General features: G+C 34.7%; 1 protein-coding gene and 1 pseudogene across 1 annotated transcript; both read left to right on the top strand.

Moving 5' to 3' along the window:
- The first annotated feature begins 32,366 nt into the window (after positions 1–32,366).
- On the top strand, positions 32,367–33,453 carry LOC127174565 (uncharacterized; annotated as a pseudogene).
- A 24,054-nt stretch (positions 33,454–57,507) lies between these two features.
- Positions 57,508–249,400, top strand: LOC127174275 (cadherin-12). Its single transcript, XM_051124636.1, has 12 exons — positions 57,508–58,010; positions 147,866–148,306; positions 173,381–173,675; positions 183,786–183,905; positions 187,790–187,957; positions 193,773–193,960; positions 219,005–219,258; positions 226,583–226,719; positions 233,561–233,682; positions 235,264–235,381; positions 241,362–241,613; positions 248,587–249,400. The coding sequence occupies exons 2-12, from the start codon at positions 148,073–148,075 to the stop codon at positions 249,108–249,110; spliced, it is 2,412 nt and encodes an 803-aa protein (XP_050980593.1). The 5' UTR covers positions 57,508–58,010; positions 147,866–148,072; the 3' UTR covers positions 249,111–249,400.
- Positions 249,401–288,358: the final 38,958 nt, after the last annotated feature.

The following is a 288,358-nucleotide window of genomic DNA, read 5'->3' as shown; positions in this document are numbered from 1 at the left end:
AGTTATGACTTACTTGCGTTTCAAAGCGATGACACTGTCAATCAAAAAGATGGATTTGAAAAAACAGACATGGTGTTGTCAAACACAACATCGCTTTGAGGGATTGTCTTTGAAGCCAGTTCATGGCCGGTTCTCTGATATTTGTTGCTGTTGTAGCTTGGAAAGCTTTTCTCTGACATTCATTCGTACCCTTGAAATGTCTTTCAGTACCGATGGGAAACAGTGATGAAATTTCCAACTTTGGTCTAAAAAATTGAAAAGTTTTACATTATTCTTAACAGCCTCATGACCTTGTCGTTTACATAACTTTGAATCGTGAACTGCGGACAGACACAAACACATTATAAACAGGAACGTTGCGTAGCAGCACACATGTACCGGTCATTTGGAAAGGCAAAACTCAACAGACTATGGCATGAGTCACTTTTAAGGTACAAAATAGAGCCTGAAAAGAAGGAAAGGTCATTAAAAAGATGGCCTTAACTATCAAAAAAATATTGATTCTCATCGTCGGACTAAATATTATATGCTCAATTTTTTTGTGTGTGTAAACAGTGCTACTTCAACATGTCCTCTTACATTTAATGTTACTTGTTTCTATCTATCTATCTATCTATCTATCTATCTAATTATTTTAATTATGTTACCGAAATAAGAGGGATCATACAAAATGCATGTTATTATTTATTTAGTACTGACCTGAGTAAGACATTTCACATAAAAGATGTTTACATATAGTCCACAAAAGAAAATAATAGTTGAATTTATAAAAATGACCCGGTTCAAAAGTTTACATACCCTTGATTCTTAATACTGTTCATTACCAGTAATGGAAATTCTTTGGTTTTCCAGCATTTTTGTGTATTTGAACCCTTTCCAACAATGACTGTATGATTTTGAGATCTGTTTTTTCACACTGAGGACAACTGAGGGACTCAGACTCTGTGCAACTATAACAGAAGTTTGTTTCAAATGCTCACTGATGCTCCAGAAGAAAAAAAAAAAACATGCATTAATAGCCGACATCAACAGAATGGAGATGTGTACATTTTTCTTATTTTGCCTAAATATATTTTTTTCATTTAGTACTGCCCTTCAAAGGCTACAGAAGATAGATATGTTTTCCAAAAGACAAAATAAGTTACATTTACCCTGATCTTCAAATTTAAAAAGATAGATCTATATATCAACCAAAAAAACTAAATTAAGACCATGTCTAAATGCAGAATTAAACCCTGATTTATATGATTTTGTCATTTTTCTAGCAATTATGAACATCAAATATAATTTACAAAAAATATGGAAATGAATCTGAAAATGTGACCCAATAAGGCAGTTATATTAATATTTGTTCTAATATTTTCATCACAACACAAAATCAACAATAGTGTAAACAACACAGTTACACAATACAACTATATTGATTATTCTTGCCAGAGAGCATGCTGGGAAATGGGTGAATAGGATACTTTTATGCAGGCTTGTAAATTTCATATGTGCTTATTTGCATTGTGCTGGATTCACTTAGTCTCTTCATCAGGAATTAGTCAAACAGAATGATTATACCCTTAACTGTATAATTGAGTACAATTTTCCTGACATTTTAAAATTATGTTAATTCAAATTTAGATAACACATGGTGCAGACCAAAATATCATTTTAAAAGTGGGTATCTGATGTGTTTAAATGAATAGCCCACCCAAAATTGAAAATTAGCTGAAAATATACTAAGATTTGGCATTACATTGCTCACCTGCAGTGAATGGGTGCCGTCAGAATGAGAGTCCAAACAGCTGACAAAAACATCACAATAATCCACAAGAAATCCACACCACTCCAGTCCATCAGTTAATATCTCGTGAAGAGAAAATCTGTGTTTCTAAGAAACAAATCCATCATTGTAATGTTTTTAACTTCAAACCATTGCTTCTGTATAAAAGTCCTCTATACATAATATTGTTTTCTCATCTGCCGTCTCATCTGATTTAAGAGCGAAATCTGCACAATGTTTACAAGCGAAAACAGTCTAAACCAGTTCTAAAGAAATATGCTGCTGGATTTTGATGTAAGAGGGCAACAGATGACAGACTTCTTCATTTGGAGGAAGCATTATTATTAATTATGGACTCATATTTTGGCCAGAAGTGACAGTTTAAAGTAAAAACGCCTTAATGATGGATTTGTTTCTTACAAACACAGCTTTTCACTTCATAAGATGTTCACTGATGGACTGGAGGCATGTGGATACTTGTGGATTATTGTGATGTTTTTATCAGCTGTTTGGACTCCGACGGCACCCATCCATTGCAGAGGATCCATTAGTGACCAAATGACGTAATGCTAAATTTCTCCAAATCTGTTCAGATGAAGAAACAAATTTTCAACAATTTGTATGTCCTGAGGGTGAGTACATTTTCCGCACATTTTCAAGTTTGGCAAACTATTTCTTTAATTCTACCGACCTTTCATAGTATGTTCTTACTACAATCTCACTACAAAAAGCTCTGAATTTGCACCCAGACTTTAAAGTTTAAAAGTAAACATTAAAGATTAACCAAAGTACATCATATTACTGGAAATTAGAAAGTGTTTTCCCATCCACCACAATGAACATATACTTTGATTTTGTAGAAAGAATTCAGCCCCTGAATTACACTTTACAGCACATAGAAAAGGTTTAAGCATGCAGCATGGGATAATGTGTTCAGTATATTGATCAGTCTGTGCCCTGACAGTTTAAGTTAATGTCTTACAGCAGACCTCAATCTCCTTCAGCTGAGGTAATATCCTATTTAGTTCATGCTTGTCATCTCTTTCATAGGCCAGCATTTGCTAGCTCGCAATAAGCTTTGAGTGATGGCCGCTCTTATAGTGGTCAGGGTTATTGACTGATGTCTTAAGTCAGTGCAGCTCCACCACGGCTTCCTACCAAACCCTTCACATAATAGTTCACCCCAAATAAATAAATAAAATCCTGTCATTATTTACTGACCCCCATGTCATTCCAAAACCTGTATGATTTTTTCTATAGAACACAGCAAGAAAAAATGAGGAACTGCAATGGGGACTGAGGCTTTCAAGCTTCAGAAAGGACAAAAAAACCCCATAAAAGTCTTTTGAAGTCATCCAATAGATTTGAACTCAAATGAACACAAACAGGTTTGAACTCAATAATGACAGAGTTTGCATTTTTGAGTGAACTATCCCTTTAAGAGAACCATCACATGCTGTACCTGTGAAAGCCCTTGCAGGGAAGCCATAAAAATAAATAAATAAATAAGGCAGTCAACGTGTCTCTAAAATCAAGATGTTCAACTAAATCATTTTTTAATCAAGTGAGAGCACTCTTCTAATAAACCATCATGCCAGGAAGTGGATGAGAGAATGAAAGTGGGAGAGATAAAAAAAAGACTGTGTATGTGTGTGTCCTTGGGAGGATCCCTTGATGTAATTATAAATGCTCCTCATCCTTATTATGACAAGACAGATCACAAGGGTTCAGCTTTTATGCCCTTAATAGACAATGGAATGAAATGGTCACTTGTTCTGAAAGAGGAGGTTTATGCACCCTATAAATCTCTCATTTCATAACAAGTGACCATGCATCCCATAATGTAAATCCCTATACATACTGTTCAGTGCCATCCAAATTCATTTAGACCGAGTATGAGGCATCAACAGTGTGCCGATGATTGCTGTTAGACAGCTGGAGATAAATCTGACTTCTCCAGAACACCTTTGTTTCAAATCCGCATTTAGAAACGTCACTAAGCTGGCACAGGGAACATCATGTTCTCACAGGTTGACTTGGTTTGTGTAATGTAAAAAATGATAAATGACAACCAGTCAATCAGACAGTTTTTGTCTTACTCCTAGGTGAACATAAGGAAAAAAAAAAAAAAAGAAAGAAAGAAAATAAAGTAAAACATTAAAAAAGAAATATTTTTTTTCTGCTTTTAATTTATGCTGTTATAAACATACAACTTTGCATTAGTGTGTCTTAATACTGCAATATAGGAGAAAAATGAGAAGAATCATTGAGAGAAAAAAATAACTGCAAAATCTCTACAAACTTTCTCTCTCTCTCTCTCAATAAATAAATAAATAAAATAAGAAAAATTAGACCATTCAGTCGTCATGTACCTTCAAGAGAACCACGAGGCAGTATTTGATTGACATACAAAATGATCAAGGTTACATGGCTGCAGGTTTTGCGGGACAGTAAAGAGAACTTATAACGACAGAACTGGGCTAAACAACTTCAGCTGAGCATTTAGCAACTCCATGTTATAAAACAGCTTTTCAGGTCAATATTTTGCTTTTAAAGATCAAGCTAATATGAACTATCTACTTACTAACTACTAGCCACACTAAATCCAATAAAGTCACAAAAATTAACCTAAATATTTTCAATGTAACTACTGTGACTGCAGAACAATTACTTAAAACCCATCATAATGCTAATATAATATTGTAGATATTCACACTACTGGGATAAAAATAAATAAAATAAAATAAAATAAAATAAGACAAAATAAAATAAAATATATATATATATATATATATATATATATATATATATATAAATAAATAAATATATATATATATATATATATATATATATATATATATATATATATATATATTCATGATGTTAACCAACCTGACCAAATTCTCATTATCTTATTGGCAAAGATAAAATTTAAAAAAATAATAAATAAATAAATAAATAAATAAAAAATAAAATTAGCCTGTTGTTAGAGCCCCATATACATATATATATATATATATATATATATATATATATATATATATATATATATATATATATATATATATATATATATATATATATATATATATATATGTATATATATATATGTATATATATAATTTTAATTACTGTGACTGCAAAACAATTTAATACTTAAACCCATCATAATGCTAAAATAATATTGCACACAAAATAAAATAAAACAAAATAAAACAAGCCTGTTGTTAGAGCCATTTTATATATATTTTTATATATGTATTTACTTATTTATTTTTCATTATGTTAACCATATACCAACCTGACCAAACTCCCATTTACCTTACTGGCAAAGATAAAAAAAAATAAATAAATAAATACAAATAAATAAATAAATAAATAAATAAAAATAAAAATAAAAAACTAAAATAAAATACAATCTTTTCAATTGGGTAACACTTTAGTTTAGGGACTGTTTCTCACTATTAGCATGTGTATTATATGCATGACCATATACAGTATTAGATCCCTTAATCCTATCCCTTACCTAAACTAACGTTTATTACTTACTAATACTTTACTAACAATTAATAAGTGTCAAATTAAGAGTTTATTGAGGCGAAAGTTGTAGTTAATAGGTAATAGTGACAATTGGTCCCCAAACTAAAGCTTGACCACTGAGTTTATATTAACATACAGACCATATGCATTTCAGAAGGGGTTGGAGGAACTTCTCTCTTTACATTCTGAGCACAGACACTGCTTTATGGGAAATAAATGTCACTTTATTTAAATGTTCCCTTACATGATTTGCATACTAAATTATTAGGTTGAAAACGTTTTCTGCACAAGGATGTGACCAGGGTGAGCTTCCTCCTGCAAAATAGTCTTTAGCCATCCACAGCTGGCAAATGGAAAATACCAGCTATTTATCAAATGCTTCTCAATTATGGATGCTGGATATCTTGCACAGGGTTGCAGTAATACATTTCCAGCCAGTAAGCGGAGGGGGAGAAAACGAAGGAAGCACATATGCTATTCACTACAACTGCCAAACGGCAACAGGTTTAATCAATAGCTCGTGCTACAGACCCTCTGGCCATATAGAACAAACTAATCAGAATTTATTGTATTTTCTGTGAATTATAAAAATATGACCTCATCGTAACAGACTACTGCAAAACTATTTAAAATTTAGTCAAACCTTTTATTGCAATGTTTATGCACGCATGTCAACAGTAATAGTAATGAACAATACACAAAAAGACTATTTTAACTGTTATTCATTATCAATATAATTTAAATATACACTGTAAATAAATAATAGTTAAAAAATAGTTTCAACTTAAGAAGTGTTTGCGCTGCCTTAACATTTTAAGTTTACTCAACTCAAATATCCAAGTTGTTACATAGTAAAACTTAACATTTCATGTTGACTAAACTTAAAATTTTAAGGCAGCACGAACACTTTCTTTTTTAAGTTGAAACAACTTTTTTCTTACAGTGTATAAATGTAGATTACATTTAATTTTAAATTTTTTGGGGGTCAGTATGTTTTTTTCTTATTATTGTTATTGTTATTATTATTATTATTATTTAAAAAAAAATAGTTTTATTGAAAATAAATGCATTAAATTTATCAATTTGTAATTCTAAAATTCTATTGCAAATGCTTTTCTTTTAAACTTTCTATTCATTAAGTTAATGCAACTGTAAACACTGATAAAAATAAGAAATGTTTCTTGAGCAGCAAAGCAGCATATAAAAAATATTTCTGAAGAATCATGTGACACTGAAGACTGAAAACTAATGATGCTGAAAAAAAGCTTTACATCACAGGAACACATTACAGTTTTTAAATATAGTGAAATTGAAAACAGTTTCTTTAAATTGTAATTTTATTTCATAAAATCACTGTTTCACTTTATTTTTGACCACATAAATGCAGCCTTGGTGAGCATAAATTTATTTCAAATTCAATTTCATTATACATTTATATACTTTAAACTGTATATTAATAATGTATTACAATTAAAAATAATGAAAAAATAAATGTTTAATATTTAATATTGATTTAATGCACAAATTATCGGTTACCTCAGTCAAAAAATGTAGTGATTGTTATTTAAAAGGTAAATTCAGCACATTAAAAAGAAAAATCAAACTGCAATTCAAGTACTTTATTACATATTATTGTTATTGTGGACTAGAAAAAGCAGCAGGAGACAGTTTTTACTGTGCTTAACAAAAGATTTTCCTGCAACAAGTGCTAGCTTGCAGGTATGACTGACTGACTAAATAAATAAAAAAGGAAATGTGTAAAAGAGGCAAATGTATAATTCATCAGGACAGGAAGCACATTTATAAACTTTCTAGGTTGATTTCCTGCGCTCACTATGTGTCTGAGTAATCAGAGAGGTTTTGGCATGCAGATAACAGGAAATCAACTAACGCAACATGAGTCCAACTCACTAAATCACTCCTTATTATTGTACAGGAACAAAAAGTTGCAGAAAAAAATAGTAGGAAGAGGTGAACAGAAAGGAAAATAGGATGATTACAGGTCACATTTATAAATGCTCAAGACATTCCAACATTCTTGTGACTCATTTTAATGACTCACATCGTTGAGCTAATTTAAAGACTCATTTATTCAAGTATTTATTGGTTTTCCACACAAAAAGCTGTGAAAAAATGGTTGAGCCTTGCAAGACTAGATTTTCTTTTCAATGCCTAATAGGGCCTATAGAGCTGCTGCTACAAGGCTTGAATCAAGTAGACATGGCTGAAGGACCTGGAAATGATTCTATTGCCGTTTTATGAACATGAGTTGGCTGAAACAAATTATAATAAAAGATGTGTCTGTGGGGCAGTTTTTTGTATGAAAACATAAATCAATCAATCAATAAATAAACAAGCTTGACATAGCCACTTTATTCATTTGTTTGTTTGCATATAGAGCAGTTATGATTACAATGAACTGAATAAATAAATTCAGCTAAAACTGAATAAATAAATAAATAAATTTAGTGGCTATACAGAGATGCTTGCTTGCTTTATATACATTATACTTACACATAATATAATATAATATAATATAATATAATATAATATAATATAATATAATATAATATAATAACAGTTCATACAACTTTTTAAAAAGTCAAATATTTTAGATAAATCAAAATAGTGAATAAATAAATAAATACATAAATAAACAAGCTTGACATAGCAACTTTGCTTATTTGTCTGCTTATATATCGAACACTTGATTACATTTAACTGTTTATTGTATAAAAACATAAGGTAAATAAATAGACAAATAAATACAAGCTTGATATAGTCACTTTATTTATTTATTTATTTGTATACGGAGCAGTTGTGATTAGTTAACTGTTTCTTGTATAAAAAATAAATAAACAAACAAGCTTGACATAGTATAAAGAGCAGTTGTGGTTGCAATGAACTCTTGTATGACATAAATAAAATAAAATAAAATAAAATAAAAAATTGCTATATAGAGATTCTTGCTTGCTATATATACTTTATTTATACACACATAATATAATTTTTAATAGGTTGTTATAATAAGTTTTAATAAGTTTAATAATCATTTAAAAACAAAAATAAAACGAATAAATAAATAAAAAAAAATGATATTGCAACTTTGTTTGTTTGTTGTATATTGTATAAATAGAGATGCATGCTGGCTATATACATTATATTATATTATATTATATTATATTATATTATATTATATTATATTATATTATATTATATTATATTATATTATATTATATTATATAAACAAAAACAGTTCATACAACTTGTGTAAACTCCAAGCTTTTAAAAACAGTATAAAATATTTTAGATACATCAAAATAGTAAATAACAAAATATAAAAATATATATATATATATATATATATAAACATGGCAAAATTGCAAATAGCATAAAATATCAAAAATGTTTTAAACAATTATATATATATATATATATATATATACAGGTTGTAAACAACAAAAATGCGATTATGTTAAGGAGTTACACAAAAACCATTAAGTACTCATTAAGTACATTCAGCATATTGGTGGAAAAATGCATTTCCACAGCATCTGATATTGTTTACCAATACTCCACATCTAAAAAAACATGTAAAACTGCAATGACATTTGTACTGTAAATTGGATTCTAAACTGCAAGCTAGATTAAATAAATTAAGAAGATTAAAATTAGTTGTCAATACCCAGGGATGTGACTCAAATCTTAGCAGGAACATTGCTGGATATCAGGAAGCACTACATCTGCATGGGTTTCTTCGAAATGTCTCTCACCTTATCCTGTCTGACATGAGAGTTTGATTATTCGAATGCTGTCTTAAAGGCTTATCTCCCACACCCTCTGACTAAAAACCAACCCAGAGCCTAGTCTATCAAGCTACAAGCATGTAGACAGTCCTGAGGCGAAAAAAACAGATCAATACTGTCAAATAGGCAGCTCGGAGACTCTAGTGACAGTGAGGAAGGAGAGAGAGCAGGTGAAAGAAACCCTTCTGTTTGACAAATCAGCCTGTGAGGGTGTCGATTTGGCTGGAACCGAGAGCGTTTGTGATTCACAGTGGATGCAGGACTTGCCGCATGACTTCCTCCAGACAGCCCGAAGAGCTTTTGTGTTTGAAATCACCTCTGTTGACCCGAAAGGGCTCACCCTGCAGCGAACGCCACTCTTCACACGTAGTGCACTCTCCCTGGGTGAAAAACAGGCCGAGGATGCGGACGTATAGCCGAGGAGCCGAGGAAACGGATACATCCTTCCTCCTCTTTCATAAGTCAGTGAGAGCAGCTCTCCTTGAACCCGCCACCGCGGTTCCTGACACTTAGCGGCACACCTTGCCACGGGGCACCGAAAGATCTCGTTAGTCAGAATATTTGGCCTAACGCAAGGATTCCCTTCAACTCAACCGTACCCTTGAAACTCTCACCACTTGACTCGTCTGATAATGATAGCGTGGTGTTATAAACTGTTGACCTCAGAACGGTTCGAGAGGAAGAGAATAAGATGCGCTTGTATACGCCTGTTTAGGGACATTTTAATTTTAGAGCCACCTGAAGGCTGGTGCATGCATTTGCATACATTAGGCACTTCTTTCCGGGGGAAACAGAAAAACAGAATTGTTTCTATACCCAAGTGCATTATCCTAATGAAGAACTCATTGCATATGAAGCCATTTAATTTTCTTCAGACTTGGTGACAGCCTCTGGATAAATGCATGTTTCTTTTATGAGTAAATGAGCAGAATATGCTATGCAGTTGGTTCGAATCTCGATTAATGTCAAAAGACCAATCTTGTTACTGTATATACCATATTATCCAATAAAAAATGAAAAATAAATAGACGGAACTGAACAAATAGCCAGTTACGCCTCATTTTATCACCCTAGCTTCAGGTTTCCGCACTTTAATAATATCAACAGATCACACATTAGTGTTATTTTCATACTGAAATGTTGAGGCCAGATAAATTTCATTCGGTATCTTGCTGTGCAATAACAATGACCCCAGAGAGTTATCCAGAAGATAATGAGTCTCTGTTACCCAGAATGGGTGCGAACCATAAGACGACTGCAGGTGGAAATCACCCTGATTCATTATCAGTTCCGTGCGCAACAGGAAGTTTTAGTAGTTTCTTTTTTTGGAAAAGCAATTAAGTTAGAACAAAAAAACAATGAGATGCTGTACAGTACTTTCACAGATCTGCTATTAAAAAAGATATATTCTGTACAGACCTTCTCTAACAACGCAAAGCTTCATGCCAGCATAAGTGGATTCAGAAACCATCATGACTATGATGAAAACCATAAGTAGATTATTATATGACAGAGCATATTTACATATAACCTATTGAGGATTTAGCCTGCCCTGATGGATTGCCAATAGATTCATTTAAAGATGAGGAAGAGATTGAATATTCATAATTTACAATTAAATTCTGACCTTTGATTAACACAATTAGTGGATGGACAATAGGTTAAACACTACAAAAGTTTACATTATTACCTCTTTAACTCGTAGAAATGCACTGTGGCACACTGTTCAACAACAACAACAACAACAACAACAACAACAACAAATAAATAAATAAAATAAAATAAAACAAAACAAAACAAAACAAAACAAAACAAAACAAAACAAAACAAAACAAATTCAATGTGTTACTTGCCATTTTTTTTATAATTATTTGTGAAATTCACTAGCAATTTCTACATTATTTATTTATGTATTTATTTTTAATTTCTTTGATGAACACAATTAGTGGATGGACAAAAAGTTAAACACTACAAAAGTGTATATTATCACCTCTTTACCCTACAGAAATGCACTGTGGCACACTGTTAAACAATAAAATAAAATAAAATACAATAATAATAAAAAAAAAAAATAAGATGACTGGAGTATGTGATTTTACAAGAAAATACTACTTCAGTTTTTCTACTTCAAAATTTTGCATTTAATTTAGTGTGTTACTTGCTATTTATTTCTAACTATTTGTGACATTTTTTGTGTTAACCATTTCTAAACCATTTTTTATTCAGTGGAAAGCTACACTAATTCTCATCATTAAATAATGCTTATTTTTCAGCAAAAACGCAACTCAGACCGTCAAATGTACAATAGCATCAAGTTTAGCAGGAAAACATTTGCGTTTAAATACAGTACATCAAAATAGTAAATAATATATATATAGTAAACATAATAAATGTAATAAACATATTAAGAAATATATTATATATAACATATTATATAAATATTATATATATATATGCACAAAGAAAGAAAGAAAAAAATATAAAAGTAGAGAAAAAAAAAAATAGTTATAAACCGCAACAAATTAAATTAATTATTACTATCTTATTTGAGTATTCATTCTGCCCTGATGGATTGTCAATCATAAAAGATTAATTTAAAGACCAAAAAGAAAGTGAGTAGTCATCATTTACAACTGAATTATGACTATTTTTGCAGCAACAACAACAACAACAACAAAAAAAAACCCCACAAAAGTAGAAACACTACAGAAATGTACAATGTAACAGAAATGTAACAGAATGATGTTTATGCAAAGCATTTACAATTCCTCAGGTCACTGCATAGTAACACCATTGCTAACTTTGCTAACATAACATTTTCTAAACATTTCTGTATTTGGCAGACATGTTTATTCACAGTGACTGGCATTGTTAGCACCCAACTTTACCATGTTTATTTACACACACTTTGACTGCTGATATTTTCAAGTTACTGTAGCTTTGCACTTTTGCAGCTTTTCCAATGTTTTTAACAACTAGTTCTATCCTAAAAACACATCTGAGGGAAGAGATACTGTAATTCCTGCTCGCTAAATCTCTTTTATGAGAGCAAAGCCTCACTGACGGCCACTGTGCTAATTTGTTTACACATCCGTGTGAACGTATCCCAATAAATAATCTACGTGAGACACAGATCGCTAGCCAGGCTTATAATATCTACAGTGCTTTCATGTTCTGGCTGTAAAAACACCTGATGATCACTCCCTTTACCTGTCCGATCTGCCTCACTAAAGACATTTATCCTCATCTTCTCCACATCAGGTTTGGCTTTGCATGAAGGCTCAGCGGGGATTTGCTTTTGTAGTTCAAATCTTTGTCGCTTCAGGTTTGCTGCAGCGCCTCATATCAAAATGCCTTACAGATTAGACACCTCCACCTTCAAAAAAAAGAAAAAGAAAAAAAAATGTTTTCAAAGATTATACTTCACAGGAAAATGCAGCAAAAAAGCACAAAGAGAATTCTTAATCCAATTGCTAATGATGCGAGACAAGTGTTCCTCAGGAATATTGGATTTTCAAATAAGACTTGCCAAGGGCAGTTTACCAAACTGCCACCAGCTGATTTTTGGAGTATGACAATGCAAGATATTACTAAGTGACTCATTCGCTCCATGATTTCTCCATGCGTATATGGCTATATGAATAATATTCAAGTTCTAGTGTCTGTGACAGCAGCTTAACAGGAAACACCTGCAGCAGCACAACCTGACCTTTTTTTGTATTTTAATCCATATTTTAACACTTTCATTAGCATAGATAAGGCTTTTTTTAATGCCAAACACTCAATATAATGGACTTTAAGATCTCTCAAGAGAACATGGCTGACAGGTGTGCACTGCTGTAAAGCTTCATGCTCTGGTTTCCACAGCAGGAACATTATATGCATTGCATGCTGTTTATAGACATGCAGGGAAATGGCGATTTAAGCGCTGTGCTATTCTAGCATTATCTTCATTTTATCAGTTTTAGCAGTTAGTAGTAGGGCTGGGTTTTGGCACAATTTCACAATCGATTCTATATAGATTATTTTGAATACACTGATGCTCCAGAAGGAAACACAATGCATTAAGAGCCGGGGGTGAAAACTTTTTGAATTTGAAATTTAGGGTAAATTTAACTTATTTTGTCTTCTGGGATACATGTAAGTATCTTCTGTAGCTTCTAAAAGGCAGTACTAAATAAAAAAAAAAAAAAAAGAATTTTAAGCAAAATATGAATAATGTGCATATCTTCGTTCTGTTCAAAAGTTTACACCCTGGCTCTTAATGCATTGTGTTTCCTTTTGGAGCATCAGTGAGCATTTGAACTTTCTGTAATAGTTGCATGTGAGTCCCTCAGTCGTTCTCAGTGTGAAAAAAGTTCATCTCAAAATCATACAGTCATTGTTGGAAACAGTTCAAATACACAAAAATGCTGAAAACCCAAAAAAGTGACTCATGAACAACTATCACTAATTAAAAATCAAGCGTACTTTATGTAAACTTTTGAACGGGGTCATTTTTATAAATGAAATGTAAATGTATTTTATGTCATTCGAGTCAGTACTACTATCCCTCTCATTTTGGTAAAATAATTAACATTTTGCAAATTCTGAAAGGTGTATATAAACTTTTGACTTGTATATCAGGTACCACACAGTACATGCCAAATCTCTCCAGTAATGCTGTAAAATATATATGAGAGTCAGTGGGTACTACATTACTATAATATTGAAGGTTATAATTAACTGACTGGTATACAAATGCTTAAATTACACTCAATGAAGTTTTTATAATAATAAAATTACAATTACATAATTAGCCTATATTTCCACTCCAATTCGTTTTTTTTTTTAAATATAAACATTTAAGTGATGGCTGTCATAAAAACCTGACATATTTTTTCAAACATAAATAAAAGCTTGAAGAACACTAAAATGTATAATGAATATTTTTATGTGCATATATTCAGCAAATAATCCTCACAGTGTTCATTTTTCTAGCTGACTGACGAGTTTATAGTCACCGAAAGTGTTTTTTTCTGAGGTAAATGTGACGTTACGTGACATTGTTTACAAGCTGTTATATTGACGTCTTTGCACGTTTGAAACACTGATTGAGCGATTACATGAGACAGGATACGGATTTCGGTAAGTTGTACTCTTTCTTTTAACATATCTTGGGATGTTTATTCATCTTTATTTTGCACTGAAACTGGTATTAAAGTAGAAGAGATGATCAGTTCACATGCGCTACATCTGCCACTTCTCTTGAACTGAGGCACTTCAGCGATCCGTCACTCTTATTCATTCATTAAACAGCGCCAAAACATTTACTATTTAAATACTGTAATAAAATTGGCCGAATTTGAAATCTAAGGCTTTGATTCATATCAAAAGTAACAAATCACGAAGCTTACTGCCATTAATTGGACGGGAGGTGAGCTAGGTTCGCTAGCTCAAAACAGGCTAGACTAATCGATTCTTGGGATTTAAGAATCGATATCATAAGTAAACAAACAAACAAACGCTTAAAATCAAGAAATCTGTATTTTTTTTGCCCCAGTTAGTAGTTGTTCTCCTAAAAACAAAATAATAAAAATAAAAAATATAAAAAAAAATCTACACCATGGAATACAACTTTCTTATTAACAATCTTACAAAATGCATTGAAAATACCCTATAGTCAGCTTTAACAAAATAAATGGAATTCATCTTACCTGATAGTGTACTATAAAATGCTCAAAATAAAATATTATATGTTACATGTAAGCAGTAAAACAAGCTTCTAGAAACGTCAAGGTCATGGATTCAACCTCTCTGATGAAATGAAGCCCAACATAGATAAAACATGGACAAAAGCATCTGCTAAATGCAAAAATTAGATTGCAGATGTTTAAATTCTTAATTCACACCTGATTTGATTGAAATTAAAAGGGTCTTTAGCAATACATTTTTCCTTGATCTTTTGATACAAGTTTAATGCACTTTAAATTAATGCACAGCAACTTTCAGAATTCATAACGTCCTTCCTTGTGAAAATAATAAGCTATATTTTGAAACATACTGCACAAAGGTGATGAAACTGATTAGTAAATTCACCCCTCAAAGTGCATGAAAGATGTGCAACCCGTGCCAGGTTCTGGTCCCTGCTGTATCTCCCAATCACAGGAAGCCTCTTCCATCTGCATGACCTTGAGGAGTGTGAAAGAGTCTGTTTTTCTTAGTAAATGTGTCTAAACAGGCTGGCCTTTCTCCCCTACACCTGTTCGGCTTAATATTAGCATACTTCAATGAGGACAGAGTGTGCATGTGAAAGCAGACTGAGAGGATTAGTGAAAGACACACATGAACTCCAGTGCTGCACTGCTGAGGAAACACTCCCTTGTGCTCTGAGTTATTACACAGAAATACTGTAAATGGGATTCATTTGTGCAAGTTTCATCTGCAATTACAGGAAAGGTTTGGTGGGGTTCAATTTATAGCAAACAGTTTTTAAAGTGTTCACACACATTTTCACCTTGCACTGTAAATGTTTACATGGTGAAAAGTGTAACTTATAAAATTATAAAGGACAGACATTGCTAAAACACTTTCAGAACTTTACAACAGTAAGTAATAATAGTTGATCAAATGTATACATTTTTAACTATTATTTAAAATAACTTTAATATAAATTAAAGACACATTACATGAAGTTATAATAGTGTTTTACCTTGTTACCAACAAATACTCTGGAACAAAATCACAGTATTACTCAATGTTTCCCCTGCCATTATATTAGGTCGGCGGCAAGGTCAAGTTAATTTTATTTAATTTTATTTTCTATATAGGGCCAGATCACAACAAAAGTCATTTAAGGTTACCTTTCCTATAGAACAGGTCTATACCTTGTTCTTTTATTAAACTAACTAAATGGTCTTATATTATTTGTCTTATTTACAGGACGGCATGTCATGTCTCTACATGGATGCATGTCTACAATTTCTCCTACACAAAAACTCGAATGGGATCTCGAAGTCCATTCATAAGAACGGAATTTACTCTATAGCACGGAATGCCATGGGATTAATCATTAATCAATGAATGAATAAATCAAAATTGGGTCTGTCACTTAATTCGAATCGCGATATGGACTAATGTCTGTGAATATTAAAACGCAAAAAGACGGTTTAGATATGAATCCTGCATGTTCCACTTGGCTCCGTATGTATGAATGGCAGAAACACGGTTTTGTTTATTAAATAAATACTGAAGCACACGTGAGGCTTGTGGTGATTTTTGGCCTCTGCGTCTCATTATATGATGACATTATATGACGAAAGTACGGAATCATATTACTCTTGTATTACTTTTGTACAGTATAATGTATAATTATATATTTCTATTTTTGGCCAATTTAAATAAAACAATTAAATGATAGAAATAAATATTACAACCAGATTAACCACTTAATTGTAGAAAAAAATTCTACAATTGTTATTAAAACTTTTTTAACAGAATATTCACACAAATTTTCTTCCATGTATTAATTTTAACAGTAAACATCTGGTTGTTTGCCAAAAAATAAAAGGGTTTAATTTTCATTTGATTAAAAATAAATAAATGTTTAATGCCTTAATTTGATTATCAGAAAAATTTACACAAACATTTCTTAAAAAAATAAATAAAGAAAGAAAAAGATTGTAGGACACTATTGTTCAAAATGTTAAAATTGAGAGTTCTGGATGCTTTTTTTCACTGAAATAAATGTTTGTTTTTTTTATTATACAAGAGTAAAGTACCGAGAAAAGCACAATTGGTGCCACTTCTTATATATTATTACATTATAAAATATTATTATAATAATTATTACATTCTATAATATTATTGACTAAAACCTACAGTAGTGTGTATATTTACACTCATGTAGTTTCTGGCAAGCATAAGCAATAAATAAATCAATAAGTATAAATAAATTGATAAATATTTTACGAGTGACAATCTTGCAGACTTTTTTTTTTTTTTTTTTTAACACCATGACTCCTGTGTGTGTTTTCTGTCTGCAGCTGTTGACATCACAGCTCATGCACTAGCCTGGAGCAAGGACTTTTTATATACTAGTCAAGGACTTGGTACTGCAAGCATTGTCATGGTGCTATCCGCCAATCAGTAATGTCAATCAAGATATTCATTACCTGCTGCTCTGTTTTAAAGTGCTCCTATTATGCCATTTTAAAGGTTGCTAATATTGTTTAATGAGTCTCCTCCTTTAGTTTTCTCCAAAAATAGATTTAATTTTACCTAATTTCTAAATGATTCGTAAATGACTCATGCGAAGCAGTTAGAAGAATCAGTCTCTCTAAACCCCTCCTTTCCGTGAGCCCTCACTGTTGCGATTGGTCAGATGGCACAGTCCTTTATGATTGGTTTACCGCGTACAGTCCATGTCGGAAAACGAGACGCCCATTGCCATAACTGAATGACAGCCATGGAGACTGGTCAATAAATAGAAAAGATGGCATCGATTTTACCATACCAATTCGAGCCGGAGTCTGGTGATGAAACGGCTGAAGTGGCTGATCGACAAATTAGCATGGACTACCATGGAAAGTACTCGCAATTTGCTTATGTAAGCGAACCGGGCACACCTCTATGTTGTAAACTTCAACACTGTATAATGCATTATGCGGTTTTCACACCAAACACGGAAAGTGCTGGGCCGCTGGGTTCAGTGCAGTTCTTCAGAGCGCAGCGGCAAAAGTTATTTGAACTTTGAGTGCAGCTTGCACGCCAGTGGTGTGCACTTTGGTAGACGCAGAAACAAGCCATCCTTGCATGCCGCAAGCAATTGAAATGAACGGGTTTCAAAGAGCAGCGCTTTCCGCATTTGGTATGAAAGCTGCTGCGTGCGCCATCCTTTATCATTACTCAAACTAATTAGACAGACAGACAGTCAAGCTGCATCAATCACAAATTTTTAGACTACAATGGGCCCACAGCTGAACAACAGAACTACAGAAGCATGAGTTAACAAGTTAACAAGACGTGCAGGGCTGTTACACAACATAACATACACAACTACATATTTTGAACGATCGCTAGAAAATACAATCTTTGTAGATTTATCTTTTGGAAGTGAATATAAAACAAATTTACTTACAGTGAGGATACAGCGTCTTCTCAACACAACGTAAACCACATGGAAATTTCACTGTGTTTGTGGGCGGGCAAGTTGTTTACGATGTTGAACGTGGGTGGACATTATGCAAATGTGTTACTTCGTGACGTATACTTGTAACAGAATAAGATTCAAATTCCTGACAACTCATTTAGGTGATTGTGAGCCAACTCTTTTTTTTGATAGACAATAACTTTATTTATCGTGCACTTTGCAGACACACTGCATGAAAGGTCATATTTGAAAAGGCATAATAGGAGCATTTTAATACTTAAAAAAGGCTTAAAAAAATAACTGTGTGCGAGTAGAGCAAAGACGGCAGCGTTCAGGTTGCTGCTTCCATGGGTGAACGTGCAAATGCCATTGAGATGAATGGGAATGCTAAAAGATTTCTTAGTTTTATTGAAATTCTTGGTTGCTTTTAAAGCCCAGTGAACTTCAACAGAACTTCACTTGGTTTGAGTGTAATATTTGTATTCGCTGATGCAATAACATTAACAGTTCTGAGAAACGTTTCAGCAAACCCAACTACAGATTATGCTAGCGTGTAAATTACCAGTTAACATTCTCTCCGTACCAGACTTTGATGTCCGGTTTAAAAAGAGACTATCCTCATCCATAAGACTGTAATCCCGCCATTTGCATACCTAAATATAATCCCTTAATATGTACACCAAGGGCCTTCAAATTATTCATCAATTATGATCTCCGTTCCTTAAATGTTGCTATTATGGAAGTCATTCTCTGCAGGGGAAAGGCCACACTTTTACTTTCTCTTGGAAATTTCAAGTCATTAGCGTAGAGAGAACACTTTCCATATTCCTCTCCCAACTGATGTGAATGGTTAGGCATTTAATTAAATTTGCTGTACATAAAGTCATTAGCGAGCTTTTTGAAAAATGTTATGCTCAACTGAGTCTAATTATTACCCAGTGAAAGCTGGCTTCAAAGTTATTGTCTTTGATGATGATACACGGTCTCACATCGGCTGTTCCTTTGTGATCTTCAGGCGCCTTCTTCCTCAAATTCACCTTTTTTTTTTTTTTTTTTGCCAGAGTTCAAAGAAAACAGGGATGTATTTTTAGCTTCCACGATTAGGTAAAACCATAACCTTTCAGATTGCTGCTTTATACTCTGATCCAAGAAGCTGAAACTTTTCCTTTTCCTAACTTTGTATACTTCACATCAACTTTTCTGGTCAATGGATTAAATTAAAATAAAATAAAATACTCATTTTTTTTACTGAGAACCATTTGGCCACTAATTAATAAAAAAAACAACAACAACAACAAAAAAAACAAATTAATAAATAAAATTAATTAATTAAAAAAAAAGCAAATGAATCGTGATTCTGTACAGTAGCACACATTATTTACATCTATGGAAGCCTGTTTCCACTACTGAATAAAAAAAAAAAAAAAAAAAACCTTATCACAACTTTATATCTCACAATTCTGACTTTTATCTCGCAATTATGAGTTTACGTCTCACAATTCTGACTTTTTTCCTCAGAACTGCATGTTATAAAGTCAGAGTTGCGCAATATAAACTCAAAAGTGTGAGCAATAAAGACAGTATTGCCTTTTTTTTTGCAAATTAGAGTTTGTATCTCACAATTGCGAGTTTATATCTTGCAATTCTGACATTTTTTTTTCTCAGAATTGTGAGATATAAACACACAATTGTGAGCTATAAAGTCTAATTCTGAGGGGGAAAAGACTGATATGTTGTCAGAATTGTGAGTTTATACCTCACAATTCTGACTTAACTCACAATTCTGGTAGAAAGGCACAATTGTGAAATATAAACTTGCAATTCTATGAAAAAAGTCAAATTGTGAGTAATAAACTCGCAATTCTGACAAAGAATTTCGTAATTCTGACTTCATTTCTCAAAATTGCAAGTTTATTTCTCAGAATTACGAGTTTGTCTGTTTGAAAAAAATATAGTTTTATTATTTTATCATCAAAAGTGAATCACAGTGAATTAGTGTAAGTTAAAGCAAACTGAATTGTTCTAAAATTCCAAAAATTGCTTTTGAAAATTAATCATGAATCAAGCATGTCTACTCAAAAATTTCCAACCCTAAATAATCAATATATTTTCAATATTTGCTAACACTGAATATCAAATCTACATTTTTGATTCCAGCCAGCCAGCCATCCAACCAAATAAATGCTCTTCTTAAAAGACACCAAACAAACTTCATAACATGATCTTTTATATTTCACATTAATGTTAAATGCTACTATGAACCATTAGAAAAAGATTTAAAAATAAAAAAAAGATTTACGCCTATGGCCAACTTTCTTTTATAAAAGTTAAATGGAAAAACTTTAAAAAATGATTTTTCAAAGTTGTAAATAAAACACAGATTATTGAAGTACTTTTGACAAGAACATCCTATTTCAAGAAGACTGTTTCTATTTCAGAATTTAATTCAGTGTTACTTGCTGTTATTATTTGTGAAATTTACTAACAATTTCTGACTGAAAATTGTTTCTATATACAGCTATTTTTTCCAGTGCACAAGAGAAACAAAATGCCTGTGTGCAAAACAGTGTAGTCTAAAATAATCACTTATGTCCACATGGCAGTTCCTTTCTTATTTCAGTGAGCTACACGTGACACCGAATCGCAGAAAAATGTCAAGAGGCAGTTGTTTAATCTGTCAGCCCTCTTCTTTCTTTAATTAGTGAATGTGACAGACCTCTGACAGAAAGGAGCGAGATTTCAGTCGGTAGGTGAGACACAGCGATCAAAATCGAGTTGTTTCGAGTCAGCTAGTGGGACACAGCCTTTATTTTTTCCTTGCAGTCATTATTTTCTCCAGTGCCTAGAGATGCAGTTTTGCTAAACCCTCAAAGGTTAAACCCTGTTTCCTGATTCAAACACCATTGATCTCAATGCCTAGCTGCCTCCCCTCAGCTCAGCCCGACTCAGCAGAATCACTCGCTTTAAATGCTTTAAAGCCAAGCCCATTAAAACACAATAACTCGTTAAATGAACGAGGTGCTTCCACTGTTTTGGGATGCAATTTAGCGTAAGAAATCGCTGGCGAAAATCCCTGTTTGCTATGTAAGGATCAGTCAGAACACATCCTTTAAAGTATCTAATGACACCACAGCTCAGCTGAAAGATCCATCTCTTTCCTCAGATGAAGGTTTCTAAGTCTTCCTGTGGGAAAGAGACAAGTGAACCCAGGCACTAAAGGATCCATCAACGGGCCTTCAGCTAAAAAGTAACAGCAGCAAAACAGAAGAGAACAACAATCATTGTGCAGAGACTCTTATGTCTATTCTTACCATTAAAGAAAAAACATCAGACTGCAGTTCCATATGGAGTCATTTAGACCTGCTGTTACTGCTCTCTGCACAGACAGACAGTAATGATCAGCTTACTGATATTGAAGTTGAACAGCAAAAATGTTATTTACTGTAATGATAATATAATACTTTGCTAAAAACGGGTGAAATTACATTTCACTAGTTTGGACGTTCATGAAAGTGTCTGAAATGCTACATAGCATTTTGTCACTGCTAAGTGTTGGAAAAAAGTAACTACATTCTTAAAAATAAAGGTGCTCCACGATGCCATAGAAGGACCTTTTTGTCTAAATGGTTCCATAAAGAACCTTTAACATCTGAAGAACCTTTACGTTTCACAAAAGGTTCTTTGTGGCGAAAGAAGGTTCTTCAGATTATAATAAGGTAAGAAAGAGATGGTTCTTTAAAGAAGCATTGACTGAATGGTTCTTTGTGGAACCAAAAATGGTTCTTCTATGGCATCGCTGTGAAGAACCTTTTAAAGCACCTTTATGTTTAAGAGTGTAATTGTGCAAAGAACTATCATACTACTAGTTCAAAAAATAGCTCACCCAAAAATGAAAATTTGCTGAACACCATCAGACCATTCAAGATGTAGATGAATTTGTTCATGAAACAGATTTGGAGAAATTTAGCATTGCATCACTCATCAGTTGATCCTCTGCAGTAAATGGGTCCCGTCAGAGTCCAAACAGCTAATAAAAACATCACAAAAACTCAGTCTAATTATTAACGTTTTGTGAAGTGAAAAGCTAAGTGTCTGAAAGAAACAAATCCATCATTAAAGAAGTTCACTTCCAGTACAAAAATGTCCCTTGTCATCCACGATGTTCATGTCTTTCTTTCTTCAGTTGTAAAGAATTTATGTTTTTTTAAGGAAATCATTTCAGCATTTTTCTCCATATAACGGACTGCTATGGTGCGCCGAGTTTGAACTTCCAAAATGTAGTTTAAATGTGGCTTTAAACGATCCCAAATGAAGTTGTAAGCAATCCCAGACGAGGAAGAAGGGTCTTATCTAGCGAAACGATCGGTTATTTCCATTTAAAAAGTACAATTCAAACACCTTTTAATATCAAACGCTCATCTTGTCTTGCTCTGCCTGAACTGTGTGTATTCTGGCTCAAGACAGTTAGGGTATGTTGAAAAACTCGATCGTACTTTCTTCCATAAATTCAAAAATAATTTCAAAATCATCCTACAGCACTGCAGAAGTACTGACCCAGTCTTTGCAAAGTGAACATGCAAAGAAGATCAATCAGCCTTAACAAAAAAACGTAAAAAATCGATACAGGACGATTTTGAAGTTGAGGGAGAACATGAGATGGGAGTTTTCCGACATACCCTAACTGTCAAAAACCGGAAAAAAGGCAGAGTAAGACAAGACGAGGGTTTGAGATTAAAAAAGTATATAAATTCTATTATTTTTATGAAAATAACTTTCATTTCGCTGGATAAGACCCTTCTTCCTCGTTTACATCTACATTTGGGATAGTTTGAAGACGCATTTAAACTGCATTTTGGAAGTTCAAACTCGGGGCACCATAGAAGTCCACTATAAGGAGAAAAATTGCTGAAATGTTTTTTCCTCAAAAAACAATTTCTTTACAACAGTAGAAAGAAAGACATGAACATCTTGGATGACAAGTGGGTGAGTAAATTATCTGTAAATCTTTGTTCTGGAAGTGGACTTCTCCTTTAATGCATTTTAGCTTTAAACTTTTGCTTCTGGCCAAATTATGGTCCATAATTCATAATAACATTAACATGTTGAACATATTTGTTCAGAACTGTCTTGGACTGTAAATGTAAATGGTGCATATTTCTCTCCTAATTCAGACAAGATTTTTCGTTGCAATGCAGATGCAGGCCTTTTTTGGGTGAACTATTCCTTTAAGTTAATAGCTTTCCTTCTTTACTTGCTGAACAATGTTTTTACAAAAGGACTGCACATTTGCACAAATCACAATAAACAGAATTGTAACTTTATTCAATTATAAGACGTAATTCAATTACCTCTGGAGTTTGTCAGGGATGGTGTAAATACTGAAGTTTGGCACTGTAAGGTGGCTTGGCTGCAAGCCAGCTATTGATCACAAATCCGGTACCAACAGAGGAAAAACTGCTGACCCCTCATGAATTCAACAAGGACATAGGTGTCTATTATTTAATCATCATTTCCTGAAAAAAGGGATCAGTTTTCCTTCTCCTTACTTCCTCTCAATAGGAGCTGCCACTCCAGAATCAAAGCGTAAATTGCAGCTGTTCCCCTCTCCTCATTTCTGCCTTGTTGCTCTTCTTGACGATAAAAGTGAGTCAATTCCCCTGTTTCCTCCATGTAAAGGTAGAAGCATTTCAGCATGAGAAACGACACAAGTAATTGGATTTAACAGCACAAGAGAAATGTAAAGAACGGAAACATTTGTTCCAGCACATATTCCCAGTACGTAATAATAAATCTGTGTGTGAGGTAATATATATGAGCTTATATATATATATATATACACATACACATACTGTATATGCATTCATGGGAACTTAATACATCACAGCACACACAGAATTATCTACCATATTACCTGTAGTGAGGACAATTTATGTCTAAAATAAATAAAGCAATTTAGCAGTTACTGATAATCACACATTCATTTCATCCTTCTTTTGAAAAAAAGGAGAGAAATAAAGAAAATCATTCGTTCTTTAATATCTGATTGGATCTTTCCTTTGATTTGGCGTTCTAATAACACCATGGGAAATAATTGCTTTTCGAAAACACAAAAGGGTTATGAGACATGCATCATAAATTTTGAAGAGTCTCAGGTCTTTTGTGCGGCAAGCTGTTCAATGGAGGAAAAAAAATACGGGAAAGAAAGTGAAAAAGAGAAAAGCACCCTATCTGATAGACTTGGCAGAGGCACTCATGCAAGTACAAAAAAAAATCTCCCAGAATGCCACAGTTCCTGCTCTTACTGTGAACCGCAGAGGCCCAAAAGGCTAAATGCATGGAGAGAGAAATCGAGATAAATAAACACTCCTATCACTTTTTATTGCCCCTCCGTGTCTTCTCTTTATTGATCCACTGACTTGTCACACTTCAGATGAAAAACATCATTTTTACAACTGTATTCCATTTCCGTTTGTATTAGCAGTAATAATTTTAAGCTCTGTAGACATCTCTAGGTTTCAAAAACGAATCATTTAGGAGCAGAATTTATTTGTATTTAAATATAAATGAGAAGTTGAACATGACACAAAGATGGCATGATCATGATCTTGGCATGCATCATACATTATGAGTTATTTTTGATGGAAATTCAACAAAGAATGTTTTTTATATATATATATATATATATATATATATATATTGCCGCAGATTGTTTTGATAGTCAGTTTAATATTTTACAAATTGAAGGGCTTTCATCTAATTAGACTTTTTATGATTTGGAACGTAATGCAAGTGAAAAAATCTGAATCAGAATAATAAGTCTGCCTGGCACAAGCACAAAAATAGTTTCACATTAAGTAGCACTTCAGACAAAATACTTTAAACAGAAAAGCTAATAATATTACATGGATTTGATGAAATACTCAAGGTGTTTTTCAAAACTATGAAAAAAAAAAAAATCATATAAACGGCATAGCAATATCTCTACCTGATACATTTTAACCAATGCTATATACTGTAGTTAGCTGGGGCTAACTAATCAGCTAACCAGCTAAATCTAAACCACTTGGTGTCAACTGTAAGTCAGTCAGCTTTGTTTATCTGTGCAGTCATCACTTTTTTTCTATTTCCCTTTTGGTTGGACACACTATCCCACACAACTTGAGATTTTTCATCAAAACGAGGTACACATAGTATCTCTCCATTAATATGATTTAGCTGGTTAGCATTCTTTATTTATCCTGGGAACTTGGATTAAAGAAAGTGTTTTAACATTTAAACTACTACACCATCTTTAAAAGATTAGTTAGTTCACTTCCAGAATGAAAATTTCCTAAAAATTGATTCACCCCCGTGTCATCCAAGATATCTTTCTTTCTCCAGTCAAAAAGAAATTAAGGTTTTAACCTTTAAATCTTTGACCCAACATGCTGGGTTGTTTTAATTAACTCAAATACTGAATGAAAATTACTATTGCTGACTTAAAATGAACCACAAATATGTTAAAAAGCAAACACAGAATTACTAGAGACAATAGTAATAATCAAAACATTAACATTTATTAATAAGTGAAAACACCCATAATTAAAAATATAAGACAAACTGAATTATGCAACTTTGCATACATTTAAACTCACTTAAGCATTTTAGAAATACAAATATAACATTTAAAAGTAATATTTTACTACAAGTGTATTAAACGGTTCTCTGTTTTCCTTTTTAACCGAAATAGCACAGATTCTCATGCCGGTATGTCGCTGAAATCTGAGCTAGCAATGGGCTGTTATTCCCCGGGGAAACTGTGAACTTCAGATCACCGCCTCGCGTTTCACTCATAGCTGAAAGATAACGTGACTGACTTCATAACCTGTCAATAAACAAACAGTACAGAGTTTTGAGAACATATGTCAAAATCCGAATTAATTAGAAGCAGTATTATAACAAATAAAAACAGTGTTATGCAAGGCAAGGCATTTCCATCACACAAAACGATCATTGCTGATGCATTTAGCTGACTGACATCTCGTCTGTATACTGCGTTGCATAAAATAAAACCATCCACAACACAATAAAGACTTTAAAAGTGGAATAAAATCTATACAAACCTTAATTTCACCGAAGAAGTCCACTGAATTGGTGGCACTAAGGACTCGCTCTCCTGAGGAGAATGAAAAGCCCGCGCATAGACTGTAACCCAACAGCTGGGTTGAAGTGAATCCGCGCTGGGTTGTTTCGTCGGAGGGAGGGGGAGGGTTGTATAGTTTCAGCGGTCAATGAGATTGACCCAGAAAAAAAAAAAACTACCCAACACTGAAAATATAACCCAGCAATTGGGTTAAAAAAAATAACCCAGTGTTTTTTAAACCACAAATGTTCATCTTGCACTAGCTCGACTTATGTATTACGTAATCACATAGGAAAAGTCAAGCGTGGTTAGTTCTTCATCTGTTCTTTGGTTTGAAATGGTAGGGTAGGAAAAAATGTCTATCTCATTTTTTCCTCCAACTTCAAAATTGTCAGACATTGTTTTACCTTTTTTTTTGTAATGGATGTTTGACTTTCTTTGCACGTTCGCTTTATAAACACTGGGTCGGTACATCCGCCTACATTATGTATGGCCTTTCCAATATGACTACAAAATGCGTGAGGTTGAGCTACTGCAAGACAAGCATTTGTGTTTAAAAATTATTTAATTTTTTTAAATGGCCAATCGTTTTGCTAGATAAACCCTTACTCCTCTACTGGGATCGTGTGGAGCCCTTTTGAAACTGTATTGAAAAACCCTCAACCCGTTGGCTCCCATTGAAGTCCACTATACGGAGAAAAATCCTGAAATGTTTTCCTCAAAAACCTTTAATTCTTTTTGACAGAAGAAAGACAGACATGAAAATCTTTTATGCCATGGGGGTGAGTAAATTACCAGGAATTTTTTATTCTAGAAGTGAACTAATCCTTTAAAGACTTGCTATAGCTTTAAACAAACTCCATCTGCCATTTCAAAAGTGTATTTGCTCTTTATCAATCCCTCCATCCTCCTAAGTAAGTCTAAGAAAAACATCAGCAAGACTTCATCTAAAAGGAGCAGTGGTGGCAAAACACACCTGCTGAGAGAGCACAGGCCTTCCCCTCTGAGATCCTCACCTTTCATCTCTCCCGCACCGAGGAACGTCACGCCGCAGGAAACATCTTAATGTTGTGTCTGCCCACACTCCCACCTGAACACACCTAGAGACAACCATTAACTCACTTCAGATCACAGTTTACTCAAGCTTACCAAACTCAGATGATAGATGATACAAAACCTAAAAAAAACTTTACTCTATGGCAAATTGATTCTGTTAATAGCTTTCTGATTTAACTCAATACAAAGCCTAATTTATTAAGATTTCAAGCTGAGATTAAAGTGGCAGTTCATCAAACATTCTGCCTTTATTATTCTGTCATCATGCCATGCAGTTCTTTCTATACAAATACAGTTTATAGCAGATCTATCACATCCTAACTCTATTCCAAGTGTGTGACTAACAACAGCTAAAAGTTTTTAATGATTCAAAAACCCCTTTCCCAAAGAAAATATGAAAAAAATAAATAAACAAATAAAATAAATAAATATAAATATATATATATATATATATATATATATATATATATATGGGTCAAATTTATAGATTTTTCTTTTATGCCAAAAATCATTAGGATATTAAGTAAAGATCGTGTTCCATGAAGATATCTTGTAGATTTCCAAACACGTTTCAAAATGTAATTTTTGATTATTAATATTATTATAATATTGCAAAGAACTTAGTTTGGACAAGTTTAAAGGTGACTTTCTCAGTATTTTATTTTTATTTTTTGCACCCTCAGATTCCAGATTTCCAAATAGTTGTATCTCGGCCAAATATTGTCATATCCAAACCATACATCAATGCAGAGCTTATTTATTCAGCTTTCAGATAATGTATAAATCTCAATTTAAAAAAAAAAAAAGAGCCTTATGACTGGTTTTGTGGTCCAGGGTCACAAGAAAAAGAGATTTCATCAGCTGAACAATCGTTCCCCTTCAGGAACTCGAGCCGCGTCGAAACGCTAGGGGAACGCCTCCAGCGTGATCGCGCTCTGAATCACGTGTAGAATCAAACCAATGAAAGAACGAGGCATCATCTCAATTTTAAAAAAAAAAAAAAAAAAAAGAGATGACTGGTTTTGTGGTCCAGGGTCACAAGAAAAAGAGATTTCATCAGCTGAACAATCGTTCCCCTTCAGGAACTCGAGGCGGGTGACGAACGCCTCCAGCGTGATCGCGCTCTGAATCAGGAAATCAAACCAATGAAAGAACGAGACGTCATAGGCGGGTGACGTCACTGACCAGGAAGCATAAAAGCACGTGCGCCAGAACGAGCGTCAGCTTCTGTCTTTCAGCAGCGCTCTGTGTATGTGTCTGTGCTGTCTCTTTTTGGTTGCTAGTTCGCACCACTTTTATTTCGAGACAGATGTCTAAATCAAGCTCTAAATCTAAGCATATAAGCAAGCCAGGTTTTAGAGCGTGTGTTCCTCCCTGCTCTCGTTACATCTCGAGCGGGGATACACACGCTCTATGCGTGGCTTGTATGGGAGCGGAGCATGCGGCATCGGCCCTCGAGGGGGGCGATTGCCCGCATTGTGATGTCCTTCCAATGCGTGTGCTCCGCTCCCGGAAGGCTCTCTTCTCCGCGGAGGGAGCCTTCATTAGCGTTCCCCACGGGTCCGGTCCCGCTTCCGCCGAGGCGGAGCGGCGGCTGCATTCGTGGGGATCGCAATTGGATTTGGTGGAGGGTATGGAGACGGGTGATCCCCTATCTCCTGCCTCACCCACCAAATCCGCTGCCCGGCCTTCGGGATCGGAAGCCCGCGCTGCGGTTTCTTCCCCCCGGGGGTCGGCCTCCACGCTCCCCATATCTTCCTCTGAGGAGGTTGATGTGGTGAGTTTAGAGGAGGCTGCAGCACCACAGTTTCCCCAGTACGAGGAGCTGTTGGAGGTGGTGACTTGTGCGGTGGCCAAACTGAGCATCGATTGGCCCGCCGAGCCATTAGTCGAACCGCAGAAGAGTAAGTTGGACGAGAGATTTCTGCGGTCTCGACCACCTCCAGCACGCCGGAGCCTTCCTTTCTTTCCTGATCTCCACACTGAGGTGTCGAGATCATGGAACACGCCCTTCTCGTCCCGTTTGTTCATCCCCGCCTCTTATAACTACGGCTATGTGGCGGGGCTGGATGAGCGAGGGTATAGAGCGATGCCTCGGGTGGAACAGACGCTCGCGAGCTATCTGTCCCCCGAGTCCGCATCGTCTCTGAAGGCTCCGGTCTTGCCCTCCAAGCCGCTGCGTGTCACCTCAGCGTTGGTGGGCAAGGGGTACACGGCCGCAGGTCAGGCTGGTGCGTGTCTGCACACCATGTCGGTGTTACAGGCGTACCAAGCCGACCTGCTCAAAGAGCTGGATGAAGGCGAAGAGATAAAAGACAGCGATATCTCTGAGCTTAGGAGGACCGCTGATTTGTCTCTCCGCGCCACTAAGGAGACCGCCCGTGCTATTGGGCGGTCTATGGCAGCCCTTGTGGTCGCGGAGAGACATCTCTGGTTGACCCTGTCCGACATGAAAGAGAAGGACAGGGTCTTCCTTCTGGACGCCCCACTTTCGCCTTCTGGTCTGTTCGGCGACGCCGTCAATACCGTCGTCGACAGATACCAGGAGGCGCGTAAGCAAGCGGCGGCGTTCCAGCGGTACCTCCCTCGCCGCCATTCAGCTCATGGGGCTGCTGCGACGGAGCAGCCCCGGCCGTCTACCAGCTCCTCGCACAGGGAAGCGCAAAAACAGAGCGTGGCCACTCGCACTCCTCCCCATCGAGAGCGAGTGGTCAAACGCACTAGGTCGAGGACCTCTCAGGGGAAGCCCGATCTGCGGGTCGTGCTTCAGTCTAAGAGGTCCTCGACCAAGCGGTCCTGATGGTCCGGGACCGCCGAGGGTAGCCCCATCTGGGGGGAAACGGGTCACACCGCAGTTTTCGGTGTCCGGGTCCCCCGTGCCCTCGGGAGACCGTTCTGCTAACCCTGCCGGTGCTTCAGGGCGCAGCGGTCTCCAGCGAGCATCCACCCCAGTCTCTCCCGCCCGGAAACGTAGCGGGGCTGGGGAGCTCGCCACCCCCCGCGGGGTCTCTGGGTCCGCTGGTTCAGGTGCTTCCTGCCGGGCAACCGCTTCAGGACACCGTTCCAGCGGCCCACATAACACCAGAGGCCAGCCTCGAGAGGCTGGTTCCCTTAGTAGATCATTTGGCAGCGTGGAAACTACTGCCCAATGTGTCTGCTTGGGTCCTGCACACTGTAGAGCGAGGGTATCGCATTCAGTTCGGCGCACCACCTCCGCCGTTCAACGGGGTCTCTCCCACATTGGTGGGCCCCGAGCAGGGTCTGGTAATGGAACAGGAAGTAGCCACTCTCCTGAGGAAGGAGGCCATCGAGGTGGTCCCTCCTCTCGACAGAGAATCCGGGTTCTACAGCCGGTACTTCATTGTTCCAAAGAAGGATGGGGGCCTGCGTCCCATTTTAGATCTGCGTCTTCTGAACCGCTCGGTCAAGCGACTGAAGTTCAAGATGCTCACCATCAAGCAAGTCGTGTCTCAAATCAGGTCCGAGGACTGGTTTGTCACGATAGATCTAAAAGACGCATATTTTCACGTCTCCATCCTTCCTCAACACCGGAAGTTCCTGAGGTTTGCTTTCAGGGGCGAAGCTTACCAATATCGGGTTCTTCCGTTCGGCTTAGCACTCTCCCCCCGCACCTTTACGAAGTGTGTGGATGCAGCTCTGGCTCCTCTGCGACTCCAGGGCATCCGCATACTCAACTACATCGACGACTGGCTGATACTAGCGCAGTCGGAGATGGTGGCAGTTCGGCATCGAGATGTCGTCCTCGCTCACATGAAGGCGCTGGGGTTAAGACTGAATGCCAAGAAAAGTGTGCTTTCTCCATCTCAGAGCACCACTTATCTGGGCGTGGTGTGGGATTCGACCACGATGCAGGCACGTCTGTCTCCTGCTCGGATCGAGTCCATCCTCACTGCAGTCAAGAGAGTAAAGCTAGGCCAGTCACTCACTGTCAAGCAGTTCCAGCAACTGCTGGGTCTGATGGCGGCAGCGTCCAACGTGATACCTTTTGGCCTGCTGTACATGAGACCCCTACAGTGGTGGCTCAAGACCAAGGGGTTTTCCCCGAGGGGAAATCCATTTCGCATGATCAAGGTCACGCGGCGTTGCCTACGTGCCTTGGACATGTGGAAGAAGCCTTGGTTCTTGTCACAGGGCCCGGTGCTGGGAGCTCCTTGTCGCCGTGTAACGCTAGCGACGGACGCGTCCCTCACCGGCTGGGGAGCGGTCATGAGTGGCCACCCTGCCCGCGGTCTGTGGAGCGGTCGCCATCTCACGTGGCACATAAATTGCCTGGAGATGCTGGCCGTGTTTCTGGCTCTGAAACACTTTCTCCCGGACCTACGAGACCGCCATGTGTTGGTCCGCACCGACAACACATCGGTGGTCTCGTACATCAACCACCAGGGAGGTCTGCGTTCGCGCCCCTTGTACAAGCTGGCGCACCAGATCCTTGTGTGGTCCCAGGGCAAACTCCTCTCGCTGAGAGCAGTTTATGTTCCTGGGCATCTCAACTTGGGAGCAGACATCCTGTCGAGACAGGGGCCGAGGCCCGGGGAATGGATGCTTCACCCCGAGGTGGTGAAGCAGATCTGGAGAGTGTTTGGTCCAGCCCAGGTGGACCTTTTTGCCACGAGGGAGAACACGCAATGTCCCCTCTGGTGCTCTCTAGTTCATCCAGCTCCCCTGGGGCTGGATGCCATGGTGCAGACGTGGCCGAGGCTACGTCTGTACGCATTTCCCCCCGATCGCTCTGCTCCCGGGAGTTCTAGAGAGAGTGCGCCGGGACGGGGTGTCCCTTCTTCTAGTAGCCCCGTTTTGGCCGGGCCGAGTATGGTTCTCGGACCTGATTTCGCTCCTCGACGGCTCTCCCTGGGAGATTCCCGTCAGGAGAGATCTCCTCTCACAGGCAGGGGGTTCCATCCTTCACCCCCGGCCGGAGCTATGGAAGCTTTGGGTGTGGCCTCTGAGGGGGCTCACCTCTTAGCTTCCGGTCTCTCAACCGAGGTTGTTGAGACCATCCTCCATTCTAGAGCTCCCTCTACGAGGAAACTGTACGCCTTGAAGTGGAAACTTTTCACTTCTTGGTGCGGACGCCACCAGCAAGACCCAGTTAACTGCCCAGTCGGTTCAGTGCTGGAGTTCCTGCAGGATCGGCTATCCGCAGGGTTATCCCACTCCACCTTGAAGGTCTACGTGGCGGCCATTGCGGCCTACCACGCCCCTCTTGGTGGTTTTTCCGTGGGTAAGGACCCCCTTGTTACACGTTTCCTCCGCGGTGTTTTGAGGCTTAGGCCTCCGGTACGACCTCGTGTCCCTACTTGGGATTTGTCTGTGGTGTTAGAGGCTCTCTGCAGGCCTCCCTTTGAGCCTATTGAAGGAATTTCTGACAAGTTTCTCTCTTTAAAAACTGTCCTTCTCATTGCACTTTCTTCTCTTAAGAGAGTGGGGGATCTTCAGGCCCTTTCTGTGGCCCCTTCTTTTCTGGACTTTGCGCCAGGCCTTTCTAAAGCCTTTCTCTACCCTCGTTCGGGTTATCTTCCTAAGGTCCCCTCCTCTACACCACGGCCCGTTGTACTTCAGGCCTTCTGTCCTCCCCCCCTTTCGGGACTCTGACCAGCAGAAGCTAAACTGTATGTGTCCGGTGCGGGCGCTGGACACATACGTCCATAAGTCTGCCAGTTGGAGAAAAACTGACCAACTTTTCGTCTGTTTCGGCCCCCCTAAGAGGGGTCTTCCCGCTTCTAAGCAGTCTCTAAGTCGCTGGATAGTGGACGCTATTTGCTTGGCGTATGAGGCCTCTGACCTTCCTCCTCCTCTAGGGGTCAGAGCCCATTCGACCCGGAGCATGGCTGCCTCCAAGGCCTTTCTTGCGGGGGTGTCTATGCAAGACATTTGTAACGCGGCGGGGTGGTCCACGCCCCTTACTTTTGTAAGGTTTTATGAACTTGACCTTCGGGTCTCCCCGGGTTCCTCGGTCCTTCGTCCTAGCACATCCTAGGCAGGGACTGGGAGTCTGGCGGCGTGGGCATCTCGTTCCCCTAGCGTTTCGACGCGGCTCGAGTTCCTGAAGGGGAACGTCTCAGGTTACGTATGTAACCCTGGTTCCCCGAAGGGAACGAGACGCCGCGTCTCGTAGCCATCCTCCTGCGTCCCTGCGGCGCTGCTTCTCTCCTGGAAGCTGACGCTCGTTCTGGCGCACGTGCTTTTATGCTTCCTGGTCAGTGACGTCACCCGCCTATGACGTCTCGTTCTTTCATTGGTTTGATTCTACACGTGATTCAGAGCGCGATCACGCTGGAGGCGTTCCCCTAGCGTTTCGACGCGGCGTCTCGTTCCCTTCGGGGAACCAGGGTTATCACTTACACCTTTCCCCTCACATAAACCATAAAAAAAAAACACTTTAGATGTTTTGCTTTCATTCCCAGAGAGGGCGGCTGTCTCATCAAAAGCTGATAATGACAGCAGTCCTCTGCTGCAGGAGCAATGAGTGTTTGTATGAACAGTCATCTCTCTGAGGTTTTAACACCCACACATACACACATACACACATCCACATACCCAAGTCCATAAATCTGTGGGTTTGATTTCCCTTGGTGTTCACAGTGTAAGAAAAAAAAAAAAAGCTGAAAGAAACAAAACTAATGGAAAATATCCTGGTGGATGTGTCTGTGAACTCTGCATATATTTGGAGATAATCCAAAAGCTTTGTGTTCTGTGGTAAAGCGCCGCTCTCCTCCAGTGTCACAGCAACTTATCATTGCTATAACAATTATAACAACATTAGGCACAGAGCAAGCACACCAAGATACCACTCTCACCGTATAAACAAGGTGGATGTAGCTTTGATCCAGCATTGACTTGTGATTTAACATCGGCTAGATGTCAGGCTGTTTAAACATGAGCCAAGCTGCTCCGATTTAGAAACGCTATAAGAGGATACTGAGTAATTAAAAAGGATAAAATGTAATTTCTTGAAACACATTTGAAGCCATTCTCTTGACCTCAGAGGAAAATGCAATTGCTCAGGAGTTTGGAGTTTCATTTGATCAACTTAGATGTTTCAGATGTTTCTCCTAAAGTTCATAAACAAATTGGCATACAATAAAGTAAAAACACAGAGCTATGAAAATAAGCTTTATGACAAATATTTCAGTTGAATCTCTGGCTATGGAATAATGCCAAACTTGAGCAGAGTTTAAAACATTTTTGAGCCATTTTACCAAATAAATCCGTGTCATGAACCTGCCAGCTCCCTCAGACAAAAAGCAATCATTAAAAACTTCATTCCCAAGTTTACTTTTTAAATGCATGTTTGGTCCACATTACACTCCACACAAACAAAATTAATATTCATTCTGGGCACATCTCCCGAAACAAGCATTCATCTGCACTATGACACGATGATGCTTCTTGCTGTATTGACAGCGAACCACTATAAAAATGAATTGCTTGGCAAAGGCCACATCAATTTACTGACCCAATTTTCAGGGGACATGAAGGCCGAAATCCGCTTATTCCGTCGCCTAAATGACTTTCGGGATCATAACCGTTCAAAATAAGCTACCTCATGCTCTGAGAGATTAAAAGTCCGGTCATAAGTCATGCGATTCATTAGGTCAAAAATAACTGACCGAAAAGGATAGTTCTCGCCTAGGCCTGAACATTCAGTCCATGGAAGATGAGATTACATCATTTGATTACATCAGTAAAATACTATAAAATAAAAACGTCCACATGTCTCACCATTTATCCATTTAACCACCGCACCATCTATTTATATTATTTAGAAACAACTGACATATTATATACTCCAAGACAAATGCAAATGATTTTATATCCAATTTAGATTAATTTTATAAAACAAATGACCTATTGAGAAGTAGTCTGGCAGCCAGACTGACATGTGAAAGAAGACGTAATTTGTTTTACCAGAAATCCAACTGAACGGAATAAACAAATGTAACACCATTAAACATAAACGAATCTCATAAGTAAACGTATTAACATTGACAGTCCTAGATGACAAATGTCTATGCAAGGACAGTTCCCGGCCCGGCTTTCCCAGAGCATATAAAACAGGATTACAGTATCCAGACAGTTCGAATCAATGTGACCTCTGTATGCATACCATCAGTGAGAAGAGAGTTGAGCAGAGAGAGAGGATAGAGGGTCGTCTGTTGAGCTCGCCACGTGATTATATCCCACAAGTGTCTAGCCTGTGAATGAAAGCTCAGGACGCAGACGAGAAAGGCTCATGTTTGGCACAAAGCTGCGCTGTAAGATCACCTAGAACTCCGTTCTTAGCACAAACCTCCAGCTGTGGCACCTGAGAATTCAAGAGAACAAATGATATGCAAACATACAAATTGGAATGGAAATGAAATCAAATTTCACCCCATTTATCTTTTAATGCATTGCTACTCTTATCAGCAACAATTAGAATTTCAATTCTTCATACATTTCAACCTGTTCTTTCCAGTGTGGTACATAACAGCCAATCAAATCAATCCCAATGGATAAAACCAATTTCCATCCTACATTTTCATTTCGACCCGGAGCATGGCTGCCTCCAAGGCCTTTCTTGCGGGGGTGTCTATGCAAGACATTTGTAACGCGGCGGGGTGGTCCACGCCCCTTACTTTTGTAAGGTTTTATGAACTTGACCTTCGGGTCTCCCCGGGTTCCTCGGTCCTTCGTCCTAGCACATCCTAGGCAGGGACTGGGAGTCTGGCGGCGTGGGCATCTCGTTCCCCTAGCGTTTCGACGCGGCTCGAGTTCCTGAAGGGGAACGTCTCAGGTTACGTATGTAACCCTGGTTCCCCGAAGGGAACGAGACGCCGCGTCTCGTAGCCATCTGCTTCTCTCGTTCTGGCGCACGTGCTTTTATGCTTCCTGGTCAGTGACGTCACCCGCCTATGACGTCTCGTTCTTTCATTGGTTTGATTCTACACGTGATTCAGAATGCGATCACGCTGGAGGCGTTCCCCTAGCGTTTCGACGCGGCGTCTCGTTCCCTTCGGGGAACCAGGGTTACATACGTAACCTGAGACGATCTTTTTTTTTTTTTTTTTTTTTTTTGTTGTTTGTTTGTTTGTTTTTTGTTACAGACATGCTGAAAAGAGCTGTATTAAGGCTCCCCTTTGTGTTCCACAGAAATAAAATAAAATAAAGTTATTGCGTGTTTGGAATGACATGAATATGAACATAAGAATGCGTCCTTGAAGTAAATAACGACAGACTTTTAATTTTTAGGTTACATGATTCCTGTAAGTCCATATAGGAAAAAATAATGATGTCTTCCTTTATCCAAAGATAGCATCATGAAAACCGTTCTTTTGTACATATTCCATATCACTTACACCTTTCCCCTCACATAAACCATAAAAAAAAAAACACTTTAGATGTTTTGCTTTCATTCCCAGAGAGGGCGGCTGTCTCATCAAAAGCTGATAATGACAGCAGTCCTCTGCTGCAGGAGCAATGAGTGTTTGTATGAACAGTCATCTCTCTGAGGTTTTAACACCCACACATACACACATACACACATCCACATACCCAAGTCCATAAATCTGTGGGTTTGATTTCCCTTGGTGTTCACAGTGTAAGAAAAAAAAAAAAAAGCTGAAAGAAACAAAACTAATGGAAAATATCCTGGTGGATGTGTCTGTGAACTCTGCATATATTTGGAGATAATCCAAAAGCTTTGTGTTCTGTGGTAAAGCGCCGCTCTCCTCCAGTGTCACAGCAACTTATCATTGCTATAACAATTATAACAACATTAGGCACAGAGCAAGCACACCAAGATACCACTCTCACCGTATAAACAAGGTGGATGTAGCTTTGATCCAGCATTGACTTGTGATTTAACATCGGCTAGATGTCAGGCTGTTTAAACATGAGCCAAGCTGCTCCGATTTAGAAACGCTATAAGAGGATACTGAGTAATTAAAAAGGATAAAATGTAATTTCTTGAAACACATTTGAAGCCATTCTCTTGACCTCAGAGGAAAATGCAATTGCTCAGGAGTTTGGAGTTTCATTTGATCAACTTAGATGTTTCAGATGTTTCTCCTAAAGTTCATAAACAAATTGGCATACAATAAAGTAAAAACACAGAGCTATGAAAATAAGCTTTATGACAAATATTTCAGTTGAATCTCTGGCTATGGAATAATGCCAAACTTGAGCAGAGTTTAAAACATTTTTGAGCCATTTTACCAAATAAATCCGTGTCATGAACCTGCCAGCTCCCTCAGACAAAAAGCAATCATTAAAAACTTCATTCCCAAGTTTACTTTTTAAATGCATGTTTGGTCCACATTACACTCCACACAAACAAAATTAATATTCATTCTGGGCACATCTCCCGAAACAAGCATTCATCTGCACTATGACACGATGATGCTTCTTGCTGTATTGACAGCGAACCACTATAAAAATGAATTGCTTGGCAAAGGCCACATCAATTTACTGACCCAATTTTCAGGGGACATGAAGGCCGAAATCCGCTTATTCCGTCGCCTAAATGACTTTCGGGATCATAACCGTTCAAAATAAGCTACCTCATGCTCTGGAGAGATTAAAAGTCCGGTCATAAGTCATGCGATTCATTAGGTCAAAAATAACTGACCGAAAAGGATAGTTCTCGCCTAGGCCTGAACATTCAGTCCATGGAAGATGAGATTACATCATTTGATTACATCAGTAAAATACTATAAAATAAAAACGTCCACATGTCTCACCATTTATCCATTTAACCACCGCACCATCTATTTATATTATTTAGAAACAACTGACATATTATATACTCCAAGACAAATGCAAATGATTTTATATCCAATTTAGATTAATTTTATAAAACAAATGACCTATTGAGAAGTAGTCTGGCAGCCAGACTGACATGTGAAAGAAGACGTAATTTGTTTTACCAGAAATCCAACTGAACGGAATAAACAAATGTAACACCATTAAACATAAACGAATCTCATAAGTAAACGTATTAACATTGACAGTCCTAGATGACAAATGTCTATGCAAGGACAGTTCCCGGCCCGGCTTTCCCAGAGCATATAAAACAGGATTACAGTATCCAGACAGTTCGAATCAATGTGACCTCTGTATGCATACCATCAGTGAGAAGAGAGTTGAGCAGAGAGAGAGGATAGAGGGTCGTCTGTTGAGCTCGCCACGTGATTATATCCCACAAGTGTCTAGCCTGTGAATGAAAGCTCAGGACGCAGACGAGAAAGGCTCATGTTTGGCACAAAGCTGCGCTGTAAGATCACCTAGAACTCCGTTCTTAGCACAAACCTCCAGCTGTGGCACCTGAGAATTCAAGAGAACAAATGATATGCAAACATACAAATTGGAATGGAAATGAAATCAAATTTCACCCCATTTATCTTTTTAATGCATTGCTACTCTTATCAGCAACAATTAGAATTTCAATTCTTCATACATTTCAACCTGTTCTTTCCAGTGTGGTACATAACAGCCAATCAAATCAATCCCAATGGATAAAACCAATTTCCATCCTACATTTTCACTTGGAAATTTTTGAAATATGTCAGATTATGAACTTTTATGACTTAAACAAAGGCTACTTTTCTTCCAGCATGTGTTTCTGTATCCACATGCACAATCCTTCACATTATCAATAAAACAGCTTGGTGAATCTGTCCAGTGAGATGAAAATCATTAAATGCATTATAACCAATCAAAAACCAAGAATCGTAAAATATTAGCCTGATCAATTACTTTTATAACTGAGGAAGAATAATTACAGCAGTGATAATCTGATTATCTGTAGTCAAATGTGCTGCACAGTAGAGCTTTACCGAAATGGAACGGCACAGGCAGCGAGAACATGACAGAGTTTCTATTTTTAAAAATAAACACAAACATTACTCAGACATCAATCAACACATGCCAGTGCCACAATGCACCACAGCTGAGTAAGCCAGTAGGTGGAGAAAAAAAGAGAAAAGGGGAAATGGCTTTCAGATTTTTAGGAGCTTGTGTTTTTTAAACATTTCATAGTTGTTGTTAGAGGGATAGTTCACCCAAAAATGTAAATTCTGTCATTAATTACTCATCCTCATGTCATTCCAAACATGTAAGACCTTTGTTCATCTTCAGAACACAAATTAAGATATTTTTGATTCATTCTGAGAGATTTCTGACCCTGCATAGACAGCAACACAACTACGTTCAAGGTCTAGAAAGGTAGTAAGAATATTGTTAAAATACTGACTAAATTCAACAGTTTCTTCTCATTTGTGCCAGTCATCGACGTGCATTCAAATAAATAAATAAATAAATAAATATATATATACATATTTATATCTGTAATTACACACACTCATACAGTTGAGGTCAATAGTTTACATACACTGTGCAGAATCTGCAAAATATTAATTACTTTACTAAAATAGGAGGGATCATACAAAATGCATGCTATTTTTTTTAGTACTGACCTCAATAAGACATTTCCACATCTCAATATGATAAATTCAACTATTATTTTTCTTGTGGACTATAATGTAAACATCTTTTATGTGAAATATCTTATTCAGGTCATTACTAAATAAAAAATAATTTTGTATGATCCCTCTTATTTTGGTAAAATAATTAACATTTTGGAGATTCTGAAAGGTGTATGTAAACTTTTGACATCAAGTTTGACAACATTGCTGTTATGATCTTAAAATCCTAGTACTATTTAGGATGCATCCCTTATTTTATGAATTAATCATCGTTGCATACTGCCACAGATCACGATTTCCACAGTTTCTGTTCCATACTGAAAATCAATGGACACGTGGATGGACTCCAGTTGAAACGATGCCCATTCATTTTGCTCTGACTCAATAACTCGCTGGCTTTTTCCACACATTTGAGTCTGCCTTCTGTGCTGACTTTTTTTTTTTTTTGGTCTGTACTGGCGCAACATTAGCTAAGAGGGAACATTGACCATGACGGTTACACACAAATACACACACACACACACACACCCCATAATCATAAGCCATGCACTAATGCTCTGGTGAAGTAAAGGACAGGTCTGGTTATGGTTGCAGCATTTCAGACTCAGGCAATCTGTGTGTTTTCCATTGTCCTGTGTGTACCGTCACTCAACACAATCAACACACTCACTATTGTTTCTCTCTCCACCTCCAGTCCTCTTCTTAACTAAACACACACAATGTGTCAGAAATACTGATCTGCACATTCACATGCAGCCATTAAGAACAAGACCTTGCCAATTACTGTATGTCCCACACACAAACACTTATGTATTGACATTGTATATTAAAATAAAAGGGTGCACACAATGTGAAGCTATTTTTGAAAACTAGTTTTAAAAAAGACAGCTGTGGTGCTACCATGGTACAGTGAGAGTAAACATTTTAATACAGTGTTACTTTGATATCACGGCGTTAATGAATGATTCATGGATTACTTACATTTTATTTTTTAAAATAGCATGATACTACCACAAAACATGTTTTTAAAAAGCGGTCCTGATACTTAAAATGCTTCTGTTTACATACTCGTTTGTTCTTAGTGCAACGCTTTTTTACACCGTTACTGCCGACTGAGAAAGCGCTCCAAACAATTCGAATGATTCAAACTGAATCGCGAACCGATTCAGAACTTTCGCTATCCTGTTGAGTGATTCACTGAATAAAATGACTCATAAAAGTGATGCTATCGTGAATCGGGCATCTAGCTCTAACTATATGATAGTGTCATGGCAAATGTTCATATACAATATGTGGCTTTGCAATTTAAAAACAAAAGCTCTGATTGTTCATTTTTGACCCTGGACTACAAAACCAGTCATAAGGGTCAGTTTTGAGATTTTTAGATTTATACATCATGAATAAATAAGCTTTCCATTGATGTATGGTTTGTTAGGATAGGACAATATTTGGCCGAGATACAACTATTTGAAAATCTGGAATCTGACTGTGCAAAAAAAAAAAAAATAAAAATATTAAGAAAATCTTTAAACCTTGTCCAAATGAAGTTCTCATCAATGCATCTTACTAATCAAAAATGAAGTTTTGATATATTTACAGTAGGAAATTTACAAAAATATCTTCATGAAACATGATCTTTACTTAATATCCTAATGATTTTTGGCGTAAAAGAAAAATCAATCTTTTTGACCCACACAATGTATTGTTGGCTATTGCTACAAATATACCCGTACTACTTATGACTGGTTTTGTGGTCATATTTCTAAATAATCCAATTCTGAAATTAGGGTTCATTCAGGTCTACTTAATGCAATGCGATTCACATGCAGTGTATAGACACAAAGGCAGAAAATGAATTCTCTGAAAAAGTCTGTATTGCGGTAACAGGCCAAGGATAACCACTCGGTGGGCTGGATTTGGCCCGCAGGCCAGACTATCTCTGCATTGTGGTTCCTCTCTATCTTCTGCTCGCACACAAAACCTACATCCATGTCCCCGAGGCCAATTTCTTTCCAGCATTGCAGTGGAAATCCCTCGCAAGGTCTGAAAATACTGACAATGGCCATTTTCTTGTTTGAGCAGTCATTACACATATGTGGCTGTGTTATTTAGAAACTGAAGCTCCCCTGATTGTTCATGAGAATTGTGTCTAAATAAGCCAATTCTGCCTCGTATTAGTTCAGAATTAGAGTTCATTCAGGTCTGATTAGCAGTGCAATTTAGTTGGTCTGTGAAGATGATTACAGTCAATGGCCTTACTGCTGATGTGTGTCTGAGGGCGTACTGTTTTCCACTTTGTCTTTTTCGTATTTGTCTGTGCTTCTCCTGAAGCAGATGTGGTACTACAGAGAGAAAGTTTACAACTTGTTTTACCATGTTTACCACAAGAATAAATCATGGCCTATCCAATACAATACAATGGGCAACACAAATGCAATACACTTGCACTGAACAAAATAGCTAGCATGTAACCATCTAGCAACCATTCAGAACACCTTCGCAACCATTTAAAACACCCTAGCAATTGCACGCCAACATGCTAAAGGACACTTTAGCAGCCATATACAGGAATGAGATTATCGTAGGGATTTGGAGGTGGGCTATTTAGACTTCAGTTACTAAGTAACCATCTTGGCGGTGAGTTTCGCACAGATTTTGCACCACTCACATTGCAGTTTGGGATTGAAAAATGTCTCATTTCCTATTCGGAATAGTTTTTTTTTGTTTGTTTGTTTGTTTTTTGTATACCAGAGTATGTCAATATGGAAGAGCAACTGTCAGTCTAACAGGAATCAGAACAGTCTGTCTATGTGGCACCAGTCAAGTTTTTTACTGTCTTCCTCACCTCTTTTATTTTATTTATTTATTTTTCCTTTTCCCCACCTGCATTGCCATAGGATTTTTTTCTCAAATTTATTATAATGTATTCAAGTAAACATAAACTCCAAAAACTATTTACATTAAAAAGTTTGGTAGGCCTACGAACTACAGTTTCAGAAATATTGAACATAACAAATGCTAATTTTACAGATTAACTATTTTCATATTAAACAAAAATCATAGATACAACTCATTTTAGCTTTCAGTGACTGAATCTGTAAGAAAACCATGTTGATTTTAAAAAAGCTCTCTTCAACAAACATTGAAGAAAATCATTCTTGCTCTCAAGCATTTGAAAGACAATTAAAAGTTTTTGTTGTTTTTCACAGCCTGTACAAATAAACCCAATGAATAAAATGATAAAACAATCTTGCAAGTGCATATAAAGAGACAAAAGCGTGCCTTTGTCCTTTGTTATTTTAATTATGCATGCCATAAATACATGTCAAATACATCAAGATGAACAGGCGCTTATGAGAAATGTGTGTTTTGCACCTGGTTCGAATGAAGGTCTTTTATTAAGGTTGAAAAGGGAACACAATGTCACAATATCATCTTTAAAGACACTGACAGTGAGATAATTGAAAGGAATAGAAGTGAATTAAGGGATCAGGCTGTGGTACATAATGAGGCAGGAACAAAGAAAGCACAGATTGCTGAAACTCATGAGCACACAGACACAGACAGACACGCAGCTGGTCCTGAGAGAGCAAAGCGGTCTTGTTATAAGAGGGCTGTGGTCCGCAGCAGACAGCAGGGCCCTTCGATTAGCTTGCTCGCTAATGACACTAACACACCTGAGTCCTCAATGTCCTTTTTTCCCTAGAGAGAAACACACTGATAAACACACAGGACACACACAGGGACACTGTCAGCCCAATACAGACACTCCTCTTCTGTCCCATTTGAACTCACACTTGAAAGGACAGAACATAAGGACTACAGGGATGAGAAAACGTTAATAAACTGAGAAAGAGTTCACTTAAGGACAGGGGTCTTAAAAAAGAGGTAACTGTGATGGTCTGCTTTCAACTATGTCATATAAATGATATATATAGTGTCACCAAATTATTGCAACACCCTTTTCCCAAGATAACAGCTCTGAGGTTTCCCCTATAATGTCTGATGAGTTTGGAGAACACCTGACAAGAGATCAGAGATGATTCCTTCAGATTCCCAGCTCCATGTTGGTGCTTTTTCTCTTCAGTTAACCCCACTTATTATTTATAGGGTTCAGATCAGGGAACTGGGATGGCCATGGGAGAAGCTTCATTTTGTGCTCAGTGACACATTTTTTGTGTTGATTTTCATGTTTGTTTTGGTTCCTAGTCACCCTGGAAACAAGTTTACCAAATAAGCCAGGCTTATTTCAGTTTGTCTGACTTATTTTCAGCCAAATCAAGTGACAGTAAGTCAGACTAACTGAAATAAGCCTGGATTATTTGGTAAACTTGTTTTATGAAACACCCCCTGGTGTGCTAAAAATGTAAATATGATTGGGAATATACTTCAGAGATAGTTTACTCATAAGATTTTCTAGGGGTGCCAATAATTGTGGCCAACATGCATTGGAGAAAAACGTTTATTTCACAATGTGAGTTTTTTCCTACTTTCAACTGATTTACTTCATTGAGAGGTTAGAAATTTGTAAAAAAAAAATTTTAATGAAAGCAGAAAGCAAAACAATGCAGATTTTTTTTTCACAGCTACCTCTGAGTTTTCTACTATGTCTGAGTTTGGAGAAAACCTGACAAGAGATCAGAGACCATTCCTTCATCTCTCCAGATCCTTCAGATTCCCAGCTCCATGTTGGTGCTTCTTCTCTTCAGTTCACCCCATTTATTTTTATAGGGTTCAGGTCAGGGAAGTGGGATGGCCATGGCAGAAGCTTCATTTTGTGCTCAGTGACACATTTTTGTGTTGATTTTGATGTTTGTTTTGGATCATTGTCCAGCCATGGCCCATTACAAGATCTCTAACAGAAACAGATTTTTATCTGTTGGTATTCAGTAGAATCCATGATGCCATGTACAGTATCTGTCCAGAACCTCCAGCATAAAAATCGGCCCACAACATTAAAGATTCAGCAGTATATTTAACCGTGGGCATGGGGTACTTTTATCCCTGTTTTCTCCAAACCCATCTGGTGGGTTTGCTGCCAAAAAGCTTTTTTTCTGACCATAGAAGCCAGTCCCGTTTGAAGTTCCAGTCGTGTCTGACAACCGAATATGCTGGAGTTTGTTTTTGGATGAGCAAGGAGGATTTTTCTTGAAACCCTCCTGAACAACATGTGGTGATGTAGGGGCTGTTTGATTTCTATTGAAGCTTTTTGACCACACGACTCAATAAATCTTTGCAATTCTCCAGCTGTGATCCTTGGACAGTCTTTGACCACTCAAATTCTCCTCCGTGCATTAGGGCGATTTAGACACATATCCTCTTCCAGACAGATTTGTAATATCTTTAGTTGACTGGAACTTTCAATGCTTTAGCTTTTTTTCTTACAGCCACTTTCTATTTTGTGAAGCTCAACAATCTTGTTCTGCACATCAGAACTATATTCTTTAGTTTTACTCCTTATGATGGATGATTATGGGAATTCGGACTTTGTGTTCCTCATATTTATAACCATGGCTAGACAATTTCATGCTCCTAGTCACCCTGGTATGCTAAAAATGTAAATATGAATAGGAATATACTTCAGAGATATTTTACTCATAAGAATTTCTAGGGGTGCCAATAATTGTGGCCAACATGCATCGGAGAAAAACATTTATTTCATAATGTGAGTTTCCCCCACTTTCAACTGTTTTACTTCAACGAGATTGTTTTGAATGAAAGATCAAAACAATGTAGTTTTATTTCACAGCTGCCTTTGCTCATATTTACCAAAGGTGCCAATATTAGGGAAGACACTGTGTAAATATGTTTTTACATTAATATTAATATATTACCATAACACCCAGCCCTAATAATCTTTCAGAGAGCAGATTGTGTAGGCCTTGTTAACCAGACTCCCTGCACTGCAAAAGCATTCAAACTCTGCCACTGTGTTGCAGTCAGTGCTCCCCAATGAGTCTCACTTGTCACTCAATGGATATTCGAAATCAGTGAAGGAACAAATTCATGGAAAGCCCTATAACTGGGTTTTAACAGTGTTGTGGCAAGATAACAAGACCAGCTATCTGTGCAGCAATTCTGAGAAGAAGTGGCATGTCAAGCTGTTCACGAGGGCAAAGAAAACCTTCTCTGTGCGCGACTAAGCTTTTTTTATTTATTAAACATTTTACAGATGCTTGCAAGTGTCTTGCAATGCATTTTTTTTTTCACTGAGATCATCCATCTATAGTAATATCTCCATTTACAAAATGTCAAGAACCGGACTGCATGCTACACTATTTAAAAAATAAATAAATCAATAAAAATCACCCTTAACTCACTTCTTTAAGGAACATGCATTTAGACAGGATATCCTTGAGCATTCTGCTTTCTTTCAAAGAAATTCTTACTACCACCTTTCTAGGAATTCTTAAGATGACTTCCAGGATTTGAAGCTTTAGACTAACAGTTCGTTAAATCCACACATGGTCTAGTAAACATGCATTGTGTGTCTTGTTGTACCGAGTTTGTGTATAATACTGAAAACATCTATCAAGTTGTTCATTGGTTCAGTGAAAATGAAACTCCATTCCAATGCTGTTTTGTCTGTGTAATGTAGAGACATAATGAGAAAGAGATTGGGACCTTCGAAGACAGAAACAAAAGAGGTGTATTTCCTCTATCCTGCAGTGAGCATCTGCACCTAATGGAGTCACTTAGTGGTCACTCATTCTCAAGGTCAATTTGTCAATCTGAGTGAAAGGGAATTGAGCTCGCTGATAGCTGTCTTTTAAAACACTCTCCAGTCAGAATAATTGTTTCTGTGCATACAATAGCACAGCAGTCGGGACGACATTTCACAGCATGATTCATCCTTTGTTTTTCCTTCCCGGAAGGGAAAGCAGCTACCGATCACTACACCTCCATGTTTTACCATCTAAACTCTCTGAGAGAGGCAGCTTGTGATGACTTGAGGTGCCAAAAAAACAAACTACATCTTACTCTTCTCTATACCAGTCACGTCTATGTGTTGGTAAGATAAATGATCAACACACTCTCAAAAAGGAAACTTTTTTTTATTTTTATACTACACCCTTAAAATGATTTTTACTTTACCCAATTATATAATCATTTACTACTTCTTATTTGCAAACCTGCATTCCAGCCTTCAGTGAAAGCAAACTAATCCTAAATTTATTTTCCTCCCAAGCTGTAGCTCTAAAAATGACAGAAGAACAGCATAGGCATCATAAAACCAACCCGTATGGCTTGTGAATTAAATTTCAAGACAGAAGCCATACGATACCTTTGTGTGAAGAGGAGACTGAAATGTAATAGTCTCCTTCAGTACTGCGCTCAAATGTTTTACTCAACGCTGAAAACTTGCCGCCACGAGATGCACTGCAAGATGTGTGACATAGACTGCCAAATGCAATTAGCTCTAGTGTGTTTAGTAACTGATTGAGTTTAAATTTATCTTTTTAAATTAGATTTTAGAGACATGGCAGCCGGTTTTCAAATAAGCTATCATATGGCTTAAGAAGACTACTTTTATGGTGAATGTTTTGTCATTTTTTGATTTTTAATTATCGTACATGTACATGTTACATCGCTGTCATGGTTCCATATGAAAGTGTCAATTATACTTGTCTATTTCCAGAAACATTATGCATTATAAAACATGATGACTTCTGTTTTTTATGTCACTCAAACATGTAACAAAGTCAAAAGTTTGCCAAGTTTTTAAAGCTGAATTTTCACAGAAATCATTCTAACATGCAGATTTGGTGTTCAAAAACATCTTTTCTCATGCTGAATGTTGTTTCTTAATGTTTTTGTGGAAACGACAATATCTTACTAGTTGTGCTCAAACATTTGAACAATGTAATCTGTTCCATATCACAATTAGCTGGTGTGTTTTCTTCTGTCACAAGAGTGGAGAATTTACTAGGAGTGAATTGCGTCCCAAGACAGTTTTGTTGCAGTTATTTGCATGCACAGTTTTAGCACCCAATTCACACCCAAAAACTGTGTCGTAAACTGTTTGCACAGCGCAGTCTTGCTAAGTTATGGCATATTTTACTAGTACTTAACAGTATCTCTAGACCACAGTGATCCAGGCAACCCAATCGGCTCTTTAAAATGCCCAAAGTGTTTTTGATTATACAACAAGTCTGAATATATGCTTCGTAACCACTGCTTGATAAATTACCGCCACCATAATGAAAACAAATGTGCAAAAACAATATATATTTTAATACACATATTTATCTCCTGCTTTCTGCAGACAGTAATAATGCAAACCGCACCTGGTAAATATAACATTAAGTACTCCAAACAAGGTGCAATGAATAATAAACCTTGCATGGAAAGTCGACATGTTTTTGCAATGCAATCAAAGACAATGACTTAATTTTAAATACTCACAGTGCTGTTTAAACACATTTAGGGCCTGGTTAAACTGGATTGTGGGTGATTAGTGAATAGGACTGTGCTATTGTATGCTGCATTGTGTGAAACTGCTTGATTCTAAACCCTGATCACTTGATTTATCTTCACATTGTCTTGTTTTGCTCATTCTCTGCAAACAGCAATTTTGATATACGGGCATGATACCCTCGCACAGTTTTCTGTCAAATAGCACAGATATTTGAGAGAAAAGAACACACAGGACTTCCTACAAATCTAGAAACTGTTGAGTGAGACAGACACATAGACAGATTGGCCGATTAGTGAACAAGACTGTGCTGTGCTCTGCATTGTGTGAATTCGCTCCTGACTCTGAAAACACTCAAGACTACTTTACATTCATTCCTGAGTGACATTCAGTGTTTTACTAACGGTTGAATTAATTACATTTTGTTCATTTCTAATTTAATCATCTTCAAACCACTTAATTCTCGACCCTGATCACTTAATTTATCTTGACATTGTGTAGGAATTCCAATGCCTTGCATTGCTCGTTCTCTGCGAACAGAAATGCATATATTTAATTACATACACACAGAACACTTTCAGCGGCGGGCATGATACCCTCTTGCAGTTTTCTGTCAGACAGCATCAAATATTTGAGGAACTTGCACACACTCTCAGAAAAAACTGGAATGACACCCTTAGAAAAGGATAATCTTCGCACCTTATTTACCCCTAAAGGTACCGCTCAAGTGGATTGTCCAAACTTGACAGGTCCAGAAACTCTTGAGTGAGACAGACACAGAGAAAGATTGATTCTTTACAAGCATCCATGGTTCCATGAAGAACCTTTAAAGGGATAGTTCCCCTGCCGCCCCCCCGCCCCACCCCACAGAAAAAAGGAAAATTCTATCATTACTCACTCTCATGTCATTCCAAACACGTAAGACCTTTGTTTGTCTTCAAACACAAATTAAGATATTTTGTTCAAATCCGAGAGCTTTCTGACCCTCCACAGACAGCAAGGGTCCTACCAAACTCTCCAAAGTACTGGTACTTTCCAAAGTTGCGGTAGGGTGACGTGGAGGAGAATAATTGTGGAATGAAGTCATTTTAGTTATTTTTTCACACAAAAAGTATTTTTGTAGCTTCATACAATTACGGTTGAACCACTGATGTCACATGGACTATTTTGTCGATGTTCTTGGTAGCTTTCAGGACCTTGATTGTGGTAGGACCCTTGCTGTCTATGGAGGGTCAAAAAGCTCTCGGATTTCATCAAAAATATCTTAATTTGTGTTCCGAAGATGAACAAAGGTCTTACGGGTTTGGAACGGCATGAGGGTGAGTGATTAATTACAGAATTTTCATTTTTGGGTGAACTATCCCTTTAACATTCACGAAAACTTTTCATTACACAAAAAGTTCTTTAGTTTTTTAAAATGTTCCTTATACTAAAAATTGCCCAGTGAAAGGTTCTTTGGGGATCCAGAAATGTTTGTTCTATGGCATCGCTGCAACCCCCCTTTATTTTTAAGACTGTATGCGGAGCAAACAAAGACAATGTCTTAATTTTAAATACCCACAGTGCTATTTAAGCACATTTAGAGCTTGGCTAAACTGGATTGTGGGTGATTAGTGAATAATACTGTGCTGAATTACTGTGCATTGTCTGAATTCGCCTCCAACCACCTAATTTTCAACCCTGATCACTTGATTTATCTCCACATTGTCTAGGAACTGCAATGCCTTGCTTTGCAATTTCATGTGCACCAAGCAATTTCAATGGCGGGCATGATACCCTTGTACCGTTTTTTTGTCAGACAGCATCAGATATTTGAGAGAAAGGAACTCACAGGACTCTCTGAACTCAGCAGGTACAGAAATTTGGAAACTGTTGAGTGAGACAGACACAGGGACAGATTGTTAAAACAGCATGTTTATACAAGTCCATATGCAATGCATATCCGAACAAAGATAATGACTTAATTTTAAACACTCACAGTGATGTTTAAGCACATTTAATGTCTGGTTAAACTGGATTGTGAGTGATTAGTGAAAAATAGCATGATGAATTACTGTGCACTGGGTGAATTGGCCTCCGACCACTTAATTTTCAACCCTGATCACTTGATTTATCTCCACATTGTCTAGGAACTGCAATGCCTTGCTTTGCAATTTCATGTGCACCCAGCAATTTCAGCAGTGGGCATGATACCCTCATACAGTTTTCTGTCAGACAGCATCAGATATTTGAGAAAGGAACTCACAGGACTCTCTGAACTCAGCAGGTACAGAAATTTGGAAACTGTTGAGTGAGACACACACAAGGACAGATTGGTTAAGAAAGCAGGTTTAGACAAATCCATATGCAATGTAAACAAAGACATTAAACAAAGACAATTTTAAATACTCACGGTGCTGTTTAAGCACATTTAAACCCTGGTTATACTGGATTGTGAGTGATTAGTAAAAAATACCATGCTGAATTACTGTGCATTGGATGAATTCGCCTCCGACAACTTAGGGTGTGTTCACACTTGTCATGTTTGGTTTGATTAAAGCAAACCCTGGTGCAATTTCTCTGTTAGTGCGGTTAATTTGAGTAAATGTGAACACTGCCATCTGAACCCTGGTGTGCACCATGTGAACCGAGACCGCTAAAAAGATGGGTCTCGGTTCCAAACAAACTCTGATGCAGTTTAAATGATATATGAATGCAACACGGACCAAATACTTCTAAACGAACCAAAAACAGGAAGTAATGACAAGACGCGATACTATGCGACATGATTTCATGAAGAGAACAAGCAGAGGGCAAACGTGGAGCAACAGGGCGGTAAAGTGCCTTTTATGAGCTTTCTGTGAGTTTGCAAGTGGTGAAAATAAAATCATATACATGCAACAGTGTTCACACTTAGTCCAGCAGAGGGCATTGCGTGTGTTCGACCTTAAGCGGCGATGAGCTGCGCGATCAGTGAATGAGTACTTTAATGTAATTCACACGTAGCGCCGCTTTAGGTCGAATGCACGTTTTCCTTTTGTTTGGAGTGTTCGATGAGTTCCGTCACAAAATATACGTCATTAAACCCAACCAATCAGGTTGTGCATGTATCACTATGCCTTTAGGCTCGTTATCTTTAGGTTCCCTGTCAAAAATGCCAATGTGAACGCTAAACGGACCAGGACCAAATGTATCATTTTCCTTTTTGGTCCAGACAAAAATAAACCAAACGAACCAAACTACAAGTGTAATTCATTTTCAGCCCTGATCGCTTGATTTATCTCCACATTGTCTAGGAACTGCAATGCCTTGCTTTGCAATTTCGTGTTCACCAAGCAATTTCAGCGTGCAGTTTTCTGTCAGATAACATCAGATATTTCAGAGAAAGGAACTCAGGACTCTAAACTCAGCAGGTCCAGAAATGTACCTCCGACCGTTTGATTTTTAACTCAGATCATTTTACTTATCTCCACATTGTCTAGGAAATCCAATGCCCTGACTTGCTCGTTCTCTGCGAATATAAATTTACAGACAATTTCATATGCGCAGAGTGATTTCAGCGACGGGCACGATACCCTCATGCAGTTTTCTGTCAGACAGCATCAGATATTTAAAGAACTCGCAGGACTCTGAACTCAACAGGTCCAGAAATCTAAAAACTGTTGAGTGAGACAGACACAAAGACAGATTGGTAGAAAGACAAGTTTAGATGTAAAACCTCTCGTAGAGCACCCAAGGGACTCTGAAGAGCTTGGTTCAGTTACACAAGCCATGATAAAAAAGCAGATAGGTGGAAATCCCTATAGTCAGCGTAGCAATGGTCTACAACCAAAAGCTCAAGTATACTTAAGCAAAAGAGTTGACCGTTCATCTTTACCTTATTCCTCCATGGCATGTGTTTTATATTTGTGTATGTGTGTGTGTGTGTGCTTTTTCTGAGAGGATTATCTTCATGCCCCGCTGAGGGTTACACACCATCTGGACGGGAGGTGACCCTGAGTGGGGATGGGGCACGTCTGGAGCTGTTAGGACGTTGACAGTATGTGTGTGCGTCCTCCGATCCAACACTCCTGTCCAGTAATGTTACAGTTCAATGAAAGCATACCGAATGTAGCTCCCCTCACATCCGAACTAAGCAGTCTAGGGATTGAATCATTCGGGGAAGACACTACGCGGGATCGTTTAGCCCCCGTGTGCCTGTCTCCTTCTCGCTCTATTCATGTCCATATGTTTGGACGCTGCTCTGTCACAGCTGTACACCTGCTTAATTAATCTCTGATCACTCCCAGTTCCAGCAGAGGGGAGAGCTGTCCCAATGAATCTCTTCGAACAACTACTTCCTCAGTGCTATCACTCTGATTATTAGCAACGACTCGCTCGGTTAGATCAGAGATCGCTTAAGGCAAATAAAAACACTTGCAAATGGAAATTATCAAGAGATCCGAGAAAGTTCATTTAAAGTTCTGTGGAATATTCCAGTCAGGCATTAAGTTGTAATGAGGTAATTATAATTAACTCATTCACAATGATTGCTGAAAGTGCCACAACAAAACACTGGCATCATTTAGACCTGGTATTAAGATCATTCTCAGGTGATCACAAGAAATGCACATGTAAAAGATGATTCGAACTCTCTGTTTTGGGTGTCTTTGTTTACCTTAATCCATCTCTGAGCTCACCAACAGGGTGTTGCATTGAGAAAGCTGTTGATTGTAGAGATTCACTTAGACATATTCTCCTCAGCTGGAACTCCCAACGATAAGTTTAATGATTAACTAAGCCGGTTCTGAAATGGATGTGATTACTTTTCTGGAGTAAATGCGAAAGAGTTTCGACGAATCTCATACAACATTGAAGTACCGCCTCCTCACCTATCAATCATTTAAAAATAGCCATAACTGGAAAACATTTAAATATACATGTCAATGACATGGATCTGGAAATGTCAGTTTGCCTGACATGACCTACAGGAACATACAGTAAAACAGACAATCTGATCTCATGATAAAAACGTACCTGTGGGAACTTTTTCACAAGATGCGAAATGTACCGCCATGTATGTTTTGTGACATATTCGATGTGAAATGTCCACTGAGTGGCGCTAAAAGAGTGTTTGTTTTTTGCCGTGGAACAGATGAACGTACATACGTCATATGTGACTTTGGTTTTGTATGTGTCTCTGCAGTTCTGATTTAAAATGTCTGTTGAGTGACGCTATAACTCTAATGTTCCGTGACGTTTTAAAATAACGTACCATCTGCACTACACCTAAAACTACTCGAATGTGGCGTAAAAACACAATCGCAAGCATGCCATTTTAGCTTGTTTTTGCTTGATCTCTCATCTTTCACTTCTTTCATTGGGAGTCATGTTTTTCACAGGATTCATACCCAAGGATTTCGGATCTGGCTGAGCTACTGAGCAAGCTTGTTATGTCCGGCGAGCGAAACATATGGAGCTGTAATCATAACTGTGTACAAAAATTATCGTAAACAAAGTGCTTACTGTTTCATTGCCTCTAGTGTTCATTTCTGTTGGAAACTGCAGTGATATGTATTTACTGGTACGTATTTCACGTCTTGCGAAAAATTACCACAGGTACATTTTCGTCATGAGATCAGGTAGAAAATAGATCATGCAAGGCATGCATGTTTTTCTGTCCTTTTGTGATTTAAAAAAAAGAAAGAATCTGGATATGCATAGAAAAAAAATGGAATGGAAAAGGCTGCGAATAAAACTTTAACTTGTGTTTCCCATTTAAGCACCAAGGTTCGCCCATTTGTTCACTGAAGTACCTGCACTGTGAAAATTGTTTTGCAGACAACGCATTAATATCTAAAAATGTGTAACTTGTTTTTCCACTAAAAAAATGAGGAAATCTGAAAGTGCAATAAGCGAAAATGCACTCATATCTCTGAAATCAAGTCATAATGTCTTGTGCAGTGCAAGGATTTTTAGAATTGTAGAAAAGGAACAGAAAGGGAAAATAAGACACAAATTGTTTTTTTGTTTGTTTTTTTTTGCCTATGCCTGTGACAATAGAATGTAAAATGTAAAACAAGAAAAATGTGTTTTTCTTATTAATATACTGTAAAAAAAGCATGACTTTTTAACATTACATCAGTTTTTAACATTAAAGTAGTAAATAAAATATATATGACAGTCCAGAAAGATAAATATGGTGGAGGACAGTGATGGACGATAAAAACCTTGTTCTATCTTCCCTCTATCCCATCCTGAAGGACAACCTATTGAAAATTTCAGGCGTCTATGATGTCATTGCTTTTTTTCCCCTTCTACACAAAAACTAAACAAGGTCATGATAGAAAGTACGAGACATCTTGTCAGACATGCTGAAAAAAGCAAGCATCTTTAATTAAAAAAAAAAAAAAAAGTTTACAGTACCACAATTATGTTCTTTTTGACCATGAAAATGTAAAAAGTTGGTTTACTTCAGCTCCTAAAAGAACCTTGTAGATACAATTTAAGTAAACTATTATTCCATGTTGTATTCATGAATCGTAGCTCTGGTTATTTGCTATGCAGGAGAAATGTGAACGGAGAAGTTAACCTTTCTCGTGAGTGATGGCCGTCAAGGCACACAGCTCCTCTTCATGACAAACCCTATGCTTAAAGGTTACATATCACCATCTATATTTGCCTGTCACTTTATGGGAGTAGGAGTTGGAGCCGAGTGTAAAAGACTCCAGCGTGGATTCATACATTCAGCCATCATACCAACTACCAAGCAAAAAATTTCTGATATTTCACTGCACCAAATTCTAAAATTGCAGAGGGCAATTTTCAGTAAAACTATTCTGCATATAATTTGTGAAAAATGTTCAAATTAGAAACACAGAATCATTTTCCCCAGTGGCCTCAGCCCCCCACTGTATAATATTTTGCATGTGCATGCTCCCCACATGCATCAACATACTGACTCTGCTGAGCAGCAGGAATCCCTCAAAAATAGGTCAGCATTAATGAAGACCTGCCACTTCTGAAGAGTAATGGCTTAAATATTTCGCAGAGACACATAAATAAATAAATAAACACACAAACATCATGATTAGCACGTAAGGGGTGGGGGAAGGGGTTTTATCGCATTTGGAAATCACTTCAGTTCTCTTTTGTGCTAAACTAATGACGTTGTTGTTGGGAAAGATTCAGTTTCAACTCGTTTTTAATTTATGATCTAAATCTGATACTGAATTGGATTGACAGGAAGATGAATTTACAGGGGCATTTCATTATCCCAACACAACTTTCATGACAGAACATAATTATAAATTTTGACTAATTGTGCCTATTACTATGCACAACAGTTTCTCAAAACTTCCTCTAAGCAGATATTTCGAGTGTAATTTGCTTAATTGCACTTAAGTTTTGAACTGTCAAAACAATTAACACAGCCATCAAAACTGTTAAATTATACTTTAGCTATAAATTACTTCATTGTTTACTGTAAGCATTTATTAATTTCAGTTACTGTTAATTTCAGCATTTCCTAATGCATGATTAAAATCACAAGTTGAGTTTGTTAACATAAGTTAATGCATGGTGAACTAACATGAACTAACATTAAAAAACTGTATTTTTATTAACTAACCTTAACAAAGATGAATAAATAGGGTAAAAAATGTATTGTTCACTGTTCGTTCATGCTAGTTAATACATTAACAAATGACACCTTATAGTTAAGTGTTGCCAAATACAGTTGAAGTCAAAAGTTTACATACACCTTGCAGAATCTGCAAAATGTTAATTATTTTACTAAAATAAGAGAGATCACACAATGCTTTTTCATTCTTTCTTTCTTTCTGTTTAGTGATAGCTGTTCATTGAGTCACTTGTTTGTCCTGAACAGTTAAACTGGCCACTGTTCTTCAGAAAAATCCTTCAGGTCCCACAAATTCTTTTGTTTTTCAGCATTTTTTGTGTATTTGAACCCTTTCCAACACTGACTGTATGCTTTTGAGATCCATCTTTTCACACTGAGGACCACTGAGGGACTCATATGCAACTATTACAGAAGGTTCAAACGCTCACTGATGCTTCAGAAGGAAAAACAATGCATTAAGAACCAGGGTGTAAACTTTTGAACAGAATGAAGATGTGTACCATGTTTCCTATTTTGCCTAAAGTTTTTTTTTTTTAATTTATTTATTTAGTACTGCCCTTCAGAAGCTACAGAAGATACTTACATGTTTCCCAGAAGACAAAATAAGTTGCAACAAAAAGTTTTCACCCCCCGGCTCTTAATGCATAGTTTTTTTTTTTTTTTTTTTTTTTTTTTCTTTCTCAAGCATCAGTGTGTCCCTCAGTTGTCCTCAGTATGAAAAGATGGATCTCAAAATCATAGAGTGTTGGAAATGGTTAAAGTACACAAAAATGCTGTAAAACCGAAGGGTTTTCTGAGGAACCTCGGGCAGTTTAACTGTTCAGGACAAACAAGGGACTCATGAACAACTATTACTAAACAAACAAACACCTGTGCATCATTCAGATAACATCACAGTATTAAGAATCAGGTGTACATAAACTTTTGAACAGGGTAATTTTTATAAATTCTACTATTATTTAATCTTCTGGATTATATGTAAACTTATTTTATGTGAAATCTCTTATTCAGGTCAGTACTAAATAAAAAATATGCATTTTATAAAATATGCATTTTATATGATCCCTCTTATTTTGGTAAAATAATTAACATTTGCAGATTCTGCGAGGTGTATGTAAACTTTTGACTTTAACTGTAAATATTAACATAAAATGTATCTAAAATGATTATATAAAACATGTTTTATGCATTAAAAACGTCTTTTAGTTTGCATTTTACTTTAAGTTCAAATTCAAATCCATCCCATTTCCGCGATGTAAATTCTGGAACTGAATTATAGTTCAAATCACTGTTCCAAGCCTTGTGCCAAAACCATTCACACACAAGCTCGCTGGCCACTATTTACCTGCACACAAATAAACAAACCAGACTAACACAGGACATCTGCAAGTGCATTAGTTTGGAAGAGACACGTTTCCCGTGAGACTCTGAAAACGGGATGATTAGCATATCCCTGCGATGACCGCACCGATCGCTGCTTCTCTGCGGGACTGACAGAGAAGGGAGGGAGGGGTGAAGGGAGGGAACGAGGGATGGAAGGGAGGCTCCATCTCTCTAATCTAGCTGATGAAGATCCCTCACTCCGGAGACCTGACAGGGGTCGCACTCTCTCCAATCACGCGCGCCACGGACCGCAGAGCTGCGAACCAGCGAGCCAGTCAGCAAAGCCTTCCCTCATTCCGCTCCGTCTTTTTCTCTCCGACCAGCTCACTCACTGTCACTCTTTCTCACACACACACACTCGCACTCGCGCGCGCTCTCTTGTTCATTCTAAACCGCAGGGACCTACACTTCAGCACTCTCTTTCCCGCGCGCGCTCTCTCTCTCTCGCGCTTTCCCGTTCTTCACTAGCGGCACGCGCATCTGTCTCCGCTTCTGTACTGTACAGGATGAACAAGAACGGTAGACTCCTGAGAGAGAGTAGATGAGAAAACAAGGAACTAAAACAACGAAGGCAAGGTGAAACGAGGACTGGAAAGAGGTTGAGGGCAGATGAAGGAAGAGAGTTTGTGAAGCATTTGGATTTTACTGAATTCAAGCCTCCATCCATCTATTTTTGGCTGGTGGAAAGGGACTCAATTAAGGTAGGACGTTTTCTCTGTTCAAATCCCTTGAATCTGTGTGTGTTTTGCTGATGTGGACTTTCTCACCAGGGCAGTAATGAAGAGTTAGGGAGCGTGGAGCAAAAACAGAAAGCTCATAACTCTTGGTGTAAGTGTTGAGTTCTCCTCAAGCTCCAGCTAAATCACTAACCTGTCAGCGTCTTCAATTATGAGCGTTTATCCCCAATCGTACAGCCATGTAAGCTGCAATACTTTCAGTGCTAAGACTCCTAAAGGAAACAAGCTCATGATTAATCCCTGCACCCTTTAGAACAGTTTCTACCCTCGTTTTTTGGAAAGACATGAGAGCTTGACTGTGGAGGCTGAGCTGAGGTTGTTTTGCTGCCTGACTCTTCAGAGCGAGGTGAAAACTGGCTTGATGCTTGCAGAGATTGGAGTGGAAGTCCTGATTGCAACCCACCAGTGCAAACACTCATACCTGAAGTGTGTGTGAGCCTCAATTATAAGTGTAAGCCAACATTTACATATAAAAGCAGGTGTGTGCTTCGCTTCTCACTGCCACAAAGTAGTGAATCACAGGTTTAAAAAAAAAAAAAAAAAAAAGAGCGAGGCTGCTACCGAAAGACATTTGGGCACATTCAAGGACCTGTTTCAAGTGCTTCTGAGGACTCGAAAAGACAGACAAATTACTAGCAACGACAGATATCTCAAGTGGCTCTAAAATGCAGTTTCCCTGACAGTTTGTTCCCAGGTGAAACAGCAGTGCAATGAACAGTTTCAGCATGTTGTGAATTATGAAAGAGACAAGACTTAATCCACATAATGCACTTGTTAAGTCTTTGTTTCTCACACGTCGTTTTTGTACTATTAATAGTGATACTCATGTACAAAGCACCGGGGTCTGGTGTTTATGTACATGTTAATTTAATCTCACAGAGATTATGGATTTTGTGACATGCGAGAGGGATTAGACCTCAAGCGGTTTCTGCATCGTTGAGGTATATGAATCACACACAGTTTTAAAAAAAACATGCACTCTACTGTATTTCTGTGTTTCTAGTGAGGCAGATGTGCCATGCTTATCTGGATAAACAAATGCAAGAATTATGTGAGCTGAGAATCTGACTTTTGTACTCGGACAACAAAAGAGAAATAATAATAATAATAACAATTCTTGATTTACAGCTAAAAAATATCTCAACATTAAAAACAATAATTTAAAAAGACTTAAACTTAGTAAAGCATGTTTACAAAAAAATGTTTCTTAGTCACCTGCTCATCAAATGTAAACAAATTTGTGAAATGAACCACTACTTCATACACAAGACTAGATGTTCTTGCGTCCACTGAAGCACACGATGCTCTTTGGAACATTTTAAAATCATGCTGGAGAACATGATCATCTAGTTTACTCTTGTTGAGTTCATGCAGATGTTTATCAAATTTTCCACTTCAAATCAAATCGTAATGACGATAATATAATTTGTAAGGAATATGCTGTATTAAATGGCCAAAAGTGCCAAACAGAGTAGTTTTAACAAGCGGTCTCAGATATTTGGACTCCATTGTTGCACAAGGTGTTGCACCAATGAAACTCCTTATGGAAGTTGCGTTGGTCTAACATCAAATGTGACAATCAACCACAAAACCAGTCCTAAGGATCCATTTTTTTAAATTGAGGTTTATACATTATGACCTGAATATATAGCAAAGCTGAATAAATAAGCTTTCCACTGATGTATGGTTTGTTAGGATAGGACAATATCTGGCTGAGATACAACTGAGGGTATCAAAATACTGAGAAAATGGTCTTTAAAGTTGTCCAAATGAAGTTCTTAGCAATGCATATTAAAAATACAAAAATTACGTTTTGTTATATTTACGTTAGGAAATTTACAAAATATCTTCATGGATCATGATCTTTACTTAATATCCTAATGATTTTTGGCATAAAAGAAAAATCAATCATTTTGACCCATACAAATATATCCATGCTACTTATGATTGTTTTTGTGGTCCAGGGTCACGTATTTCCTTGTTGGAAATGCTTCAGAAACACTGAGATGCAAAATGAACAGCATCTGTAGGTTTAATATAAAGATCAAACTCATGTACTTTATGACTGTTTGAATTACTCATTATTATAGTAAGTGTAACCAAATATAGAATCTCACTCTGCTGTTGAGTTTTTCCCTTAGAGACATATCTATAATTTTCACTGGTTGTTTGTACAACTGTATTGTGGCAGCTGTTAAGTGTGTGCGTTGTAATCCCTTCTGAATAGTAAAATTCTGCATCAGCATTCCTAGAATAAACCACAAAGTAAGAAAATGGCTTTAAAAATGATAGGAGGTGAGCTATGACATCCACTTAAAATCATCCAGAGTCTGTCTCTAGCTGTCATAAATGAGAGGACGTGATGTGCTAGGAATATGTCACAATATCCGCCCATCTCTAACTGTATTATCCACCTATTTTCATTTGATCTGTTGCGGCATTGCAAGCGTCCCACAGTAAAAAAGCTGATCTCGTCCATCTGTTAAAGGTTGCACGGATTTGTGGGACACTCTAGGACAAAAAAAGATGAATGCACAACAGTCAGCGGACGGAATTTAACTCACAGATAATGCAGAAACGCATCCTATCTTTTCCCGGGATCAAGCCAGCCTTTACAAAGACGAGGAACGGCGGGCTTCAATCAGTGTCTGAAATCAGTAGGCAGGGACAATCCAGAGATCCCTCCTGAACTTACTTTAAAAACCAGAGTTGGCAGGTCTTGGTTTGCTTTTTGTGCTCGAGATCAGAGCAGAGTAGCTCCTAGTGATCTGAGCTACTGGTGAAAACAAAGCCGTGTCCCAACAAGAGTCCAATTCCCCAGAGCGAGCTCTAGCAGATGCGCTAGCATTGGGTTTAATGAGGAATCCTCTTTTGACCAGTTGGTAACACAAGAGACAGACAGATCCGAGAGAGACGATCAGCACAGAGGGAGGGAGACAGCTCTGAGGGAGAGACGGCTTTGAGGGTGAGCTAAATGAGGTCTAATCAGCTCAAAGCAGATGGGAACCCTGAGACGGAGGGGATCGCGAGCGCAAGATTTGACATGTCCCTACGTCCCTCTCATCAGAATTCAATTGGAATTGAGAGGGAGTGATGACATGAAGTGGCACGGGGCCAGGGACATGAACGCAAGGGTCAATAGCAGCTGGACACACTGATATATTTGAGTATGTGTGCACACTAACCTCCAGATTAACCTTGAACCCCTTCACCATTCCCATAAAACCCCCAGCCTATCCATCTCCATAAAACAACCAAATTAAACACCATATCATGGACCAAAGGTTTTACATGCTCTTTTGAAATCAAATAATTCTATGCACTACGTAGACGCTCGGTTCCCTGTCCAACCAGACCATTATGGAAATAAGCTGCAAAAATGGGTCATTCAGAAAGCACATATGACAGCCCGTATATACACCTATTTGGAGGTAAGCAACTCGTCTATTATTTCCAAACACAAGAAACATTCCAGTTGATACATTGTCAGAAAGAAATTGTACCTAGAAGCAGTACATTTGTACCTTCTATACCCATAAAAGGGATGTTACACGCAAGTAACATGCATCCATTAAGTGTATATAAGGTACAAAGGTATAGCTTTGAGGGAATTGCCTCATAAATGAGGTAAAGGTACACTTTTTCATTTATTTTTCTGACATGGCATCCAGATTTTGTTCTTTTGTGACTCTCTGTGTCCTTCCGAAGGATCCGAAGTTAGATACTGAAAAACGGGAAACAAGTAATTGTTGTAACATGGTAAATCTACTTAGAAATTAGGTACACAGATAAAATAAAATAAAATAAAATAAAATAAAACAAAACTTAAGGTAAAATTAGATTATAAAACAGGTATCAAACAGATTTGGGGCTCTTGTTTGATTTACTTCTTTTTTTTTCAGATTTCTGCATGTATTGTTTTGTCTTTTTTTTCAAATAAATGCTGTCCTTTTTAAATAAAAAAAAAACAAAAAAACAAAAACATGCTTCTTGAGCACCAAATCAGTATAGTAACAATAAGTAGCACAGGTATATTTGTAGCAGTAGCCAAAAATATATTGTATGGGTCAAAATTTAATATTTTTATATTTTTCTTTTATGCCAAAAACCATTAGGATATTAAGTAAAGATCATGTTCCGTGAAGATATAAATTTCCTACCGTAAATATATCAAAACGTAATTTTTGATTAGTAATATGCATTGCTAAGAACTTCATTTGGACAACTTTAAAGGCGATTTTCTCAATATTTAGATTTTTTTTTTTTGCACCCTTAGATTCCAGATTTTCAAATAGTTGTATCTCGGCCAAATGCTGTCCTATCCTAACAAACCATACATCAATGGAGAGCTTATTTATTTAGCTTTCAGATGATTTTGTGATCCAGGGTCACATATTAGAATGATTTCTAAAGGATCATGTGACACTGAAGCTTTGCCATTACAGAATAATTTTTAATATTAAAATGTTAAAATAAATTCAAACAGAAAACCGTTCTTTTAATAAATTGCAATAATATTTCACAATATTACTCTTTTTACTGTAGCTTTGAATAAATGCAGGCTTGGTGAGCACAGACATCTTTTAGAAACATCATTAAAAATCTTACCAGCCAAAACGTTTGATTGATAGTGTAAATAAGATTTTATACCCACTAGAGAAGCATCAAATATATTAGAATACACAGCAAACCCACAACTTGTAATTGCAGTTACTAATTTCAAATTCAAAAAGGGCATTTAAGTACTGTAGAAATTCTTAATGGAACAGTAGCTAAAATATGTAGCGTTTATTAATTCTAAAGGTCATGGAGAGGGAGACAAATGGTCACGAAAAACTAAAAGCTCACTGTTTCTGCTGCAAGAAACCTTTAACATTATAAGTGGACTTCAAAGAAAAGAAAACTCTGCTGAAGTATATGATATGGCCTAGAGATACTTCACAACACGTCCTTTACACACTTCTTAGTCACTTCACACTCCCTTTACACTCCAAAGCATCAAGTTCCTTATTTCGACCAGCCCAATGGCTCTTTTCATTCACACAGACCTGAGCCGCTTATCTTTGGTTCTCTCTTAAAGCGATCTCAATGCATAATGCAGCTGAATAAGCTCTCTCTTTTAAGAACGCCATCGCCAATGCAGTGCAAGAGCATTGAGGGACTGAATGGCTGGGCAGTGCTGCACAGAGGAGGATATCCTCTCTGGTGTGCCGCACACCGCCGTAGGCTGCAGGAAAGATCCACGGTAATCCCGTGTACTTATTGTGTGATTGACGAGGGCCTTCAGATATCCTGGAGACTGAATGGGTGGCAGAGAGGTGACGCGACAGGCCAGCTGAACCCTTCTAATGCCAAAGTCAGCAAGGCCTCAGACAGTTCAAGGAATAGTTCATCCAAAAATGACAGCTCTGTCATCACTTACTCACCTTCGTGTCAGTCTAAAACTATATGACTTTCTTCTGCAGAACACAACAGCGAAAGATTTTTTTTGATGCTCTTTTCTATTAAATTACAATAAATACTCAGTGAAGCTTTCAAGCTTCAAAAAAGCTTCATCTTTAAAGTGCTCGACTTGTGTGCCACACAATAGCTGACTGAAAGAGGCTGCTGAAGTTAAACTCACTATTCACTGAAAAAGTTGACATGTAGTCACAATGTTCAGTTCCTGAATTAATCATTGGACTCATCAGTAGATTTGGTTCAGATTTAGAATGATTATTAATGAATCAGACTAATCTGGTTCTAGTTAAAACAAACAACAGTCTACTGAAGGGAAAGACTGCCAGTATACCAATACTTTTTGTTTTTTTTTATATACATACAGTATATGTAATATCAAAATTAACAAGGCCTTAACAGTTAAAGAAATACTTTAAGCAAAAAATGACAGATCTGTCATCATTTACTCACCCTCATGTCGTTGCAAAACTGACTTTTTTATGCAGAACACAAAAGGGAAACATTTGAAGAATGTTTTCTATGCTCATTTGATTAAATTACAATAAAGTGGCACAGAAGCTTTTAAGCTTCATAAAAATGCATCATGAAAGTACTCCGCATGACGCGTGTTCTGTATTCTGATACAGCACAATAGCTGACTGGTAAGGAGACTGAAATTTAACTCATTATTGAAAAGCTTACATTAAGTTACATTGTTCAGTTCTTGAAGAAATCATTAGAATCATTAGTATATTAGCAGGTTCAAAATGAGAATCGGAATCCAGTCTGAATGATTCATTACTGAATCTGACCAATCTGGTTCAGTTCACTTAAAGGGATAGTTCACCCAAACGTGAAAATTCTGTTGTTAGTTACTCACCCTCAAGTCGTCGCAAAACTATATGACTTTTTTTCTGCAGAACACATAATGGAAACATTTCAAGAATGTTTTCTATGCTCTTGTGGTTAAATTACAATAAATTGGCACAGAAGCTTTTAAGCTTAAAAAAAAAGCATCATAAAAGTACTCCACATGACGCATGTGCTGTATTCTGATACAAAACAATAGCTGACTGGTAAGGAGACTGAAATTTAACTCATTATTGAAAAGCTGACAAAGTTACACAATTCAGGCTACATCTACATTAATCCGGACACATTTGAAAACAGAATTTTCGTTTTAAAACGCTCTCTGTCCACACTAGCATTTTCAAGCGTTTTCCAAATGTTTCTCATCCACACTGAAACGTAGGAAAACGTTAAATTCGTCATACTGCCCATGCGTAAAAACTCACTTAGATGATACAGATGGAACAGACATAATAAGTTTTAACACAATTCTTGGCAGGATCAATTTATTTATGGAAATATCTCATCATTCAATGACGCGTACATGTCGTGCGCTCTCCTGTTTGATCTAAAAAGCAGCTGCCCTCGCGTTTAGCTACAGGAATCAGGACAGCAACTGAGTACATTTTCTGTCATCTTTTTAGGATGGTAATGTGAAGAGTGTACAAATACATCTTCAGCAGCAGTGTGGAAGTGAATAGCACAATTACCGGTATAAACATAGATATCTATTGGTACAATATGCCTCACATGACTAAACATGCGTCATTGTTTTCAAAAGCCTCCGTTTTCACAGTCCACACTGAAATGCAAAAACGGCGTTTTCAAATTTATCCACTTTGGAGAGTGTTTTCAAAAAGCTCTGTTTTCCTTGACCAAAAACACTGTCTCAGTGTGGACGGAAGGCCAAAATGGAGAGAAAAAGATGCGTTTTCAAACGAAAACGTATTAGTGTGGACATGGCCGCAGTTCCTAAAGAAAACATTAGTCATTAGTAGATAAGTAGGTTTGGTTTAGAGTGAGAATGAGAATCCAGTCTGAATGATTCATTAATGTATCAGACTGATCTGGTTCAGTTCACTTAAAGGGATAGGTAACCCAAAAATGAAAATTCTGTCATTAATTACCCTCATTTCATCTCAAAACTGCATGATTTTCTTCTGCAGAACAAAAAAGGAAAACATTTAAAGAATGTTTTCTATGTGCCTGTGGTTAAATTACAATAAATTGGCACAGAAGCTTTTAAGCTGCATAAAAATGCTCCGTATGATGTGTGCTTTATTCTGACACAACACAACAGCAGACTGGTAAGGAGACTGAAATTTAACTTTATTGAAAATCTAGTTACACAATTCACCTGAAGGAATCATTAGAAGATTTGGTTCCAAATGAGAATCGGAGTCCAGTCTGAATGATTCATTAATGAATCAGACCAAGCTGGTTCAATTAAACGGATAGTTGATCCAAAAATGAAAATTACTCACCCTCATGTCGTTGCAAAACTATATGACTTTTTTCTGCAGAACACAAAAGGAAAACATTTAAAGAATGATGTTTTTTATGCTGTTGTGGTTAAATTACAATAAATTGGCACAGACGTTTTTAAGCTTGATAAAAACGCATCATAAAAGTACTCCACATGAAGCATGTGCTGTATTCTGATACAACACAATGGCTGACTGGTAAGGAGACTGAAATTTAACTCATTATTGAAAATCTAGTTAAACAATTCAGTTCCTGAAGGAATCGTTAGAAGATCTGGTTCAGAATGAGAATTGGAATCCAGTGTGAATAATTCATTAATGAATCAGACCAATCTGGTTCAATTCACTTCAAGGGATAGTTGACCCAAAAATGAAAATTATGTCATTAATTACTCACCCTCATGTTGTGCCAAAACTGTATGACTTTCTTCTGCAGAACACAAAAGGAAAACATTTAAATAATGTTTTATATGATCTTTTGGTTAAATTACAATAAACTGGCACAGAAGCTTTTAAGCTTCATAAAAATGCATCATAAAAGTGCTCGGTATGATGTGTGCTGTATTCTGACACAACTAGCACAATAGCTGACTGGTAAGGAGACTGAAATTTAACTCATTATTGAAAATCTAGTTAAGCAATTCAGTTCCTAAAGGAATCATTAGAAGATTTGGTTCCGAATTAGAATTGGAATCTAGTCTGAATGATTCATTAATGAATCAGACCAATCTGGTTCAATTCACTTCAGGGGATAGTTGACCCAAAAATGAAAATTCTGTCTTTTAGTACTCACCCTCATGTCATCTCCAAACTGTATGACATTCTTCTTCAGAACACAAAAGGAAAACAATTAAAGAATGGTTTCTATGCTCTTTTGGTTAAATTACAATTAATTTGCGCAAATGCTTTTAAGCTTCATAAAAATGCATCATAAAAGTACTCCACATGATGCATGTGCTGTATTCTAAAACAACACAGCTGACTGGTAAGGAGACTGAAATTTAACTCATTATAGAAAATCTTAGTAGATTAGTAATCATAGTAGATTTGGTTCTGAATGAGAACTGGAACTGGAATCCAGACTGAATGATTCATTAAAGAGTCAATTCACGTCAAGGGATAGTTCACCTAAAAATGAAAATTCTGTCATTAATTACTCACCCTTCATTCTTCTTCGGAACACAAATTAAGATATTTTTTATGAAATCGGAGAGCTTGACCCTGCATAGACAGCGACGCAACTGACACATTTAAGGCCCAGAAAGGTAGTAAGGACATTGATTTTATGCGCAAAGAAAACAAAAATAACTTTATTCAACAATTTCTTCTCTTCCATGTCAGTCTTTGATGTGTATTCACGAGGGAAAAATCATAAAAGTGCTATATTCTATTGCCACACTATAGCTGACTGGAAAACAGATAGTTCAATTCCTGAATGAATCGTTAGAATCATCAGTATTCGACTCAGAATGTGAATCAGAATGCACAGATGATTCATTAATGAATCCGACTGATTTGGTTCAACTCTCTCACTTAATATTCTAGTCACAACGAATAACAGCTTACTGGAGGGAAAGATTGTCAAACGTCTTTTTATCACAAAATGCTGCATATCGTATGACTCCAGAAGATTAAACTATACCGCATGAGTCATATGGACCTATTTTATAATGCTTTTTTATAGTCACTCTTTTTTTTCGATGGAAATGGCACAACCGTAACTTCCGTCCTTTTATGCTTTACAGAAAAAAGGAAGTCATACGGGGAACGGCATGAAGGTGAAAAAATGATGACAGAATTTTCATTTTAACCGAACTGCATCTTTAAGTTCTTTCTTTCTGTGCTCTGGTTGTTCTAATCTGTTCATTTTCTTTCTGCATCTGGCATCTTCCCTCTATCCCTTTCTAGGATCTTCGTTTTTGCTTTCCCGTCTCTATTCTTTTCTCTTCACCCATGTAATTTTAATGGAAGGACAGAGCAGCAGCAGCTCTCACCCTCCTTCGTGTCCGCAGCGATGATAGCTCCTGGTATTGAACTTGGGTGTGTGTGTGTGCATCTGAGTATCCATTATCATTTTCATCCAGAGCGAGAGATCCGACCAGATCACTCATCCGGATATGCCCGCCATCAACACTCAGTGCCGCAAACACTCCTGCGGAGAGCCTTCTGCCCAACGCCGATCAATAATTGAGATTATTTGGACTCTCTTCACCTTGGGCCATATGTAGTTTAAAGCTTCAATAAAGGGACTCATTTCTACACTGTTTTATCACAGGCAGAGCTGCTTGTCTGTGTGTGCGTTTGTGCGCACGCGTCTGCTCGCACACAATTGAGATGTCACCTTGGTACGGTTACAGATATATCCGAGCTGCCGCGACATTGTTACCGCTATTCTGAAAGTCTTGAAACGTATAATGCAGCAGCTCCGATGCACAATCTATTCAAGTGATAGCAGCCTGAAAAAAAAAGTAAAAGAATGAAAATCATTTTGACGTGTTTCAAGGTTACGGCAACAATACAACGTTAACCAACTCTGTTCCAAAAGCGACCGAGCTGCCTACATAGCTAGGCATTATAAATGCTTTCTTTTAGCCAAATTCAAAAGCAGCATTGCATACGTCCTTGAAAAAGAAAACAATTCCATAATGCTTCGCAACAAGCTCCAAAAATAGATGGCAGAGAAAAATAAATTATTCTCTATTATATGCTTAAAATGGACTTGATAACTAAAAATATGAACAAAAAGTTATAGTGTACCATTTTACCTAGCATATATTTTTCAACTAGTTTTTTTTTACAATTTCTTTCTTATAATTTAGGGGATTATTAGAAAAAAAGTTTACATGAAATGGTTAAAAGAGACAGTAAAGACATTTATAACGTTGCAGAGAGTTTCCACAAAAATATTAAGCAGCAAAATTGTTACATTGATAATAATGATAAATGTTTCTTGAGCACTTGAGGGATCATGTGACACTGAAGACTGGTGTAATGATACTGGAAATCCAGTTTTACATCGCAAGAATAAATTACATTTTTAAATACATTAAAACAGAATATAACTATTTTAAATTATAATATTATTTCACAACATTTCAGTTTTACTGTATTTTTTTTAATCAAATGAATGCAGCCTTGGTGATCATAAGAAACGTCTTATTGACTTCTTACTAAACTCCATTGTATTTTAAAATAAATTAATTAATAAATTACATTTTAAATTATACAAACGGTAACACCACAATAAGGTGTCATTTGTTAACATCAGTTAATGTATTAACTAACATGAACGAACAATAAACAATTCATTTATTTCACTATTTTTTAATCTGTTAATGTTAGGTAATAAAAGTACAGTCTTTCATTGTTTGTTCATGTTAGTTCACAGTGAATTAACTCATGTTTAACACAACTTGTAGTTTAAATAATGCATTAGTAAATGTTATAATTAAAATTAAAAGTATTGTTCATTCTTAGTTCATGTTAATTAATGTAATTAACTAATGTACCTTATTGTAAAGTGTTACCATATTAACACAGAAAACAATTGTAAATTGCTGTTTGTTTTTTATTTTTTATATTCTACAATTTTTTCGACTCTCTTTTTCATCAACAAAATGCGATATTGGTAAGCATAAACGTTGAATGACTTTGAATGACAGTGCAAACGTAATAACTGGTTTACAAAAGAGTGCGAGAAGAGTGGTATTTCGTAAGGAGAGTGCTATTTGTATAACACAAAGAGCTGCCATGTATTTGGAGCATTTCAACAGTCCATTACAGTTCAGATACTCCCTTTGTAGTAAACAGTAAGGCAGTTCACTTGGCACTGGAACAGAGCCACTGTATTTTTCCCTAATTTCCATCACTTTCACATGTCTTTTTTCCCACCATGCCAGACCTCAGCTTTTCTACCATTTTCAAGCTTTTTTTGCTTTATTTTGAACATGTAACCCCTTGCTGTCACCCTCCACCTGCCACCCCTACACACACACATACACACACACTGTGAGACAATCAGCAGAAGGGGGCCTAAACATCTCAAATTAAAGTCTGGCTGTGATGGATGGGCTCCTATCTGAGAGAGATATTGCACCTGTTTCCCCCCTGAATGATAGCCACTTCTCCCCATCGTTTATATTGATTTGTCTCCATCCTCCCTGCTCGTTTCCAGCAGCTACTTGTACATTCACGTACTACATGGCAGTAGCATGAACAATCATGCTTTAACACATCTACATACTAACTAGAATTTCACTCTGATGCGTAATAGACAAACAATTCAACTAAGCATCAACCATCTTTCACCCCTTTTTAATTCCTCTTTCTCATTCTCTGCATTTTCTCAGAGGATTTGCAGACAATGAAGAACTCACGTTATTGCCTCTCCTTTGAGAGAGAGAAAAGCAAGAAAAGGTGGGATGTAGAGAAATCTTTTGCCAATGCAGAGGTGGCTTGGAAGAAGAATAAAGGAAGTTAAAGACAACGTTAAATAATAAAAAAAAAAAAAAAGAAAGGGACGGGAACAAAGACACAGAAGAAAACATATTTTGCAATGCGAAAAGAACATGTGAAATCAAAATCGACCCCATTTAGTTTTTTTAATAGATATCCCTGGTATTTTTCGGCATGATTCATCAGTAGATGTTTTTAAAGAAAAAAAAAACAAAACAAAAAGGTTTCATGATCTGTCATCAAAATGTATTTTCCCAACTTTTCTGATGTAACCAAGACTGCACATACAAGGACATGTAAAATCAATTAATAATCTCATATCTAACATGTGTTTCTTTTGGCATTGTACAAAACTACAAAATCTATCTATCTCAGAGTTCCATGGTTCATACAGATACTTTAAAATTAAATTCCAGGACATTTCAAGCACTACTTTTTTGATTTTCAAGGACTTCAATCAGAGATCTCATTTATGTCTTCTATTTCAAATTCTAAAAAAAGAGAAATAGATAAATAAAAAAAATATATTGATTGCAAAAATTAAGTGCAGCACATACATGCAAAGTATTACAACTAAATTATTACAAAGTATACTACACTTTTACTACAGTAAAATCATGGTTAATTGTCTTAAGGGACTTGTATTTGTGTATACTTTCTTTCTTTGTTTTTTATAACTTGTAACTTTTGTTACAAAAAATAAAAAAAAAAAAGTTTGTGAAATCGCTACAAAATCCTGATATGAAACAAATGATTTGCAAACCTGCACTGAAGTTCCAATCTAAATCAAATGATTCGCGACCCATGTTCTGAAGTCCCGATCTGAATAACGGTTCGCAAATCATTATTTCAGATCAGGACTTGGAGTGCGGAATACAAATCATTTGACTTTCGTTGCGGAATGCGAATCATTTGACTTACGTTGCGTATCATGAAACATTTGATTTAATATATTCACGAATCATTACTTCAGATCAGGACTCAGAGCATGGAATGCAAATGATTTGACTTACGTTGCGTATCACGAATCATTTGATTTAGATCGGGACTTTTAGTCCCGTATCGCAAATCATTTGAGTTAAATTATTCAATTTGAAACATTCAATTAGCAAAATGATTCATGAACCCGTTCTGATCTAAATCGAATGATTTGCGATCCACGCTCTGAAGTTCCGATCTGAATAATGATTCGCAAAACCACTATTTCAGATCAGGACTCAGAGCTGTGTCTTCCGAACCCGTTCCAATCTAAATGAAATGATTCACTATACACAATCCAATTTTAAGTGCTTTGAAACAGTGAATCATTTTGCGATTCAATGGTTTAACTGATTCATTGTTTCGAAAAGCTCTGATTCACTCATCACTACATGCTTTTTAAAAATGCTACAAGCGATGTTGAAATTCGAAAATGAATGGCTCTTTTAATTTGGTCTGGTTTTGAAGTCACGAGTTTGAATCAGTCGAAGCAGTTCCAGTGTAAATGACTTTTGTTTTGGTTCATCTGTTCCTCTTTTCGCATCTTCAGACGGGTTTACACAAGACTGTCTGTACTACGTACTTAGCTTGATTGTTTTCTGACATTAACAGAAATAAGCAAAAAAGTTGCTTTTTGAATTGAGTGAATTTTGCGAAAAGATTGACAAAATTAAACACTTATTACGTAGATACATTGCCTTTCAATAATTCAAGCACTTTTTTCATGCACAACTGCTATTTTCAAGGGTTTTCCAGGCCTTACATTTCAAAAAGTCTACTTTAAGCACCTTGTACGAACCCTGGAGTTCAAGCGCTTTATTGTTTTTCCTATCCATGAGACCTACAAACCTTCAAATCTTAAAAAGATTCCCCCAAAAATGAAAAATCTGTCATCAGTTACCTCAGACATCAGTTTAGGTTTCCTAAAACGTTCAAACAAGGATTTGTCAAAATCAACTACACTGTAAAAAATAAAAAACACAATTTGTTGAGTCAGCTTAAAATAATCTGTTACCCTGCTGCCTTAAAATTTTAAGTTCAGTCAACTAAAATAAGTTTATTCAACTAGAAATATTAAGTTGTACTAAGTAACAACTCAGATATTTGTGTTTGCTAAACTTAACATATGGGTAAGTAACCCAGCTGCCTTAAAATTTCAAGTTGATTCAACTCAAATATCTAAGTTGTCACTTAGTATAATTTAACATTTCAAGTTGAATAAACATTTTTTGAGTTGACTGAACTTAAAATTTTAAGGCAGCCAGGTTACAAATAATTTTAAGTTGACTCAACAAATTGTTTTTTACAGTGTACAGTAGGTTAGTAGAATTGTTATCCACCAATGATCTTAATACAAACGAAACCCAGACTGATTTAAATAAAGTAAAACCCTGCATTATTTGTCACCAAATTTTCTGTTTTAGCTATAAATGTGTCAGATTATGGAAGTTGAAAAATTGTGATCAGATGTGATTATATGATTTACATTCTTCTCTGTGCATGGTTCATTTCTGCTTTACAGCATGCTGTGCCATGATATCCCGCCTGTATAAACCTTCCTCTCTTCTTTCTGTGGAAGCTGTGTGCACTGACATTCTTCACTTGTTCTGTCCTCATACTGTTAACTCATATCTCTGCATGGCTTTGATACTATTCAGTGTTTTACATGCTAAGCTTCTTGTTCTGTTCCAACACACTGTAATTGCATGAGGTGTAATTTAGGAGTTTTTCCCCCCAATTTGAATATCTGTCAAAGGACAGTGCCATTTGGATAGCTGATGGGTTGGGGCTGTAGAAGAAGTTTTGAATATATTCATGGGTTTTCCTGGGACGAAGTGAACCCACGCAGTGAAACAACAACCAGACAGAAACGAACTGGCTGAAGACCTACCAGAGCCATGCAGAAAACGCCACCTCTGCAGCAGGCACAGAAAATGTGTGAGCACTCGTGTGTAAAATAGAAACAGAGTTATTGTGTGCCTGCATATATACTGTCACATATGCTGCATTTGGATCAATCTCAACATGACATTTCCAAACATACACTGAACTATGCGTCCATATGCGTACAGACAGTATGAGAGTTAACCTTGCAATATCACCTACACTAGAGGCAAGCAAATGTGATGAAACAATGTGCAACAGGGTCGTGCGCAATTCTGAGCGGATTTGAAAATGAATTTTATTTGAATTTTGAATCTAAATTAAATTTGGAAGGAATTGAGGCAGCAAACAGGAGGGAGAATTACTATTTAAACATGAATGAAAGGAAGCAAAATTGAACTGAACTAAAATTCAGAGACTTTGGGGAGATCGATAGATGGAACAACAATGGAACGGTACAATGATACATAGATAGATGATAAATAAATAGATAGATGATAGTCAATAGAACGATACATGGTTGGATGGATAGATGGATAGACAGAACGATAGAAAGAATGATAGAAAGAGATAAATAGAATGATAGATCGGTAGACAGATAGATAGATAGATAGATATATAGATAGTCGATAGAACGATACATCGATAGATGGATAGAACGATAGAATGATAGAAAACAATAGAAAGATAGATAAATAGAATGATAGATAGAACGATAGAAAGAACGATAGAAAGAGATAAATAGAACGACAGATCGGTAGACATAGATAGATAGATAGATAGATAGATAGAAAAATACATAGAACAATGAAACGATAGCTATACCGATAGAACGACAGATAGATAGATAGATAGATAGATAGATAGATAGATAGATAGATAGATAGATAGATAGTCGATAGAACGGTACATCGATAGATGATAGATAGAATGACAGAATGATAGAAAACACAATAGAAAGATAAATAGAATGATAGAACGATAGAACAATAGAACGATAGAACGATAGATAGATAGATAGATAGATAGATAGATAGATAGAAAGGATGATGGAATGATAGTACGATAGTATGAATACACAGAACAATGGAATGATAGAAAGAACAATAGAACGATAGATAGAAAGAATGATGGAATGATAGAATGATAGTACGATAGAAAAATACATAGAACAATGGAACGGTAGAAAGAATGATAGAACGATAGAACGATAGATAGATAGATAGATAGATAGATAGATAGATAGATAGATAGATAGATAGACAGATAGATAGATAGATAGATAGATAGATAGATAGATAGATAGATAGATAGATAGAAAAATACATAGAACAATGAAACGATAGCTATACCGATAGAACAATAGAACGACAGATAGATAGATAGATAGATAGATAGATAGATAGATAGATAGATAGATAGAACAATACATAGAACAATGAAACGATAGCTATACCAATAGAACGATAGAACGACAGATATATAGATAGATAGATAGATAGATAGATAGATAGATAGATAGATAGATAGTCGATAGAACGGTACATTGATAGATGATAGATAGAATGACAGAATGATAGAAAACACAATAGAAAGATAAATAGAATGATAGAACGATAGAACAATAGAACGATAGAACGATAGATAGATAGAAAGAATGATGGAATGATAGTACAATAGTATGAATACACAGAACAATGGAACGATAGAAAGAACGATAGAACGATAGATAGAAAGAATGATGGAATGATAGAATGATAGTACGATAGAAAATACATAGAACAATGGAACGGTAGAAAGAATGATAGAACGATAGAACGATAGATAGATATACAGATAGATAGGTAGATAGATAGATAGACAGATAGATAGATAGATAGATAGATAGATAGACAGATAGAAAAATACATAGAACAATGAAACGATAGCTATACCGATAGAACAACAGAACGACAGATAGATAGATAGATAGATAGATAGAACGATAGAACAGTACATCGATAGATGATAGATAGAATGACAGAATGATAGAAAACACAATAGAAAGATAAATAGAATGATAGATAGAATGATAGAACGATAGAACGATAGATAGATAGAACGATAGATAGAAAGAATGATGGAATGATAGAACGATAGTACGATAGAAAAATACATAGAACAATGGAACGATAGAAAGAACGACAGAATGATAGGTAGATTCTATTCTGAACGATAGAATGATAGAACAATAGATAGATAGATAGATAGATAGATAGATTGAATGATAGATAGATATATAGATAGATGAAATGATAGTACGATATATAGAAAAATACATAGAACAATGAAATGATAGCTATATACCGATAGAACGATAGATAGAACGGCAGATAGAACGACAGATAGAACAATAGATAGACAGATAGACAGATAGATAGTCGATAGAACGGTACATCCATAGATGATAGATAGAACAACAGAATGATAGAAAACACAATAGAGAGATAAATAGAATGATAGACAGAACCATAGAAAAAATACATAGAACAATGGAACGATAGAAAGAACGATAGATAGATAGATAGATAGATAGATAGATAGATAGATGATGGAATGATAGAACGATAGTACGATAGAAAAATACATAGAACAATGGAACGGTAGAAAGAACAATAGGAACGATAGAAAGATAGATAGATAGATAGATAGATAGATAGATAGATAGATAGATAGATAGATAGATAGATAGGCAGCAGCAGAAACTAGCACTGGTAGAGTCAAAAATTACATAACTAAAAATGCATTTAACACCTTGCCAGTACTGATACCAGAAATTTCACAAGCTTTAAGACATTTATCTATTAGTATTTCACCTTTAAAAACCTATGCTTTCACTTAGATTGATGGCCAATCAGACTAGAGCTCACGATTTTGGAACTCACTCATCCTTGTTTTTTTCTTGTGCACAATATGCATCAGACACTCGTGGGTGTGCTGTCTGAGGCCGAGGCTAGTAATCGGCCTCCAGATAAACTCTCAACAACTCTTCTTTCCAGCCGGCAATATATCCTCCCAGACTGACAGACATTTGTGCAGCACATCTCTCTTACCACTTTAGCTGCATTCATCAGTCTGGGGTCGTCGGTGAAGCCCCACGGCTCACAGGCATGCTAGAGGAGGCCCGCACAACTGATGGTCTCCTCTGAGGCTTTGTAACCTTAAACATAACCCAGCCATCGCCCATTGGCACCAGGGGAAAGATTTCCTGTCAACCAGGTGAATGACTATTAGTTTACGGACAGGGGGAAGTGGGGAAGAGTCTAATGGTCCTCTGAGATGGGCTCTGACTATTTTCCCCCAGCCATATTACGGTGTCTCGCTCTCTCTCTCTGTGACTCTTCTCCTCTCCTTTCTCTTTTACACTTTCTGAATGGCAGAGGGAATGGGATGGAATAAGAAGAGCTGGATTCTGCTGGATGATCAAAAGCTTGAAGTGGTTGTTGTGCAAAAACAATAAAAATAAGAGGAAGCGAAGAGGGAAGAAGGGGCGACAAGGAAAGAATCTCAGCCACAAGCGGTGACTAAACAAAATCAATAAAGCAACTTCAAAGGATTAGAGATGCTCCTTTCAGACAAACGCCCCAAAGTGTCACATCAATATCATCCATACATATTCACTCTCATCTATACCTGGAAGTTGTCAAGCCATGCCGAGAGGTTCTCTATGAATAGATTTTCTGTGTCAGACTGAGAGAAAACTCATCTGATACATAAACTCATCTCTGGCCTGCATGAGCTCAGACAATTACCTTCAGTCTCTCTGAACCCGGGACTAACATTCTAACATTATAACTGATTAATGGAGGATACTGTATTTACATATAGGCATTTGGCATTTAACAGTGTGTAAGTGTTCACTGGGAATCAAACCCTTGCCCAGTGTTAATAGTATCAACAAAATTACTGACAAAATGTATGTTTGTTTTTTTTTTTTTGTTTTTTTTGGTCAATGTATGGAAGCATGTTTCCGCCACTGAATATAACCAAAAAACAAAAAGGTAAATGTAACTTTTTATCTCACAATTCTGACTTTTTTCGTGCTATTGCAAATTTATATCTCACAATTCAGACTTTTCTTCTCAGATTTGTGACATATAAAGGGTTATAAAGTTAGAATTGTGAGATATAAAGTCACATTTAACTTTTTAGTCGCAATTCTAACATTATTGCACGCAATTGCGTGTTTATATTTCACAATTCTGAGGAAAAAAGTCAGAATTGTGAGACATAAAGTCAAATTTAACTTTTTAGTATCAATTGTAACTTTATAGCACACAACTGCAAGTTTATATTTCACAATTGTGAGAAAAAAAGTCAGAATTGTTTAAAAAAATTAGAATTGTAAGATATAAACTCATAATTACGAAGAAAAAGTCAGAATTGCAAGTTTATATCTCATAATTCTAAGACAAAAGTCAAAATTGTGAAATAAAAATTCACAATAACTTTTTATTTGTTTATATATATATATATATATATATATATATATATATATATATATATATATATATATAAAGATTTTAATTTTATTCTATTTTACATATTTGTATTTTTGTCAAATAACTGCAGCCTTGGTGAGCATAAGAGATGTAAATTAAATTAAATTAAATTAAATTAAATTAAATTAAATTAAATTAAATTTTATTGATCTCAAACTTGAACGGTAGTGTTTGAACACTGGTATAATCAAATACACAATTTATGTACTAATCAGCATGTGTAGGTCAGGTTGCATTTAGCACTTCTTTGTCGAATAAAACGTTACTTTCATCGCCTAAAAATGGCCATTTTTGTCTAAATTTAATGAATATGACATTTAAAAGATATTTGCATCAAAACACAATAACTATGCCTAAAATAAAAAACTATGCAAAAGTGAAACTAGTTACTAATGCAGTGCACCAGGTGAGCTCCATGTTGATGGAAGACAGTTGACTGTTTGTAGCTGCAGTGGAAGACAGCTGATAGTCTGAGTGACAGCACTGAGTGCCACCCCACAAATTGTCTTGCACTTGTCCATCACAAAGAGCCCTCAAGCTAGCACAGCAGTCAAAAATTGTGTCTGATATTATGAGACTGAAGTTAAATTTGAGTGTGGCTGACTGCTTAGGAAGGAAAATACAGGATTTTCTAAGCATGACAATTTTGTGAATGCATTCGAGATGCTGAAATAACAGTAATACCACCATTTGACTTAATAAGACTATTTAGAGATGCATTAATCCTTAAAAACTGTGTAATTGTCTGGAAATGGAAGCCAGAGGAAAGATTCATCTCACTAAAAACATTCATATACTACTGCATCTGTCTAGATTACTAATGCTGACCACATTATTTAAATACAATTAAGGCCAAAGTGAAGCCTTTGACTGAAAATACTCGTTTTAAACACAGGTTGTCAGTATGAATAAGTATTACTTTCTAATCATGCATTTCACCAGAGCCCTTTCGTACCTCTTTGAAATTAATATTTCATCCGCTGCTGAATGTCACAGAAAATTTGAGGTTATATCCATGCATGCCAAAACCTATCTTCATTTCATTAAGTGGAAAAAGCGTTTCCCCTGATCAAGTCATTTCCCAGTCCAGTGGGTCAGGAAGTTTAAAGAAAATGAAGTACAGTATATACATGCAATTTCCTTGTGTATATGATGTGATATTTAAATACATAAAGAAGTTTTTCAGTAATGTGCTGCATGGATTTCATCAGAAAATCAACTGTTCGTTTGAAGCGTATCATCCGAGTGCTTCTACATCTGTTGATGTGTCATCTGTCTGATCTACAACAAAGCTGAATTTCACGAGAATATAAATACACTTGCTTACTCCATTTGACCTCATTTCACCATCAAAGGCAGTATGACAGGATTATCTTCCTCTTACAACAACAAAGATACAAGATACAGTTCAGCAGTTATTAAACAGAAGTTCTGGACCACAAAAAGTCACTATTGACCAATCAGAATTAAATAACGCAATGTAATAAGTTTATGCTAGTATGGGAAACCCATGCTTAATGGAAAAACCTGACAGCCTAAAACTGCAAAAACATACATTTCGCTGCCATTTCCACTATAGGCAATAAAACACCAACAACTTCTGTACAGTTTCATGCAAATTAGGATTACCCATGAATAAAGGCCTATTTTTGAGAGGTTCCTTGTACAATATTCATGTTATGACCTCAAAACTTTAGGAACAGTGCATGATTTAGAAACTAATACATTTGGCATATGAATCAAATAACTAGCGCCTTATGTATGGCTTTTCGAATGTAGTAAACTTGCTCGGTAGCACACCTGGTACATTGTTGCATTTAAGATGTGGAGCGCTTGTTAAGAGTCTCATGAATCATCAACAGCTCAAAGCCTTATATATGGAAGCTAAACAGGCATTTTTGCTTCATAAAATAATTTTTTAATCTCAGGTTTGCTTTTGTTAACACTGTTGGTTAGGTTGGGTTTGCTGTAGGTGGTACTTGTGTCCTTGTTTAGACAAATTATAATTACAGGGCAGATTATCAATGAATAAAGACTTATTTCTGAGAGGTTCCTTGCACAATACTTATATTATGACCTCAAATATCTTTAGGCATAATGCATGATTTAGAAACTAATACATTTGGCATTTGCATCAAATAACTAGCACCATAAGTATGGCTTTTCGAATGTAGTAAACTTGCTCGGTAGCACACCCAGTACATTGTTGCATTTAAGAAGTGGAGTGCTTAGTAGGAGTCTCATGAAATACCAAGAGCTCAAAGCCTTATATGTGGAAGCTGAATAGGCATTGTTGCTTCATTAAACACATTTTAATCACTGGTTTGCGTTTGTTTACACTATCGTTTAGGTTGGGTTTGGAGTAGGTGGTACTTGCATACCTTCTCATACTGTTACAAGGAGTGATTGACGAGAGGCGAGCGGATCCATAAGCGAGCTTTTATTAGAAGGACTAGACAGAGACATGGTCATACAGGTGACAGGAGCAGACAGGAATGTAACAGGCGATCCAAGAGAATAGTCCGATAATAACGAGCGATAAATCACAGGGTAGGCGGCTAGACAGACGTAGACGAGAAAACCAGGCAGGAGATCAAAAAACCAGGAACTTGGAACACACTAGGAGAACAGGAATAATAACACGATACAATACAACAACAAACCAGGAAGTGCAACTGAGGAGGACCGGGGTTTTATAGGATGCCTGATTGGTCACGGGGGCTGACGCAATCAGAGCGGTGGAGGATGGGAGATGCAGTCTAAGATGCAAAGTGACAGTCAGAGTGAGTGGGTGGAGCGAGAGTGACATCTGGTGGTGAGTAGACAATGGAACACCGACCAGGTTTGTGACACATACAAATTATGATTACAGATTATCAATGAATAAAGGGCAATTTTTGAGAGGTTACGTGAACAATGTTCATGTTATGACCTCAAAAAAACTTAGTAGTGCATGATTTGTAAACTAATACATTTGGCATTTGCGTCAAATAACTAGCGCCATATGTATGGCTTTTCAAACTTGCTCACCCGGGTATATTGTTGCGCTTAAGGTGTGGAGCGCTCGGTAAGAGTCCTATGAAACACCACAAGCTCAAAACCTTATATATGGAAGTTGAACAGGCACTGTTGCTTCATTAAATGAATTTATATTTCAGGTTTGCTTTTGTTAACACTATCGGTTAGGTTTAAGTTGGGTTTGGTGTAAGTGGTACTTGTGTACCTTTTCATACAAATTATGATTACAGGGCAGATTATCAATGAATAAAGGCTTATTTTTGAGATCTTCCTTGCACAATACTCATGTTATGACTTCAAAATATTTAGGCATAGTGCAAGATTTGTAAACTAATACATTTGGCATTTGTATCAAATAACTAGCGCCTTATGTATGGCTTTTTGAATGTAGTAAACTTGCTCGGTACACTGTTGCACTTAAGAACTGGAGCGATTGGTAAGAGTCTCATGGAATACCAAGAGCTCAAAGCCTTATATATGGAAGCTGAACAGGCATTGTTGCTTCATTAAAACACATTTTTATCACTGGTTTGCATTTGTTAACACTATCGGTTAGATTGGGTTTGGTGTAGGTGGTACTTGTGTACCTTCTCATACAAATTATGATTACAGGGCAGACTATCAATGAATGAAGTCTTATTTTTGAGAGGTTCCTTGCACAATATTCATGTTATGGCCTCAAAAAACTTTAGTAATAGTGCATGATTTGTAAACGAATATATCTGGTATCTGCATCAAATAACTAGCACCATTCAGTAAGTATGGCTTTTCAGATGTAGTAAACTTGCTCGGTAGCACACCCGGTGCATTGTTTCCCTTAAGATGCAGAGCACTTGGTAAGAGTCTCACAAAACACCAAGAGCTTAAAGCCTTATATATGGAAGCTAAATAAGCATTGCTGCTTCATTAAATGTGTTTTTATCTCATGTTTGCTTTTGTTAACACTATTGGTTAGGGTTAAGTTGGGTTTGGTGTAGGTGATACTTGTGTGCCTCATCATACAAATTATGAGTACAGGGCAGATTATCAATGAATAAAAGCTTATTTTTGAGAGGTTCCTTGCACAATATTTATGTTATGACCTCAAAAAACTTTAGTAATAGTGCATGATTTGTAAACTAATACATTTGGCATATGAATCAAATAACTAGCGCCTTATGTATGGCTTTTCGAATGTAGTAAACTTGCTCGGTAGCACACCTGGTACATTGTTGCATTTAAGATGTGGAGTGCTTGTTAAGAGTCTCATGAATCATCAACAGCTCAAAGCCTTATATATGGAAGCTAAACAGGCATTGTTGCTTCATAAAATGAATTTTTATTTCAGGTTTGCTTTTGTTAACACTGTTGTTAAGGTTTAGGATTTGGTGTAGGTGGTATGTTACTGTCAAATGCTAGAGCAATAACCTTTTAACGCCACTCAACGGACATTAAATTTCTGAACTGCCATGATACATATAACAAGCAACATAATGAAATGTTACTGCAGTCACATTTAATTGTTTCGGAGAAAATTAAACATGCTATTTAGGGCCAAACACTAGACATTTCACATTGTTGCTTGGTGCTACAGATGGTACGCATTAAATTTACCCATTCGTGGCAAAAATATGCTCCAAGTTTGCTTAAGGACAACACACAAATACAATATTATGTTTGTGCCCAAATGGCAGTATTCTGTGATTCATAATTAAATAAAAATCTCAGTCTTTGCGCTCCTGCTGCAGTGGCTCAAACCTTAGTGAAGTGAGGCATCTTGGCTCAGATTCTGGCCTGGCTCTCTGTTTCCCTTGAGCTGGATGGAAGGAGCAAACAGTCTCAGTGTTTGTTCATCAATCACAGAGATTTCTCTCTTTTTTCCTCCGGCTTCTGCTTTCTCTTCTTCTCATGTTCCTTTCCTGCAGGGTCACGGTCTTACCCGCTCTCATGATTCCCTTTTTACAAAGTAAATACCAGTGACATTTGCCTGATCTCAGGATGGTCACCGATTAGTCTTAGCATTAAACACAAGCAACCATTAAACTATTCATACAGGCAGAGACCCTTGAGTTTTCTAGCCTGCAGTGCTGATCTTTCTGAGTGCATCTATTATCTTACTCTGGATTATAACAATTATATTTTAAAGCAAGAGTAAGACACTCTTAGGCTTCCTGTGTGCTCAAGAACATGTCATTAGAAATCAGATTTTATTTTTCCTTAGAAGGGGAATCAAAAACAAACAAACAAACAAAAAAAAAAAATGAAAACAGTTTTCAAACGTTTTAAAGCTGTGTGTAATAATAATAATAATAATAAATGTATATTATGTGTATATGTGTATTTACTTAAAAGTTTAAAAAAATATATGAAAAGTACTGTTTATTACTGTTATGCTGATTTTAAGTTAAATAAATAAATAAACTTTAATCCTAAATATAATAAAAACAACAATTACTGTGAAATTTGGTTATATATATATATATATATATATATATATATATATATATATATTTAAGATTATTTAAAATATGAAAAATATTATAATAAAAAATTTACAAAATACATTATTTTATTACAATTACGGTTTTAAAAAATAAACAAAAAAATGAATGAATGAATAAATAAATCTTAAGTATAATGAAACAACAATACTGTGAAATTAGGCTATTTATTTATTTATTTGTTTATTTAAGATGATTTCATATTTGAAAATGATATAATATTATAATACAAATCTAAAAACAAAATACCTTATTTTATTAAAAATACAGATTAAAATAAATAATAAATAAATAACCCAAAGCATCAGAACGCAATGACAATGTGAAATTAGGTTAAGAATTATTTATTTATTTGATAAATTATGCATGTATTTATTTTTGTATACCCTAGACTTCCCCTAAAATCAAAGGGAACTGTTTGAACGCTTGATGAAAACACTTTTACGGAACCAGCAAAGGATGTTGATCCAGGAACACGTCCTTCTAGTTCAAAGCAGTAGAAATACGAGTGTTTTCTTTAGTGCTGAAAAGGCACAGGATTAAAAAAATAGTCAATCAGGCCAAATTTGGCAACCCCAAAAGGAAAAAAAACGTTCCTCTTGAGCAGTCTTCAGACAAATTCAAATGCTACTGCTAAAGTAACAACATCATGATTGATGTGTGTAACAGTAAGAAACCAACATGTCCACGCCTCGTCAATTCTGACCCACATCCGAGCCAATGCAGATTAACCTTCCAGCACCTCGGAGCAAAGAACCATATCCCACAAGCCCCCAACAAAAGACTTACACAAACTCGACATTCTGCCTTACAATGGGCAAAAAACAAACCAGTGTTCGTGCAAAAAGGAGTCGGCGAAAAGAAAAACGTTAAAACAGTATCCGTCAATCCTTCAAAGACTCAGACGGCTACGGATTTACAACAAAATTGCCCATGTTCCCAAAGCCCCCCTTTAAATTACAGTGACTGCGAAGGACGTTGTTTCATCACCATACTTTGACTAAACAGCTTACAGTTTGGATTAGGGCTCGGCCCCCCTTCGTTCCGGCACGGCTGCCTCGTATAAACCATGAACCCGGGGTAGAGATAAAGCATTGCTCTTCAACTACCAAAATGGAATAAGAAATCATCCTGACAGAGCCAAGCATCTTGAGGGCCTGGCGAGTTGCACAGTGAATGAAAGAAGGCTGAAGGTCACTGTTTTTTAGAGCCTTTCCTGGAAACAAAGAGCTGGCTTTGATAAGAGCACGGGTTAATGCATTTGGTTTAGGCTGGGAAAGGTGAAAGGTTTAAGGTGTGAAACTGATACGCTTTGATGGACAGAAAGAAACAGAGAAAGATGTCAAAGCGGCAGATACAGAGTCAGGATATCACTGTATCTCTTTATCGAAATGTAATTCAGAAACAACATGAACAATCCACGGCATTTTGCTTTGAGATGCAGGCACCTGAGGGCAATTTGCTATCACGAGAATCTCAACACCCAACTTTTGTTCGCCATATATCACCGTATAACGCTGACTCATGCTGAATATGCTCCGCAGAGTCACCCTGTGCCAGATCACTGAGGTACAATGTCATATTTGTCCAACCTTGATATCTTTCTCATGTCTTTAACAGCCACAATATGTGATTCGATTATAAAATGAACCAGTGAAACACTGCCTTGAGCAGTGGCAGATCACCGCATAGACGGGTTTCTGAGAAGGCATATAGCACTGTGCGCTGCATTTTCAGGCAGTTTCATGGGACACGTGGCTGCTCTCCCTTCCGCTCGCCCGTCTCGCTGAAAATGAATTGTGTCCTAGTGCATAAGTTTCTCCGAGCAGCTCCCTGTGCTTTACTTCACCGCCTCCTTTCACTTCACTTGCTATCTGTCTCCACCATAGAAAAAGGATAAATGGTCTGCTCAAAAAAAAAAAAAAAACTCTTTACCTGCTAGAAGCCAACAATGGGAAAGAGATGATAATTCAGGCGGCTTTCAGAGCAGATCAGATTACTAATATATACCCAGTGACAAGTGGTACTTAAAAAAAACAAAACAGCAAAACATGAAAAAGCAAGCGGCCATGAGTTATAATTATTGTGTCTCAATCTGTGATCCTTTTTTTAGTTAATAATGTATAACTGTTTTTCCCCCTTCTAACTTGTTAGAAAATAACAATAATAAAAAAAATTATAATGATAGTAGTAGCAACAGCAATAATAATAATGACAACAAGCAAGATATATACACACATTTTATATATTATATTTTAGATTGTTTTCTGACTTACGCTACTGTTCAAAATTTTATGGAAGCCCTTTTTCGCCAATAAAATAAACAAGGTTACTGACTTTTTGCGTGATACAAACTTGCAATTCTGACTTTTTTTCTCACAAAAGCCTGTTCATGTCTCGCAATTCTGACTTTTTTCTCGCAAATGCGTGTTCTTATTTCACAATTCTGTCTTTTTTTCTTACAGATGCGTATTCGTATTTCGCAACTCCGACTTTTTTCTCACAAACGCGTGTTCGTATCTCGTAATTCTGACTTTTTCTCGCAAATGCGAGACCCTCTGTAATTTAAAGGGGGGCTTTGGGAACATGGGCAATTTTGTTGTAAATCCGTAGCCGTCTTTGAAGGAGTCTTCAACCCTCATTCTGACCCTCTGTCTAAGCCGACCTGTTTTAAGGGGCGGGTCCTTTAAGGCTTATCAGTAATCGGCCACTGTTATGATTGGCTAATGTCATTGCATAGGAAACAGTATCAATGCCCGCTATTGCATATGAGTGTTTTAACAACATGACAAAGCATGAATTATAAAATCACTCACTTACAGTTTGTGATGCAGCTGCAGTGCCGCTTCATCTTTCAACAAATGTTCCTTTGTGAACTCTCAATGACACTGTGCCTCGTTTACAAAACAAAATGCCCCGATCAATCCTCAGACACGTCCCGGGATGACATTAAAAATAAACTATTCACTTGTTTGTTCTGCTGAGATCCTTTTGATATTCGTACAAAGACACGAACGAGCTGTTTAAGCCAAATGTGTTAAAGCGAACGTTCTTTCATTCCATGTCCTATTGACGACAGACTCAAGTGCGTGTCAGAAAGCGAACACGCATCTGTATACTGTTTCCAGTATAGACAAGATAGCGGCAGTGATTGTAATTTCTATTTGCTTTTGATGCGACACGACACTCTCATTCAGCCTAATCAAGTGTTAGCCGTTAAGCGACTGAACGCCAGTGGGCGTGGCCTATGGTGAAAGGAAGACTATTCGTCTATGTGGTCTAGAGGCAGTGTTTATGCAAATGACTACGCCAGGGTGACCCTGGCACCTCGAATCCAAACGAGCCGTTTTCTGAGGGTTATTACTTTTTAATAATGATGAGGACATTTTAAGTAATGAAACTTGCAGGATGTATTAAGCATACAAAGACCTCTTCTATGTCAAAAAATCAAGGGAAATTTGGTTTCTCCTGTCCTGACCCCTTTATTGCATCCTTTGTGAATAAAAGTATTAATTTAAAATTGAATTAACAAAAAATTCTTACTGACCCCAAACTTTCCAACAATTATGTGTACATATTTTCTCGTTTCTGAAAATGCATCTCTAAACAGGGCTGATAAAGATCACAACCACTCACACACCTCTCTCTCTCTCTAACTGCGTCTGCTCTGTTCTATTTTACATGCAGGTATAAAGCCGAAATCACAGCACAGCCACTGTCTTAATCGTATATGTATTTGATTTCATTAGAGAATGTCGTGATTGTGCATCAGGATTTTAGTATGGATAAATATCTTAGTTTTGGAGAGCTGGCAATGTACTCTTAATGGGCCACGTTTCAGTCAATATTTCATATTCATCTTGTTGTCTGACAACTGAAACAGTAAAATATATCAATATATCTATGAAATATATCTATTACAACCTAATTGAGAATTTGGCTGCATTAAAATAGATACGCTAATTAGCGCATAACGTCATCTAGCAACATTTGCCGACTTTTCAAGTGGGGTTTAGCTACTTTCCACTGAAAGAAGTTGGCAACACTGCTTCCAAAACAAAGATTTACAGATAATGTACTCACCCCCTTGTCATCCAAGATGTTCATGTCTTTCTTTCTTCAGTTGTAAAGAAATGATGTTTTTTGAGGAAAACATTTCTGCCTTTTTCTCCTTATAATGGACAGATATGGTGCCCCGATTTTGAGCTTCCAAAATGCAGTTTAAATGCGGCTTCAAACGATCCCAAATGCAGTTGTAAACAATCTCAGCCGAGGAAGTAGGGTCTTATCTAGCGAAGCGATCCGTTATTTTCATTTAAAAATAAAATTTAAATACTTTTTAATCTCAAACACTCGTCTTGCCTTTCTCTCCCTGAACTCTGTTTATTTTGGCTCAAGACAGTTAGGGTATGTTGAAAAACTCCAATCGTATTTTCTCCCTCAACTTCAAAATCGTCCTTTTGAAGTTGAGGGAGAAAATACGATTGGAGTTTTTCAACATACGCTAACTGTCATGAACTGGAACAAAAATAGTCTAGGCAGAGTAAGACAAGACGAGCGTTTGGCATTAAAAGGAAAAAAATTGTATCATTTTTTTATGTATTTTTAGAAATCGATCGTTAGGCTAGATAAGACCCTTCCTTCTCGGCTGGGATTGTTTGCAACTGCATTTGGGATCGTTTGAAGCCGCATTTAAACTGCATTTTGGAAGTTCAAAATCGGGGCACCATATCAGTCCATTATATGGAGAAAAATGCTAAAATGTTTTCCTCTAAAAACATAATTTCTTTACGACTGAAGAAAGAAAGACATGAACATCTTGGATGACAAGGGGGTGAGTACATTATCTGTAAATCTTTGTTTTGGAAGCAGTGTTGCCAACTTCTTTCAGTGGAAAGTAGCTAAACCCCACTTGAAAAGTCGGCAAATGTTGCTAGATGACGTTATGCGCTAATTAGCGTATCTATTTTAATGCAGCCAAATTCTCAATTAGGTTGTAATAGATATATTTCATAGATATATTGATATATTTTACTGTTTCAGTTGTCAGACAACAAGATGAATATGAAATATTGACTGAAACGTGGCCCATTAAGAGTACATTGCCAGCTCTCCAAAACTAAGATATTTATCCATACTAAAATCCTGATGCACAATCACGACATTCTCTAATGAAATCAAATACATATACGATTAAGACAGTGGCTGTGCTGTGATTTCGGCTTTATACCTGCATGTAAAATAGAACAGAGCAGACGCAGTTAGAGAGAGAGAGAGGTGTGTGAGTGGTTGTGATCTTTATCAGCCCTGTTTAGAGATGCATTTTCAGAAACGAGAAAATATGTACACATAATTGTTGGAAAGTTTGGGGTCAGTAAGAATTTTTTGTTAATTCAATTTTAAATTAATACTTTTATTCACAAAGGATGCAATAAAGGGGTCAGGACAGGAGAAACCAAATTTCCCTTGATTTTTTGACATAGAAGAGGTCTTTGTATGCTTAATACATCCTGCAAGTTTCATTACTTAAAATGTCCTCATCATTATTAAAAAGTAATAACCCTCAGAAAACGGCTCGTTTGGATTCGAGGTGCCAGGGTCACCCTGGCGTAGTCATTTGCATAAACACTGCCTCTAGACCACATAGACGAATAGTCTTCCTTTCACCATAGGCCACGCCCACTGGCGTTCAGTCGCTTAACGGCTAACACTTGATTAGGCTGAATGAGAGTGTCGTGTCGCATCAAAAGCAAATAGAAATTACAATCACTGCCGCTATCTTGTCTATACTGGAAACAGTATACAGATGCGTGTTCGCTTTCTGACACGCACTTGAGTCTGTCGTCAATAGGACATGGAATGAAAGAACGTTCGCTTTAACACATTTGGCTTAAACAGCTCGTTCGTGTCTTTGTACGAATATCAAAAGGATCTCAGCAGAACAAACAAGTGAATAGTTTATTTTTAATGTCATCCCGGGACGTGTCTGAGGATTGATCGGGGCATTTTGTTTTGTAAACGAGGCACAGTGTCATTGAGAGTTCACAAAGGAACATTTGTTGAAAGATGAAGCGGCACTGCAGCTGCATCACAAACTGTAAGTGAGTGATTTTATAATTCATGCTTTGTCATGTTGTTAAAACACTCATATGCAATAGCGGGCATTGATACTGTTTCCTATGCAATGACATTAGCCAATCATAACAGTGGCCGATTACTGATAAGCCTTAAAGGACCCGCCCCTTAAAACAGGTCGGCTTAGACAGAGGGTCAGAATGAGGGTTGAAGACTCCTTCAAAGACGGCTACGGATTTACAACAAAATTGCCCATGTTCCCAAAGCCCCCCTTTAAATTACAGAGGGTCTCGCATTTGCGAGAAAAAAGTCAGAATTACGAGATACGAACACGCGTTTGTGAGAAAAAAGTCGGAGTTGCGAAATACGAATACGCATCTGTAAGAAAAAAAGACAGAATTGTGAAATAAGAACACGCATTTGCGAGAAAAAAGTCAGAATTGCGAGACATGAACAGGCTTTTGTGAGAAAAAAAGTCAGAATTGCAAGTTTGTATCACGCAAAAAGTCAGTAACCTTGTTTATTTTATTGGCGAAAAAGGGCTTCCATAAAATTTTGAACAGTAGCGTAAGTCAGAAAACAATCTAAAATATAATATATAAAATGTGTGTATATATCTTGCTTGTTGTCATTATTATTATTGCTGTTGCTACTACTATCATTATAATTTTTTTTATTATTGTTATTTTCTAACAAGTTAGAAGGGGGAAAAACAGTTATACATTATTAACTAAAAAAAGGATCACAGATTGAGACACAATAATTATAACTCATGGCCGCTTGCTTTTTCATGTTTTGCTGTTTTGTTTTTTTTAAGTACCACTTGTCACTGGGTATATATTAGTAATCTGATCTGCTCTGAAAGCCGCCTGAATTATCATCTCTTTCCCATTGTTGGCTTCTAGCAGGTAAAGAGTTTTTTTTTTTTTTTTGAGCAGACCATTTATCCTTTTTCTATGGTGGAGACAGATAGCAAGTGAAGTGAAAGGAGGCGGTGAAGTAAAGCACAGGGAGCTGCTCGGAGAAACTTATGCACTAGGACACAATTCATTTTCAGCGAGACGGGCGAGCGGAAGGGAGAGCAGCCACGTGTCCCATGAAACTGCCTGAAAATGCAGCGCACAGTGCTATATGCCTTCTCAGAAACCCGTCTATGCGGTGATCTGCCACTGCTCAAGGCAGTGTTTCACTGGTTCATTTTATAATCGAATCACATATTGTGGCTGTTAAAGACATGAGAAAGATATCAAGGTTGGACAAATATGACATTGTACCTCAGTGATCTGGCACAGGGTGACTCTGCGGAGCATATTCAGCATGAGTCAGCGTTATACGGTGATATATGGCGAACAAAAGTTGGGTGTTGAGATTCTCGTGATAGCAAATTGCCCTCAGGTGCCTGCATCTCAAAGCAAAATGCCGTGGATTGTTCATGTTGTTTCTGAATTACATTTCGATAAAGAGATACAGTGATATCCTGACTCTGTATCTGCCGCTTTGACATCTTTCTCTGTTTCTTTCTGTCCATCAAAGCGTATCAGTTTCACACCTTAAACCTTTCACCTTTCCCAGCCTAAACCAAATGCATTAACCCGTGCTCTTATCAAAGCCAGCTCTTTGTTTCCAGGAAAGGCTCTAAAAAACAGTGACCTTCAGCCTTCTTTCATTCACTGTGCAACTCGCCAGGCCCTCAAGATGCTTGGCTCTGTCAGGATGATTTCTTATTCCATTTTGGTAGTTGAAGAGCAATGCTTTATCTCTACCCCGGGTTCATGGTTTATACGAGGCAGCCGTGCCGGAACGAAGGGGGGCCGAGCCCTAATCCAAACTGTAAGCTGTTTAGTCAAAGTATGGTGATGAAACAACGTCCTTCGCAGTCACTGTAATTTAAAGGGGGGGCTTTGGGAACATGGGCAATTTTGTTGTAAATCCGTAGCCGTCTTTGAAGGAGTCTTCAACCCTCATTCTGACCCTCTGTCTAAGCCGACCTGTTTTAAGGGGCGGGTCCTTTAAGGCTTATCAGTAATCGGCCACTGTTATGATTGGCTAATGTCATTGCATAGGAAACAGTATCAATGCCCGCTATTGCATATGAGTGTTTTAACAACATGACAAAGCATGAATTATAAAATCACTCACTTACAGTTTGTGATGCAGCTGCAGTGCCGCTTCATCTTTCAACAAATGTTCCTTTGTGAACTCTCAATGACACTGTGCCTCGTTTACAAAACAAAATGCCCCGATCAATCCTCAGACACGTCCCGGGATGACATTAAAAATAAACTATTCACTTGTTTGTTCTGCTGAGATCCTTTTGATATTCGTACAAAGACACGAACGAGCTGTTTAAGCCAAATGTGTTAAAGCGAACGTTCTTTCATTCCATGTCCTATTGACGACAGACTCAAGTGCGTGTCAGAAAGCGAACACGCATCTGTATACTGTTTCCAGTATAGACAAGATAGCGGCAGTGATTGTAATTTCTATTTGCTTTTGATGCGACACGACACTCTCATTCAGCCTAATCAAGTGTTAGCCGTTAAGCGACTGAACGCCAGTGGGCGTGGCCTATGGTGAAAGGAAGACTATTCGTCTATGTGGTCTAGAGGCAGTGTTTATGCAAATGACTACGCCAGGGTGACCCTGGCACCTCGAATCCAAACGAGCCGTTTTCTGAGGGTTATTACTTTTTAATAATGATGAGGACATTTTAAGTAATGAAACTTGCAGGATGTATTAAGCATACAAAGACCTCTTCTATGTCAAAAAATCAAGGGAAATTTGGTTTCTCCTGTCCTGACCCCTTTATTGCATCCTTTGTGAATAAAAGTATTAATTTAAAATTGAATTAACAAAAAATTCTTACTGACCCCAAACTTTCCAACAATTATGTGTACATATTTTCTCGTTTCTGAAAATGCATCTCTAAACAGGGCTGATAAAGATCACAACCACTCACACACCTCTCTCTCTCTCTAACTGCGTCTGCTCTGTTCTATTTTACATGCAGGTATAAAGCCGAAATCACAGCACAGCCACTGTCTTAATCGTATATGTATTTGATTTCATTAGAGAATGTCGTGATTGTGCATCAGGATTTTAGTATGGATAAATATCTTAGTTTTGGAGAGCTGGCAATGTACTCTTAATGGGCCACGTTTCAGTCAATATTTCATATTCATCTTGTTGTCTGACAACTGAAACAGTAAAATATATCAATATATCTATGAAATATATCTATTACAACCTAATTGAGAATTTGGCTGCATTAAAATAGATACGCTAATTAGCGCATAACGTCATCTAGCAACATTTGCCGACTTTTCAAGTGGGGTTTAGCTACTTTCCACTGAAAGAAGTTGGCAACACTGCTTCCAAAACAAAGATTTACAGATAATGTACTCACCCCCTTGTCATCCAAGATGTTCATGTCTTTCTTTCTTCAGTCGTAAAGAAATTATGTTTTTAGAGGAAAACATTTTAGCATTTTTCTCCATATAATGGACTGATATGGTGCCCCGATTTTGAACTTCCAAAATGCAGTTTAAATGCGGCTTCAAACGATCCCAAATGCAGTTGCAAACAATCCCAGCCGAGAAGGAAGGGTCTTATCTAGCCTAACGATCGATTTCTAAAAATACATAAAAAAATGATACAATTTTTTTCCTTTTAATGCCAAACGCTCGTCTTGTCTTACTCTGCCTAGACTATTTTTGTTCCAGTTCATGACAGTTAGCGTATGTTGAAAAACTCCAATCGTATTTTCTCCCTCAACTTCAAAAGGACGATTTTGAAGTTGAGGGAGAAAATACGATTGGAGTTTTTCAACATACCCTAACTGTCTTGAGCCAAAATAAACAGAGTTCAGGGAGAGAAAGGCAAGACGAGTGTTTGAGATTAAAAAGTATTTAAATTTTATTTTTAAATGAAAATAACGGATCGCTTCGCTAGATAAGACCCTACTTCCTCGGCTGAGATTGTTTACAACTGCATTTGGGATCGTTTGAAGCCGCATTTAAACTGCATTTTGGAAGCTCAAAATCGGGGCACCATATCTGTCCATTATAAGGAGAAAAAGGCAGAAATGTTTTCCTCAAAAAACATCATTTCTTTACAACTGAAGAAAGAAAGACATGAACATCTTGGATGACAAGGGGGTGAGTACATTATATGTGACTCTTTGTTTTGGATTTGGATTCATCGTGGCTCTGGCTCTGACTCTGGAGCTGGACACGAAAAAAAAATAAAAAAAAAAGAGTAAGAGGAGAGGCAAAATGAATGAGGGGAGTGTTTGCAGCCAAACCTGTAAAAAACTTATTTCCTGTGGAGTCATACTGCTGGCAGGTGTTGCATACGGACGGCGGCGGGGTTGAACCTGATTCTCTGCAGGTGAAGGGAAGGCAATAGTTATTTCCCACCTCATCCATGCTCGCAGATTCACTCTCCATCAAACATGACCTACAGGGTGAGGAAAAATACATTACCAACTGGAAATGTAGAAACACATAAATGAATTCATATACTCATGTGAACCATTCCTCTAAACTGGGGAGATGGATGATGCACTAAAGCTACTGACAGGTTTTGCCAGCTCACGAGCCAGCAAGAATAACAAAAGCAGCACTTCGGTGATGATACGGCTGTGCACGACGCTAAGTATTAATGTAACGGCAGTCAGTTTTGTCTTTAGTGAATATAAACAAGACAAAAATCAGATCTTGTAATAAATTCTGTTGTCTGTTATGTTGCTGCTTTTAATTAAATGATATTGACAAAAAAGAGAAACTCAGTCATGGCTTTTGGCTGCATGCACTGTAAAAAATAAACCTGTAAAATAACAGAAAAAGTACTGGCAGCTTATTACAGAGGACATTATCCATTCATTTTACGGACATTTCTATTAACTCCAAAACACAACGCCATGCAGTGTAATATTCAAAATACTGGTAAAGCATCTGCAAAAAATAAACACGGAAAAATTCCTTCAAAATATACAGTATATTGTTCCTTTTTACTGATTTTTTTTTTTTTTTTTTTTTTTGAGTGTAACTACACTAACTCCTTAAATAAAACAAAATAAAATTTAAAATATAACAAAATTCAGTTAAATTAAACAAAATTTTAAAAATAAAGAAATAAAGGAATATTAGTTCTTCATGGAAATTTGTTTTAAAATTTTAAAAGTTCAAAACCAAATCAAATTTTAATTTAAAATAACTGTTTTCTATTTTAATACAATTTTAATTTTTAAATATTTAAATTCTTCAAACAAAAATAATAAAATAAAAAAAGAATATTTATATAAAATTCTAATTTTAAAAAGTTTTTTTAATTTAATAAAATAAAATAAAATAAATAATAATTCTTAAATATTAAAATTCATCAAAAATATTCTATTTTATTAAAACTAAATAAAATGTAAAAATTAAATAAAGGAATATAAGTTTTTCTTGGAAACTGGTATTAGCTAAAATAAAAGGCTTTACTGTCTTGCTAAATTATTTGCAGACACTTATGTTTAGTTTTGTTTTTAATACTTAAGTCTTGTTCAATTAAAAAAAAAAAACCCTTCTTCTGCTAAATTAGCTAATAAAATAGCAACAGCATGAAACTGAATGAGAGATTTCATCGTTCCAGAACAGCAGAAATGTCATCATCCACTATCATCTGTCAAGAAGCACTGTTAAAAAAAGAATGACTTTCCTCGTTTTGGCCTGCTGAGAGATAATCAGCAGCGCTCAGCAGACTTTGCATATAGATACAGCAGTGCATTTGGGAGCCTTGCAGACGAAACACCACATACAGTACGTGATTGATTTTTTTTTTTTAAACAGCTCTATTTGAAACATCATCTCTGTCTACAGTATGTCACTGTTCTCTGTTCCATTTGGCAGAACATGGCACACGCGGCATCTGAGCTAGCTTATAGTCTAAGTGTACTGGGACCAGGAGGGTTGATCTTTCTCATCCGCAGTGATCCAGAGAGATTGTAGCGCCCCTACTGAGGTTGGTTAGTTCTCGGCTTACTGTTCTTACAGAGAAGATGAAGGAAAAAAGTAAAACATCGGTTAAGCCTGCAAGTTTAAACCTCATCATGAGCAGACAGTTTTTTATGCTTACCAAGCCTGCATTTATTTAGAAAAACACAGTACAAAAACAGTATTACTTTGAAATTATGCTGTCAAATAGAGAATTGGCACTTACGTCACAATTTGGTAAGTTACCCAGATGCTCGGCCATACTGGCGATACTCGGATGTAAACAACAGCATGGAATTAATTAATTAAGATATTAATTATTAATTTAGATATTAGCCTAATACGTCACCTACCTGAACGGAAATAAGAACACTTTGTACTATCCTTTCATCTGTTAAGAGTGATTTCCGATGACAGCGCTATTCAGTGCATTTGTAACTTTGTGACTTTCAATCAAAGGAAAATTGAGAGAGGCTGATATCGGCAGTCAGAAGAGAGAGTCAAATTTACCATCCCTCCCACAGACGCGGAAACACCCTCGCATAGCGTTAACTAGTTTTTTTGTAACTTGATGAAAAGGTGATATAATACAAAGTATAGTGTTATAAATGTACATACATATTTTTAAAAATCAAAATATAAAAAACTTTAAAGGGTTTATGATGATGATGACCGTTAAAACGCGTCATCACAGGCTTGTGAAAAGCGTCCATCTCTTTCAAAATAAAAGTCTTTACTGCCCGCTTATGCGGTCTCTTGTTGTCATCTAATGTCGGAACAATGAAATCACGAACACGAACCGTGTCCTAATACTAAATACTATTATTAAATACAACGATTATTTATATAAATAGGTATTTATTGAATAATAATATATAATAATCAACATCCATCATAAAAGGTGCTAGGCAATTCAGTTAAAAAGTACAAAGGCAGCGCTCTGATATACAGCATTACATTTACATAAATATATCGTGCTGAGATTTTGCCCTCAGCCAAAACGATTTGCTCTGGAACAAATAATAGATTAATGAGACCAAAGACTGCCTGTTAGATTTACCCAAAACGAATTATATCTCATGTTTAACCACTATAGAGACATCAGAGCCAGCGGCAAATTCCAGACGAGCTGCCCGAGTTAAGGCTGCTCTCGGCGGCTTCGTGAATGCTGAACAGCCGCAGACACCCTGGAGCTCACATCTCCGTAATCATCGAAGCAAATAGACATTGTTTTTATTAACAAACCGCATATTTGAAGTCTAAACAAGTACATCATCGCCTGAAAACTGTTAAAACTACATTCCGTGACAAGAACAGTATTATTTATAAAATTACAGTGAATTTTGGAATCCGCCATGACACTTGCTGTAAAATATCCACCTTATTTTTCAGTGCGGAAGTAAGGTGTTTTCTGGTAATGTGTTAGACGTCCGGTTCATAATATAAAATATAACGAGAAGAAGTGCAGTAAACGGTAAAACAGTTTGCACTACAAACCAGTGTGTGATAATACATTCAAATAATATGGAAAGACACACCAGTTTGCAATATCAAGCAGCAAAATGAGCGTTTTGTGCAGCTAAAAATAAGCTGGAAGTGGATGAGACTGGAAGCCAGACACAAGAAATTTACAAATGGCTGCAACCACTCTTATGGGAAAAATAAGGTGGAAACACCTGATACAAACGCTAAGACAGAGTTTACAGTTAAAGGCTTAGTTATCAACAACATACACTTGAAAATAATCATCAAGCAAGGTAATCAGTCACATTTCAGATCCTGAAACATACATATATAGAAAATAGTTTGCAAAACAAACTGCAACGCTTAAAAGTTAACCATTATGCTTAGCATAATGTAGTGACACAAACAAAAATACGGGTATTTGGAAGTCAAAAAGAGCGCTTATCTATTCATGACAGAGACTGCACATTTGGAACGTTATTACATTCTTGTTAGCAACACATTCAAAGGGAATTATGAATCAACGAAAAGCCGATGCACAACAAAACACGCATTCCTTCAGAGAGAAAAGGGCCAATCCATTCTAGCAGGTCTTGAAATCAGCCATCTTCAGCGTTCCCTGCTGCAAAAAAAGGTCAATCAAACGGCGTCCTACTTTTCCTCCAGTGAAGTGCTTGCAGTCTGCAGCACATGCTGTATTTGTTTTTTGTTTTTTATAGTGCACTACGGGGAGCCATCAAGACCGTTCTCTCAAGACAGTCGAGGATTTCCTGTACTCCACAAAGAGTCAAGACTTTCACTGAACGTTTTACGCTTGTATTCACTCATTTAAATAACAAGCTCTTGTCGTAAATTCCTTTAAGTCCAACGGTGCCTGTAATTAAATCTCCTACAAATACGCCCAAGGCCAACCAATTTCCGCTTCCCTCCATGGGTCAAACCAAGGATGGAGAGATTTTATGCAATACGACTTCCCCCTTTGTCACTGCAGCGATTCCACATGTCACACCGTGGTACATATATACAGAAAAATGTGGGCAACAGTATAAAGCTCACGGTAAACCCAGCTCGGCTGTTTACGAGAAAGCAGATTAGCTTTTATATTCAAAACCTGCTTTTCACGGTTACTCCAGGAGGAAACAAATGTTATAAAAACACACTAGTATATACACTAAATGCATGATGAGTCATATTGAGGAGGTAGTAATGTATTAAAAGTAAATTACATTGTGCTGCAAGGCCTGCTCTGGATGTGCATCACCATACAACTAATTTCCCTGGGGAAATCAATAGCGAGTTTTGTGTGTCTGCACGATTGGGAAGGTCTCGTACTTTTCTTATATTCGCATTGCCCTATTCTCCATCAATACCTGTTTTTAATCTACCTCTCTGCCATTTCTGGCTTTGCACACATGACCATCAGCACCTAACAAAGCACTGGAGCATGTTGGCACCGTAAATGGGTTTTACATGATAGATTACCGTTTGTTCACTGGCTTCCCCTGGAAAGAGTATTGATTAGTGTCCATGATAGGTGTGCGAATGGCTTCAAACGGCCTAGATGTGACATCCAGCTGTTTACGTATGCAGAAACGGATACATCTCAGCCAGGTTCAGAATAGATGAACTGGAAAAAGGGGCTTCCCTGCGGCTCTGCTTTCCACTTTATGGCGTGCTGTAATTGCGTGTGTTCACGGAGAACTCTCAAAAACATTTTTGGCTGGTTACATTTACAACCTTTTCGGTGGCTTTAATTATTGACACTTTTAGCGCACTGTTGAGACAGCGTAGTGTAGATCCATTTTCACTTCTTGGGTTTTGAGAAGTTCTCCTACCTGGAATGCCAGGATGTTTTAATAGCACTCAGGCTCAGAAATAGAATCACTTGAAGCAGTTTCAAAGCTTTTGTGAATGTTATAATTGAGCTATTCAATATTTCAATAGGATTGCCTGCAGTCAAAAAGCACATGGAAATATTGTCCTCCTGTGAGAACCTGGGAGCGGCTGATCTACCTCCCGAAAAGATAAAAATGAGTGCAGAAAAAAGGAAAACGCAGATGATAACAGATGGAGGATGGTCGGCAACTTGCCAAAGATATTTTTCACTATGAAACGCTCCATTGAAAACTTTTTAGGAATGATCATCTCAGTGTGCTTTCAGTGAGCCATATTCAATATTTTTCTTTTTTTTTTCTTTCTTTTTTTTTTTATTGTAAATGTTAGTCAGAGTTTATATTATTATATATTATTGACATAAATGGTTCCTTGTGTAGTTCCTTGTGTAATAATTATATATTTTATTTAATTTATTTTAAATTATTTATTGTCAATTATTATTGTCAATTATTTTATCAATTATTGTCAATTATTTTATTATTCTGTTATATTTTATTTTTGTATATTTTATATACCAGCATACCAGTATAACCTCTTGCATAAAAATGTAATAATATGGTGTGATTCAAATGTTAAATTAAGTAAAACAACAAAAAATAAAAAAAAGAAGTATAACCTTTTGTTTTGAACGAATGTCAAAAATATTTCTGAACTTTATTTTTGTAAATAATTTAATTAAAAAAACAATTTTTTACAATATATAAATTGCATTAGGTCACATGATAGGAAAAAATATATATTATTATTATTATTATTATTATTAATACCCAACATTTCAATAGTATTATCATGCAATTACTTGATTTTTTTTGTTTGTTTTTATAATTTGATAAATAAATAAATAATCTTTCCAATCTGTTATCAACAATTTTTTTAATTAAATACCTTACATTTCAATAGTATTGTCATGATATTTCTTTATTGATTTTTTATAATAGATAGCAATTATTATTATTATTATTGATTTATTTTTAGAATTTGAAAATCAATCTAATGAGCACTCCTTTTTAAAAAGAAAATTTGTGTAACTATGTAAATCTAACAAATTAAATGTAAACAATAAGAAGTGTTTGTCAACTCAGTAAATGTTGTTCCAAGGTTTGTACTTAATTACTGAAGTAAACACAGAGTATATGCAGAAATATGCATTTCAAAGCAGTTGCATGTCAATCACACAGCCCTCGGAAAACTAATGAAGTTCTACCACTGCTACTGTAGAAAGACTGTTATGCTTGACTTTTTTATTGTACTGTCTATAGGGTCCTGAAGTACCAATACTTTTGAAATCCCTGATCACTTATCTATTTTTCACCGTCAAACTGCCTACACTTCAAATGGCAAAGCATGAGTCTAATTCATTGATGGAGGCATTTCACACTTATTAGGGGATTTGCATGCCTCTGTGTGTCCTCACAGCATGATAAGTCTTTGATTAAGTGAGTTGTATCACCTCATTGCCTGAAATAGCCAAGCTTTAATACCTGGCAGTGGGATTACTGTGACATGGCCCGGGGCTAATGTGTCTCTTCCTGCTACTTGATTACTGCATTTAGTGGTCTAATGAGACCAAGCCGGCCTGGTGCCTCTCACATTTTATTCATCTAGCTCGGCTATTAAATGAAAATACATTAGTGTTTGTGAGGGGCATAATGGAGAATATTTTCCTTCTGATTCAAGGAGCATGAGTACCCTCAATATCAAATTTTAGAATAATTAATGGCCCCTAAAAATGAATTTAAACATGCATTTAAACCAGTGCATGAAGAGGAAAAAATGGATGCTGAAACTTTCTTGCAGGCTAACATGAAAAAATGACATTGAAACTGACCCTGTTGACCCTAAGTGATTCTTCAATACATTAAATAAATACAAAAATAAACATAAAAAATGTTGTCATAATGATATTTCAATATGGATTTAATTTTTATAATCTGATTGAAAAATAAATTACAATCTGTTCTCCTCAATTATTATTATTATTATTATTAAATACCTTAATATAATACCTTAAAACGATATAATTTTTCTGATTTGATAGATTTATTAATTAGGGCTGTCAAATGATTAACCGTGATTAATTGCATATGAAATAAAATTTTGAGTTTGCCTAATATATGTGTGTATATATCTGTGTGTACTGTGTGTAATTATTATGTATATATAAATAAAAACACATTCATGTATATATTTAAGAAATATTTACAAGTATATGTATTTATTATAATTTTAATGTAATTTATATTATATATAAATAAAAATATTATACCTATATAATATACCTAATAATTACACACAGTACACACACATATATAACTCAAACTTTTATTTTGATTAATCGTTTGACAGCCCTAAAATAAATGTTACAATCTGTTGTCAAAATTATTATTATTATTATTATTATTATTATTATTATTATTATTACTAAATGCCTTACATTTCAATGGTATTATAGTGATATGTCTTTATGGATTTCATTTTTATAATTTGAAACAAACAAATAAATAAATAAATAAATATTACAAGGTGTTGTCAACTATTATTGTTATTATTATTATTATTATTATTATTATTATTATTATTATTATTAAATACCTTAGATCTCAATAGTTTTATAATGATATTTCTTTGTGGATATAATTTTTTTCTCATTTGATAAATAAATAAATAAATAAATATTACAATGTGTTGTCAACTATTATTATTATTATTATTATTATTAAATACCTTAAATTTTAATAGTTTTATTGTGATATTTATTTATGAATATAATTTTCCTCATTTGATTAATTAATTAATTCATTCTAAGTTCTGTTTACAATCTGTTGTCAAATAAATAAATAAACAAACAAATAAATAAATATTACAAGGTGTTGTCAACTATTATTAGTATTACTATTACTATTAGTATTAGTATTATTAGTATTATTACTATTTTTATTATTAAATATCTTAAATTTCAACTGTTTTATAGTGATATTTCTTTATGGATATAATTTTTCTTATTTGATAAATAAATATTAGAATGTGGTGTCAACAATTATTATTATTATTATTATTATTAAATACCTTAAATACCTTAAATTTCAATAGTTTTATAGTGATATTTTTTATGGATATAATTACATATATAATATATATATATACACACATTTGTCTGAACATCATATGACATCTAGGTCTGACTCACCAAACTTTTGTGTAATACACAGCATATGAAATAGCTTTGCAAGCTAAACAAAAAAGCAACCCACTTGAGCAGTAACTTGTCCTCAAGAGCGTTTTATTAGCTACTCAGCAAATGAGCTGATTGCTGCCACAGCTATTGCCACCAAGAACAAATGGCTGAAAATATCCATGAGCAATGCTCGGTCAAGTGTTATATGCGATTATTGGTGAGTGCGAAGAGGTTTGTTTTCCTTTTTTCAGTCGAATTGACTGCTGAATACACAGAGAGCAGCCTCAGTTTCTTATAAGATGTACTTAAACGTGAAATGAATGGTAAGACCGACGCAAGCTGAAGCAACATATATTTACTGAACCTTTATTCAATTTCCACCCGGCACGGAGGGAGTTAGATGGAGGCCGAGCGTTCTCCGAGACGATATTTTAATGGACTGAATGTACCGAGAACTTCATCACCCCATAAAGGCCTAATTCTTCCTGTCACCTTTGCCTGAGATTGTTTTCGGTATTCACAAGTGCATGACAGTGCAATGGACTTCCGCCTAGTCAAATTAAGCCCCGGCTAGATCAGCCATAAATATTCACGATATGAGAAGCCCATGCTGGTTAACATCCTTCGCCAGACCCAGAGGCCTCAACGCGTGGTGATATATAGAGCTCTGACAAATGGATAATGCGTTGTAATCAAACTTGATAGACCTATTTACGGAAAATTGGACAGAAAAGTCGGCTTTTAATGGCTGTATTAATAGTATTAATAAATAGAAAATCGCAGGATCATCTTATAGACAGCGCATGATAATTCGATTATCCCTCAGTCCCCATGAATTTTAAATAACTGCTATTGTAGTGCTGTTCAATTAGATAGAAATGAGATCACATGAACCATTAGCAACACAATAGAAGAACGTTTAGAAGAGCGTTCACAGCAACAGCAATTTAATAGCTTGACATTGCTAGTGTAGCCTAGATTGCTATTACAAAGCTCTTAATAATAGATTTTAAAAGAGTTTTTCTTTTTGTTGTGTTGCCATAGAGAAACCATTTTGGGCTCCCCAAAGAACCTTTAGAATTAGTTAACTTCTAGAATAAACATTCCCCCATGTCATCCAAGATGTTCATGTCTTTCTTTCTTCAGCCAAAAAGAAATGAAGGTTTTTGAGGAAAACATTCCAGGATTTTAGTGGACTTCAATGGGAGCCAGGGGTTGAAGGTCCAAATTGCAGTTTCAATGCAGCTTTAAAGGGCTCTACACAATCCCAGCAGAGGAATAAGGATCCTATCTAGCAAAGCAATCTGTCATTTTCTAAAATATACTCTTTAAACACAATGCTTGTCTTGCAGCTCGACTTTACGCATTATGTAGTCATGCTGGAAAGTAGGCGACCCAGTGTTTACACAGCAAACGTGCAAAGAAAGTAAAAAAAAAAAAGGTAAAACAATGATCCCGGATGATTTTGAAGTTGGAGGAGAAAATTAGATGAATTTTTTGCCCTGTTGTACCTTTTTGAACCAAAGTACACAGATGAAGGACTAACTGCACGTGACCAACATAATGCGTGAAGTAAAACAACAGTGTTGACATTGCAGAGCTAGTGCAAGATGAGCATTTGTGGTTAAAAAGTATATAAATTTGTATTTTTTTAGAAAATGACCAATTGTTTCACTAGATAAGACCCTTATTCTTCGTGATCATGTGGAGCCCTTTGAAGCTACATTGAAACTGCAATTTGCATCTTCAACCCGTTGGCCATCGGTTAAGTCCACTATATGGAGAAAAATCCTGGAATGTCTTCCTCAAAATCTTTCTTTTCGACTAAAGAAAGAAAGACGCGAACATCTTGGATGACATGGGGGTGAGTAAATTATCAGGAATTTTTTATTCTGGAAGTGAACTAATCCTTTAAAAAAAACCTTTTTTTCTTAATGTCAAGAAAAATTTTATAATCTGAAGAATTTTTTTCCCACTTGAGCAAAGAAAATGTTCCTTTGATATTAAATGTTCTACTTGGAACCTTAGAAGCCTATAAAAAACTTAGAAGAACCATTTTTTCTTAGTATGAAGAACATTTTAATAATACAAAAAATCTTTTTGAATCACTCTAAAAAGTAAAGATTCCAAAATTAAGTTTTTGCAACAATGTCATAGAAGGAAACCACAAAACCAGTCTTAAGTAGCACCGGTATATTTGTAGCAATAGCCAACAGTACATTGGCCAATAGTATGGGTCAAAATGATCAATTTTTCTTTTATGCCAAAAATCATTAAAATATTAATCAAAGATCATGTTCCATGAAGATATTTTGTAAGTTTCCTACTGTGAATATATCAAAACTTAATTTTTGAATAGTAATATGCATTGCTAAGAACTTCATTTGGACAACTTTAAAGGCGATTTTCTCAATATTTTGATTTTTTTGCACCCTCAGATTCCAGACTTTCAAATTGTTGTATCTCGGCCAAATATTGTCCTAACAAACCACATATCAATGGAAAGCTTATTTATTCAGCTTTCATATGATGTATAAATCTCAATTTCAGAAAAACTGACCCTTATGACTGTTTTTTTGGTCCAGGGTCACATTTTTGGTTTTCAAAAGAACCTTTCAGTCAACAGTTCTTAAAAGAAACATTTTTTCTTAGTGTGAAGAACATCTAAAGAACCTCTTATGCAATGGAAAGATTCCATGGATGTTAAAAGCTTTTCAAGGTGCCAATAAAGCACCTTTAGTTCAATGGAAATGTTCCAAGGATATTAAAGTGGTATCGGATGTAAATTTTCCACAAGTTGATATGATTCTTTAGGGTCTTAATGAAAAGTCTATAATATACTTTGGTTAAACATTCTCAATGGTAGTGGAAAACAACACCCTTTTTACCTTGTCAAAATGAACTCTGCAAAAATCATCCCATTCTGAGGGATTGTTGCTTTAAATGCAAATGAGCTCTGCTTGCCCCGCCCCTCTCTTCTCGCTGCTGCTCTGAGAGATTGTTTACTTTAGCCCCATTTAGATGGAGGTCGGACTGTTACAGCTGATCTGAGGTAAGACGCTCATGTCAATCAGCTATCATCTGAGAATGGCTCGATTTGAAAAAGGGGATATTATTTTTACAGATTAATTAAAAACCACTGCATGGCTTTTTATCATTATAGGGTAGATGTGTACATACACTGCCAACACACATTAATGTTAAAACAACATGAAAAAGTGAAGTTTGCATCCGATGAACCCTTTAAAGGTTATTCATTGAACTACAAACACCAAAAAAATTGAAGCCTGAAAACCAAAGCTGAAAGAATAATGGAACAATTGAAAATAATGTACTAAACTTTTACTCCCTTTTCTCTGAATTTGAGAGCCAAATTTCTCTCAAGAGACCAGATTTTCCAAGAAACTGTAGTTACTGTACTTTTAGAAGATTTGCAAAATAGCTTACAAGTCAAATTGACTACTTTTATGCTGATTTTTTGTTTTCATCTCAATTTTTAATATCAAAAAGAGTGGCTAGTATAAGAACACAGGTTTGAAACGACACAAGGGCCGTTTTAATTTTTAGGCAAACTATTCCGTAGGGTTGCTCGTCTTACTCAACTGTTGCATCGCTAATGGTTAAAGTTGCTCATGCCACCTCAAAATCGAGAAAACTAACGACTTCCAGTCACTTTGTCACTGCAAATCACTGCCGGCGTGAACACCCCTTTAGCGCTTTGCTATAAATGACCTGTGATGTCATCGCAGAGAAATTCCTCATGTTTTTTGATCCATTGAGATCAAAAGTGCGCAACCAATTGGCAACCTTTCATCTCTCGCTCTTGCACGCTCACTGTGCCTTTCACTCTCAACTCGCTAATGAGTCTCGATGCGACTAACGACCCTTAAAGCACCAGAAAAATATTTGCCGTTTCATGGCAAGTTTCAAGTTCAAAATTGTAAAGAGCTTTTAAAAAAAACACTGTGAAAGCATAAAGGCTGGTGAGAGAAAGTCAAATAGTGGGAAAGGGATAAGAGAAACGAGACAAATCTGAAAAAAGCACAAGGGAATAATCGGACCTGACGACGAACAAAAGCAGCCAGAGGCCTGACAGAGAGAAACAGAGAGACAACGAGAGAGAAATAAGGACCTGCATGTGCAGATCCTGGTGTGAAACAGCTGAATCACCCTAGCACTCAACGTCCAGTGAGCTACAAGGTCAGCCGCATCGTTTTAGGCTCACTGAGTTGGCAAAATCTACTGTTTAATGCAATCAGAATAGGTGGTGTCTCTCTAGGGTGAACAAGAATTCAAGGGCGGACTTATACTGGGGTGTATCCTGTTTCACATGCTGTAGAGGAAGTGGCGTTCTCGTTATATCAACAGCATGTGAGCAAGGCTGTGGGCAGGAGTATCTTTTGCTACTCTTGCATTCTGTTTCCATTTTTGTAATTATTTGTCAGTATGTGGAACAGATGGACAGTTTCACTAAATAATAGTTACATTTGACACACAGCGTAGCATATAAAAATAAATTAAAGTTGCAGATGTTTTTTCAGTAGATGTACATCAGAAATGGTGGAGGATGGTGGTTGCATTGTTTTTGTGATTTCTCTAGTATGCTGCAATCACTGGAAATCACTGGAAAGAAATGGAATGTCTATGTGGGACAAATGTTTTCCGCCCTTTGCAACCTGTCTCGTGGGAAGTCATGATAATGAGTATAAGGTGGCTCAATTTTTTAAGGAAATGCATTGGGTTGCATAAAAATGTCCAACCAAAATCTAACTCAAATTATAAAGTCAAATTCAGGTATAAACTCCTATTCAGTTTCTGAATTTATATTGCATTTGAATTAAGGTAGGAGAACGGAAAAAACGGAACTCAGATTTGAATTTGAATTCAAATTTTAACGCCATCTTTTTTTCAAAAGAAGATATTTTCCATATATATTCCATATGTTTTCGTACATTATTATATGATTTTATCACCTCATATGCATTATTTTTTCTCACACAAAATGTGTTGTTCCGAGAATATATCACTTATGACTGCTGACTAAAGGTGAAGATAATACTTAAACAGATAATTAGCCAAATATATTTACTCCAAACCTGTATGACTGTGTTTATGTGAAACACAAAAGAAGATATTATGAAACAACACTGAATCATTCATGGAGACAAAAAAAATAAAAAATCTTTCAAAAAGAGTCTTTTTTAAAATATCTTTTGTGCTAGAAGAATATCATACAGGTTTGCAATGACATGAGGATGTGTCGATGACAATTTTATTTTTGCAAAATTTCTAATGACTGATAGGCAAGGTTTCAGAACAAAAACCCTAAGAAAACGTACTGCAGGTGCTGTTTTTAGCAAATGCGAAGAGAGATCACAATCACAGATTTTTGTGTTGACAGCAGAGAAAACAGCAGATTTTTAGGGAGGCTGAAGCACATTTTCCTGGAAATAGAATCCAGGCTTCTGTTTAATTCTGTTGTACTATATGTCTAGATTTTTAATGCAAGAATATCCTGCTTGAAGGCCAAATGTGTTTACAAAAGCCACAAAAATATACGCAAAGCCACTGATACTGTAAAACATACCGAAAGTGGTACAGCCACATGAATATCTGATTTAGATGAATAATGACTCACTTTGCAGGGGGACACTCCTGAAATGCATCATGCAGGATTTAAAAAAAAATGTAGGTTTCATCAAACTTGCAGATAAGATATTTCATGGACAAGATAAGGTAGGTTCAAACTAGATAGAAACCCCAGACAGGTGGCCATTCATTTTACTCCTAATTAATTAGTACATATAGTAAGAGGGCAAAGGACCTTCATATGTACTCAAGTAGTGTATTAATTAAAGCAGATAACACACTGCCTAAAGACACTTCATTTGTCTTTGTCACTTGGAATGTTCTTTAACTTGAGACTTTAAACCAACACAGCATAAAGAATGACCCAGGCCGAGAGGAAATCTTACAATGTCACTTACACTAACAGCATGCAAATGTGATGAAATAGATGTTCAACAGGGCTGTGCACCACTCTTTTGACCTGAAAATGAATTTTATCAGAATTTTGAATTGAGTTGAAATCAGCTAGCAAACAGGATAGCAAAATTATTTTCAAATGCAAACAAACAAGTTAAAAGTTTAAGACAAACACTATACAATGGTTTGACATAGGCTTGTTTAAAAAAATGTGAAAAATAAAGTATGAGATAAAATGATGGATGGATGATAGATATGAATGTATAGAATTATAGAACTGTAGATAGAAAAATAGAATGAAAAATAGAATGATGGATAGAACAATGGAACAACAGAATGAATAATAGATCGATAGATAGAACGACAGAACAATAGAACGAAAGAATGACAGACAGATAGATGGATAGATGGATAGACAGATAGATAGATAGATAGTTATAAAACGATGGATAGAACGACAGAATGATAGATAAAACAAAGACAGAATGATAAAATGACATAACAGAATGATTGATGGATAGATGGATGGATGGAATGAAAGAATAACAGAATGATAGATAGAATGATAAAATGATAGATAGAATGAATGACAGAACAAACGAATGAACAAATGATAGATAGATAGATAGATAGATAGATAGTGACAGAACGATGGATAGAATGACAGAATGATTGAACAAAGTACAGAACGATAGAACGACATAACATAATGATAGATGGATAGATGGATGGATGGACGGAATGACAGAATAACAGAATGATAGATAAAATGGAAAAATGATAGAATGAATGATAGATCGAACGAACGATAGATAGATAGATAGATAGATAGATAGATAGATAGATAGATAGATAGATAGATAGATAGTAATAAAACGACATGGATAGAACGACAGAATGATAGATAAAACAAAGACAGAATGATAAAATGACATAACAGAATGATGGATAGATGGATGGAATGACAGAATAAAACAATGATAAAATGATAGATAGAATGAACGATAGAACAAATAATAGAACGAACAATAGATAGATAGATAGATAGATAGATAGATAGATAGTGATAGAACGATGGATAGAACGGGAGAATGATAGTGATAGAACGATGGATAGAATGACAGAATGACAGAACAAAGTACAGAACAATAGAATGACAACAGAATGATGGATGGATGGAATGACAGAATAACAGAATGATAGATAGAATGATAAAATGATAGAATGAATGACAGAACAAACGAACGAACGATAGATAGATAGATAGATAGATAGATAGATAGATAGATAGATAGATAGATAGATAGTGATAGAACGATGGATAGATAGATAGATAGATAGATAGATAGTGATATAACGATGGATAGAACAACAGAATGATAGAACAAACTACAGAATGATAGAATGACAAAATGATGGATGGATGATGGATGGATGGATGGAATGACAGAACAATAGATAGAATGAACGATAGAATGAACGATAGATAGATAGATAGATAGACAGTGGTAGAACGATGGACAGAACAACAGAATGATAGAACAAAGTACAGAACGATAGAACGACATAACAGAATGATAGATGGATAGATGGATGGATGTTGGATGGATGGATGGATGGAATGACAGAATAATAGATAGAACAATAGATAGAACGATAGAACAACAGAACAATGGAATGGCAGACAGACGGATAGATAGATAGATAGATAGATAGATAGATAGATAGATAGAAAAAATAACATTAAAAAAAATCACATCTCATAAACACAAGCTTTTGATTTACTACCTTTTAAAGCGACACTAACCACTGTTTTTGCTGTTCACACAGTCAACATTGTTCTCACCTTGCACTGTACACTCACGTTTATAGCCTAGAATGACCTCAACAAGCGACCTAAACACCAAGAAAAGCACATCAAAGCGCTCGAGAAAGTTGGGGCCGGTCGATATTGGCGCAGCGAGTGGGATAATGTACGGCATCCATTCTCAACTCCCCTTGCCTGTCATGCAGTGTTGGTGACAAATCGTTGGTGACATATCGCCACGTCCAGGTGGAGAGAGTATCCTTATCATGAGCTGACACCTCTGGCCAGCATGTTTTGTTCATCTGTTCGAGTTCATCCTTGAAGAAAATGATATATTAATGGCGCGTCCCTCTGGAGGTCGTCTATGCCTCTGATTCTGTTTCAGAAAAAAAAAGACTCCAGCAACATCTTTAGTGTCTGCTCACAAGTACAGCCAGTGTTATTGTAAAAGCATTGTTCTTGGCGTTTATGTCTGCGTATTCACATAGTGATGGATTAATGTGTATGTGGAATATCTCCTACACATTTCCTTCTGCAAACTGTATTAAAAGACGCTTTATTTCCTCCAAGCGATACAACTTTTTATTATTTTCATGCATTTGTTTGAGCTCATTATTTTGAGTACGTAATGGAACAACTACGCCTTGTCTCATGGTAATTCATTATCCGTTGTGTGGACCTGTTTTTCATAGCAGAGAAATTAAATTCTAGTCTTTTTGAATGTAGCTGCTCATGTGTTTATTGTACGAGCATGCGTGAGCGTGTTGTGAAATAGGGAGAAGTCATGCGCATATTGAGGATATAATCAATAGATGATTGATTTTTCATTCCCATGTTCAAACATGCTAAAGAAATTATGAATAGCTGAAGGTTATTTGTTCTCTGATAATGAGCACTGGCCAACATGAAACCATCTATAGACTGATAATATCTTCAAAAAGCTGATTTCTTGCTCTGTATCTTAGAAACAGTTTATAAAATGGTCAGTAAAATAACATTTAATATAAAATAGAATCCAAAAATGTGACAGCAGTAGTCAAAATGCATCAAGTGCATAAATCTGATTTTTTATTTATTTATTTTTTGTATGAAGGATATGTCAATTTTATATTTTTAATATATACTTAATATTTCCAGAGATGCATGCATTTATTTATTTATTATCTCTGGAAATATTAAGAATTAGGATTCTGAAACAATGAAATGTATTATTTTAAAATACAACACAATGCAATTATAATATTTGAATCCTAGATTTTAATAGTGTCTCAGAACTTTTGACCCCACTGTATATTGGCATGTCATTGTTTTACTTTTCTTGAGTTTCCTTAGTCTCTCTGTTATCTGTTCCTCAGTAAGGTTGAGCCATAATTCATTCGGGGTAAAATGGTAAATCCATTTAGGGCTTTAAATAATTAATCAGACCTTTCTCCAAGTTACAAATCCTTCATTATTTATGCAAAATGCTTATTGGACCATAGCACATTTGCTGCACTCTGTAATTACTTGTGGAGTACCTTAACGTGTTTACTTTCTATAGATTATAGCCCTACTAGCCCAAAAGCAAGCGGTTCCACAAACAACCCTAAATGCAAGCTAATATTTTGTAAATGTAAGACATGCTGATCTCGTAAAAACACAATTTTTCATTCCGTCTATTGTGTCTGAACGTGTAACTTCACGTACCTCATTTCGAAACACAATGCTATGCAACACAATAGCCTTCTATTACTTCACGCTAGTTTGCACACCATTAAGTGTAGACTAAAGGAAAACGCCCCTTTGTAAACTCTTCCTTTGTGGAAAAAGAAGAAGACACTGAAAAGGTCAAAGAACAACCCAAAATGTATTCTTTCACATCACCTGTAAAAGAACCAATATCAGACATTCTCTTTTTTTGACAAATCCAAGGGACTGAAAAGCTTTTCAATCTATTGTGTTCACTGCTGCCATTGAAATTGGTTGCCAGTGTCTTGACCTTGGCTTCTGGTTATAACATCACTTGGTTCTGTCAAAACCCTCTCCTCTAGCAACGCTTAGACCACAATTTCCAGGTTTAATAAATAGTTAAAATATAAGCGCTAACTGAATGCATTAAACATATATGTGTGTTTGTTATTAATGAGGTGGAAACCTCCAGTTTTGCAGAACAATTGCTCATGCATAACTCATGTAAGTAACTCATATCTATCCATCTATCTATCTATCTATCTATCTATCTATCTATCTATCTATCTATCTATCTATCTATCTATCTATCTATCTAATCTGTCTGTCTGTCTGTCTCTGTCTATCTATCTGTCTGCCCACCTATCTGTCTGCCCATTTAAACACTTTATCAAAATTAGCAAATAAAAAAAAAAAAAAAAAAACAAATTATGTAATAATTTTGCAAAAAAAAAAAAATAATAATAAAAAAAAAAAAATAAAAAAATCTATTGACAAGTTAGTATTACTTTATATCTATTTATCTGTCCATCCATCCATCCAAACACTTTAGCAAAATGATCAAATTAAAATAATAATTATTTGATAAGAACAAATTACGCAATAATTTGTTTAATAACATATCTATTGAAAAGTTAGTATTACTTTATATATATTTATTTATATCCATCCATTTATCCATCCATCCAAACACTTCATCAAAAATATCAAATTAAAAAATAATAATAATTATCATTTGATAAAAACAAATTATGTAATAATTTGTTAATAACATATTTATTGAAAAGTTAGTATTTACATTATCCATCCATCTAACAATCCATCCATCCATCCATCCATCCAAACACTTTATCAAAATTATCAAATATATATATATATATATATATATATATATATATATATATATATATATATATATATATTTTTTTAAATTTTTTATTATTATTATTATTATTATTATTATTATTTTTTTTTTTTTTTTGATAAAACAAATTATGTAATTTGGTAATACCATATCTATTTAAAAGTTAGTATTACTTTATATCTTTTTATCCATCCATCTATCCATCCAAACACTTCATCAAAATGATCAAATAAAAAAAAAAAAAAAAAAAAAAAATATATATATTATTATTATTTGATAAAAACAATCAATCTATCTATCTATCTATCTATCTATCTATCTATCTATCTATCTATCTATCCATCCATATCTATCCATCCATCCATCCATTTATCTATCTAAAAAAAAAAAAAATCAAATTAACAAAAATAATCATTTTATAAAAAAAAAAAACAAAAAAAAAAAAAACATGTTATAATTTGATAATAACTATATATCTGTCTGTCCATCCATCCATAAATATGTAGCCTTTTACCACAAGATTATTTGAATTATACTTTTTCTATACTAATAATAATAATTTAATTCTGCCTAATGTTGAAATACTGGCAAAATATTGGAATATGTTGGTATGAAACAAACAAACAAACAAATATACAGTATTTCAAACTTATTGTTAGTATTGAGTCAGTTTGGTACCAGAGGGCTGTCTCACAGTGAAAACCACTTGAATTTTAAAATAAGGAAATCTTGAACTAGTGTAACTGGAAATGACTGGCTACATGCCATCGTTAACACTTTATTTGCTAGTATTTATATAATAATTTCTTAAAAAAAAAAAAAAAAAAAAAAAAAGGTTGCAGTCTGTTCGACAACACATAAGCACCGGCTAACTTCTCCAGAACAGTTTTATATAGCAAATGTTCCCATTAAAACCCACAGCCGATCATGCACCATTGAGGAAACAGTTCCCAGACTCCCCAAGTGCAGTCAGCATCTACGCAGCCTACATCATCTCCTCAGGGCTACACATGCCCCAACAATGAGCAACATTATGCAGAGACGAGCGAACGGCTCATTAAAGAAAGTTCAGCGTTCTACGCGTGTCAGTCATGCCATGGCTCTGCCTGAGAGCACAACATGCTAATTGGCTTCTCTCTACACCAAACCATAAACAGAAAGTGGACTATAAATTGGCTGAATCAGATCAGCCATGAATCACTGTTATTGAACATATGACTATTGTAAGCAGTTAAATGCATGCTGGGGGTTGTCTGAGTTCAGGGATGAGTATGTTTTATGCTGACTGTTGGAGACTCTGCCTTATGAACAATATGACTGCTGCCTGGGAAAAAAAAAAATATATATATATATAACAATAAAGCAGCAAGGGGTTTACACCCTTCAGAATGACAAGTAATGAGTAGTGCACTGTAACAAATACAGTAGAGTACTAAATGTAGCTTAGATAGAATCTGAATCCATAGAAGCTCTCATATGCTGAGGATGGGACATAAATTCATAATGGCCTCACCTACTAAATGGAAACAAATTCAACAGTTATGGTTCAGATTCTCTGGCAAGACTTTAACACACAGTTAAATTTATTAATGTTAAGCCTTTAAAAGTTAATGCATAAGATGTAATGAATTTAAAATAATACTTTTGCAGAATTTTAATATAATTTTGTTGGAAATCAGCATTTTTTAAAAGGAATTTACATTTAGTTTCAATAAGGACACATTAAATTGATCCAAGTGACAGTAAAGATTTTTACCCTGATATATAAATAAAGAATTAATTAAATTACTGCTGTTCTTTAGAACTTTCTGTTCACCAAATAATCCTTATTATTAATTGTTTGCATAAAAATATTGATTGATTGATTGATTGATTGATTGATTGATTGATTGAATGGTTGATTAAATTATTGATTTTGGAAAGATCATGTGACACTGAAGACTGGAGTAATGATGCTGAAAATTAAGCTTTGCCATCACAGGAATAAATTCCATTTTAAAACATATTATATAAAAGAAAAACTTAAATAATATTTCAAAATATTACTGTTGCAGCCTTGGTTGTATAAAATAAAATAAAATAAAACAAATTTGTAGTAAATTATCCAATACAATTAACTAAATATACATACATCTTTTCTGTATTTTTGTGTCCTTTTTTAAATCATTACATGCAAAAGAGCTGCTTAAAGATATTTAACAGATCTTAAGGTGTTTTATGCAAAATAGTAACAGAAAAGAAAAGAAAAGAAAAGAAAAGAAAAGAAAAGAAAAGAAAAGAAAAAGAGAAGAAAAGAAAAGAGAAGAAAAGAAAAGAAAAGAACAATTCATAGTAAACTATTTGATACAATAAACTAAACTATTTTTGGTCATCTTTTTGAGTCATTAAATGCAAAAGCGCTACTTGAAGATACTTGACAAATCTTATGGTGTTCCATGTAAATAAAATAAAATAAAATAAAATAAAATAAAATAAAATAAAATAAATAAAATACTATTTTGTAGTAAATTATTTTATACAATTAACTAAATATACAAAACTCTTTTCTGTATTTTTGGGTCCTTTTTGAATCATTACATGCAAAAGAGCTGCTTAAAGATATTTGACAAATCTTATGGTGTTTCATGCAAAATAGTAAAATAAAATAAAAATTTGTAGTAAACTATCTGATACAATAAACTAAATATATAAATATACATGTTTTTTTTTTTTTTTGGTCCTCTTTTTGAGTCATTAAATGCAAAAGCGCTACTTGAATATACTTGAAAAATCTTATGGTGTTCCATGTAAAATAAAATAAAATAAAACAAAATAAAATAAATAATCTTACCATCCCCAAACTTTAACATTTTTAATCAATTAATGTTGTAAATAAGTTGTAAACTGTTAGGTTGCGATACCGACTATTGTGAACAAGAAACTGTATCTTTAAAAGTTAAAATGGTGTAATGCTTGGTGTTGTTCTGCACCACCAATGTTTACAAACGGAACTGCAAAAATAATAACCATAAACTCTTCTGTACAGATATGCCCGTCCTAAACTCACACCTTTGATTTGTCTGAATATTGCAGACAAACAGAGACGATTCGATAGTGCCACAATGTTCAATACACCTTCCAGGGATATCTACTAAAGACTTATTTCTCCTCATTACCTTCTTATAGCTTGAAACATTGATTTTTAACATCAAACAATGAAACACCTTTAAACACTGACATAAACAACCAGTCACACTGTAAACCTCACATAAACAGAAAACACAACAGGCCTGAGTCTGACTCGTGATCGATTCAGTTCATAAGAGTCAATTATTTGCTAGCAGCCAGCAAGGACAACAAAATCCAGCAATGTGTTGTCTATTTATTGTCTGGAGTGTTACTCTCTCATTACATTCATTGCAGACTGCACAAGTTCACAACTCAGAGAAGTGTTATAGCTAACATATGAGTAGTAGGCTATCGCAAAGTCAAAGAATGCAGGAGCTCAAGGACTTTTAACACCAGTTTCTTCTTGGTTCAGGTTCTCGTATCTTTCCGAGCACAATCATGTCACTCTGCAGTAGCTGCCAGCGGCATTGTACATATATTTACAAGCTCTCAAAGAGTGTACGAGTGGGAATGCTTGACAGCTAGACCTAAGTGAATGCCATGTCACTCATTCTAGCAGCTGACCAGAGCAAAGACTGATGGCCAGGGTGGCTGGAAGTGGATAAAACGAAGCCTTTTACCGCCATCGGTCCGTATCTTTCTCCACAGGCCCATCTGCAGTGAACCTACTGGGCTCCGCCAAGCTTTATTCCCTCACATAGAACACAAGCTTGAAGCTTGCTGTTATTTTTCAGCCTGTCAGAAAACACAGAGTAATGAAGGATGAGAAACACTGTGTTAATTTGTGAGTCCGAATGGCACATCTGGGGACGAAGACGTGATTTTGGGGCAGCGAGAGGCAGTTCTCTCGGATCAATGCTTTGACACCGCTGCGCCCACCTGAATTGTGTCCTAACAATAGAGCGTCTGCCGTCGAGTCTCCACGTCGATACAAATGTATTTTAAGCTTGTTAAAGGGTATTAAGAAACACATGAGTGCACACAGTTGGCCGAGAAAGAGCGGTAGGAAGAGAACATGTGGGTTTTTCATATCCCAAAGGATGATATGATGGATTGGCGCTCTTGTCGTGAGTGTTTTTGCTCATTTAACACAAATCCCTGTTCTCGAATTGAGATGCTTCACTGAGACCCTCGGTGGCACGTTAACCCAGTAGACCGTCATCACCTTTATCGAAAAACCAGCAAAAAAATTAGGGAGAGGGAAAGCTTGTGTCTATGGGTTGCATTCAGGCGCTTTAGAGAAGAGAGCCAATCAAAATTTGCATTTAGATTAGAGTTGTAATGGAAAAAAATGGGGCGATGAATCTTGCGGAGGTAAAACAAGGACTAATTTTCTTGTTTGCCAAATAAAAACATACAGCCTCCACACTGAGTGGAAAATATGTATATTGCTTGGTTTTATGAGGAACTGTAATTACCAGATATTGTGGTATTTAACTGATAATGGTTGTGTGGTAAATGTACACAAATGAGAGACATGAATTACATTTTGTTCAGATAAAGTCAAAAGAAAGATAAGCTTAGCCACATTTTAAAGACGAGTAGTTCATCCAAAAATAAAACTTTTGACATTTTACTCACTCTCAGTCAATCCAAAGCCTCTTTTCTAAAAATTATGATTAATCTTTGCACAGCAATTTTCCATACAATATTTAAGTAATTATTCAAAGCTTATTTTCTTTGGCAAAGCTCTGGAATCTATTTACAATTGCTCTCAGATTAAAAAAAATATATATATATGTATTTTAGTCATTTTAGTTTTTTTATCATATGGAAATGCATGAACTGAAATGCATGCCTCAAATGCAATATAATAATGTAATTTATAATATAATATAATATAATATAATATAATATAATATAATATAATATAATAATAGCATGCATAAATATACATTTGTAGCGAACTATTTAAGACAATAAACTAAATATGCATACATGTTTTAAAGTAAAATGAAAATAAAATATTCAATACAGTAAACTAAATATATATACATACATGTTTTTTTTTTTTATATATATATATATTTTGGTTCTCTTTTTTGAGTTATTACATGCAAAAGAGCTGCTTGAAGATACTTGAAAAATCTTATGGTGTTCCATGTAAAATAATAAAATAAAAAATAAATAAAATAAAATAAAATAAATGTTTATGTATTTTTGGTCCTTTTTTTGGGACATTACATGCAAAAGACCTGCTTGAAAAATCTTATAGTGTTCCATGTAAAATAAAATAAAATAAAATAAAATAAAATAAAATAAAATAAAAAACAGGTTTAAAATGATGTGAGGGTGAATGAATAATTAAAGTTTCTGTACTACGAAATCGTACTTTTAGTACGATTTACTTTTAGAAGCAAAACCAGTCATACAGGCTATATTAGACCTAGAAGTCAATTACATAAAGACAACAAGTTTTAATATTTATATCTGCAGAGGTTTTCTCATTCACCATCACAAGAAAAGCGCATTTGTTTTCATAGCGCCCAACCCTCAGCCCGATCCTGCCATTCAAATCATCGGAGACCCAAAACTAACAAAGGTAGTTAATTAAACAGGCCGGATTTTAGGACACACGGACACACGACTGGATGATCTTGTAAAACTCAACAATAAACCTAATAAGCAAATGCCACACACAGAAACAATGAGCTTAATTCTCTGGCTTCCTCCATCCATCCCCTTATTCACTTAGATAAGCACAACGGCCTTCTTTCAGAGACAGACACTCTCATTTTCATCCCCTGATGTGTGTGCGGACTTGTTGCTATTCTCCCAGCCATAATGGCAATCATCTGACTGTCAGCAGGCATCAGTCTCAATGTAGGGTTCATGAAGACACAATCCTCCTCTTCTTCACCCAGAGCCCCTCAATGCAGTACTCCAGTGGGCCCTATTTAAGAGCCGCTACTAACCGCTCTCAATTTGACGCCTCGGCACCTTTATTTACTCACGCACCTCTGAAATACAAATTCAATCGGCTTCTTTGTAAGCGCCCCAGAAAAAGCGCTTGTTGCTGCCGCAGGAGGGAATAGAGAGATTTGTGCTGTTTTCTTTTCCCCTCATTCTTCATAATCATGCAAATCAGATCAGGGCCGGGCGAACGCTAAAGAGTATCATGGGGTCTCCCCGTGGCCCCTGAGGAAGGGCATCCGGGGCTGTTTTCATAAGCATTTTATTTAGATTCTGACCTTAAGTCATACAATAAACAGGCTATCATTATTACCTCTCTATTTATGCATTTGCCCCATGCACTCGGATTTCTCATTGCACATCAATAAATATCCACGTCGGAATCTCAGACACCTCTGGTTTAGGCTCATAATGCTTTCCGTAAAATATGTTCCGCTCTGCATTGCTTGGAATTATTGAAATGCAAAGTAAAGGCCAAGAAGAACCTGTGACTGTGGAAACATTAATTACATTAGAGATGTGCCAGCATCTGTGAAAGGTTGCACCAAAAACACTGTAAAAATAGCACCAAATGTGTAATAATCAGTGCCACTGCACAATTTTAAGGTGCAATTCTCACTGCTAACTAGTTCCTTATTAGCATGCATATCTTATGCTTATTCTGCATGACAATGTTCTAAATCCCTTAACCCAACCCAATACCTAAACTACCTTACTAGCTATTAATAGGCAGTAAACTGGCAGTTTATTAAGGGAAAACTCTTAGTCAATAGTGTATATGTGTTCCACATTCTAAATTGTTTCTGAACAACCCAAAAAAAACAAACAAACAAGAACAACACTCAAAAAATTAGTTAAACACATATTTAGGATTTTTGTATTCAAATTGCATATACATTTTCACGCCATCTAGAACAGGTCTGAAATATCTTTCGTGGCATCTGAAACCATTTGGTTTTATTTAAATAATCATATTTTTAAAATGCATTTCTTCAAATTGCTTAGAATCAGCATAAAATCTGTTCATTGTGAAAACAATTATTAGTATTCAGTTAAAAACATTGGTTAAAAATATGGCTAGCTGTGGAACAAGCAATATTTAATTAGTTAAAATGTATGAGGCTGAGAGAAATGCGATTTATTGATGATAAATATATAAATCTGATATTTAAAGTTATTTTATTTTTCAGTACTTTTATTGAAATCCTACTGATTTCATTTCTGTGTGACTATGACAGCGTTTTAATGCTATGTTAAAAAAATGAAATAAAAAATACGTTGAAATTATAAGAATAAAGTCTAAATATTTTGAGAATAAGGTTGAAATATTTGAATAAAGTCAAAATTATGAGAATAAAGTGAAATTACAAGCATAAAGTCAAAATATTTCGAAAATAAAGTCAAAATTATGAGAATAAAGTCAAAATTATGAGAATAAAATAGAAATTATGAGAATAAAGTTGAAATTACAAGAATAAAGTTGAAATTATGAGTACAGTCGAAATAATGAGAACAAAGTCAAAATTACCAAAATAAAATTGAAATATTTCAAGAATACAGTCAAAATTATGAGAATAAAGTCAAAATATTTCAAGAATAAAGTCAAAATTATGAGAATAAAGTTGAAATTGTGAGAATAGTCAAAATTATGAGAATAAAGTCGAAATTGTGAGAATAAAGTCAAAATTATGAGAATAAAGTTGAAATTATGAGAATAAAGTTGAAATTACAAGAATAAAGTTGAAATTATGAGTACAGTCGAAATAACGAGAACAAAGTCAAAATTACGAAAATAAAGTTGAAATATATCAAGAATAAAGTCAAAATTATGAGAATAAAGTCGAAATTGTGAGAATAAAGTCAAAATTACAAGAATAAAGTGAAATTACAAGAATAAAGTCGAAATATTTTGAGAATAAAGTCAAAATTACGAGAATAAAGTCGAGATTACGAGAAAGCTAAAATTACGAGATCAAAGTCAAAATATTTAGAGAAAAACGCTAAAATATTTAGAGAATAAAATTGCGAGAATAAAGTCAAAATTTGAGAATAAAATCGAAATTACAAGAATAAAGTTGAAATATTTTGAGAATAAAGTTGAAATTATCAGAATAAAGTAAAAAATTATGAGAATAAAGTCAAAATATTTTGAGAATAAAGTCAAAATGACAAGTATTAAGTCGTAGCAATTACGAGATTAAAGTAATAATATTTTGAGAGTATAGCCTATATTGCACATGCAAATGGCCTGGATTGGGAGCACCGGGATACATTTCAAATTCTGTCAGTTTCTTACACTACTGTTTTTCATGCTCTTTAATGTTGCGTGACAGATATTTAGACTTCTTTCTTGACTTTTTTTTTTTTTTTACGTGGCTCTAAAACGCCGTCATAACTGACAAATGTGCATCACATTTCGCCCCCACATTTTAAAACTGTGTCCAACTGGATAGAAATGATATATCCAGTTTAGCGAATATACAGAGATGCTTGCTGAAATCAACTATTGCTCCTTGCAAAGAAATCTAGCCTCAAACAAATCTCTTCTGCCACTAACCTTGCAAACGTTAGCAAATCCAGTGATTTGTACTTCCTCTTGTCGGTGTATGCTTTTTTTTTTTTTTTACATCAAAACCCTGCCTGTAACGAAGCGGAGATGAGACGAGGATCTATGTGCAGGAGTTTATTGAACATCCAAGGAAAACAACAAATAATCCAGAACGGGGAACACTGAGAAACCAGGCAAGAACAGGGAGCAACCATCACAGACATTAAACAACTGACCAAATACAGGGGAAAGACAAGGACTATTTATACACAGGGTGAGGTAATGATCTAATTGGTAACCGGGGTAACTGATGAGGGAGTGGGTGTGGTTCAATGAAGATCCATGGCAACAAACAAGGGAACAGAGGTACAGGGAAGCAGGGAACAATAAGACACAAAAACTACAAAATAAAAGTCCTTAAACACGAATACAGAAGACAAAGACCAGGCACATGACATAACCCCCTCAAAAGAGTGGCTTCCAGACGCTCCAAACAGAAATACCAGTCCAGGAAGGGGAGGAGCTCAGGCAGAACTGGGGAAGGGATGGAGGGCCAGGTCCATGTAAGGGGAGATAAACAAGGGACTGAAGCAGAGCAAGAGGCCAGGGTGGAGTCGGCCAGATGGGAGGAGCTGAGGACCACCAGATCATGAGAGAAGACCTCCACGGCGGAGCAGGCGGTACCCAGCAGGGCGGAGCAGGAGGCTCAGGAGCCCTCCAGGGCGGAGCCGGAGGCAGAGCAGGTGGCACTAGAGCCCTCCAGGGTGGAGCCGGAGGCAGAGCAGGCGGCGCTAGAGCCCTCCAGGGCGGAGCCGGAGGCAGAACAGGTGGCACTAGAGCCCTCCAGGGCGGAGCCGGAGGCAGAACAGACGGCGCTACAGCCCTCCAGGTCGGAGCCGGAGGCAGAGCCAGCGACACTAGAGCCCCCAAGGGCAGAGCCGGAGGCACAACAGCCCTCCCAGGCGGAACAGGAGGCGGAACAGGAGGCGGAGCAGGAGGCGGAGCGGAGGAGGCGCAGCAGCCCTGCGGGGCGGAACAGGAATCTGCATCACGCTCTGGGACCTGGGGAGCAGGGACAGGGAGGCAGACAGGAGGCAGACAGAATCCAGGGCGGAACAGGAGGCGCAGCAGCCCTCCAGGGGCGGAACAGGAGGCGGAGCAGCCCTCCCGGGCGGAACAGGAGGCGGAGCAGCCCTCCCGGGCGGAACAGGAGGCGGAGCAGCCCTCCCGGGCGGAACAGGAGGCGGAGCAGCCCTCCGGGCGGAACAGGAGGCGGAGCAGCCCTCCGGGCGGAACAGGAGGCGGAGCAGCCCTCCGGGCGGAACAGGAGGCGGAGCAGCCCTCCGGGCGGAACAGGAGGCTGCGTCATCGACTGGGACCTGGGGAGAACAGTGACAGAGGATGTAGACAGGGAAAAGGGAGAAGCAGAGAGTTTGGTGGTTAACGCCCCCTCCGTAAGAGGTTCTACGGCTGGCGCCGACACCTCTGGAGGCATTGGCGCAGCTTCTCCGACGGGGAAGGCCTCTCTGGAGCAGACTTGAGACCAGACGGGGCCTCTGGGGCAGACTTGAGACCAGACGAGAGCTCTGGTGCAGGCTTGTGATCAGACGAGAGCTCAGAGGCTGACCTGTGAACAGGCGTGACCTCAGGAGCACAGTGTGTAGCCCACACACACCACATGGCCACTGCCATTAAGGGAAGAGCAGCAGCGATAACGTCACTTGGCTTGTGAAGATCTGCTGTAACGTGGCTTGGCTTGACTCGGGAACAACATGGCTTGACTCGGGAACAACATGGCTTGACTCGGGAACAACATGGCTTGACTCGGGAACAACATTGACTTGGCTTGACTCGTGGGGAACAGCTGCTGTAGCTTGACTCGGCCCTGTAGCTTGACTTGAATCAGGGGTAGCTGCCGCAACAAGAGGGAGCGCCATCTTAGCTGTCCGTACAGCCATTAGGGGTGAGTCCAACACGTGGGTCATCATGTGGCGTGACTTGGAGACAGCGACCATCTTGTGGACTGGCTTTGGCGTGGCGGCCATCTTTGCGACAGGCTCTGGCGTGGCGGCCATCTTTGCGACAGGCTCTGGCGTGGCGGCCATCTTTGCCAGGCTCTGGCGTGGCGGCCATCTTTGCGACAGGCTCTGGCGTGGCGGCCATCTTTGCGACAGGCTCTGGCGTGGCGGCCATCTTTGCTGGACAGGCTCTGGCGTGGCGGCCATCTTTGCGACAGGCTCTGGCGTGGCGGCCATCTTTGCGACAGGCTCTGGCGTGGCGGCCATCTTTGCGACAGGCTCTGGCGTGGCGGCCATCTTTGCGACAGGCTCTGGCGTGGCGGCCATCTTTGCGACTGGCTCTGGCGTGGCGCCATGGCGGCCATCTTTGCGACTGGCTCTGGCGTGGCGGCCATCTTTGCGACTGGCTCTGGCGTGGCGGCCATCTTTGCGACAGGCTCTGGCGTGGCGGCCATCTTGTGACAGTGGGGCCATCTTGTGCAGTGGGTCTGGGCTGGCGGCCATCTTGCAAGGAGACTCAGGAGTGGCGACCATGCTGTGAATTACCCTTTCTACTTCCTTAACAGAAAAAGGGGATTCACAGAACAGCAAAACAAAGTCTATATACTGTGACAGGGTCCAGCTGGGGTCCTCATCCGGTAAGTTTAAACTAACCTCTGGATCGAGTCCACTCCAGAAACAGTCCTTTATTTTGGTGTCATCTCCAGGCACTAGCTGGCTGTAATAAAGGAACTCCTCCACATAATATTCGATCGGTCGGCCGTTTTGAAAAATTGAGCAAAGAGTGCTCAGAGGGTCGCGATAAACTCCTGCTAGATCCATAGTTGGTCAGTTGTTCTGTAACGAAGCGGAGATGAGACGAGGATCTATGTGCAGGAGTTTATTGAACATCCAAGGAAAACAACAAATAATCCAGAACGGGGAACACTGAGAAACCAGGCAAGAACAGGGAGCAACCATCACAGACATTAAACAACTGACCAAATACAGGGGAAAGACAAGGACTATTTATACACAGGGTGAGGTAATGGTAATGATCTAATTGGTGGTTCAATGAAGATCCATGGCAACAAACTGAATGAGGTACAGGGAAGCAGGGAACAATAAGGTAAAAGTGGTTCAATGAAGATCCATGGCAATCAAACTGAAAATAAAAAGGGAACAGAGAGATACATGGGGAAGCTAATTGGGAACAATAAGAGCACACTAAAAACTGCAAAGAAGACAAAATGATTCTGAAAAGTCCTTATTTAACAAACGAGGCATTTGTGATTGATGCTGCAGTGCTGTATCACCTTCCAGAATAAGAATAAAGAGTTCTGTCAGATTTGGTGACAGATCCAGCATATGAATGACTTTGTACAAACTCAGTTTCAAGTAAATTATTGGCAGAAATGCTAAAGTGTGACAAACCTTGCATAGATAATAATCACAAAACCAAAATGTGGTTTCAAATATTGATTCAGCAACACCAGTGATGGACATATCAGCTTCCCCAGCATTTCCCAAACTGGAGTTTGTGAGATAGAATTAAAAATATAAATAAAAGTAAATACAATTTTACTAAAAATTAACAGGAAATAATAAAAGAAATATATATAAATAAAAACAACAAAAAAAAAGTTAACATTTTTAAACATTTTTACAATATTTGTTAATTTAATTTACTACTAGGGATGTCAAACGATTAATCGCATACAAAATAAAAGTTTGAGTTTGCCTAATATATAATATATAATATATAAAAACACATTCATGTATATATTTAAGAAACATTAAGTATATGTATTTATTATAATTGTTATATAATTTATATTATATATAAATAAAAACATTTTGTACATAAATAACATATTTCTCTTAAATGTATACATTGTGTGTATTTATATATACATAATTACACATAGTACACACACATATTAGACAAAGTCAAACTTTTTTGTATGCGGTTAATCGTGATTAATCGTTTGCCAGCCCCAATATAAATACAAATATTTTGTAAAAAAATAACATATTTCTTCCAAATATATACATACATAAATACACACAGTACACACACATATTAGGCAAACTCAAACTTTTATTTTGTATGCGATTAATCGTGATTAATTGTTTGTCAGCCCTAATATAAATACAAATATTTTGTACAAAAATAACATATTTCTTCCAAATATATACATTAATTTGTGTGTGTATATATACATACAGAATTACACACAGTACACACATATTAGGCAAACTCAAACTTTTATTTGTATGCGATTAATCGTTTGCCAGCCCTAATATAAATACAAATAATTTGTATATAAATAACATATTTTTTCTAAATAGATACATTACTTTGTCTGTGTATATACGTATACATACATAATTACACACAGTACACACACATATTAGGCAAACTCAAACTTTTATGTTATATGCGATTAATCGCGATTAATCGTTTGACAGCCCTATTTGCTACACATTTTTAGTTTAATTAATTATACATAACACCAGCTGACCGGTACGAAGACCAGACGTCAGCAATGAAAAAAAGTCTGCTTTTTCAGATTCACAAAATTAAATGCTTTTTTTCAATTAAAATGAATGTTCTGTCATTTGGCATTTGCTAAAAGGGATTAAAAAATATCGCTGGAATTGTTCTTTCTGATGAAGTGGTTTGTTGCTGTGTAAGATGACTCATCTTTGTTACTGCCAAGAGATTATTTGCTGGAAGTACTCAGTCAAAAACTCACAGAAGTGAGGTTAATCACTGTTTTGACAGTTTTACCTGCAGTTTTGTGCAATTACAGAATCCAATCATTCTGCAAATGCAATAACAACAACAACAACAACTGGAAGACTTCAATGTGAAGTCTATATATGTCTGCCAAGGACCCTGATCCAATGGGACCAAATGGAAAAACAATGATTCAGAATGAGTGTTTCCATTAAGTAAAGTGTTGCAAATTAACACAATTATCATTTGCTTGGAAAGTGCTCTTATGGGAGAGCAGGAGTGGAACAGTTCTTTACAGTCAGACTAATGAAGCTTCTCGGTTAACAGGAATCAAACGAAGCAAGAGGGAGAATTAGGCATGCAAGTGATTTATTGGCTCGGAAGATTTCATTTCCTTCTCTCTAATAAAAGTTTTCGACATGGGAGACTTACACAGTAAAAACCAGTTACTTTTACATCCTTCCTCACTCAGAAGTTCCCAATGATGTTCACTTTTCTGCACACGGCGAACAAAATTCATTAAAGTGAACACGCAAACATAAATCGGCTCCATCTGGGATATTAGATGAAAACGGAAAATCAAAATTCCCCAAAGAGAACAAAAGTGACCGCCTGCATTTTTTTTATTGGCCTTGTACAATTCACCGACCTGCTGGAAGGTCTGTATTAGGAGCATTTTTGCTAAAAATCTGCTTTTTGAGGAAAAAAAAAAAATGTTTCATTTTTGAATCCTTCTGTTTAGTTTTTGTAAACTTTATGAAGAATGATGAATCAGTCATGACGACGTAAGCTAAATGCTGTTAATATTCATTGTAAACTGCAGTGTTTTCTCACTGACACAATGTGCTCATGCATAAAGATGAGTCTGGAATCTTAGTACAGATATAGCCATGCCATATGAATTAATATGACTGTTTCAAGTCATCTCTCAAATTGCCCGGTGAACATATGGTGTGGTTCCAAATAGCTCATTTAAAAGTTCAGGTGTTACAAAGGACAAAGACACTGAGAAAAGTTTCATAAATGAGTCAGCTTGTTAGCAAAAGCTTTCATACTAAAGTGACTTGGAAGAAAGAGTTCTTTTCCGATGTGCAGTCAAAAACTCTGACTCTGATCCTAAACCTTGTGAAAGACACAAGGAATACGATTTCCAAAACTTTTAGCACAATTATGCTACTTTCTAAAACTAAGAAAGGAGTATTTTAAAATAGTTACTTTCTATTTTGCTATATTTTTAAATCATTACAATATGTGGCCCTAGTCCAAATGAAGTTCTTAGCAATACATATTACTAATCAAAAATTAAGTAATGCATAATTGTTATTTTGGTATTATGCAAAGTATTATGAGAGAAAGATTGACTGAGTGAGTGTGATTACCTGCATCTGATACAGCATTCATTCTTCAGCTCAGTCTCATATTCACAATAAAATATTAGTTTGAATGTCCACTGAGGCGATATCTTTATCATAATATCCTTTCATCCAATGACAGATGCTCAGTGCATTTGTTGGCTGCGTTTTAAAAGGTGTTGTTGAAAGCAAAAATAACTTTCTTTGTTTACAACGTTTCAGTCTCTTTCAAAATAAAAGTCTTTACTGCTGACTCACTCATAAAAACAGTCTCATGTCGCCATCTAATTGTGGAATAATGTAACTAAAATACCAGAACACATAGTTTCCAAATACTAAATATGATTATTAAATACTATTGTTATTCATATAAAATATTATTTATTTTAATAATAATATTTAATAAACAACAACAGCCATTATAAAAGTTGCTAGGCAATTCAGTCAAAAGTACAAAGGCAGCGCTCTGATATACAGCACTACATTTACATAAAATTTAACGTAATGAGATTTTGCCCTTAGCCAAAACTATTGCTGTGGAACAAATAATAGATTAATGAGACCAAAGACTGCCAATTAGATTTTCCCAAAATGAATTATATCTCATGTTCAACCACTATAGAGACACATCAGAGCCAGCGGCAAATTCCTGAAGATCTGGCCTAGGTAAGCAGTGTTGCCAAGTCCACAGTTTTCCCGCAGAAATGGTCTGTTTTAACAGTGTTGCCACGGGGTGTTTTCATGTCCGCTGGTTAAAGCTACCTCAAAAACATGATATTTATCCTCTAATGCAGATTTTACCAGGGGAACCCTGACAAAAAACTTGTATTTTATCCTTTGAAATGCAATTTTTACCGGGGGCTAGTTTTAAGTAGCAATTGGGCAGGTTTTGTTGTGAAACCCGTTTTGTTGACCCAGGCGGAGTATTATTGGTTGGTCTCTACTTAAGAAGCTCCATTTCATTTATGATGCTGCCATAAAATGTAGGCAGTAGATGAAAAGCGAGCTCACACTGGTTTTGGTTTTGGCTGTAAGCTGTGGAGAACATGTGAATGCATCAGGCCAGGTACTGTATAGCAGCTGATGTAATTCCAACTCTCTTCCTGTCTACCCTGATGCACATTGTTAAAGACCAAGAAATAACGTTGCTCCAGGAACAGGCTCCATTGCTCCACACCGCTTTGTGGATTCAGCTCTTGAACTGATATCAAAGGACTGAAAGCTTATGTTCAGGACAAAGCGGGTTTCAGACCCATAAATGATGTGTCATTGCCGCTAGTGTTGTTGAAGCTGCAGGGTTTTCAGATTCCTCTGCTCGCACTGACAGCGTTTCCTTACTGATCTTTCTCCTTCTATTCTTTCTGTCTCCCTCATCTTACGTCTTGCTCCGAGATCCCTTTTCTGATGTCCGACCACAGCTTGGACTTTCAGATCAGGATGTCTAACACCAGGGGTTTTGAACTTGACATGTGCTTCTTTCAGGGTGTTTAAAGACACAAAGCTGCAGATTTGACAACTGCCCCGTTCGTTATCATTTGCTGTGTATTTTTTTAAAAAAAAAAGACCCGGCCTCTGAAAGTCTGATATGTGACAGGTAGCAGGAAAATATAAAGTCCGGATGCTCGGAGCCATCTCTGAGCTGTCAAATGATGTTTCCGTCTCTTAAACGCAGGGTTTCGTTTGCATTTGTTTGGTGCTTGCATCATAGGCCCTGATTCTTGGCAGTGAGGCCTGGCGTGCTCCCATAGGGCTCTGCTGACTCAGTGCCTTCCGTATCTCTGCTGTTCTTCGCCCGCGGCTATCTCTGTCTGTGTGTTCACACTCTCTGTGTCTTCAGGGGGTAAAGGAGAGTTCATTTCTGTGATGTTATGGCAGCTGCACTGCTTCCAGCAGGTCAGGCAGAAGTAGATCAAGGAGAGTGTAAAAAGATCAGGAACATACAGACTGAATCGTGAGATTCAAATTAGAAGAGCGAACCATTTTATTTCCACTTTTTAAAATCAAGAAATTGTTCACCCAAAAACGAAAATTCTGGAACACAAAATGAAGAAGCTCTAAATAGCTTTTTAGAAAATATGAAACAAAGTAGTACAATTTGTACACTCTCAGAAAGAAAGGTACAAAAGCGGTCTCTGGGTCAGTACCTTTTCAAAAGGGAATAAAATCTACCATTTAGGTACTAATATATACTTTTAAGGTACCAATATGTGCTTTTTAAAAGGGTAAAAATGTACAAAGGTGTATCTTTTGAAAATGTACCACTCCAGTAACAGCATTTGTACCCTTCTTTCCTGAAAGTGTATGCTAAAGTCTTATGTATGTCTGTATGTATTTATTTATTTGAAATACAAATCTTGTAACATACATGTTTTTACTGGCTCTGTTAAATTTAACATATCCTTGCTTTTTCTTGTTGAATATACATTGTAAAGCATCCCCGGAAAGGCGCTATATAAATAAAGATGTGACCAGAAACAATCTCATGGTGTGATATAACAATAAAAAAATAATAATAATTAATAAATAATAAAAAATAATAAATTCTGAGGGTCAGGGTCAGAAATTTACTTTTTTATTAAGGCGTAATATTTGCCCCCTTGAACTGATTTCCAGGGGCATTTTTTACATTTGTGAGGGCAATTTTTATAATGACATTATTATTATAAAAAACATATTTTGTCTTTAAATTTCCCCAAATATGTTAATCAATATTTTAAACTGGTGTCAATAACAATAGACTGTTTAAAATAGTATCTAAATTATATGTATAATAAAAAAAAAAAAAAAAAAAAAACAGGAAAAAAAAATATCATCTACAAATGATAATTGTAGATTATTGTTCTTTGTATTGTAACGATTATTAATATCAATATAGTCACATTCTAAGCTAAGTTAGCAAAAACTCTGGTTATAGTCACTGAAGCTACAAAGGGAATTCACAAACATAATCAACAGCTCCAGCATTTTCAGCGCTGACTAATGTAAGCGCCTGTGATTGGTGCGTTTTCAGCGCTGACTAATCTAAGCGCCCTAATTGGCCAATGCATTCCTAAGTTCAACAGAAATGCGTTTGATTGGCTTATAGGTTCAACGCTGCACAAAACAGAGTGTAAAAGCAATCTGACGCTGTGGTAGAATTTAAATGTAGATATATTTCCGTGATTCAACACTTTTCATTCATTTTCACATTTCATTTTAATTGCGACAGCCGTTATACGTTGTTTTATTGTGCAGGGGCATTTTTTGCTCCTTTGTCTTGAATTTATACTGCATTTCTGTTCATTTTTCCTTCTAAAAAAACGCTAAAACCAGCCTAAGCTGGTTGGCTGGTTTTAGATGGTCATCCAGGCTGGTCTTAGCTGGTCATAGCTGCTCAGCAGGCTGGTTTTATCTGGTTTTGGCCACTTCTACGCTGGTCTTAGCTGGTAAGGCTGGGAGACCAGCTAGAACAACCAGCTAAAACCAGCTACTTCCAGCTTAAACCAGCTAAAACCAGCCAACCAGCCTAGCCTGGTTTTAGCTGTTTTTTTTTTTTTGTTTTTTTTTCAGCAGCAGGGTTGGCAAGTTCTCATTCATTTCCGACCCTGATATACAGTGATCTCTTTTTGGACACTTATGTCTTACGTAAAGAAGAACTGACTTCATGCATCCATGAAAAAAAAAGACAAGCTGGATAAAAATAAATGTTTTGAAAATAGCCTCTATACAATGAAGTTAGTTTTGAGAAAAGCTCATTATATGTTTGCAGATGCCGCTTGGTTTGATAATGTATCCAACACAATTAACTTTTTCAAATGTGTCCAAACACTTTCTGGGGTAACGATAAAGTCACAGTTACCTTTTTTTAGATTTGTTACTCTGAAACTGTGAGCAGCCTGAAGATTATCCTGTTTTGTGTGAAATAAACACCAGCAAAAGGATCTAAAACAACATGGAAGTCAGTAGATGATGTAAAAAATGTTGGTAACCAAACAATTGACTTCCATGGCATAAAAAAAAAAAAAAATACTATGGCTACCATCAACTTGGTCACCACCATTCTGTAAAGAAGCTCATACGGGTTTGGAACAAGTGGAGGCTGAATAAACAGCGACAGAGATTTTCATTTTCTTTAATTGTGCAGGGGCATTTTTTGCCCGTTTGTCTTGAGTTTATACTGCATTTTTGTTCATTTTTCCTGCTGAAAGAAAAAAAAAAAAAAACAGCTAAAACCAGCCTAAGCTGGTTGGCTGGTTTTAGGTGGTCATCCAGGCTGGTCTATTTTAAAGGGATAGACCATTTTAAAGGGAACTATCCCTTTAAAAACTGTTCTTATTTTGGTGTTCAATCTGTTTGGAGAAAAGATAAGAAATGTGTTGCTACAGCCCTAGTGGGATGGAGTTCTCAGGACTGCTGGGAGATTTAAGTGACAGACACGATTGGCATTTAATCCAGTCTGCCCGAGGTCTCTCTGGGGATTAAGCTCCATCCGCACGGGTTAGTTTCCCTCCTTCCCTCTGCCTCCCGCCCAGGGCCAGTCTGTGATGGAGGACATGCATTGGACGGTAGTTCAGGCCACCAGCACAAAGCTGCAGGCAGTTGTTCCAGATGGCAGGCTGGTTAATAGAAAGCTTAGCTCGAGGTTTGAGTCACTCAAATGGTCGTTTCTCCAGCGGCTACGTCTCTCTGACAGACCTTGGACACTGAAAAGCTCCTGATCCCATAGTGTTTACACAGCAATATCATATTGACTAGAACATACAGCAAATGAATGGAAGGACAAACAGTGTGTTTAAACGTTGGCAAACATTCCACGCTGCTTTTGGGTCCAGACAGTCTATCACAGACACATACTGTAACGCTACGCTATTCCTTCTGCTGATAAACATCGGTTCCTCTAGTAGCCAAAAGTGGCATTGATTTAGATAGAATCTACAGACGATCGGTGCACCTTTTCCAGCTGAATGGAAGTCACTGGAAGTGCTGAACAGCAGAAAGGTCAGTCGATAGAGTAGTGTGAGAACTTTCTTAATAAGGGGTAACATTTAGCCACTGAAACTGATTTTCAGAGGAACTTATTATTATTTTTTTTTTTTTGAAGGTACCATTTTTTTCTAATTTTACAGAAATGTCAAATACATTTCAGCTTAAAAATGTAACAAAAATTTGACTCTTTAAAATAACTGTTTTCTATTTTAATATATATTTTTTATATATTTTTATATTTTATTCTTATTACTCCAGACTTCAGTATCACATGATCCTTCCAGTCATTAATTTAAATAATTTTAATTAATTAGTTTTATTCATTTTGTTTGTTTGTGTTTTTATTATTTATATATTTATTATAGTTGTATATTTATTTGTATATTTAGTTTTATATTTGTTTTTAAAAATGTCTCTACAGTTTTTTATTTATTTATTTTTATTGTAGTTTTTAGTTATTTTAGTACAATAACTTAAACAACTTTGGCAATTAACTAAAGAAAGTTTCATAAATTTGTATATATTTTATTTTATTTCAGTTAAAGTTTATTTCAGGTAAATATATATATATATATATATATATATATATATATATATATATATATAGTTGTGCTTAATCGCATCCAAAATAAAAGTTTTTGTTTACATAATATATGTGTGTGTATTGTGTATATATAAATATATTATGTATATATAAAGGCAAAGACATACAGTATATATTTTGAAAATATTTACATGTATTTACATGTGTATATTTTTATTGATATAAGTAATATTATATTTAAATACATTTAATATATAAACATAACATTTTTCTTAAATATATTCATGCATGTATGTGTATTTATATATTTATCTGTTAGTTTATTTATTTTTAAGTTCACTAATAACCCTGACTCACGTACAATAAAACACTATGCTACAATTCAGCCAACATTCACTCCCCTCTAAAACTATTAAGTGCAGACGTACCGAACCCATAAGCAGACTATTACTATATATCAAAATTCAATATGAGGTCATTTTTTTCTGGTCATTTCGGTGACTTTTTTGCCCTGAGCAGTGGTTGATTTGTGACATTGCCATGTTCTCATCAGTATGCTGCCAAGTTTTATTGTAAACCTGTGAGACTGCAGAGTTAAGAACTCATTTGATCTTCAGCATTTTCTTATATACTGGTGCTTGTTGCTTTCTGAGTATCGACCGCATAATCATGTAGAGCCGGTTTACAATGATTGCCCTGTTATATAAAATATAACCAGCGAATTGTTTAATCACCCTTTGAGTCAAAGCTTGAACGAAAACACAGAAGCACATATCCATTTGCAGGCATTGATCACTGCTCTTAATATAAAGCTTAATTCTCACACGTGTCAGTCAAACTGACAGCAGCACAATGAGAAGGGTGTGGAACAAGAAGAGGTAGATGAGTGAAACAAGGAGGGGAAATGAGAACTTGAGTAAAAGCCATCTGATGACTCAGCATCACAGGCCAAATGAAAACCATAAGAAAGGCTTGGCTGTGATTCAGATGTACTCAGGTGTGATAACCTTTGGCCTTGAGCTGGCACTGCCATCCACCGGCACGCATCTTGAATGATCAAACCAAGAGCGGCAGTGCACCAGCTTAAAGATCATATGAAATCTAAAGGCTTTCAGTTCTGTGGCTTTCAGATCAATGGCAGGTCAGCTCTGAGAACATCTATAGTGTTCCAAAACATTAAGAAGATATACGCATTTAAAATGCTCTTTCACAGGGAAATGGACCTAAAATACTTATGACTCATCTTGCACTTATGCAGTCAAAAATATTTAGTTGGGTTAAATTAATTAAACTGAGGAATGCAGTGCATAGAATATCCAGAATAAGTCCATTCAATCAAATATGTTTTGGTTAAAGTTAATTTAATTGATAGAATGATAAATAGAATGAGAAAACAACAGAGTGATAAATAGAACAACAACAACAGAGTAACAGAATAAAAGATGATAGTATGGTAGATAAAACGACAACGAAAAAATTATATAACAACATAACAAAGAACGATAGATAGATAGATAGATAGATAGATAGATAGATAGATAGATAGATAGATAGACTAACAGAATGATAGAATGGTAGATAAAACGACAATGAAAAAATTATATAACAACAGAACAAAGAACGATAGATAGATAGATAGATAGACAGACAGATAGATAGATAGAATAACAGACTGATAGAATGGTGGATAAAACAACAACGAAAAAATTATATAACAACAGAACAAAGAATGATAGATAGACAGATAGACAGACAGATAGACAGACAGACAGACAGACAGACAGACAGATAGATAGATAGATAGATAGATAGATAGATAGATAGATAGATAGATAGATAGATAGATAGATAGAATAACAGACTGATAGAATGGTGGATAAAACGACAACGAAAAAATTATATAACAACAGAACAAAGAACGACAGATAGACAGATAGACAGACAGACAGACAGACAGACAGATAGACAGATAGATAGATAGATAGATAGATAGATAGATAGATAGATAGATAGATAGATAGATAGATAGATAGATAGATAGAATAACAGAATGATAGAATGGTAGATAAAACGACAATGAAAAAATTATATAACAGAACAAAGAACAATAGATGGATAGATATACAGACAGATAAATAGACAGACAGATAGACAGACAGACAGACATATAGATAGATAGATAGATAGATAGATAGACAGATAGAATAACAGAGTGCTAGAATGGTGGATAAAACAACAACGAAAAAATTATATAACAACAGAATAAAGAACGATAGACAGATAGACAGACAGACAGACAGATAGATAGATAGATAGATAGATAGAATAACAGAATGATAGAATGGTAGATAAAATGACAATGAAAAAATGATATAACAACAGAGCAAAAGAATGATAGATAAAATGACAGAATGATAGATAGATAGATAGATAGATAGATAGATAGATAGATAGATAGATAGATAGATAGATAGATAGATAGATAGGTTATTTTTACTTATTTGTCTATTTAGTTATTAGTCCTGTGGTTCTGCAGCCATGTTCTTCAGCTTCTTAATGTCCTGTTGTTAAATTCATGAGGCCTTTCTTGATTATTTATTAGTTGGCTTGAGTCTGCTCCGCACTTTATTAGCTCTTTCCATCTTTGTTTTCTAACCCTGTCTTTATATAAACACCCCTTTCTGGTTCACATTTTTCTTCTAGTCTTTGTCCTGTCTTTTTTCTCCCTGCAGTTCTGCCTTCGAAGCAGTGATAAACAACAATTGTATTTTACAGGGTCTTGGAGAAGGTGGTCAGGGGTACAGTTCATGCAAAAGCAATCCGTCCTAACTCACAAAGGTGAACTGCTACTGGTGACATGTCATCTGCATGCACCCAGTCATTCGTAGAATAAGATATTTGTCTACAAATAAGTCCCTTCGAGAGAATCCTGCATTCTCTGCATCACTTCAAACTCAAGTGCAGTTCTATATTTTAACTGGCTGTTCGCATTGTAAATTACATCTTAGACTCAAATGTTACTGGTGCCATATTAGTTTAAGGGCATTTTATTGACACATAAATCTCTGCTGACCGTTTTCTGATGGTGAGTAATATGTTTGTAAGTTTGCATGGTGAATTATGCATACGTATCTGCCAAAATGCCATTTCCCAAAGCAAATCCCCACTTGGTCAGTGATGGGTTACCTGGACTGCACTGCTTTATGGCAGCACTCTCCTTAGAGAAGGAAGAATATGTACTTAATGATGGAATACTCATTAGCATACAGGACAGTCCTCAATCCCTGTCCTAGGGGCTTATTGAATGCCAATTTAATCTAATATATACCAATGTTAACATTTGCATGTCAATTTTTTTTAAGTTGGATATTCACTTAAAGGTAAAATATGGACATAAAGACAGCATTTAAAAAGTAAAATTATTTACGTATGCACTACTTTAAGGAATTCTGTCTGTCTATCTATCTATCTATCTATCTATCTATCATTTTATCTATCGTTCTGTCGATCTATCTGTCGATCTATCTATCATCATTTTATCTATCTATCTATCTATCTATTTATCTATCTATCGTTCTGTCGATCTGTCTATCTATCATCAACAGAATGTTTTGACATTTAGAATTTTAGAATTTAGAATTTTAGAATTTAGAATTTAGAAAAAATATCCAATATCAACCAAAACAAATGCATGAATTTATTATTCTATGAAGCTACTGTAAAAGAATACAGAACACATTAGTACCTCTCAAAATTGTTCATAAATGCTTACATTTTTAATTTTGCTGAAATATTAATATATTTTATGTTGGCGTCTTTGGAAAGATTTGAAAATGCACATGCATTTAAAAAAAGGGAAATTCTTTATATGAATATAGATGTATAAACTGATTCAAAATATGAATAGAAAATATAACAGTATCTCAGTTATACAGCACAATCTGTAGCCCAGTTTTATGGCTCAGAAAACCCTTGTACATCTTAAAAATTGTTTGTACATAAAAATTAATATGCCGCCAATCCATTTCCATGTATAAGCAAACATTTGAAAATGCACATGTGTAAATACAAACACTCATGCACGTGTAGCCATAGCCTTGTTTTGTGGTTTGTAGTCGCCAAAGATTTACAGTAGACCTTGGCTACACAGAAGAGGAGAGACAAAAGAAATGATGATATCATTGAAAATTCCCCTAAGAATTCCAAGGATCCATTTACCTTAATTAAAACAGAGACGACTTCCGTGCAAATAAAATATTACTCACCATACAATCTCACACACACACACAAACTCTCTCTCTCACGCACCTGTGCCTTCGACACAATTAAAATACCACTACTCCCGCATCTAGCATTGAGTGATAAACAGATTTTAGATTAAGGTCTTCATCCAGATGAGCTCCATCTTTCTTTCTCCAGTTTGCCACAGTTGCAGCTGCTTATCAGTTAATCATGTTTACGACAGGCCTGACAACTAATAACTTTCCCAGGGAGTTTCGTCTCCCGCCTCTTAATCGGCGGCGGCAGCTCGGCGAGCCATATGCTCGCTGATTATTGAAGGTGATGAGAACGGGGAACGTCGGGCAACACTCAGGGAATGCTGTCAGGCCCAGGCTCCGAGTTATCGGGGGCCAACATGCGGGTCAGGGCTCCAAACGCAAGGCTTGACACATGCTAATGAAGCACGCTCTCATCAAGCATGCGGCTCGACGCGGCCCGTCCAAAACGACCGGCGGAGCGTTCTGGACTCTTCCGTAACCGCGGGAGCAGTCATATCACATTATGTCAGCGCGGAATAAGCACTGACCCTCACCGTCACGCGGACGACCCACGTCGTGACAGCTTGTCTTGATCGTGAGCACAGGTGGAGGAGGAGAAGAAACCGGCTGATGAGTTTGGACTTTAAAGCAGCGTCGTGCGGGTGTAAGTGAAAGGGGAAATGCTGCGTAACCTTGATAAAGTCATCTCTCCCGTGCCGGTGTTTCAGGTCTGCGGATTACTCGAGGACGACGGGTGTCAGCCAGACGAGTCTTAATTCAATTAGTCCGACAATGACTTATAGAATTACGTAATTTATAATCAATTCAGAATGGGGCTTTGAAAGACAGACAGTGGAGAGAGTGAATGCAATCATATAAAAGTATTGTTTCATTACACGATAATTCAAGACATACTGATGATGAAACTTAAAGCAATAACAATTCTGTCATCGTTTAATCACCCTCTTGTCATTTCAAACTCTTATGACCTTTATTTTAGAACTTGCAAGAAGAAATTAAACAAATTTGTTCTTTTGATGTTATAGTAATGAATGGGGACTTAAACATTCAAGACGCAAAAACACAATAAAAATTACTATAAAATTGTTTATAAGAATATATTCACTGTATTCCAAGTCTTCTGAAGCATTCGATAGCTTTGTTTGAGAAATTATGTAAAATTTAGGTCATTAAGACATCAAATGTAAATTATTTACATAACTCTACTATATATATACAATTTTAAGTATTATTTTTTGTTAACTATTTATTAATTTATTTATTAATTTAGCACTTATATTCTCTCTCTCTCTCTCTCTCTCTCTCTCACACACACACACACACACACACATATATATATATATATATATATATATATATATATATATATATATATATGCATGTATGTGTGTATTATTTATTCAATTATTTATCCAGCTTATATCTATCCATCTATCTATCTATCTATCTATCTATCTATCTATCTATCTATCTATCAATCTATATATACACTTTTAAAAAATATTTGTTATTATTTAGCATATTCTTTATTCTTTATATAAACTTACTGATCTTAGATTTTTAGTTGATATTTCTACACTGTAAAAAATAAGTTGTAAATAACATTATTGGAGTACAGTTTATAAACGGTATACAAGAAAATACAATTTCAGTCTTTCTTCACAATTTGTTACTATCTGTTTCTTTGAAATTGTGAAATTTACTAGAAGTTTCGGAGTGAAAATTGTTTCTATACATTTTTTACAGTTTACATTTACTAATCTCTTTTTTAAAATCAAAAGTCATAAATGTTAATATTAGTTAATACACTGTGAACTAGCATAAACAAACCAAATTATTGCAAAATGTAACGTAAAATGTTATCAAAATTTTGGTAACACTACAATAAGGTGTCATTTGTTAATATTAGCTAATGCATTAACTAACATGAACAAACAATTCATGTTTATTAATGTTTGTTAAAGTTAGTTAAGAATGTTAGTTAAGTTGTGTTTTTAATAAAGCATTAGTAAATGCTGAAATTAACATTAACTAAGATTAATAAATGCTGTAGAAGTATTGTTCACTCTTAGTTCATGTTAACTAATGTAGTTAACTAATGCAACGAATGAACCTTATTTTAAAGTGTTACCAAAATTTCAAATTGTTATTTATTTATTTATTTTTATCTTAGAATAACGAATCGGTCAATAACAGTCTTTGAAGCTCAACAGCTGTCTTTCCAGAGGCCTCATTCTGCTGAAATTTAGAGTAAATATTGCAGATAATCCCCTAAATTTGAGATAAATATTGAGCGAATCTGAGAATATCTCCAAGGACAACACCACCACTCGCATTGGATCGATATTTTTAGTCTGGAGCGTGCCTTCGCAGACTGGCAAATTTAGGCTAGGTAATTTGCCCAGGCCCACCAACGCTAATTAAATGCAAATCATCAAATGAACTCCTGCTGATGGGTTGGTTTTCCTTGAACTTTGTTTAATCCAATCCTTTAATTGCTTAACAGGATCAATCATGGAACCTTAATTAGCCTAAATGTCCAGATGTGTTTAAGTCATACAGGTTATGGAGATTGGAAAAGCGTAATGGAGGCTGGCAGTCGGGGGCTGTCTGGGAATTCATCTAGTGCAGTCAGTCGTCTCCTTGAAATGCAGCGTGAACGCTTCCCTCTCCCTGCCGGTCCACTTTCTCTATCCTCCTCTCTGAGATCAGTCAGCGAACCAATGCTGTTTTGCGCCGCTAAAAATTTGACATTACTGCTTCCAAAAGTGGTATGACGCAACTCGCACAGCCGCATTTTGTCCAAATGACTGGGCTGGAACTGCAGAAGCGATTCTGTAATTGAGTGAAATTCAGAGCAGTACTCCTGCAAAGACTCCGGTAGGAGAGAGATATGTGTTTCACAGGCGTCGAATGACTGGGATGAGTTTGACTTTAGGTCACCTCAATCTATGCTGAAGTGACGGACGTTTCGAAAGTGTTGACATAAGCCACTCTCCGTGCGCTGGAATCAAGGGCGTAGGCCTGACTTTAACATTGTAGGGACATTTTAAAATCAATCAAACTATACACATGCACCACGCGTTCGCCTACAAAGTGAAATTGCCTGTTACAGTTGATCAAATGCCCTCGTTCTGAAAAAGTATGAAGGAACTATAGCTTTATTGGCAGAGGCCCAACAACAACATGACACAACAACACTTTGGTTTCTGTCTTTCCTATATCATTCCTTCCTGTCTCCCACCATACTGTTCTATAAACAAAGACATTATAAGAATAATGATGATAATGTCAGAGCTGTGATGAAAGATAGATTTGAATGATAACAAATAATAATAATAATAATAAAAAATAATAATTATTATTAGTAGTAGTAGTAGTAATCAATGTAATATATTTTCATGTTGTATAATATAGAACACACAAAAAAAATGCATTATATTATATTTAAATTCAATTTTATATTATATTAATTATATTATCTTTTTCCTTACAAAAAGTCTTGACATTTGTATAAATCTGGTGTATAAGACACTTATGAAATATAAGAAAAACAAGTAAATTATGATTTAATTTATAAAAATTTTACTAATTAATATTCTAATTTTATTACAGAATTTTACATAATTAAATACTTTTCTTAGTTCTCTTACACATAAATTTACTTCAATGCCAACTGTTAGGGGAATATTTAGACAATTTTGAAATGAAAATAAATGAATGAATAAATAAATAAAATTAAATTAGTAGGAATCAATCTAATATATTTTTCATGATGTTTAAATAATATACAATATAAATACAATACAATACAATATAAATTATATTATATTATATTATATTATATTATATTATATTATATTATATTATATTATATTATATTATATTATATTATATTATTCAGTTATTTCTTCCCCTAAACAGTCTTGACAATGGAACAAAAGTATAAGAGACATATATGAAAAATATGAAAAACAAGTAAATTATGACTATACACTAAATACTATTCTTAAGTCTCTTACACCCAAATGTAAAACAACGTCAAGGTTTTTTAAAGGAATATTTTAAATACTTTTAAAAAGATGATTATTATTATTATATTATAATACTGTTATATAATAATAATAATAATAATAATAATAATAATAATAATAATAATTATTATTATTATTATGGGAATATTTCAAATACTTCGAAATCTAATGAAATGAATGAATAAATAAATAAATAAATAAATAAATAGCAGTAGTAGTAATAGTAGTAGTAAACAATTATATTTTTCACGTTGTATAATTAATATACAATATAAATAAAATAAATTGGGTGAATTATATTATATTATATTATATTATATTATATTATATTATATTATATTATATTATTAATGATTTTTTCCCCTAAAAAAGTCTTAACAGTGGTATAAATCTGAGTACATTATGACTACATACAAATTTTATTACCAAATTTAATTTTATTTATGTACCTCCAAATGTAAATAAACATAAATATAAATAAATAAATAAATAAATAAATAAATAAATAAATAAATAAATAAATAAATAAATAAATAAATAAATAAATAAATAAATAATATACATTCATAAACAAATAAAATGAATTTTGCTTAAAATACTGCCAAAACATAAATTCAGATGTGCAGAGATATAAAGATGACTGTTGTTTCTCGCATTTCTATCAAGCTAAGACACAGACACACATTCTTCTGTTTGCTTTCCTCATAGCAAATACTCAACAATAGTCCATAGTACATTAGATAGTAAATATGCTATCTAACATAATTTAGCAAGGCATATTTCATTGGGGACAACTCAGATGGAACCTGCATGGCAAGAGCCTGAAGTTACTGCCGAGACTTTATAACCGTCGCTTAAATTTATGACTCCGAATCATTTTAGCTTTTCACATTTTCACGTTGATTAGAACAGGCAGGTTAAATTTCACCAGCCGTCTCTCGCTCTATATGAACCATTTTGAAGTGTCTTTTTGATTTTATTTGGCTTTGAAAAAAGGCTTTCGGCTGAGAGCATCCAGGTATAAGAAGTCAACTGCTTTTCCATCGACACCTCCCCTGCAGGAGTATCGAGTCTGGCGGGTTTGGAGAGCTACACCTCCTTTTGGCCTCCTCTGACTGCTCTTGGGGCACCAGCACCTCCAGATCTTTTGTGAGCTAACCATGAAATCTGGCAAGCCTGGGTAACCGTTTACACTTGATGCACTTGAATGCTGCCAAACAACCACTGGGTGGTAGCAGGTGGGGTTCAGCACTGGCAAACTGATAAGCACATTGACCTGGACACAAACAGCTAGCGATCAATCCCACAGCCAATGAACCACACAGGAGAGGCGAGATGCATTGAGGCATATCTGAGAATTATTGGGTTGGCATCGGAATGAATCAGGTGGTGTAAGAGCTGGAAAAAATGTTAAAAACTAAGATCTAAAGTAGATTCACAGGATCGTTAAGGTGGTGAGCACAGTGGTGTACAGTAGCTCTGTTACCGCATCACATCAGGAGGCGGAGGAAGTCTTTGTCTACTGAAACACTGGGAAATGTGTTATATAACCAGAGCATCAAATCTTAGTGCAGCTTTCATATACTTTCGTGTCTGTTCATGCACCAGACAAATATATCATCCTAGCGCCTCATTTGCGTAAGAGTGGCTGTCTCTTACGAGCCTCTTCCAGTCCTTTGACATTTCCAAAGATCAAAGGCTCAACAAATACCTTTATAATTACAATGGGGTTCAAAAATCAGAGGCCACAAGTGAAAACATTGTACAATAAGATTCATTAACGTTTGCATCAAGGGTGCACATACGTTTTTTAGTCTGGTTCTCAGACCGGGGATTTGCTTGGTGCTCACACTGAACATAGTGTGAGTCATTAAATATAACTAGAAAAAATATATATATTTAATAATGGTAATAATAGTTTTATTGCACTTTATTTCAACCAGATCTCGTGATGAAAATGTACCAGTGGGAACTTTTACGCAAGATGCGAAATAGGTAGCGCCATGTACGTGTCGTGACATATTCGATGTGAAATGTCCACTGAGTGGCGCTAAAAGAGTGTTTGTTTTTCTTTTCCCCCCAAAACAGATGAACGTACATATGGTACGTTTTATGTCAATGCAGATCTGATATGAAATGTCCATTGAGTGGTGATATAACTAACGCTCTTTAAAGTTTTAAAATAACATACCATCTGCACTACACCTAAACCTACCCGATAGTATGAACAAAAGCAAATATGATGTAAAAATGCAATCGCAAGCATGCCGTTTTAGCTTGTTTTTCCATCTCTCATTTTTCATCTGAGATTGTAAGTCATGTTTTTGACAGGATTCGTACCCAAGGATTACAAAAATACAATTATTTTATGGTAAACTTAAAACACACAATTCTAATATTTACATAATACATATACACACACACACACACACACACACACACACATATATATATATATATATATGAATTTTCGACATTTTCAGATCTAAAATCAGCAAGCTTTAATTTTGGTGGATTGCCGGCAAGTAAGTATATGCACAGCTGATTTTAGTGCAGCTAAGTGAAGCATGTGAACGTTTTGTGTTTTGCTCTGAAACTGGCAGAGCATAGACTATATATATGCTTTTATTTTGAATGTAAATCTTATACAGTGTAACAGTTAGTCGATCTATAGACGGTGATCATGCATTGACAGCTGTCAGCTGTCAGTATGCAAATGAAAACGCTTTCTCGCGACCAATTCATACGTGTTTTATGAGTAGGCTAATATGCACAAATTCGAACAACCTCACTCGTACGATTTTGTGAGATTTGTCTAGACCCCAGTGTAAAAAACTATTTCTTGAGTCAACTTAAAATAATTTGTTACCCGGCTGCCTTAAAATTTTAAGTTCAGTAAACTCAAAAAAGTTTAGTCAAACTGAAATGTTAAGTTGTACTAAGTGACAACTTAGATATTTGAGTTGATTCAACTTAAAATTTTAAGACAGCTGGGTAACTTACCCAGCTTTTAAGTTTAACAAACCAAATTTCTACTCAACTCACACATCTAAGTTGTCACTTAGTACAACTTAACATTTCAAGTTGACTAAACGTATTTGAGTTGACTGAACTTAAATTTTTAAGGCAGCAGAGTAACACATTATTTTAAGTTAATTCAACAAATTGTGATTTGTTTTTGTTTTTTTGTTTGTTTGTTTTTTTTTTTTTTTTTTTTTGTTTTTTTTTTTTTACAGTGTTAGGGTGTTCATATTAATTGGGGAACAGATAAAATATATACAATTTAACAAAAATCGTACGAATGAGGTTGTATGAATTTGTACTAATTAGCCACCTGGTATATGAACTGCCATGAGATCGGGTTGCAAATGAGCAGTCTAAACTTATTTAACTTTTTTATTTTTTGGTCATTACGCATTACGTATCTTTAACTAACAATGAACAATACTGTTACAGCACTTACTAATTGTTAATAAAATTTATTCATACAAGTTTTAACCAATTTTAACATTTATTTTAATAAATTATATGAATTAAATATGTGAAATAATTTGAAATAAATGCTGTTCTTTTGAACTTTATGTGCATCAAAAAATCCTGAAAACTTAAAAATCCACAAATATTGTAAGTTTTGTGTTTTAAGCTTTAGTTTTGATAAAAACAAATACTATTATCAGCATATTTTCATGATTTCTGAAGGATCATGTGACACTGAAAACTGCAGTAAGGATGCTGAAAATTCAGATTTGCCATAACAGGAATAAAGTACATTTTAAAATGATTTAAAATATATATTTTTGCATTGTAATAATCTTTCACAATATTGAGGTTTTTACTATACTGATTGATCAAATAAATGCAGCCTTGGTGAGCATAACAGACTTCTTTGAAAAAATCTTGCTGACAACAGACTTCTGAATGGTAGTGTATTTAAAAATTAAAAATTAAATAAATAAATAAATAAATAAATAATAATAAAAAAAATAATAATAAAAAAGAATGTTTATTAGTAATGTTCGTAATTCAATATGATCTTAGGCCTTTGGACCCCATTATAGATTTCCTTCTAGCTTACTGTTCTGGTCGTACTAACACAAGGATTTTTGGTAGTATTGTTTGAGTAACCAATTAAAAGGCATTCCTTTTCATAAATTGGCAGAACTGATGTCATACTGCTAAAACAGCACTTAATTGCCTATGGCAGCAATATCTGAAGCTATGACAGCCCCCAGTAATTATGGTCATGTCTTTGTCTCTGCTCTTGGACGTTCCGTGATCCATTGCATCTCAAATATGGTTTAATGTCAGCCAAATCCCTGCTGAAAGCTTTATTTGTTGTTTTTGTTTTTGAACGAGAGGAACGCTTTGTCCCTTTCTCAGAGAAACTAATTGATTGATTAAATTACCATCTAATCATGATGATTTAGGATCCTGACACATCTTGTTGAAGGCGTTCCTAGCCAGAGATGCTCAGATAACCACTAGCTCGTCTCAATCCTTGATGGATCCCAGCAATAATTGCAAGCTGCTTCTAGTGACAGCTTCTATGTAAAATCACTGTTGACTTTAATGCAATTGCTTTTTCCTAACAAAGTGACAAAGGTTATTCTTAACATGAAATGATGTGATAATTATTCACAGATATGCGTTTGCTTCACTTTACTATCGAACTGCATGTGGTGACAGGGTGTGAAAGTGACAAAGACTGTATGTAATCATCAAATGAACATCCAAAAACATCTCTAACCAAAGTCTGATGCACTTTCACAGTTTACTTGTATTATAAAATTAAAAAAGTGAAAGTAAAAAAAAAAAAAAAAGTACATTTCTGTGATCTAAAATAAGTTGCAATTATCTCATGCTCAACTAATGGTACTTTTCAGGATCAGGTTAACAACAAATGCCTTGTGATATCGATATCATCATGATACATATGTTACATTGCAGTGCATCGGAAAATCATAAACTGGATTGTGACTGAAACTGTATCAAACATGAGACTTGATAGATCAGATTCAATCTCTCATACCTCAAATGTCTCTGACCGTGCTGAGATAAGTCTGCCGGTTTGTGCTTATTTGGATGACTCGCTTCTTCAGTTATCGATCTGCAGGACATGATATGAATGCACCAAAAAAAAAAAATATTGGTAAAAGGATCTAAAATACAATATCATGGCAAGAAATATTGCTCTATTTATATGATTGCATCAGCACAGCCCTAATACTGTTACTACTAAAACTAATATTTCTCCAACAATAAAGAATAACAAGTCATGGACAAAAGGTTACAATCCTCGTACACATCCTTCTAGGTTCAAGTCCCATGCTAAAACACACACTACATTAATCAAGTAAAATGCTTGTGGATGTACAACAGGAGCCAGGTATAATTTGGTTGCAATCGAGTTAGTGATTTGACTAATTTGATTATCTTGACTCTAGAGCAGCAGTGAACTTGGCAATGACTGGCAGCATTATCTAAAAAGCCTGAAAATTAACTTCAAATCACTTATTTAGAGCCCTGTATTATGAAATATTTAATGTACACTATTGGTCAAAAGTTTGGAATAATTACAATTTCTTTTTATGTTTTTGCAAGAAGTTTCAAAAATACAGTAAAACAGTAATAATATGAAATATGTGAACCTGGACCACAAAACCAGTCTTAAGTAGTACAGGTATATTTGTAGCAATAGCCAAAAATACATTGTATGGATCAAAATGATCGATTTTTCTTTTATGCCAAAAATCATTAGATCACGTTCCATTTTAAATTTCCTACCGTAATTCTATATCAAAAATACATTTTTGATTAGTAATATGCATTGATAAGAACTTCATTTGGACAACTTTAAAAGCAATTTTCTCAATATTTGGATTTTTTTTTTTTTTTTTTTTTTTTTTTTTGCACCCTCAGATTCCAGATTTTCAGAATAGTTGTATTACAACCAAATATTGTCCTAACAAACCATACATCAATGGAAAGCTTATTTATTCAGGTTTAAGATGATGTATAAATCTCAATTTTAAAAAATGGACCCTTATGACTGGTTGTGTGGTCCAGGGTCACATATTATTACAATTGAAACTAGCTGTTTTCTGTCAGATATTTTAAAATATAATTTATTTCTATGATGGAAAGCTGAATTTACAGAAGCCATTACTCCGGTCTCACATGATCCTTCAGAAATCATTCTAACATGCAGATTTGGTGTTCAATTTCTTTTTAACGATTCTTGTTATTAATACTGAAATGACTGTTGATGATTGATTTTTTTGCTGCTTATTATTTTTGTGAAAACCATGACATGTCCTTTTCAGGCTTCTTTGATGAATAGAAAATTCAAAAGAACAGCATTATGTGAAATAGAAATTGGTTTAACATTATAAATGTTTTTACTGTCACTTTTACCATCTTTTTAATGCATCCTTGTTGAATAAAAGCCATTCATCATAGTTTCACAAAGATTTTAGTTAGCACTGTTTTCAACATTGATAATGTTTCTTTTTATATATGTTCATCGGAACATATTCAATGAAAGATGTGGCACTGACATTAATGAAATTATTAACTATTTAATACTAATTCACTCCAGTTCCTCGATACTGAGTGTATGCAGGTACCTCAATTCCAACAGATTTTAAATCAAGGTAAAAACTTTTTTGCCCTCAAGACAGAAAAGAGTGTGTGTGCATGCATACATGCATATCTGCTGTGACAGCTATATACTATGCAATTCCAGATCTCTCTAAAAATGGACATGCTGTGAATATACAGGTGGTATTAATAGACGGTATTCCACAGCCATAGAGCATTTTTAGAGAATGTATTAAGCATTTATGTTTCTGTGCTTTCACCGAACATCCTCTTAGATTCCAAACAGAGGTCAAAACAGGGTCACGGATATTTCTAGAGGACTAGATATTCCACTAAATGTATATTGTGGCTATTTTACATGAATTTGAATTTCTTTCATGACTGCACAACTGATTTCTCCTTTTGTTTTTTTCAGTTGCAGGTGATGAATCTACTACCCGGTTGACTTGAGTCGCATCTCCAGCGAGGGGAGTGGTAGAGCGCCAGATCCCCTGACCTCTCCTCAATCCCCACTGGCTTCACGCTCCAGCTCGTGAGCCTCGGAGCCCTGGATCTCTTGTCTCTCACCTCCCCTTTTTCCTCTGGACCTTGACGTGGGAACAGCGCCGTAACAGACCGCCCAATGCTGAGGAGGAACTGCCTGCTGCTGTTCCTGTGCTTCCTCTTTGAGCAGAGCTTCTGCGCTCCCTTCCAAAGCAGGCCAGGGCAAGAGTGGCCCCATAGTCAGACGGGGCCATCGGCGGCAGGAAGGAATGGAGGTTCCAGAGGATTCCAGAGGGTCAAGAGGGGCTGGGTGTGGAACCAGTTCTTTGTGCTTGAGGAGTACATGGGCTCGGACCCACAGTATGTTGGAAAGGTAAAAAGCTCTTATGATCATGATTGCATTTCAACTGCAACACTGTAACAGCTTTCAGAAGTTATACTCTGCTAAGCCAAAGCCAGTGCCCGATCTGACGGTCTTAGCCTTAATTCGTTTAATCCAAACGCACTTCGCCGGTCTAAATTAATTAACACATTCTGTCCCATATTAAAGGAACTCAGAGACTCAGTTTCTTAACATTGCTTTATATTTTCTATTACAGTACCTTGATTTGTCAGTAGGTGTTTTTTTACCATGGCTTACAAGTTATGTAAGAAAACATATGTAGTGACAGCCTACTCGTTTGAAATAAAGGGATAAAACGTGTCATAATTATGTAATTAATTACTCCCCCTCATGTCATTCCAAACCAGTAAGACCTTCATTCATCTTCAGAACTCAAATTAAGATATTTTTGATGAAATCAGAGAGCTTTCTGACCCTGCATAGACAGCATGCAGCTGACACATACAAGGCCCAGAAAGGTAGTAAGGACATTGATTAAATACTCCATGTGACATCAGTGGTTCAACCGTAATGTTATGAAGCTACAAGACTACATTTTGTGTGCAAAGAAAACAAAAATAACAATTTTATTAAACAATTTCCCAATTATTGCCATTATACCGATAATAATAACAACATTACAACTTACAGTTGAGATCAAAAGTTTACATGCACCATGCAGAATCTGCAAATTTTAATTATTTTACCAAAATAAGAGGGATCACACAAAATGCAATTTTGTTTGTTATTTTTTTATTTAGTACTGACCTGAATAAGACATTTCAGATATCTCATTCACAAATTCCCACAATTTTGTTGGTTTTACAGCATTTTTGTGTATTTGAACCCTTTCCAACGACTGTATGATTTTGAGATCCATCTTTCCACACAAGGACAACTGAGGGACTTGTATGCAACTATTAAATAAGGTTCAAATGCTTACTGAGGCTCCAGAAGAATAAACGATGCATTGAGAGCTGGGGGGTAAAAACTTTTGAACAGAATGAAGATGTGTACATTTTTCTTATTTTGCCTAAATATCATTTTTTTTTTTTTTTTTTTCATTTAGTACTGCCCATCAGAAGATACTTGCATGTTTCCCAATTGACAAAATAAGTGAAATTCACTCTGATCTTCAAATTCAAAAAGTTCTCACCCCCCAACTCTTAATGCATTGTGTTTCCTTCTGAAGCATTAGTGAGCATTTGAACCTTTTGGAACAGTTGCATATGAGTCCCTCAGTGTGAAAAGATGGATTTTAAAATCATACAGTCATTGTTGGAAAGGGTTCAAATACACAAAAATGCTGAAGAACCAAAGAATTAGTGGGACCTGCAGGAAGAACAGCAGGCAGTTTAAATGTTAAGGACAAACAAGGGACTCATGAACAACTATCACTAAACAAAAAAACCAAAAAGCACAGCTGTGGATCATTCAGATAACAACACAGTATTAAGAATCAAGTGTAAACTTTTGAAAAGGGTTATTTTTATAAATTCAACCAATTATTTTCTCTTGTGGACTATATGTATACATCTTTTATGTGAGGTATCTTATTCAAGTCAGTACTAAATAAAAAAAATAACATGCATTTTGTTTGTATGAACCCTCTTATTTTGGTAAATAATTAACATTTTGCAGATTCTGCAAGGTGTATGTAAACTTTTGACCTCAACTGTATGTGCCTAAAAACTGGGTGCAGCATTTTCACACAAATTATAAGTCATTTAGAATCTAAATTTACAACCAATTTTACAACAACTTTTTTTTTTGCTTGCGAATATGCAAGCAAATATACAGTGTATAGGAATATAGTTGGTTGTAATAATATAACAACGAATTACGTACAAATTTTAAATATGTAATATTTAAAGTATACTTAGTATACGTTAAATATATAGTACACTTCTTGTCTGGGTTGGTTCTAAACTTTTATGAAAGAATGAACAGTTGCATGCAAATAAGAGCATAAATGTCAAAGCAAATATAGTTCACATTGTGGTTTCTGGCTCCAGAAAAACACTTGGTATATAAAGTGGTTCATTAAAGAAGAAAAAAAAACATCATGTGTTTATGGTAAATATATCAACACTGGGAGCTACAAAATCCAGCCACAAGACAATACAGGCAGGGAAACTTTGCCATTAATTCTAATAATGATGCAGCTGACAGGTCAAATAATGTAATTTTTCTATTGTATTTCATGTACACGAATCTGTCATAAGGTGAAAATTGGCTTTTAGCATGATGCACACGTTTTGGTGCGAGACATGTACGCACTGACAGTGATCTTTAATCACAAACCATTCATATTCGGCGGTGCACTTCCGAATATGCGGTCATAACAACACAACATGAAGCCAGAATCTAATTTTCATGCAGAAAAGTGCCGTAGCCTTCCAAAGAACATCGCCTTTAGCAGATCATAACCCGACCTGATCTTTCCACACACTTATCAAGTAAAATGAGACATTTCAGTATGAATATTATTTCACATTAGTAAAATTCATCGCTGATGGGCCTTGCCTCTGTGTCACTGTCGCCTACTTTTTTTACAAATACATACAGACATGTGGGGAGGAAGAGACTAAACAAATCTCCCAGAGTGAAGTTCCTTCTTAGTAGTGATTAGGGCTTCATTTTATGCCAAATTCATCTTAAAACAGATGGCTCTGTCCCCTGCCGAGCCAAGCACGATTTGAACACCTCACTTTTTCTAACATTTAAAGAGGATTTTCCCTCTAATGAAGTATGAACTTGTGCCCTCCACCCTTTACCCAGTTTTAATGGAGCAAATCACCTGATACATCCTATATGTCACTCCGAGGAGAATGAAATGACATATTAGCATTTGCTTAACTTTGTCAGGTTTCCCAGGACAGGATTTTCTGCAATAGCTGTTTCATTATCAAGCAGGAAAAAATGTGACAATAACAATGGAAAGCTCAAGGCCACAACACATCAGCAAACATGACTTGCGGCACAGAATGAATACTTCGCCACCTTTGGCGGCATCTGCTTTGCATACTTTTCAGAGCGCTTTGCGTAAGACGTCTTAATCAGGACAATGAGCCAAAATTAATGCAAAATAAATAAATAAACAAACACAGTAATGTCACAATGCACATTCAATGAGTTCTGAGACCGTAGCAGATCGTGGTTTAGAGGTAAGAGGAAATGCAAGAAGGCTTTTCTTTTGAATGGCTTTGTTTTTACCTTGAACCAGGGACTTGCTTTTGTCTGTTTTGGATTAATAATTGCAAGACTCTACTAACATTTGTTTACTGCTGTGTGACAGAGAGAGGGTGGAGGATCAGTTGCGTGCCATGGTGTCAAAGGAATAAACAAAATGAAAAAGGAGCGGAAAGAACAATGCTTGCATTTCTTAGGGCTTCTTAGTCAGGCATAAATTGCACTTGGGACACTGTATTGTTTCTTTGCCATGTCCATTAACTTTATCTATCGCAGTGCAAACTGCTTTTTGTTTGTGCACGGGTTTGTATTTCTTAAGAGTGAGGCCTCTCATAACCTGTTACAAAACGCAACAGAATATATATAGTTATTTATGAGGAGACTATACAGACATTTAGCTCTTGAATACATGTATTTATATTTCTATTACTTTTATTTGACTGTGTAAACAATCCATATCAGAACATCTTAGCAACCACATAGCAATGCACTCCAAACAGGAAAATCTCAGCAACCACAAAGAAATGCAGTTCTACAAACTAGGGGTGCGAAATATTGCAGCAAGTCGCTTTCTTAATCAGTGATTAATTGAGTCATTCATTTAAATGATTCATTCAAAATGGCTGATTTATTTAAAAATGAACAGTGTTGGGGAAAGTTACTTTTTACATATTCTTTCCTTTTTTAAAAACTGTTGCTTTAATTATCTTAAAACGGAAAATTAAAAGACATTTGTCTTAAAATATATGCGTTCATTTTAGCGATTATCGTTTGCGACTTAAATCTACATAAAAAAAAAAAAAATAATAATATTAGATCAAGTAAGCACAGAATCAACGTTGCTGCCTGCGATCACGTCAAGGATCAGACAAATTTGCATGTGCATCTTGAAAACCGAATGTTTTGGAAAGTGCTATGCCATGTTTTTCTGTCATCAAGTGGTTTAGAGGAAAATAACATCAAAACCTTTAGCCCCACACAAGATGTGTTTTTGTTTCTTTTTTTGCAAAGTGAGTGACATACTTGATAATGTCAGCTTTCACATTGTTAAAACAACAATTACGGTAAATATCGCACACCCCTACTACAAGCCAGTAAGAACATCTCAGCAACCGCATAGCAACACACTACAAACCAATCAGAACACCTCAGCAACTGCATAGTAACACTCTACAGTCCAATAAGAACACTTAAGTAATCGCATAGCAACGCCCTGCCAACCACCAGTGACATTAAAGAATCATAAGAAAGAGCTTTGCTCTACTCATATTTTCTTTAGAAATTGTGGAACTGTAATTTACTATTTTTGTTTAAATTACATGGTCTGGGTCATAAAAGGAAATAGTTGTATAAAAGGATATGCCAGACTTTCAGAAATATGCTCTGATCAAGATCGGACATCTAAACGATTACTTAGAGCATGATTATTTAGGCAATGGCAAGAAAATGGACAGAGTGGAAATACAGAGCTAAAGCTGCTTAGTTAGAGACTGAGGGTGTCAAGCTGATGTTCATTTTGATTTTTTATTAATTGTTGAAATGCAATTTCTGCAACTTTATCAAATAGAACAATGCTAATAAACAGCTACTACAGCAAAACATTACAGAGTTAACAAATTGATTGCTAATTACGGTTGCAAAGCGGCAGACTATTTCTGTAACTTTCCAAATGTTTCTAAAAATAATTTACAACATTTTCAGAAAGTTCCAAAAAATCCTGGAATGTTTCTTGGAAAGGAACATCCTGGACATGTTTCTTTGTAACTCTATTGCTAACCCATTGCTTACTGATGTTTGTGCCTATGAGTTCCCTCCAAAATGACATCACTTCCTGGAAAATGATGTCAGAGGAAGTGGCTCTTGTTAGTTAAAGGGGTCATCGGATGCCCATTTTCCACAAGTTGATATGAATCTTTAGGGTCTTAATGAAAAGTCTATAATATACTTTGGTTAAAAATTCTCAATGGTTGTGTAAAAACAACACCCTTTTTACCTTGTCAAAATGAGCTCTGCAAAAATCATCCCATTCTGAGGGATTGTTCCTTTAAATGCAAATGAGCTCTGCTCGCCCCACCCCTCTCTTCTCTCTGGTGTTCTGAGAGATTGTTTACTTTAGCCACATTTAGCGCGTTTAGCCGTGAAACTTGCTAACTAGCATGTTATTAGGAAAGGTGATTGCAGAGAATCATTAAAAAAAAAAAAAAAAAACTTATACTCACTTCTGTAAGTGAGTATAGGTAAACTTACAGGTATGTAAGTAAACTTACAGGTGGATGACCAATTAAAACAACATTCCCAAGAAATGTTTTGTTCGAAATGTTTAGATTGAAGAAAGGCCAGCATTTTTTGATCATCAGACTTTTTGTTGTATGAATATTGGAACATCCAATATATCAAAAAGAGAACAAAGTCTCTGCATTTTTTTTAGTTCTAGCACCAAGCATACTTTTTTTTTTTTTTTTTTTTTTTTTTAAATCAACACTTGAATGTGGGTAGGCTTCATTAAAAAAATAAATAAATAAATAACATTTTTAACAAAAAGCTGAGAAAATCAATTTTTTTTGTCTGGACAAAGTAAGTCTGAATTGGATTCAGAATGATGATTGATTGATGGAGTAGATTGCTTCAGTCAACACCCTTAAAGCTTGCACAGTCCTAACCAGTTCCTGGGTCAACATTTCATTGGGTAACGATACACAGTTTTCATTTACATTCTGTTCACACTGCTTCTTCGCAATGTTTTGATCCAGAGATTCAGTACTCTTTCAGATGTGTAACAGCACCTCGTAACATAACAACCCGGAAAATTCCATCAACGGCATAGAAAGAGTTAAAGAAGTTTGAAAATGACAAAAATGGCAATACCCAAATGTAGAGCAATGATTTAAATTCATCCATTTTTAAAAATTGTGAGTTTAATATTTTATCTATTACAACAAATACCGGGGACATTAAAATGCACTACATAACAGAAATAACATGACTTTTTGCAGTGGTAGACAGGGAATTTTGGCATTGGAGACCAAATAGATATCTTATTTTATGAGATAACATTTTTGCAAGCATAAAATATTCATTCCAAGCAGAAGAGTTGATGGATTGACACATAATATGCAACAGCAGGCGGATTTTTTTTTTTTTTTTTTTTTTTTTTTTTTTTTTTTTTTTTTCGGCACGCGTTTATGCAAAAGCTGTGAGCATGAGAACATCACAGCCTCCAGATACTGGCGAAACTCTAGAACACATCAGCATTTTATCGTTTATTACGGAGGAATAAAAGCCTCATTGAGCCTTTGGGAATACCGCAACAAAGCCTCAATTCTGCAATTAAATAATGCGCTACCCTCCTCGGTGTTGAGCAATGTCTGCTCGCAGGAAAAAGGCAATCGCCCGGCTGAGTGTAAATCAAATTCTCTTTCTCTTCCTCTCACTGTCCTGCTTTAGCCTTTCAATCACCATTAAACCCTCCTCTCGCTGTCACTTATGACCACCCACAATTCACCTCTTTCTTCAATCATCTGAGCTAATAACGTAATAAAGACTATACATAATCTCAAAGACACAGGTCGGTGGGTTTAAGCAACTTTATAATGTAACGTTATTTATGACATCATTAGCCAAAGTGCCATCAGTCAACCTCACTTTCTAACCTTTCAAATCTGATAGCTGTAATTTTAAAAGGCAAATGAACCAATATACAACAGTAATTTGATAGGATGTGTATATCTGTGTCATTTTATGTCAACATGAAATCAAAATTAACCCCATTTACTTTCTTAATGCACATTTCTGGTCTTACTGTGCATGATTCATTGAAGTGCATTAAAAAAATTGTCTTTGTAATGTTGCATGAAAATGCAATAATGTCCTTCTGAAACAGTCATTTTCAGCTATCATGAAAAACTTTTTAACCCCATCCTTGCAACCACCTGGCTTCATTTGTACGCAATGAACATATTTTTAATAGTCCAATTAATTCTAGATGGGAAAGACATAAAAATCCTGTTAAATTATGAGTACTGTAACAAAATAAAAATCTACATGCAGTTAAAAACATAAACAGATATTAGGTACAACAACATGCTGTTTTTTCCTAATTCCTTTTGAAATTGACTGCTGAAATCATTACACAGTGGAGATTTGCCTTTGATGCACAAACACCCATTTAATACTAATTTCCTCTGTGTCCCGATTATGTCTCTAGGACAATGAATCCAATATTTTCAAACTTATGACTTGAATTTATTATACCAACAGCTGATTTTCGAATGGTTTGACATTTGAATATAGTTGTTTATGAAGTCATCCGCGACCATAAAAGTCAGTCCATCATCAACAGTGATTAAAATGTATTGCTTTAGGTCAAAACGGCTGGTGGTGACTAATGAAATGTCTCTTCGCAAGGACAAATTATCATAGTTATGACCAAATACGTCGGATTGTCTTGTAAACTGAACTTAAAAAGATTTAATTCATGATGTCTAAATGAAATTGCAAGGAATAAGAACATACCATAATTGCACTGGAAAAGTAATTGAGTAAGACTGTTAGTATTTAATACTCTATAATACTTTAGGAAAAGTACAGAATCCCCTAAATAACAATAGAGTATTTACATGAACCAAATATACACTATAAGTATCAAAACAAAGTAATTACTTCTATACACATGCACTAACAGGGGAAAGAATTGGATAGAAATATTTAAATATCCAGTTGATGTCAAAAGTTTGCATACACCTTGCAGAATCTGCAAAATGTTAATTATTTTTCCAAAATAAGAGGGATCATACAAAATGCATGTTATTTTTCATGCAGTCCTGAACTGAATATGATATTTCACATAAAAGACGTTTACATATAGTCCACAAGAGAAAATAATAGTTGCATTTATAAAAAAAATTGCCCCATTCAAAAGTTTACATACACTTGATTCTTAATATTGTGTTGTTACCTGAATGATCCACATTTTTTTTTTTTTTTTTTTTTTTTTTTTAGTTCATGAGTCCCTTGTTTGTCCTAACAGTTAAACTGCCCACTGTTCTTCAGAAAAATCCTTCAGGTCCCACAAATTCTTTGGTTTTTCAGCATTTTCATGTATTTTAATAGTTTCCAAAAATGACTGTATGATATTGAGACCCATCTTTTCACAATGAGGACAACTGAGAGACTCATATGCAACTATTACAGAAGGTTCAAACACTCACTGATGCTTTAAAAGGAAACACAAGAGCCAGGGGGTGAAAACTTTTGGTATTTGAAGATCAGGGCAAACTTAACTTATTTTGTCTTCTGGGAAACATGTGAGTATCTTCTGTAGCTTCTGAAGGGCAGCACTAAATGGAAAAAAGTTTTCTGTTCAAAAGTTTTCACCCCCGGCTCTTAATGCATCGTTTTTCTGGAGCATTAGTGAGCATTTGAACATACTGTAATAGTTGCATATGAGTCCCTCAAAACAACATGCATTTTGTATGATCCCTCTTATTTTGGTAAAATAATTGACATTTTGCAGATTCTGCAAGGTGTATGTGAACTTTTGACTTCAACTGTACATTTACACACCTGAAAATTTAGTTCAGTTCAGAAATATGTCAGTTTACGGCTGCAAACGGCATTTCATATTGACTCTAAAGCAGAGGGAGCTTCTCAGAAAGTTAAGCTGGATCACATTCACCTCATATCTGAGGATTTCAATCCCAGATGAGCACAAACGAATCATCAGGAGGCCCAAGCGGATCAAGGGTTTATACAGTGTTTACAAAGACGCAGCCGACTGGGCTTTTTCTGTGTGTGTGTGTCCATCCCACAGCAAGCTTTAGTGAGAAAGGCACAGGAAACCATACATACAGAAAGCACAGAAGAGGATCTGTGCCCTTAACAAAGCGCCTGATAAATGAAAAAAATCACTCCGTCTAAAGGAGATGTCTGTGTTGTATGGGAAAATTTGAGATGGGTATTTACAGACTCAGTCCAATAATGATAGAAGTGAGAGCTGCTCCAGATCTTCCCATTCTCACAGTTTTTTTTTTTTTTTACCTGCACTGACATCATCTTTCATTTATCTTCAGCCTTTCTCAGCACAATCTGTTCATCAGCTGCTATCCAAACAGCTTTTCAACAAACCATTTAGCTTCTTCATTGCCTTCGGCTTCACTGTTGTGCTCTTTTTCTTAAAGGAACAGTTCACCCAAAAATAAAAATCTACCATTGCGTTTTAGAATCTAATGCCTTGTTTTCATCCAACAACATTTAATATTAAGATAAAACAAAAATGTGAAATATCCAGGTTGTATACTACATTGCATGTCTACTAAATTCAAGTTGTCAGCATACTAGTTCGGCGTATATTTTCCTTTAGAAAAACTTTAGAAAATGCTTCCATCAGAAAGGTCTCTCTCATTTAAATACCATAATGCATTTTCTAGAAAGGCCATCCATTTTACAGCTTGTTTACGCGAGCTCTTTCTGGCTGACAGGTCGACACTTACTCGCTCCCATTGTGTTATTGACACCCACGTCCACCTCATCTCTTCCCACCACCTATTCTCAGATTAATTCCCCGAAACGACTGCAATCTCATCTGTCTGAGGCAACCTATCATTAGCTCTCAGATCTTTTCAACATAACTTATGAAGACACGGATCTGTGCATGCGAGTCAAGTGAGTTGTTTACCAGGAAAGGATGCAAAAAAAGAGAATATGTTTTTACAGAGATAAGCACAGATGAATGGAAGTACGCTGCATGATACGACTTCAACATCAATATGAAATCACAAACTGAGCCTATTTATGTTATTAATACATGCTTATGGTCTTATTGATATGGAAAATTAATCAGTGCACATTGTCCCAAAATGAAAAAAGGAGCAGACTAATACACTTTACAGAAATTAGGTTAACCAGAAGCAACGCAATGCAATGCACTGCAATAAAAAATTAAATAAAATGATAAAATAAAATAATACTACTGTTTTAAGTACTGCAGCCTTGACCTAACTTAACATTAATGTAATACACAAAAAATAATTGATGTAGGATTTACTTTGAAACCACTTTCGCTTCTAAACTGCTAGTAAATTTCAATAACAGCAAGTAACACATGGAATTAAACATGAATTTTGAAGTAGAAAGACTAAAATAGTACTGTATTTTGCTGTAAAACATACTTAAATGCTGTTTATTTACAACTTTGAAAAATAACCTTTTTACAAACTAGAAAATAACAATAGATTCAGTAACTAGATCAGGTTAACATGATGTTCTTGCTGAACTTGACCTTCAGCCTCATACAGACGAAAAACCTCATCAAAACTTGAGTGCTGGTAGTGTTTCGGACGCAATCTAGTATGAAACACCACTTTTCAAAATCCAATCAATTCCCAAAGGATCAAATCTAGTACTGCCCTACTTTTTTTTCCTCATTGAATATATAATTTCGCTCAGAAATGTCACATTACAGAAGTAAAATGGGTTAGGAACATTGTTTAATGTTAAGTTTGAAATAAAAGAGAATATGCACAATTATATGCACAATTTATACACAATATCATCCATCCCTTCAATCTGATCCCTTCGTTCATAAGCTAAATGGTTAAACTGTCCCTTTAAATATACAACACACTCCATAAATACACAGCAGCTGCAGTAAGAGTCCCATAATGCAATCACAGACTGCTCTCTCCAGTAATCAGCGTCAAATGACCAGACAGAATCTCTCCAGTGACCTGTACACTAATCAAGGTTACCATGTACATAGACCCTGCAAGACACACTGTAATTATCCATTCACTCTCTTCACCAAGCATGTCTAAAGCATTAACAGAGGTTTTGAGAGCCATTGCTATGGATCACTTAACTGGGCTTATTTATGGTCAAGCACACCATGCACTATAGATGTGTTCCTCGCAAAGACTGACATAGAGGTTTTAATGTAATCTACATGCTGTAGGCTGAAAGTTTACTTTTAGCACATTTAGAAGTCATTCTCTTACAGAAAAATGGACCAAAAAAATATTATATCCAGTCAAATTCTCTCTAAAATGAAAGTAGACCCCTATTGGGGTCATGTGTATTTAGGCATTAGGCTGTAAAATATCATTGCTCATAAATGCTTTTTGTCCCAAGTCCAAATGAATAGAGCTACATGCGTTCAGGAGAGATAATTCTATACCAGTATGGATAGTCTAGTACCCAGAATGCAGCAGTACACTTGAGCACTCGAGTAATACTTGACCTTGCTGGGATCAGAAGTGCTGCTTCTGCACCAAATTTGTTCCAAGCTAGATTGAGCCTCTTCTGAATTCCTCATCTAGGGTTGACCTTGCAGGCTGACAGCAAACAGCAGCAGATAATAATGGATTTTGCGCTGGAGAGCTTATCTTAAACAGGCCAATCTTTACCTGTGTGTGTCTAACGACATAACTGGGTTAAAAGAGAGGTCAGCTGTGTGCATTTAATGAGACTCGAGCATGATTGGAAATGTGCACCTGATAAGACTGTTTACAGCCCTGTAGTGTGATGAACGGTAATGCTGTGGGGATGCCATGCTACACATAATGCTCTGGCTCAGATGTTTCATAAAATGAGGTACTGCTTATAAACAATGCGAGCACAGGGCAGTCACAATTGTTGCTGCATTGGTTATATTGGTTTCTCAAAATCAGACTTGGGCAAAGTTTTCAAAAGAGACAAACATTTGTAAATGTAATTTCTCCAAGAGATTTTAAGAAGAATCCACCAAACTTAGCACAGATTCTAACTGATCAGGAAGAGAGGGGCTGATAGATGAATCCTTAGTTGACAATGGATGGATGTATGGATGGATGGATCTTTAGATGGCGATGGATGGATGGATGGATGGATCTTTAGATGGCGTTGGATGGGTGGAGGGATGGATGGATGGACGGACGGAAGGATGGATCCTTAGATGACAATAGATGGATGGATAAATCCTTAGATGGCAATGGATGGATGACAATGGATAGATGGATAAATCCTTAGATAGCAATGGATGGATGACAATGGATGGATGGATGGATGGATGAATCCTTAAATGGCAGTGGATGGATGGATGAATCCTTAGATGGCAATGGATGGATGCATGACCATAGATGGATGGATGGATGGATGAATCCTTAAATGGCGATGGATGGATGGATGGATGGATGGATAGATCTTTAGATGGCGATGGACAGACAGATGGATGGGTAGATGGATGGATGGATGGATGGATGGATGGATAGATGGATCCTTAGATGACAATAGATGGATAGATGGATGGATGAATCCTTAGATGGCAATGGATGGATGGATGGATGAATCCTTAGATGGCAATGGATGGATGGATGGATGGATTGATGAATCCTTAAATGGCGATGGGTGGATGGATGACCATAGATGGATGGATGGATGGATGGATGTATCCTTAGATGGCAGTGGATAGATGGATGACAAAAGATGGATGGTTGGATGGATCCTTAGATGACAGTAGACAAATAGATGGATGGATCCTTTGATGACAGTGTATGGATGGATGGAGGGATGGATGGATGGATGGATGGATGGATGGATCCTTAGATGGCAATGGATGGATGGATGGATGGATGGATGGACTGATCGATCCATAGATGGCAGAGGATGGATGGATGACAAAATATGGATGTTTGGATGGATCCTTAGATGACAATAAATGGATGGATGGCTCCTTAGATGACAACAGATGAATAGATGGATGGATGGATCCTTAGATGACAGTGTCTGGATGGATGGAGGGATGGATGGATGGATGGATGGATGGATGGATGGATGGATGGATCCTTAGATGGCAATGGATGGATGGATGGATGGATGGATGGACTGATCGATCCATAGATGGCAGAGGATGGATGGATGACAAAAGATGGATGTTTGGATGGATCCTTAGATGACAATAAATGGATGGATGGCTCCTTAGATGACAACAGATGAATAGATGGATGGATGGATCCTTAGATGACAGTGTCTGGATGGATGGAGGGATGGATGGATGGATGGCTCCATAGATGACAATAGATGGATGGATGCATGGATCCTTAGGTGGCAGTGGATGGATGGATGGATGGATGGATGACAATAGATGGATGGATGGATGGATGGATGGATGGATGGATGGATGGATGGATGGATGGATCCTTAGATGACAATAGATGGACACATGGATGGATCCCTAGATGACAATAGATAGATGGATGGATGGGAAGATCTTTAGACGACAACAGATGAATAGATGAATGGATGCATGCTTAGATGACAAGATGGATGGATGGATCTTTAGATGACAAGAGATGGGTGGATGGATAGATAGATGGATCCTTAGATAGCAGTGGATGGATGGATGGATCCTTAGATGACAATAGATGGGTGGATGAAATTAACAAAATTTCCACTAAAATTTTTGTGAAACTTCATAGACGTCCAATGAAACTTCTGACTGTAATTATTTCTACCTTGTGGCTTGTGATCAAAATATATTACAAAAAAAGAAAAAAACAAAGAAAAAACGCAAAACAAAAAGCCTACAGACTTCCCCTAAATTGTTATAATTGTAACAACACCAACTTTTATCAAGCTACACCTTTCAAAACTGGTATAAACCTGTTTTGACACGTACTATATCAGCTAAACATTTTGACACTAGTCAGGCTTATGGTTTTCCTGTAGTGGAAGATACAATAGTCCTTTAAATTGTCTATATTCTATTGAAAATTTCTGTCCGTTTATCCCATACAATACCATAATGCTGTATGGAAGTCCTCAAATATATACAAGGGAAATATAACCTTCAAAACTCAGTGCTTACTGTCTATTGTTGTCATGCCAACATTCAAAGTTTGTCTTGTGGAATTGTTCTACTTACAATTGGTTTCTATAGAAAACATGTTTTTCAATAGCTCTAAACATGACAGCTCCTTCATGTTCGTGTGCAGCATTGTGCGATACGCAATCCTTCATAATAGACACTGCAGAGGCAATCAATGCCTTCAGTATTACGCTGAATCCAGTTTAAAGGTTACTTAATCCAAACTCATGATTACATTTGAAGAACTATGATCCAAAATGACCATAAAATGGTGTCAGTTGCATGCAAGAAACCCAAGCACCGCAATAATCCAACACTAGAAACAATCAGACTGCAGTAACCTCACCTCTCCCAAAGCGCATGCCGTTTAGCTCACAAAAACCTGATGCCAAACTAATTTTGCAGATGTGAAGTCATTTGTACGGATAACTCTGGCCCAAATTATGCATGCAAAATGCTAGCAATACAACGGACCATTCTGAATGAATTTAGAAATGAAGACATTTGCAGTGTTAACGTATGCCACAGATGACAAATGCGTTGGCATAAGTTGGTTAAGAAAAAAGGGAATAATGCTGTCATTTATCTGCACTGCCAATATAATACCTTCTACATATTTTAATCCAACTTTTATAATAATGAGATTTCTGCTCGAAGTGCACCGAGGATGGTTAAAAAACGCTAATGTTCCTAGCAGTACAGCTCACTCTTTGCATTGAGGCCAGATGAATTCAGAGTGAGCTGATATTACTGGCTTGAAAGTAAAATTGCCTTTTAACACTTTTCCTTCAACCTGTTCATATAGCTTATTAATATTTTGAACTATGATCCATATTTCTGGCGTAATTTAGATATAGGCAAGGGAAAAAGACATGCTCATCTGTCATGTGTAGAAGCATTAAAGCTTGGCTATCTTGCATCAGTTAATTAATTGCAAGCTGGTACTTTTTATAAATTGCACATAATTAAAATGCTAAATATCACTACGACAACCAGGCTGATTTTTATTTTATTTTATTATTATTTTTTTTTTTTTTTTTTACAGATGTTGCTGATGTCAGCCATCAGTGACCACAATTATCATTTTTACAGTGGAAGTTGCACAGAATATCATGAACCATTCAAAAGTTTTTAATGTTTTTAAAAGATCTTTCATGCTTATCAAGGTTACATTTATTTGATCTAAAACACAGTAAAGACAGTACTATTGTGCTATATATATATATATATATATATATATATATATATATATATATATATATATATATATATATATATATATATTGTTGTGCTGCTAAAAATGTTTTTGAAAACCATGACATACATCTATGCGTGTACAGAAAGTAAAAAAATAAGAGTGTTTATTTGAAATACATTTTTTTTGTAACATTATATTTCAACTTTGATTAAATTGATTTAATTCTCAATGAATTAAAATATTAATTTATTTAATAAAAAGCATATAATCACTTCTGTTCATTATTTGTTTGCAACTTTTCACATGCCTTTTATGCAAATATTTTATTGTCCCCAAAACAGACTTTGAAAAATTTGTTTGTGAAAATTCATCATAAAAATATGAATGACTCTGGTTTTAGAGCTATAAATTATATGCCTAAATTTCAATATGTTTGTGAAAACCATGATATACATCTATGCATTTATAGTACGTTCAAAATAAAAGAGTATTTATTTAAAATATATATTTCTTTTGTAACATTATATTTCACTCCTGATTTAATGTATTCCATTCTCACTAAATTAAATTATTAATTTCATTAAATAAAAAAACATGCTGACCCCAAACCTCTGAATGATAATGTACATATTATGATAGTTATGAAAGTAATTTTTAATTTACAAGCCATAACATATCAGGGAAATACAAAAATTAAGATCACTTCTGTTCATTGTTTGTTTGCAACTTTTCACATGCCTTTTCTGAAAATATTCTACTGTCCCCAAAAACAGAATTTCATTAAAATATGAAAATAGAAAAGGAAAAAAGTTTGTTAAAATTCATTATAAAATACAAATGACTGTGGTTTTAAAGCTATAAATCTATGCACCTAATAATTTATTTGCAAATTATTCTGAAAAAAATAGAACCAATTATGCCTTCCCCTAGTTGTGAAATCTTTTCCACCATGCCTAATGTTTTTTAGAAATTGGTGTATTTGGATACCAAAGGAACAACAATGTTTGACACTAAAGCACTTGAGATTAAAAATTAGCCAGAAAACAAAGAAGTCCAAAAACGTCCACTTCCAGAACAACAATTTACAAATAATTTACTCACCCCCTTGTCATCCAAGATGTTCATGTTTTTCTGTCTTCAGTCAAATTATGGTTTTTGAAGAAAGCATTTCAGGATTTTCCTCCATATAATGGACTTCATTGGTGCCCTGATTTTGAACTTCCAAAGTGCTTTTTAAAATCAGCTTCAAAGGGCCCAAATGATCCCAGCCGAGGAAGAAGAGTCTTATCTAGCGAAACGATCGGTCATTTTTTAGATAAATAAAAATTTATATGCTTTTTAAGCTTGTGTAGCACAGGCTCTGGGATGTGCGTCCATGATACTACAAATTAGTAATGGGTCATCCTTGAACGATTCTTTCATTTTGAACGAATCTTTAATGTGACTCGGGAAGAACGAGTCGTCTCGGGGAGTGATTCGTTCAGTCGCGCATGCACAACATCCTATTAGGTTCTGTACAGGAATTAGTTCACCTGTTTCGAGGCTTCGGGTTTTTCGAGTTGTTCGTTCATCTTATGGGGCTGTCACGTGATGAACGAATGACTCAAACCCGAAAACTTGTCAGATAAGAGGTGAGGTGAGCTAATCATAGACTAAAGACCCAGGTAAAGAATGAATTCATCTTTTCTCTTTCTTATAGCATTACAGTTTTGTCTTGTTTGTAGAGTGATCAACGTTTGTGTAAGCAGTAGATGTGTTAGGGAAGTAACACGTAACATTTTAATTATATTTTGCTAAAATGAACGAAATGACTCAAAAAAAAGATTAGTTCATTTTGCTGAACGAGACTCAAAGGTCCAAGTGAGTAAAATGATCCGAACTTCCCATCACTACTACGAATCACGTGCAAGTTCATCGTCTGTGTACTGAGTATGGCGAAAAACTACATCTTATTTTCTCCTACAACTTGAGAGGAGGACATTGTTGTACCTTTTTGTTTGTAAACAGCGTTTACAAGCTTACTTACACTTTCTTAGTCTTTGCGTGTTTGCTTTGTAAACACTGGGTCTGTAGGTCTGCGTGACCTTTCAACGTGATTCAATAGTATGTAGCGTTATGAACATGCATCCCAGAGCCTGTGCTACACAAGCTTTTGTGCTTAAAAAAATAACAATTTTTATTTTCCAAAAAAAAATGACCAAACGTTTCGCTAGATAAGACCCTTCTTTCTCAGCTGGGATCGTTTAGAGCCCTTTGAACTGCATTTAAACTACATTTTGGAAGTTCAAAATCGGGGCACCAATGAAGTCTATTATATGGAGAAAAATCCTGAAACGTTTTCCTCAAAAACCATAATTCCTTCACGACTGAAGACAGAAAGACATGAACATCTTGAATGACAAGGGGGTGAGTAAATTATCTGTGAGTTTTCTGGAAGTGGACTTCTACTTTAAACATATTAAAACAAATTAACTTTGAGATGGAAAAGTATAGAAAAGTGTAACAGACTTTGTCTAGCATTCCTGAAGGGAAAAGTGCCCATAAATAGATACCGTAAAAGCTACTGTCAGATTTGTCCTTTGAGATTGATGGACTTTGACTGATTGTTTATAGGCAGCTTTTCCTCTTTTCTTTTGTTAGTTATGTAAGTGCATTGCTGCAGTTTTGATGCGGAAGTACAATGTAGTATTCCTTAATTGCTTGTGATTAGATCAGCCGTTTATCCACCTGAGACTGCTTCCATCTGTCGGGGCTGGTGTGTTTGTTTCATAAAACACTCACACACACACACGGAAGCACGTCAGTATTCCACCTCATGAGCAAAAACAAGACTCACAAAAAACTCTATCACGCTTCCTCTGTACCACATAATCAAACAGCGAACTGTACGACAAACTACAGGAGTGTGAGACCGATTTCATGGTTTCCAGTGAATCTGCACCCCAGAGCATCAGAAATGTGACAAACACAAAATACAAACACTATGGCTCTGCCCCATCACTCAAAAACACACATATTCTAACAAAACAAACACAGACCTGGTTCCATTCTCCTATTTTTGTCAACACTATAGACATAATGTTTGTAAAACACATATCCAGATCTCAACATACCTATTTATGAATATTCCTCACCGAACACAGCCATTCCTACAGCAACTGATGATTTTTATACAACTGGTCAAAAGTTTGGAATAATTTAGAATTAGTAATGATTTTGAAAGAAGTCTCTTATATTCTCTTATATTCACAATGGCATTCAAAAGTTTGGGATTAGTAATATTGTTTTTTTGTTTTTTTTTTAAGTTTCTTTTGCTCATTAAGGCTGCATTTATTTTATTAAAAATACAGCAAAAAAGTAATATTGTGAAATATTATTTCAATGTAAAATAACAGTTTTCTATGAAAGTAAATATATTTTAAAATGTAATTTATTCCTGTGATGAAAAGCTGAATTTTCAGCAATATTACTCCATTTGTCATTGTCACATGATCCTGAATTATATTGTTAGAAAAAAAATCAATTTTGAATAAATGCTATTCTTTTTAAACGTTTATTTATCAAATAATTCTGAAAAATACCATTAAAAAGTCTTGTGTAAAAAAAGGATGCATTAAAATGATCATAAGTAACAGTAGACATTTTTAATGTTCTTAAAGATTTATATTTAAAATAAATGCTGTTCCTCATAACTTTTTTGAAAGAAAATGAATCACAGTTTTAGACATATTAAGCAGCAAAAATTTGATATTAGTAAAAACATTATAAATAACTGAGAACATTTATTAATAATTGAGCATCAGTAATAATTGAGCACCAAATTAGCATATTTTACTGAAGGATCATGTAACACTAAAGACTGGAGTAATAAGTAGCTTTGCATCACAGCAATAATTTACATTTTAAAATATATTCACATAGAAAGCAGTTATTGTAAATAGTAAAAATATTTCAAAATATTACTGTTTTTACTGTACATTTAATTAAATAAATGCAGCCTTAGCAAGCAAGAGAGACTTCTTCCAAATTATAAATATATATAAATATATATATATATATATATATATATATATATATATATATATATATATATATATATATATATATATAATAATATATATATAATAATCTATTAAAAAAAGGTGACTTTTTATCTCACAATTCTGACTTTTTTCGAACGATTGCAAGTTTACATCTCACAATTCTGAACTGGAAGACATAAACTTGCAATTGTGAGAAAAAAAAAATCAGAATTACAAGATAAAAGCTTGCATTTGTGAGAAAAAAAAGTCAGAATTGTAAGTATATCTAATAATTCTGATTTCATAACTCAAAATTGCAAGTTTATATCTCACAATTCTGAGAAAAAAGAAGTCTGAATTAAGAGTTTGTATCACGCAATTCTGATGAAAAAAGTCATAATTGTGAGATAACGAGTTGCAATAACCTTTTTTAAAAACTTTTATTCAGTGGCAGAAATGGGCTTTCATATTCACATATATTTTGTGATTTATATATATATATATATATATATATATATATATATATACATATGATATAAGATTTTGGTCACACCACCCACCTCTAATGGATCATGGATCCGTACCACACACACAGAGTCATATATTTATCCTCTTGCGCAGATGTCTGCCTTTTCACATCCATAAACACATAAACAGATCCATAAACACATATACGCTCATAAGGGTTTGAAGCAAATGACTCTAGTGCTGGTTTCCTCAGCCTCCTTGCACACTGGGGAATGTATTTATTTAACTGAATTGGCTGAGTGTTTAGGGCCGGTCTGACTATATTAGCATGCAGCGAGTGTGCAGGAACGCTGGTCCTCAAGGGGTTTCGGTATCCTAGTGTGTAAGAAATATCCTGACATATCCTTTGCAAACCAAACATGCATTTAATTACTGGACAGACACCATGTAGAGAACCGTATGATCATGCACACACTTAAACACAGAAACACACATGTAGAGAGCTGAGCTTATAAACCACACATATCATTAAGATAAGCACACTAACAGATCAATGAGATCTGCTCAGGGCTTTGAAAACACTATAAATAGGGGGCAGACACATTTTTAAAAACGCTTCTCTTGATCCTCTCTGAAAGAATTACAGCTTTTAATAATTACTGGTTGTGTAACCACTAAAAGGACTGCTGAAGAAGTCATTTTGACAGGTTGATTCTTCGCTTATGGCTCCGAATGATAATAGAGCCTTTATTTATTCCTCCAGTATATTAGGACCCTATTGAATCCGCAGGCGGTTGAACAGGCCTCTAATTGTCCCTATTGTGAGAGCAGGCCAGTATTTGACTGTTGCTCTCTCAGCACCTGTTGACTGAGACAATAACATGTAAAATCCAGTGCTTATCTTTACTTGAGATATTTAAGCTGAAAATAGCATAATAGAGGAATCTAAGCCTTTTTATATACTGGCACTATTTGCAAAGCTGATGCATGAAGACATAAATTGCAATGTAATTTTCTATTTGTTGAAATAAAAAGCATTTTTATTTAAGAAAGCTTCAAAAATTGGGAATAATTCACCCAAAAAATGAACTGTGACAATGTATTCACCCTCAGGCCATCCAAGTAGAAGACAAGTTTTTCTTCATCTGAAGAAATATATCACTTGCTCACCAGTGGAGCCTCTGTAGTGAATGGGTGCCGCCAGAAGGGGAGTCCAAGCAGCTGATAAAAACATCACAATAATCCAAGTAATCCACACGACTTCAGTCCATCATTTAATGTCTTGTGAAGCGAAAAGCTGCATGCCATCCCCTGTTGTCCTCTGACATCAAAATCTACAAACATATTTGTTTAGAAATGTTTTGAGCTGTTTCCACGTGTAAACAGTGCTTGACCTGTGCATATTTCTCTCCTGATTCAGACAAGATGACTTTTTCAGTGGAGATAGCAATATTAAGGATAGAGGCCAGAAGTTAAAAACACAGCTTTTTATTTCACAAGATGTTAACTGGTGGTTTGTGGATTATTGCAATGTTTTTATTAGCTGTTTGGACTCTCATTTGGCACCCGTTCACTGCAAAAGATCCACTGGTGAGTGAGTGATATAATAACCAAAAAAATCTCTAAATCTGTTCCCATGAAGAAATACATTTATCTACAACTTGGATGGCCTTCGGTTGAGTACATTTTTAGCATGTTTTTTTTTTTTTTTTTTTTGGATCAACTATTTCTTTACAAAGGCAAAAATATTTAAAATTAAAAACAAAAAAGAAAAAGAAAGAAAGAAAAGGCAGGCAGATCTGTGCGATAATAAATATTCAAAAAGATTCTTAAAATACCTTTATTATTTTTGTAATTGAGTAATTGGTTGATTATTCTAATTGAGTAATCAGATCATTTGAATTAATATTGTGAACATAATACTTATAATTTTAAGTGAACAATAGCCTTTAAAATGACTTAAAATACAATAGCAATGAGGCAATAATAATTAGTTAATAAAGTATCAAGAGCAAGTAATCACATGGTTTGATCAAAACTGTTAAAATAGAGCTAACTTACGCTACGCATTATAACAAATGACTGCACATGGCTTGACTGGGTAATAGCGAATGTTAAAATTTATATTGTACATTTAAAAACACATTAGAATGGAGAACGCTTGCTGTGACATGAACTGCCATATCTGCTGTCATGAGTGGAGAATGGATCTAAAATGAAGCGCAATTTTATGCTTTAACTTCAAAATCTGGCTTTGTAGTTTGTATTTATTATTTATTACAGTTTTATAATTTCCGATCCACATGAATTTGTAAGTGCTCATGCTGTGAATAACACATTTGGAAATGTAATTTAATATGTGATATGACTCATTTCGATCACTGGCTTTATTCATAAAGCAACTCATCTGATTTACTGTTCAGCAGCCTTATTTGTAATAAATTGTGTATTTGTTTAATTTAAGTCCAGTAAAACTTATTTCACTTCATCTCTTAATGAAAATACTGTCGCTCTGCGTATATTGCAAATGCCTCTCTTAGTTAACCTGATTCATATAACCAGCTAGTTCAAAGAGAGCTCCATGACTGAACTGTGATCCGATTAACATGGTCCCTACGCAATGTTTATTGCTCCCCACTCCTTGAGCAGTGGTAATCGAAATTTACTTTACTTGGGAATATTCATTCATGGATTTGCACTATGCCACCACCTGCATCATATTCACACACAGACTAAACTTACTAGAGAAGTGTGACATAATATACCTCTGTAAATAAATGCAATTTAAATTCATGCCTTGCACACTTTAATGCTCGTTGCATGGAACATATACGCTGTCTTCGAACTGTAATCAGGGCGGAATATTTAAAGTTCGCAGGGCACTTACTTTTGTATAGAACAGACATCCGAGATATACACAAAATGTGCAGAGCGGTGGTTCACTTACATGATCAACTGGCTGAGATCAAGCTATGGTGTGTTTATTTTATCTGGTAGATATATCAGTGCCACCTAGTTATTAAAAACTGCAAAAGGGAAATTAATTCGGTCCTGTGTGTGGTACAGTAAAAGGCGGCCGTATGATTTCTGTGAGTGTGTCGTGTTCTGGTCACACGACTGAGTGCTCGAATGAACGCAATGGATTCCAATATTAGTACATTTATTCTAAGCAAGTGCAAGTAGCTCTTAAAAATATTAACGCAAATTCAGTCGTTTTTCCTCTAGTGATTTTACACTATTTAGCGTGTCCTAAAACATGGCAGCGACTACCCAGAATGCAATGCGCAGTGACGTAGATTCCCATGCTCTATTTTGAAATCGCGATGAACTGCCTGAAGAAGATACTAATGTATTCTCCTGCCTTTGCATAGGTTTATACATGGTTTAGCTAACAAATCTGATGAAATGGCGTTCCCAGATGAATGTAAAAATAAACTGAAACTCACAACAATATGCAGAGATGGAATGTGAGAAGCTCCACACATGTAAACGATAACGTTTGTGTGGAGCAGCATTTACTGTGAACGGAGCTGCTGTGAGATGCACGCAAGTAACCCATTATGCTTTATTGTGATTTTTAAATAGGTTTAATATATCATGCAGCCTTGAAAAACTCCTGTCCATGGAATGCACCACTTCCGGTATTTTTTTTTTTAAATCCAGTACTGGAAAGGAATTGAGGAATCGTGACAACCCTAGTATGCACTCAACCTCTCCATGCTTTCTATTTCTCCCTTGCTATTTTTTTTCTAATTTGGCAGAATTTTGCATGTAAACACATATTTCTCACTTTATCACTCTTATGTGCTTGTCAGTTTATGCTAAACGGTTTGTACTTGTCGTGCGTGTGTGAAAAAAAAAAAAGAGCAAGCGTGTTTCTTCTGAGAATGTAATGAGCATCTGGAAAGGCTGCTTAGTCCGGTTTGTGTTCTGTTTTGCCTGAACTTATCAAAGAGAAACAATATGTTCTCACCACTTGTATGTAGATATTCGTGAGGTTTCTCAAGGACCCAGTCGGTACATGAATCCCGTTTGTGTAATTGATTTCTATTGTTATGCTAATTTGATTTTTAATTAGTATCACCTAACTTTTTCACTTCTAGTTATTACTAAAGTGATTGCCGAGTTTTAGCCCTTTTGAAAATCTCCCTTTTCTTTTCTGTACCTCTATTCTCTTTCTTTTTATTCATTTCTGAATGAGCAGATATATGACAATGAAGCAGGCTGATAATTAAGCTCTGTTTCTGATTTACGGTGCGCTCTAGATATTATGCAGATTGGGGAAAACAAAAGCTTTTTTTTTTGACTGTCTTGACTGTCTCAACTTCGGCAAAATCTTTGATTGATGCTCCCTCAGATGAGAGACATGCATATGATTAATGAGGCTGTACAGCACTGATACACAAAATTAATACCATATTACTGATTTGTCTGCATTCAAACGCAATTCACCTTAATGCAAATGAAACTGGATTGAACTGAATTTATGATGCAGCAAATGTGGTGTACGTTTGAATGTAGAATTGAATACAGAAACAGAATGAAATGTATAGAACTGCTGCAAAATAAAATAAAATACAATTTATTTTCCAAATAAAAATTAAAATTAAATTAAAAATTCAAATAATTAATAAAAAATAAACAAATTCATAAAACCTGGTAGTCATAGATATTGACTGAAATTGAAAATATTATCAAAATGATTTCAAATCAAAATTTTGCTACCATCAGTCAGTTTTACAGACTAGCACAGCAAACCAGAAAATATGAGAAGTCTGCTGTAAAATTTAGCTTGAGGGCTGGAAATCAGGGGGATAAATAAATACATAAAATAAATAAATAAATAATGAGAGGGATTTGGGCAAAGCGAAAAACAGAGAGAAGACACGCAACATACTGTGCAGATAGATTTAGGTCAGGTTCATCTACCTGCAGGCTAACATAGCAAATCAGATCCTCAGAGTTCAAATCAAAAGAAAATCTTTTTAAGTATGCTGAAGTGCAACGTCAGTGACTAAACACTAAAGTTTTCTGTCAGAAATAATTACATTATAAACTTCCAGACTCTTATGTAAAGTTTAAACATTATACAAGCTATTCTTATCTGTGTAAGTACTGTAATCTGCGTCTACATTGATTCTTCACTTGCAGTTATAACATTTTGTAATTTAGCACGCTTCATTTCAATTCACTGCTTTCTTCCACTAACTGAATTAAAACATACTCTGAAACAAATAAGGCAATGTTTTGCAACTCCAGACATATGGTCATTTTGCAACATTTTGACCACTCAGTGTATTCTAGATGCATATTATATAATTCTTTTCTCTTTCTTTTCCCTTATTTAGTTGCACACTGATTTGGATAAAGGGGAGAGTGCAGTGAAATACACTCTCTCAGGCGAGGGCGCTGGAACCATCTTCACCATTGACCAGATCACCGGGGACATACACGCTTTACGTAGTCTGGATCGAGAGGAGAAGCCTTACTATACGCTACGAGCTCAAGCGGTGGACATCGAGACCAACCGACCGCTGGAACCAGAGTCAGAGTTTGTCATCAAAGTGCAGGACATCAACGACAATGAGCCAAAGTTTCTAGAAGGGCCCTACACGGCTAGTGTACCTGAGATGTCACCTGTGGGTAAGAAGCCCATTAAGATATTTCACTCATGGAAATACTGCAGTAAGGTGAAAACACTAATTTAGTTAATGCTTTAGGAATCATGAACTAACAAAATTTTTTACAGCATTTAGTATTCTAGAAAAATTGTATTATATAAATGAATATTACAATTTATAGATGTCATTTTTTTAAAATTTCTATTATATTTGTATAGTTTTACACCATGGAGGCCAATCAATGAAGCCTTTACAAGGATGATAGTTGGCATAGAATTGGGAAATTTTATTGATTTATTTATTCATTCTTTTATAATAAAATAAAATAAAATAAATAGGTTTACAAGGGTGATCATGGTATCACTGTATTACAAAATTGGCATATTGAAGCTTATTCTTCAGCATAATAGAACAATGTAACCAAACATTGGAGCAAAACTAAACTGCGCTAAACTAACATGAAATACAAAAATAAAATAAATCAATAAAGTCATGGTTTTACACTACAGAAGCCAATCAATGAAGCCTTTACAAGGATGATAGTTGGCATAAAACTTGGTTTATTTATTTATTTATTTATTATTTTAAAATAAAATAAAATAAAATAAAATAAAATAAAATAAAATAAAATAAAATAAAATAAAATAAAATAAAATAAAATAAAATAAAATAAAATAGTGGAATGATGCAAACAAATGTTTGCGCAAAACCACACTAAAATGAAATAAAATGGTAAACATTAAAAAAAAAAAAAGAAAGAAAGAAAGAAAGAACAAATAAATAAATAAAATATAAAATATACAATTTAATTACATGTAAAAAATAAAATAAAATAATACAAATAAATAATTAATAAAAATAAAAACATAATTTAATCTACAAAAGCCAACCAATGAAGCCTAAAGGTATAAACTAAACTAAACTAAACTAAACTAAAAACATAATTTAACCTACGAAAGCCAATCGATGAAGCCTAAAGGTATAAAATAATATACACTAAAATAAAATTAAGATAATAATAATAAAAAATTAATAAAATAAATAAATCAATAAAGTCATAGTTTTAAACTATGGAAGCCAAACAATGAATCCTTAAGGTTACAAGGAGGATAGTTGGCATAAAATTGGGAAATTTATTATTCAGCATAGTGGAACAAAGCAAACAAATGTTTAAGCAAAACTACGCTAAAGTGAAATAAAATTGTAAACATTCAAAAAAAAAAAAAAAAAAAAAAAGAAAGAAGGAACAAACAAACAAATAATAAAATAAAAATAAAATAAAAATATAAAATATACAATTAGTATATATGTATAGTATATATTAGTAGTATAATTAATTAAAATATTTAATTAGCATGATTTAACCTATGAAAACCAATCAGCGAAGCCTAAAGGAATAAAGTAAAATAAAATAAAATAAAATAAAATAAAATAAAATAAAATAAAATAAAATAAAATAAAATAAAAATGGTGGAACATTGCAAAAAGATGTTTGAGCAAAACTGCACTCAAATTAAATTAAATGGTAAAAATTCAAAAAAAGGAAGAGGGAAGGAAGGAAGGAAAGGAAAGAAAGAAAGAAAGAAAGAAAGAAAGAAAGAAAGAAAGAAAGAAAGAAAGAAAGAAAGCAAGAGAAAAAAAAGAAAGAAAATGGAAGCCAATCATTGAAGCATACATGTTTCAAGGATAATTGTCATCGTGTCACAGCTGGAGGTCATATTTTTTTCTCATGTTATGGGGTTTGCCAAATATTCATTGGTGTGGCAGAGGGGAGCTAATCCAGACATTACTGTGTGCCGTCAGATAATGAGAAGTGCATGGGCTCCAAATCCCCACCAAACTGGATTACACAGCCCTAGTAGGATTTCTCATCTCACATGGTAGAAACCTTGATTGTATTACTGATTATTTCACCAAGGCATCTGCTGTGGGTGATGATGGCAGCGGGACCTTATTTTGTTACTGTCTCTGCTTCTCTAAAAAGGCTGGTCTCTAAAGCCGGCCAGAAGTTGTATTGATTTCCACACAGCCTAATCCAATCGCTATAACTACCAGCCGATCAATGTAGCGCTATCCTCTTGCATTCATGGAACACATTGCAGAGCTTGTTAAAGTCATAATGGCCTCCATTATTTGGACAAATATTCTTAATCATGATGTCAAATATGATTGCAGACGATGCATCAATCCCTGAGGCCACACTGGGGAGCGATGTAATATGACGCTACGTTCACTGCAAACATGATGGTCAATGAAATGCTGCTTTCCTTGCATTATATAACATGTAACTGGATGCTTCACAGACTTATAGTCAAAATGAGAGACAGCGGCAAAGAAGAAAGTTTGTTTGTTCACCAGGTTAGTTGGAAATATCACATAAGGGCCAACAGTTGTTGTTTGCACTCATTGCATGCTATAAATATTAAAACTATTTATAACAGGCTTCAATAAGTCTAAAAATTCCCATATCATTTTTACAAACATGGCATAACGGAGCCCATTTTTTTTTAGCAGAGTGGAACAATGCAGAAAAATGTTGTAGGAAAAATTAAAGCTAAATTTATTTAAATTAAAAATTAATTTATGAAAGTCAATCAATGAAGCCTAAAAGTATTGAGAGAAAAAAAAAAAAAGAATTAGGCTTCACTAGAAATAAAATTTAAAAAAAAAATAAAACACTATTTAACCTACGAAAGCCAATAAAATAAAATAATAAAATAAAATAAATAAAAACAAATAAAATAAAACATAATTTCACCTATGAAAGCCAATCAATGAAGCCTAAAGGTATATATAAAAAAGTAATTAAATTGAAAATGAAAATTAAACAAAAATAAAATTCAATTAAATTAAATAAATAAATAAATTAAAACCAAATTTAACCTATGAAAGCTAATCAATGAAACCTGAAGATATTTAAATAGTAATAATAATAACATAAAATAAAATAATTTTACATAAGAAAGCCAATCAATGAAACCTAATTAAATTAAATAAAATAAATAAATAAAATAAATCAAAATTTAACCTATGAAAGCTAATCAATGAAACCTAAAGATATTTAAAAAGTAATGAAATGAAATGAAATGAAATGAAATGAAATTAAAATGTGATTCTCCAGAAAGAAATTGTCAACAAGTTTACCGCTATTTTGACAGATAAAACATGAAGCCAATAAATTTAAATTTGCAACATGCTTTTCAAGCAGTCTTATTTTTATAATAAAAGATATTTTTAAGCAGGTGAACACTTGTGTAATATAGCATCAGACTGCCACAAATAACTTTTTTTTTTGCCTCATTCCTTGAACACAATCCACAATTCAGCTCCATTGTCTTCCAAAGAAAGAGCCTGAAACTCATAATTTCCATTCAGTTCACTTTAAACCAATTGAATTCCATTCTGTGTTATTTGTAATGAATAGAAATTTGACTGCAATAACATGGTGCCATAAACAGAGGCAGTAATTTTCCGGCACTCGCAATCATTTGTCGTCACAGGCCCTGAGAGAGTTCAGTCGTAAACGAAAGCATTCAGAGACCATTTTAGGGAAAGCAAAATTCTGTGGAACTGCTCATAATCCACAAGTGTCTGATAAGACATCTGTTGTGCTTCAACATTGCTGTAGAATGAAATGGAAGTAAACAAAAAACAACATGAGGTTATCTTAAAATGTTAAAATGATGTTTTTGTCTTCATCTGCCCTATATTTTTGTGTAATTTACTTTCACAGTATACAAGTGTCTTTATTGTTGAGTGGTCTGTTATACCATGTAATTAAGTTGGTCTATTTAAGTGGCTCCCTGTGGTTGCAGAGAGCAGCGCTGTGAAATACCATCACACTTTAAAACTCAGTGGAATTTTGAACTCCATGGATGATTCCATGTCTAATATCTTTCAGATCATCTATGCGCTAATATGCTTGTAAAAAAAAGGTTAAACGAACTGGTTTTATTTATTTATTTAGTAGAAGTACTAGTAGCAGGAATAGGAGTAGTATAATAAAATATTCTCATAAAATAATAATAATGGCACAAAAAAATGTCACACTTATTGCTACTGGATACTGGACTGACATACGGGTCAAGGATGTCCCATTTTGGTGTCTGCTTCAAATTAAATTTACAAAAGTGATTTTACACAGGAAGCATATTAAATGAAAGTAAAATGTTTACTGTAATGTTTCAAATACATTTTATGAAAATAATAATGTCAAAATATGATTGAAATAATGTTCCATTGTCCAGATATATTTTTGTAAACCTGAATTTAAAAAAATATATACATCAACGAAAAAGTGATCAAACAAATGTATTATACTAATTTTATATTTTTTGTAATTAAATAGAGCACATATATGCTTCTGAATATATAAATATAAAAGCAAACCTAAATATATAGTTAAAAGTCTAGATATACAGAGGTAAATTTTTTAAGTATTTATAAATCTGAATATATAAATGCAAATCAGAATATGTCTGAATATATAAATGCATACTGTGAATATATACTTAGAAATCAAAATACATAAATGTAAACTGAATATAGATGTTTACATGAATATATAGGTGTAAATATGAACAAGTAAAACATAAATGTAAATTGTTAATATATAAATTCTGAAAATTGTGAGAATAATTCTGAAAATATAATTGTAAATTGGAATATATCCTGATATCCTTTTAAACTACACATTCATATTTACTTATATACATATATTCATGATAAACATTTATATATTCAGTTTTGTATCTATATATTCAGACTTGTATCCATATTTTGCTATTTACATTTATATATTCAGAATTATAACGACATATTCACAATTTACATGTATATATTCAGACATCTAACTATATACACAGATTTACTCAATACATTTAGATTTATAAATATGTATTCTGATTTGTATCTGAATATTCCGATTTATAACTATATAATCTGATTTACTTCTATATACTCAGATTTATAACTATACATTCAGATCTACTTCTGTTTATTCAGACTTCTAAACTACATATTCATATTTACTCATACTTATATTAATGACAAACATTTACATATTCAGTTTCGTATCTATATATTCAGACTTGTATCTGTATTTTGTTGTGTACATTTGTATATTCAGAATTACAACTACATACATTTACAATTTACATTTATATATTTAGACATAACTATATATACCAGTTTACTTCTATATATTTAGCTTAATATGTATTCTGATTTGTATCTGAATATTCTGATTTATAACTATATAATCTTCATATTTCATTATATTTCATATTTACCTATATACATATATTCATGATTAACATTTATATATTTAGACTTACAACTATATATACAGATTTACTTTTATACCTTCAGATTTATGAATTTAGAAATATGCATTCTGATTTGTATCTGAATATTCCGATTTATAACTATATAATCTGATTAACTTCTATATATTCAGACTTAGAAGTAAATCTGAACGTATAGTTATAGTTATTCAGACTTTTAAACTACATATTCATATTAACTTATATAAATATATTTTTATGACAAACTTTTATATTCAGTTTTGTATCTATATATTCAGTCTTATATCTATATTTTGTTATTTACATTTATATATTCAGAATTAACTACGTATACAAAATCTGCATTTATATATTTAGACTTATAATTACATATACATAGATTTACTTCTATATCTTCAGATTTATAAATATGTATTCTGATTTGGACCTGAATATTCCAATTTATAACTATATAATCTAATTTGCATCTATATATTCAGACTTCTATTTATTCAGACTTTTAAATTACATATTCATATTTATTTATATACATATATTCATGACTTTATATATTCAGACTTGTATCTATATTTTGCTATTTACATTTATATATTCAGAATTACAATTACATATTCACAATTTACATTTATATTTTTAGACTTACAACTGTATATACAGATTTACTTCTATATCTTCAGATTTATGAATCCATAAATATGCATTCTGATTTGTATCTAAATATTCAGATTTATAACTATATAATCTGATTTACTTCTATATATTCGGACTTAGAAGTAAATCTAAACGTATAGTTACATTTATTCAGACTTTTAAACTACATATTCGCATTTACTTATATTTATGACAAACTTTTATATTCAGTTTTGTATTTATATATTCAGTCTTATATCTATATTTTGTTAGTTACATTTATATATTCATAGTTAAATACATATTCAAAATTAGCATTTATATATTTAGACTTATAATTACATACACAGATTTACTTCTATATCTTCAGATTTATATGTATTCTGATTTGTACATGAATATTCCAATTTATAACTATATAATCTAATTTACTTCTATATATTCAGATTATAACTATACATTCAGATTTACTTTTATTTATTCAGACTTTTAAACTACATATTCTTATTTACTTATATACATATATAATTATGAGTAACACTTATATATTCAGTTTCATATCTATATATTCAGACTTACATCTAAATTTTCTTATTTACCTTGTATATTCAGAATTAACTACATATTCAAAATTTGCTTTTATACATTTAGACTTATAATTACATGTATACAGATTTACTTCTATATCTTCAGATTTATAAATATGTAATTTATAACTATATAATCTGATTTACTTCTATATATTCAGACTTATAACCACACATTCAGATTCACTTCTAAAGGGGATGCCCAAGATGCTTAATTATAGAATAAAGATCTGTCTAAATTAAAACAGTGCACAAGTTATTACTGTGGTGTATCACTGCTGGATTATCCACATGATATCCTCACACTCTTGAATATACCTGAGGATAAAACAATTGAAAATGCAGAGTGCATAGAAAGTTTAATTACATTTTATGTAAGCTGATACTGTAAGAATGAAAACTGCAGGTGAGAAAGCACTCGTTACAACACCATGCAGAATATCGCTGATTAAATAGCCTTTCATCAGTTAAACAGAAAGAAAACGTCAGTTTTGTTTAGATTAAAGCTTTTTCAAATTAAAGCTTATGAGTTTAAAGAGGTTCTAGAAATAGTGGAAATGCCACGCATTCAAACAAACAAAAGAAATAAGAAAAGCTTTGCATGGCAGGAGGTAAAGTCTGACATACGATTCGGTGTCGAGCGTAATAAACTACATGCCCTATCCAGCACCAAAGCCCTTTTCATGTTGCTTCCCTTGAGGATGACAGATCAGGGTAATTCACTTTCAGATTGCCTTTTCCTTGATCTGAATGGCAATGGAATGAAATGAAACCCTCCCCTTCCCAGCTGAATCAAAGCTACTCATGATCTCAGATAGCGAAATGTGAATAGACCGGTTTATAAGTATACCATAGTCCCCACTGAAGCTATAGACCTATTCTCTGCAATTTTGATTGTGGCTGCTGCCAACACAAAGGCATAACCGAGCCTTGCGGTTGCACACAAACAAGAGGCTTTTTCCATATTTCTTGACTTGGGATGTATTTTTCATTGGGTTACAGGATTTAGCTCTGACAGAATGTGACTGTCTAATTTGGAGGTCACTTAAAGGACTGGAACTGTATGGGTTTTTAATGCTTTTCAACTCTAAGTGTGGAGGCCAGAATAATCTGAACACATATCGATGTGTGCTGAGAGAACTCAAAAAAAAAAAAACAAAAAAAAGATAGAAATCAAAGGTAATTGCATCAGCTGGCTGAAAAGGACTTCCATTGGGAAATGGCCTTGATTTAAAATCTGTACAATTACCTCTCAGTTCCTTTTGTTTTCTCCCCACTCTCTCTGTCTCTCCTCCAAGGCCTTTAAGTTTCTTTTCTCATCTCAAAAAGTACTCTGTGATAATTCACTCTACTTGCAGTTTAAGTGTTTTCATAAAAGACATATAATCACAAATGACCCTATGTACTTTTATGAAATGTACCTGTTCTGGCTATGCACTATTCTGCAGTGCATGTTCTTCTAAACAGGAAAATGTTCAAAGTAGCATTGCATAAAAATGTAATCATTCTCCGCCTCCGAAATAACGTTTGCAAAAATGACTTTTGCTTTTGCACCGATGTAATCAAGGCTACGTGGACGGGATATAAAAGTCCTATAATAATATTAATCATAATTCTACAATCCTGATAAATAAAACTAAAATTCTACATCATTTCACTCTAAATGTGTTCATATTCTCTTCAAATATGATTAAAGATATATAAATATTTGTACAGCCATTACTAGGCATTAGCGGCAGGACACTGTGATAATAAAGAGACAATGGACAGATTAGACTGATATCTTGATTAAGCTAGTAACAAAAGCCTGCTGTCTATTAGATAAAGAACAGAAATGTACTAGAATCAAAATCAGAGAGCATTTCTAAAACATGTTACGATGCAAATATTGTATATAAACTTTTACATTTTGGCTAAATTGGTTACTGCAACCACTAAATATGTTTCTTGGGGTGATAATAGATGATAAATTAAGTTGGAAATCACACATAAAACATGTACAGTTGAAGTCAAAAGTTTACATACACCTTGCAGAATCTGCAAAATGTTAATTATTTTCACAAAATAAGAGGGATCAACAAAATGCAAGTTATGTTTTAGTTAGTACTGACCTGAATAAGATATTTCACATTAACGATGTTTACATGTAGTCCACAAGAGAAAATAATAGTTGAATTTATAAAAAAAAAAATAGCCCGTTCAAAAGTTTACATACACTTGATTCTTAATATTGTGTTGTTACCTGAATGATCCAAGGCTGTTTTTTTTGTTTTTGTTTTTTTTAGTGGTAGTTGTCCATGGATCCCTTTGTTTGTCCTGAACAGTTAAACTGCCTGCAGTTCTTCAGAAAAAAATCCCTCGGGTCTCACAAATTCTTTGGTTTTTCAGCATTTTTTGTGTATTTGAACCCTTTTCAACAATGACTGTATGATTTTGAGATCCATCTTTTCACCCTAAAGACAACTGAGGGACTCATATGCAACTATTACAGAAGGTTCAAATGCTCACTGATGCTTCAGAAGCAAACACAGTGCATTAAGAGCAAGGGGTGTAAACCTTTAAACAGAATTAATTTTTCTTATTTTGACCTTATATCATATTTTTTTTTCCATTTAGTACTGCCCTCAGAAGCTACAAAAAAAAGTTACATTTACCCTGATATTTTTAAAAAGTTGAGTCCCTCAGTTGTGTTTAACGTTATATTTTGTTTTTATTCAGTTGCAGAAATAACGATCCTTTATCCATATTAGAGAGGCTGGAACTGACTGTCATCAGTGATACTTCTGTGATGCATATGTGGATTTTCTGCACGAGGGCGCCCTCTGGCATAAAAAAAAGTGTATTTTGCGTAAAAATCGAAAAAATAATTACTCTCTCAAAAGAAAAATTAAGCAGACATATAATAATCCACACTTTTTCCAGTGTACAGAGGTTGACGGGTGTATTTTGAAAAAAAAAAAAAAAAAAGTGGCAAGATATCAGAACCGAACCGAAAACCGTGGTTAAAAACCGAGGTACGTATTGAACTGTGGACTAACTGTATGCATAACTTGTAGACAGATAGACAGATACCGATCATTACATACACTGACTCTATATTTAAGCAATATCACACAAGAAGGAGTGCGATATGGATATAATCAAAAAACTATTTTAGAAAACTATTCCTGCAGAAATAAAGCAATCATTTTTATAATATAACATTAGAGAAACAACACACAAGATTCCTGCTAAATGTGAGGTGGCCGAGCGCAGCATTGTGCTGCATTTCAGTAAAACACAGTGATTCAGCGACCCGTGACCATCAGCTCATTCTACAGTACGGATGATTTGTCATTTATTGGGTAATTTAAAAGTGCTGCCTTTGTAATGTAAAAACTGCTGTTTCAGACATATCAAAACACAGTGGAGATTCATCACAAAGCCATATAGCTGGTTTCATATCAGCCCATCATAACCAAAGCATGTAATAACGTGCCTGTTTTCGAGTCCCGGTCAAACGCTAAATGCTATTACAGTTATAACCTTGAACAAAGCATGTCTTGCACATTTCCCATATCTGTTCATGCCGTTTAATACAAAGGAATAATATCTTCTGTGTGTGTGCAGGTACATACGTGATGAAGGTGACGGCGACAGATGCAGACGACCCTACGTACGGCAACAGCGCTAGGGTGGTGTACAGCATACTTCACGGCCAGCCGTACTTCTCAGTGGATCCCAAAACAGGTAAAACACTCCTGATTGTTTTACAGCAAAATGTTGGTTACATAAAAAATGAAATTATTACTACAACAAACAAGTTCCTCTGTTTTGTTTGTGTAATACAACAGACTAGACTCATTAATTTCACAGTTCACAGGTTTCAGCGTAATTACATTCATTGACCCTATTAGATAAATAAGCTCTGCGGTTTGATTTGATAATGTGGCCACCCTAGAAAATGGATTTGTAACTCAAAATAAACTGCAATTCATTCTGAATACCAGAACAGTAACGGACATCCTGTCAGCTAAACAGGCCTGAAAAGATCTATAATTATACAATCAGGTGCTGTATTTCAGACCCTCCGCCTAGAAAGTCTGCAAATGGATTTTTCTGTTGTTTATATGGCTGGGGGAACTGTAACATCATCAAATGATGCCGCAAATAAACTGTGTTTTATTTTCTGCCAGTGAATACTTTGTTATGCAATATTCAGGAGCGTTTACAGCAATGAATGGGAATTTACAAATGGGCATCGTCTGCATTCACTGGGCTGTAATAGCCAATATGCAAAAGCACAAACCTGCAAGGTAAACTTGATGCACAGAGCACGTGCAAGCATTCCTGCTTGCTTTCGGTGTGGCTACGGCCCTGTTGTACAAGTATGAAGCATTGCAAACAGGAATACATGAATAAAAATATAATATCCTGATATCAGCAAACCCGGAGGGGGGCTCAAAGGGTGACATTCTGTAGCCGAACAAATAAAATGACTAGTAAGGGAGAAAAATCTGTTTTTGTCCCAAGTCATATCAAAAAATTTGCCAACACAAACCGACAGTAAACAAAAGCCGTGAGAGGAGGGTGGGAAACAAAGGCAGGGGGTAAAATGCATAACGGAATCAACACAGAGTCATGAGAAAAAAAAAACAGAGTCAGGAAACACACCTTAAAGGAATAGTTCACCTAAAAATTAAAGTTTGCTAGCATTTAATCACTCCAAATTTTTGTTCTTTTTGTGAAATAAAAAAAAGCAAGATCTCCATCTGCTTCCATTACAAGAAAAGTGAACCGTCATGCAGTAAATAATAACAAAATGTCTTTTTTAGGTGAACTATTGATTTAATTACCACACAAACTTCAAAGAGAGATCTGTTCATGCGAAACTAAAGTAAAAAAAACAGATCCTCCCTGTAACAGGCCCAGAGAATCACATGTGACATCCCTTTTACGTTTCATCTGAAATTGGCATTGTATGAAGGTCCGTGCCCTTCTTAACCATCCACCACCATGTCTAATTCATCCTATGAAGCGCTCTCTTGATCTGGGAAAGCTTCTTGTGGCGTTGGGAAACGCATTAGATGTGCTTTATGGAAGAAAAGCGAGGAAAGGTGTTGCTACACTGGCTTTGTCGCCTTGTTAAGACTGTTAAGTACTAGAAGCTTTAGGGCTGACCTCAATCTTTTAGCTGGAGAAAAACACTTGATGGTAAAGGTACTGGTTCCAAGGAAAGATTTTAAACTCTGATTCCTTACAAGAACATTTTTAACTTTAAGAACAATCCGTGTGCTGATGCTTCAAAGAATCCTGGAGAACTTCACTTATTCTTTAGGGATGTGCCCAAATCTGAATACCGTGTTCGGAAAGAAAATGACGCGTACTACAGAACCCTAAAGGGAATAAATACAAGATGGGAGGAAAAATATATTTCAATTCTTTCTCTCACAATTATATCATTAGGTAATTACACTGTATATTAATAGGAAATCATGTTTTGAATGAGCGCTCACGTTTTACTTTCACTTTCGAGATTCGCTATCACATGTACTCTGTGTAAACTACAGAGCAGCAGTACTTACCACACATTTTACAAGATTAGATGTTTGTCAGTGGTGCTCAGGATCTGCAAATCATTCACCATCATCCTATCAGTCATCTCTCCTTACCCTGTTTATGTGGTAAGTGAAATATTATGTAATGTAATGCAACAGGCTACCGCTAACAAGCCACTAACTATGTCCCTTTAGCGACTCCACAGAACGCGCCTTTCCAAATACAGATTTACTGTTCGAGCACATCCATATATATATAAAAAATTATCCAAGAAACCATATAGCCATATATTTTCCCAGCATGTGATATACTCTAATGTTTCCATTGAAGGCATTTATGAAAACTAAGCTGCAGAAATGGGGCATTCAGAAATAGTTCACAAATTAACATAAATGTCATTCAGTATTTAGCCATATAAAGGTATATTATCGATATTAATAGTCATATTTTCCATGCATATAATTATTTATTTTTATTCAAATTCACTTTCAGTCTTCCTAGGAAAACATTAATGTCATACCCTACGCTTGAATGAAAACTATGGAAGCCCGTTTTCGCCACTGAATAAAAATTGCGACTTTTTATCTCACAATTCAGACTTTTCCTCGCAATTGTGAGTTTACATCTTGCAATTCTGACTTTTTTCTCACAACTGTGAAATACAAACTCACAATTCTGAGAAATAAAGTCATATTTGCAAGATATAAACTAGCAATTACGAGTTATAAAGTCAGAATTACGAGACTTTTTCTCAGAACTGTGATATAAACTCACAATTGCGAGAAAAAGTCAGAATTGCGAGATATAAACTCACAATTGCGAGAAATAAAGTCAGAAGTGAGATATAAACTTTCTATCGCAAGTTTTAAAGTCAGAATTATGAGATATAAACTCACTGTTGCGAGTTATAAAGTCAAAATTGTGTGATTCATAATTCTGGGAAGTGAAGTCAGAATTTGTGATATAAACTCGCAATTGCGAATTATAAAGTCAGAATTGCGAGTTCTTATCTTTCAATTGTGACTTTTTTCTCAGAATTGTTTTAATCTCGCAGTTCTGACATTATAACATAAAGTAACATATCTGTTCTTTTTCCCTTTTTTTTTATTTAGTGGCAGAAACAGAGAAGAAAAGATGATCAAAATTGCATTTCATGCTGAACAAACTCATTATTTAGCCAGAAAATAAATAGATCGATATATCGACAGATCGTTTAAATTATAAGCTTCTGATTTATGCTTCTAAACTCTCTAAAAATTGGCCCCTACTTTCAATGCAAGTGCTCCAGCATAACCTTAATTACTTTGAAATTATTTTTGTGGTTATTAATATTGTACTACAAAAGCTGCTTCACTTGTATTGAACTCTGAATATTCCTTTAATTCTAACAGTCAGAGAAAAGGTTGAGAATGGTCAAGTACAGCAAAATTAATAGAGAAAGAGGCTTTTCTTTTGCATCAAATGGCTGTGGTATCAGAGGCTAACAGGGCTATGCTAACCTTGACCCGTTCAATGTAGCAGCACATTGTGTTATGCAGATTAAAACCAGATGGGACACATAACCACCATGATTACGGTATTGAAAAACATAGCTGACATCTCAGGACTAACCTATAACCTCCAAACACTAATTCAGACCACAAAACAACACAAATATAGTGTGGTTAGGTCATGCTGAGAGGTAATACAGACTTTCAGGACAGCAATAATAGCACAGAAATGACACACTACACCTTTAAGTTCAATTTGCCTCAGTTTCTTCTCCACAATGCAGCAGAACTTCATCCATTTCCTTTTTTTGCCACTCTCAATTTTCTTATCTCAATTGTGTCTGTTATTTTAGATTACCATTCACATCCTTTTCTCAGCAGGCCTCATTCTCAGGTCTAAACCCTATTCTTCTCCTCACCTTACCCTTTTTTCTGTAATCCGATTCTCTCCACACACTGATACCTGCTTGTATTCACAGCCTCTTCATCTATATTCTCTGTCTACCTCACTGTGCCTTTATCTTCCTTTTCTCTGGTCTCTTCTTTCCATTAACGCAGTCTGGCACTCTTTCGATCTGTGTGCAGGAGTCATCAGGACAGCTCTACCCAACATGGACCGGGAGGTGAAGGAGCTCTATCAGGTCCTCATCCAGGCTAAAGACATGGGGGGACAGTTAGGGGGTCTGGCAGGGACCACCACCATCAACATCACTCTGAGTGATGTCAACGACAACCCACCCAGGTTCTCCAAAAGTAAGACACTCCATAACTGATAAACTACTAAGTTGTGTAAATTCAAATTAGTCAAAAGTTTGAATGCACCTTCTTGTTCTTTTTTCCGTATGTTTCAACAGTAAAGTTATCACAAATGGAAGTGTGGGAATTATATGCAATAAAAAAAAATATTTCATTAACACTTTTAGTTACTATAGAATTCCCATACTGCAATTTATTCCATTATTCCATTATTATTGTTCTGTTATTATTCCATATTTTCCCATATTACAGTATGGGAATTAAATAGTGATTAAAAAAATAATAATTTAATTTAATAAAATAAAATAAATTGAAATAAAGTGAAAAAGCTTAAAATGACTCAAGCTTGCTTACTTGTTCATATTAAAATATGGGAATAATATAGTGCCTAAAAAGGTAAAAAAGAAAAAAAAAGGCAAAAACTATTTAAAAATTAAATAACAAAATTAACAAAAAATTAAAATGACTTAAGCTTGCTTAACCAACTTCTCGACATGCAAGAAGCTTTTAAAACAATATGAAAAAAGTTAAATAATATATATATATATATATATATATATATATATATATATATATTATATAAAAAAAAAAAAAAAAAAAAAAAAAAAAAAAACTATTTATTATGAAAAGACTTCATATTGAAGTATGGGAATTATATAGTTGCTAAAAATGTATAGAAAAAAGAGACAAAAACCTTAAAAACTGGCTTCAATAAATTAAAATACAACAAAAAAAATAAAATAATTAGGATTTGGAAAAAAAACAAACACTTTATGACATGCAAGAAGCTTTTAAAACATTATGAAAAGAGTTCATACTGAAGTATGGGAATTATATAGTGACTAAAAATGTTAAAAAAAGACATAAAATCTATAAAACAAATGTTTTTTTTTTTTTTTAAATAAAATAAAAAAGCTTAAAATTACTATTATAGTATTATACTAATTATATAGTGACTAAAATGTTTAAAAAAGAAATAAAATAAAATAATTAAAATAAAATAAAATAAGCATCCAACCAACCAATAAAATAACCAACTTCATGACATGCAAGATGCGCTTAAAACACGAAAAGTGTTGAATTGAAATTGATATTGAAATATGGGAATTATATAGACTAAAAATGTAAAAAAATAAAATAAAAAAAATAACAAATTAAATTAAACAAATAAAAATTAAATAATTAAAAATTAAAATAATTAAAATAAAAAAAGCATAAAATGACTTAAGCTTGCTTAACCAACTTAACAGCATGCAAGAAGCTTTTAAAACATTATGAAAAGAGTTAAGAAGTTTTCTATCAGCTCTTTTTAAAATATAAAACTGTAGCTTTGTAAATAAAATGATTGCTGGCACAATTTATTCAGTCCACCAGACAAATTTAAACCATTTATGCATAAAGCTTTAGATCAAGAAGTTTTTAATATAATGAGAAACATAAATTCAGGCAAGTGTGTCTAAACCTTTGACTGGTAATGCAGCATTTTCTTTTTAAATACACATGAGAAGGCTTAAAAAGGTAATGCATTCATAAAGAAAATGCATGCCAACATTTCCTGAAAAATAAATAAATAATCTTGAATCTATAAACCTTGTTTGCATAAAGGAAGAAAGGCAGCATATTTAACAGCATCTAAAGAGTAATAGAAAAAAGAAAAAAAAAATACCATGTTTTTTTTTGTTTGTTTGTTTTTTTGAGTCTATCAACACAGTAGACATGAATTAATGAGATTTCAGAGAAACCTGAGTTTCCTAATTAAAAGCAGTCATAAAAATAGGCATTGCATCTTAGGGCCCATTCACACAGAAGACACAGAGAGACAGGCGCAACAGTCAAATACGTCCATCTAGTGCGTTTAAATAGGTAAACAATGGAAATGTAGCAGCGCAGTGGAATGGAAAGACGCATTCAGTGTGAACGGCCCCTTACCGTCCCTGTTCACAGCTTCTATCTAAGAGTCTCATATTTTATGCATTTATATACTTGTAGATTTTCCTTTGTTTATTTTTCCACTGGAATAAGACCAAGTCTTTAAACACGTACATGTGAACAAGCTCCATTTGCGCTCAGAAATTGTGAAATAGAAATCATGTTGAGTTGCAGCTATGAGCACTGGTTTCCTTGCTGTGTAAATATTGGTAATACCCTGGGAGCATAACAGATTTCCATCAGCACGTCTCAGAGGATGGCACTATGATGACTGCTGCATTCTGGGCCATGTCTCTGCCTCTCTCTCTCTTTCTTGTTGTTTGTTTTTTGGTGCACTGCACTAATGCATCTAATGACTTCTTAATTAGCTGAGGTGTTTTTTTTTGCAGGCATGGCCACTCAACACATTAGTTTTAACTAATCAGCATGATCTGTTTGTGCCTACAGTGCATGTGTCTTTACCAGTATTGGGGTAACTAACTAAAAGAAGTGATTTTAGTAACTTAAAGGAGAAGTCCACTTCCAGAACAACAATTTACAAATAATGTACTCATCCTTGTCATCCAAGATGTTCATGTCTTTCTGTCTTCAGTCGTAAAGAAATTATGTTTTTTGAGGAAAGCATTTCAGGATTTTTCTTCATATAATGGACTTCATTGGTGCCCCGATTTTGAACTTCCAAAATGTAGTTTAAATGCAGCTTCAGAGGGCTCTAAACAATCCCAGCCGAGGAAGAAGGGTCTTATCTAGCAAAGGGATCGGTCATTTAAAAAAAAAAAAAAAAAAAAAAAAAAAAAAAAAAAAATGTTTTACTTTATAAGCACAAAAGCTCGTGTAGCACAGGCTCTGGGATGCGCGTCCACGACGCAACGAAACACGTCTAAGTTCATCGTCTGTGTACTCCCGCTCAAAAATGTAGAGTATGACGAAAAACTCCATCTTATTTTCTCCTACAACTTCAGAATCATCCGACATCGTTGTACCTTTTTGTTTGTAAACAGCGTTTGACTTACTTGCACTTCCTTAGTCTTTGCGTATTCGCTTTGTAAACACTGGGTCTGTGGTTCCGCCTACAAAAAACAATTTGTTGAGTCAACTTAATGTAATTGGCCTGGCTGCCTTAAAATTTTAAGTTTAGTCAACTCAAAAAAAGTTTATTCAACTTGAAATGTTAAATTATACTAAGTGACAACTTAGATATTTGAGTTGAATCAACTTAAAATTTTAAGGCAGCTGGGTTACTTACCCATCTGTTAAACACAAATATTGTTACTTAGTACAACTTAACATTGAGTTGACTAAACTTATTTTAGTTGACTGAACTTAAAATTTTAAGGCAGCAGGGTAACAAATTATTTTAATCTGACTCAACAAATTGTGTTTTTTTATTTTTTACAGTGCACGTTCTGCGTGACCTTTCAACGTGATTCAATAGTACGTAGCGTCCAGGACGCGTATCCCAGAGCTAGCGCTGCACAAGCTTTTGTGCTTAAAAAGTATACTTTTTTTTCTGAAAAAAATGACGTATCGTTTCACTAGATAAGACCTTCTTCCTCGGCTGGGATCGTTTAGAGCCTTTTGAAGCTGCATTTAAACTACATTTTGGAAGTTTAAAATCGGGGCACCAATGTAGTCCATTATATGGAGAAAAATCCCAAAATGTTTTCCTCAAAAACCATAATTTCTTCACGACTGAAGACAGAAAGACATGAACATCTTGGATGACAAGGTGGTGTGTAAATGATTTTTTCTGGAAGTGGACTTCTCCTTTAACTACGTTTTTTGTAGCGTGGCATTAGCTAAGGTGTTCTCAAATCAGCATAGCTTTGCCAAAAACAAGCATTTTTCTAACAAAAAGCAGTGTAGTGTGAAACCAACACTTCATCACTGCTTTTGATGTCACATTTACAGCCAAGTGCATTGAGGCAGTTATCAAACGCTCTCTACAGCAATAATGTCCTCTCTAGAGTTGCCAACTTCTGAAACTGGCACAGGAGGAGGAATAATGTGGCAGAACGGATATGTTGTTTTGTAAAAGTAAATGTGCATTCAGAAATCTGAATCAGTGAACTTAAATCAGAATTGATGCTAACACACTTTCCTCGTCTTACTTAAAAATGAAAATGCACGCACCCTCAGGCCAACCAAGAGGTGGATGAGTTTATTTCTTCATCAGAAAAGATTTGAAGGAATTTAGCATTATATCACTTGCTCACCAGTGGATCCTCTGCGGTGAACGGGTGCTGTCAGAATCAGAGTCGAAACAGCTGATAGAAACATCACAATAATCCACAAGTAATCCACACTACTCCAGTCCATCTGTTAATGTCTTGTGAAGTGTGTCTGTGTGTTTGTAAGAAACAAATCCAGGCCACTTTTAACCTTAGGAGAAGTTCACTTCCAGAGCAGAATTTACAAATGATGTACTCACCCCCTTCACATCCTAAATGTTGATGTCTTTATTTCTCCAGTCATTAAGAAATTATGTTTTTTTGAGGAAAACATTTCAGGAATTTCATTTCAGGACTTTAATGGTGCCCCCGAGTTTGAACTTCCAAAATGCAGTTTAAATGCATCTTCAAAGGGCTCTAAATGATCCCAGCCAAGAAAGAAGAGTCTTATCTAGTGAAACGGTTGGTCATTTTATTAAACAAAAAATTACAATTTATATACTTTTTAACCTCAAATCATTGTCTTGTCTAGCCTTTGCACATTCACTTTGTAAACACTGGGTCGGTACTTCTACAGCAATGTAGGATGATTTTGAAGTTGGAGGAGAAAAGGAGATGGGAGTTTTTCCAACCTACCCTAACTAATTTTGTTTTTAAAAAATAACCGATCGTTTCGATAGCTAAGACCCTTCTTCCTTGGCTGGCATTGTTTAGAGCCCTTTGAGGCTGCATTTAATCTGCATTTTGGAAGTTCAAAATCACAGGCACTGTAGAAGTCCACTACATGGAGAGAAATCCTGAAATGTTTTTCTCAAAAAACATAATTTCTTATCGACTGAAGAAAGAAAGGCACAAACATCTTGGATGACAAGGGGGTGAGAAAATGATCTGTAAATTTTTGTTCTGAAAGTGAACTTCTTCTTTAAGATCCTCTATACATACTATTGCCTTCTCCAGGGAAAAGGCGTCTTTTCTGAATCAGGAGAGAAATATGCACATATCAATTACCGTTTACAAGTGAAAAGAGTCCAAAACAAAAGAGAGTTTTAAGCAATTTTGTCAGTGGATTTTAATGTGAGAGGACATCAAGATATGGACTTTTACTGGAGGAAGTGTTATGGATTATTTTGGCCAGAAGGACTGGTTTAAAACGTCTTGATGGATTTGTTTCTTACAAACACACAGTTTTTCATCTCACAAGATGTTAATTGATGAACTGGAGTGGTGTGGATTATTTGTGGATTACAGTTTATCAGCTGTTTGGACTCAGCTGTGCAGAGGATCCATTGGTGAGCAAGTAATGCTAAATTTCTCCAAATCTGTTCTGAAGAAAAAACAAAATCATCTACATCTGGAATAGTCTGAAGGGGAGCAAATTATCAATTTAAGGTGAAATCAAAACATGAAGAGTTCAGATGCAAAAGCCTCTAAATCCATCGGACGTATTTCTTTAAAATGAGCATTTCTTTCTGGCTACTTTGTATAGGTTTCTGTGTAAGTACTGGTATTTCTGCTTGGGCTGAGGCTGGAATTTAGCGAGTTTGAAGTAAAAGTATTTGATGGACATATACTATGTGTCAGGAGCATTCACCCAGTATCATCATCTCATTTTTGACCGAGATGGCTTTTAGCTCTTCAGTTACTGTTCATCTTTAAAGCAGTTTCCCCTTCACTAGTCACATGTGCTTTAAAAACACTCATTGATTCTACAGGCATCTTCCACCTGCGTGTACCGGAGTCATCAGCAGTCGGGTCAGCAGTTGGCCGAATCAAAGCTCACGATCTGGACATTGGAAAGAACGCGGAGGTGGAATACAACATCGTCCCTGGAGATGGAGGAGCCATGTTTGATATCACCACCAACGAGCACAATCAGGAGGGAATCATAATGCTTAAAAAGGTAAAGCCTCATTTACAGTACAATATGTGCTAACAGCAAATAAAGAATTAGCAGTTGATTTTTATTATTATTTGAAGGTCACATTAGAACTTTAAAAATGCAACATTTTATCAAGCCGTCATATGTTTTTTCTTTCGCAGACTTTCATTCTTAAAATATATAAATGTAACAAATCCGTAGTTTATGATGGTTTAATAAAAACTTTGATCATCAAAACAAAGAGTGATTATAAGTGAATGTCTCCTAAGGCTTGCAGTGTGACCGTAGCCTTAGTGTTACAAAAATGTCAGAACTGGGCTACATTTTCACTGTTGATGTGGTTTGTTTTTCAACTCCGTGGGATGAAGCAACCCCACTAAAGAACACGATTGGGCTAGTTTTGGATTAGTTTTGAGAAAAAAAAAATTGGGTGGATTTTGTTGTGAAAACCTGGCAACCCTGTTCGTATTGCTCTTTTGTGCAAAAACCTGAGAAATGCCATTGTGTTTAAGTTAGCATACATGTAAATCAGCCTCCCTCTAGGCCAGAATCTATCTGCATACCCGCAATCCTTCAACACTGTGTCATGACTCAGCCGTACGCTGAAAATGACAGAGATCCCATCATTCATACAACCGCAACCACATTATCAAAACATCACTCAAACACTGCAGTTAAGAGCACTTTGGGGTAATTGTGTCTGACATTAAGAACTCCCCCAAAGGTAAACTAGAACGTTCAGCTCTTCTGGAGAGTACGCAAGGTGACTTTCTTGGATTTGAATTGAGCCCGGTACTTAAACACTGGCAGCGTGACAGGACTTATTAACACGGCACACATCTCTTTATATCATCTCAGCCATGTCTTCGCCTACTGAATGAGAACAGCTTTGTCAATAAAAACAACTGCAGTGTTTCCCTGTATGGGACGGTGTGATGGGGTAATGTTACTGAAACCGCACTGCGCTGATCTCTGGAAGTGTTATTGGAGATATATGAGGGTGGGGAGTGCTAACTGTTTCCATATGTTTCCCTCTAAATGCACACAGCATGCATGACAATAACACAGTCAGGCATGCCCACGTCTTTTCCACAAGACAGCCTAGATGTCATCTGTCATGTACACACTGCTATGTTTTACGAGTGACAGCATTGTTTATTTTCAGGATTGAATCTTTATTCTTTGGAATAAAGGTTTGCATCATAGCGGTTGACTAAGTACAATATTTTACCTGGTTTAGAAGCTGTGCGCTTAAACCCAACAATTTAACCAATTTGATGTTAGCTGTTTTTGATGATACTAACTTTAGCGAAGATGGTAAAAAGTATAAATGTCATAGACCATAATTTTTTGTTATCTTCTTTCTATTCCACCTTAATATTAGAGAAACATACGTTTTTTTTTTTTTGTTTTTTTTCTTTTTTTTTTCTGTGATGCAAAGCAGAATTTTCAGTAGCCATTTCTCCACATGAGTCACATGATCCTTCAGAAATCATTCTAATATGCTGTTTTGGTACTCAGTTATTAATGGTTTTTACATATTAATAATGGTTTTTACTATTGTCAATGTTGAAAACAGTTTTAATAATAGTTTAATAATAAAAGTAGCCATTTTTGTGCTACGTTTTTCAGGATTTTTTTTTTTTTTTATAAATATCAAAGGAACAATATTTGATATATAAATCTTTTGTAACAATGTAAATGTCTTTACTTTTATTTTTAAACAAATTAAAGTGTCTGTAGAAAAAAAAATATTAATTTAATAGAATAAAATAAAATGAAGTAAATAAAATAAAAAGTAAAGTAAAAACTATTAATTTAATAAAATAAAATAAAATAAAATAAAGTAAAATAAAATAAAAAGTATATTTTGTCTTAAGCTATTCAAGATGTTTTTGGAGCTGGACTGAAATCATAATGTTATTTTGTGCTGACGTACTGTCAGGCTCTGTTAGAATCTCTCGTTGACACATCAGTTTGGATGCAGAATTGCATAAAGGAATCTAATAAATGTATGTACACAACAAAACACCACTGCAATATAAAAGAGCATCATGATTTCATTATAGCTGCCTGTCGTGTTTTCCAGAAAGCAGTGATGACTAGAGGTTACCTCCAGGAATAGAGCGTTGCACCATTTCCAGGAGTTCCCATAAAACCTGACACATGCACACTCAAAGTCACAAACACTTCTCTTATTAAATCGCTGAAGCTATAAATGCTTTCGTTGTGATTTGAAATTCTCTTTGTCAACACGCCGCATAAAGAATCACACGGGATATGGAGGCAGAGCTTAGAAAGTATGTCATAAAACAATAGGCAAGCATCAAATGATGCCATCAAAAAACAGCCGGAATATTAGTGTCAGGTCTATATTGAGCTATCGCCTATGTGTGCCTGTGAACATCTCCTGCAGTCTCACACATAATACGCCATAGTCACTGATACAAAGACAGTCACTGATACAAAGACAAATGGAACATTGCACACTAGATTAATCAGAATGAAGACTGAAATGAAAAAATATGTCATTACTGTACTGTGCAACGATAAAACTGTCAAGTGAAAATGTCATTATAATGGCATAACGACAGCTGATAGTAAAAGAATAAAATTAAGTTTTTAAAAAATATATATATATATATATATATATATATATATATATATATTATAATTTTTCTAATTTAAATTTTTGATAATATTTTATTTTATTTTATTTGATAATATTTATATTTTATTTATTATTATTAAATTAATATATATTTTAAAATATTATATTTTATCATTTTAATAAAATTAATTATTATTTTATATTTTTAATATATTACCTCTTGCTAATAAGTCATCTGTATCATTCAAGCTTCAATTTAATTTCAATTTCAGTTCAATTTATAGTGTTTTTTTTGTAATTAAATTTTATATATATATATATATATATATATATACACATATATACACATTTTATAAAGAATTAGCGAGAGATAAAATCTGCCTATTTGCTGGGTTATAAAAAAAAAATATAAAAAAAAAATGAAATTACAAATATATATTGAATTATTATTATTTTTTTATTTAATGTAAAAATGTGTTTATAATTCATTTTTTTCAAATAAAAAATATAATTTATATATGCATAGTAATTATATATATCATTTTTTAATCCAGTGAATCCCATTCAAATAGTGCGGTTTATTCATTTATTTATTTATTTTCAAAAACTTAAATAATAATAATAATAATCATTTTTATCATTCAAGCTTCAATTAAAAAATAAAAATAAAAGAATTTGGACTATTTGTATGGGATTCAATGGATTATCCAAAAAAAGGCTATTATATATAATACTGTATAGAAAAACCACAGAGTAAATGGCAAATTAGTGTTGGTCTTGTTTGTGCATTTTCCACAGCAACCGTTTCCACATCAGAACATCTGCATCTCAGTTACCATAGAAATATAGATTATTGAGCAGCAGTCTTGCAGCACTAAAGGCTAAATCTATAATATATCAGCATGCTTTTTGTTCTTCTCCTTTTCTTTTCCAGTGCACAACCTTTTTACCCCCTACTGAGGCTTGAAGAGATGGCATTATGATTTTGTTCCGTACACTTGCCTGACAGTCCAGTAGCAGTGTTCACTGCATTGTCTGTATTCTCAGGGGTTCAAGACACCAATTACAGGTGTGGACAATGTTAGAGAAATTAGCGTGGTTATTTTCTCTCCATCTTTCGATTCGTGTGTCGGTACAGCTGAGAGATAGAGAGCGAGAGATTTATTGTGGGCATGTATTGTCTCTGTTTACCCCTCAGTCTGAGTGTGTGTCGTGCCAACACAGAGACAGAATGATGCATTCTCCTCAATGGGAGGTCCAGGCAGCAATCCTGCCAGTGTGGAGATGCTGTCTCTTTCTCCACAGTGAGAGAATCAAAGCATGTGTCCTACAAGCCACAGCTCACATGAGGTGAAGAGGTTTCTGAGGGCTTTTGAGAAGTGTTTTGGCGTATCTGTGTGATGTTTATGTGTTTGATAGCAATGAGGCATGGTGACCCCTGGGTGATTTGGAACAGTGGGCAGAACAGGATTAAGTGTTTACTGCAGTTTAGCAACAGTACAATAACAAAATAACATTTCAAACACACTCACATGATGGGGATGTTCAGATTCAAAATGCTGTTCTACCTACTGTTTTGAAAGAAAATACTTTGTCATGTGCACAGTGTGCATATTTATTTTGAAATAACCAAATGATGTTCTACATTTGTTAAAAGTGTGCAGTAGACCATAATAAACACTGTAGCATATTACTGTTTGAAATGTTTTTTTGCACCATACAGCATATGCTACAGTTTAAGATGATATTTTAATAGCAGGCCATTATGCAATAGTATGCAATAGGTCTTCTAATAAAGCTAAAAAATATTGTGTATGATATATGATGATATGCTTACGCTCTGTACACAGGGCAAAACTGGTGCAAAAGTTATTTCAGGTCAAAATTGTAAAGTGTGGAAGACAATTTTCTTTGCATTGGTAGATCATAATTATGATGTGAAAAAGAGGGAAATAAATAAATAATGAAATAAGTAAAATGACATCACATATTGCTTATTAGAATCTGAAAGCAAAAAAGATAAAATAATTAAATAAATAATATAATAAAATAAAATAATTTTAAAATAAAACAAAGTTAATTATGACAAAAAAAATTCAACTTTTGTCATTACTATGACTTTTGATGTCATGATTTAAAAAAAAATACAATTAGTAAAATTGAGTGAAATTATTTCATATACACTATGAGTCAAACGTTTTTGAACAGTAAGATTTTTATTGTATTTTTTTGTAAAGAAGTCTCTTCTGCTCACTAAACCTGTATTTAAGTACTGCAAAAATAGTAAAATTTTGAAATATATTTACTAATTAAAATAACAGTTTTCTATTTAATTTATTTCTGTGATTTATATATTTGTATATATTCTTTTTTTTAACAGTAAAACTGAATATTAAAAATTATTTCTGAAGGATCATGTGATGTGTAATGATGCTAAAAATTCAGCTTTAAAGTCACAGGAATAAATTACATTTTAAAATATATTCAAATAGAAAGCAGTTATTTTAAATTGAAATATGTCACAATTTGACCTTTTTTTTGTTTTTGTTTTTGATTTTTTTTTTGCTGTTATTTTTCGATCAAATAAATGCAGACTTGATGAGTGGAAGATATTTCTTTAAAAACATTCAAACTGTTCAAAAACTTTGGTAAGACTGGTGGTGTATATATAATATTTTATTATTAAATATTATTTTTATTATTACAAAATATTACACAATAATATGTAAAATTTGCTATAGCTTTCTTCCTTTCAATTTCGAGCAAACTGCCATTACTGCCAAACTAAATTCAAAATATTTTCTAAAAAAATACTAAAATGCAATCTGAAATAACCATGGCATATTTATTCTTTTAATATAAGGAAATGCACTTCCACCAAAAAAAAAAAAAAAAAAAAAAAAAATATGATGAAGAAATCACTACATCAGAATATTGAATCATCTTAATGAAACTGGCAGGCTGATTTCAGAACCGAATACTAGCATACTTCTCTTTTAGCTTACTAGCATAGTGCTTTTACCATATCTTTCTATGGCAGAAATAGTAGTAAGCTAGTATGCAGTTCCAAATTCAGCAACAGTTTGAACTGAATCCATTTTTTGCTGAAATTCAAGCTATTGAGCATCTCTGTATTAACACTCTCATTATTGTCACATCTGCCACAAGGAGGTATTGCAAACTTGTCTAATGGCACAGTAGACAAATAAAAATGTATCAAAATCAAATTGTAATATTCACAATTTTTTGGCATCACAACTGTATAGTCAATATTCAGTACAGCGCATCTTTAGCAGTCAACAATATACACAATGCAGATGCAGTAATCTAATATTGCAATATTGTTTTTAAACTACTGAATGAAATACTAGTTTGCTTGTAAAAAGCAAAGCAATGAGTTGAAGACTATAGCAGGTGCTGGCTGACTGAATGAGATGAATGTGTGTGTCTGTGTGTAGAGAGGATCATCAAGGCTTAAGGATTCTGAGTGATTACCTGCTCTACTGTCAGCGTGAACATGGGCGGCACAGGAGATCATGAAAATGTTTAGACAACCTCTCTGCTAAAGTAGCGATTAAAGCAAACAATAGGCCCTGCCGATCCCCGCCACAATCGTGCGGAACATCCCTATTTACAATTCCTCAAGTAAACACTCGCTAACACAATAATGAGCACACACACACATATATGCAACGAGTCACGTATTCCCTTATCTTCAGTTCTCCTCAAAGGATGCTCTTGTCAGATTAAAATGCTTTGTGAATTGCAGCATATTGTCTGTCAGTAATTGTGAATGAAACGAGTGTTTTGTGATAGCAGTAATTGAAATACTAAATATAGAGGAGCTGCTTTGATGCAACAGACCTCACACGTTTCACATTTAGGGGAAACGGAGCTAGCTGTCACAATTTGTGGTGAAAATGACTCACAATAAGATGCCATGATGAGAATCTGCTATTAAATAACATTATGTGGGTTAATACTTTTTCTATTCAATTTTAATAATTAAAGTTAAAAAGAAAAACAATTAAGACAGTACTTGAAACAGCTAAATTAAAAATAATCACACAATATCAAACTACTGTTTAAAAGATAATGAAATTATAATGCAGACGAAATTAACATAAATCATGTGATATATTTAGCCCAATTAAAATATGACACCTCACCTTTACTTAAATGGATACTAATTAATATATCTAAATATTTGTCTTACTGAACCAATAATATATAAGAAAAATTATAAAAATTAAAATTATACATATAAAATATGAATATTTGTCTTACTGAACCAAAACTATATATATAATATACACACATACATGCAATTTAAAAAAAAAAAAAAAAAATATGTAATATATAAGAAAAATATTTTAGTTGTTTTATGATTTTTATTGCATAAAATTGATTACAATTTATAAATGTATAAATGTTTTAACATTATACATATAAAATAATATTATATATATTTCAAATAAATGCAGATTATCTGAACTTTCTATTCATCATTTATTCTGGTAAAAATAAATAAATAAATAAATAAATCACAGTTTCCACAAAAATATTAAGTAGCAACAACTATTTTCAACATTTATAAGAAGAAGAAATGTTAGTTATGCATCAAATCAGCATATTAGAATGATTTCTGAAATATCATGTGACATAAAATTGATGAAAAGTAGCAGTAAAACAATTACAATGTTAAAAAAATTATATTTCAAAAATATGCAGATTGTTTGAACTTTCTATTCATCATATTGTTACAGTTGCTGGTGCTGGATGGAAGACAGGATACAACGTACGAAAAAAATCTTATTTTAATTACTTTCAAGAGGAACAGGCAGGAACACAGAGCGATATCCACACACACAGAAACTCAAATCAACAATAAAGACCGACAGGGAACTCATGACAAAGACAGATTTATAAAGGCAAACTAATAATGACAGACAGGTGAACCAGATAACGTTAACAAGGACTAAACCAAAGTAGACAGATCGACGGGGGGAGACAATGGGAGAAACCAAGAATACAAACAGACAGAACTGTGACACATATATTCTGGTAAAATACTACTAATAATATTAATAAATCACAGTTTCCACAAAAATATTTAGCAGCAAAACAACTATTTTTAGAAAATAGTTTTATAATTAATATATGGATAATTAATTATAGAAACATTTTATAAGTATATTAATAATTTATAATATATATAAAAACTTTTTTAACATTGCTACTTTCGATCTATATATATATATATATATATATACACACACACACACACATATACACGTTCCATCATATATATATATATATATATATATATATATATATATATATATATTTTTTTTTTTTTTTTTTTTTACATTCTCTATATATAGAATGATTTCTGAAGGATCATGTGACACTGAAGACTGGAGGAATGATGCTGAAAATTCAGCCTTGCTGTTAGAAAAAATAAAAACTAATTAAAATTATGTTAAAACAGAAAACAGTTTTAAATTATGAAAATACGTCAGAATATTACTGTATTTTTGATCAAATAAAGGCAGCCTTGTGATCATAAGACGTTAAAAAACATTAAAAATGTTACAAACTCTTACCAAGCGCAAGCTTTTGACTGGTAGTGTGAATATGTATACACATACACATATACATAACAAAGTCAGGTTACAGTGTAATCGCGTTGGGAGCCTTATGTTTCGCACCAGTCAGCATTCTGTGCGACGGTGTGAAGCAACAACAGCCCCAAATTCCCTGTAAGTGGGTCAGCTCATGATTAGTCATCAAAAACAAATGATGTTCGTTTCTCCCATTAGTAAACAAAAGCAATTATTCTTTTAAGTTGTGAGAGAAGTCTGATCCCACAGGATCTCACCGTCTCCCACTCCCTCAGAGTTGGCAACACAACACAGAATAACAAGCCTTCTAATTATCACATAGTTCACTCAAACAAAGAAACAATGACACAATTTTAAAGATAATCTGCACTGCAGAGAGGCCAACAAAACAGAAACGTGTGAGGCAGATGGACATATCCGTGGCAGAATGAACAACGTTGGTCACTTCAGTTGCGCAAATTTCGGAAAAAATCAAGCAAAGGCTTAGGCCTCAGTCTAATGAGTCATTCCTGCAGTGTCCTACTCCAGCAGAGTTTCTCATCCCCCATTAAGTATGTCATTAATGTGCTGTTTGATCTATAAATCAGCTGAGAGTGTTCAAACTGCCACAGTCACTGGGATTTTAAAGATTCGCCACTTCAGTGATAAAAATGTAATAGCATATTCACCTGATTTGAGACCGGTTGTGAATAGGAAAGTCTTGGGTGTGAAAATCACATTGGATGGCTTTGTTTATCCATGTTTATTTCACCTTAGCACATTTTTCTCCATGTGTTTTGTTTGTGGACAGAAACATAAACTGTAGGTTTCTAACTGGAGTAAGCAGTGCCACCTATAGGTGACTCCTGGTTTATATACTGGTAAAATAAATAAAAAAGGCAAAGTTTAAAATGGAATACTAGCTTATGTCTCACTGAATGCTGCAACTATTACTAGCTATATATTTAAAATAGTGTTTTAAACAGAATACATTATCCATCCAAACATTGCATTAAATGTCAACAGAAGTTTTGAGGGCTCTTAAAAGTATGAATAGATGTTTTTTTTTTTATTATTATTGTTTTATTATGTGTGATCAGAGAATGTAAAAAACAAATGGGAATACAAGCACTAGCCAAGCAGCTGCCATTGAGATGAATGGGGATCTTGACAGTTAATGTTCACTAGGTATGATACACTTACTTGGTTTAATTTAGCGAGTGACATTTAATTATCATCTTCCGAAGAAAAATGGGTATTTTGCATTTTTAATACAATATTTTTCTAAAGTGTCTTAACATTTGGCAGTCTTGTGTTAAAAACCATGGCTTCACTTCCTGTTCATTTTTCTTGCTGGAAATGTAATGTCAAGTCAAGCACATTGTATTATGGTATAGTTTCCATATATGTGAAAAAAAAGCATATAGTGCACCATAAACATATTGCATTCTGCAGAAATTTTGCATTTTTATTTTAATATTTTGATAGTGTCTTAACATTTGGCAGTCTTACATATAAAAAGTATGTCATGCACATGAACAAAATAACATATAATGCACATTTAATTATCATCTTGCAAAGAAAAATGGGTATGTTGCATTTTTAATATAATATTTTTCTAAAGTGTCTTAACATTTGGCAGTCTTGTGTTAAAAACCATGGCTTCACTTCCTGTTCATTTTTCTTGCTGGAAATGTAATGTCAAGTCAAGAACATTGTATTATGGTACAATATTCCATGCATATGAACGGTATGCAAAATGGGTATTTTGCATTTTTTTATATAATATTTTTGTAAAGTGTCTTAACATTTGGCAGTCATGTCATGCACATAAAAAAGTATGTCATGCACATGAACAAAATAGCATATAATGTACATTTAATTTTCATCTTGCAAATAAAAAACAAACAAAAAAACAAACAAAAAAAAAAACAACAAATAGGTATTTTGCAATTTTAATACAATATTTTTGTAAAGTTTCTTAACATTTCTCGGGTTAAAAACCATGGCTTCACTTTCTGTTCATTTCTGTTCAAATGTAAGGTTAATTCAAGCACATTGTATTATGAAAGGTATGCTATGCATGTGGAAAAAAATAGCATATAGTGCACCGTATACATTTCGCATTCTGCAAAAATGTAATATTTTGTTAAATGTCTTAACATTTGGTAGTCATGTAATGCATATAAAAAGTCATGCACATGAACAAAATAGCATATAATGCACAGTACACTTACTTCTGCAGAAACAGTATGCTAGTATGCTATTTCAATCATAGCTGAGATGAATAAAATCATTTTTAGAAGCAGAAACAGCTTGTTTACATTCATGCATGCATGTGTGAATGTGAGATGTTTTGACATGACAGACAAACGTCTGTACTTAATAATATACGATAATGCATATCAAAGACTCCACAGATGTGTATGTGTGTGCGTGCAAGTAGGGATGTCAGCATGCACACCATGTGGTAAGGAAAAGGGATATAAAAAACTTTCGCTGAGAGCAGCAGTCTGAGGGAGGAGGGATGTTAGCGGTGTGTTTGTGTCGGTGCTGTGAACTGAGGTTATTAGAGGGGATATTTCATACCTCCAAATGTCAAGAATCTAAAAAACCAAAGGTGTGTTATGACACTAGGTGTGCCTGTGGATATATGCATCAAACCAGTGTGCGATATACATTTGTTCTGCCCTACTTTTGTGTTTATATCTGACTTTACCTCTTTCTAAAACCCAAAAGATCAGTTTACCTCTTTAGCATAGTGATATAACCCCATGTAAACGAAGATATCAAACATCTCAGGTGAAAAATGAATTATCGACATGGAAAACTCATTTTAGCAGTAGAGGGCTCTGCATGCTTTGCTGGCTCCAAATAGGGGGCTGTATGTGTCCTCAAATCCTGCTGTGGTTGGGATATGCTTTACCATCTATTTCCAACCAGTTCTGTTAGATGCAGAGCACACTCTGCTGTGTTTACCTCTCCAGTGATCGTTCAGTATCAAAACAATGTCAAGTTTGATGTATTGGCTAATACTCATGGAACAGTGTTGTGAGATACAGTTTATGAGTTTGGTTATGTGGTTGTGTGCTGGGATAAGAGATTCTGCTACTGATGCTGTGCAACACATGTCAATGTACAGTATTCAGTCATTTCAAGGCCAGTTCCCATTAAGGTTCTCAATTAGTGGGTCATTAACAGACTGAATTGTGGACCTTTATGGACCTTTCCAAATACATATATATGTATAAAACTTTGTTGGTAAATTATAGTTATGATATAGTAAGTCGGAAATAATGAGAGTACAAAGTACAAAAAGTAATTGATTGACAAAAAGTATTATGAGTTACAAAGTCATAATTTTAGGATAAAACGTTAAAAATATGATATACTATGTCATAATGAGGTAAGAATTTGAAATAATAAGATCATAACTAGAAGCTAAAGTTAGTGAACTAACTTTGATGTTGGCTTAGCAAAGCCAGCCTTGGTCCCCTTGGGGCAAAAGAGCCGGAGTACTTGTGTGTCCTGCATTCTTGAGCTGCCCAGCCTACTAGGCTGACAATTTGAGTAATATATGGTCAATACCATTAAAATTAAAATACCTAAATTAAAATTACATAAAAAAAAAAAAAAATAAATAAATAAAAATAAAATAAAATAAAATAATGGTCTATCAGCATTTAGGAGATTACAGTTTTTGCATACTTACTATATTGGGCTTTATTGAAGGTTATGAAAATATAAATGCATTTATATGCATTTTTTATTTAGTCACCTAAACAAAACATTTTCAAAGTCTTTGAATTGAGATCTTGAAGGATTTGCTATCCTGTGGCTCCCTCGTATGGACATCATTAGCATTACAAATGCTTAATGATTAGTTTACTGATAATATACCTACATTAAACTCAAATTTTACTGATTCTGTATCTTATTTCATGCTTTAAGAGTTTAATTTTCAACATTTTTAAGCAATGATGACTGATTATTAGGACTATGTGATTTGTTAAATGGTTATTTAACAATTATAATAAACAATATAATGAAAAAAAGTACAAGTTATCATTTTCATAATATTTTGTGTAGACACTTGTTATTTTGTTTTTTTTTAATAAAGAAGGTTTTTTATGACAAAAATTGTCATTACTAAAAATTAAACAGTAATTTCATTCCTTTTTTTTTTCAAAAGGTCAAGCACCTTCCATAAATGATGCTGTTTCCAAGGGTTTTTTAGGATTTACACTTTTATAGATTTAAAAGTAAACATTATGACATACTAAGTCATAATTATGAGATCAGAAATTAAAATTAAGAGATAAAATGTCAATTGTAACAAATTGTAACATTTTCATTATGTGGCAAAAATTGGCTTCCATACATACTAATGTCAATGTTGATAATACAATATGAGCATATAATGATGCATAGTTTGAATTATCAATTTTTGGCATTAATGACCATGCGTTGAATCAGACTCTATGGTATTTCACAAACATTCATATATACAACTCAGTAGACAGCAAATTATAAATTGAACAGGTATTTTAAATATATTTACTTTAGTATGATAAACATTTTTGGAGCTGTGTTGGGTCTTCACTGAAAGAAGAAGTCCACTTCCAGAACAACAATTTACAAATAATTTACTCACCCCCTTGTCATCCACGATGTTCATGTCTTTCTTTCTTCAGTCGTAAAGAAATTATGTTTTTTGAGGAAAACATTTCAGCATTTTTCCCCATATAATGGACTGATATGGTGCCCTGATTTTGAACTTCCAAATGTTTTCCTCAAAAAACATATTTTTTTTACGACTGAGAAAAGAAAGACATGAACATCATGGATGACAAGGGCGTGAATAAATTATTTGTAAATTGTTGTTTTGGAAGTGGACTTCTCCTTTAATGTCCAATTTAAATCTGGCTCCTAAAGCAAAACCACTTAAGATCCACTGGAACCTGTGGTTAAACATCTACTCAAGAGCACCATCCTGATGTTCTCCAAATGCTTTTATCGTCCATCCTGCAATCTTTGTATTTCCAGCTAAGAGGCTTACAGGAATATTAAAGTTATTTTCAATGTAATGTCTAGGCATTGCATTTGTGGCATGCTGCTAACTTCCACAGACAATAATTTTGCCTTGTCCACCATTTTTAATAATGCATGAAAAATGTTTTACAGTAATTCATCACTTATAATGTAAGCTACAGTTTAAGTGTTATGTTTATACTTTGAAAAATATGTGAAAAAATTATAATTCTATCATGGGTGCATTATTGTTATTAAAAAATGCATTATGCTAATTTTAACACAGTGGGTCGAATTTGTTGTCTTGTTTGGTCAACAGTGTGGTTACTGGTTGCATCATTTCCACTCTTGATTAATAATTCTGTTAAGTTGTGTTTTGTAGACAGTGTATTCTCCCGTGACTGCAACTGTCAAAACCAGCTAATAAGCAATACAAAGCACAGTTGTTTTCGGCCAACCCTCTTTTATGCAGACTACTCCTAAGAATGAGCTTTGACGCATTCAGCTTCATGAAAAAACACAATTACACTGTTACTGCAGCAAAAACTGGATAAATATAGACGTAAGGTTAAAAATATCCCAAAAAATTTTTTTCAGCCATTGTACCTCTCTGGCACATATTTGGTTGCTGCTTGAGTAATTTAGAATACAAAGCAAATTAAGTCAGCAAAAGATTCATAACGGTATAATTTTAGAAGTGCACAACTGCAGTTTCCGATACTCTCTAAAGTCATTCACTAGTTGAGTCAACTTTTTTGAGGAGCTGTGTCTTTGTGTCAGTACAAATGATCCACTGTGCATTTTTGCTAATGAAATTATCCAACAATATAACTTGTAAGATGATGTAATGTATTCATTAATGCTGATTAAATGAGCGCTTATCCACCCAACAGATCAGCAAGAGACGCAGACTTCGGTGAGGCCTGCAAGCGTTTTCTAACAAAACAACATATAATTGGGTGCTATTGTTTTACTTGCAATGCATTGAGATTTACTCAGGCACTGAGTGTCATTGTGTGGTTTTTATAATTAGTATGCAAAAGGTGCAAACATAAGTAGGCTAGAATTTTTTAATTACCTTTTTTGAATAGATTCATAAAAATATCACATTTTATGGTGCATTTCACTCCTGAAAATGTTGTGTTGCCACCACGGGAACAAATTCCAAATATATTAAAATACTTAATACTTATTTTAAATTGCAACTAGATAAAAAAAAAAGTTTGTCAAGACAAACTTTAAGCTTACTTGAGAAAGCCAGACCAGAATGTGTGAAAAAGTTTAAAAAGTTTAAAGAGTTTAAGAAGTTTTAAGAAAAAAAAGTTGCTAGCATGTTTCTAGCATGATTCAGTAAGTTGTTAGCATGTTTCTAGCATGATTAGCAAGTTGCTAGCATGTTTCTAACATATTCTGTAAGTTGCTAGGATGTTTCTAGCATGATTCAGTAAGTTGCTAGCATGTTTGTAGCATGATTAACAAGTTGCTAACATGTTTTTACATGATTAGCAAGTTACTAGCATGTTTATAGCAGGTTTCTATCATAATTAGCAAGTTGCTATCATGTTTCTAGCATCATTAACAAGTTGCTAGCATGTTTCTAGCATAATTAGCAAGATGCTAGCATGTTTCTAGCATGATTAGCAAAGTTGCTGACATGCTTCTAACATTATTAGCAGGTTGTTAGCATGTTTATAACGATTAGCAAGTAGTTAGCATGATAAACAAGTTGTCAGCATGTTTCCAGCATGTTTAACAAGTTGCTAACATGTTTCTAGCATGATTAGCAAGTTGCAAGCATGTTTTTACATGATTAGCAAGTTGCTAGCATGTTTATAGCAGGTTTCTATCATAATTAGCAAGTTGCTAGCATGTTTCTAGCATGATTAGCAAAGTTGTTGACATGCTTCTAACATTATTAGCAGGTTGTTAGCATGTTTATAACATGATTAGCAAGTAGTTAGCATGATAAACAAGTTGTCAGCATGTTTCCAGCATGTTTAACAAGTTGCTAACATGTTTCTAGCATGATTAACAAGTTGCAAACATGTTTTTACATGATTAGCAAGCTGCTAGCATGTTTATAGCAGGTTTCTATCATAATTAGCAAGTTGCTAGCATGTTTCTAGCATGATTAGCAAAGTTGTTGACATGTTTCTAACATTATTAACAGGTTGTTAGCATGTTTATAACATGATTAGCAAGTAGTTAGCATGATAAACAAGTTGCCAGCATGTTCCTAGCATGTTTAACAAGTTGCTAGCAAGTTTGTAGCATGATTAGCAAGCTGCTAGCATGTTTCTAGCATGTTTATATCATAATTAGCAAGTTGCTAGCATGTTTCTACCATGTTTAACAAGTTACTAACATGTTTCTAGCAGGATTTACAAGTTGCTAGTATGTTTTAACATGATTAGCAATCTACTAGCATGTTTCTAACATTATTAGCAGGTTGCTAGCATGTTTATAGCATGATTAGCAAGTAGTTAACATGATAAACAAGTTGCCAACATGTTTCTAGCATGTTTAACAAGTTGCTAGCATGTTTCTAGCATGATTAGCAAGCTGCTAGCATGTTTCTAACGTGATTACCAAGCTGCTAGCATGTTTCTAGCAGGATTAACAAGTTGCTAGTATGTTTTAACATGATTAGCAATCTACTAGCATGTTTCTAACATGATTAGCAAGCTGCTAGCATGTTTCTGTCATAATTAGCACGTTGCAAGCATGTTTCTAGCATGATTAGCAAGTTACTAGCATGATTCTGGTTGCTAGCCATAGATAGATAGATAAATAAGTCTTGCTTATTTGAACATTCCATCAGTGTAAGTCTATGGGATTTAATCGTCAACTTCCCTGGTGAAAAAAATATGCATATGCTGGTAGCTATGTTTTGATGCTGGGATGCTGGTTAGGTATGTTTTAATGCTGGTTTAAGCTGGTCTTTAGCTGGTTTATGCTGGTCCTTTGCTGGTTTATGCTTGTCATGTTGCTGGTCAAGGACCAGCAAAAACCAGCAAAGGACCAGCATAAACCAGCTAAAGACCAGCATAGACCAGCAAAGGACCAGCTTAGACCTGCACCAAAACCTAGCTACCAGCATATGCTGTTTTTTTCATCAGGGTTTAATCGTCATTTTTAGGAAAATCGTACGTCTGATCAGATCTGTGCCGAGTTTGTAGAGTTAAAGCTCTTAGGGTCGACAGATTTAGTCTCAGAATAATAATGATGATGATGATAATAATAATAATAATAATAATAATAATAATAATAATAAGTTTAAATAGCATTTCAGTAAGTTGGCTTTCTCAAGCCAGCTTAATAATATTTCACTATTCTGAGCTACAGCAATCAGTACCGCCACATGTAGGACATTTGCAGGAAGTGAATCCTGATTCTACGATCCACGTGTCTCATTTAATTCCAGTCTTGAAAAGAGGATGAGAAAAGTTGTGTTAGTGTAATACAGTTCCCAGCACAAACAAACCCAGCTCTTATTAAAAATGCATCATCCTGTTTTAATGTCCTAAAGAGGAAAGTGCACGAGCGAGCGAGCAAGCGAGTGAGAGTCTGACGGGCTCATGCACACACAAAAAAAACAGCCTTTCATGAAAACTCGGAGCTATTTCACAGGCCAAGGCTAACGGGCGCACTGTAACAACAAGAAGTGCACTTTTTCTGGGTGCTTCACATTGTAATCTTATTTAGATGAAGGCAAACCGCATTACACTACGAATAGCAGCGAGTAAGTTCTGCATACTAATAGGAGGGTATATTGATACCATGCAGAGAAGCCCTGAGGATTAAAGGCCTGACTTTAATAATAGCTATTGATTTCACAAAGATCTTCTTAAGTAAGAATAGAATAATGCAGTATTTGGCTGTGTGGGCAAAATGTCTGCCGGAGTTTCTATCGGTCGCCATGAATAAGCGCGCTAATGGAAATAAAAATGAACTTTACATCAAAGTGCTTTCACATCTACACCGTGAGCCGCAGCAGAAATTCACCAGAGGATGGTGACGGTGCATTTTAAAAGCCCCTTTTGGAAATAATCATGAAGAGAATACTAATGGTAGACATATTTACATTGCATTGAACGGCTCCGAGCATCTGCACCCACACAATGGATGGTGCTTGTTTTAGGATCAGGTGCGCAATTGTTCAATTCCCACGACCGGCGCTGACGGCTCGGGCTGCGATCGTTTGGGTTTCTCTGCTGGCACTCACACCGGTGCAAGGAGGGAGCACATTAGCATATCAAAGAGTTCACCAGCAAGAAGTATTGAATTTAAAGTGTCTTTTGTTCAGTTACGTTTAAGTGTCAGCACACGCAGATACGGAAATGAGTATTTCCTTCACGTACACATATACACGTACTGCCTGAACTACTAACACCTTTCCTGAGGCTTTTGATCTACGTGTTGATTAACATTCTCTAAGGCTTTTTAGATTCTCAGACCTATTGTATCTGTTACCAATGCATAAAGGTGCACACACAATGCACTCAGTTTAGCCTCTTGTGAGAAAAAATAAATAAATAAATTTTCATATTGATTTTTTAATTATTATTTTTATTTAATGGTTATTGTTAGTGTCCATAAAATTAATCAGGACTTTTTAAAAATACATTGAAAACTGTAATATTGTGCAATGTTTTTAAATAACTGTTTTATATGTAATATATTTTTAAATGTAATTTATTTCTGTGATGGAAAGCTGAATTTTCAGCATCATTCCTCCAGTTTTCAGTCACGTGATCCTTCAGAAATCATTCTAATATGCTGATTTGCTGCCTGAGAACTTTTTCTTCTTATTATTAGTGTTGAAAACAGTGGTGTTGCTTAATATTTTTGTGGAAACCATGATTATTTGATTCTTTGATGAATAGAAAGTTCATAAAGAACAGAATTAACTTGTATTAGATATGTTATACTGTCATTTTAACCAATTTTCTGAATAAAAGTATTAATTTCTTTAAAAAAAAATAGAAATATCAAACTGTCACAACCAGTTTTTTTAAAGACATTATATTGTTACTTTAACCAAATGTCTGAATAAAAGTCTTAATTAATTTTCAAAGAAAGAAATACTGTACTATCACATGAACCAGTTTTCTGAATAAAAATATGAATTTCTTTAAAAACATATTATACTGTCAATTTAACCAATTTTCTGAATAAAAGTTTTTAAAGACATTATATTGTTACTTTAACCAAATTTCTGAATAAAAGTCTTAATTTCTTTCAAAAAAAGAAAGAAATATTGTACTGTCACTTGAACCAATTTTCTAAATAAAAGTATTAGTTAATTTATTAAAAAAAGAGAAATATTACACTGTCACTGACCAATTTTCTGAATAAAAGCATTCATTTCTTAAAAAAAGACATTATACTGTCACTTTAACCAATTTTTCTGAATAAAATATTATTTCTTTCAAAAAAAAGAGATATTATTCTGTCATATTAACTAATTTTTTGAATAAAAGTATTAATTTCTTTCAAAATTAAAATAAATATTATATTGTCACTTTAACAACTTTTCTGAATAAAAGTATTCATTTCTTTAAAAAAGACATTATACTGCTAAATTAAAGTATTAATTTCTTTCAAAAAAAGAAGAAATATTATACTGTAACTTTTTTCTGAATAAAAGTATTAATCTCTTTCAAAAAAAAAAAAAAAACAAAAAAAAAAAACAACAACAACAACAACAACAACAAAAAACATACAGTTCAGTGTTTTTAATTCCAGAGTTGTAGCATTTATAATGTTAAATTTAGTTATTATAAATTTAATAGACCAGTTAAAAAAAGACTATTCATAGAATTAAACACTGCTGTGGGACTTAAAGTCCAATTATTAATCATTTTACACATTATGCTAGTATGATTTCAGCATGTCCCTTGAGGAACATGTTCAGCATCTAAATTGCAATGAAAAATAAATGCTAAATCTGTGATTTCCCCCAGTACAATCAAATGTATAATTATATACTCTCTGTAGCTGTTGTGTGTGTCTCTCTCTGTGTGTGTGTGTGTGTGTGTGTGTTGTTTCAACACTGTTACCTAAGGTTTTCTTTGTGTCCCTTGAGTTATTGTCCTGTTACTGTGACCTTTAATTGAAGATCAATGCTTTGTAATGAAAATACTCACTAGAGGTGATATCAACCATTATGTTAAATAATGCTGAAGTGTGTAATTCATCTGTTTTGTTGATAGATAACAGTTCATGGACGTTTGATGTGCAAAATACGGTTATTTTGTCAAGACCGCAAGATTTTCTGTCTGATTGTGACAACAAATCAATAGATGGAGCTGGAAATTACATTGAAACCGCCTTGTATTTTCAATTCATTCATTCACTGCCAGATATTTTGATTTTATAATGAATATTTGACATGTTATTTTTCAGTCTGACCTGTATTGAGTGACAGGCAAGGAAAAATGCACATTTTGTAAGAAAATGTAATAATCCAGGATGTTATATACTAACACAGGTGCATGTCTTTGATGCATATATATATATATATATATATATATATATATATATATATATATATATATATATATTTCTATTATTTCTTTTCTCAGTTCAGCAGCTTTGTCCTACTACGCAAGTGTAATCAGTAAGTGGCTATAGAAATAAGTATATGCTGTTAAAGGAACAGCTCTATTTTTCATGGTCAAGGGTTTACTGTTGATGGCACAATATAAAGAATTCAGGACCTGCTATTGTAAACTATAGTCTTTGTGTAGTGATTCGGTTTCATCACAACTAGTGACACACTTGAAAAGCCTTTCATTAGTTTTGAGTCACTGTCATTAGCCTTCCTGCGTCTTTTCTCTCTCTTTTTCCCTTGTCTTGGCGTAAAGTCATTAACCAGGGCTGCCAGGGTGATGTGGCCGCTCACACACACTAAAAGGGCAATGATGCTCTTGACATTCTTCTAGGCTAAACCTCCTCACCTCCAATAATCCTGCAGCTTCCTCTGACATTTAATCACCGTTCACGTCCGTCCACCATCAATACTGGACATGGGCGGCAAGAGAGACGCCACGTCTGGTTCACCCTTTTCACCTCACATCTCGGGCCTGTCGTGAAAACTCAAATGGGAGTCTGATGTACATGGTAATAAGAGCAGGTGTTGATTTTGAGATGTGTGTAATGGAGCGCTTCTTTCCCATTAGTCATGCTTAGAGAATATAAAAAGTCTCTTGTGCTCACAAAGGCTGCATTTATTTGATCAAAAATGCAGTAGAACTGTAAAATTGTGAAATATTATTATAATACAAAATAACTGATTTATATTTTAATATAGTTTAAAATGTAATTTATAAAGCTGAATTTTCAGCATCATTACTCCAGTCTTCAGTGTCACATGATCCCTTAAAAATCATTGGAATATTCTAATTTGGTGCTTAATTTGATCATTTTTGGTGATCAAATATTAATGATGGTGGTGCATTTTTTTGATTAATAGAATGTTCAGAAGAACATCATTTAATAGAAATAAAAATAGATATATTTTGTAAAATTATAAATGTCGCTTTTGATCAATTGAAAGCTACGATGGCGTTTTAGTGCCATGTTAAAAAAAGATTACGAGATTAAAGCCGTAATATTTCAAGAATAAAGTCGAAACTGCGAGAATAATGTCTAAATATTACGAGAATAAAGTACAAATTACGAGAATGAAGATTAAATGTTTTAAGAATAAAGTCGAAAAATTTTGAGAATAAAGTTGAAATGTTTCAAGAATGAAGTTGAAATTTCGAGAATAAAGTCGAATTGTTCGAGAATAAAGTCGAAATTTCAGGAATAAAGTCAGGACATTTTGAGAGTAAAGTCAAAATGTTACGAGAATAAAGTAGAAATATTACGAGAATAAAGTCGAAATTATGAGAATAAAGACAAAATGTTTTGAGAATAAAGTTGAAAAGTTTCGAGAATAAAGTAAAAATGTTTTGAGAATAAAGTTAAAATTTTGAAAAATAAAGTAAAAATGTTTCAAGAATTAAGTCGAAATTTTTAGAATAAAGTCAAAATGTTTTGGGAATAAAGATTACATTTTCAGAATAAAGACGAAATGTTTCAAGAATAAAGTCAAAATATTTCAAGAATAAAGTCAAAATGTTTTGAGAATAAAGTCGAAATTTCAAGAATAAAGTCTAAATGTTTCGAGAATTAAGTAAAAATTGCTCACAATTCAGGCCATTTGCATTTGCAAAAGGCTAGAATACACTCTGAAAATATTATAAATTTAATCTTGTAAGTGCAACAAATTAATTCTCGTAATTTTTTTTACTTTGTCATAATATTTTGACCTTATTCTCGTAATTTAAATTTTATTCGTGAAATATTTAGACTTTATTCTCAAAATATTTCGACTTCATTTTCATAATTTCGTTTTTATTCTCGAAATATTACAACTTTAGTCTCATAATTTTACATTTTTTGTTATTTTTTAAACGTGGCACTAAAGCATCATTGTAGAAAGCCATCCTTGCTGGACCAAAAAAGCAAACAAACGTAATTTTCTTTTAAATATTATTTTCCCCAAATATTTAAATGGCAGTATAAAATATAATACAGATGAACTGTATTACAAATAAATATATATTAAAAAAGTAAAAAAAAAAAAAAAAGTCAGATATCTTAAAATATCTGTTCTTTTAAATTGCAATATATTTCAGTATTTTTGATCAAATAAATTTAGCTTTGGTGAACATAAGAGACTTCTGACTAATAGGAAAGAACGGCTCTATTATGCACATTTCCAAATAGTGTATCACAGTTTTCACAACTGTTAAGCAGCGAAACTGTTTTCAACATTAACAAATGTTTCTTAAGCAGCAAATCAGCATATTAGAATGAAGGCTGGAGTAATGATGCTGAAAATTCAGCTTTAGATCACCTTTTTTTTAAATTGTAATAATATTTCACAATATTACTGTTTTTACCACATTTTTGATAATATAAATGAAATCTCAGCGAGAATAAGAGACATGTTTTAAAAACATAGTGGATAGTTAGAGTTACATTCAGCTCACAAGAAAGAGGAAAAGATGAGTAACGCATTCAACTTCCATCTCATTATTTGAAATTTTGATAGACTGCTGGCCTGTGTATTTGAGGTTCAAGGCTGTACATAGTTGTTTTTTCCAATCTCTAAGTCTATCAGATATTATATTCATAAAGAAGATAGTTTGAAATTTGTCTGACTGTAGCAAATCTCCCATTTTTATGAAATCACCACTGGTGCAAAGGTGAGGCAGATGCTGTTTCGCATCTCAACATCTCTGTTTTTGTAGTTTCTAAGTATTAATTTATACCGAAGCAAAGCTATTATGTGGCCAAATAGTTTACAAGGCTAAATGACCTTGAAAACTCACTCTGGGGGAGTATAAATGAAAATATTGTGTCATGGAGGGGAAAGTAAATCATGAGGCAGCGCGGGCCTTTCTCAGGCAATGCGACTGTGAAGATCCAGCCATAATTCAATATGAGCATCACTAAAGATCCCTTTGAGGGAACCAAGATGGAAAATAACCACATGAAATGGCAGTCAGAAAGCAATTTATAGCTTTTGTTTCAAATTAGAGATACAAAGGCTGTTCGTTCTGATTGAAACGAGGGATGTGGCGTAATGTCGTCCGGATAGAAATACAGTTTCATCAGCGTTGTGCATATTAAAGAAGATGGAAGTCCTCCACGTGTCCTTTTTTTCTGAAAAGCAAGCGATTTTGCCTGCAAACAGCCTTTCTGTCTTTTTTCTTAGCTTGCGACCTTAATATCAATGAATCTCTTTGCCTCCAAAGGCCAAACAGTGGCGTCTCTGTGGGACACAGAAGGCCATAGGCTAGTTTGAATAATGAGATAAATATCTTTTGTATAAAATGACTTGGGTCCTAATTACTTGTGGGCAACTCTGAGCTTATTTTCTCTGTATTTAAGTAGTTAAGACTTCAGTAATACCATTGCTTCTGTTTTCATGTCAACAACAACTTTAGCTAATTAGCAACTGCAGTTTTTGGAGGTTCACTTTCACCTAATTGGGAGTCTAATTAGCACCATTTGATTTAGTTGACGTGGAAATTTCAGCAAGGGGCATCTGACACTGGCAAATCCCAAATGATCCAGAGTTGCCACTCAACCAAAGTTGACTTATTTCCCTCTCTCAGCTAAATAGCTGTGGTGCAAAATGCATGTTACTTCCATAGAATGTCATTCATTTCTACCTCAGGTGTTTGTTTTCATCTAAAGATGATACAGAAGTAAATTGCTCATGATGGAAACCGTATACAGGTCAGATATATAATCTTCGTCTCCTTTGCCCTTTCGCCATCTCCCAGAGAGACAGATTGACAGAGAGATTGTATGATTTTCATCTCTAGATGGGCTGCTTTGATTTAGTGGTGCAAGACCACAATCATTCACACACACGCGCATTTAACGGCTGTCATGCTGACGACAGACAAGCTTTGATTTAGAAGAACCGAAGTGAGAGTTTAAAGATAGATTTCAGCAGAAAAGGAGCCCCGAATCAACAGGGAGGAGAGCGAAATCAGGAGAAAATGCGCGTGGGAGCGTGAGCGAACCATTTTAGGAGTGTGTGTTGTTTGTTTGACATGCCTGAAAGCAATTGTGACAAACTTCCCCAGACAGGCCGACATCGACACACTCGAGATCTGAGAAAGGCCCCGCATTCGAAATGATCAAAGCGAGCAATTTATGCAAAAGATAAAACGCAAATAAATAAATTAAGCTTTAATGTAAGACCTCAATGAGTGGCCAATATGGAGAACGCTATCTGTTAGCATCTTTTTTTTTTTAACCTGATGCTGTAGATACGACATCCACCAACATGGGATGACTGAAATGTTAAGATTTTTACTTGATAATTTAGGTACCTAATAATTTATTATTCAGCAAGCATGCATTAATTCAATCAAAAGTGACGGTAAAGACATTGATAATATGATTTATTTTAAATAAATGTTCGCTACAACTGTTTTGAACATTTATAATAATTTCTACAGCACAAAATTGACATTAGATTGAATTCCAAAGGACCATGTAGCACTGAAGAATGCTGAAAATTTAGTTTGGCCATCAAATGAATTAAACTACATTTTAAAATATATTAAAAATAGAAAACAGCTGTTTTAAATTGCAATAATATTTCACAATAGTACCGTTTCTACTTATTTTTATTAAATAAATGCAGCCTTGGTGAGCATAAGAGACTTTTTTAAAACATTTAAAAAATCATACCAACCCAAAACTTAAAAATAAATATATAATATAAAACATACAGAAATACATATAGAATATATATGACCCTGGAGCATAAAACCAGTCATAAGGGTCCATTTTTTAAAAATTGATGTATGGTTTGTTAGAATAGGACAATATTTGGCCGAGATACAATTATATGAAAAAACATTTAAATATTGTGAAAATTACCTTTAAAGTTGTCCAAATGAAGTTCTTAGCAATGCATATTATTAATTAAAAAAAAAACTATTTATTAATAGTATGCATAGAATTATATATATATATATATTTTTTATTAATAATATTTACGGTAGGAAATTTACAAAATATCTTCATGGAACATGATCTTTACTTAATATCCTAATGATTTTTGCCATAAACGAAAAATCGATAATTTTGACCCATACAATGTATTCTTGGCTATTGCTGCAAATATACACTGTAAAAACAAATTTGTTGAGTCAGCTTAAAATTATTTGTTAATTAAGGCTTTGAATAAAATCAGATGCACTCAGTATTTTTTCTTTTATGTTTCTCTTTTCTCAGCCGTTGGACTATGAGACCAAAAAAGCGTACACGTTTAAAGTGGAGGCCTCCAATGCACACCTGGATCCACGGTTTCACAATTTCGGCCCATTCAAAGACACAGCTACAGTGAAGATAAACGTTCTGGATGTGGATGAGCCTCCCGTCTTCAGTAAACCCTCCTACGCGATGGATGTTTATGAGGACACACCACAAGGCACCATTATAGGAGCAGTGACTGCACAGGATCTCGACGCAGGAAACAGTCCAGTCAGGTATTCAAACATAGTACAAATAAACAGATAAGACTATGGGCTGGTAACCTGAAGGTTGTTAGTTTAGTGCTTGCAAGAAGCAAGCCATCACCACTGTGCCTTTGAGCATCATATTTATAAGAGTTTTTACACTCTCATGTTGCTCCAGACTATTTTTTTTTCCAGTGTAATAACTGGTTTATATATATATTCGGCTTTGATCACAAGAATAAATGCCATTTTAAAATATTCAAATAGAAAGCAGTTATTTTAAATAGCAAAACTATTTCACAATATTCCTGTTTTTATTGTATTTTAGATCAAATAAATGCAGGCTTGGTGAGCAGAAGAGAATTCTTTAAAAACATTAAAACTCTTACTGTTCAAAAACTTTTGACTGGTAGTGTATATATAATATATATATATATATATATATATATATATATATATATAAATAAATATATATATATTTTTTTTTTTTTTTTTTTTTTTTTTTTTTATTCTAGAGAAAAAGTTGGATATTGTATGCATGCATCACACATCACTATATATTTGTTCTTACTAAAAACAGCAGGTAAAAACAGCAGCATGCTGAAAGATTTACCTTGTTTTGTAATCCATTCTGTTTTAGAATTGCACTTCTTAAGATTGCTTTTAAACTTTTACAAGAAGACAAAACTATTGATGCACCACTGCGGGGTCCCAAAACTACCTAACATCACAAGTTAGTTTGTTTCTGTATGAATATTTCATTCAATATACTGTAAGAAAGTAAAATGGACAAAGGAAAGATTTGTATTAGTGAAAGGGCTTTGTTTCCCTTTTGTTTTGGCCTTTCCTGATTAATTATTTAGAAACATCGGTAACATTGCTCAATGGGGATGTGCACTTTCTCATCGGAAAACTATGGTCCCCAATGAGCTTCCGTGCATAGGGAACAAAGCTTTTAAAAATAAGTCTATACGCGCCGCATGTCCACCGCGTTGCGGCCCGCAGAGTGAATGCGGGAGACAAAATAGCTAAAGTGCCAAAGGTTTTTGCAGCTTCCTCCAAAGCTTTTTAAGTTTCTCCAAGCTTCAAGGGTCAAGAAAAAGCTGCAGAGAGATCGAAAAAGGATGGACTTTTGAAAAAAAGTACATTTGTCCAAAGCTGTGTTGTTCATGTGCGCTGAAGTTCACAAAGTGAAACATTTCTTGAGGTAAACCACCCAAAGAAGGGGTCAGAGCCCCACAGTGAGCAAAATGTACTGATATGAGGAATATAGACTTGTGTAGAGTAAATCACATCTACGTTTCTTCATTTAAAAGATGCTTTTATCCAAAGTGACTGACAAATGTGACCCTGGACCACAAAACCAGTCGTAAGCCGCACAGGTATATTTGTAGCAATAGCCAACAATACAACTTTTCTTTTATGCTGAAAATCATTAGAATATTAAGTAAAGATTATGTTCCATGAAGATATATTGTAAATCTTCTACTTTAAAGATGTTAAAACTTAATTTGTGATTAGTAATATGCATTGCTAAGAACTCAATTTGGACCATTTTAAAGGCAATTTTATTACAATTTTGTTTTTTTTGCACCCTCAGATTCCAGATTTTCAAATAGGTGTATCTCGGCCAATATCCTATCCTAACAAATCATACATCAATGGAAAGCTTATTTATTCAGCTAGATGCCACATTTAATATTTTGTGAATTAAAAAACTAGGCTGACACTTTGTTTAAATGGGTTTCATTGTTGTGTATCTGAATGTTGATATTTTAGCTGGCAAATATTAAAAATGTGCCTTTCCTTGTGACACAAAATCTGTGTTGTGTTAAAATTGTGTTAAAATAATAGATGTGGCAAAGACATTACAAACTATTGAACACAGCCTCGTTTTCATTCAAAATATAATATTTTCCACCCTTAAAGGAGAAGTCCACTTCCAGAACAAAAATTGACATATAATGTACTCACCCCTTGTCATCAAGGATGTTCATGTCTTTCTTTCTTCAGCCGTAAAGAAATTATGTTTTTAGAGGGAAACATTTCAGGATTTTTCTCCATATAATGGACTGATATGGTGCCCCGATTTTAAACTTTCAAAAAACAGTTTAAATGCGGCTACAAACGATCCCAAATGAGGTTGTAAACGATCCCAGCCAAGGAAGAAGGGTCTTATCTAACCGAAACGACCGGTTATTTTCATTAAAAAAAATACAATTTAAATACTTCATAATCTCAAAAGCTTGGCTTATCTTACTCTGCCTGAACTCTGTGTATTCTGGCTCAAGACAGTTAGGGTATGTTGAAAAACTCCAATCGTATTTTCTCCCTCAACTTCAAAAATAATTTCAAAATTATCCTACATTGCTGCAGAAGTTCCGACCCAGTCTTTGCAAAGTGAACATGCAAAGAAGATCAAACACCCTTAACAAAAAAGGTAAAACAGCGATATGGGACGATTTCAAAGTTGAGGGAGAACATGAGATGGGAATTTTTTACGACATACCCTAACTGTCATGAACCGAAAAAAAAACAGTTCAGGCAGAGCAAGACAAGATGAGCGTTTGACATTAAAAAGTGTATAAATTATATTATTTTTATGAAAATAACAATCGTTTCACTAGATAAGACCCTTCTTCCTCGCCTGGGATTGTTTACAACTGCATTTGGGATTGTTTGAAGCCGTATTTAAACTGCATTTTGTAAGTTTAAAATCAGGGCACCATACCAGTCCATTATATGGAGAAAAATCCTGAAATGTTTCCCTCAAAAAACATAATTTCTTTACGGCTGAAGAAAGAAAGACATGAACATCTTGGATGACAACGGGTGAGTACATTATCTGTCAATTTTTGTTCTGGAAGTGGACTTTTTACCTTTAATTCTGCCTGTAAAAAATTGACATTTATGATTTATTCCTGGCAGACTATTAAAAACAGTCAAATGAGTGACCAAAGTCATATGTGACCCTGGACCACAAAACCTTGTAGGGGTCAAAAATCTAAATATTGAGAAAATCACCTTTAAAGTTGTCCAAATGAAGTTCTTAGCAATGCATATTACTAAACAAAAAATAAGTTTTAACATATTTATGGTAGGAAATGTACAAAATATCTTCATGAAACACAGTCTTTACTTAATTTCCTAATGTTTTTTGGTATAAAAGAAAAATCCATAATTTTGACCCATACAATGTATTGTTGGCTGTTGCTACAAATATACTCATGCTACTTATGGTTTTGTGGTCCAGGATCACACATGAGGAAACACAACATAAAAGATTCATCCTAAGGAGGCATTTGCATGGGAAATGGTGTAGTTCCTGGACTGATCCAAGATGATAAAACAGAAGCTCAGCATAAAATCAAAATTGACCCTCTTATCGTTTTTAATGCTTGCATAATTCATCAGTGTTTTTCAAAGAAAATAAAACTTCTAGCATTTTTTTGTCTTTTAGAATCGCACATCATATTTTGAAAGCAAAATGGATTTTGAACAGCATTTTATGTTGATTTTAGATCAATTTGTCCTCAGATGTTTCTGTATTTATGAATGTTTGTTTTTAACATACTCAGCTTTTCCTCTGGGATATTTATCTCATTACACATTTGGATCTCGGGCCCAGCAAAGCTGCAATTTCAGCTGAATCGACCCACAGCTTTTGCTTTCTTTTTCCAAATGCTTATTAATGTTTCATCTGTGAGTTAACATTTGAATACACTGACACTGTACCGATTGCATGACTCCTGATTACAGCCACTGTCCTGTTTGATTTACTACAAGAGGTAAAATTCAGGAAATGCACAGTTATTTTACTGAATCTCACATCCTCCTACAGGAATAGAACAGAGAGTTATGTTAGTTGTTAAAATAGGGCAAATTTGATGTTCTGCTTCATCTCTCCGCACAGCCAAGGGTCTGTAGAGCCGGTCTCTAACTACTTCCTACAATGAATAATTTGTTCATCATTCTGTTTGTTTTGTAATCTCGTAGTCTTGTAAAGATTAATGAAGCAGTATATTGAAATTCTGTTTGAAGCTTTTTCTTGCATGCGACTGCAGCATTCGCTGTTTAAAAAATTAAAATAAAAAAATATATATATAAATAAAGCTTTGCTTTGCTCAGATAAATTAGGTTAATAATCAGCTAATTGGAAATCAACCAAAACTTCTGTGGCTCTCGGAATAAAAGCACAAAATTGCAACCATAAAGGCTTGATAGAACATTAAATAGAACATGAAGATTCTATAATGAACATTTTAAATATTCAAAAAGGTTGCATGCACTGCTTTCTAATCTTGTTTGATCTTCAAATTATTTTAATATAGTCTTTCTTCTCTTTCATGATGGCACATGACTAAGAGTTTTTTCTTTTCCCAAATGTTTTGAGTCGGTTTTATATGCCTTACATTCCCACAGCTGCAGTCTCTGTATGGTATTTATGATGATTATTACAGAGCATCAGGCCTCCAAACGGTTGTGAATCACAACATCAAAGGCTTTTGTTGAGAATCCAATGCAAATGGGCAAAATCCTCAGATTTTCTGTTGACCACCTTTTGAGTGAATTTAACAAGGCAGCCGTTAAAATGTGGAAAACATAAAAACCGTAGCATCTCACCTCACCCAGCGCTCCCACTTCATTTCTCTTTGCTCGATTCTAGGTCAAGCCACAAATAAATAAATAAACAGCGTTGAAAATATCAGCCTGCATTAATGCGTCCAGAGTTCAGAACAGGTTTGTAAAAGTGTTAGTGAGAGAATGAGTCCAAAGCGTCAAGTAGAACCTGAAGAAGGTCAATGAAAACCTAACTTTTTCAAAGTTGTTCATATGCATGAATACTGTTGTGCAAAGTCTCACCGAGACACGTGTACAGTAGTCCCTGAGAATGGTTACGCGGTGTGTTAACAAGGTTGCTAGGCCATTACACCGATGTTCACAGCTGTTCAAAACTGGACCCACGCATAGCAATTCACTAGAGTGCACAATATTTTCATGCAAGCTTGCCGCATGACTAAATCAAACATAATGAGCGCTTTGCAAAACTGCGAAGAATAGAAACTGAGAAAAAAAAAAATTAATAAACACTCTTGAGTATCATTATGTTCATCTATGGTACTAATCTAGTTGTACCTAGGTAAAAATGTCCCTCAAATGTAGGGTAGGTAAAAATCATTTACCATCAGTCATTAAATTTGTTTTCTTTCCACACAAAAAGTATTCTCATAGACTATTTTTTATTCTTTTTTTAAGATTTATTTTTATTTTATGCCTTTATTTGGATAGGACAGTGTAGATGGACAGGAAGCGAAGTGGGAGGGATCAGGAAAGGTCCACAAGCCAGGATTCAAACTCGGGTCGCCCACAGCACAATATGTTGACGTGCTAACCACAAGGCTATTGGCGTCGACAGCACATGGACTATTTTAACGATGTCCTTACTACCTTTCTGGGCCTTGAACGTAATAGTTAGGTTGCTGTCCATGCAGGGTCAGAAAGCTCTCGGATTTCATCGAAAATATCTTAATTTGTGTTCCAAAGATGAACTTACAGATTTGGAATGACATGAGCTAGGGCTGCATGATAAATCGAAATGAAATCGTGATTAGGCAGAGGCTGCGATTGTCATGCGTATCTTTCAGTGAATCACAATTCTGTGATCAGTAGTAAAACTTCATCCGAAGGCCAGAGGGCGCTCTCACACTGAAACTCCAAATACGCCCGAATAAGAAACCCAGGAAATGCCTATCCTGCAGCTGAATAAACAGAAGATTTACCTGCTTTCATTGATTCAGTGTGACTAATAAACACACAAATATGACAATATATATAATTTTCATTATAATAAAGTATATTTGTAATGCAATGCCATTATCACTGCTTAGAATACTATGAATACTATGCGTCCCTTATTCTGTGTAAAAAGCTATGTCATCTCACAGAAGGATTTATTTCAAACACTCGACTGACATTATGAAGTGAGTTGGGAGTAAAAGCATGTTATTAAATGTGGTATTTTCACATGCTTTCAAATGTACTACACAGAGCCGTAATTCACTGAGAAGCTACGCAAATAGCTGTCATTATCACAAACGATTTCTTTTGATTTCATTAAAAATATCGTCTGCGATTTTCTTTGTGTAATTTATCAATGAACTACGGCTCTGTGTAGTAAATGCTGCTTTATTTGAAAGCAGGTGATTGCAGATCCGTCTTTACTAACAAAATGCGCATGGGAATTGCATTCAATTAATCGTGCAGCCCTAACATGAGGTTCAGTAATTAATGACAGAATTGTCATTTTTTAGGTGAACTGTCGCTTTAAGACGAAGGGTCCTTATTTACTTAACAGAGCAAATTAGTGTAAGACAGAAATCCCATAAAAGTGCAGATGGGAGTGGAAAGCTCTGCGGTTGATTTACTGACAACGTGCAAATTAAAGGACACTGGCGCAGCCGAATCATTTCCATAATGACCGACGCATTGATGATAATCAGCCGATGATTATCAGGTGTGAGTAATCTTCTAACAACACTGGTGCAAAATAGATTGAGACGTGTTTTTGGGGATTGTTAAATAGAGGGTTTTCAAAACGGCACTGAATGTGGACAATGCCACTGAACTGAATTAAACTCCCATATTTTGCTGATTGTTGCTGGTGAAAATGATCAATTATTGTCATGTTTTGGGCGGTACTAATCGGTCGGACCAGGAAAAACATTTGAAGCACTATAGACTGCCAAAAGTTATAACAAATCTAGGAGAAGAGTGCAAAAAACTGAGGAACAAAAGGCGTTTGTGGTTGGCCAGACTGAACTAGGATTTCCAAGAATGTTGACATTCATGTTTGTTCTTATTTCTGGTCAGGTGTAGGTGAAATATTAGGCTAATACATTAATTAATACTGCTCATATGCATCTTTACCAACTATTAACTTTGGTACAGAACAACATATTCAGTAGTACATTAACCATACAATCCATGTTGTTGTTTACATCCGAGTATCACCAGTATGGCCACGCATTTGGGTAACTGACCAAATCGTGATGTAAGGGCAATCCCTCTAAACCAGTGAACAGACTATTGGGAATTTAGTAAATCAGCTTGCATGATTAATTTACTGTAAATACTGTCCTCCCATAAATTTAGTGTCTATAAAGGGAATCTCTAAAAAAAGCATGTGCAGTAAGGTCAGTTGCAAAAACAACTCTGTCCATGCCTTCTCAGCCATTTATCACAGTGTGTCTTTAGTAAATCCTGACAGCAATTTTTTAAAGCAAAAAGAGGGATTGTGATGGTGCAAGCTGTTAGTACAGTAAATCTGGCCCTAAATCTGTTCTCTGTTCTTCAGGTACTCCATCGACTGGAAGAGTGACCTGGACAGCTTCTTCGACATCGATCCTGTCAGAGGAACCATCTCCACCAACGAGCTTCTGGACAGGGAGAGTATAGCCCAGCACAACATTTCAGTCGTGGCCACTAAAGTTAGTAAGTACGGGCTGTGAACCTCAGAAGCAATTCATAAAAGTTCAGTTGTCTTTTTTTACGATTTACGGTGGCGCATCGCAGTGCAGTCAACGGAGGATTCCATTAAGTCTGCTTTTTATGTGCATTCATAAAATATGACGACTTTCCTGGAATATGTATCATTACTACAGTGTCTTTCCTTTCTCCTTGACTTAGTGCATTTAACAATTGATGTATGTTCTTAAACTGCTAGTGAATTAATTGTTCCTTGCCATCAAGGTGGTCATCAACAGAAGACTCTGTCTTATATTATGCCTTCTTGAACAACAACTAAATCTTATTTATAAAGTCAATTGCTAATATTTTTGTCTGTAATATGTCCATAATTACTTTTTTATATTATATATTAGCCTACATTTTAACAGTCTTCACCCTCAGTGACTTTTATTTTTGAATAACATCAAAAATCCCATTTAGTCAACTCATTTGTAGACAATCAATAATTAAATAATAATTAAACAATCCCAATTTTTCATCAATCTCACCTTTATCTCATAATTATAATTTAGTACGTCATAATTTCAATTTTAAAAATTGTGATGTATATCGTGATTTTTTTTTTACCACTTTTATTTCAGAATTATGACTTTTGGCTCACAATTTTGTCTTTTTATGTCATAATTCTACTTATATCATAATTATTATTTAACAAAGTATGATTTTTCTTCTAATGTGGCTGAAATGGGCTTCCATATATTTCATTTACAAAGATGTCAGATTATGGGGGAAAAGTGTTTACAAACTGCATTTCATATTGACTATTTTAGGAAGTAATTTAAAAAGCGATCAAACTCCAGTGTCAAAGATGTCATTGCTGTAATTGTGTTTGTGTCGGAAAAGATCTGTGGATTGAATCACCACATAAATAAGCAAATCCATCGTCATCAAGTCGTCAAATCCGCCGAGAAGTCCCCAATGCCATTATCTTGGAGGATATGTGGTGCTCAATCAAAATTACAAACGCGGCGACTCACATTCATTAAGACGGAATGGGGATGAGAGGTCATTAAAAGTTGAGCCTTCATCGCCATGGTAACGGTTATTACTCATTGTCTCTCAAGGTTGCACTGGTGATATGCTAATTGTGATTTCTAAAGCTAATTTGGGAGAGACTTCGCACAAGTCTGGGCTGTTAAACTTCACTCCTGCACTGCAATGGGAATTGTCCACCCTGTCTTAGAAGCTCCATTTTTATTCATATTGTATTCACTATCAGTGTCTTTAAGACAGTTTTACATTCTGTTCCACTGGCCCAGAAGGATTCAGAGAAATCACAGAGCACGCAGTCTGACATTCATAACTCGTGGCTAAACTAGATATTAGAAAAAAGACAAAAAGTCAATATTTTTTGAAAGTATATATTAATTCTTGATCAACTGAACAGCTGCTGACACCCTGGAGCTTACATTTTCAAAAACACTGAAGAAAATGTTCAAGTAAATGTTATTGTTATTAACAAGCCACATATTTTGAAGTACATTCTTGCCTAAGGACTACATTCCGTGACAAAAGTACAAGCGGAGTGATACAAACGGTGAAACGGTTGGAGTTCTGTTATCACTAGAATATCACACTCCTCTCAGCCAATCAGATTTGAGGATCAGAAAGAACTGTATTATGTATGTATTATCATTGTACAACATCATATCTCACAAATGTGAATATTAATTCTTCATTATTTTGAACTTTTTAGGCATCCTAGTTGAATAGTTGATTTTAATAGAGTTGAAGTCAAAAGTTTACATACACCTTGCATAATCTGCAAAATTTTTACTTTAGGGATCATACATTATTTAGTACTGACCTGAATAAGACGTTTCACATAATAGACGTTTACATATAGTCCACAAGAGAAAATAATAGCTGAATTTATAAAAATGACCCTGTCCAAAAGTTATATTAATGTGTTGTTACCTGAATGATTTACAGAGTTCTTCAGAAAAAAATCCTTCAGGTCCAACAAATTCTTTGGTTTTTTAGATTTTTTGTGTATTTGAACCTTTCCAGCAATGACTGTATGATTTTGAGATCTGTCTTTTCACACTGAGGACAACTGAGGGACTCATATGCAACTGTTACAGATGGTTCAAACACCGATGCTTTAGAACGAAAAAAATGCATTGAGGGCTGGGGGGTGAAAACTTTTTGAAGTTCAGGGTAAATTTAGCTTATTTTGTGTTCTGGAAAACATGTATGTGTCTTCTGTAGCTTCTGAAGGGTAGTACTAAATGAAAAAAATATGATATTTAGGCAAAATAAGAAAAATGTACACATCTTCAATCTGTTCAAAAGTTTTCACCCCCAGTTCTTAATGCATCGTTTTTCCCTCTGGAGCATCAGTGAGTGTTTGAACCTTCTGTAATAGTTGCATATGAGTCTCTCAGTTGTCCTCAGTGTGAACAGATGGATCTCAATATCATACAGTCATTTTTGGAAAGGGTTCCAAAACACATGCTGAAAAAACAAAGAATTTGTGGAATCTGAAGGATTTTTTTTTGAAGAACAGAAGGCAGTTTAACTGTTCAGGACAAACAAGGGACTCATAAACAACTATCACTAAACAAAAACAAAAACAAAACAAAAATAAAATAAAAATAAAAAAAAACAGCTGTGGATCATTCAGGTAACAACACTGTATTAAAAATCAAAAATAAAATAATAAACTAATAAAATAATAAACATTTCTGCAAGGTGTATGTAAACATTTGACCTCAACTTTATGCAGTTTTGCATGTCTCTAAAAGTTAGTTATTCAAAACTTTTTTTGCCCACTTTGACCATTTGGAGCTGTTAACTATATGAGCACAATAGTATTTAACAAGCCGTTTTTGCTGTCCTACATTTTATAAATGCTCATATTGCCAGCGTGTAATGTGTAATATCCTTACTAGCATTATACAGTGGCTTGTAAAACATGCTTGACAGCTTTTATATCTCTCAGAACCAGTGATTATGAGGTGCGGAGAACACCTGTTCAACACCGTCACAAGCTAGTCTAGCATAAATCGCAGCTTCTCGTTTTTTTCCTCACCTCTCCTGTGCTTTTTAAGGGCGTTAATGTCACACCAGGTGGAATTCCAGATGTTCCGGAGCCTCAGAATCATATTGGACTAAATATGAAAGTGCTGAGGGAAGCATGAGTCAGCACACAGTTTCCAAACATTTCACGCTTGTTGCACATCGTGAAAACTTCTACCTTTAGTTTTCATTAGGACAGCAAACATAGGGATACGCTTGATTTACATAATCCCTTCTGTGACGCTCATTACATTAGAGTCAGCTAGCTGAAGGAAAAACGCTACAGTTTTACACTACAGTTAGAACCAGTAAGTTATTTTTTTGCTCTGTTTACACCTTGTACAGTAATGTAAACAGGGCCACAATATAGGGCTGTTGTACACAGTCTATCAAACCTGCAAATGAAGCAGAATTGTTTTAATCTAAAAAAGACGCACCTTTTAAATATGTGATTAGAGGGTTTATATTTGTTTGAAGCCAGGCCAACAATAACCACCAGAGCATGAACAAAAACATCACAAAGACACATTTACTGTTACTGTGTCATAAGATCTAGCGTACAGCAAACTGAACGATTTCTCCCTTATACAACAGCGCCATCTAGTGGCAAAATCCGTCATTCGAGTCATTAGGTTGAAGGCTAGACTTGTAAAGTGTTGTTGTTTTAATTAAACATCACTAGGTTTTAAGATTATTTTTACTTAAAATGTATTGTGAAGTATTAAAAAGCATTAGCATTCTGCAACAGTTTCTAATTTTCATATTAACCCTGATGCAAGTATTCAATCGTAAAATATAAATATTATCATTGCTAGTCTTTTTTAAAAGTATTTTGCAGGTGTTTACCCACTATGTTTGTGCATTTCAATAATAAATATATTCGTACATTTTCCAGAGGACTTTATCACTTTCATCACAATGTTGAAGTTTGTAATTTAAACTTTAATTTAAACTTTTTTTTTTTTTAATTGAAACTTCTATAGAGAGAGAGAAAGAGAGACTTAAATATAATTGTAATTTATTTTAAAATAATTTATTTAACGAATGAATAAATAAATAAAATAAATAAAAATAAAAAGCCAAAAACAAATGCCATATGAAGCATTCATATATTTCATACAATTATTTAGCAATGAATAAATTAAAAAATAAATTTATTAAAATAAATAAAAAAATTGCAAAAAATAATACATGCTATATTAGGAATTCATATATTTAAAACAATAAAAAAAAAAAAAAAAAAAAAAAAAAAAAAAAAAAAAAACATGCCATATGAAGCATTCATATTTTTCATACAATTATTTAGCAATGAATAAATTAACAAATAAATTAATAAAAATAAATAAATAAAAACTGCAAAAAATAATAGATGACATATGAAGAATTCATATTTCAAACAATTATAAAAAAAATGCAAAAAATGTAAATGCCATATGAAACATTCATATATTTCATACAATTATTTAGCAATGAATACATTTAAAAAATAATTTAAATAAATAAATTAATTAAATAAATAAAAAAAAATTGCAAAAAAAAATAATACATGCCATATGAAAAATTAATACATTTCATATGATTATTTAGCAATAAATAAATAAATTCACAATTTGTGTTGGATTGTGAGTATTTTCCTGCAATAAAAGCAATTCACATTTTAAAAAGCACCTAAATGCATGAATATTTTCACTAAGTTTGCTTTCACAGTTCAATATGTGATTATAATAATAATAAAACATGAATTATGCAATATAAAATATATATATTTGCAAATTCTGCAGTAATCACAATTTAACGTTGATATGTGATTAATAAAAAAAAACATACTGGCAGGTCTAGTATACGAAATGATTACATAGATGTACGAATATGTATGATTACTAGAATTAAATTATTATAGATGTATATCACAAATAAAATGGCATTTAAAAGATTCAAGTCAACTGAGGTTTGGGTCAAAGTTTGGGTGAATTGTTAACAAAAAATTATTATTAAAATTATTGTTGTGACATTAAATGTACACAGTCAGAAAATAATAAATGTGCCCATATATATTTTTGTATTTGAGTTATCTGAACATCTCAAATATGTTTTTGGTCTTGGTTTGAAACTCGAAGTGAACTGCATTTAACTTTTAGTTAGCCAAAACTTCTTTTACAGTAGCTACACAAAAAGCAATTTGCTGCAGGACATTTGGGGCAGAAGCACAGGACCTGGAGAGTGATGATGTGTCAGATCTCAGATAAATTGTAGCAACAGTAATTTTTTTACTGGACATCAGACGCCCTGGAGCCCCTGAAGCTAAAGTAACAAACAGCTGCACGCACGCACACACACACAGAGACTTTCTCTCCAGGAAGATTGCTCATCTTCATCAAGGTCGCCCACAGGTCTCGGCTTTATACGGGACCCTTGGGAGGGATGAGTTCAGATCCCTCGTTCTAAGCCTTCTCACCTTCTCCTCAGACATGCTGAGCCCATCTCATGGATCTGATCTATAAAAGTTTATTCCGCACTGATGTTCACCTCCACACTGCACGCTCAAGCACAGTTCAAACAATATCAGCAAGACGTGCTTAAAAATCAACAGCTGTGCCACCGATGACCTTGTGTGTCAGCTAGAAATCTCTTATTTTTTAGACAGATTTTGTGTTTATTTTCTCACAAAAAAAAAAAAAAAAAAAAAAAAAAAAAAAAAAAAGTTGAAACTCTTTTTATGTAGTTTTATAAATAGATTAGAATCCTTATTTATTGGAAGCCTATAAATAGTATTTAAATTCCCTTTAAAATTTTCAATGTAAAACCACATGATGGCAGTATAGTATATTATTTTAAAACATAAACAGCGTACTACTGTCTTTTCTCACTGTAAATTATTATTTTACATTTTTTTTCATGTGTATGTAGTGGTATGCAGACAGTTGCTAATGTTTTGTTTTGTTTTGTTTTGTTTTGTTTTGTTTTGTTTTGTTTTGTTTTATTTTATTTTATTTTATTTTATTATTTCCACAGTACTGCCATTAAAAGGGAAAAAATCTTTTAATTTAATTTAATTTTATTCTTTTTATTTATTTATTTATTTATTTATTTATTTATTTATGTATTTTTTTCCAGTGCCATGCCATTGAAAGGAAAAAAAATCTTTTGCAGTTGTTAATGTGTTTGTAGTGTTTTATTTTATTTTATTTTATTTTTTAATTTAACTTAATTTTTGTTTTTTTTATTTCTTATTTTATATTTTGTTTTATTTTTTATCGTATTTTATTTAAACAGTCCTGCCATTGAAAGGAAAAAAAAAAATGTTTGCAGTTGCTAATGTGTTTGTAGTGGAATCTTGTGTGTTTTTTTTTTTTTTTTTTTTTTTTTTTTTTTTTTTCTAAGGTGTTGCTAGGTTTGTTGGGGTGTTTTTATTATATTTCTTTTTTTATTTTGTTTTTCTGTGCTGTTTTACTCTATACGTATATTTTTATAAAAATACAAAAAAAAAAAAAAAAAATATATATATATATATATATATACAAAGAAATACTACTTTAGCATTTAAAACATTTTTATATTACTTTATTTACATGATTGATGCATGATTGTGTGGATTATGTTTATTGTGGGTGTGTGATGACATGTTCTGTTATATGTCTGCTATTATACAGTAGCTAATATAGGCATGCCAGATTAAATGAAAATATTTGTAGTATTTAAAGTTTTTAGAAAGATTCTTGTGATTTACTTGTGACTTACAGTGTATTGTTGGTCTTAATATGTAGTGTTTGTTTGCTTTGTCTAGATAACCCAGTGCTGACCAGCAGAGTGGCCGTCACAGTTCATGTGCTGGACATTAATGAGTTTCCACCAGAGCTGGCCATGCCTTACGAGACCTTCGTGTGTGAGAGCGCCAAAGTCGGGCAGGTGAGTGAATATAAATGCTTGTGTGTGCATGTGTGTATGTTTGCATGTCCAAAACCAATTCTGGTCTAATGAGCCATTTAAGATGATGTATGACAGACTCCAGAGTCTGACACTCTCATTAAATCCTGAAAGTGCACTATATTCCTGCTTTAGCCAGGTATATTGTGTGTGCGTGTGTGTGTGTAAACGTGCCAGAGCATTTCCTAATCTACTGTAACTTGCCCATTTACACTGAACCACTGAATCTCGTGTAAACAGGAAAACCTTTCTGAAAACATGCTATGAGTTATTTTATACAATATTTTCTCCGAATACATTTTCATGTAAAATATTTCCTTGTATATTATCTGAAAAAGAGTAGTTTTTGCGCACTCAAAGCTCACCACCACAGATACTGATGAGTTTGAAGTGGTATCTGGTGCGTTTCTAGATATTTTATTTTATTATTATTTTATTTTATTTTATTTTATTTTATTTTTTTATTTTATTTTTTGTTTTATTATTTTATTTTATTTTATTTTCACACTCCTGCTTCACGCATTTATTTTACTGTTTCACTAAGTACCTGCAAGGAAAAAAAATGAATAAAAATAAATACATATGCAATATATATATATATATATATATATATATATATATATATATATATATACACACACACACACACACACACACACACACACATCTATATATCTATATATCTATATATGTCTATATATAGCTGTATATCTATCTATATATATATATATATTACACTCCTCCTTCACTAGGTGCCAGGAATTTCAGGAATTTTTTTAACTGTGTGGTTTGATTGATACATTGGACAGGTAGAGCCTGGTGGGTAAGTGATGCATTAGTGCTGCGCTAATGGTCCTACCCAGCATGCACCTGTGGCGCTGGTGACAGCCCTACATCAGGTGACGCCAGCGGGAGGGTGGGCGGTACGGACATCTGTTAGCCACAGAAGATCGATCTGCTTGTAATGTTAGCGCACAGTGTATCGTGATCGCTGGATGTGAAAGCAGACTAATTGGTTTTAGATGCAGAATTGAGAAGAAAAACCACAGGAGCACTTGATTAAACATTACTGAGCACATACTGCTGAAAACCACTTATGTTCATGCACTTGTGACTAGTTTCTGAATTATGCTTCATTTGATGTTGTGAGTGTAATTGTTTCATGTACATAAAAGACTGTCAAGTGGATTGTTTTTCTTCTAAGGAATACTGTATATTATATGGCGGTATATCTCAATTAATTAAGAACAAACACTGACTCTGACTAATGCATTTTATATACTAATGTTTATTCTGAACATATAAATAATTTCAATTAATAATGTATACGTTTTTAGTAAAAGAGATTATATCTGTGTGCACTAATAGCCTTCATAAATCATTAGGAAATTGAATAAATATTAATGTTCACCATAAAATATTTAAACAACTGATTAACCATTAAAAGATGATTTACTCTGTGACTACTTTAGGTTTTACATTTTCAGCCACATTTTCTTCACATGTTTATGTTAAATACAGTTTTATGTTAAATAATCTTTCAATTAACTTTGTGTCATCTAGGTGATTCAAGTCATCACTGCAAAAGACCAGGATCTTCCTCAAGCCGGACAAAGATTTTCCTTCAAATCCCCTCAAGAGGGAGTGAAGACCAAAAACTTCACCATCAGAGACTTTGGAAGTGAGTCAGTCTGTTTTTTCCTGGTCATGTGATTTGTTTGGAGAGTTATATTGGTTATATTGCCTATAATAAAAAAAAAAAAAAAAAAAAAATATATATATATATATATATATATATATATATAATTGGAAAAAATAAATTAATTAATAAAAATAAATGTATGCCTGTAAACTATTATTACAGTTTAAACGGCACTCTGTTTTAATATACTTTAAAATATAATTTATTCCTGTAATGCAAAGCTAAATTTTCATCAGCCATTACTCCAGACTTCAGTGTCACATGATCCTTCAGAAATCATTTTAATATGATGATTTATTAGTGCTGTGCAACGATTAATCGTGATTAATCGCGTTCAAAATGAAAGTTTTTGTTTACATAATATATGTGTGTGTGCTGTATATTTATTATGTGTATATAAATACACACACATGCATGGATATATTTAAGAAAAACTATGTTATATTTATATATTAAATATATTTATATATAATATTAATTCTATCAATAAAAAATATGTACTGGTAAATACATGTAAATAGCTTCAAAATATATACTGCATGTGTGTGTTTTTATATATGCATACTTTGTAAAAAAAAAAAACTTGTATTTTGGATGTGAATTAATCATTGCACAACACTATTTATTATAAATGCACAGCACTATTTATTATAAATGTTGGAAACAGTTGTGCTGCTTAATATTGTTTGGAACTTAATACTTTTTTTCAAGATTACATAACTGTTTATTATTTTCCATCACAGCTGATGTGCTATTCTGCCACTACATTAACCAACTTTCACAGTACATACTGTATACATCCACTGTTTTGGCCTTACAGAACAGCTGTCCTCACTTCAGGCATGAATGCTCATTTAAGATGTGATTTACTGGGACAAGGTGACAGCTCCTGCTAAGGGCAGTTCAGGAAAAAGAGAAGGAAACAGGCTACCTGTAACATGCTAGTTTTCTTGAAAATGCTCACCCGTCAAGAAAATGTAACCAGCATAGAGTCACAGCGACAGGGTCAGGTGGGCTAATCAGAGTTCACAACCAGCAACTTGCAGCGGCCATGATGCCGACAAAGTTTTTTGACAACATGCCATTTCTCTGAACGTTAACGCCAGCTACATCACACTAATTTTATAAAACAGGAACAGCTACACAGTTTCTTGCCATTTAACCTTTCATGGCTGAAGCCTGGCGGATTCGCTATAAGGAACAAGCTATTGTGAAAACCAAAGCTGTTTACTTCTGATTCATTTTTGGATGGAGAGTCACATTTTTAGACATTAGGCAATAGAACTGCGTAATAACGCTGTTACAAGATATACCTCTTTTCCATTGATGCCATATGAATCAGTTTGTTCAGTTTTAAAAAGATTCAAATTAATGAATCAATTAATTCAGACGGTTTTGTTACAAAAACACACCTAAAAGCCTTACTTAAAATACATATATAATAGCAAGAATCGGCCGCCCAGCAGAGATATAGCAAGCGTGCTAACTACAAAACAACCTAACATTAACGCCAAGGACTGCTTTCGTGCAAATGTGTGCGAGCACAGAAATAATCATATTGAAGATTAAAGCCATTACTGACACAGCAAAATAGCTTCCAGTATTAAAAAGCATTAAGAAACAACTTGAAGGACATAAAAGAGATGCACTTACTTCTAAAAAATGAAGATGCCGACGACAATCACCACAGATATTAAATCTGAGGTGATTCATATCAGGCCATATTCTTCCGCACTCTACAAAACGTGTTAAAGCAGCATTTAGCCATTAGATATCAATATAAAAAAAGCTAATTAGGAGAAAAAACAAGCAAAATCCTAATAAAATAAAATCGCAATATATATAAAACTGTACACTACTAGTCATAAGTTTTTGATCCGTAAGATTTTGAAATGTTTTTTACAGAAGTGTCTTCTGTTCACCAAGCCTGCATTTATTTGATCCAAAGTACAGCAAAAACAGTAAAATTCTGAAATAGTTTTACTATTTAAAATAACTGTTTTCTATTTGAATATATTTTAAAATGTAATTCATTCTGGTGATTTCAAAGCTACATTTTTAGCATCATTACTCCAGTCACATGATCCTTCAGAAAGCATTGTAATATTCTGATTTGCTGCTCAAAAAACATATGTTAAAAACAGCAGAGTATATTTTTTTTTCAGGTTTCTTTGAATAGAAAGTTCAGAAGAACAGCATTTATCTGAAATAGAAATCTTTTGTAACATTACAAATGTCTTTATCATCACTTTTGATTAATTTAAAGCATCCTTGCTAAATAAAATAATTATTTCCCATTATTTCTTCTCCTAAAAAAATACTCCAAGCTTTTGAATGGTATGGTGTATAAGGTTATAAAAGCTTTTTATTTCAGATAAATGCTGATTGTTAGATCTTTCTATTCATCAAAGAATCCTGGAAAAAATGTACTCCACTGTTTTAAATATTGATAATAATAATAAATGTTTCTTGAACAGCAAATCAGGATATTAGAATGATTTCTAAAGGATCATGTGACACTGAAGACTGGAGTAATGATGCTGAAAATTTAGCTTTGATCAAAATAATAATCAGATTTTTAAAATATACAAATCGAAAACAGTTATTTCAAATATTAAAAATATTTCAAAATGTAACTGTTTTGCTGTAATTTGGATAAAATAAATGCAGGCTTTGTAAGCAGAAGAGACTTCTTTAAAAACATTAAAAATCTTACTTTTCAAAAACTTTTGATTGGTTGTGTATATCTTATTAAAGTTTAAGTTTAAATGTGTCTAAAAGCACTACTTCCAGGGAATTTTTAAAGTATTTTGAAACTTTTGGAGCCCACAATCCCTTTCCACTACAGATTTTTCTGATGCAAATGTATGCAACTATTTGCAAAATTAGTTAGTGATCTTGCATCACATATAAAGCATGCCAATTTAAAATCTACAGCATTCTGTGGAATGGGTGGTAAAATGTGTAAAAGTGGGCCAAGATTCTCAACATCCTTCTTGGAAGCTGACAGCATAATTGAATTAGCCATTCAATGAACATCCGGCCAACGCGTAGGACTTCATGAATGATGTTCCAAATCTGGCCTGTGGTATTTGAATGTGATTATAGCCGATTGATATAAAAAACTGAAAATTTACTCACCTTGCAAACTGTCCAGATTGTAGATGAGCTTGTCTCTTCAACACAACAGATTTGTAGAAATTCAGCATTATATCACTTGCCCTCCAATGGATCCTCTGCAGTGAATGGGTGCCGCCAAATTGAGAGTTCAAACAGCTAATAAAAACATCAAAATAATCCGTAAGTAATTTACACGAGTCTATCATTTAACATCTTGTAAAGTGAAAAGTTGCATGTTTGTGGAGTGGGCCCTTACACTTATAGGGCACTGCAAGCCCTCTGAGGCGTAAACCAGGGCTATTTTTGTAATCAACAATCTCACAAGAAGCTGTCTTTGACACCATCCGTCACCCACCGAGCGATGCCTCACTACTGATCTCTCACTGACAGTGCGAGAATTTAGAGCAGCGTCTCGCTATGGTAATGATATGGTATGAGTGCTTCAGGTGAATGTTGGGCGAGTGAGACAGTCACACCACCTGATGCCTTGGCTCATTCCCATAGATATGGTGTGATGGGACAGCACTCACCACCCAACGTTATCCACCACCATCCAAGACAGCAATCCCATGAGAAATTGACTACAGACGCAAATCCATGAAATTTTTTTTTTTTAATTTGTTTATTTTCCATATGACTAGATTTTTTATTTCAAAATTGTCAAAATGGCGTAATTTAATTTAAATAAGTTTATTCATTTTGCATATTACTAGTTTTCTGTTTTGAAAATTGTCAAACGGCATTATTTACGGTGCTTTAAATGGCAGAAAACGGCATTAGTTGTGGTGCTCATTATCCCCTAAACGGCGTAAATTAACTTTTTATTTATTTATTTTTTTTTTTTTTTGCATTTTACTAGTTTTATTATTTGAAAATTGTCAAACGGCATTATTTAATGTCAATTTATTGTCAAACGTAAGAAAGCGCTGTCAGTTGCTGCACTCATTATCCCCTAAACCAGACCTGGGCAAACTCGGTCCTGGAGGGCCGGTGTCCCTGCAGAGTTTAGCTCCAACCCTGATAAAACTCACCTGTTTGTAACTTTCTAGTAAACCTGAAGACACTGATTAGCTTGTTCAGGTGTGTTTAATCAGAGTTGGAGCTAAACATTATAGGTGTAGACATTGTAAAACACAGTCTAATAACTAGAACTATTCATTACATTGTTAGTTTCCGGTCGGAGTTGTACCCCTTGGGAGAAACGAGTCTTTTCGAAGCTTCACATCATATATACCACTGTAATTTATACAATTCAGTGTATTTAATATAAAATGTATAATCTAAAATGACAGATGTCAAAGGAAATGTTGATTTTGTATGATTCAGTACTTAAAAGTGTTATAGAATTATTTTTATCTAATTAAAATGCACAATTTTGCATAATATCATTAGCATGAAAATGTCAGATTCGCTTGTAGTACTGTTTGAGTCAGAGAGATGGAGTAGCCTGCAGGCAGTTATAAATCTCAGTTGGCCTGAAGAGGAAAGTAATGTTACAGTAGGTCAGTAGGTACGATGTGAAAGGACTTGTCTACCTCCTGAAATCATTTTAGATGAATGTTCAAGCTCAAACACTCTCCGCACAGAGAAAAAGCATATTATTTAGAGCCCTGAGGGGGATTCGGCACTCAGCTGTAGTGTGATGTCCCTATTGAACTAGACTGCGGAGTACACTAAATAGTTTGTTCACTATGAGAAATCATGCAAGAATCTACAGTATCATTTGTGATGAAGGATGCAGCGGTTACGCTAAATCAATAACGCTACTTTATAATGACACAAGCATCCTTCCTGTGGAGCTACTCGGCTGTTAATAAAGTAACCAAACAATCAATAGCTCAGTGCTAGTTCATAAGCAAATTCAATTTGTGATTTTGTGTGTGTTTTGGAGTATTATTTAGACATGAAGCTTAATAAAAAGGAAACTGTGCCGTTAAAGTAATTTTTCAGGAAACTCAAAGTTCCTAGAGGAATGCTTCCTTTGTTGCTTCCCCTTATATATAAAATATATTTTAGAAACATCAAATATATATGACATTAATATATTTTAATATAATATAATGTAATATTTAATAATGTTTTCAAATGCTTCCCTTATTGCTTTCCAGGCTTAATCAAACTTTATAACAAATACATTTTTACAAACATTTGTAACACTATAAATTTATTTTATATATAATTTGATATATTTTAATATACATTTAAATTAATAATATAATATAATATAATATAATATAATATAATATAATATAATATTTTATAATATAATAATCTTTTAAAATATTAAAATGTATAAAATTGTTTTATACATTTTAAATAGAAATTGTATTATTTTTTTAATTATTTGAAGGAGATGTATATGTATCTAAATAAATAAGCTTTCCGTTGATGTATGGCTTGTTAGGACAGGACAATATTTGGCCGACAACTATTTGAAAATCTGGAATATGAGGGTGCAAAAAAAAAAATCAAAATTTGGAGAAAATCACCTTTAAAGTTGTCCAAATGAAGTTTTTATGTATTTACAGTAGGAAATTTACAAAGTATCTTCATGGAACATGATCTTTACTTAATATCTTAATATCTTAATATTTTTTGCAAAAAAGAAAAATCGATCATTTTGACACACACAATGTATTTTTGGCTATTGCTACAAATATACCTGTGCTACTTATGACTGGTTTTGTCATCCATGGTCACGTATTATATTATATTATATTATATTGTATTATTTAAAGTTTTAAGTTTAAGTATATTTTAAAAATGATTGGACTTCAATTTAATATTAAGTATATCAATTTAAATTAAATTTACAAGAAATCTGTACTCTTCTCCCCAGATAACACTGCAGGTGTCGTGACCCTGCGTGGCGGCTTCAAACGGCGCTCTCAGGAGATCTACCATCTTCCTGTGGTGATTGAGGACGGTGGCCTCCAGACTTTGAGCAGTACCGGCACCCTCACCATCCGCGTGTGCGGCTGTGACACCGATGGATCTTTATTAACGTGCAGCGCTGAAGCCATTTTCCTCCCAGTGGGCCTCAGTACCGGAGCCCTGATCGCTATTCTGGTGTGCATCGTCATACTGCTGGGTAAGCAAACATTCATCCATCAGAGCATTAGACAGAGAGAGAGAGAGGGAGAGAAAGTGAGAGAACTGTCTGTCCAGACTACATATACCAGATGTAATCCCAATTCTATTTGGAATGATAATGCATACTGCAAAGTAAAAGCCGCCAGAACCTTATTTTGCAAGATAACTAAACAGACGATAATAGTGTCTATCATAGACTTTTGAATCACATTTCAAAAACTTTATTAAATGGCTATTTTTGGAATGAAACAGCTGCCTGCAGACTAAGTACTGTACATTATATACTGTGCAGGGCTGACTATTTTGAAAAAAAAAAAACAAGTAAAACAAGAATGCATTTATTTACAATAAATCTAGTATGTCACATTGTTCTCACATGACCTCACTACATTTGACCTTGGCATTCACTTATCATTAAAAAAAAATAAATTACAGGTTTCTTCTAGTTTTTCCATCACCAAAGACATTGCACTGCATTATGGGATACAGTATTCTGTACATATCATCCTCATTTTGACGACCAGATGTAGTGCTGGAGGTCATCAGGGTATTCTGTGCATGTAGAAAATCTGCATACTGTGCACAGCATACATACTAATAGAAGTAATGTAGTATGCTATTCTGAACGTCACCATTATTTTGTAATTATAGTGGTTTTGTAATTATACACTTACCTTGAACTTAGTCATGAAACACATTCGTAATTGATTTGAGTTCTATAACATGATGTATTTTAAAGTGAAAGCATATAATAAAGGAAAGAAATATTGACTGGATAATGAAAAGTGCAAGAATGAGTCATTTGGTTTGAGGGAAAGGTTTGAAAAATAAGTGGATTTTGTTCTTCAGTCAAAAAGGAAAGTGTGAAAGCTGGTTTCTGCCGTGAAATCAAAAAATAAAAAAAGATATATGACTTTTTATCTCATAATTCTGACTTTTTTTCTCAGAATTGCGAGTTTATTTCTCACAATCGCAAGTTATAAACTCATAATTGTTAGTTTGCGTCTGTTTACATGTCATAATTTTGACACTTTTTCTAGGAATTCTGAGTTTACATCTTACAATTCTTACTGTTTCCTCAGAATTCAGAATTTTTGTCTCGGAATTCTGAGTTTACATCTTGCAATTCTTACTTTTTTCTCAAAATTCTGAATTTATATCTCACAACTCTCACAAGACTTTTTTCTCAGAATTTTGACTTTTTTCTTGGAATTCTGAGTATACACCTTTCAATTCTGATTTTTTTGTCAGAATTCTTACTTCTTTCTCGGAATTCTGAATTTATATCTCACAACTGACTTTTTTCTCAGAATTCAGATTTTTTCTTGGAATTCTGAGTTCACATCTTGCAATTTTTACTTTTTTCTTGGAGTTCTGAATTTGTATCTCACAACTCTGACATTTTTCTCAGAATTTGGACTTTTTTCTTGGAATTCTGAGTTTACATCTTGCAATTCTGAATTTTTGTCAGCATTCTTACTTTTTTCCTTGGAATTCTGAGTTTACATCTCGCAATTCAGATTTTTTTTCTCAGAATTCAGACTTTTTGTCTTTGAATTCTGAGTTTACATCTCACAATTCTGACTTTTTTCCCAGATTTCATACTTTTTTTTCAGAGTTATGAATTTACACCTCACAATTTTGACTTTTTTCTCAGACTTTTTTTTGGAATTCTGAGTTTACATCTCGCAATTCAGATTTTTTTTCTTGGAATTCAGACTTTTTTCTTGGAATTCTGAGTTTACATCTCACAATTCGGAATAAAGTCTGAACTGCGAGATGTAAACGTAGAATTCTGAAGGGGGAATAAAAGTTTGAATACTGAATTTTGTGTTTAAATGTCAGAAATCTGACTTTTTTTTTCTTGGAATTTCAAGTTATTGTTTTCCTTTTTCATTTTTTTTTTTTTTTTATTTAGTGGCGTAAAAAAAAAAAAAAAAAAAAAAAAAAAAAAAAAAGAAAATTGTGACTTTTTATCTTGTAAGAAAATCAGAATTATGAGTTCATATCTTGCAATTTGAAGTTTCTGAGAGAATTGCGAAGAAAAAAATCAGGATTGTGTGGAAAAAGTCATGTTTTAATCCATGGTGGAAGCAAATGTGCATTTATAACATGTATTTCAATTTTGGTTTCATTAATAATTTGTTACAGCTGGCTTTGGGCTGTTCTTGGACTGCATGGACTGCTTTTTTAGATGCATGATACATAGGCCGCTCTGAAGCTCTCTGGGGTGGTTTAATTAAAACACACTTGTTAATTAAGTGCCTGTTTATTGGCCGTTCTAGACAGGTAAGGAGGAGGATAGTTTGATAAAGCGAATAAGCACTGCTTTAAACGAGCCTTGTCTTTGCCCATCAACGTCATAGTAAAAGCCCTAAATCTCTGAGTGTCATTAACATCAGATCGCAGGCTGAATTACTCTCCATGTTAACTTAACCCCCGAGGTCTAGACGGGGAAATCTCCGGAGTTATAAAGCCAGTTCATTTGCATACGGGATGTGCGGGAGGTTGAGGTGGAGGGGTGAGGAATGAAGTGGAGACTTTTACAGCCTCGTTTCCATGGTAATTTGTGTGGGCTGGCTGGTCATTAAGTAAGAGCGTGCTCAACAAAATGAGGTTAGCACTCGGCTGTCCTCGAATGAACCTCAGATACAGATCTCAGCATGCAGTACACTTCAGCTTTTATGTCTCAAAAGATGTGTATGTCCATCAGATTGACACTTCAGATGAAAGTATGACAGGTACAGCACACAGGTCATCCATGAGCTGGAGCAGAAAGCTAACAAAGGTCAAAGATTTGACCTTGCAGTATAGCTGAGGTCTTTTGAACTATTTCATATATATTTCAATATTTTTCCATCTACTACCGGTCAAAAGTTTTTTCTTTTTTTTTTTTTTTTTTTTTTTTTTGTTTTAAAGAAGTCTTTTATGCTCACTAGCGCTGCATTTATTTGATTAAAAAAAAAAAAAAAAAACAGTAAAAATAGTAAAGTTGTAAAATACTATTATAATTTAAAGTAACTGCATTTACATTTATAACATGTATTTCAATTTTGGTTTCATTAATATTTTGTTACAGCTGGCTTTGGGCTGTTCTTGGACTGCATGGACTGCTTTTTTAGAAAGTTGTAAAATACTATTATAATTTAAAGTAACTGCTTTCTATTTCAGTATATTTTAAAATGCAATTTATTTCTGTGATGGAAAGCTGAATATTCAGCATCATAACTCCAGTCTTCAGTGTCACATGATCCATTAGAAATCATTCAAATATGATGCTGATTTGCAGCTCAAGAAACATTTCTTATTATTATCAGTATTAAAACAGTTGTGCTGCTTAATATTTTTTTTCTTTGTTAAAACAACAGCATTTATTTAAAATAGAGATATTTTTACTGTCATGTTTGGTAACTTTGGTTCCTTTCTGAATAAAATAAAATAAAATAATATATATATATACATATATACATAATATATACATACTTTTTTTTTTCTTATGCTCATTATTGCTGCATTTAATTGATAAAATATCATTATATGTTTTATTGCAGTAAAAACAGTAATATTATAATATAGTGTTTTAATTTAAAATGATTACTTTTTAATAATGATCTTTTTACTGTCACGTTTGGTAACTTTATTGCATCTTTCCTAAATAAAATAAAATAAAATAATAATTTTTATCTCAAACTTTTGAACAGTATTATTATACTATATTATATATTATAAATCCTGTCCTATCCTAAGGTTTGACTTAACTTAATCCTGCACATCTATTTCTTATATTGTTGAAACTTACTTACTTCTATTCCTGTTGTGATAGTAATGTCAGTTGTTATTTTTCTAATAATATTTAGTTGTCTTATTCACTCAGGTTTACCCATTTCCTGTTGAATGTTAATGAGCTGTAATGTTTTGGTTTATTTAGATGTTTGATTATTTTTATTCTCTCATACCTTCAATGCTATTTCAGGTTAACATTCTGCCCACTTCCTCCATCAAATTTGAGCTCATTTCCTTTGTTTGTCCTTCAGCATTATTCTTACAATGGACAGTAGACTGGCTCTTTTTTTTCCCAAGAAGAGCAAATTAAGTTGAATCACAGAAAGAAAAGGGTCAGACTGAGACCTCAAATGCAATTTAGGCCTTCCTGCAATAGCCATTACGGTTGAAAGAAAACAGGAATGCATTATATTAACAGAAGGAGATATTTTAAAAGAAAATTATTCACCTTTAATAGAGCTGATGAGTTATTTTTGACACTGGCCATGTTGAAGTTGATATGACATGAAAATAGACTCTTATTTATGTACATAATGCATGTCATATTGGTTTTCTACTGTGCATAATTCATCAGCACACAATTTCAGTTATTTTTAAAAAAGGTTTAGTCTGAAAATCCCTGTAATTTTGATGTCTACTTGACATCCTCACTAAACTAGTCTTCACACCACTCTGAAAAACAGTCAATCCGTCTTCTTCCATAACGTGACAGCTTGCATTTAGGAGACTGCTGCAGTTCCCGCGAGATACCGGCAAGCACCTCTCACAGCTTCACTGCGTCCTTGCTAAAGGTGCCAGCCGGGATCACAGACAGCACAGAAAGAGAACACATTGTCGCGCTTGAGATTAGCCATTATCGGTGCTCCATTTGTCAGACTGACCCATTTCCCGCTCCACGGATGCAGTCATGGCAGACAGAGCGAGAGATCAGCGTCCTGAGGATGAGGGCTTATCAATCTCGAACCCATCTTCTGCATATGCCAGTCAAATCACAAACATGAGCTCACAAAATAGCCTACATGCCTGACGTGTTTGAATGGTTGAGCGCTGCAGTGTAAATATCTGTCACTTGGGGGCGCTGTCATCTCACAGACACTCTTCTAGACTATTAAAGCACATATAAAAAACCTTGTTGTTTGTTTTATAGCAGCTTCCTCTAATTTGCTGCATACTAATAAACATATACAAGTGTTAGCCTATGGATGTAGAAACTTTCTGTATCTATAACAAACACTGTACATATCCACTGCAGCACAGTGTGAGACACAGTACAGTAAGTGTTGAGCATGGCTCATTTCCAAAACCTAGTTAGCTACTGCATTCTAAGGATGCATACTAACTAAAATGGAAAATGGAGTGGCCAAATCTTGGAACAAAGTACACTGTAAAAAATAAAAAACACAATTTGTTGAGTCAGCTTAAAGTAATTTGTTACCCTGCTGCCTTAAAATTTTAAGTTCAGTCAACTAAAATAAGTTTAGTCAACTTGAAATGTTAAGTTGTACTAAGTAACAACTTAGATATTTGTGTTTGCTAAACTTAACAGATGGGTAAGTAACCCAGCTGCCTTAAAATTTCAAGTTGATTCAACGCAAACATCTAACTTGTCACTTAGTATAATTTAACATTTTAAGTTGAATAAACTTTTTTTTTTGAGTTGACTGAACTTTAAATTTTAAGGCAGCCAGGTTACAAATTATTTTAAGTTGACTCAACAAATTGTTTTTTACAGTGTACATAGGCAAAAACGGTGGTGTAGACCGTGTTTTTTTATTCTCTATCTATCTATCTATCTATCTATCTATCTATCTATCTATCTATCTATCTATCTATCTATCTATCATTCTGTGATTCTATTCAATCTTTAATAGGTCTATTTTTTATCCTCTATCTATTGTTCTATCATGCTACCGTTCTGATTCTATTCTGTTTTCTATTTATTTATCTATCTATCTATCTATCTATCTATGATTCTATTTTGTCATCTTAGTTCTGTTTTTTCTATTATCATCCATCTATCATTGTATCGTACTGTCATTCTATTGTTCTATCTAAAGTTCTATCATTCTATTCTATGATATTATTCTATTTCTATTTCTTTTTTATCTATCTATCTGTCTATCTATCTATCGTTCTATCATTCTATGATTCTATTTTATATTTCTATTTTTTATTTTTTTTTCGTTCTCTATCGTTCTATTTTATGATTCTATTCTATTTCTTTTTGATCTATCTATCTATCTATCTATCTATCTATCTATCTATCTATCTATCTATCTATCATTGTATTGTACTATCGTTCTATGATTCTATTCTATTTCTATTTTTCCATCCTTATATTGTTCTATGATTTTATTCTATCACTTAATAGTTCTGTTTTCAATTTTTTTCATTCTTTGTCTATCTATCTATCAATCAATCTATCTATCTATCCATCGTTCTATCATTCTGTGATTCTATTCTATTTCTGTTTCTTTTTTCATCTATTATTCCATTGTTCTGGCTATCGTTTTATTGTTCAATTTTTTGTTTTTCTTCCTTTTCATCTGTCTGTCTATCTATCTATCTATCTATCTATCTATCTATCTATCTATCTATCTATCTATCTATCTATCTGTTGTTTTAACTGTCATTCATCATTCTGATTCTGTTCTCTCATTGTATTGTTCTATTCTTTATTTTTATTTTTTCATCCTCTTTCTTTCTTTCTTTCTTTCTTTCTATCTTTTTATTTATCTGTCTACAGCTGAGGATGTTCTGTGGCCAGTCAATAAAAAAATGAATAACACGAGGGGAGTGAAATAGTCACACATGATGGGTGAGAGAGTCCATCAGATGGAGGGTACACATTACTGCTGCAGCTTTCATTCTGTCTCTAAATGATGACTGCAGTCAGGAGCTGTTTGCCAATCATGGAAAACTCTGACAAATGAGGGGGTTGTCTCCTTGATTGAACGAGAAGAGTGTTTCCACTGGCCTCTGCCATCTTTCTGCCTGCCTCACTCCCTGATTGTACAGACAGCATAACGAGGACGATTTGAGTCACTCATAGAAAAATGAATGGGAGAAATCACAATGCTCAATACAGAGGCTATAGGAACAGAAGACCCGCCTTCCAATTATAACAAACTAATCACCTGTGAAAAGCACAACTAAAATTTATGTTTCTGCTCTTGTGTTTCCTGCAGTGATCGTGGTTCTCTACGTTGGGGTTCGGCGGCAGAAGAAGAAAGAGACTCTCATGACGTCCAAAGAGGACATCCGTGACAACGTCATTCATTACGACGACGAAGGCGGGGGCGAGGAGGACACGCACGCCTTCGACATGGGCACCCTCCGCAACCCCAAAGTCATCAAGGAAAATCTGTTTCGCAGAGACGTGAAGCCAGAGTTGGGTTTGTGTCCACGGCGGCCAATAGCCTCGCAGAACAGCGCTGACATCAGCAACTTCATCAGTCAGCGGCTGCAAGAGCACGACGGTGACACTTCCGCCCCACCGTACGACTCGCTGGCCACGTACGCCTACGAGGGCGAGGGCTCGGTGGCCGAAAGCTTAAGCTCTATAGAGTCTGTAAAGGGTGAAACGGAGGAGGACTACGATTACCTCAACGAGTGGGGGCCTCGCTTCAAAACCCTCGCAGGGATATTCGGCGAACGATCAGAGAGCCAATCAGATGTAACATCCAGCACCACCACCGAAAACAAACACTGATGTTTTTTTTTCTTTTAGTTTTTTTTACACTGGGTTTGAAACATAGATGTGTATTTAACATTAACGTTTTATTTTCTTTTACCAGATTATTTAGTAGTTGTTCGTTTTCACCTTTTTCTTTTAGTTCGCCTTGATTTCACGCTCTAAACAAGAGAGGATAAAGGAAGCCAGAATAAAACACAGCCTTTGGATTATCTGTAAATGAACATTGGAGGTTTTTTGTTATATTTATTCAGCTTTGCTTTTCACGAAAAAAAAAAAAAGAACCACATAGAAGATGCAAAATTTTTCTGACATCCTTAAAAAGTGCCTCAATGGAGTTGGTTTGTTATTCTTCTTTTTTTATGGTTTAGCTTTGTTTCGTCACCCTTCTTAAGGATGAATGGCGTCGCTAACCGAAGCTGACCGTGACCTGGATTTCAAGCTTCGGTGGAAAGAGTTTCGAGGAGGAAATGTCTACACGGGCCTCGTTTGGCCAAAGATATTTTTTTGAATGTTATTTATGATTCTATTTATTTATTTGTGAGGCTGTCGAGACAGGTTGTAACGTTTTGTTATGTATTTATCTATTTATCATGATTTCAAATCGAATATGAATTTCTTATTTTTTTGAAGACACAAGGATTTTCATAATTATTTGCTCCTCACGAGGACATGGACATTGTAGTCCCAAGAGGAACTTGTATAGACTTGTACTTGTTGTAAAAAATCAACTTTAGGGCTAAACATGAGCTATTACAGTTGAGTCCTGTAATAAACACAGTTTTCTTAAATAAACACCACTTGGAGAAAAAAAAAATCACTGCTTGAACATGTTCAGGGTTTGTGTGCACTCTCAAATGGAGCCTTCAAACTGCACAAAATGTTCTTTTATAGTGTGAAAAAGGGTTCTTTGGATTATTACAATATTCTTTGCACTATGGCATCGCTGCAAAACCCCCTTTTGCAGCCTTTATTTTTAACAGTATCCACCTTTTTCCTCCATGATGGATTAAGTTCTGCTTGGGTCAGTGTTGCCAAATCTGTGATTTTCCAGTTGCCACAGGTTGTTTTTCATGTCCGTGGGTTGAAGCGACCCCAAAAACGTGATATTTATCCCCTCGCATGCAAATTTTACCAGGGAAACCCTGCCAAAAAACATGTATTTTACCCCTCTGAACATGATTTTTAACGGAGGACCCCCTCTAAACTCAATTGGGCTAGTTTTAGGCTTGGCAATAATTGGATGTAAACATTAGCATGGATTGCACTGTTAATGTACTACTGAATATTATTCTGCTAATTTATGCTGTCTAAACCATGGAAAAAAATGTGTGGAAGCTGATAAATCATATAGAGAAGGACTTAGTGAGCAGGAGAGGGCGCAATATTTGGACAAACTAAAGTTAATAGGTGGTAAAGATACATACGAGCAGTATTAAATTAAGATACAAGCCAAATATTTTAACTACCTGACTGGAAATGATAAGAACAAACATGTTGTCAAGATTCTTGCCCTGGAAATCCTGGTTCAGTTTAGCCAACCACAAATGCCTTTTGTTTCTCAGAAAGTTTTTTACACTCTTCTCCTAGATTTGTTATAACTTTTGGCAGTCTATAGTACCCCAAATGTTTTTTTCCCAGTCTGACCAATTAGTACGGCCCAAAACATTTGTATAATAATCTATTTTTAGCAGCAATAATCAGCAAAATATGCAAGTTTCCTTGGGTTCAGTGCTATTTTTTAGATTCAGTGCAGGCAATATGTTCAATTGATGACGCATCGTGAAAACACTAGAGATGGGAAGTTTGGATCATTTTACTGACTCTGACCTTTAAAGGAACCGTATGTAAGAAATTTATTTCAGTTAATCATAAAATGGCCCTGACATGTCACTAGACATTAAGAAGTCATGTTCATTTCAAATACTTATATCACTGACAACAGTGGTCCGGCCAGGATATTGTCATTTAAAAGTGAAAGTTGCAGCCCTCAACTGATGTTGATGTTGTCATGTTGTGTTTTGGTCTGAGGCGCCACCCTCCAGCTATCTACCAATCACGAAGTCAGTAGAGTTTCGTCATCCGGGTTGCCAGCTCTGCTCTAGTTACAGCTGCAGCTACGAACGTGTCGGATAAAACATGTATAAAGTTACGAAACCTAAAAGACCTCGTTATGAATCCGAAGTACGTCGTGACAAAGTCCGAAATAAAACAAGGATTTGTATAGGAGATGCCTTTGACAGATGGAAACGGCTGAAAACGGAGAAGAATTTTAAGACAGATGCCAACGTTGCTAATTTTCTCCTGGAAAGCTAATGTTTGTTGGTATAGGCTAAAAGCCCCGTGCTTCCGTACACAGTGGATTTTCCACGGTCACCCGTGCTAAATGCGTTCATAAAAAGCTTTATATCGCACCACTAGCACGGTATGAAAACAATCTGTTCCGACTGAAATGTGGTATTACAGTACATCTTTACGAAATATTTGGCTAATCGCCTTTAGTAAATTTTTGCGACACATAATTACTTCGCAAAACATCTCTCGTGAAGCATAAACATAAGTAACAGAAGAAAAAAAAAACTTATTGTGTAGGACTCGTCACTTGCCATTGGAAGCTCCTTGTAGCAGCCTACCTTCCTGCCGAATCCTGCAGCTTAGCTGGCAACCTCGAGTCAGGGGGGAGGGGGAGGGGATACGCCGTTCTACAGTATTTTGAAAGTGATTGCAGTACCAGTTTTGGCCACAATCCTACATACGGTTCCTTTAAGTCTCGTTCAGCAAACTGAACGAATCTTTTTTCGAGTCATTTTGTTCATTTTAGCAAAATATAATTAAAATGTTACGTGTTACCTCCCTAACACATCTACTGCTTATGCAAACGTTGATCACACTACAAACAAGACAAAACTACAAATGCTATAAGAAACTGAAAATATTAATTCATTGTTTACCTAGGTCTTTAGTCTATGATTAGCTCACCTCACCTCTTATCTGACAAGTTTTCAGGTTTGAGTCGTTCGTTCATCATGTGCCAGCCCCATAAGCTTAACCTATGCAGTCTGAGCCGGAAGGAGAATTGATTAGTTCATCTCTCGAGTCTACGGGTTCGAGTCGTTCGTTTATCACATGACAAAGCTTAAGCTATGCAGTCTGAGCCGGAAAGAGAATAGATAATGCTGCGTTCACGCCATATCGTAATTACCGTAATTTCGAGATTGACAACATGTGACGTTCTATTTCGGAGCTGTTCACGTCCTCAGACTCGGAATTATGCTTTTTTTTATGGCAACACTATCAATGCCTAAACAGAGCCTACGTTGGTCAAGTGGTACAGCGGTCATGTGGTACAAGTCGTAACTCTAAGAAGACTCCCGGTTCACAAGCTGTAATTACGAGTTCTACGAGGACGTGAACGCTTTTTACAAGTTGGACTCTCGTAATTACGGGAATTCCGACATGGCGTGAACGCACCTTTAGTTCATCTCCTGAGTTTTCGGGTTTGAGTCGTTCGTTCATCACGTGGCAATATATGAGAGCCCCATAAAATTAACGAACGACTCCAAAACCCCGAAGACTCGAAACAGGTCAACTAATTCCAGTACAGAACCTATGAGGATGTTGCGCATGCGCGACTGATCGAATCACTCCCCGAGATGACTCGTTCGTCCCGAGTCGCATTAAAGATTCGTTCAAAATGAACGAATCGTTCAAGAACGACCCATCACCAGAGAACACTCTGTTGTGCGGGTTTTGTTGTGAAAACTTGGCAACCTGGTTTGGGCACTCTCATCATTTGTTCTCCATAGAAATCTGTGTTAAAACAGATATAAATCATCGATTGAATTAATAAAATTGAAAGCACTTCAATATAACTAAATATAACACTAACAGCATTACGTTTAAACAATACCTGTAAAATACTTGTTTTGCGTACGAGAAAATCTGTGCATGTCCGGCGTTGTATGCTTTGCATAAACGATGACAAAAGAAAATGAGCATGGCTTGCAGCGCTTAAGGTAAATACTGTGTATGAAATGTGTGCTCTTGTCATTTTGTGGAAAAAACCCGCGAACTTCACCCTGATCTGCTTTTAATGCAACTAACCTCCCATCGCTTCATGTCATCTGTCCACTCGTTAAACTATGACAGGTGAGTTACTGCAAACAGACGGTCACTGCAACACTGTAAAACACAAAGCAAACCATTTAACGTTATATTATCGCCTCAAAACATACTAGAAACACCAGAGACGGATTTGTAAAGCATACATCGTTCTAGTCTGAGGAGATTCCGCGTTCAGGAAAAAGGCGGGTAGAAACCAAAGATCCCATTTAGACCTGTCCCTAATGCCTTCATTTCACCATGTTAAACTATAGATCTGATTGTGCTTGCGATGTGCTGATAAAACAGTCGGAGAGCAGTGAGGCTGCTGAAAATGAGATGGGTTATCAAATATACTCTTTGGTCTTTGATCTTATCTTTGGCGTCTGCTGAGTGGGAAGGAGATTTCTTGAATCACACACTGGCAATCAATAAAAGGAGGGTGAGTATAAAGTGGTAAGGGTGAGGGTTTTTTGCAAGAGCTAATTAAAATGTGCTCATAATATACTTGTAATGTACTATTCAATCCATCATTCATAGGACATGAACTCAGACTGCTGTGAAGAAACCCTCTGCGTCCAAATCAAACATCATCATGCAGGCAAGTCAGTGGAGAACCTCTGTACCTGTTGCTTTTGTATTACTTTGTCTCAGGGCATGATCTAGGGTACTCTATGAATATGCAAATGAGTCTGTCGTTACTAATTTGCTTAATGACTCTCTCCATGGGGAAGTCAGACAGTGTAAAAATCTGCTGATCTTTACAGTGAGCTCCGGAGCTTATTAGACGGCAGGAATCTGAAACCGTTGGAAACACTTTGGATGCTGCAGACAGACAATGTACAGTAAGTTTAAGTTTAAAATGATTTACAAATGAGGAAAACTACCATTAATATTACATATGGGTGAAATGACCATATGCAAACAACAGTAAATCCTGAAATGTGTTTGTGAGTATATTTCAAGCATCGCTGACATTATAAAGTGGAATTTCTCTTATTTGAAACCTGTCTACACATTTGTTCTATTCAGAAGAAAAAAAGGACATTCTCTACAGCTCAGTATTGAAGGTTGGCACCAAGACCTTCCCTTGAACTCTGTCCGGTTTTGTTTCTGTTTTCACTCTTTGCCAGACACCGTATGCCATCCTGTCCTGCGGCGAGATGCTCAGACACTCATTCTGTCTTTCTTTCTCAAGGGTTTTTAAGTCCTTGTGTATCTGGGTTGTACAGCAGACAGATAGTTATAGTATGTGAATGTGTGTACTCGTGTATGTGTGTGTTAAAGTAAAGGGAATTTTAATTTCATCCCATCTGAGGTAAATTACATTCAAAAATCTCCTGTCCTTGTGACGGTAAAGTCACGCTCTGAAAATACTTAATCATGTTATCCGATCTCTTTCTCTTTCTCCTTTGCTTGAACTGTTCTTCATGCTTCATATCCAAAATCTACTTAGAATGAGCTTCAATTCGCATGCCATGATCTACAAATATTGGATTTCTAAACTACATTTGTAAGGACAAACTGCTCTAGGGTGTAACTTTGACATGACCCAAAAATAGTCAAATATTGAATTATGGTAGCTTTTGGGTTTATTTACTTTTTTGGAGCTCTTACAGATTTCATCCTGATGCAGATTTTTTATAATTCATTTTAAGTTAACCAGCAAGCATAGCAGGTGAGATTGGTTAATGCATTTTTTTGAGTTCATATGTAGGCATACACTAATGGCCCCGTTTGCGTGTTGTTTTGTTAATGTTAGCCAATTTTGTTTTCACTGTTGATTCTGTCACATTTAGTAACTTGTCTTGTGATGCATAATGCGTTTATTTGCTCTTAATAAAATGGTCTTGTTGTGTTTCACATGAAATAATTGGAAAGAGGCACTTTGCTTTCAATGAAATGCACATTTCTCAAAGAAAACAAGATGAGATACGTTTAAAACAATATATGGCAAGACTTTAATAATCAAGTGACTTCAACAAAAAAAGCTGTGCCTTTTGCATACATTATTCTAAATAAATAGTATACAGCACAGTCAATTACACTAAAGAGAACTTTATCAATATTAATTATCTAATTAGTGCTCCAAATAAAAAAATCATTGGATTACGCAAAGATAGCATCACCACCACAGATATTCTTTTTTAATATGTAAGCTTTTTTGTTGATGTTGAATTTTCAGCAAAATAATCCTGTTGTGATTAACACAGTTACTATGCATTTTGGTCATGCTCACCTTGCCTGTTTCAACTCATACTTTGTCATGATAATGGAAGGTAAAACACCATCATATGTCAGTGTGTTTCATACTGTGTGGCTGCGACAGAAGCAGGTCAATGTCTAAACATAAATTTTTATCTTGAAGTGTCAGGTAACACATCTATTGCCATTAATATATGTGCCACAGAGTGTTACCCTGCAGAAAAGGTCATAACCTTGTCACTTCCCAGCTCGATAACACGCTTCTTGCTCAGGGAACACTAGGCACCCTGTGACAAGTCAAGGAAAATATATTGCTTTTATTACAGGATCACACATATTTGTAGAATAGACTATGATCTAAGCAGCTGTCGGATTTTATTCACAACTTTGCTATTGCCCTTTTAATGCTATAAATTAGATTCCTGTCAGTTACACTTATAGCCTGTCGGTGTGTCCCTTGACACTATGTAGTAGCTTTTCAAAGCTATATAACTCTATAGACAGGCAGACCAACTCATTATCTTTAGTAAAACAAAGAATTACAAAGAGTACTACGAACTATGAAGAATTCCTGAATGAACCAGTTTTTTAAATGAATGAATTGTAGCATGAGTTGGTCAAACAGTTAGCAAAACAAAACAAACTAAACCGGATTCATTTGAGCGCCTCAATAATTTGAACAGCACACTCGCTGAATCTACTGAATCACTTGAACATTCGATGACTCATTCGAACAGCTCTCTCACACAAGGAATCGTTTGGAAGCGGTTTCTCGTCCAGCAAGACGCGGGGGGCCACAGATAACGAAAAGAGTGCTGGATAACGTGGATATTAAAATATATACTGTAGCATCGTCCTGCAACTATGAAGAAGGTGATAATGGAGTTCAAGACCTGTAGCTCGTGAACGAATCGATAAGCAGGTAAACAGTTTTCGACCAAAACACGTTCATCTATCAAAAACAGTACACGAAAACATTTGACATAGGCTATCTAGGTAGCGTGGCATTTCTGTTTTACAGATGTAAAATATGGGAAGCGAGTTTTTGATTATTTAAGTGATTTCTGAGAAATGTGGTTGTAACATCAGCAGTGATTCATAGTGTAAATGACAAAACATGTCTTTATGAAAATCATGTTTGTTTCTATGATTCATACTGAGCTACATTTATTGTTTGTTTGTAATATGATTTTGCATAGGATCATGCAGGACATTGTTCTTTATGAGTATATTATAGATTAATATAGATACAGCTACTAGCTACTTCATTTATTTATTCCAAATCTATTTGCTGACATAGAAATGATACACTTTGCATTTAATGAGGGGATAAAACTTGTATTTGATGCATTTCAACTAGACCTGCTTTACTGACTATGAAAGCATAACCTTTTAAAGGAATAAATACAATTCGTACTTGTTTTTTTTTTTCTCTTCTTCTTTTTTTTTTTTTTTTTTTTTTTTTTTGGAGAATGTTAAATCCAAAGTGAGTATTTTTTCCCCAGTAAAACCACCACAAGGATACACTCTGAAATCCTGTTGTTGTCAAAGAAAAGGTAAATATATAAATAAATACAATTCTATTCAAAAATCCTGAAAGGAAAAAACAGCAGGTTAAATTGAAAGGTAACAAAACGAATCAGCATATTTTCATTTATCAAGGAGAAGCTTTACAGTCTTAAAGTGCACTATGAATAAATGATTCCTTGCTGATCGTTTTGCACTCAGGACTTAAGAGCAAGCATGGCACGCTTTAACATGCTTAAGGAAAGGAGGTGCATTTTCTGACAGTTTCTTTATTATTAGGCAAACATTAGCATTCCCTTTATGCATGCCGTACTTCACAGGCTGGTTCAGCAGTACAACGCATCAATTTTAAAACAGCATCTCAAACGCCTTAGGAGTTTCAATGCGGGATGGGTTTCTTTGATAGCTGAAGAGGGCAAATTAAAAATTAGAATTTGAAATAGGGAGAGAATTGGGGAATTTTGAGTCTTTTTGATTCTTCTTGGGCTTTTTGCCATTTTATTGACAGTAAGAGCCGGAGAGGTCACAGGATGATAATGCTTAGTTCAAACATCACCATGAATTGGATCAATGGACCCTCTTCAGTGACGGCACCCATTCACTTCAGAGGATCCAATGGTAAGTAAATAAGTTTAAATTTCATTTGATATTGGTAAAACATGAACTCCAATAAAATGGAACATCTGGATGTCGAAAAAACACCTATTTAGTTTTTAGAAACTAAATACTGAAAGAATAAAATGTGCTGACTGTATGTAGCTCCTGTCACTTTGGATTTGGTGGATGAAATATTTTTAACAAGGTCCCTGATTATTTCAGCCCTAACAGGTTGTGTAGCATATTTCAGCTTGGATTGTTTAGTCAACCTGTCACAAAATATAAGCAGATCTGCAAAGAGGCAAGAAGTGTGGGTCAGTGAAAAACTATATCAGACAAGACAGCAAACCCACATCTTGCAGCAAAGCTGTTTCTCATTTCACCTGCAGAGAGGCCATTTACATAGGAATATGGCAATAAAAACTAATTCTGAAAGCGTTATTAGCTTTATAAGTTAACATCATAACATTTTAAACAGACAGAACAATGAAGCACTCGCACAGCATGCAGTGGAGAGGAAAGGAGAAGCTCAGCATGTGTCAGAAAGACAAGTAACAGACTTGTACATGGCACTTAATGTAGCAGGTGATTTTAGGTATGATCTCATCCTCTCCTTGGATCATAATTGCGATCCTGCTGTTTCTAGACTTCGAGCAGACAGAACAGAGAGCGCTTAGATCACTGGCTCTCTGAAGACACTGGTACAAGCCAAGCTGAAACATGGTACCACAGGAGGAGACTTTTTGATTATTTTGAAAGCTTGACGTATTCATGAACCTATTCAGCGTCAATTAATTCACTACTTCCGTTTGCCTGACCCCTGGGGTACGGAGTAGTGACAACATGCCTGTCAAGCTACAAGAAACATATCTGAAGTCAAAACAATTTTCATTTCATTATTCTAATTCATCTGAATATGTCAGTATATCGTTTAAATTAAATGTGACACTTGGTGCAAGTTTGACATCGGATGTCATGACGAAACGTTATTGATGTCAAAGCTGATGCCGCGCATCTAATGTTGACATGTTTGATTGAATTTAGAGCAGTAGCGGAGGGAAAGATTTAGGGTGAATAATGATTTGTTTGTCTTTTTTGTCTTGAAGTGTTCACTACGAACTATCATTATTCAAATTCTTCAAAAATCCAGTATCAAAATCAGTGGATTCACAGCATTCTTTGTAAATGTTTACATTTAAACAGTTTCTAAACTTCAGAGGGGTTCAGTGAAAGTTCTAAGACATTTTAAAATTAACTTTTTAAGATTTACTTTTACTCTTTGTTACTGTTGCTATGTCTGACAAATTTCCATTTTTTGGTCAAAAATACAGTAAATTGTGAAATATTCTTGCAATCAGAACCTGATTTTACCAAGTACGACATGTTCCTGGATCAACATTTTTGTTGACCCTGGAACAACATTGATTAACCAGTCAGATTTGAAAAAACAGTTTATAGTTTTTGTGAAGTTTAAGATTACAATCAGTCTTGATTGTACATCATCTAACTCAGCAAAATCAGGACGTGCATTATTGCAACTCAAAATAACAGCAACTCAGTTTTCTATTTTAAAATAAAATTTTAAAAATATAATTTATTTCTGTGATGCAGAGCTGAATTTATATCAGCCATTACTCCAGTGTCACACGATCCTTCAGAAATCATTATAATATGCTAATTTATGATCAGTTTTGGAAACAGTTGTACTGCCTAATATTTTTTGAAACAGTTTTATTTATTTATTTTTTTTCCCAGGATTATTTAAACAATAAAAAGTTAAAAAGAAGGATCATGTGACACTGACGACTGATGACAATACAACTTTACATCACAGGAATAAATTCTATTTTAAAGTATAATAAATTAGAAAACCACAATTTTAAATTGCAATAATATTTCACAATATTACATTTTGTGCCTTTAATGGACAGGACAGTAGAGAGATGACAGGTAAGAACTGGGCATAGTGAGGGGAACGGGATCAGCAAAGGACCTCTAGATGGGATTCGAACTCGGGTCGCCGCAAGCACAGCTGTGCACTAACCACAGGGCTATTGGTGCTGACTTTTTCTGCATTTTTAATCAAATAAATGCAGCCTTGATAAGCAGAAAAGACTTCTTTAAAAAACATTAAAAATTAAACTTTTGAATGGCAGTGTAGTTTGACTAGACTGTAGCAAGAGAAAATGCCACGCCAGATCTCTGATTCTCTGTGTGGAGAAAAACAAAACTATAATTATATAAATTTATGATAAATGATTCACGGTCTGGGTGGATTCGCGGGGCCAGTAATTGGTGACCTGTGCTCTAGCGTGTAGTCTTCCCCGCACTTCCACCTGTAATTACCTCACTAATGACTGTAAAGCTGAACAATGATCTGCGTTTAGTTTATAACACTGCTAATCAGCTCTATTGTCCGGGGTTACGCCCTCGACGCCACACTAGCAATAGTTCAGTGTCACTGCTTCTGCCAACCAGCTGCGTCATGCGATTTCATCACTAATTATGAGCCTCCAGACGGCGGGAGGATTTACAGGTCAGCTCCGTATCAGCTCCACACAAACATATCCTCGCATCCCACTATGTGATCCCATCGTACGCCTCGGTCCTTCACTCTTTTTACACGCTGGCTGTCCGCTGATGGAGCCCTTGCAGTAAATTGAAAAGGATGACGGTCTGACAGTTTGATGATAGTAATTATCTTCTCAGCACTGGATGTAACATTTTCACAACGATCAACGGATGCGAAGAGGCTGGTTGGACGGACTGATTCTGTGTGAAGTGCTGCAGCTAATTTGGTAGCCACAAAAAATGCAGTCCTGAATGTGTGAACACTGAAGACAAAATAAGCCTACAGGCTATCTGCTTTACTGCTGATTGCGTGTTTTAAAAATGCACAGGATCGTTTCGTCCCGGAGGCAACTAAGCGGACACCCAGGGGTCGGAAGATAGGAAGTGGTGAATTAATTGATGTGTTCTTAAACAAACGTTACAAATCTGTCAAATACTCCCACTGAGCCATTCTCCCTCTAAGCTGCATGAGTGCACAGCTGCGTATTTCAGATGTTGCCCCAATAAAGATGGAGAAAAATTCATGTTGAAGACTAACTTAGAAATATGTGCTCCCCCCTCAGATTTCAGAGTGAAATGGATGGGTGGTGTCCATTAACATGTCAACTGATACTGAGATTTCACATCCATAACAGCACATATAGCAGCCCACAATATACACTACCGTTCAAAAGTTTGGGGTCATTAAATTTTACTTTTATTGGGCAAGGATGTGTTAAATTGATTTAAAAAAAAAAATAAATAAATAAAAAATCTGTTTTGAATACACGCTGTTCTTTTTAACTTTTTATTCATCCAAGAATCCTGAAAAAAGTATTGCAGATTCCAAAAAAAAAAAAAAAATGCCAACACTTCATAAGTCAGAATATTAGAATGGAAATGGAATTAGAATAGAAACCATTATTTTATATTGTAATAACATTTTGCAATATTTCAGTTTTTTACAGTTTTTTTTTTTTTTTTTTTTTTTTTTTTTTTTGTTGTTGTTGTTGATCAAATAAATGCAGCCTTGATGGGCCTAAGAGATATCTTTAAAGAAAACTTTACTGATTCCAGACTTTTGAATGGCTTTGTGTGTGTGTATATAAAAAAATAAAAATGCATTAAGAGCTGGGGGGTGAAAACTTTTTAAATTTGAAGATTAAGGTAAATTGTACATAATTTGTCTTCCGGGAAACATGCATGTGTCTTCTGTTGCCTCCAAAGGGCAGTGCTAAATGGAAACAAATGCTATTTTAACAAAATAAGAAAAAATAATCTTCATCTTCATCCCAGCAAACATGAGACGTCCACCCGACGTGCAGATCATGTCTATATTCCGACAAAGACGTTGAAATTACGTCGTTTGGCCATCGTTTGCTCAGTGGGATCCTGTTCAAAAGTTTTTTGCATTCTTAATGCACTGTGTTTTCTTTCTGGAGCATCAGTGAATGTTTGAACCTTTTTTAATAGTTGTGTTGGGAGTCCCTGAAGTGTCTTTAGTCTGTAAAGATGAATCTCAAAATCATACAGTCACTGCTGGAAAGGGTTCAAATATGCAAAACACGCTGGAAAACTGAAGAATCTGCAGGACCTGGAGGATTTTTCTGAAGAACTGTGCTCAGTTTAACTGTTCAGAACAAACAAGGGACTCATGAACACCCATCGCAAAACAAAAAAAACAGTCATAGATCATTCAGGTAACTACACACAGTATTGTCCAAGGGTTCCCAGCCTTTTGAAGGGGGTTATTTTAATAATTTCAGCTAGTTTTTTTGTCCTGTGGACTAAATGTAAACATTGTTTTATGTAAAATATCTTTCTTAGTACAGTACTAAATAAAAAATAACATTTGGTATGATCTCTCTTATTTTGTTAAAATTATTAACATTGTCACAGATTCTGCAAGGGGTTCCCAAACTTTCACATACCACTGTATATAACATTTATTCTCCCTTTTCTATATAGAATTACTGGTTTAAATGAGATTTTTCTGGTATTTTCTGTGTGTCTCCAACTTTTGAGCCCCATGTTAAATATCATGTTTCTGCTCAGGTGGCTGAGAGGTTCGCCCAATTGATTTGGGTTTTGCTCAGCAAGAAAAAAATTAGAGGAAACATTGCCAGGAAGCATCTCACTATTGTTTGGTCACTGTTAATGGCCAGTGGAGGGTGCTGTAGGGTTTCACCTTTTTTTTTTCAGGTCTTCAGGCCAAGTCTTTTTGTTGTTGTCTTTTTTCTCGAGTCGGGCGACCCAACACTAGCTAACCGCCATTTGATTTCTGCAGCTGTTCCCATGGCAATCCGTCGCTTGTGGTTTAAAGGCTTGTCTGACTGAAATACTTGCGTTACAACCCTTTGATAACTTGTCTGTAAGCAAAATGTGAACCAAATACACAGATGTCAGCATGTGTTTGGGGGACATTTTGACCTCAGTGTTGCTGTATATAATTGTGCGATGATCAGGGAATGTTTAATTGTCCTGAACTGCACAGTTAAAGGAATAGTTCAGGCAAAAAATTTAAATTTGCTGAAAATTTAATCTCAGGCCATCCAAGATGTAGATGAGTGTTTCTCAGAACGAGTTTGAGGTTGCACCAGAACAAATTTCAGAGAAATTTAGCTTGATCCACCAAGAAATTCACTTGATCACCAATGAATGTGAATGGTAGTGAATGGTTGCCGTCAAAATGAGAATCCAAACAGCTGATAAAAACATCACAAAAGTTAAAATGCATTATTGATGTATTTGTTTCTCACAAACGTGCAGTTTAGATGTTGATTGAAGTCATGTGTATTACTTAGATTATTGTGATTTTTTTATCAGCTGTTTGGACTCCACGCATTCACTGCAGAGGATCCATTGGTGCAAGTAATGTTAAATTTTTCCAAATGTGTTCTGATGAAGAAACAAATCTAAATCTTGGATGGCCTTAGGGTGAGCAAATTTATTTCATTTATGGGTAAACATTTAGAAATTACAACAGAAATCTGAAAAATAGGAAAGGGTAAGTGTATGTGCGGGTTTGAGCGTGCATTTGTGTGCGTACAGGTGTTTGCTTATGTGCAGCTGGCTGTCTAAATCATTTAGACTGCTGATAATTCCAATAGATTAGATCCCCAAAGCTGTTTTTATAAACCTCTTTTTATCCCCCGACATGTCACCATTACTTTTCTCTGTTGTATAAATATGGCTAATAATCTGCCATCTCCCAGGGATACGACTAGGATGTGTTGATCTCCGTGGAAACCATTGGGGACTGAACCACTGTTATTTTCCAAGCCCAGAGTTCTTTGAACAGCAGTATCTATGCATCTATATATGTGCCTAAACTAGAGATTGAATGCTGTAGCATATTCTGAGTTGATATTAATGTGAATTAATTTGAATTAATATGCCTGAGCTGTAAGAGGTTGTTTGGAATTCTGTTTGGTTGTGCGACTATAACATACTTCACCTGTAAAAAAAGAGGGTTTGTTATAAAAGTGCCTGCTAAAACATTAATAAATCATACATGGAACGTCACTAGCAGTATTGATTTTGAGTTTTTCAATTGAATGTTGAGAGTACTCTGTTCCTTGACCTTCATAATACCAATAAATGTAAGTGTTCGCACTTAAAATGACTTTGGACAATTCCAACTGACTTACTTAATATTGTTTATTGTAAATCAATAGCAGGGCAATAAAGTTGATTGATACAGTCAGGAACGTTGCAGAAAGGTCATGCTGTCAGAGCCGGAGACGTGAGCAGCTTGTTTTGTTCACACTGATGTATCAGGGTCACCTCATTTGTTTTTGTACATTAACTTCAGAGATGTACAAAACATCTAGAGACTGATTGGAATTAGAATTAGTGAAAATTTGTTGTTAAAAAAAAAAAAAAAAAAAAAAAACTACAATTTAAACCCAGAAAGAACTATTAGAAATTATGTTTTTATTTATTTATTTATCAGATATATTAATATTATAAGTAATTACGAGCGAAGCACCATCTATTTCCTTTAAAGGGGTCATCGGATACAAAATGCACTGTTACATGTTGTTTAAACATAAATGTGTATTGGCACCCAGTGATTTTAATTTAATTCCTAAAAATAATATCCCCTTTTTCAAATCAGGCCATTCTCAGCTCCCACGATAGTTGATTGACATGGCCGTCTTACCTTAGACCCGCCCTGAGTGAGATATAACAGTCTGACCGCCATTGTTTCAAAGCCAGAGCAGGGACGTACACAAGAATGGCTACTAAGCGAGTGAGGTGTTTTGTTGTTGGACGTAACATCCATAACTCGACATCTGAGCCATTGAAGATACAGTAGATTACATTTGTTTGTGAAGGGAATGCACCTCCCAGTCTATGTTCACGCGAATCATTTGTGATGCAGCTTCACCTACAGCAGGAGTGAGTATAAGGGTTTTTTATTAATCTTTGCATTCGCCTTTACTTATAACATGCTAGTTAGCATTTAGTGGCTGAATGCGGCTAAATGCGGCTAAATGCGGCTAAAGTAAACAGGCTCATCACTCCACAGAGAGAAGAGAGGGGTGGGGCATGCAGAGCCTATTAACATTTAAAGCAACATTGACCAGAACTGGTTGATTTTTGCAGAGCTGATTTTGGCAAGGTAAAAAAAGTGTTTTACACTACCATTGAGAAATTTTAACCAAAGCATGTTATAGACTTTTCATTAAGATTTTTTATGTATTTTTTTTTTAAGTTAAAATCGAAAAAAAAAAAAAAAAAAAACAGTAATATTGTGAAATATCATTACCATTTACAATAATCATTTAAAACAGTATTTTAATATAGATTTTTAACTATTTCAATATATTTTAAAATAATTTTTAAAAATATTTTATAATTTATTCATGTGATGGCAAAGCTGATTTTTCCCCCTAGAAATCAGTCTGATGAATGGAAGCTTGTTTCCACCACTGGGAAAAAAAAAAAAAAAAAAAACTTTCAGAATTGCATGATACAAACACACAGTTGCGTGTTATAAAGTCAGAACTGTGAGATATAAACTCACAATTGCGAGTTAGAGAGTCAGAATTGTGACTTTATATCTTACAATTCTGGCTTTATAACTCACATTTGCAAATTTATATCTCACAATTCTGATTTTATTTCTCAGAACTGCAATTTTATTTCAGAATTGCATGATGTAAATTCACAATTGTGAGAAATCAGAATAGATCAAAAGTGACAGTAAAGATAATGTTGCACAAGATTTCAATTTCAAATAAATGTTGTTCTTTTGAACTTACTATTACAAAAATACAGTAAAATAAGCAACACAGCTGTCTTCAACATTGATAATAAATGTTTCTTGAAATTGCAAGTTTGCATCTCACAAGTGTGAGTTATTAACTCGCAATTCTGAGAAATGAAGTCAGAAATTGTATACTGCTTATTTTTCTTATTTTTTTATTTTTATGTAGAAAGTTCAAAAGAACATAATTTATTTGAAATAGAAATCTTGTGTAATATTTTTGTCTTTACTGTCACTTTTGATCAATTTAAATGTAACTTCTTTTAAAAAAAGGTTTGAACAGTGTTGTGCTAAGCATGTTTAATTATAGATAAAAATAAATTATAAACAAAAAAATCCATGAAAATGTATGATTTTAATACTTTTAGACATAGAAGTACACATCAATACTTCAGACATAAGGAGTGTTTTGATTCATATTAATAGTCAGAATCTCACTTTATCAGCTGTAGATGAGCACTGGAACACTGTCTTCTCAATTATACATTTTAAAAGAGTTTTATAGTATAATGTTTCTTACATTTGTAAGGAAAGTGATGCATTAAATAACGACTTGAGAAAGCTCTTCATTTGGAACACCGCTGATGTTACAAGTTTCACTGAGCACCTTAAAACTACTAATACAGTCTGCTAGCACTTGTCTGAAACAAGACCAAATATAACAGCAAAAATGAGATGCACGCCTGCAACTATAACACGTTTGGCAGCATGACACACTGACACACACATATTAGATGGTGTGAGCTGAAAATGATGTGTTGTTGTTCTTGTTTCAGAGTCAATAGAGAGAAAATTAACTAAATATTAAAATGTGTTATTGCTCTTGAGAATATTTTATTATCAGTAGCATTAAAATAACTTGATAAATTTATTGTCATTGGCCACTAGCAATGCGTCCCTAAACAAACTGAAAATGTTTGATTAAAATGTAGTAGAAATACACAAAATAGCAACAGAAATGTCACACAAGTAAATTGCAAAAGTTTCAAGTTGTATTATTTAATTCAGTTCAGCTGTTTAATGTTTGGCTTGAAATGCTGAACAGCTGTCTTAACGGAGTTGTATATGCCATCCGTAAAATTAGTTAGTATAATTTGTTTAAAGGTCACCCACATTAACTTACTGTTGTTCCATATGGAGCTAAAATATGGTGTGTGTCTTTATAATGCCCTTAATTTAAGTAGATCAAAACTGGAAGAAGTGTGATATGCTGATGTGTTATTCCTGAACGTGTTATTCCATAAATAATGGGTGGAGATTCTCAATGACACATTTTTAACACATTCTTGACAAGTATTCTGCAAGTATTAATGACTTAAAAATGAGACTTCTAAAATTAAACTTGCGTTTTGAAATTAAAACACAAATCTATGAAGGATGGCCGCTACTGTAGAACAACCTGTGTAAGTAGCTTTCAAAAACTTCTCTGCTTTTCAAAAACTTTTCCAATTACAAACTACTCTTTCGTCTGTGGTTTTTGTCACATTGTATTGCGCATAGCTTTATAGCTGAGCTAGCTAAAGTAATAATCCAGCATGTTTTTTTTTTTTTTTTTAATGCTCTCTCTATTACAAGTACACATCTTTTTTTGTGAATCTGTTCATTCGGGTGATTCATGTAAATTAACTAGAAAATGACTCAACAAGTACCTGTGCAGACGTTTCTGTACTGCATTTTTGACATAGTGAAATATTTCACACAATTATATATTTAAAATAAGGACAGAGGCTATTTGCACTAAGTGATGCTAGTAGATGCTATTTAGACTAATGAAAAATAGCAATTTTTCTTTGCATTAAGTGTTAGATGTTATTTGCACTAAACTGAAATAGTGTTTTATGCTGTTTATACTTAGTGCAAATAGTGGCTGATACTCTTTGCACTTCAGAAAACAGCATGCAGTAACAACATATTCAGTGTAATGATTATATTTATTAAAGTCCTCATGCCTTTTTGGGACCATACTTATCTCATTTCTAAATCCCACTCCTACATTCCCCTAACTAAATTAAAACAGTTTGAACTTGACACATAAAGCAATCCAGTTTATGGAGTTAATGAAGTTCATGATATCTTGCAAAATTGCACAGACTTTTAATGCGAACATGGCATAAATATACTGGATGTGGCAAATATACAAGATGTGCATTGATAGTTACTTTTTAAATGTATTTTAAAGGCATCTCTCAAGGCTACATTCATTTGATCAAAATACAGTAAAAACAGTATTTTGTTATTATTACAGTTTAACATAATTGTTTTCTATTTTAATGTATTTTAAAATGTAATGTATTCCTGTTTATTCCTAATTTATACAAAGCTGAATTTTCAGCATCTTTACTCTTCAGTGTCACATGATCCCTCCAAATCATTCTAATATGCTGATTTGGTACTAAAGAAACAATTTTATTATCATCAATTTTGAAAAAAAATAAATAAATAAATGAATGACCCCAAACTTGCATGCATTTTATTTATTTATTTATTTATTTATTTTTATTTTTTATTTATTGATTGATTTTTACACTTTGCAGTTAGTCAGAAAGTTGTCAGTTTTAGGAACAATTTCCTATTTCTAAAGATGGAAAACAGAGCCATCATGTTTTGTTTGTATTTAAAAGTATGCTTCAGAGTGCACATATGATGCCATGTCCTCTTATTATAAGTGATACTTACTAAGCATCTTTGGGCTTGTTGTTTGAACTTGATTCATAAAGCAATCTAGTTTATGGAATTAAAAAAATAGGCAGGTGCCATTTATTATGGGCTTTTACTTATATTTATGTATGTATGTTTTTTTTTTTTTTTTTCCTTTTTAGGAAGATCTGGCAACACTAATGAATCCGGACATATACAAAATACATCTAGACAATATTTAAAGAAAAGGAAGCCAAGGAAGAAGAGACTTATCTAGTGAAACGATTGGTTATTTTCTAAAAAAAAAAAAAAAAAAAAAAAAAAAAGACCATTTATAAACTTTTTAACCTCAAACGCTCGTCTTGTCTAGCTCTGCCTGAACTCCGTTTTTTCCGGTTCAAGACAGTTAGGGTATATCGGAAAACTCCCATCTAATTTTCTCCTCCAACTTCAGAATCTTCCTACATTGTTGTTTTACCTTTTTTGTAAAGGGTGTTTGATCATCTTTGCATGTTCTTTTTGCAAACACTGGGTCGGTACTTTTGCAGCGATGTAGGCAACGATTTTAAAGCTGAGGAAGAAAACAAGATTTTTTTCGACATACTCTAACTGTCTTGAACCGGAAAGAAAAAAGAAAGAGTTCAGGCAGACCTAGACAAGATGAGCTAAGTTTAAGGATTAAAAAGTGTATACATTTATATATATATATATATATATATATATATATATATATATTTTTTTTTTTAATTAACCGATTGTTTCACCAGATAAGACCCTTCTTTCTTTGTCTGGGATCATTTTGAGCCCTTTGAAGCTGGATTTAAACTGCATTTTGGAAGTTCAAATTTGGGGGCACCATTGAAATCCACTATATGGAGAAAAATCCTGAAATGTTTTTCTCAAAAAACATAGTTTCTTTACGACTGAAGAAAGAAAGACATGAACATCTTGGATGACAAGGGGGTGAGTACATTATCTGTAAATTTTTGTTCTGGAAGTGAACTTATTTAATTACACTAAACTATAAAGCAATTATAAAGGTTGTGTATGATTGTGAACATGTGTGAGTGTGTATAATGTTTAATTGATATTCTCTCTCTCTCTCTCTCTCTCTCTCTCTCTCTCTCTATATAATTAAGATCCTCATTGTTTTGACATAATTTAATTACATTTTCATGCATTGCTTTAAATTTAGCTACAGATTCAAAATAGCTTCTCCAACACTTATATTTAGAACTTACTGAGGGAAAGAAAAAATTGTTGAAAACAAGTTGAAGAGAGTAGAGTGAGTGAGAGATGTGGATGCAGGTGAGCAGCTTAAGTGACTGAGATGGAAATAACTCAGAGGAGATGGGTGTCGGGAGAAGCCTCTGGAAATGTCTAAATTGTAGGAACCAAATCACATCTTCTGAAAATATGAATAAAGACTCTTGCAGTACATATATTCAGTTTGAACTACACAGTTTGCGGTAATGCATGCTCTTCACTGTTGACCGATTTAAATAAATGTCTTCCAAGGGCATAAATGCAAATCCAATCCGCAATAAAATGTTGTCATTACGACTAAATGGAAAGTAGTGCTTTAGCATATCTTTGACAAGAAATGGCAAGTAGTTTGCGTATTGTCTAGGCACGGAAAGATTGTTAATGGATCCTTGAGTTGGTAAGAGCAACCAGAATCCTTAAAATTCCTAGTCACGTGATTCCTACTGCATTGTCTTCATGACTCTGACAGTGTGACTGGGGTGACCTTTCGGTTCATGTGTTTGCTTGCAGGTGTGTTTGCCATTATCATTCAAATCTGTTTTTGCCATTTTTGTCCCCATCACCTCTTCCCTCTCTCTGTTTTTTTCTCAGATCCTTCATCTTCTCGTGCCCTCTCTCTTTCTTTTTCCCTCACCGAGGATTATCTTATTGAGTTTCCCAGAATGCCGAGGGAGGTTGAAAGCTGTAGGTGGGATGAGACATTTAGTGGTTGGCTGCCTGTTGTTAGCACTCTAGTGTATGCTGCTCCATCTTCGCTGTCTCCTTCTTGCTTTGACCTTTGGCTCTGAAAGGAAAACAGAAGCTCTGGAGTGCAGATGCCAGGGAGTCTTTAATAGTCCTTCGCCACCACAGAAAGTCAATTCTGTCTTTTGTCCTTGGCATAGCAGGACAGAGGCGAATGTGCATGCAAAAACAAGATGTTCACTTTGAGGTCCTCTTAGTGTTTTATTTTTAGCACACTTTGTTATTTATTAGCGTGCATTTTTATTAAAGAAAATATAAGGCATGTGCTTTTCTAAAATGCTGTATTTTGATTTAAAGTTACATTTTCTACAAAATTGCACTGACTTTTGAATGCATGCCTGGCATAAATATACTGGATGTGGCATAAATACAAGATGCATGTATAGTTACTTTCCAAGGCTGCATTTATTTGATCAAAATACAGTAAAACCAGTATTTTGTAAAACATTATTAGAGTTTAAAATGGCTGTTTTTCTATTTGAATATATTTTAAAAATGTAATTTATTCCTGTGATGCAAAGCTGAATTTTCAGCATCATTATTTCAGTCACATGATCCTTCGGAAATCATTCTAATATGTTGATTTTGATGCTTAAGAAACATTTATTTTTGACATCAATGCTGAAAACAGTTGTGATGACTAATATTTTTGTGGAATATTCACAATATTTTTTCAGGATTTGACTACATATTATATAAAAACATACATATTATATAATTGTGTATTGTCAACAAATAGAGATAGGAAATTATTAATAAATATAATGAAAAAACAATTAAATGCCATATTCACATTCACACAACCCACAAATGTAAGTAAGCTTAATACAAAATAGCATCAATGTTGACAACAGTTATGCAAATTAATATTTTTGTGGAAACTGTTTTTTTTTTTCATGATTTGATTAATACAAAGAGAAATTAAACAACTGAAATTGAAAATGCATTTACAGATTTATATTTTACTGTCTTTTCTGTCATTTTGATCAATTTAATGTGTCCTAACTGTTTAAAAATGTATTTAAAAAAAAAAAAAAAAAAGCTTATATGCTCTGTATTTTTGTATGCTATTTTTTTACATTATTAAAAGTAATTTAAGAACAAACAAATGTATGTTTTTCCCCCTATATTTTCAGATGGATTTCATATTTTTTTCTCAAATTTTCAGTAGACCCTCTAGCACCCCCTGTGTCGACATATCATTAATGTTGAAAACATTTATGCAAATTAAGATTTTTGTGGAAACTATGATATGGTTTTTCAGAAATTTGATGAATAGAAAGAGAAATTAAGAAACAAATGGAAAATGCATTTATAGATTTAGATTTTTACTGTCTTTTCTGTCATTTTGATCAATTTAATGTGTCCTAACTGTTTAAAAATATTAATTTCTTTAAAAAACACTAATCCTTAAATGCTGTTTATTTTTTATTTTTGCATGCTATTTTTTACATTATTAAGTGCAATTTTTGAACAAATAAATGCATACTTTTCCTCCTATATCTTAAGATATATATACATTTTTTTTTTTTCCAAAATTTTCAGTAGACCCTCTAGCACTCCTTGTGTCCACATGTTGAAAACAGTTATGCAAATTAATATTTTTGTGGAAACTATGGTGTAGTTTTTCAGAAATTTGATGAATAGAAAGAGAAATGAAAAAAAAAAAAAAAAACAGAAATGTAAAAATGCATTTATAGATTTAGATTTTACTGTCTTAGCTGTCATTTTGATCAATTTAATGTGTCCTAACTGCTTAAAACTTGTATGCCCTTTTATTTTTGTATGCTGTTTTTTTACATTATTAAATTCAATTTATGAACAGATAAATGCATACTTTTATCGTATTTCTTATGATAAATTTTCAGAATTTCAGATTTTTCAGACCCTCCCCATTTTAAAAACATTATTTTTATTTGACTAATAAATAATCATGCACAAGCTTGCAATTAGTTTATTTACTTTTCGCTTGATTGGTTGATTGTGGTTGTGCTGTTATTCACATCATCAACAGTTATGCAAATTAATATTTTTGTGGAAACTATGATGTTTTTTTTTTTTTTTTTCCAGGATTTGATTAATAGAAAGAAAAATGAAAAAACAGAAATAGAAGAATGCATTTATAGATTTAGATTTTACCATCTTTACTGTCATTTTGATCAATTTAATGTGTCCTATCTGTTTGAAAATATTAATTTCTTTAAAAAAAAACATATGCTTTTTATTTTTTTGTATGCTATTTTATTTTATTTTTAAAAGCAATTTATGAAAAAAAAAATAAATACTTACTTCCTATTTCTTAAGATAAATTTAATATTTATTAAATTGTCTGTAGATGCTCTAGCACCACCTGCGTCCCCATTAAAAAAAAAAATAATAATAAAAAAAAAAAATAATAATTTTGTTTGTCTTGTTTGATCTTTGTTTATTTACTTTTTTCTGATTGGTTGACTATGGTTGTGCTGTTATTCTGCTTATCTATTCCCCCGCCCCCCCTTCCTTCCGTCCTTCCCTCGGTCTTTGTAGATATGGCAGCCCAATATTCATTTTGACAGTGCCAAGAGTGTGCGTGTATGAGCTGGTATTAAGATGCAGTGCTGGCGGTGAAGTAAATGGTTTGATTCTATAGAAAGTGTCAGCATTCATTTGTGGTGATGACAGCATGACATTGCGGACAGGGGCATGTTAAAATGTCATCTATTAAGTCAAAGCCTGCAGAGTTGAAGAGAAAATGAGGGTGAGCCTCAAAGAGTGCAACACTTTTCAGTTTTACTACGGGAATCTGTCGGCACCCGCTGCGACGCAGTTAATCAGACTCGTGCGCTTTTCCCATCGTGTCACCGGTGTGAATATGTTCCCTTCCCACACCAAAGCGTCGTTTCTTTATCTTCTACCGCTTTAACGCCTTCACGCTGCTTGATAGTGATCTGATCACACGTGCTTTGATCACGGCATGGGCTTTCAGACCGCAGACATGGGCCAGAGCTCTCCGAGAGGTAATCCGAAGTGCTCTGCTGTCAGACACGTTGCTAACTCATGCAAGGAAGCCTCTTCCAGCGGGGTTCATTCTGCCAATGCTTTCAAATTGGCTTAAGGGTCTTGTGGCACTTTTTATCTGAACTTCAATAACTGTTCAGCTCCTCTTGGTCTATCTGTTCAAAACAGGGCTTGGCTGTGCCGTTTCCCCTTTAACTAAGTCAATACCTCATGAATTATTTACTCTCTCCAAAATTGGGGCACAAAAGATTAGTATTAAAGGACTTTCGTTTCACAAAGGCATCTTCTTAAGTGCCTGCAGGAGGCTTTGGCTAACGTAAGAATGGCTGGACAGTAATGGATGGGATTTTGATTCTTACCAGTAACTCAAAGCTTTTAAATTTGTTTAAAAATTATATCTTCACTGGCCCCAGTAGGGTTCAAGAAATGGCTAGTTAGCATGACCACCTGCTGTGCATGTTGTAGTTCCACTATCTGGCAGCAAAAAAACATCTTTCTCCATTGACGGCTATTCAAAAGAAGATATTTAAAATGTAAAAAGTCTTTACTGTTTTGTTTGATTAGTTGAATGCATCCTTGCTTATTAAAAGTATTAATTTCTTCAAAAAATTATGCTTTTTATTTAGCTTTATATGCATTTTGACAAAATATTAATGCATACTTTGTTCCTATGTTTTAAGATTATTTATTTGTTTATTTATTGTTCAAGAATTCCATCTTGCAGCAATCAACCAATCAAAAAAATAAATCTTTCTCCATTGATGGCTACTCAAAAGCATTTAAAATGTAAAAGTTTTTACTTTTGATTGTTTAATGCATCCTAAAAGTATTAATTTCTTTTTCTTTTTTATTTAATTACTTAAATACTCTTTAGTTTGCTCTATATGCCTTTTGAAAATTAAATAACATACTTTGTTCCTATGTTTTGAGGTTATTTATTTATTTATTTATTGTGCGAGAATTACATCTAGCAGCAAAAATAAATAAATAAATAAATACATAAATAAATATCTTTTTCCTTTAATGGCTATTCAAAAGAAGATATTTAAAATGTAAAAGTCTTTGCTGTTGTGTTTGATCAGTTGAATGCATCCTTGCTTATTAAAAGTATTAATTTAAAATATATATATATTTTGCTTTACATGCATTTTGACAAAAATTAAATGCATACTTTGTTCCTATGCCTTAAGATTATATTAATTAATTAATTAATTAATTAACTGATTAATTAATTTATTGTTCAAAACTCACATCTGGCTGAAATAAATAAATAAACAAATAAACATATTTCTCCATTTATGGCTATTCAAAAGTAGCCATTTAAAATCTAAAAGTTTTTACTTTTGTTTGTTTGATGCATCCTTGCTGATTAAAAGTATTAATTTCTTTTAAAAAAATACCTATATACTCTTTTATTTTGCTTTATATGCATTTTGAAAAAAATAAATTCATACTTCTTTTATATGTCTTAAGATACTTTGTTTATTTATTTATTTATTTTTCTCCATTGGTGGCTATTTAAGAGTGAGAAGTGCATTTTTTTGCAAGCATATGAATTCCAAATATTTACTAGCATTTTAATAGATGTTTTATCACTGTTATTTATTTATTTATTTATTTTGTTCAATTTATTTATTTATTTATTTGGGGATCTTAAGGGTCTGTTTTTGACACTGCATCTCAATATATTTGGGATGAGTGTATGTGTTTGTCTTGATGTGGCTTTTTCATTTTGCACATTATTATCATTGAATTATTCACTCAACAGATTTGTTCAAAATGATACCTGTTAATACACACCAACATTGTTATCCTTTATCAGGGCTCATGCATGCCCAATATATTTTTTTCCCCACACTTGACAACTCAAATCTATCAAATTTTCCTCCATATTGTTGTTGACTGCTGGATTTCGGGGGAAAAAAGTCTAAATAAATTAATAATGAGTTTCAATAACTCCCTAAAATAATTTTAATTGTGTGTGATCATAAAATGGGATAATTGTTCTTTCTCTTTTGCTTCGACTTTTTATTCATCGCCAGGATTGAACTGGAAATTAATGAGACAGATTTGTTCCGAGATTCTTTTAAAAACACAAACCAAAACACCATTTGATGATACTATCTCTAACTTAACTACCAAATATTAAAAGCACTTCTGCCAGGCTGAAGGGATCTGACTGTTTCTAGGAAGATCCCCTTGACCTTGATTTTGTTCTTGAACCTGATTTGTCACAAGGGAGAATGAAATTAAGGATTAGTACAAGCACACATCCTGCAAGCGGTATTGTCAGTCGACTCGTGTTTCCCGTATTCGTGCTGGAATGAATAGATGATTATGAATGAAGTGCTGAAAGCAACAGAGGAGAAACAGAAGAGAAAAAGGTGACTCCAGAGACTGAGGCTGGCCAGGGCAGATATGAAGATCAGGCAGCTGAGCCGTGACCAAAACCCAAATACACATACACACACATGCTCCCCACTGCCCTCGATGGTCTGCCTCCTCCCCTCATCCTCACTCTACTTTTTCTGGCGTTGCACCTGTAACCCAAATTCGTCCTCCACACACAGTTTCTGAAGGTTAAAGAACAGTAGGTACAGACTGCTTTCTTGATCAAACAAAGATGTTCAACTTATACTGTGTGTGATGGGATGACATGAAGGTGAGTAAATGATGACAGAATCTTTTTTTTTAAATGTAGGGATAGTTCACCCATAAATAAAAAAAATGACCCCATGATAAAAGTACTCCACACAGCTCCAAAGGCCTTTTAAAGATAATTATTATCAGTGTTGAAAACAGTTGTGGTATTTAATTTTAAATTTTCTTTTTTCCTCAGGAACGGTGATGAATATTAAAAAAAAAACTTTTTGCCCCAAACTTTTAAACGGTGGCGTATTGGGCACAGATTTATAGAGCAGGAACATGTTGTGAAGACATTGAAGTATCAAGGTAAGAAAATATCAGATGTGAGTATGAGAGAGCAAGATGAAAGGGACAGTTGGAACTCGCCTCAAAAATGAGCTGGGACTTCACTGATGTTGTATTTGCATTCATATCATCATGGTCAGTTAGATGTAATATTACTATGATCATAAGCTCTCTAACTCAGCATGCAGGTGATATTCTGTGTGATCTGATCATTTTAGGTTCAGAAATGCTTCTCAGATCCACAGGCCTACTTTATAATGCTCTTAAAAAAAAAAAAAAAAAAAAAAAAAAAAAAAAAATCAGAGCAGTGCCCGTCTTAGTTTGTTATTTACTCTCAAATAACAAACTGCAGTGTGTTTGACAGGAGGATTTTTCATTTTTTGCTTACAGGAGATAAAATTGCCTGCAGGGCAATTTAGCCCTGCTAATGAGTGTGTTTTTCTTGGATAAATAGAGATGTGATGAAAAATAGCCATCTAACTGTAAATTGAAGTTTTGTTGAGATGAAAATAAAATCATTACTAGCACTTGGTTCATTTAGTTGACTGCAGAAGGTGTATAAATGCATATAAAGATTTAAAAACAACTGCAAATATTTTTAGATTAGTCATAATTGAGTTCAGGTTAGAATGTTTTCTGATGGCACAGTCTGTTCACTGACTAGCTGATGCATATTGCACATAAAACTTTACCAAAGGTCAGGGAACAAATATTGGATGTACTCCGTGATTATTTTACACTGCAATAAATATTTTAACAGGCTGTTTTAAAAAAATTCAATGGGGGTCGTGAAGGTGCAGATGGGAGCCCATTAACTTTTTCTTTTTTTTTTTTCCAGTACAGACACTGGTTATTTTCTTACTGACTACTGGTGTTCTGCCTACATAAGAACCAATACAAAGATTGGCAAAATAAATGAAAACAGGTGTATAAAAAAACTGAGAAAAGTGTGAAAACTCAACACAGAGTAGGAGGCAAACTGTCTTTGACTTTCATTAGGTGTAGTCCTCAATCATTCCATCTTTCACTTACACTCTGTGATTGCGGCCAATTCAAGCAATCAGTAGAAGAGGAAAGTAAGCCTGGCTGTTTGTCACCAGTGCTGTTCTTTTTGTGTTAGTAAAGTAGAAAACAGGTTTTTTTCTGGAACAAACATGTATAAACCTGGTGGCGATATAATTAATAGAGTGTTTATTTACTCTAAGTGCAAACAGCCTGCCTAGTTGGCAGAGGCTATTTACAGAATGCCAACTCCACCCACCAACTTGTGGTGGGGTTAGACAACATTGCAAAGGACGACTGTCGGGCAGAAACTCCAGTGGCGCAATTTTGACACGATCGACATGAGTTTGAATCCACTTTTTGAAACTCCCGTTTCACATCATGTAGCATTTTGGAATAGCATTTATTTTCAATAAAAATTAAAGAAAAAATCAAATAGTGTTTTTTAATTAAGGTTAAGGATAGGTGTAGGTGTAAGCGCCATCTATTTAATAATTTAAATAAAAATGATAATTTACACTCAATATGTTATTGCATACTGTTTTATAATAATGTATTAAAATACTAAGGTGCCAATATCTGCCGCTTTTTGCAGTAGTAGGCTGTAAGCAGCATGTAACTACTGTCACTGCAAAGAAAATCATACTATTTGTACACAGACTCTGTCGCTATTTGCACTTTTTTCTGTAAGTCATGGCAAAAATGTGTGGTCGTTTTTATGTCATGTACACTACCAGTCAAAATTTTTTGAACAGTAAGATTTTTAATGTTTTTTTTTTTTTTTTTAAATAAGTGTCTTCTGCCTGCATTTATTTGATCCAAAATACAGCAAAAGCAGTAATATTGTGAAATATTTTACTATTTAAAATAACTGGTTTCTATTTTAATATATTTTAAAATGTAATTTATTTCTGTGATCAAAGCTACATTTTCAGAATCATTACTCCAGTCTTCACTGTCACATGATCCTTCAGAAATCATTCTGATATGCTGATTTGCTGTTCAGTAAACATTTTTTATTATTATTATCAATATTTAAAACAGTTGAGTACAATTTTTAGCACTCTTTGATAAATGGAAATCCGCATTTATCTGAAATAAAGAGCTTTTGTAATATTATACACTATACCATTCAAAAGCTTGAAGTCAGTATAAATTCTATTTATTTATTTATTTATTTAGTTTAGCTTCGTCATAAGACATTGATATTTGGTTAAATTTGGGCTACGACATCGGGTGACCAAAATTCAGTGTCAATTCAACATATAATGTCAACATTAATTTGATGTCCAAGACCGCTGCAAATGATGTTGATATTTTGCCATTTTTAGATTGGGATCCGACGTCAACTTGACGTTATATTGACGTCCAGTGCCTACTGGGCTTAGACAGTTTCCATGAAGAAAAATGAATGAGGAAGGAAACTGTTTTTCGGAGCTTGACCTCTGCTGCCCAATTTCAATTTTAATACAGAAAACCGTCTAGCGTTTCCTTTAGTCCTCCACAGAAGAAAGAAAATCACACGGGCTTGAAGACTCTGAGGATTAGAATAATTAGTGCCTTGGTATCCATGAAAACATATATTATCCGTCGCAAGAAACATGCACCTTTAAATCGCTAATTACATGGTATTACATCACTGCTTTTGTGGCTGAGCTTGTGATCTCTCTAACGAGAACAAAATGCCTGTGATTGGTGCTCGTGAGTGTGGTCTAACAAGCTTGTTAGATGTGTAATTAGTAGATGTGTTCAGTGTTCCAGTCACTTATTACACTGTGTACAAACACAAGCTACACAAGTTTCCGTGGAACAGTCTAAAAGGAATATTGAAAATGGTGACATGGTGCTTAATAAACAAACAGTGTCCTGGATAGATTTTAAAAAAGAGACCTGATTTCAATCTACTTTTTCATTTAAGTCCAGTGCATTTTCACGATTGCAACGTTTGTTAATGCATTGTGATTATAGGCTGTGAAACTTTTAAAACTGTATACAGTTGAGGTCAAAAGTTTACATGCACCTTGCAGAATCTGCAAAATGTTAATTATTTTACCAAAATAAGAGGGATCATACAAAATGCATGTTATTTTTTATTAAGTACTGTCCTGAAAAAGATATTTAACTTAAAAGACGTTTACATATACATCCACAAGAGAAAATAGTTGAATTTATAAAAATTACCCTGTTCAAAAGTTTACATGCACTTGATTCTAAATACTGTGTTGTTACCTGAATGATCCGCAGCTGTTTTTTTTTTTTTTTTTTTTTTTTTTTTTTTTTGTTGTTGTTAGTGGTAGTTGTTCATGAGTCCCGTGTTTGTCCTGTTCCTCAGAAAAATCCTCCAGGTCCCACAAATTCTTTGGTTTTTCAGAATTTTGTGTATTTGAACCCTTTCCCTTTCCAGCAATGACTGTATGGTTTTGACATCCGTCTTTTCACACTGAAGACAACTGAGGGACTCATATGCAACTATTACAGAAGGTACAAATGATTACTGATGCTCCAGAAGGAAACACGATGCATTAAGAGCCGGGGGTGAAATCTTTTTGAATTTGAAGATCAGGGTAAATTGAATTTATTTTGTTGTCTGGGAAACATGTAAGTATCTTCTGTATCTTTTAAAGGGCAGCACTGTAAAAAATTAAGAAGTAGAAAGTTCAGTCAACTCAATTAAGTTTAGACAACTTGAAATGTTAACTTGTACTGACAACATAGATATCTGAGTTGACTAAACTAAAAAAAAATTGGTTTGTTAAACTAAAGCTGGGTATGTTAATTTCAAGTTGAATCAACTCAAATATCTAACTTGCCACTTAGTACAACTTAACATTTCAAGTTGACTAAACTTTTTTAAGTTGACTGAACTTAAAATTTTAAGCGGGGTAACAAATTATTTTAAGTCGACTTAAATTGTTTTTACAGTGTACTAAATGGAAAATATATATATATATATATTTAGGCAAAAAAAGTACACATCTTAATGCATAGTTTTTCCTTCTGAAGCATCAGTTAGCATTTGAATCTTCTGTAATAGTTGCATATGAGTCTCTCATTTTGTGTGAAAAGATGGATCTCAAAATCATATAGTCATTGTTGGAAAGGGAAAGGGTTCAAATACACAAAAATGCTGAAGGATTTTTCTGAAAAACATCCGGCAGTTTAAGTGTTCAAGACAAACAGGGGGCTCATGAACAACTATCACTAAACAAAAAAAACACAGCTGTGGATCATTCAGGTAACAACACAGTATTCAGAATTAAGCGTATGTAAACTTTTGAACAGCGTAATTTTTATAAATTCAGCTATTATTTTCTCTTGTGGACTATATGAAAATGTCTTTTACGTGAAATATCTTATTCAGGTCAGTACTAAATAAAAAATAACATGCATTTTGTATGATTCCTCTTATTTTGGTAAAATAATTAACATTTTGCTGATTATGCAAGGTGTATGTAAACTTTTGACCTCAACAATTACTGTAAGTAACAATTACTGTAACTAGTTATTTTCCTGTAGAAACAGGTGTAAAATCCTAACTAGTGTTGAATGTGTTTATTGCTAGCACATTTTAACATTAAACACAGGCATTTGACACCCTCTTTCCGCAGACTGGCCCACAAAATAACCGCAGTTGAGTACTGGATGCCTTTGGATGCTGTCGGCTCAAAAACACATGCTACAACCACAAGTCATCAGTTCAACAGTCCCACGAGATGGTGAGAAACAGCGCTTGTGTATCTCAGCATTTAGCCCACCCTTGGTTAAAGCCCTAAAAAGCCTCGCTGATCTATTTTTTTTTCTTTTTTGTGGAGTCTGTTACATCCCTTTCGAGCTTGTTGAGGCTCAGGCAGGGCATGACTACATAATGGTTATGTCATTATGTAGTCATGGCCATATGACATTTAAAGTGTCTTTGCCTGTCAGCCAGTCCCTGAGTGTCTGGTAGGAAAACAAGACGGTAATGTGTATTTATAGAGCCACGGCCACGCAGAGCGCACGGGGCTGAGTGGAGGCGTGTGTCCGATGTGATTGTTTGACCCTCGGTTGAAGGGAAGAGTTTACTGACATCTTGAGGCATTGCATTCACACTCTAGATCAGCTCCGTGAAGGGCAAGAAGGCCCTTCGCTTTGACGTAAGTGTGTTTTCCTTCTCGAGCCGCAGAGATGGGGGTTTCATATACATCTGTCCATTTTACAACCATGCATTTTTATTTTCAGTTTGCTGAGTCTCATTTTTTGAGTCTCAAGCTTGAGAGACTATGCAGATAAAAAAGGAAAAAAGGTTAATGTGGCAGATAAAACTGCATTAAGCTTGTTTTAGTTGGTGGCTTTGTTTTTTAGGTCTGTACTTCTCTGGTCTTCCACTTCCAAGAAGCATCTAGAAGAAGATCAAAATATTTTATTCATACTTACACAGAGCGTGACCTCAAGAAAACTTTATGCCACAGACAATGACAACATACTGTAGTAGAGAAAAGGAATGACAAAGGAGCATTTTGAAAGAGGATGAGACATATAACACATGAGAGAGTTGAGGTAAAGTGCACAGTGTTTTTATCTCAGCACTTAAAAGGACTCCAAAACTTGTTTCATGGTTGTTCTGTCCTTAAAATCTCAAAAACATAATCAAAACACCTCAGAACCACTATGATGCTATTTTGTTTTTTTGCAAAACAATAAAACTGAAAAAATGTTTATTTTCCATAAATTATATTTGTATGCTATATTTGTATAAAGTCAACATATAATTAGTGACAGACAGATGTTTTGTTGTTGTTGTATTTTGATGTACATCAGACTTGTATGGAAGCCCGTGTTCGCCACTGAATAAAAAGGTAATTGTGACTTTTTAACTCACAATTTTAAATGTAATGTTAAAATTGAGTGATAACTCACAATAAACTCGCAACTGTGCATTATAAAGTCAGAATTGTAAGATATATATACTTGCAGTTCTTATTTTTTTTCTCAGAATTGCGTGACAAACTCACAATTGCAAGAAATAAAGTAATAAATCCACAATTGACTTTCTCGCAATTGTGAGTTTGTATCTCGCAATTTAGATTTTTTTTTCTCAGAACTGAGATATAAACATGCAATTGCATGTGAAGTCAGAATTGTAAGATAGACTCACAATTCCCATTTTTTTCTTTCTCAGAATTGCATTGTAAATTCTTAACTGCATTGTTAATTCTTAATTGCATTATAAACACAATAATGAGAAATGAAGAATTGCAAGATAAAAACTTGCAATTCTGACTTTTTTCTTGCAGTTGAGTTTGTATCTCACAATATTCTTTTTTTTTCTCACAATTCTGTTTTTTGTCTCACAATTCTGATATAAACTCGCAACTGCGAGTTATAAAGTCAAGTTTAGAGGAGAATAAAATACTAATACGTTCTCAGAATTGCGAGTTTATATCTCACAATTCTGATGTATTAACTTGCAATTGCGTGTAATAAATTCACAATTTTGACAATTTTTTCTGACTTTATTTCTTAGAATTTTGCTATTCTGACTATAATATGCAATTGTGAGTTTGTATCATGCAATTCTGAGAAAAAAGTCAAGAACTGTGAGATAAAAAATGTTGCAATTACCTTTATTTATTTATTTTTTATTCATGGTGGAAAATTTTACTTTTTATGTGCAAATGTATGAAATTTCATGGAAGCTTGTTTCTACCACAGGTTAAATAATAATAAACAAACAAATAATTTGTGATATGTAAACTTTTTGGAACACAGAATTGTGAGATTTAAAATTTTTTTAGTTTGTGGCTGAAATTTGAGACGTAAACTTGAAATTTAGAGATGTGAGAAAAAATTCTAAGTTTATTTTTAAAAATTCTGACTTTTTCCTCAGTATTGTGAGATATAATCTCAAAAAAAGAGACTTTTTCTTTGCATTTCTGAAATTATATCTCGCACATTTCTAAAATTGTATTTCGCAATACTGAGGAAAAAAAATGCAGATGCAAAAATGCAAAAGAATTGCAAGATAAAAAAAGTTGCAATTACCTTTAATTTTTTGTTGTTGTTTTTTATTGTTTTGTTTTGTTTTATTTTTGTTTTTATTTGTGGCTGAATCAAAAAACAAAAAAAACTTGTAAGATGTAAACTTAGAATTGTGAAAAGAAAGTCAGAATTGATTCTTCACAGAAAGCTTGATTAACAGGTGATCTGACCAATCATAGTGCTGAATCAGCCATTTCGTATGACAAACAAACCAGTTTGGAGAGTAGATTATAGATAGTTCACCCAAAAATAAAAATTAGATGTTTATCTGCTTATCTTCTTTTTGGGGTGAACTATCCCTTTAATGTCGGTGGACTTGAAGTTAAAAATAATGTGTATTGACATTTTTCTGTGGTTCAAACATACCTTCTGATGTTCATTCATGTTTATTTCATGTTAATAAAGAGGAAAAGATTATTGGTTGATGTCCTGCTTGAACTGAGGCGCTACAGCGATCTGTCACTATACAGAGCCACAAAACGGTATTTAGTGTTTGAATTTCTTTAAAAATTTGAAAGCTGAGACTTTATTTAATGCCAAAAGTAACCCCCTCTGTCTTGTCTGTCGGCGTGTTGTCAGTTTCCTCTTTGCTTGCTCTTCGTTGTGTAAGAGCGCAATGGCTCGTCGGACATAGCAACAGTAACTAAGGGGGTGGGTCTTTGCAAAGGATCAGTTCTGAGTTTATATCTCACAATTCTGAGTTTTTCCATTAGTATTGCGAGGTATATTAAAAAAAAAAAAAAAAAAAAAAAAGCGAGGCAAAAATGTTATTTTGGCTTTTTTGTGCTTTTTTGTATAGAGATTGAACAACAAAAAATCTCTTTTATATTTAAAAAAAAAAAAAAAAAAATGACACATTACATATTTTAATAGGCGATTGACTTTTTTTGTCTTGACTTGCTTTGTGTAATCTTTTACTGTATAGTTCTTTTTATTTCTGCATTTGTTTACTCAGAATATGTTTCATATTCTGTGTGTTAGTCTGAATTTATATCAAAGACGTGCAATTTTTTTCCAGTATTGTTGGTTTTGTCCTAGACTTGTGCTTGTGAGTGAATTGTTCAGTGCTCTGGCTCACAGCTTTCCCTGCTGGGTCTTGACACCTGAAGTAATTTTTCTCTTCAGAAACAGTTTTAGGCTCCTTGCCATGCCCAGTGGGGTTTATTCTGTTGTTTTCTCTTTCCAATCTCACCATTTATGACACACCTAAACCTCAGAGAGAGATTGTATTGGGAGGACTGCTGTAATCACAGATATTCAGTTGTTTATCTTACAGTCCTTCACAGGTTTTCATTGAGCATTTTGCTTCTTGTAAGCAAACGGTTCAGTGGAGCAGGTGACATGGATTGGCCCCTGCAAGGCCTGATTTGGTGGGTCATAAAATCATTCTCACACATTAGGGTTATTTTCACGATTGTGGAAATTTCCTCTAATTTGTTGAGTGTGAGCTCTAATGGGGAGTAACAATTCTAATGCTCTAAAAAGAAGAGAGAGCGCCTCTTTGATATTTGAAGAGTTGAAAGCATGTTTTTATTGAGTGCAATCATTTAAAGTCGATGTCAAAACCTATTTGCAATCCTTTTTACTTCTCTAAAGTATTTCTAAAGGAAACAGGGTGTTTAGCATAGGGAAAAATTTAGAGCTTGATTTTTTTATTTTATTTCTTCTTCTTTTAATAAAAAAATGATTAGATTGTAAAAAATCTATGATTTTGAGTTTCGTAAATATCTTTTTGGTTATTTAACACTGACATTATCCAGTAGCCTTTACAGTGTGTGTAGGTTTTTGTTTATTTAATTGCAATGCATTTATTTACTTTATTACGAAATGTTTTATTTGTTATTATTATTATTATTATTATTATTATTATTATTATTATTATTATTATTTATAATTCTATATGTTATATATTATACAATTCCATACTGTTTTGACTAGTATTTGTGTGCTTTTAATTATTTTTATTATATTAATTTTACATTTTATGTTGTTAAATTTTATTAATTTATTTTACATTGTTTTTACTGATTTTATTATAAAATGTTATCTATTATTATTATTATTATTATTATTATTATTATTATTATTATTATTTATACTATTTGTTATATATTATACCATTTCATAATAACTTTTAGTATTTGTATTAAAAATGTTTGTATACTTTTAATTATTTTTATTTATTATATTATTTATATTGTTTTATTTTATGTATGTATTTATTTATTTATTTAGTTATGTGCATTTTATTTACATATCTTTATTATAAAATGTTATTTATTTACTATCATATCATTTATAATATTATTGTTATATTATACAATTTCGTAATATTTTTATCTAAATATTTGTATATTTATATGCTTTTAATTATTTTTATTTGTTGCATTATTTATTTATTTTTTAATTTTGTATTTTTAAAGTTTCTTTATTTACATTGTTTTTAACTTATTTTATTATAAAAAGTTATTTATTTATTTATTATAATACTATTTTTAGTTATGTATTATACAATTTCATAATTTAATCTAGTATTTGTATTATAAAGTATATGTATATTAATATGCTTTTTTATGTTATTTTATATTGTTTTTACATTTTAGTTTTTATTATTTTGTAAAGTATATTTACTTATTTTATTATTAAATGTTATTTCTTTATGTATTATTATTAATAATTATTATTGTTTTTATTATTATACTGTTTGTTATATAATAGTTTCATAATATTTGATCTAGTATTTGTATTATGAAGTATTTGTATATTTATATGCTTTGCAAGTATTTTTATTTATTATATTATTGTATGTTGTTTTTACACTTGATTTTTAATTACATTTTATTTATTTATTTATAAACATTGTATTTTCTTATGTTTTTATTAAATGTTATTATTTATTTATTTATGATTAGTAGTAGTAGTAGTATTTATTTATGTACATTGTATTTACTTTCAGAGTTTCAGTGTAGGGCAAGATTTCTGGTGCATTTATCTTACAAGCTACTTTTTAAAGGTTTTTTTTTTTTTTTTAATGAAGACATAAATTGGGAAGGCAGTTGTTTGGTGGTTCAGATTCAGACTGTGTTGAAGAAGGGAAAAGTTCCCCACAAACCGTCAACTATTACTTTAATTTCTAGACAATAAATGATGAAATGTGACTGGCTTATATTTCACGTATTTCTAGAATGGCACACTCCTGCAGCTAAAATTGTACATTACTACTGTTGCAGAGCAGGGTATTTATTATTTCTTCATGACTAATCATACGCAGAGTTATGAAACTAATAATAGTGTGCCTTCAGCCCTTCAGTTTAAAAAAGCCCCTAATTTTCCTTTCCAAATTAAGCTGTTTATTGCCATTTAACATGAAAACTGTATTTTACAGTGCTGTTTTTGATGGTGATGATGATAATGAAGAGGTAAATTTGGCATCCATGTAGGTTCCCTGCGAGCATATTATTTCCAGGATGTTATTGTTGCCAAGAGCAAAGCTTTAGAGCGGCCAAGCTCGCAAATTACATTTTGTCATATGATTTCTCTGCAGTACTGAACCCCGTGGACAAACGCTAAAACTTTTTCGTCTGTCTTAAGAGCTTGACGAATTGAATTCATATTCCTTCTGAATTATAAAGAGACAACATAAAGCCTTTCATTTCCAAGGGAACCAAAGACAAATGACAAATATTTATTTTTCAGTTACATGATGCTTGTGAATTATACATGTCTGATGTCACACTCCAGACCATTCTATCAGATTCTATCATGTTATCTATCTGTCATTCTGTCATTTTATCCATCTATCTATGGATAGAATAGTGTAGGATGGATGATTGATGATAGATGAATAGAATAGAATTGGATGGATGGATGGTTGAAATAGAATTGGATGGATGGATGGATGGATGGATGGATGGATGAATAGAATAGAATAGAATAGAATAGAATATAATAGAATGATGGGTAGAATAGAATTGGATGGATGGATGGATGGATGGATGGAATAGAATACGATAGATGATTTATAGAATAGGATAGATGATTTATGGATAGAATTAAATAGATGGATGGATGGATGAATGGATGGATGGAATAGAGATGGATGGATGGATGGAATAAAATTGGATGGATGGATAGAATAGAATAGAATGAATGATGGATAGAATAGAATTTGATGGATGGATGGATGGAATAGAATATGATAGATGATTTATGGATGGAATTGAATTGAAAAGATGGAGGGATAGAATAGAGATGATGGATGGATTAAATAGAATAGGATAGATGATTTATGGATAGAATTGGATGGATGGATGAAATAGAATTGGATGGGTGGATGGATGGATGGATGGATGAATAGAATAGAATAGAATGAATGATGGATAGAATTGGATGGATGGATGGATGGATGGAATAGAATATAATACAATAGATGATTTATGGATAGAATTAAATGGATGGATGGATGGATGGATAGAACAGAGATAGATGGATGGAATAGAATTGGATGGATAGAATAGAATAGAATAGAATAGAATGATGGGTAGAATATAATATGATAGATGGTTTATGGATGGAATTGAATTTAATAGATGGAGGGATAGAATAGAGATGGATGAGTGGATGGATGGATAGAATAGAGATGATGGATGGATGGATGGATGGATGGAATAGAATTGGATGGATGGATAGAATAGAGATGGATGGATGTATCGATGGAATAGAATTGAATGAATGGAATAGAATTGGATGGATGGATAGAATAGAGATGGATGGATGGATACAGTAGAACTGAATGGATGTATGGAACTGAATAGAGACTGATGGATGGATAGAATAGGATGGATGATTAATGGATGGATGGATGGATGATGGATGGAATAGAATATAATAGAATATAATAGAAAAGTTATCTATCTATCTCTATATATCTGTGTCTGTCTGTATGTGTACTACCTGTCAGCCGTTCTGTCATTCTATCTGTTGTTCCATCTTTCTTTTGTTCTATGTACTGTTCTGTTCTGTCTGTTGTTCTATCTATCACTGTCATTCTAACTATCATTCTGTCTATTGATCATTCTATTTATATATATCGGCCATTCTACCTGTTTTTACCATTCTAGATGCCTTTCTATCAGTTGTTCTATCGTTATATATGTCCTTCTATCATTTTTTTCTATCTGCTGTGCTGTTGTTTGGTCTATCGCTGCATCATTCTGTCTGCTGTATCTTTGTTCTATTGTTCTTTCTAATGTTCTATCTGTCATTCTGTCGGTTGTTCTGTTGTTCTATTGCTCTTTTGTTCTCTCTAGCGTCCTATCATTTCCACTGTCACTGTGTCATTTCATAAATTGTTCTATGGTGGTTCTATCATTCTGTCTGGTGTTCTTGCGTTCTATCTATTATTCTATCTGTCCAT

Source organism: Labeo rohita, chromosome 12 (assembly GCF_022985175.1).
Source record: "Labeo rohita strain BAU-BD-2019 chromosome 12, IGBB_LRoh.1.0, whole genome shotgun sequence".
In the NCBI taxonomy this organism is placed as follows: domain Eukaryota; kingdom Metazoa; phylum Chordata; class Actinopteri; order Cypriniformes; family Cyprinidae; genus Labeo; species Labeo rohita.
This window is presented reverse-complemented; position numbering and strand designations above follow the sequence as displayed.

What these genes read in the sequence shown, in the direction of transcription:
- LOC127174275 (XM_051124636.1), top strand. Translation starts at nt 148,073, where the DNA reads ATGCTGAGGAGGAACTGCCTGCTGCTGTTCCTGTGCTTCCTCTTTGAG. An exon ending in ACCTGAGATGTCACCTGTGG is followed by an intron (nt 173,676 to 183,785) that starts GTAAGAAGCCCA and finishes GTGTGTGTGCAG; the next exon opens with GTACATACGTGATGAAGGTG. An exon ending in AGAGCGCCAAAGTCGGGCAG is followed by an intron (nt 233,683 to 235,263) that starts GTGAGTGAATAT and finishes TGTGTCATCTAG; the next exon opens with GTGATTCAAGTCATCACTGC.